General features: G+C 44.0%; 1 protein-coding gene across 5 annotated transcripts; it reads right to left on the bottom strand.

Annotated features, from left to right (window-relative positions):
• Window positions 1-58416: 58416 nt before the first annotated feature.
• Window positions 58417-186962, bottom strand: SEMA6A (semaphorin 6A). 5 transcript variants are annotated; one of them, XM_059693832.1, is made up of 20 exons: window positions 186825-186962; window positions 118138-118274; window positions 115826-115943; window positions 111806-111866; window positions 110779-110841; window positions 109954-110055; window positions 103543-103633; window positions 100636-100755; window positions 99894-99982; window positions 98827-99044; window positions 95274-95405; window positions 92734-92889; window positions 91190-91366; window positions 90682-90822; window positions 90521-90601; window positions 88500-88558; window positions 86385-86405; window positions 86197-86247; window positions 80833-80997; window positions 58417-61723 (listed from the first exon to the last, which is right to left on the bottom strand). In XM_059693832.1, exons 2-20 carry the CDS (start codon window positions 118235-118237, stop codon window positions 60528-60530), a joined length of 3141 nt encoding a protein of 1046 aa, XP_059549815.1. In that variant the 5' UTR covers window positions 118238-118274; window positions 186825-186962; the 3' UTR covers window positions 58417-60527. The 5 variants fall into 5 exon arrangements, with proteins under 5 accessions (XP_059549815.1, XP_059549816.1, XP_059549818.1 ...); XM_059693833.1 differs by having other exon boundaries at window positions 118138-118350; window positions 186825-186956; XM_059693835.1 differs by lacking the exon at window positions 80833-80997.
• Between the last annotated feature and the right edge of the window lie 101396 nt (window positions 186963-288358).

Genomic DNA, 288358 nt, shown 5'->3' with positions numbered 1-288358 from the left:
CACAGTAGTTTTGCTTCTCTGATCAAACCCGGCCTGATCCAATGGGTATAGCAGCTAACAGTTGTGGAGCCTCATTCTGTGCAGGTACACACAATTGTCTAAGAGGGTCACAGGCAAAGGATGCAGTGGGGGGTGGACCCTTAAAATTCCCATTTCAGAGGGGAAGGACTGAGCCATCCACCACTCCCTCTCTCTCCAGGGCTGCCCAGGTTGGGGTTGATGGAGAGGAGGCAGGACGGTGCACTTGACCACAATGGGAGGAACAACCTGTTCATCACAAGACCGGTGGGACGGAGCTGCATCAGTTTGCTGTGGCAAAGTGTCCTTTCAGTCCAGCAGGTGCTCTGCCTGGCTTCCGTGAACTGGCAGTGGGAAGAGAGACCAGGGAATCCTGTTTCCCAGATTCGGGGGATGCATTTGCCTTCAAAGGGGTAGTAGTAGTACACACCTTATCTTTGCTTTTTGGTTTTTAATTATTTCAATTACCATTTATAGTCAGTATTATATTATACTGTTAAGCCCAGATTTCAAGATTCCCAAAAGACCACCAGGGAGCGCTGAGTCTGATGCAAAAGCAGAGAGTCTTTATTCAAGCTAGCTTGAGGTCCCCGTCAGCCACACTTGCCGACGCAGCGGCAAGCAGCAGAGAGAGCTAGCTCTGTGGGAAGAGGGGTTTTATAGGGGGGTTGGAGTAAGGGGAGGAGAGAGGACTGTGGGCCCTGCCGATTGGCCAGGTGCAAGTCGGGGTCTTGTTACACAGGATGTGGTTGTGTCTATGGCGCGCACTTCCCTTGATTGTCATTGATTAGTTTAAAGAGCAGAGGCTTAGGCTTCCGGGAAGAAACTCCTTGCTGAGCACATGGCTAATGGCTGCTGCCCAAATATGGAGGATCCGTGGTAAGATGGAGGGCGTAGCCCTCGCCCTCTCAATACTAGAGGCCAGATGTATGAAATTTGTGCAAGAGTAGGCCTCCCTCCCGCACCCCCCCCTCCCCCCACGCCGCTGCCGGCACCGGCTTTCCTCTGGCACCTGGGACCCGGGCTTCCCTCACAGCCCTGGCTTCATCCGGAAGGTCGTCTGGAAGGACATCTGGTCTAATTAGCATATTATGCTTTTATTATAGATTAGTTTCAGGTGTACAGCATAGTGGTTAGACAATCATATACTTTACCAGGGGTTCCCCCCATATTTCCAGATGTATGCATGGTTATTGCAACATTATTGACTATATTTTCTGTGCTGTACTTTACATCCCGGAACCATTTTGTGGCTGCCAATCTGTACTTCTCAGTCCCTCCAGGCTTGACCTTTGAATGAGATGGCTCGGGCCAGCTGAGGCTGCAGATGTGTCTCGGGGGGTGGTGCCTTGAGACGCAGAGCTGGGGAACCATTCCTGGGCTGTGGGGACAGACACAGCCAACACTGAGCAGCAAGGCTGCGTGGGTCTGAGGTGGGAGGAGATGAGGAAAAAACATCCAACATTGAAGTAAAATATGCGACAATGTGTGGAAAACATGGGGATGAGGAGAAAAAAAAGTAATGGAAACAGCAAATCTCCCAAGCGCACTTTTACAGAGCGATGAAATGAAACCTCAGTGTCTGTCACCATGCAAAGTGCCATAATTTCACCATCTTCCCACACAACGCTGTGCTATTTTGGGTTCTGTTATTTCCCCGCTCACCTCAATATGCCCAAGATGTCTGACAAACAAACGTATAGGCAAATACTTTATTTTCACCAGCACGGATGGAGACTTTGACACGGGAAACACCTCTGAGAGCGAGCGGCCTCCTCCGTGTCCTCACGCTCTGCCCCGGGAAGATTCCGGCTGAGAGCAGAGGCCCGGCTGACTTGCCGGCTGTGGTCTGCGCCCTGGGACTGAACCCCAGTGCTCTTTGCTAGTACGATTCCTCTCCTTAGTCACAGATCCGCACAGAGCAGAAAAGAACGGCAGCCACCCTTTGGCAAAGACAGCATACTTCCCTGCCCCTCACATAGTGTGCCAAAGACTTCTATGTTCTGCTTTGTCTAGTTTCCTTTGTTAAAAAACAAAACAAGACAAGACGGAAAGAAAAAAAACACACACACAGAAAAAAAACAACAACTTGGAGCTCTTGAGGACAAGGAAGGAGAAGCCAGAGGAAATGGAAGCATCTGATGTTATCTTAATGCCATCTGTTCACCTACGGAAGATATTTAATCAAATGAACAATTGAGAGCCTGTATCAGCCAGGAGACTGAGGATCACCCTGCATCCCACTCCTTCCCTCCCTGCCCTGCAGGCCCGCCTGCTCCACTGCTGGCTGCTGAGCCCTTGGTCTCTGTGTGCGCCTTCCCCTCGGGGAGGCTGAGCAGGGGCCTGGCCCAGGCAGGCCCTGGTGTGGTGCTGCCCCTAGACCTGTGCTGTCTGGGCTGGTGAGGTGTAAGCCTGCAATCCTGGAACCCTGGCCCGAGGACAGCCCTGAGCACAGCGCTAGGGGCCACATTGATTTGAGAATGGCATTTTCAGCAAGGGGAGAGGAAAGGAGCCGCCAGCGTCTCCAGCAGGGCTGGCATTGACTGAGACTCACTCAGGCCCTGGTCGTAGACTGGTCACCAGTCAGCTCGAGCGGCCGTCGCTGAGATCGAGTCCTTTCTCTTTGGAACTTGATGACACTTCACCTCAAAAAGGGAACTGAGCCAATTCGGGGCATCCGTTCGGGCCTGTTCTAATGATGATAACAAACCACATGTTTCCCGAGGAGAGTTGTGCAGCAATAGCACAAGGGTGACTAGGTTCTCATACTCCTCTGCCAGGTGGCCCCGGCCCCTTCTCCCCAGCACCTCCAGGCAGATGGTCCTGCCTCCTGCCATTCATATGCTTCTCTGTCAGGGAACCAGACCAAATGAGCCCTGTAATGCTCGGAAGATTTACTTTACAATATAATATGCGTGATTTCCTCTCTCTAAACCATTTCAACCCTATGTCACATGATTCTCCTTCAGTTCTTTAGCTGGTCAGCTTACTGTTCTTGTGCAAGCCTGTGTTTCGCTGTCGCTTCTAAGATGGCATCGTTTCTACCTGGAAAGAAGGCTTCTCCAGTAGTTGAGTTTCCCAAACTCGTCCATGCCCGGGGGAGACAACTGAGTTATACTGAAGCCCTTTCTTGATGAAAAATTTGCAATTTTTTCACTGTGGCAGAGCAAATGGGACTGTGACTCATGATTCACAATCTATGAAGTTCGATGGGTCTATCTTGTTTCTCGCCAACACGAGCTTTATTGCTCTCAGCGTCATGGAAAGCAGCCTGCTGAGGTGCAGTCTCCACCGGGGTCCGAATGCAGCCACCGCCCGGGGCTTCATTTAGTCTCTGCTTTCAGACCCGTGAGCAGGGAGGTTTCTGTTGAAAGCAAATATGATTATACTCACTTAAATCATTTAAGGACCAAGTAACACCTCACAGAGTTGGTTGAGGTGTTAAGCACCAGTGTCTCTCAAGCTGCCAATTAATTGCGACGCAGATTAAAGTGGGAGTCAGGCTGCAGGGAAGGTGCCTGCCTGTCGCACCCATCCTGCTGGTGCGCCATGGAAGAGGCGCATCCCCACGGTTTCCGGGGAAGATGAGGCCACTGCGACTTCACTTCCCTGCCTGTGCAGCACGGTGGGAAGAGAACTGTCCTAGGCGCTGAGCTCTGAGGCCATCAACACTCCATGCAGAAATCACCTCCCTGGCCAGGCCCTTGGCTCCCAGGCTAGAAGGTCAAGGTTGGGTGGTGCTTAGCTGGTACTGGGAACGGCCTTCTTCTCACAAACTGGAGGTTCCAGATTATGGGAGAGGGGTGACAAGTCCCACACCGTGGCTGAGGTCACCCCAAGTAGTATTCCTTCTAATGGGCTGAACGCTCCTCCTCCGATAGCAGGGTCCCCTTCCTTGCCTGAAGTACTGTCACAAAGGGCCATCCTCTGCTCAATCAGGGGCACACTGGCCCCGTCAGGGCTGCGCACACCCTGGTCACAGCACAGCCAAGAGAAGACCCAGACCCCAATGACCACCTTGCAACCAGTCACATGACCCTCAGGAGGTATCAGACTAAGCCAGCCATGGGCAAACTACGGCCCGCAGGCCGGGCCCATTTGAAATGAATAAAACTAAAAAAAAAAAAAAAGACCGTACCCTTTTATGCAATGATGTTTACTTTGAATTTATATTAGTTCACACAAACACTCCATTCATGCTTTTGTTCCGGCCCTCCGGCCCAGTTTAAGAACCCATTGTGGCCCTCGAGTCAAAAAGTTTGCCCACCCCTGGACTAAGCCATTTAAAGAGTGACTAGCCTGTTTCTTACTTACTGGATGACAGACTTGGTTGGGAGTGAAAAATGGAGGGGCATCTGGATGTCTCTCTGAATTTTATTTATTTTTTAATCCTCACCTCAGGATATATTTTTATTTATTTTTAGAGAGAGTGAGAGGAAGATGATAGATAGATAGATAGATAGATAGATAGATAGAAATGTGAGAAATATAAAAAGCATCAATCAGTTACCTCTGGTACGTGCCCCAACTGGGTATAGAACCTGCAACCTCCCAGGCTATGGGGAGATGCTCCACTCAACTGAGCCTACAATAGCCACAGATCAGAACCAATCCAAATTATTCATTAATAGAGAACGAGGTAAACAAATAATGGTACATCTACACAATGGATTACTACATCCCTATAACAAATAAGAAAGTACATCCGTGCCCTAACCGGTTTGGCTCAGTGGATAGAGCGTCAGCCTGAGGACTCAAGGGTCCCGGGTTCAATTCCGGTCAAGGGCATGTACCTTGGTTGCAGGCACATCCCCAGTGGGGAGTGTGCAGGAGGCAGCTGATTGATGTTTCTCTCTCATCGATGTTTCTAACTCTCTATCCCTCTCCCTTCCTTTCTGTAAAAAAATCAATAAAATATATTTAAAAAAAAAAGAAAGTACATCCGTATGAATTGGTATGGAAAGATCTCTAGTCTATATTGTACAGTGACAAAAGCAAGGTGTATATTGTATACTGCTTTGTATAATTCTTTTTCTCAGCCTTTTTAAAATTACCCCTCCAAGAAGCCTTTTTACAACATGTGTTTCCCAATTGCTAATCCCATGAAATTTCATTACCATGTGTATCTATTTATATTCTGAATGTATAATGTCCAACTGTGATTTATACATAAAAAGGTTAAGTATTTTTCACTTCTAAAAACCAATTTTCACCCCATTGGGGATGATATCACCCCCTGTTGAGAATGCCTGTTCAATAAGAAAGGGAGAAAAATATATTATATATCAAACTGGAAGGAGATATAAGAAACTAATAAGAACGGTTGTCTATGAGGGAGAGAATGGGGTGATGAGGGCTAGGGTGTGAGCAAGATTTCTCCATGTCTTCATTTTTTTAACATATATCTTTTATTGATTTCAGGGAGGAAGGGAGAGGGAGAGAGAGAGAGAAACATCATTGATGAGAATCATTGATCAGCTGCCTCCTGCATGCCCCACACTGAAACCCAAGTGTGTGCCCTGACTGGGAATCCAACCATGACCTCCTGGTTCATAGATCAACGCTCCACTTCTGATGCATACAGGCTGGACTCCATGTATTAATTTTTGTATTATTTTTGACTTTGAAACATGCAAATGTATTGGCTGTTCAAAAAAATTAAGTGGAAAGATATATAAATTCATTTTTTCTATAGTCAAACAAACCAATTAAGGACATCAGAAGAACCGTGAACCAAAACAAGCAAGCGAAGCCTGCAGCCCTGTTAACACAGTTCTCCACCCACACAGAGAGCCCTGTGCAGCCTGGAGCACCGCCCTTCCCTGCAGAGCGCCGCTTCCTGCTGCACCACCTGGGACCTCCGCTCCTCAAGAGTCTTTTGTCCTCTCAGGTTTATTTTTCAGCACAAAAGAAAACCGAGAGTATATTCTGCTCCCTAGTAAGGGCTGTTTGGGCATGCGTTAGCTTTGAAGATTGTAGCTTCCACTTTAAAAGCACCAGGGTGTTTCACAGCTGGAGGAAGAGGCTGCACGGGAGCTGTGAGGAAGCACAGCCAGCCCTTCCCAGAGACTGTGAAATGAAGGAGGAAACTGCTCCTGCCCTCTCTTCCTCCCCTGGCACATGCAGGCTCTCGCCAGGAAGGGACCAGGATGGGGCAGCACAGCTCTGGCGGTGAAGGGTAAAGGGCAGAGCTCCCGGGCTCACTCGGGTTCCAGCCAGCGGGAGCCGGCCAGGTCAGCTCCCTCCAGCAGTGTTTTTCCTCCTGCCAGAGAGAGTGCTCTGGGGGAGGAAAGGCCAGGCCTAAGGTTGATTAGTGGACCAGAAATTCCATTGTGGGATTAACCAAACAAAACAAAAAACTGGATTCACACTTCAGTGTATCAGCAACTTTAATTTGACTGTGTAATGAGGCAAGATGATAAATAAGATTTGCATGATTGTGCCCTTTCCTTTGCTTAAATATCAAACATTGCAATGTGTATTTGGAATAAATGGCTGCTTTTCAATGAGCTTCGTTTTTTAAAAATGCTCCCATAAGTTATCTAGGGAGGAGAGAGTCAGTACCTTTAGGTCAAGTCCTGGTTGTTCCCCCTACGCCTGTTGCCCCCTCTGTGGGATGGGTATAATAATACCCACCATATCTGCATGACAGTGCTGGTGTAAAGAGTGGATGATTCCAGTTAAGAAATGTTTCATCAGAGTAAGATACTATCCTCCTTATTTCTAGAAGAGGGAGGGAGTCCTGCTTTTTTAGATCTCAGTAGAGGAAACTCAACAAACATGTTGAGCTGAATTGAAACATCTCTGCTCCATTGGAAGGCGACTCTAGAGCAAACATTGCCCTTCCATAATGTGGATTCACTTCTCAACCTTTTCAGAAACTTGGAAGCCACTTAGGATGGGTAGTTTAGATATCCAGGGTGTTGTGTGCGCAGTGGCAGCTTTTGATGGATTTTATGCCCTCTTGCCACTCTCCCTGTTGGGCCTCAAGTTTGTCACCTAACTTTCCAGTGTTCTCTCCTTTTCCTATCTCTGCCTGTTGTTCTTTGAAATATACACTGGGACACGCAACATGTCTTGGGAAGCAGAGCAGCGTTTCTTTCTGCTGGGCCGCACCAGTGCCAGGGTGAGCATCAGGACGCGCCTTTCAGAGCTGCTGTCCCTCAGCGTCATTTTCTATCATAGTGAGTGTCCACCTACTAACATGGGTTCCTGGCAGAGGAAGCTGAGCTTTCTTATTTTAAGTTAAAGAAAAAAAGGTATATATATCTGTCCCTCAGCCTGGCCTGCACCCTCTCCAATCTTGGATCCCTTGGGGGATGTCCGACTGCCGGTTTAGGCCCGATCCCTCAGTTGGACATCCCTCTCACAATCCGGGACTGCTGGCTCCTAACCGTTTGCCTGCCTGCCTGCCTGATTGCTCCTAACTGCTTCTGCCTGCCAGCCTGATCACCCTCAACTACCCTCCCTTGCCGGCCCGATCGCTCCCAACTGCCCTCCCCTGCCAGCCATCTTGTGGTGACCATCTTGTGGTAGCCATCTTGTGACAACATTGCACGACGCCACCTAGGCTTTTATTATAAAGGATGCTTATTGTAGAAAAAGTTATAAATATTAAAAGTATGCAGAAGAGCCGAAACCGGTTTGGCTCAATGGATAGAGCATCGGCCTCTGGACTGAAAGGTCCCAGGTTCGATTCCGGTCAAGGGCATGTACCTGGGTTGCGGGCACATCCCCAGTAGAAGATGTGCAGGAGGCAGCTGATCGATGTTTCTCTCTCATCGATGTTTCTAGCTCTCTATCTCTATCCCGTCCTCTCTGTAAAAAATCAATAAAATATATTAAAAAAAAATTTAAAAAAAAGTATGCAGAAGAAAATAGACATTACTCATAATCCCACTACTTAGAGATATGGAATATTAACATCTAAGTTTATAAAACATCTATAGATTATTTGTATATGTACAAATGTGTGTGTGTGTGTGTGTACATTCTGTGTGTAAGTCTATCTATCTATCTAGACGGATAGGTAGGGAAATAAATAGAGATGTATGCATATGCAGGTGTATGCATGTATGTATATTTACTTATATATTTGTGTATTAGGTTTATATAGTTTTTGTTCATTTTACTTTTATATACAAATTGGATCACAATGAACATACTGTGGTGTGAACTGTAAAAAATATTGCAAACAACCTCCACATTAATAAACATATTTCTTATGTATTATTCTTGGCTCTCATATTTTAAAAGATTTTGATTTTTTTACCATAAGCTTGATGTTATGAAAATCATTGCACAAACTCTTTGTTCAAAATCTTAATTCTTTCTTTAAAATAATTTTTTAAAGGTGGGCTTTACTTGCTGAGTTGAAACTCTACACACCAAATACAAGAGGCTCTATCAATCTGTACTCTTATCAGCAGTGTATGATGGTACCCCTTCGTCAATTACATTGGCTTTTCTTTTTTTATTTAATCTTGCCAAATTGTATTTTGGACTTTCCACTTTCCTTGTGAAGTTGTACATTTTCTTATGTTTTTCTTCTTTTGCAATATGCTTGATGTTGTTCTTTGCCCATTTTTTCAAAGAATGTCGTTGTTATTTTCCTGTTGATTTATAAGATTCCTTTTTTCTTTAACAGATTTAGTTGCCCAATCTGGGGTTTAACATCGACCGCCCTTTCTGGCATCTATGTGTCCTGTATGTAGTCACAGTAACACTATGAGGAGATGCTGAACTATAAAGCCAGTTATTTCCCATTGCATTACCCAAAGTTTTCTCCATGTTGGTTACAGGGTTCTGCTTCTCACCCCAACTCAACCAGAAATTTATTTCTCCCAGCCAACTAAAGCAAGGTCATTCCTGCCCCGAAGACTCTGATTAGGTTGCTCCCATTTCTCAAGTTCAAATTTCAGCTCCTCCAGGAAGTTTCCTTGATTCTTCCTGCTGCCATTGCCCTCCCTTTGCCTCTTCTTTAAACCCTTGGAGAATTCGCAGTCTCTATCACACATTTTAGCTATACATTCTTTATATCATTTATGTACACACTGAGTGGCCAGATTATTATGACCACCTGATGTTTGTAGTGAGTTTTTTCTGAAGATATGGGTAAACAACATGATTTAACAGCCTTTGAATGTGGAATATATATATATTATATATATATATATATTAAAAGGCTAATATGTAAATTGACTAAACAGCACGACCAGTCGTTATGATGTGCACTAACCACCAGGGGTCAGACGCTCAATGCAGGAGCTGTCCCCTGGTAGTCAATGCGCTCCCACAGGGGGAGCACTGCTCAGCTGGAAGCTGGGCTCATGGCTAGTGAGTGCAGCAGCAGTGGCAGGAGCCTCTCCTGCTCCCGTGACAGCACTAAGGATGTCCAACTGCCGGCTTAGGCCCACTCCCCGGAGAGCAGACCTAAGCCATCAGACATTCCTCGAGGGCTCCTGGACTGCAAGAGGACCCATGTTGGGCTGAGGCACCCCCCCCCCCAGTGCACAAAATTCATGCACTGGGCCTGCTCGAGTAAAATATATATTTAATTGATTGATGAAGGACACAGTATTTTTTAACTTTGATTTTAAATTATAGTTGACATATAATATATGAGTTTCAGGTATACAACATAGTGGTTAGACATTTTTATACTTTATGAAGTGATCACCACAATAAGTCCAGTACCCATCTGACACCATACCTAGTCATTACAGTATAATTAACTATATTCCCTATGCTGTACTTTACATCCCCATGACTAATTTTGTAACTAGCAGTTTGTACTTCTTAATTCCCCTTCCTCTTTTTGCCCCTTTCCCACCTGTCAACTATCAGTTCTCTGTATGTATGAGTTTGTTTCTGTTTTGTTTTGTTTATTCATTTGTTTTTTAGATTCCACATAAAAGTGAAATCATGCAGTATTTGTCTTACTCTGTTGGGCTTATTTCACTTAGCATAATATCCTCTAGGTCCATCCATGGTGTCACAAATGACAAGAGTCCATTCTTTTTCTGGCTGAGTAATATTCCATTGTATATACATACCACATCTTCTTTATCCGTCTACTGATTGACACCTAGGCTGCTTCCATATCTTGGCCATTGTAAATAATACTGCAATGAACAGAGGGGTGTATATATCCTTCTGAATTAGTGTTTTTAATTTCTTCAGATAAATGCCCAGAGGGGGGCACTGCTGGGTCATAAGGTAGCTGTATTTTTAATTTTTTGAGGAATCTTCATATTTTTGTCTAATAGTGGTTGTACCAACAGCGCATCCAAGTTTCTTTCTCTCCACATCCTTACCGACACTTATTCTTTGTTGTCTTTTTGATAACAGTCATTCTGACAAGTGTGAGGTGATTCCTGTCTGTGGTTTTGACTTGAATTTCCATGATGATTAGTGATGTTGAGCACCTTTTCATGTGTCTGTTGGCCATCCGTATGTCCTCTTTGGAGAAATCTCTATTCAGGAAGGACTCAGTATTTCGAATACTCCTTCTAAATGTTCTTTAGAGACTGGGATGGAGATGATCAGTTGTTAATGATTGGCTAATTGACTGATTGAGAAAGAAAGGCCACGAGCAATATTTCTGTGCTCAAAAGCAAAGCTGAAATACATAAGAATATAGTTGGTACCTATCAATGATGGATTTCCCCTCATATGTTTTCTTGTGAGTCATATGTAATATCCATAAAGCAATATACTTTAAGGAGAGGTTGAGTGGGCACTCCTAATTGCTATCTGGTTTAGCTCCTCCATATTGTGTAGGCTTCTCAGGGAACCATATGAAAGTGGGTAACACTTTAATTTTTTCTGTACTACTTGGGAGGAGATGGAGGTTCAGTTCATTGCCAGGAAGTTTGTTTCTTCATCAATTATGAGTACTCATGAGCACTCTCTCCCTCCTCCCCTCTCTCTCTCGCTTCCTCTCTCTCAAATCAATAAAAAAGAAAAGAGACAACAGCCTATGTGATGATATGGGATGCCCATTTTCTCATGGCAACAAGCTATTGGGGCTGAGGGTGTTCTGCATTTGCTCCAGCCCCCACTTAGCCCACTCCAGTCACTTCCATGCCCTCAGAGCCTGCAGATTGAAGGGACAATAAAAGAGGGTCCTCAAAGTCAGACTGCTGCCCATTCCTCACACCCCCTAGAGCAGTGGTTCTCAACCTTCCTAATGCCGCGACCCTTTAATACAGTTCCTCATGTTGTGGTGACCCCCAATTTCATTGTTACAAATTGAACATAATTAAAGCATAGTGATTAATCACAAAAAACAATATGTAATTATATATGTGTTTTCCGATGGTCTTAGGCGACCCCTGTGAAAGGGTCATTCGACCCCGAAAGGGGTCGCGACCCACAGGTTGAGAACCACTGCCCTAGAGAAACAGAGCCAGATGCAGAATTTACTGTTAGAAAGAGATAGGGACTGTGGAAGAAGCTGTTTTCTACACTTCGCTTCCTCCAAAGAAGCAGATGACCGAGGTGAGGATACGCTGACCTGCTAAGAAGAGAGGATCTGGACAATCAGACATGAGTACCATGGGAATGACACAGACCTAAAGCCTTTCTCAGTGGCCAAGTGGGATAGCAGCCCAGCTGGGGTGCGCTGGGCACCGCATCTGCTTCTGCCACAGGCAGAGGTCAGAGGCTCTCCCTGGAGCCCAGCATCCAGCCACCCTGCCTCTGCGTGAGCCCTAAATTTTCCAGGGCCCTCAGACAGTTCTGGAGAGACGGTGGAGGGGCACTTTCCATGCCCCTTTGTGCTTCCGTTGCCTGAGTCCCCCTGGCTTCTGAAATGGTTGTTTGTTGTTTTTTGCACTGGACATACTTTGCATCTAGACACTTCTTCGCCCTGTTTTCCGCCACCCTTTTAGGATTCTGCTGTTGCCATGTCTCTCCTGGCCAGGGCGGCTGCCACTGCGGCCTTCTGATAGCTCTTGTGTTCCTCTTGGGGTATATTCTTTCTTTTAAAACAGATTATGTAGCACACTCAACTCAATGTAACTGTCATCCTTTGCCTGGGGCTAGTCAGCGGCCTGCCTAGCAAAGAGGCTCAGGAGTCTGCAGGCTGCACTCTGTCCTGAGAAGTTCCTGCAGCTCCCCGGTTGGTACCTACTGGGGGTTGGGGGAGGAGAGGGGAGGCCGGGTGTCTGTTTTAGAAACCTGCTTTATGAGGGTGGAGGGCCAGAATGGTTGAGACTGAGGGGGTAACGACATACCCTGTAAGACTCAGGAAGAAAGTGCTGCCAGTTTCTGAAAAGCTACACATCAATCCCAGAGCCAGCGGTGGCCCTGCCTGCAGCTCACAGGGATAATTCCCACCCTCACCCTCACCCACTACCCAAAGGGGTGGGGTCACTTCTGCAGCCCATACCCCCACTCTAACCTGCCCTCCCCCCCCCCCACTGTGTGGGACAGACAGCCCTTCCCCTGCAGCTCAGCTCACTGTCCACCGCCCTCCCCACGTCCGCTTCTGCCACAGGCAAAGGTCAGAGGCTCCCAAGCCTTCCCATGAGGTAATTTTAGGTTAAATCGTGAAATTGCTAACAGTCAACTGTTTTGTATCTAAAAATGGTAATTCCATAGGTTTCAACTCAGCACTTCTCCTGTGGCCTCTGAGAACCTGCATGTGGGGTGAGGGCTGGAGGAGGCAAAAGCACTGCCCAGTTTGGGCCCCTGTCACTCCACCTCTCTGATGATCTTCGGCTCTTCCTCCTTTTGACCCTCAAGTGGGAGTGTTTCCCATAGCTCTGACCTCAACCGTTGGTTACCTCTTAGTACTCAGAGCTCATCATTCACAGCTGCCACCAGCTGCTTTCTAGACAGACGCCAGAGCAACCCCACGCTCTGTCCTGAGATACAGCCCTACCCATCCCACTGCTGGAGAGGCTCCCTTAGGGAGGGAAGGGAATGGGATGGCTGCGTCCCACCCAGAGCAAGAATGGGCACAGGAGTGTGCCTGGACCCGCACCCCCTTCCCACTGCGGGAGACACGGCGGAGGCCCCGGCCCATCCTGCTTTTCAAGGGCTCTGTCTGGATGCTGCTACAGCTCCCTCGAAGCAATGACTGTCAGCAGTGACTGAGGGCACGTCTACTTGCAAAGACGGGAAACTGAGGCCTTGAGAAGGAAAACACCCATCCAGCAGAGCGGACGAGAGCCCTGTTCAAAGCCAGAGCTCAGAAATATGATCAGCCTGGATTTGAAAAACTAAGAACAGAGAAGGGGTTATATCCAGATCACTCACTGGGAGTGGTACAATGGTCGTGCTGCTGGGTGTCTACTGCATGCAATACGATGTGTGGGTCCTGGGGCACAAAGGGAGACTCTGGCTCCTCACCCAGCGAAGGGGATGCGTTCTGTAGCCGTGGGAGAAATCACGGTGGACACGTCAGGACGCATGATGGCTTCAGTGACCTGAAGAGTAAAATATTCTCATGTATGCCATGGTCACATTTTATGCAACACATGATTTTTTGAGGAGCTTGCATAATTCAGTACAAACTTCCCCATAGCGGTAAATGTAGAGTCGGGCATGTGTTCCAGGAGAGCATAAATCTGTAATTACTATGTTGTCTTTTTGCTTTAAAGCTGTTCCCCCTCCCCCCTGCATTATCTTTAATATTTTGCAGAGCCTTTTCCTACATAAAGAGCACATCAGAGTGTGAGGACCGGTTTCATTGCGGAATTTTACCATATCTGACTTCCCTTGGCAAAGATTTTGATTTGGTGTTGCTTTTTACCAGCCTTAGCATGAGCATCCACATTTAGATCTTATAGATAAAAGTCATGTATTTTAAAAAGACAATAAATTACGTCAGTAAAGATTATTGTTAGCAAAATTGTCATCACGATACTAGCAAACTCTGATTTATGTGAACAATAAGAAGTTTCACAGATTACATCCTGAGAAAGACTGGCACGCGTTTCAGTGGAGAAAGTATATACTGTTCCCAAGAACTTCTGCTGGTCTTGAAATTATACAATGTATGATGGACTTTTAAAAAATTTTGGACGATTCATATTAATTGCAAGTTTGTGTATAACATGCGACAGTGAAGTCGTACTACCTTATATCGCCCGGTTCGGATCTGCCGTGACCATGCTGTGATAACTAAATGGGATCCCATGTGCCTGACAACCCTTGCTGGAAATCCTGGAGGCGGACGGGCAGGCCTGAGCAGATGTGAGGAGAGGGGGAGCGGAGGTAAAGCTTTAGGGTAGCTGGACCTGAGTGACAGCTGTACCAGCGAATGGGAAGGGAGCTTTCCACCCCAAGTGTGTTGGTCTCTTCTGCCAAAAAGGAAATGAAAGCCCACTAACTGCCTCTCCTCCCCCAACAGGAAGATGCTCCAGGAGAATTCTCCAGGTGGGTAGAGTCCCTGAATGGTTCTAGGACAGTGGTTCTCCAAGTGATCCCTGACCAGCGGCATCAGCAACACCCGGAGGTCTGCAGATTCTGGGCCAAAGGCACTGGGTGGGGCCTGAGCTTCTGCATTCCTAGCAAGCTCCCGGGGGATGCATGTGTCGCTGGTCCAGGGACCACATTTTGAGTAGCGAGGTTGTAGGGTGCAGTTAGGGCTCCTCTGCACCCTCCCCCATTCCTCTCACCACTTTCCAGGGCCTAAAATCCACCTCTATTGCTACAACTAGAGGAAAAAGGTAAGCACAGTGGAGTGACAGCAGCCCTGGAGAATTCGTTCACAGGATGCCTTGACTGGTGAATCGCAAGGAACTCTCCCTTTGGATGATGGAGAAAATGAGGCCCTGACTTTGACCCAGGAGAAAGGATAGAGAAAGGAGCCTGGGGAAGCCAGCACCACTCTGAGGACAGGCGTGTTCCGCGCCAGGGCCAGCCCCTGCCTCTCACATCTCAGGTTTCGTGCTGCTTCTGTTATTTAATATGTCTGACTTCACAGAAAGGAGCTTTGTTTAGGGAGGGAGCTAATTGAGGCATCGAGGTATAGGATACAGACTTTGCCCTCCAGGACGGCAATGCAGTTTTTAACTGTTTCCAGAGCCTGACTTAAGCAGCCCAACTCTGCGCAGAAACCGCCGCGATTAGTTTTCCGGTTCTGAGTACCTTTTCATTCTGGACGGAGAAGCTGAAAATCATGAGGGAGCGTGTGTTCTTCTCCAAAAGCCACAGGTCCATTTCATGTCAGAATATATTCAGCTTCTTGGGGAAATGTCTTGACAAGCAATTTTCACATAAAGTTCATCTTGGTGTGCACGCAAAGACCAGCAAGCAATACGCAATAGCTGCGCCTGCGATTACTGAGATTTTTTTTCTTCTTTAAACATTCCTTTCACTGTGGTTGTAATGATGTGTACACAATAAAAACATTCATTTTAGAGGCCGAATAGTCTATGAACTGTTTCTATTGTGCATTGTATTGGAAGGGGTAGAATAAGCTCATTATCCCCATACTGTCAGGAGAGCGGAAAGTGATTAAACCTTTTGATAAGAAGATAAATGATAGGAAATCCATCTGAAAGCCCGCAGTACCCCTAGTCAGAGTTTCCGCACGGGGCCGGCACAAAGCCTGCCTTCTGCGCAGGGCGCCCTGGGCAGCCTCATCCTTCCAGCTGTGGCCCCGTGTTGGCTGTGACACTCATAGAGACCCACACCTGGGGCAGTAGTGTTTCCTGAAAGCAGGGCCCCTGAGCTCGGTCAGGCCCCCGGTTCTGCACTCCTGTTGATACTTACTCATCACTCTCAGAGCTGTTTGCTCAGCGTGAGCTTCCCTGATGCTTTTTGCTTCCAGACGTCAGAGACCGGGTCTCATTTGCAGTCTGGCACACACGGGCACTTCGAAATATTTGTGGGCTGGCTGGCTGGATGCATGGAAGGAAGGAAGGAAGGACAGATGGAAGTTTGTCAAGCTTTGAAGTTGCCGTCATTGAGTACTTGTCCATAGGGCAGACTTCTGCACAGGCTGGTCATCGATGTGCCATGTTCGTCACCCCCCTACGGTGCAGGCTTCTCCTCAGGGAAGTCGGGAAGCCCGTCTTCCTCAGGAATTTCATCTGCGCACAATGATTTATTTAAATATCCACTCTCAAACCGCCTTCACTGTGTCTACTCCAGGCTCGATAACTCACATTCGGGGCCTTGAACACACCCAGGGCGCATGGCCCTCCTGCTGCCAACCACCTCTCACGTCACCTCAGGTCTGGGCAGGGCAGGGCCCGGACTTCCAATCCCGAATTCAATACCCACGAAGCAGGGAATCGATACGGGATTATGGCAATACTGCTCCATTAGTTTCGGAGTGCACTGGCCTCCCACTGCCCTGCTTCTGCGCTTCAAGGGAAAGCATTGCAGGATTAGCATCAGTGACTAGCCAACCACCAGCAAAAACCCACTCATTTCATGGAAACTTCTGAAGTTTTGTGTAGCAGGGATATGGAGTTTTTAAAAATCTAGTTGTCATTTCTCTGAAAAAAAAGGGGGGGGGGACTTTCTTTTCTTATGTACGAGTAAATAAACAAAGGAAAAAACCCCAAAGTCCACCTTAGATATTGTATTTATGCTCTTGATCTCTTGTCTGACAAATTAACAACTTTGTCACTTCCGCCAGCCTCATTCAGCTCCCTGCTTTGGAATGAATCGTGATATCTTGACAGAATCCAGAGAGGGCTGAAGAATACATTTGACTCTATTGCCAGCTTCCTCTAAATTTCGTCTCGCTCATGTGAAAGCAGTGGCACTCTGTAATCCCGAATCAGGAGTTTATCAAATTAGAGCTTTCTCTGGTGTCAGAGTAAATTAGAGCACAAATTGTACTAGTGAAAGGAAGCCGATGGCTCCATTTGGTATCTTGTGTACGAAATAATGTTGTCTGCATGGGTTTATTTTTAGCTGGCCCTTTTCTTTGGAGGGCAGGATAAATTGAGGTTTTGGACCCCAAATTCACCCTGCCTACACTGGCTAGTGAAATATAAAAAGAGGGGCACATCCATGAAATCGCTTTGGGCCTGTGAAAACCTTGGGTTTAGGAATCAAAAGGTGTACGTTCGAATAATCCTGGCTTTGACATTTACCTACTGTCCTGTCCAGAGTGGACATCAGTTGTGTTTGCCAGCCTATCACCCATGTCCCTGTATTCAAGTGACAGCAACTCTTTCCTACTACACATCACGCTTTCTTGGGCTGATCCCACACCCGGCCCTAGGGCGCATATGCGCAAGGCCAGGGCAGTCAGTTCAGAGTCCTGGTGATGAGTGAAGCACTGGGCATGCAATTTAAACTAGGTCAGTGACATCCAAGCTGTGACTTTTACTGAAATACTGAAGAGAGTCACTTTATTTTTGCTGGGGATGCCTAGTTGATGGACTATAGAGCTAGAACTCCTGGTGGCCTATTTTGCCACCTCATAGGAAAGCAAATGCATTGCCAAGAAATGGAGAAAGGTGCATCGGGGACATTCATTGAGCACCTGGGCACAGCCATACCTGCACAAACAATGCCTGGACTTTTCAGATACACGAACTAGTAAATGATCCCCCGCTTTTTCTTTTTCTTTTCTTTCCTCCCTCCTTCCCTCTCTCTCTCCCTTTCTTTGTTTCCTTCCTTCCTTTCTTCCTGTTTCTGGTTTGGTTTTTATCATTTGCATCCAAAAGAACAGTAACATTAGTGAATGCCTTAAACTCTCTGACTTTAGTATATAATTGATGAAATGAAATGAGATTTCGCCCTAGCCAGTTTGGTTCAGTGGCTAGAGCGTCGGCCTGTGGACCAAAGGGTTCCAGGTTCAATTCTGGTTAAGGGCACATGCCTGGGTGTGGGCTTGGTCCATGTGCAGGAGGCAGCCAATCAATGATTTTCTCTCATCATTGATGTTTCTATCTCTCTCCCTTCCTCTCTGAAATCAATAAAATTAATTAAAAAAAAGAAATGAAATGAGATTTCTTTTACCTAAGAGCAATTATGACTCAAATATACATTGTAGAGGCAATGAAGCACTCGAGGAAGTGGATTTATTCTGGGACACCAGCTCAGCATTCAGGGACTGGACAGAAGCAACTGCAGACCCCTCTAAGCTCTGCACCCGGAAGCAGTGTGGCTCCACTGTCATCGTGGGCCTTCATGTACGTCTCCCAGGTCAGTTCGTGTACGTTTCACAGGTCAGACCTGTACCAGCGGGTGGGAACTTAGTCCAGGGGAGCTCACTGCAGTCCCTGAGGTACATGTAGCCAGCACACTGAATGGCCGAACTCGGTGGGGTGCGTGTAGAAAACAGTCTCACTCTTTCTCACTATTGACCCTTCAAACCCGTTCTGTTGACCAGTTTTTTCCCACCTGTGGGATGAATGCTTGGGCAAATCCCATGGCTTTCCTTATTATTCCTAGATAATAAAAAGTCTTCTGGTTGCTTTAAGTTTTAAGAATAGATTCATTTAAATAATTAAACCATCCAGTCTGCTATAATCATTAAAACATCAAACTTGATTACAAAATGAAATCTTCTCCCCCTCCCAGCTGGGGCCTGGGCGGTAGGCAGGGGGAAACGGCTGCATGTGTTCTCGTCTTCCCCTCCTCACGTCACCAGGCTGCTCTGGCTTCTCCGGGCTTGGAGATGGCGGGGAGAGGAGAGGTGGCGGGAGGGAAGGTGTGTTTGGCTGGCGTCACTGTAACCCACACTGCTGCCTCCTGTCGGGCAGGTTCTCAGCAGGGGCCTTTTTGTTTGTTTTGTTGGGGACATCCTCCTCTTGGGACCCTTCCCCTGCGCCAGGCATTACCACCTGTGAAAAGGCCTTATCTCCTTCGGCCCCCACATTCCGCGGTCCATGGGCCCTGCTGGGTCCCCTTTTCCTCTTGGGCGCCCACAGGGGTCGGAGCTAAGATTTTGCCAAGCCAGTTCCCTTCCTGGGCTCCCGGATCTAGGGAAGTTGCCATGTGGCCTGCAGTTAGCCCTCAGTATAGATCTCTACCTCTCTCCAAAGAAAGTCTGGCAGCTTCCTTAGCCTCAGCCCTCTGTCTCCTCCAGGCAGATCACGGCTAGGGAGCGGGCCTTCGCGATGGCCTGTGTAAGCAGTGCACACCTTGCTTTGGATTGGGGTGTTCTTGGCTCCTGCTGTTTACTGATACTTCTTGGCTTCTGGGGTTTTAACTCATACTGAGACATAATGAGTCCCATTTTAACACCCTAGTCCCGTGGTCAGCAAACTGCGGCTCGCGAGATACCAAACTACGGCTCTTTGGCCCCTTGAGTGTGGCTCTTCCTAAGCCTTAGGAGTACCCTAATTAAGTTAATAACAATGTACCTACCTATATAGTTTACGTTTAAAAAATTTGGCTCTCAAAAGAAATTTCAATCCTTGTACTGTTGATATTTGGCTCTGTTGACTAGTGAGTTTGCCAACCACTGCCCTAGTCCATACCTTGGTTTCCATGCCAGAATTTTCTGGTTCTACTTCTAACTATAAGGGCACTCTTCTTGGTGGAGGGGTGTCCCAACCCAGACTTGGGCTTTCGCCCCCAAATCTCCTCTGTGTCCAGGAACCAATAGTATCTGGGTCACTGTGGTCACACACATTTCCACGGAGCATGCTCAGACACCTTGCTGTCGTACTCATTGAGGAGGATTTCAGTGACTTATGATGGGACTTCCTACACTATTGCCAGTAACTGGCATCATTATTTAGCTTCTAACAAAAACAATTGGTTGAGCCCTATCTGGTTTGGCTCAGTGGATAGAGCGTCGGCCTGCAGACTGAAAGGTCCCAGGTTCGATTCCAGTCAAGGGCATGTACCTTGGTTGCAGGCACATCCCCAGTAGGGGGTGTGCAGGAGGCAGCTGATCGATGTTTCTCTCTCATCGATGTTTCTAACTCTCTATCCCTCTCCCTTCCTCTCTGTAAAAATAAATCAATAAAATATGTTTAAAAAAAAAAACCACAAAAAAAACAAAAAAAACAATTGGTTGAAAGTTTTGGTTAGTTAGCCTCCCAAAAGGAGGCCTGGCGAGTTGGAGTAGCTCACCCACAGGCACACAGCCGAACCATGGCGGGAATGCAGTGTGGCCACCGGTTCATTGCTCCGGCCTCTGGACCTTGCTAGCGCCTCCTTCAGCTCATTATCATCTGTTAACAATCCCTCTCCTGTTTTGCACACAACAGCCGAGATGTCTGCAGACTCATATTAAACAGAATGCAAACATTTCCAGAATTCATTTCCATCTGCAGTCTGAGGAGGTGTTAACTTCGGAGTACTTCGCTGATCATTTTTCTTCTAGCAGCAATAATTGTTTTTGAAGAACTTGACACACATTTCAGCAGGGCTCAGTGCTACTGAGCAGGCAGGGAGCAGTGAGAAACTGCCTCCATGAGCCAAATCTGCATCGTGCTGCGCCCCGAGAGTGAGCTGCACACCCCGGTCCCATTAACAATAATGATAGGTGAGCGCTGAGGTCTTCCTCGTTGCCAGAAACATATTTCATCCTTTGGGGATCTGTTCCAGTCCTTGGCCCTCTGTGCACCCAGCCTCCATAGTGTTTGCTCTGTAATTTATAAAAGATGTGTGTTGCACCTGGGTGCCTCAGAAAATTTAAAATAATTTCAAAGCATTCAACACCAGCCTTAAATTAAAGCTCTCCAAATCCCTTGCCTGACGAGTGTAATTAAACTCAGACCCACATAGGTGAGTCTTTTAATACATCCTAGGGATCAGGAGGCCTGGGCTGGGTCTGAGGAGCGATTCCAAGGATTGGAGGGGGAGAATGCGCTTCCTACAGGCAGCATGGCATGCTACAGGCAGGTCACACATTCCCAAGTAAAGCTTAGGAGAGCACCATTGTTCCAAGATGCTCTATGTGCTTGCTTAACAGACATTATCTTATTCCTCCCACTCCACCCATCAAGGAGGATGGCTTTTGCTTCCCATTCGACCCCCTGGCCAGCAAGATCCAGGCTGACATGACCTGACCCCAGACTTCTTAGCAGAGGAGGATGGAAGGAGCCTGAGTTCCTCCCAGTGCTGGGATCAGCCTGCTCAACCAGGGGAGGCTTGCAGGTGCAGAGTGCTTGAGCTTGGGACCTGACTAACAAGCTAAAACAACAACAATGCTTCTCTACCTTAGATCTTATTTTCTAGAACAGTTATTTTTAAACCTAAGTCCCTGGAACCTTGGGCACCATGAAAAGCACCACTTTTGGAATTAGAGGGACCCAGGTTTGAATCTTGACTCTACAACCCACGGGGGAGTGGCCTCCAGCAAGTCACATCATGTCCTGGTTTCAGTTTTCTCATCTGTAGAGGCAGGGGGATAATAATGTCCAGGCGGCAACAGCTGTCTTTGCAATGAAACAGAGCTGGACACTTTTATGTTCCCAGGGCTCCCCTGCCTCCATGGTGCAGGCTGGGTAAGTCCACATGATCCTGAATCCTTGGCATGTTTTTCCAGGCTGGCAAGTCATCCCCATCTTATTCTTATTTCCAAGTCTAAAAGCAAGGGTACTCCATCGGCTCCCAGGGAAACATGTCCTTGTGTTCCAAGATCATTGGAGCGGGGGCTCTAGAGAAACAAAATCACTCAGTGTAGACAATAAAAAAAGAAGAAAGAAAAAAAGATGAGCTTAGGACCTGCATGATTCAGATAAGGGCTTTATCTATACACTTAATGGTTCCTTAGATACGTGCAGTCCTATATACACACATATAATCTCATTAAACATTTTATATTAATTTTATGTTGCAATGATAATATTTTGAACAGATTGGATTAAATAAAATGTTAAAGTTAACTTCACTGCCTTTTTCTTTTTTGTTGTTGTTAATCCAAGGATATTTTTCCATTGATTTTTAGGGAGAATAGAAGAGAGAGGGAAAGACAGACAGAAACATGGATGTGAGAGAAACACATGGATTAGTTGCCTCCTGCACGAGCCCTGACCAGGGGAGGAGCCTGCAACCAAGGTGCGTGCTCTTGACAGGAATCGAACCTGGTACCCTTCGGTCCTCAGGCCAATGCTCTATCCACGGAGCCAAACTGACTAGGGCGCTTTTTCATTTTTTATGTGGCTACTGGAAAATTAAGCATTATACATGTGACTTGTATCTATATTGCCTGAGGGGTATCTTTTGTTTCCTTTGCAAGGGCTAGATACACAGTAGGATCAGTCCAAACAAGGGGCTTGTTATCTGGACCCATGTGACACCTCAGAACCCAAACCCCAGGGTGGATGCGGCTCAGGGTGACTGTAGCTGGTAAAGGCCTCCATCAGTGGGGTCAGAAGCAATCTTTAATTTACGTGTGACTCAACAACTTCTGTTCACGGGCCTTCTTTCTCCTCCTCCTACCCATGGGCAGCCTCTCTCCAGATTTCCTGTTTGCATGCCTGGGAGAGGACCAGAGTGGCCCAGTTAATGCCATTTACAAGTCAAGGAAAGAGGCTTCAGGAGAAAACAACCCTGTCAGCATATCGATCTCAGACTTTCAGCCTCCAGAGAACTGTGAGGAACTAAATTTCTGTTGCTTACACCACCCAGTCTTCAGTACTTTTTTCTGGAAACCCTAGCAAATGAATGCAGCCCTCACGGATGAACTTGCCCTGGGCCCAGTTTTGCTGCTGCTCAGCCTGCCTGGGCTGCAATCCTGTGACTGAAGGAGGCAGCCAATGAGCTCTCACGGCTGGAAGCCCAACCATCCAGGTGTTCACTCTCCCTGCAACCGTGGCAGGAGCCACCGGCCTGGTGGAGCCCTCCCCTCCCCCTTGCTGCTCTGGCACTTCAGCCAGCCGCTTGTTTCTGCTCTGTTAGCTCCTGGAGGACGAGGTCCAGTTTCCACACCTGCTGTTTACTCCGCCTTTTCCTTCTGAGTTGGCAGCAAGAACACAAGGACTTGCCCTGGCTTCTCAGAAGCGGAGAGGCAGCCATTTTTGCTTTGAAAGTCACAGACCTGGGAGCTGCAAGGATACTACCTCTGGTGGAACAGGCCCCGAAAGAGCAGATGGCGCAGGTGCCAAGAGCCAAGAGAAAGCTTAGTTGTCATCTGAGGCCTTGAAACTTTTACCATGACTCAGCAAAGCTGTGTAGGCAAAACTTTATCAATCATGCTTCATAAATAAGTCATTTAAATGCACAATGTACTAGTTGAATATTACTTTAATTCGTAGCAATGTGGATTAATTACAAACCCCACTCCATCCCCTTTCCAAATGGAGAGGCGAGCAGAATGGACTGCCCTTGATGGGCCTTGCAGTTGGGAAGATGCCCAGCTGCAACATGGGAGGTTGTGGAGAGCTGAGGGGCGCTGGGGCTCTTTGTACCTGTCTTTGTCCTCCTGTGACTGCAGAGATCTGGATGCGACAAACCCCACCCTCCTCTGTGCTGCGTTTTTGAGTCCCAGGAAGGGTTAGCTCCTTCCAGTGTGCAACACCAGCACTGGCCTCGGAAGGGCACGCCGGGGCATGGAGCGTGCGCAGACGTGCCAGCAGCGCTCTCCAAAGCGAGGGACTCCTCGGGAACCAATAGCCTTGGATTATCTTGGAGTGTGTCATGTAGAAACCACTTGCCAAGTGTCTTGTTTTCTTGAAAGAAAACTTTTTTTTTAAAGAAATAAGAGTGACAGAGTAATTTTGAACAAGGGAGAATTGAGATGTTTACAGATAAGATTCACGGACGGTGGGTATCTCCAGGGGCTGAGACCACTGGTTCCATTCCAGTGTCCTGTCCCATCTTTTGGTATTGGCATATATATTCATTTTCTAGTAATAATAAAAGAGATAAAGCCTATATATGTCTCCTTTCTACCCTGCACCATGGCGGTAGCCGACCATCCATCCGGTTCCTGGATGGCATCCAAGCCCTATGACCTGATGACCTGCCAAGTCAAGACCATCATTGGAGCTGGATTGCCAAACAGACCTGTGGGCTGGAGGGAGCAGCCATAGGAGGGAAGATCCAGGTGTGGCTTCTGGCCAGGGAGAGGCCCCGGGCCGAGCAGGCTGGGAACACGGCCTGGGCCGCCTGTCCCAGCCCAGCTTTCTCTGCCTCGCTGACCTGTCCTCCCCCGGAGGGCTGCTCCTCTCTGAAAGGCACTGGCTTCCCTGAGAGCGCAGCAGTGTTCTGTCTCTAAGGCCTGGGGGGCAGGGCTGAGAGGAGTCCGGCCACAGCTTTCTGCCTACACCAACCTCCATGAAGTGTGTGCCATCCCTGCACCCCCACCCAGCCCCTTCCCACAGCCACCCACTCCCCTTCCTCCCACGGACAGACGGACAGACGGACAGAGCTTGTGTGTTTGAAGAAGGCAGGAGAGGGGAATCTAGGGAATGAACAGTCAGTATTTGCCAACTGGGAGCCAAGTGCCACAGAAAATAATCTAGCTGAGTCATCACAAAAACTAGGAGAGATTGGTGTACTAACCTACATTTCAAATGAGGAAACTAGGGCTGAGGATGTATGAAATTAGTCAACCAACATCATGTAGCCGGTGAGTGAGACCGTCAGGATCTGAATCCAGGTTTTCTGACTTTGAAAGTCACGCTTGTGCTTTTCCTCCAAGTGCATCCTTCAGGGTTACAATTAGTTCTAAGCCTCCCTTCTGAAATGTACTTCTGTGGTCTCAGAGGCTCTTGTGTGTGGCTTTGTGATGGATGTAGGTATACACCCAGCTCTGTGGTCCATAGAGTGTTCTCCTGCAAGAGCGCCTGCCAGGGCTCACCCTACGGCTGGAGAATTGTAGATAAAATGGGTTGCGTGGCTTTGCCATCCTCCTCACTAACGGTGACCTCCCTGAGCACGGAGTGTCATCTCCCCGGCACCAGCCCCCCACCCCAGCCCTCGGCCACTACAGTGCGTCTATTCCCTTTAGTAGAAGTTAAATGAGTCTTGCATCCTGGTCAAAGTAAAGCTATGAACGATGAGCCTTTAAGAATATGCCCTACTGTGAAGTCTCCATGTGAAGTGTGTTAGGATCACATCTAACTTACATTCCCCGGCGGCTTATGTGATGATGGGGCTCACTGGTCTTTGAACATCGCTTAGGAAGCCCTGGTAAGTTGAGGGGCTTGCTCACTGTTTTTACATGGCCAAAGGTGACGTTGCTGGGTTCAGCTGGGGCGGGGTCCGAGGTGAAGACCAGGAGAGCAAAAACTGAAAACGCTGAAGAAATTTGGTCCAGAGAGGCAGACCCCTTTGAAGAGCAATAACCAGGGACAGAATTTACCAAATTTTCTTTATTTCTCTCTCCCTTTATGATTTTTGTCATTACAATAGATCACTGAGCTATTATGTACATTCATTTAACTTGACTCACTTCTTAAGTATTTTGGCCTCATGTCAGGTAATAGTGGTTATGAAATTACTTACCGGTGCTATCTTTTTCTAAAACACCCTTAAATTAGGACGTGACAATTGAAATGAAAAGTATTTGTATAGCACGTGTAAGCCATCTGACACGCCACACTTTGGTGATGGAGGCCAAGGGGACGCAGAACTCCTTCTCCTTCCGCACGGGCCCTCTGCACTGGGGCTCTAGACGGGAGGCTGCCAGCTCCCCCGTCCCAGGTGTGGGGAAGGACAGGGGCAGTGCAGACAGGCCTGAGCTACAGCCCGGCGGCTCCCTCGGTGACGGGAGTTTCATCTCCTGAGAACACAGACTGGCTCGGGGCTGCTTTATGAACAGTAGCCATCTTTACCGAATCCCAGGTCTGGAGACATGGTGTGCTCCCAGGATAGAATATTTAAAAATGAGACAGTTCCTCTAAACTCTGGGGCGCGAGGGCGTTACAGTCAAAGGCCTGAGGGGGCTTCTGCAGCCCCTTCCTCAGCCTGGTGTTCACGGGTAACGTGGGGCCACCTGGGACAGCTGGTGCCCCCTGTTGCCTCTTGGGGTTTTATGGGCTGGCTTTAAAATAACTGCACATTTTCCAAAACTTTAATTTCATGTGTCTTATTATTTGATGCCCAAAGGCTCTTTCACAAGCACGCTGTGGTGAAAACTAACTGTAGAGAGAGGGTTGGGGGTGCGGGGGGCAGGGAAGTGAGTGAGTGGGGGGCAGGGGAGCGGGGGGGGGCGGGGGGCAGGGGGCGGGGAAGTGAGTGAGGGGGGGCAGGGGGGCGGGGGGCGGGGAAGTGAGTGAGGGGGGGGTAAGTGGCGAGAAGCAGGTGAATTGATTCAAGGACCAGGGGGCTCCGCGCTGCGAAGGAAAACAATGTCGAGGCCCAGGAGTCCCCCACTATGTGCCCTTTTCTGCCTCAGAAGGTGGACGGAAGCGAAAATAAAAGAGCTCCTACTGGGAGGGGGGTCTTTATAATATTTCTGCAGCGTAAACCATTTACCATGTGCTTTTCCTGCCTCAGTCAACTCAGGAAATTTTCTTTGTATGTGCCGGTCAGATAGGATTCTTGATTACAAGTGACACAAGCGCCATCTCGAATTGTCTTTGGCAAAAGCAGAATGTGTTGCTTTGCAGAGGCTGCAAGGCATGGCTGGACACGAACCTCAGACAATGTCCTCAGGACTCATTTTCCCTTCGTTTTCAGCTTTTTAAAAAGTAGTTAATTCATTATTTTTTTTCTGAGTTGGCCTCTGTCTTGACTTTTGTCTTTGGTTTTTGGGGTATATTCAGCTGCAGCTCCCTGCCATGCAGCTTTAGGGCAGATTCAATGTAGGGAGGTCACAGGCCATTTCCACCAGGGGCAGCCCTAGCTCTGACTTGCAAAAGAGAAAACCTGAAGGGCAATGACCGGGCATTGCACTTGCTTCAGAAAGATCTCTTTGGTGGTGATTGTACCTTGAGGGGCAAAATAACTTACGAATTTCCATCACCAAATTAGCACTTGGACTATGAGACTTCTACACAGTTTATAAAACGTACATTAAAGAGATGGGGAAATATTTTTAAAAGACTGCAATACAATCGCCCTTTGCAGTCCCTGAGATTCTTGGAAACTCCTCCTGGACTGGGCTTCCTGTGGCCAAGGATGTGCTGGCACAAGGGTGCCTGGTGACCCCAACCCACCCTCCAGGCTGTCTCTTCAGCTGTCTCCTCCTTTCCAGCCAATTCTGCTAAACTGTTTCCCTTTCAGACTTTCTACTTTTGTCCTCTAATTTATCTGACGATATAACTCAAGGATACGGGCCACATAGGAAACCAGCGGGACCTGGTTTAGAATTTCCTGACGGAGGATACAGAATAACTCAAACTTACTGCTAGACACTGACATGTGCTTCCCCATAGAACCTTTAAAGCAAAGTCGATATCCTTCAGGTGTCTGTCTGGAGGAAGGGTCTCAGACAGCCTCTCAGGGTCACCTTCAGCTCTGAGACTTGCTGAACCGCACGCAGCACTCTGCCCCGGTCGCTCATCTTCACGCCGGCTCCTCCTCCAGCCGGCTCCTCTGGTCATGGCCATTAGCAGCCACCTCCTCTCCCTGAACACACGCCAGCTGCTGACTGGCTAGGAAAGCCACAGTTCTGCTGCCTGTTTATCTCAGAATAACACGAAATATGGCTGATCTGACTCTCCGGGTTCACCGAGGGCTTTCACTTTTCATACCTCATGTCAGTCGATTTGCCAGACACTTGCATGAGGAGGGCTGAGAATATGAGCATTCCTGGCATGGCTGCATAACAGCCCACCCCAAGCACAGCGGCTGCAAACACCCACAGCGTTTAATGCCCCGTGGGTTTGCAGTTTGGGAAGGGCTTCGTGGGGGAGGCTCACCTCTGCTCCAGGAGGAAGGAGCTGAGACAACCTGGAAGCTGCAGGATGAACTTCCAGGATGGCTCAGTCACCCCGCGGGCAGCGTGGTGCTGCCCTCCCCACCCCTCCCGCCCCGGGCCCACCAGGGACTGCATCAGAGCAGGTGGCTGGGCCCCAGAGTGAGCATCATGAGATGAAAATTTGCAGTTTTTTAAGAGCTAGGTCTGGACGCTGGCCTAGCAGAATTTGTGCCAGCTTCTCCTGGTCAGACTGTCCCAGGGCAGATTCAAGGGGAGGCACAAAGGCCCACAGCTCTCAATGGAAGGAGCGGCAAACAGTTGACTGTGTAATTGCCAAATTGAGGTGCGGAAGCTCCAAGAAGTTTAGTGAGCTGCCTGAGACCACTTTAGTGCACACCTTTTGAGGTGCCTGGTTCGCTACCACTCTCTCTGAGATTTGCCGTTTATCCATGGGGTGTCCCCTGAGGCCCTTTTCTTACTATGGAACTAGGTACCGTAGGGTTTCCCTGGTTTATGTGACTAGCGCGCCCTGGAGACCTGGAGAACCGCCATCCTATAACTTGCTCCCAGGAATTGGGACTTGGGTCTGTAATCTGCTGGGATCTACATTCCTTGAGGACTCTCTCCAGGTCAGGGACCAGGGTCCAGAGCAGGAGGCTCCACTGATAGATGTGATGTAGGCGGAGTTATTTCTCTTCTCTGGGCCCCAGCCTCCTATAAGTGAGGAAGTGAGTGATGTTAATAATCTGAATTCTTGTGATTCAAGGCAGGGCAGGAATGTCCAAACTTGGCCCCTAACGCACTTCCCACAGCTTGTCTCCGGGTGTTTGGATCCCTGTTTCAGCAACTGCCAAAACGCCAAGAGTGTGGAAAGAGGTGGCTCATTTTGTGATTGACTCACAATCCGAAGCCACAGACTGTCTGCCTCAGAGTGGAAAGGCTGAGCTCCTGAGGGCCCTGCGCTAACCCAGGCGGGGCCACAGGAAGCTCCAATGAGCCTGTCTTACCTTCCAGGGCTGCTGCGGGGCCAAAGGAGAGTGTGGCCACAGAGGAACTTCTCCACCCGGGACACTTCATGGCAGTGTCGGGGACATTTTTAGTTGTCACACGTGGGGAGGGGGTGTGCCGCTGGCATCAGTGTGCAGAGAGCAGGGATGCTGCTAAACACTCCACAATGCACAGAGTTATCCCACCCAAAATATCAGTAGTACCGAGGCTGAGAAATCCTGCTCTGTCCTATCACCTAAGGGAAAATTTGAACTTATCGTTTACATTGACTCAAAGGGGACATTGTGGCTTGAGTTTGTAATACTGATCTTTCCTTTCTGGGTTATGACTTGGTAATCTGTACGACAACTGGAATCTCCCTGTAGCTTGAGTTAATTTTATCAGGTTCATTCAAATTCTCAAGCCCGCATTACCTTGCCCAAGATTTCTGCTTTACCTGTCCCATGTCAGCTCATATGTAAAACTCACCTTCAGTCTGAAGTGTGAGTACAGACACACACCTCATGTACACTAGACAATGTGTGTGTGTGTGTGGGGGGGGGGGGATTGAGGTGGAGTAGGAGATTATAATGCAGCAATATCCCTGTTCTTAAGTTTTCCACCTGTCATGCTAATGGACCACTTGTAACCAAGTGAGCTGCAGCAATGAGTATATGAAAAGGGAGTGATATACTCATTGTGAGAGTGAATGAGAGAATATTTTGTAATGGAATGTTCTGCAAGTGAAAAAGCCAAGGAAATTATTTTCATACTTTTAAAAATCATGACTTTTAGGGGAAAAAAAAAACTGACATCAAGCCATGTACCAGTATACTCATCAATACATATAATTCAAGCAAAAGTTTCATGAAAAAAATACCTTTATTCCATGCATTGCTCTTGGAGATTTTCTGTTTTATTTTGTAAAAGTTCTACAGTTCACTACACAAACTTCAGGAATCAGCAATGGCTCTGACCTGCAGTTTGAAAATATGGCAATGGTGATGCCTAGGGTAGAAGCCTAGGCCGCGGAAGGGGGTGGATGTGGGGAAGACTGAGGTTGCTGGAGCCGGCAGAGTTGGGCACTGCCAGGCTCAGGTGCTACATGACCATTCGCAGTGGCACCCAAGTCCCTCAGCGCTTGTGGGACTAGTGGATCAGGGAAGGGCTGTTCTACCCAAGTCTTTAGGGAATAGAGGGGTCATCAGAATGTCACTAGATGTCTAAAAGGAGGAGGGAGGAAAGGCACCCTCAGAGGTAGGGTTTTTCTCTGAGTGGATGGTGTTGGTGGTTTAGAAGAAACCAAATCATCCTTCGAGGCCCACCAACCCATGGCTTGAAGCACAGGTGGGAAATCAGTGTTGGGGAATTCATTCTTTTCACAAATATTTACTCAGCACCAACTAGCCTAATACTGGATCCACACACTTCTGTGTCCGGTGTTGTTCTTCCTAAAGCGTCCTAGCCAATCTAAGGATTCACAGCCATAGCCGGGGGCACTGTCTGATAACATTATCTTATTTCTCCCATACTTACCTTCTGCGTTAACACATGATAAGTCAAAAGCAAGAAGACAATTTAAAATGTAAAAATCGGAACTTTTTATGTAGAACTTTAAAATGGTTCCTGATCCCATTATCACATAGATTTCAGGGCAAGATCGTCCGACTCAGGTGAGCTCACATGCCTGCGATGGTGCAGGGAGCAGGAGCACCCCAGCGCATCTGCCGTCCAAAGATGGAGGACTCAGGGCATCAGACTCCAGTGATTGTTTCCAGCACAATGTCCAAGCGTTGGGCACTCTGGGAGATGCCTGTGTTTGAAAAGATCACAGTTTACCTACCTCTTTCCTGGCTCAATGTCCACCGGCAGCTCTGAAGGTCTCTGTCTCCGGCTCCATACCCGTTGGCAGAGTCTGGAGTCTGTGGGCCCACGTGTGAATCCTGGCTCAGTTGCTCACCAGCTTTCCCAGATTTCCATTTTCCATCTATAATAAAAGGTTCCTGAGAGGATTAAATTAAGTGTTGAGCCTGAAACACAGAGTAGAGTGCCTGGCACAAGACAGATTTCTGAAAACAATTCCTCTTTCGCAGTCCTTGCCTTTTCCCTTCCTCCCTGCGGAAGGTAGATGGCTTATTATTCTCTACTCTTCGGCCCTCGCGGTGTGCTGTTTGCTCTATAACACTGATGTTCCTTTCACTAGAGGCAGAATATGTTTTTCTGCTCCTCTGATGTTGGGCTTGGCTACTTGGTTGGATTCGGGCTTGGCCATGTGGCTTGCTTTGGCCATTGGGATATTAGCAGATAGGACATGGGTGGAGGCTCGGAATGTGTTTTTCTGGTTGAGCTCATTCACTTGCACTCCCACTTTTTACCATGAGAACAACATGCCTCAAAAAGCTGCTGGGCCGAGGAGGGTGAGAGATGTGGCGGGGCCCTGGGCCCAGCCTGCAGCTCGGCGTGGAGGCCAGCTGAGCCCAGCCTCGTTCAGCTGAACCCCAGCTGATCTCCCGATGCAAGAGGGAGAGATAAATGCTTATGACTGCATGCCTCTGAGTTTATGTAACATCATTGTGGCAATAGCTAACAGATAACTGCATTATAGTTTTTACACTCCATAAAAATGCCGCATATATTAAATAGCAGAGAAAGGAACTGTTCCGGGGAAGCAGCAGAACAAAGTGAGTCACTGGTGCACAGAAGAGTGTGATTCTTCTGCCGAGCCCTGAAACCATTCTGTGGTGTCACGTCCTGAGACTTCCCCTCCATCTCCATTTGTGGGTGGGAGATTTCATGTCCAAATGAAACTAGTTGGAGACAGCACTGTTTCCTTTAAGAGAGTCATGCTAGGATTATGGTTTCTCTGAGAGTAGGGCCAAACTACTAATTGAAAAAAATAAGCACACTTCGTGCAAAACCAGGATGTATTGATTTTAGAAGAAAACCGATTCTTATTGGGTGAGGTTATTAGCTCTTCCAGGATCATAAAGTAGCCTGAGCCATCAATGGTGGAGAAACTAAGGTGTACCCCTATTGTGCATGGGACAGACCCCCGTCCCTCCACTTTGCAGCCAGCAACAGAAAGGGGGCACCGCCTTGCACAGCTCTGGGAGACAGCAAGACAGCATTCGCATTGCACCTGCGGACTAGTTTCCCAGGAGGAGCGTTGTGTCCAAGCAGATGGGCAGGGGGTGGGGGGTGGGGGACACTGGAAGAAGCAGAGAGAAGAGTGGGGCTACAGGACAAGAGGGATGGAGGAGTTCAGGAGGTAGGGTTAGGGGACCTCAGGGCTCCCAGAACAGGCGGGGCAGTTTATGTCTGAGCATTTGTGAGCTGATGGGGTGAGTGAGGCCTAGAATTCCAGCCATGCTCCACTCACCAAGTCAGGTGTCCAGGCATGAGGCCGTGTCTGCCTCAGCACCATGGAGATGGAGGAGGAGCTCTCTTTATTTCTCTAGTTCCCACAGGAGCACAGCATGGACTAACAGCTGCTCTAGGGGGAACAAAGCACTGCCTATGCGGGAAGCTCCTGAAGGCCTACACTCCGAATCTAGTTCTCCCACCCCCAACCTTGTATGGGGCAAGGAACAATGTTAGTTAAATAAAGCCACACCTTCCGGCTCATCTACTGTGTCTGCCATAGGATACCTTCTTGATCCTTCAGTTAAGCGTCCTGCTGAGTTCAGAGCTGGCTTCTGCTGGGAAGCCAGGGCGGTGGTTCTCACAAAGAGGAAGCACCTGCTTCCTGATCACCTGGCAGCACCCAGCCCTCCCTCCTTGGACTGCTAGAAGGAGTCCACTGCAGAGCACAGACAGTTCCTCAGGCCCGAGGGCCGAAGGCGTGCATCTCCGCTTGCCCAGGGCCCCCACTAGGGAGTGAGGGACATCCCCTGTGGGACAGAAGGAAGGGAGGTTCCTGACACTCCCTGGTTACAATTCTACTTCAAAAGCAAAAATAATACTTAGCTTTTAATTTTGTTCAGAGAGCGCCTACCTCTGAGTTTCCTAGCTTTATTTCTCTTTCCTGTGTATTACACTCAGGATAGAGCCAACTTTTGTACGGCCCTTTGCTTACACAATTTGGAGGGCCTGCTTAATGAAAAAAAATATATACACGGACAATATGGAATTAGATGAAATAAAGAAGTGAGTGTTTAGTATGAGACTGGACGAGGTCCTGAAGCTTGGCTTTTATTAGTATCAGTACTTCTGCCTCAGACCCCAGTTGACTTCGGTGTTCCCCCTTTCATCTAGGAGGGTGAGAGGCAGCAGCCAGAGGCTTGCTGACCGGGAGGGGGAGGGGGCGGGCAGTGAAAGCCCCCTCCTGTGTTCCCTGTGGGGGATGGCTCCCACTTTATGCTCCGCTGTGCCCAGGCAGGCCAGGCCCTGAGGACGAGGTCACCAGCCCTCAGAGGACACCAGCACGGGTGTGGCCAGGCTGCTTGGGTGGAGTCATTTTTCTGGACCATAAAAAAGTGGGGTGCTCATGCAGAGGCCTCTGCGTGTGTCCAATGTTTCCCTCGGGCCTTTGATCCTCCCCTGGAGCGTATTGGTAGAACCACAGGGAGACCAAGATGGTCTGGAAGCAACTACCACCAATTCCTTTTTCTCAAGGAACAGTCCCCCTGCAAGCCTTCCTTTTCTTAAAATGTCCACAGTTTCCATTCTTTTCGGTAAGAAATGGTATTAGGGGGTTTTGCCCTGCTCACTAGTCTAAGAGAATAAAGGGGAGCACTTCACTGGGCACTTACTCAGCCCTCAGCACACGGCACAGCCCAGGGGTGGAGAACTAGGAAGCCACAGCCAGCGCTCCTTTTTCAGAGCCCTCGTTTCAGCAAAGGTTGGAGCGGTTGGTCATCCTCTGGTCACTTCTCTCCAGAAGAGCCCGATTGGCCTGGCTGGAGCCATGTGTCCTCTTCTTGCTCAGACGGACTGGTCACTTCGATAGCCATGGTAGGAGGAGGGGACTTTCTGCAAAGGTTAGAGGAGAGCTGCTGCAGGGTGGGGAAGCGGTGAGGGCAGCACACGCACGGAACCTGGACTTGAGGAGTGCAAGCACCTTCTTTAGCAGTGCGAGACCTGAGGGGATGCACCCTTTGATTAATTAATAGTGCAGGGAGCGAGGAGACGGGGCAGGGGGTGACTGGTGGAAGGTTGGGCTTCAGGAAAGGCCTGGAACATGGGAAGTGACCAGAGGCAAACCTGGGAGGAGGAGGAGGAGAAGAGGCTGAGCCCCAGAGAGGCATAGAGAGCGTGGGGGGGGGGGGGGGGGTGAGTGCCAAATGAGATGGGAGAGCTAAAAGGAGGAGGATGGGCCCTGATCAGGAAATGTATGGAGATCACCGGTGTGTGTAGGGAGAACTCTGACTTTCAGCCTGGAGTTTTTCCTATAACTAAGCACTTGTATGCTAGCCATTTTCAAAACTTTATCCAGGCACCCCGGTCCAAAAGGCGTCAGAGAACAAGTGCCGAGGAGAGAGCAATTTCATATTTAACAGGGGAGTTTAAAGCTCTGAGGAACATCCCCGCAAGGGATTGGGGAGAGCTGAGGTGTTGGATGGTCAGAGGCAAAACCCTCTAATACCATTTCTTACCAAAAGGAATGGAAACTGTGGACATTTTAAGAAAAGGAAGGCTTGCAGGGGGACTGTTCCTTGTGGGGAAGGCCACAGCCAACCAACTACGAGAGATGGGGTCTCAGGAAGAGCAAAGGGAAAATAAATCACATCTGGATTTTAGAGGCAAACAAACTCGTGACATCACACACCCCTGTGGAAGGACTTATGTACCAAACGGCCGGTCACAGAGAAGGTCAGGATCTGCATGGCCACAGCCTTGAAGCGAGAGCATCCTGGCTGGATTGCAGCCCTCTCTTCCTGCAGGGTTTCTGGCATCATGGATCACTTGTACGTCCAAACTATGGAAAGAGTTCCTTCTCCTACCAGATTCTTCAGGCCCCAAACACATGTAATGAGCAAGTGGAGGACCACGGGCTTGGAAAGGGAGGCTGCTGAGGCCGGTCAGTGAGGACAGGCGCCTGCTTCCTGTCAGAGGTGGAGCAGAGGTGAGTGGCCACATCTTTCTTCCTGCAGACGGCACGCGCTGTGGCTTCTTGCCCTTTCTCAGCCTCCACGCTCCCTCTCTCCCTCACAGTCAGAGCAGGTTTGTTTCTGGTCCACACCCCCACAAACCACTGGGCTCTGCCTGAACCACTGCCCTTGGTCCCAAATCCATTTTGAGCTTCCGAGCCTCGTTCAGCGGTGCTGCCCTTGGCTTTTTATCCCACTAGAAACCTGCTGCACTCATGGGAACAGGCCGGTTTTATTTTTATTTTTTGCTCTTTTAACTACACAGAGAAGTAGAAAGTACCTGCGTGTCCTTCACCGAGGATGATATTTTTAGATCGCTCCCACATGCCTCTCTTCTTTTTTTACTTCCAAAACTCCTATGTTTATTCTGGGAAGCAGCCCCCTGCTGCTGACTTCTCGGTTGTACCTAAGTAGGATCACCGAGCCAGAGTCCCTCGTAGCCTGTTCTATGAGGAGGAAGGACACGCAGTCCTGCTTGGCAAGAGGACACTGAGCTCTTACGGAATGCCCTCGTTTCAGCTCTTGGCTGCTCCAGGAGGATTTGTTGACCAATTTTAGACCCTTCATGAGCCCTCTGGGCATGGATTTGAGGATCTTAAGCAAACACACAAAACCCACAGTGATCGGAGTGCATCCGATCTGCTTAGACATCTCTGGTGGCTCTCATGCTAGAGCCCGGATTCTTTAGGCTTATGTAAAAGGCCTTCACGACTTAACTGCAGCCAGCTGTTCAGGTCTCTACCTGTTCCACTGTGACTGTGCATTCTACGCTGCATGCATGCCACCTCACCAAAACCAGCTGGCCAGTTCTCTGCTTTCTTCCCCCATGTTTGGTCCTCAGCTGGGAGTGCTCTTTACCGCCCCCCCCCCCCGCCCCCCCATCCTCGTCTCCTAGGCACTGGCATCCCTCCCAGCAAAGTTCATGGCTTGATGTTCATCCATCAGGGACACTTACCCAGGTTCATTGTAATGATTTGCTCATGTCTATCTTCCTTGACTGTGAGTTTCCTGAAGAAAGGTGCAGGTTCTTATTCTCTCTTTAAATCCTTAGTATGGAGTCAGGCCAGTAAATATTTGATGAACAAAATGAATAGTTCAGCAAGGGCAACTTTCCCTTAGACACCAGAAAATCAGCACTTTTTTTAATGGACACGTGTCCCTACAGGGCCCAGATGTTTGGGGAGGGACTCACACCTTTTTTCTTTCCCTTGCCTGGCCCCCAAAGGGCCATTATTCCCAGGAGGTCCCTAATGCCTCTCCTGGCGATCTATTTCCTGTTACCAGCTGCAGGGAGCTGTATACCATTGTGTTTTTTCTCTTTTGGAGGAAGTTTGGTTCTAAGCCAATGCTTTCTGATATAATTATCCTACCAAAACCTCCCCCCCCCCTTCTGACATTAGTTTTAGAGGTTGTATGGTTCTTTCATATCCGTGCTTTTTATTGACAGCGGTGTCACCTCCTTTTGGAAGCAGGTAGGGTATAAATAATAAATGAGAGATGAACGTATGTTCCACAACCGCCTTGCCCAATAAAGCAAGAGGTTTCCCACCCTGTATATGGGTGTGTGCCGGGGTCCAGCCCCAGCGGGTCCAGGGGTTCCCCAAAGGTGTGGACGGAGTCGGCGAAGAAGGAATGACACGGAGACAGCGTTCAGTTGATCAGCAGCCTAGCCAGGATCTCCAGCCAAGTTCTGGTCTTGATCTCCAGAGAGGCTCTGCTGTTTATTGTCTTGTTACATCCGTATTTATACCAGTTGATTTTAATCCTGTCAATTTCTATTACAAAGGTTAGGGCGTTTCTTATCTCCATTCCAGGGAGTAAAGATTATGTAGCTTAAGCATGATTGTTTGTAGTGATTAACTACCCGCCTGGCACTTAGTTAAGGAGTTTCATGCCCTCCCTGACTTCAGGGAAAAATTCCTACCTGGGGAAACAACCTTTCTAGGAGAGGCATCCCCTCCCTGACTTCAGGGAAAAATTCCTACCTGGGGAAACAACCTTTCTCGGAGAGGTGACCTTGGTTAAAACACACAGCGCTAAGGGGAGCAAACATATTAAGAACAGTATGCTATATACGCCAGGTCCCTTGAAACATATGCTGTGCAGATGTTTCTTTCCTGCAGCGACTGTGTCAAGCAGCAAGGATGGACCGGCTTCCGGCAAATTCCCCCTTTTTTATTTTTTAAAAGCAAGCATTAAAAAGAAAAACCTGAAACGCTCTCTTGTATCCATTTTAAGAGTAGGATTGGCGCTTTCTGCTATTACCTGAGTCCTGATCTATCACCCCAGGGAGAGCTTGCCAATCCTGCACTTTCCCGGGGTGGAAAGGCTGCAGTGGGGTTAAGGATAAGGCTCCTTGGGCCTACCTTCTCCCATGCCTCTACATTTACCTTTCTGGCACCTTTCCTTCCTCAGAAAAGCATGGACGTATTTCTTGTATAAAATGTTCTGTCTGACTGGGAGTAACCTTAATTCCTCTGCTAACAAGCATATATGTTAAAAGATCAATACGGAGTCTTTTTTCTTTAGACTCAGTATGGCACATCTTCTTAATCTAAAGATCAATACAGAGTCTTCTTTCTTTGGACTCAGTATGGCACATCTTCTCAATCTAAGTTCTGTACTATCCACCTTCTTACCCTATTTATCCTCTATAGGGGGGTCTGTAGCACCCTGGTGGAGTCCTATCCGTCCCGAGTGTGGGGTTCTCAATGGGGGGACTTACCTAAGGGAATCCTGTTCCAGGGGTTCCCAAAGGTGTGGACGGAGTCGGCGAAGACTATCCACCCTCTTCCTACGGTGGAGTCTGATCCATCCCGAGTGTGGGGTTCTCAATGAGGGGGGGCTTACCTAAGGGAATCCTGTTCCAGGGGTTCCCAAAGGTGTGGACGGAGTCGGCGAAGACTATCCACCCTCTTCCTACGGTGGAGTCCTATCCGTCCCGAGTGTGGGGCGCTTACCTAGGGGTCCCTGTTCGGGCGCCATATGCCGGGGTCCAGCCCCAGCGGGTCCAGGGGTTCCCCAAAGGTGTGGACGGAGTCGGCGAAGAAGGAATGACACGGAGACAGCGTTCAGTTGATCAGCAGCCTAGCCAGGATCTCCAGCCAAGTTCTGGTCTTGATCTCCAGAGAGGCTCTGCTGTTTATTGTCTTGTTACATCCGTATTTATACCAGTTGATTTTAATCCTGTCAATTTCTATTACAAAGGTTAGGGCGTTTCTTATCTCCATTCCAGGGAGTAAAGATTATGTAGCTTAAGCATGATTGTTTGTAGTGATTAACTACCCGCCTGGCACTTAGTTAAGGAGTTTCATGCCCTCCCTGACTTCAGGGAAAAATTCCTACCTGGGGAAACAACCTTTCTAGGAGAGGCATCCCCTCCCTGACTTCAGGGAAAAATTCCTACCTGGGGAAACAACCTTTCTCGGAGAGGTGACCTTGGTTAAAACACACAGCGCTAAGGGGAGCAAACATATTAAGAACAGTATGCTATATACGCCAGGTCCCTTGAAACATATGCTGTGCAGATGTTTCTTTCCTGCAGCGACTGTGTCAAGCAGCAAGGATGGACCGGCTTCCGGCAAATTCCCCCTTTTTTATTTTTTAAAAGACGCCAGGTCCCTTGAAACATATGCTGTGCAGATGTTTCTTTCCTGCAGCGACTGTGTCAAGCAGCAAGGATGGACCGGCTTCCGGCAGGTGTGTGCTTCTGGACCCCCTGGTTTCTCTGTCACACCATAAGGCAATGACGTCTCCGTCCCTGTTTATGTCATTCCTAGCTGGACACGGGAGAGAGCCCTTTGGTTATGTCCTTCTCCAGAGCATCTCTCGCACATTTCAGAGAAGTTTCTGTGCATGCAAAGAATTTATTTACCTTTATTGCGGATGGACCACCCTACCAGGTTCTTTGTAGAAGATTCTGACAAAAGGAGGGTGATCAGAAAAATGTTACAACTCAGAGTGACCACCTTTCATAGATCACTAGACACACACACATACACACACACAATTTTGCATACAATTTCAAGGGGGTCAAGAACCCCAGTTTAAAAACCCATTCTCTATAGGATGACTTAGGATGCTCTTCTGGGTCAGGGATGGCTACAACCTAGTCATGGCTATATAATGTGTGGGTGAATAAATATGTGATAAATATCAAGGAGATGTTAAAACAGAACCTTGTGATAATTTTGCTTTATGTGCTTTAAAACCGCCCAACTAAAGAAGCATAGTCCTGATACAAATTAATCAATGGAAGAGAATAAGGAAAAGAATTCAAGTAAACTTGGACACAATGTGGATGATATCACTCAGTGTTCAATCACAGAAGCAGAACAACTCTCAGTGATATAGATGGCAGTTGTCCATACAGGTGATTTGGGCCCAAGAAACATTTAGCAATGTGTGGAGACATTTTTTGTAGCCAAAACTGAGGGGCAGGTGTTACTGATATCTAATGGGTAGAGGCCAGGATGCTGCCAAGAATGGGTAGAGGCCAGGAGCTGGTGAGGAAAAGGACAAACTGGAAACCATGAGGACAAACTGGAACCTGAGTCTGTCTGTCACCATCTTGACCCGTGGGTGACCTGCGGGAGAAGCTGGTGTCCTGTCCCACAGAGCTGCACCTGGCCCAGGACTCAGAGAAGCTGATGGAGACTTGGTGGGAGCCAAGGAGCTGCAGTCCTGGGTGACGCTGCAGCCAACACTGCCCAAGAACACCTTGTACTGTGCAGTGACCTTCCAAGCATAACCTCTGCTGTGTCACTTCCACCTTCTTAATTTTTCTTGTAGCTATTCTAACCTGGACCATACAGGAAAGGGAGTTTTGGAAAATACAGTTCCAGCTTCGCGAGTTGACACCACACCAATATTATAAGACAGTGAGAAGAATGTCTTACATAGTAAATAGGGTTAGAACAACCTGCATCTGTTTGGAAGACAAGAAGCATAAAGCCTTCCCTAATGCACATATATAAATAAAATGAAGAAAATGGAGAAAATCCATGAGAAAAAGAGAAATAAAGCTCTCATTATTTGCAGATGACAGGTACTGTATACTATAGAGAACCCAAAGGACTCCCATCAGAAACTCCTAGAACTGACAAATGAATTCAGTCAAGTCGCAAGATGCCCAGTGGTTTCAGGGAGAAGCTCAGGCATAAGCCAGACAGCAGGGGAGTGCAGAGGGGCCCCTCAAAGGCTTCTGTGCTCCACAGGCTCCTGGGGGTGCTGGAGGGTGAGCCTTTCAAAGAGATACTCGCCCAGCCCAGCCGGGGGCCCGCCAGCCTGCGGAGATGAGTCAGGTGTTGCCCATCTTCTTGATGAGTTTCACCTCCTCACCCCGGAAGTGGTTCTCCAGAAAGTCACAGAGCTGAGGGTCAGCGAGGGGAGAACCCAGGGCCTGCAGCTCCAAGGGCCTGGTTCAGGTTCCTCTCCAAGGCCTTGGAGGCTTCCTTGGCCTCCTGCGTTTTGCCCACTCACCTTGGGAAGGCTTCATTCAGCACATCCTGGAAGAGAATGCGGGACCTGCTGGTTCTGAATCTTTAAGAGACACTGGGCACCCTAAGGAGGGCTTCTCCTCGGCCAACTCAAGGAGGAAGTGGCCACGCCCGCCAGAGCCAGATGGTCGGGCTGAAATGAAGCCCAGAGCGAGGTAGGTACAGGAGGCCCTCCGAGGCAGGTTGGCCAGGCGGTTGAGGGCAGAATCCACCTCAGTGGAATAATTTTTTTTTTTCTTTTCTCAGTGGAATAATTTTGGCAAATCTGGGAGCTCATGGTTGTTTGGCAATATACAGTTAAGGTTGAAAAGCAGTGTTGGCTGGTCTCAGAGGCCGACGATGGCTGAGGTGGTTCCAAGGTGGCGACTGAAGGGGCGTCCCTGGGTCTGTTCTGTCGAAACACTGTTGAAGCAAGAGACAGATCCGGGGACTGCTGGGGGCACCGCCTTTGCCCATTTTTTAAATTGGATTGTTTGTTTGTTTTGGTGTTGATTTATATACTAAATCAGCGGTTCTCAACCTGTGGGACGCGACCCCTTTGGCGGTTGAACGACCCTTTCACAGGGGTCACCTAAGACCATCCTGCAATCAGATATTTACATTATGATTCACAACAGTAGCAACATTACAGTTATGAAGTAGCAACGAAAATAATTTTATGGTTGGGTCACAACATGAGGAACTGTATTTAAAGGGCCAGAAGGTTGAGAACCACTGTCTAAATTCTTTATAAATATTGGATATTAACCACTTACCAAATGTAGCATTGGCAACTTTGTCCTCCCATTCAGTGGGTTGTCTTTTCATTTTGTTGGTTTCCTTTGCTGTGCAAAAACTTTTTAGTTTGACGTAGTCCCATTTGCTTATTTTTCTTGTTTCCCTTGCCTGAGGAAATAGATAAGAAAAAATATTGCTGTGAGAAATGTCAGAGATTTTACTGCCTGTGTTTTATTCTAGGAGTTCATTATTTCAAGTCTTACATTTAAGTCTTTAATCCATTCCGAGTTTATTCTTATATATGGAGTAAGAGGATGGTCTAGTTTCTTTCTTTTTTTTTTTTTTTGCATGTATCTGATTTTCCCAGCACTATTTATTGAATAGACTGATTTTAGCCCATTGTATGTTCTTATGTCCTTTGTTAAATATTAATTAACCATATAGGCATAGGTTTATTTCTGGGATCTCTATTCTGTTCTATTAATCAATGCTTTTTTTATGCCAATATCATGCTGTGTTGATTAATATGGCCTTATAGCAGTGATGGCGAACCTATGACATGTGAGTCAGAGGTGACATGCGAACTCATTTTTTTGGTTGATATTTCTTTGTTAAATGGCATTTAAATATATAAAATAAATATCAAAAATATAAATTTTGTTTTACTATGGTTGCAAATATCAAAAAATCTCTATATGTGACACGGCACCAGAGTTAAGTTAGGGTTTTTCAAAATGCTGACACACCGAGCTCAGAAGGTTCGCCATCACTGCCTTATAGGATAGTTTGATATCAGGTAGCATGATGCCTCCAACTTTGTTCTTCTTTGCCAAGATTGCTATGGATATACAGGTTCTTTTGTGGTTCCATATAAATGTTGGGACTATTTGTTTTAGTCCTGTGAAAAACACCATTGGAATTTTGATAGAAATTGCATTGAGTCTATAGATTGCTTTGGGTAGTATGGACATTTTAATGATGTTAGTATTTCCTACCTATGAACACTGTATATGCTTCCCTTTATTTGTATCTTCTTTGCTTTTTTTCTTCAGTGACCTATAGTTTTCCAAGTGCAAGTCTTTTACCACCTGGGTTAAGTTTATTCCTAGGTTTATGTGTGTGTTTGTTTTTTGGTGAAATTGGAAATGGGATTGCTTTCTTAGTTTCCCTTCCTGATATTTCATTGTTGGTATATAAAAATGCAACTGATTTATGAATATTAATTTTGTATCCTGTTACTTCACTGAATTCTCTTATCAGTTCTAGTAGCTTTTTGGTGGGGTCCCTAGGGTTCTTTATATACAGCATCATGCCATCTGCAAACAACGAGAGCTTTATTTCTTCTCTTCTAATTTAGATGCCTTTTATTTCTTCCTTTTGTGTAATAGCTGTAGCTAACTTCCAGTGCTATGTTGAATAAAAGAGTGGTGAACTCAGGCATCCCTGTCTTGTTCCTGATCTTAAGCAAAATGCTTTTAGTTTTTCCCCAGTGAGTAAAATGTTAGCTGTGGGCACCTTGATTACGTTGAACTGTGTTCCCTCTATTCCCATTTGCTAAGAGTTTTTTGTGTTTTTTTTTTTTTTAATCATAAATGGGTGCTGGATTTTATCAAATGCTTTTTTCTGCATCTACTGTTATGATTTTTATCCTTATGTTGTTTATGTGGTGCATCACACTTACTGATTTGCAGATATTGTATCAACCTTGCATCCCAAGAATAAACCCCACTTGATTATAGTATATGACATTTTTACTACTAATGTACTTCTGGATCCAGTGTGCTAATATTTTGTTGAGTATTTTAGCATCCATGTAACTTTTATGTTCTTTCTAGTGTTTTTATCTGGTTTTGGAATTAGGATAATGCTGGCCTTGTAAATGAGCTTGAGAATCATGCCTCCTGTTGAATTTTTTGAAATAGTTTGAGAATAGGTGTTACCTTTTTTGGGAATGTTTGGTAAAATTCACCTGTACAGCCATTCTATCCCTGACTGTAGTTTGTGGGGAGGATTTTGACCGTATTACTGCCTCAATGTCATGGTTGTAATTGGTCTGTTCAGATTTTCTTCTTGATTCAGTCTTGGAAGATTATATGTTTCAAGGAATTTATTCATTTTTTCCAGAATGTCCAGTTTGTAGTGATATAGTTGTTCATAATATTTTCTTACAATCCTTTGTATTTCTGTGGTGCCAGTTGTTACTTCTCTTTTAGTACTGATTTTATTTATTTGGGTCCTCTTTCTTTTTTTCTTCATGAGTCTGGTTAAAGGTTTATCAATCTTGTTTATCTTTCAACAGACCCAGCTCTTGGTTTCATTGATCTTTTGTATTTTTTTAGACTCTGTTTCATTTACTTTCACTCTGATCTTTATTATTTTTTTCCTTTTACTCACTTTGGGCTTTATTTGTAGTTCCTTTTCTAGTTCCTAAGTGTAAGTTTAGATTGTTTATTTGAGGGTTTTTTTTTCTTGAGGTGGACCTGTAATTTTTTTCTTTCTTAGGACTGCTTTCTCTGTGTCCCATAGATTTCTGGTTGCTGTGTATTGTCATTTGTCTCAAGGTATCTTTTGATTTCTTCCTTGATCTCATTGCTAAGCCATTCATTGTTTTGTAACGTATTATTTAGCCTCCATCTGTTTGTCTGTTTTTTAGTTTTTTATTGTGACTGATTTCTGGTTTCATACCATTATGATCAGAGAAAATGCTTGATATGATTTCAATCTCCTTAAATTTATTGAGACTTGTCTTGTGTCCTAATGTGTGGTCTATTCTATTTTTCAATTTTAACATTAGAGAATGAAAATACAGTGAGCACCTATTGAGTCCCATCAACCACATAAAATGTCATGTTTGTTTAAACCCATTCAGGGCCCAGAGACTGCTCACAGCGCTGTCACTCAGCCTAATGGTCCCACACGCAGAGTGTGGGTGTCAGAGCAAGCTTGGCGAACTTGTGTTTACAGTCAGAATGAGCCTTCAGAAAAGCTGAGAAAAACCCAGTACTGCATATGCATGTGTGAAACCTCGGGACCATGTGCGCACCACTGGAAGGGCCCCTGTCCTCATCCCCTGTGACCCTCTACGTGGCAGGCAAGACAGGAGAATGGCTGCCATTTCTTGAGAGCCTAGCTGTGCCAGTAGTTTTCTTAAATGATCTAATTTAAATCTCTCAAAAAAAATTTTTAATGAGGGAGTTGGGGTTCAGAAAGGTTAAGTAATTTTCCTCAATTTAAAAGTGACAAGTATTAAACTCCAAAATCAGACTCTCCTTCCTCCTTCGGTTCTTAAATGACCCTTAAGAAATTCTCAAAAGGGCAGGTCATGCCTGTACCTCCTCTACATCGGCCACCCCAGACACAGATTCCAAAGCTCGGGCTCCAATCCCGAGTCCCAAGGCTGACACGCAGAGAGGCCGGTCAGTCTCCGCCACGTGTGAATCGGGAAGTGATGCGCTCTGGCGGGCCAGGCTGCCTTTCTGGAGTGGCCACTTTAGAAGCATGTGCACAGAGTCAGAGGAGTCCCTGGGACTAAACTAACACTGGGCATCCGAGGCCCAGGGGCCCCTGAGACACAGAGCACCCAGCTTCTTGTCTTTCCGGTTCTGGGTTCCAGGCCCCCACGAGGCCCAGTGAACTCGTGCATCCAGTGTTTGAGATGACCCCATATCCTGATAACAAACTCCCATTTTACTTACTTCAATCTTAGCTATGTGTCATGTTAGTTTGTTCTCAAGTTGTACCCTTTGTCTAGAACAGTGATGGCGAACCTATGACACGCGTGTCAGAGGTGACACGCGAACTCATTTTTTTGGTTGATTTTTCTTTGTTAAATGGCATTTAAATAGATAAAATAAATATCAAAAATATAAATCTTTGTTTTCCTATGGTTGCAAATATCAAAAAATTTCTATATGTGACATGGCACCTGAGTTAAGTTAGGGTTTTTCAAAATGCTGGCACGCCAAACTCAAAGGTTGGCCATCACTGGTCTAGAAGGCCCAGTGCCCTCCGCCCCATGATTCACCAATGCTGCGTGCAAACTGCCATACCTTCTAGAGCAGTGGTTCTCAACCTTGGCTGCACATTGGAATCACCTGGGAATCTTTTTAAAATCCTGATTTCTGGGCCTCATCCTCCGGAAATTCTGTTTCTTTGTTACTAATGTTGTGGTCTCACCCCATAACAAAGAAACAGAATTTCCGGAGGATGAAGCCCAGAAATCAGGATTTTAAGAAGATTCCCAGGTGATTCTAATGTGCAGCCAAGGTTGAGAACCACTGTTCTAGAAGGTCTTCCAGGTGACCCAGCTGAATGATGCCTCCTGGAGCTACACCTGAGCCAGACGGAAGGCTCATACAGTAGCTTCTACTTCCTACCTCACCTCTTTGTGTACCAATATGTGCATCCCCCTCAAATGGCACTTACCCAGTCCTCTGTGGATATGAGTATTTAACGTCACTACATCTAGAGCAGCTTAGAGCTACATCCTGGGCGTGGTCTTTCCAGAGCACCTCCAGGGAACGGCACTTGTGGAAGCATGGGTGCCAACCACTGAGTACATCCTTCTCCTTCAGACTCCTTTGCTCTAGCTTGGGTCACCTGTCCGCTTCTTGGTTAAGGGAAGGGCAAGCAATCTTACCGTATGGGTCCACCAGCATCATAGCAAAGGGGGCCCTGGTTCTCCAGGAGGAAGATAGGGTGCTGTTGTCAAAAAAAAAAAAAAAAAAAAGAAGCGAGGAAACATGGCCTTGGGTGTCGGCTATTACCTGAGGCTTTTATGTATATCGGTTGTTTATTTTCACCTGTGTCCTTCTTATACCAAGGCCAATTGCTTTGTTCCCTCTTCGTGTATCCAACAGGCTGCTTTTAAAATTGGACTTCTGCCTTCAAATAGGGTTCTTTATGTTTATTTTAATATAATTCAACCTGCACTAAAAAACGTATAGCATGGGTTGTAGTGTCCGTCCAGGGCCTGCCATGCCCTTTGGCATGAGCCAGGTCCCACGAAGCCTACGGCGAACCATCGTGCATGCCTCTCTGCTTTCGCTGGTTTGGCTTCATAGTTCCTCATTTAGAGAAAAGGCTTCAAATTCTCAGTTCCTCCCCCTTCTTGGACAACTCCTCGTACAGTGTCCCATCAAAAATGGTGGTTGATAAATGTGTTTTGATGACCCTGAAGACTCTTACAGGGATTCTCCTCCTCAAAGACCCCAAATGAGAAACAATGGTTTTGTTTTCAGCTTTAAGAGGTTTCCTCCCTGAATGTCACACTTGCCCAGACTCAGTGGTTGTGAGGAAAGGCAGGTGTATGTGGCCGGCAGGTGCTGGGGGGGTGCCTCCCCCCACTGTCCTCCTGGCCCCTCTGTTTCCTCTGGGCTCTCCCCAGTGCTTTGCACAGAGGTCGGGTGAGAGTATCCAGGAGTGAGGAACTTACTTCACATGAGCCTGCAGCCCCCTCCCACCCTTGTCCACCCACCAGAAAGATCCCAAAGTTCCTTAAACCAACATTTTAATTTTCATCTCCAATTCTTGAATAAAACTTGAAATTTTGACGCCTTATTTATTTAAAAATCAAATTTAACTTCTTCCCACACAGCCCAGATGTTCCTGCACTTTTCCTATTTTGATTTCTTCTTGACGGAAGTGATGAACGGTAGAAATGAGGGCCGGTGGAGGCATCATTGTGACAACCCCCTGCTCTTTGGAAGGTACTGACCTGCAGATTCCCGGCTCTTCCTCCAGAGCTCCTTTGCCTCCTCTAGACCCTGGTGAGCAGCACTTGAACTTGGGAAATGTGCACGTCTGCTAAATCAGGCACCCTCTGTCAGCCTGCATATGCTGGCACGTCACAGAGACGGATGAATAGCCAAAGTAAAAATAAACCTAGAATAAATGGCATTTGAAGGACTTGAAACAGATTATTTAGATGTGATTTGAAAAAGAGTAGGTTGGCCTTCTTTTTTCTAAATTTCTTAGTTGGGATTTGGGGATTTTTAAAAATAATAGAGCAAAAGATTTAAATTCCATTCCTTTAATTTCTTACTTCAAATTGGTGTAGAGTAGTAAAGGCTCAACTTGGCTCAACTGGCTTTCCTTTGTGTAGAGCGGGCACTCAATTCACGAAAGGACACTCAGGTTCCTGGGCACATGAAGGCTTGTTCTACCCTCCTAACGCCAACTGCAGGGAGAGGCAGAGGCAGATATTAAACGCCATTAAAAAAAAATTTAAAAATTAAAGAGGAGTCCTGGTCCTTAAACTACCTCTAGGAGATATCATGTTACAATTTTTTAGTGTTTCCTAGGAAACCAGTTCAGTGTAAAAGCCTATTCTTTATCTTCTGCTCTTTGCAAAATTGTTTGAACCCTATCTCATACAAGGTTGCTTCACAGGCAGTTCGAACACCATTTAAAAAACTTAATCTGCACTTTGCTGCACCCATGAAGAAGACGATACACCTCTGTTAGAAGCTTGAATGCTTCAGATTATATTTGCTGAAAACAGATAAGATTATGTCACTATTTCTGAAGCATCTGTGAAATCAAATATTGTCTTTCCCCCTCCAAATCATGAGCATGCCCCCCTTCCTGTCCCCCCAAAGGACCCAAGTTGCATTAAAAATATCTCCTAATGTCTCCTAAAATAGTTTTAGGAAATTCTTATCAGCACTTACACAACGGAGCATCAATGAAGAGAAAAGTAAATCCGCGCCCAGCCTGAGTCTCTCTCTCTCCCCCCGCCTTCCCCCCTATTCTCTCTCCATGTACATGCTTGGTCTCCAGAGCTACTGTGCTTTGTGTCCTCAGTGCATCCCAAGTCAGAATCCCCTCAACGCCCACTCTTCTCTCTGGGGTCATCTCTAGCTTATATCCCACTGCCATTTCACGCTCAGTTGTTATTGTGGTTTTGCAAATGATTGGGTACTTAAATGTGCACTGGGGTAGGGATCTCATGAAGGTCAAGGTTTTAGAATATTGGAAGGTTTGTTGGATTATTTTTAACACTTGCAGTTTCAGCTACTTTCTCATATGCGCAAGCCCTTCGGAAAACAGGATGAGCATCTCCGCGGCACTGACGTGGGCGTGCACATATGGAGTATCTGCGGGGTGGGCTGCACATGGCCGTCTGTGTGGTTGGAAGAGTGTCGCTAAGGGATTAGTCTTACTCCTATCCCTTATGTGATTAATCACTTAGCTCCCTACAGTGTTGGCTGTCTCTTGATTTCTGATAGGCTCTCCTTATCATGTTACAAGAAGCATCCCCTATCCCACCTCACATATATGACACCAGATGATTAACAGCACTGGCTGTAGGGTCACCCCAGTGTGCACCCTGGATCCCCCCAGTACTAGCTCAGTGAGTATGGGAAAGTTCTTTAACTTCTCTGTGCTTCAGTGGCTTATCTGTCAAATGGAAATAACAAAGGGTAGGATGCTTGAGAAGATTAAATGAGCTAATGCCAAGGAAACACATGCCCAGTGCCTGGCACCTGGTGAATGAATGAGCAATGCTACAGTTACTGGGACAACTACGGCAACTACTGCAGTGATTTTGTTTCTGTGTAGAGGTGTGTAGAGACTCAGCCTCTACTATCTTATGTTTGATGACAACTTAGTTTAGCAAATGCTTTATTGTGAACTTACAACTTATCAGGCTCAGTGTAGACTGGACTTATAAAGGTAAAGAAGATACATTTCTGCCCGGGATGTGCCTACAGCCTAATGGAGAAGCAGATCTTTCCACCTGTGGTGCAGATGAGAACCTGTAAGGACTGGCTGCTTTGGGGGAGGATGGGAGGAGAGTGCAACTGGCCTGGGAGTTCAGGGAAGGCTTGGTGAGCAAGTTGCATGAGCACTGGTTGATTAGATCTTATTTTTGTAAAGTATGTACAGAGGAATATACATATACATGCACTGTGTAATAAGATTTATATGTTCCTATGGGTACAGAATGTGGCAGACTGCTGACTTCCTACAGCATCCATTCCTCCTCCCCTTTTATAAAAATATTTTTTTTTTATTGATTTCAGAGAAGAAGGGAAAGGGGGAGATAGAAATTCCATCAATGATGAGAGAGAATCATTGATCAGCTGCCTCCTGCATGCCCCCTACTGGGGATCGAACCCACAATCCAGGCACATGCCTGAGAGGAATCAAACCATGACCTCCTGGTTCACAGATCCATGCTCAACCGCTGAGCCACACTGGCAGGGCCAACTACGCCCTCTCCCTCCCTTTTTAAAGTACTAGCTCACTTCTGAGTTTTATAGAGCATGAGCCACTGATGTGTACATTTTCCAGCCTCCCTTGCTACCTGCTATGGCCCTGAGATGATGTTCCTGGTACTTGAGCTAAAGGTTCTGTGCAACAACGGGATTAACTCTTAAAAATGACTGGGTTGCCCTAGCTGGTTTGGCTCACTGGTTAGAGCATTGGCCTGCAGACTGAAGGGTCCCAGGTTCGATTCCGGTCAAGGGCACATGCCTGGGTTGTGAGCTCAATCCCCAGTAGGGGGCATGCAGGAGGTAGCCAATCGATGATTCTCTCTCATCATTGATGTTTCTATCTCTCTCTCCCTCTCCTTTCCTCTCTGAAATCAATAAACATATACAGAAAATGACTGGGTATGTTCCACCCACTCTCTTTTACTATTATTTTTGACTGAGTAATTGGCACACTTGGAAAAACTGCTTGTATCTGAAGATGAAAGCCATTGAAGATAGCAGAACTATCCTGCCAACCCTAGGTCTTGTGCTTTGGGGCTATTACATGAGAGTGAAATAAATTTCTTTCTTATTTTCAGCTGCCCCAGCTGGCATTCCCTTTTCTTCAGAAGTTAGTCTATAGCTCATAGATTATGGTATCATGTAATGAATTAGGAGTCGGGACACCTGCTTCTTGCCCCTAGACCTGTCACGAACTAGAGGAGTGTTCTTGCACAACCTCTCATGTCTTGATTTATTCTTCTCCCAAAGGAAGGTGTTGAACTAGACCTCTTAGCACCATGAGACATATAATAATGACTGTCACTTATATTTTTTGGTTTAATGCTTTACAGTTGCAACAAGGTAGTTTTTCTCTTGGAAGAAACGTCACAAACTCCTGGGACAGGAGATAGGGAGAGGTTTGGGACTGAGTGGACAGTCCTTCCTTCCACGCCAACTGTGGCTGAGCCTGGGAATGCTCTGGGCCGGGCCGGGGCAGCCCTGCAGGTGTGCTCTAGAAAATGGCCAGGAGTGCACTGGCTCAAACAGGAAGTCACCAAAGCAGACAGGCAAGCCAAGGGTACTGGGCATCATGTGCTAGTGCGTTGAGGACATGGACAAAGGCAGTGCATGAACTTACAGCTGTGTTCCTTGCAGTGCATTCTCGGCCCATTTTGCAGGTCAGAGAGTCCTACCCGGAGGCAACGGTTCAGGCCAACCAGACAGGAGTCCTAGGTAGCAGGAGAGGTAGAATTCACAGAGGCCATGACCTCTTCTCCCCAGACTAGCCATCTGGGAATGGAAGAGGAGGGCGGTACTAGAATGTTAGAGCCGCCAGACCTCCATGCAGGCATCGTGGGGCTGAGATGGCCACACCAGCGCGAAGAGCCAGAACTCCATCGGGTCAAGCAGGGCTTTTGTTTAACCAGGTCCTACTGACTGCTTTTGTTGGCAGGTAAAAGTATTTGGGGGAGAGAAAAAGAGACATGTTCATTATCAGCAGGTTGGGGACTCAAAGTCATTTATTTAACTTGAAGATGTAGAGAACTGGTATCTCTTTTTGATGCCCAGTTGGGATTTTGAGTTTTGCAAGTGCCAGTCAACACTCACCTTGTGTGACTTTTACCTGCTGCTGAGTCTATTTTGCAGACAGGGAAAATTAAGTGCCAGGAGTTGGAATGACTGTCCTACAAGAGGCAAGGCCAGCTCGGGTAGAACCCAACTCACAAGGTGACAAGCTTCCTTTTAAACTACTTCCCCCCCACACATTTTTATTGAATTTATTGGGTGACACTAGTTAACAAAATTATATAGGTTGTAGGTGCACAATTCCACAAGCCATCATCAATACACTGTATTGTGTGTTCACCACCCCAAATCAAGTCTTCTTCCATCACCATTAATCCCCTCTATCCCCTTCTCCCCTCTCCCCTCCCCCAGTAATCACCACACTGTTGGCCATGTCCATGAGGTTTTTCTTGCTTTTTTTTTTCCCCTTGTTTGCTCAATCCCTCTACCATCACCCCAACCTCATGAGAAGCAAAAACTCCAAGTTACAAAATTAGCCATGACTTTCTTGAAGAGCCTCTTTGTGGGGCTGGTCTTGGAGCACCTCACCCTCATGTCACCAGTCTCCCCCCCTGCCAGCCCTGTCCCCCCCCACCCCCACCCCCCTGTGCAGGCCCTGCTGCTCTGGCCAGGTAATTAGAGAGGATCTTTTTTGGGTCGCTCTTTCCTGAGCATAAAACAAGCCCTTTGGTTTCTCAATGAGAAAGCTGAACAGATTAAGTGACAAGGAAAAGTTTTTGATCTTGCCATTACAGCCACCTAATTAAAATGAGATGCAGATGCTCCAACACCTAGTAATTTTCACCTCACTTACTTTGGCTCCAATTACAGCCCTTCCCTACTGACTTGCACTGTTTAAATTACAAAGTCAGAAGGAAATATGACTTTTTACCTGCTTCTATTCATACATATAAGTCTAACACATTATCTTTTCTTCCCCCAGCAAGTAATGTGATCACAGGACTTCTCTTCACCCCGGAAATAGAGGGGGCAGGTGTAACTCTTTAGTTCTCATATAAAATTAAACACTAATAAGAATTCAAATCACCCAACACCTCTATCAAACTTCAACAATTTTTTCATAAAAAGAAAAATGTATCCTTTCTCCAGAAATGGAAGAGTCGGTTTTCAGAACTATAGCATTTGGTCTTGTCCTGAAATGCACACTTTGGTATAGCAACCTTCCTTTTCAAAGTTAAGAGGTTACTCTTCCACTCTTTGTTCTCAGGAAAGATCTAATAAACTCATTCACTCTCCTGTGTAAGTGACTAACGATACCTTGAAAACAGAAAAAAAGTTGATGGCTATTGACTCTGACCCCTTAGATCAGTTACAGTTAATTGTTGTAAAGGTTGTTACCTTTATTGAGTACATAAGTAAATAGCACTGTGTGGCAGTTGAAATTACTAGTATATATATTTTCCCGAAGTTGGTGGCAACTAAGCCTATGTCTTTGCTAAAAAAGCACATTTGTATACTGAGAAAAGCAACCAACCAAACATAAAGAGAAAAGTGGGGCTCTAAGAAGAAGGGCTATGTTTCTCGCCTTCTGAGTAAAACCTGACTGAGGTTAACTGTCAAGGCAGCAATTGGCAGATGCTGGGTTCTTCCGAGTGCTGGGTGCCCTGTATAGTGACTGGCCAGCCCACACTGCTCCCAGGCCAGGAGGGAGGCCAGGAGGGAGGCCAGGAGCCCAATCTACCGATGGCCCTGCCTCTCCTGCACCGCACGCACTCAACACCAAATAGCTTCTTAACTCCGGGAGAGCCCGTCTGAGGAAGTAGCAACAAGGAACACGGGCAGTTATGTGGAATAGGAATATAGGTACCCACATGCAGACGATGGCTACCTTCCGTCTCCTCTTGGGAGATTGTTCCAGACAATCATCCCACTTTTGACATCAGGGATGAAGTCAAATTGTTCGGCACCCACAGTGCCAACGTGGCTAATGGGCTAACAAAGACAACAGTGTTATTTTTTACCTCCTCCTTTCACGCTTACTTTACCTTGGTCTTCTATGAAGGGAAAGGTGGGCAAATTCCTCGCCCTTCCAGGTATAGGGCATTTGTTGTTCTTCTCTGTCCCCAGTTAATCCTGGGTTCTCTTAAATTTCTCTTGTGATCTGTGGCTTGAGTAGGATAAAGGAGCAATAAAAGCCAGGCTTTCGCCCGCCCTTTTCCTCCCTCTAAGGCAGTGGGTGCCAGGGCCCCTGAAGCAGTGGCGGGGTGGGTGTGCCTCCAGGGGGAGGTCAGGCACTTGGCTTCAGCGCTCTCTGCTCCTGCTTTGTTGACAGGCCCTAATAACACTGCCAGCATCGGGACTTTGCAGACACAGGAAGGAAGAGATGTGTTCTTTAATGATGGAAAAATATTAGAGCACAATACCCTTAAAATAGAATGTGTGTGCCTAGCCTTTATTTTGGGGACTTTATTGTTGTAACCATCTCCCCTGGGAAATGCTGGGGGAGGCCTTTCCCCGCTGGTGGAGCAGAGCAATTGTGTAACCTGAACGTGTCCCCGAGAGAGCCTACGGGATGATGTCAACACACAGGGTTTTGAAACATGACTACATTTTCATGTTGATCAGTGCTCCTTTAGAACTCTCCTCTCCAAACTCCAATTTCTGTAAAATGAGGATAATCCTCCATGTGCTGCCCACCTCACTAGGCAGCTCATAGGAGGACCTACCAAAATAATGGACATGACTATGTCTGCCAACTGAAATCCCGCTAATGTTGATTGTCATTGTTATTGACAGTGGCAAGCCCTGCCCCTCATGGGTGTACACTTTTCATTTTTTATGAAATAAACCTTAGCCCTGGGGTTGAGATTTATGCTTTTGTGCTGACATGGGCTAGGTGTGCAAAATGTTCAGCATCCACACCAGAGAACTGACACTGTTTGCGAGATCAGCTCACTTTCTCACCACCCTGCGCCATGGAAGGGCAGCTGTCACGAAGAGCAGGCAAAAAAGAGAGCCTTTGGCTCTCAGGCAGATTTTCCATCATCTTCCTCATCCCAGGAAACCCCAGGGAATCCTGCCCGAGTTTCTTTCGTGCGGGCTTCCTGGCATTTGATATCGTGTCCAACGTCCCCTTCAGCTGTCTTTTATTTCTTTCTGAAAATCACCCATGAAAAATGCTTCTGATTTCATGGTTCCCCACTTCTTCCCTCCATTAGCATCGCTTTATTTGGACCATTATTGCAACCCGTTAGCAGGGCTGATGACTTGCTCTGGAGATGATGTTAAGGATTCTCAAGGGAGTCTTCATCGGAAGGTGATTAGGAAGAATAAAAACGTTGCTAGCCACCTCAGTCAGCGTCGGTGGGCTGTCAGGGACCCATGCCCAGGCTTCCCTGCAGAGACCTTGGTTCCCCTAAAACTGTAGTTTAGGACGGTTCACATTTGATCAGAAAGTACTGACTGTAACACATGTTTTACCAGGAAAAGGGGTGAAAGACGTGGGTTCTGAACACTGTGACATTTTGGGTGTTAGGCACCCAGAGGAGAAAGGCTCCTGAAAGCATTTTCTGTGCACGTGTGTGTGCAGGGATGTTTGCAGAGGGAGACGGGGAACTCCCAGCTACTCAGCTGCCTCTCTTGATTTGCTCCAATTTCATTTCCATTTGCTAGAGGGACATCTGCACATTTTTCTGCCCAGCCAACATTTAATGCACATCAGTTCAGCCCTAACCCTCTGCTGAGGTCATCCACCCTCCACCTCCAGGCATCCCAGGGGGTTAGAGCTAAGGAGACACAATACTCTAAATGGAATATTGAAGATCCCCATCTGTCTGGCAGTCCCAATCGATAAATGTGAGCCCTTCCTTTCCAATCCTGTATATGTGACACGTCACCACCTGGTTTGAAGAGAAGCGTGAGATCTGGGTTTCTAAGGGTTACTGAGTCTAAGCGCCCAGCTGTCACAGTGCTCGGCCAGAACAAGGATTATGCTCTTAATTATGTTATTCTGTTACTAACGGGTTCTTTTAAATTCCCCCCACTCCTTTCCCCTCAAGCAAAACCACCAGTGTCTGAAATTGTAGGTGCCTTTCTGACACTTTTACTTCACTTGCTGAACGACTGTTTTTGAAAGAGCTTTTGTTCAGGCAGTCAAACCTAGGCACCATGATTCTGGGGCATCTAGTTTGGCTTCTGCCAACTTATGAGGCTGAACGAGACCAGTTTGTGTTTACGAACAGAGCGCTGAAGGAAAGCAAGCAGGTCTGATCCCATGAAACACCTCACCCGTTGGTTGCATTGAGTGGGACAGCTACTCCTTAAAGCCAATAGTTTAAAAACACCCTGCAGAAACCACCGACCCTGTTACAAGCAAGCAAGCAGGCACAATTAAAAAGCTGGGTTGTCTGAGGCACTTCAGCCTGAGCAGGACATCCCTGGGGACCCAACTAACACACAGGCTGCACCTGTTCAGCCTCCGTCACCTCTCCTCAGACCAGAACAAAGCTGACTGCAGCAGAAGCCACCCTACCAAGTATCAGGTTGCACTGCAGGGACTGTCTGCTTCCAGCCAGTGTGATCTGAGCTCCAGCCCACCCTCCCCTCTGCCCAGATGAAGGGATTTGGGATGCCTGAAAGGGGGAGGCGGTGGTGAGGCGGGTAGGAAGGGCTTCCTGTGAGAAAGGATGACTGAGTGAGACGGAGAAGCTGTCTGGGCTGAGGGGGTCTCAGCTTCCCAGCTAATATTGCTCAAATGAGGTGAATGAATGGTGTGGGTGTGGGGGAGGGGTAAGAGACAGATGAATTGTCTTCAGAAGAGCTGTTCTACCACCAGGTTTAGGATTGTGGGCACACAATGTGACTGCACATCCCTTCACTCAGAGGACCTCAGCTTCCTCATATTTTATTTATTTTTAAAAAATATATTTTTATTGATTTCAGAGAGGAAGGGAGAGGGAGATAGAAACATCAATGATGAGAATCATTGATCAGCTGCCTCCTGAACACCTCCTACTGGGGATCGAGCTGGCAATGCAGGCATGTGTCCTGGCCTGAAACCGAACCATGATCTCCTGGTTCATAGGTTGATGCTCAACCACTGAGCCACACCAGTCGGGCAGCTTCCTCATTTTTTAAAAGAAAGGATTAGAGTAACTGTTGGTCATTCTCTGTTTTACATTTGGGTGTAAGTAGATAGGGCAAACCTTTCAGTTATAGGGACAAGATCTTTCTGGCAAAAGGGGGTGTTTCCTAAAGAATCCTATGTTGGATGGGGAGTTTTCACTTGTGTCCTCTAATAGCTTGGCACGCCATTGGCACATCACCCAGCAGCCTGCAGTCTCTACCTGGACCAATCCATTTTTCACATTGCTGCCAGGTAGCTTTCTAAAGCACAAACACATGTGTTTGCTGCTTCATACACTCCAGAGATGCTCCACTGCCCATCAGCCAAAATCCTAGCACAGGGTAACCAGGCCCCTCCTGGTCTTGGCACCGACCCCCTTTCCCAGCCTTGTCCCACAGGCGCTCTCAGGCCCTGTTCAAAGCCAGCCAGAACTTTCACTTCCCAAACACAGCACACTTGGTGCTTTTGCACAGGTGAGCCCGTCTACGGGGGCTAGCTGTCCAGAGAACTCATTCTGTAAGAACCAGCTCAACGGCAGCCTCGTGCCCCAAACTTCTGGGCCACTTCCTCCCAAAGGCAGTTAGAGGCACATCAGTCTGTCCTCACACAGGAGGAAGAAGGAGCCATATCCTAATCCAGTGGTCGGCAAACTCATTAGCCAACAGAGCCAAATATCAACAGTACAAGGATTGAAATTTCTGTTGAGAGCCAAATTTTTTAAACTTAAACTATGTAGGTAGGTACATTGTTATTAACTTAATTAGGGTACTCTTAAGGTTTAGGAAGAGCCACATTCAAGGGACCAAAGAGCCGCATGTGGCTTGCGAGCTGCAGTTTGCCGACCACGGTCTAATCCATTTTGTGCCTGACAGTGCCTGGCCCTATGGGTGGGATTTCAGAATCTCAATTGGAAATGACGTATCAAAGGCGACTAGATTACTACAGGTGTGAACTGAGGCCCCACCCCAAAGCTTTCCACACTCAAACTGACCTAAGACATTAAAAAAATTAGTGCAGAAGGTCAAAAGTAAACTATTGTAGCTGAGGACTTATTTAAATAACTTTTAAAAATATCTCAGAGGGGGAAAACCTGACCTAGGTATTTCATAATGCTATTCTGCAAAGTAAAAATCAGGTGCTGCATCCCAGATTACTTCGAACAGTGTCTTCTGGGTTACAAGAGATAAATGCTAACAAGGAGTGAAATCTGGCACCTACCACCTTATTAATATGTAAAAAGGCTGAAGTCACATCTGTGCAAGGATCTATTTTTAGTGGACTCTACATACTAAAATCCTAGCTTTGATCTCTTAAACTATCAAGCCTACCATAAATGTTTGATGATGAACAAGCCCATAAAAAGAAAATGCATAAAATGAATAGAAGGAGTCAGTGCGTGCTCTGCCTTTTAATTACCGGTGGCTTCTGTACAATCCTGCTCCAGGCTGGGTGCAGGCAGAGAAAACACATCAACAATTTTTTTTTTCTGGAAGGGGGAAGGGTATGGGCACTGCAAACAAATGGGTCTAACTGCATTATTACTCATGCACTGGAAGCCAAATAGAGATGAAGGAAAGAGTGGACTGCTACCCCAAAAGTGTGAAACTTAAAAAGGGGAAAATTAAGAGATAAATAAAAGCATTCAGGACACAAAGGATAATGAACAGTCTTGTTTTATTACTTTAAAGTAATAAAGAGCCTTTTTGCTTGCTTTTTTGTTTTTTTCCCCTTTTTTCTTTTCTTTTTTACAACATACATTAAGTTGTGAATCAGATGTTAAGGGATGTGGAGATGGAAGGAAAGTTGGTGACATCACAATATTTTCACAAGTTTACAACAAATATAAATCTGAGTTTGTTGCATCTACCAGTGTCTAGCAAGGGTGGAAAGCAAAGGCACACTCAGTTTATGGACCCTCCCCCCACACGGGGTGGGGAAAAGAAAAGGCGGAAAAATACTCAAATGCAGAAGACCAGCTCAATACACGTAGGCATTCTAGGGTCAACACTGCAAGTGATGGGTTGTGGGAAGTAGGGGTGTGGGTTGGAATTTTGACACGGGTCTCCATAACACAGCTGAGGCAATGACGTCCACACATGGGGATGAGACGGTGGGCACTGCCCCGTCAATACTCCTGGGAGTCAAGCTTGGGGAAGAAGGGAGCAGGGTAATATACACCCATCACTTTCCTAAGCTCCGCATTTCTAAAGAAAATCTAATGGATAAACCAATATCTAGGTTTCTAGCTAAAAAAGACTTCATGGTTTCAGGGTAGAGTTCACAGAATGTGAGCATTGACTCCACTAACAAAACAAAAACATAAGGACACAAAAACAACAAGGATTACTCCAAACAACAGCAAAATGGCAAGAGATGTTTGGGACAAAAGGTCGTGTGGGCAACTTTGCCACACACCTAGGTCTCTCTCTGATTATGGAGGCATCTCGTTTTTACCAGCCAACTTGAAATTGCCCCAAATTGTCGTTTTAGAAAGTTTTTCTTTAAAGACAAAACTAACCCCAGATCAAACGGGAAATAAAAAGACAAAGAGACCACCAAATATGTTTAACTGTTTAAAAAACAACAACCAGCAATGCTCACGGTTTACAGTCTGTTGACAAGTCTTTTGTTCATGGTAAACAAAAGTCCCTTCGGTGTGCTTGCGCTAATGAAAACCAAGGGGAAAAACACCCACCCACCCCACCCCCTACAAACCATAACAACAAAAAGGTAAAGAAATTAAAAAAAAATTAAAAATCTTTTGCCCCAGTCAAGGTTTTTGCAGCATCCATTGTAGTTGGCCTTGCACTCGGAGTTACTCATTAATCACAGCAGGGACCAGCCTGCCTGCATCTATTTCCATGTTATTTCTTTGTGTGCATCGCTTGCATGCGCTGAGCACACGGCCTGGAGACTCCTCCCAGATGCCTGCCCAACTGCACACGGCGTGTTCTCCGGCCAGTGAACCTGGCAGAAATAAAGACTGGGACTTTAGTCCTTTTTCTGCTGGCAAATGAGGGTATTACCATGTTGAAATGATCTGAGAATCTAAGGGAAGCGGGGAGCTCTAGAGGGAGAAGGGATTTGCCACCCACAACACTAGGGTCCATGTTTATCAACATGGCCAAAGGGTGGTTGGAGTTGGCACGACTAGAAGGAAGTGTGAACTGGAGGGTGTTGTGCGCCCAGCTTTCCCAGGCTGTGAGAGTCTAAGCATCACCGCTGCATTCTTCTTCTATCTGCTGGACAGCTAATCCTCCAGAGGACTGGAGTGGGGTGAGGCAAGGGTTAAATAAATATCTGTATTTCAAAAGGAGGGAAAAGTTTATCATAAATGACAGTTTACAAGTGTACACAACTCAGGGTGTAAGGCACAAATTTACATGTGGAAAACAGGCTATTCACAGATGTAATCCCATGAAAAACCTGTGTGATCAAACCATTAATTTATGTAAGATAGCAGCCAGCGTATTAATTAGTTCACACCGTTTGTAGATTTTGTTTGCTGTCTCACATGCAAGGCGAAATGAGATGGCATATCACAAGCTGGTGCCTTCGCAAGAAAGTAGGAACCACTGACAAAGCCATGTTGGCAGCAATGAGACATGGCTGTGCCATTCTAGAAGTTCCTCTCCTGGTTGCTTTAGAAGTTAGGATCTGGAAGGACTTTTAAACCGATTACATTTTTGCATGTTATAGCACAGAGATTTCACCAGCAAATTAACTGGCAGATTTAAATAAATACTTCCCTCTTAACTTTCTCCTTCAGCTAGAGATCAGACAGTCCAAACACAAAGCTCAGATTCCAGCTCCAACTTATTTACTCAGTGAATTTATTGTAAAAATAAAGAAACTCAAATTATTCCAGTTAATGGATTTCACGTTAAATAGTGTAACTTCAAGGGGCTTTCTGAAGAGCTGTTCATAGGGTGGTGTGTGGAAGAGTCCATTCCTTAAGGAAAAACAAAGGGTGAACAATAAATAAAGTTACTTGCGTTAACGGTCACGTTATTTCATTAAAAGAGAGGAGCAGAAATCTATGACATAGTTGCCCAACATGGCATTAACCTGCTAGAACAGAAAGCTGTAACACTGGTGGGCATTTCACAGTATCTGCGCATAGTAAACTTCTGCCATTGTTAAAAGTCTGAGTTAGAATTATCAATGAATTCCTTTGTCTTTTTAACTTGCGTGATTTAAAAAAAAAAAAATCTATTTGTGTTTTGCAAGTTGGAACGCTAGCCTACTTTGGCAGCGCCCTGTGCAGTCACGGACAAAATCCTGCAATTGCTGTTCACCTCTGTGTGACTGTGTGAGTGTCTGTGTGTGAGTGTGTGTGTGTCTCTCTCTGTGTCCGTGCGCACATGTGCACACGTGTGGGGGTGGGTGGGTATGTGCTTTTGGCTCATGTTTGTGATGATAATTTAAGTCTTTCGTGAGTACGACCTGTAGCGGGGAGTGGGGGGAGAGTGAAGGAAGAGAATGGAGGTGAGTCCCGCGTCGCAAACCTTCACCAAACCACGTGGGCCACTTGGCGAGTCCCCCCCGAATCCCAGAGGCCCAGCGTCCGGGCGCTGCGCGGCCCTCTTGGTCTGGTGTGCACTCAGGCAGCGGAGAACCGTGCGGGCGCAGCGCGCCTCGCCTTTCCTGACACCTGACCATCCCCTGGGATTATGTACACGCATCGTTGGGCTTCATGGAGGTGGAAAGGGGGGCAAAGGTAGGTTTGGGGGGTACGTCCGGCTTTAGCGAGGGGGTGCGCTTCAGCCCCGACCTGGTCAATGAATTGTAGGCGTTGAGGCTGGGCTGCCTCGAAACAGTCACTGCCGGACCCGCCGTCTGGGAGCCGTGCACCTGGATGGAGTCCACCCGCTGCGGGGCGGGGGGCGGGTTGTCTCCCCGGCCAAAGCTCTGGTTTCTGGAGAGGTGCGAGGAATTGGAGGAGTTAGTATTGTTTCTTTTGAGAGTGGTGGCCTGGTGGCTTCTGGTGAGCGAGTTCGTGGGGTAGCTCCTCTTATAGTCAAGCCCGTAGGAGGAGGAGTGGTGCATCTCCAGCCGCTTGCTCAGGCCGCTCTGCGACAGGGAGGCTCCCGGGGGGCCCAGGGAGGCCTCCCGCTGGGGCACCTTGGGGGGCAGGCTGTCCAGGTTCTCCACGAGGTTCACCCCGTGGTTGGGACTCTTGCTGCTGAGATGTTCCTTGATGGTCTTATACTCCAGGGTGGCCGCCTGGTCCTCCAGGGCCAGCTGGGCCACCTCGCTCATTTTGGGCTGGTCCACGTACTCGTGCTGGTAGCCCTGCTGCGTGATGGGCAGGACCACCACGCTGGGGATGTGGCTGGGGGAGGCCCGGAGGGGCAGGTCCGTGGGGATCACGGGGGAGCCCATGGGAGGCATGTCCTTCGTGCAGGCGTTGATGAGGTTCTGGTTTCTCTCCCACTCGCGGCTGCCGCGGCTGGGCTTGCGCTTCTGCTGCAGCGTCGGCGTGGACTCGGGGGTGGGCAGCGCCGCCAGGTCGAGGTGGTGCTGGTCGGCCTTGATGAGCATCTTGGCCGTGCTGCCGGGCGCGGCGAGCTTGCCGTTGTGCATGAGCGGCGTGAGGATGGCCTCTGGCTTCGGCTCTTTGGACTGGGTGTCCCCGAAGAGGCCGCTGAGCTTGGTGACGCTGCTCATGGAGCCCCTGCGCGAGTGGCTGAGCTCCTCCTTGCGCTGCGCCGAGGACCCGTCCTTGCGCCGGTGATCGCACACGCAGTAGACCACGATGCCGGAGAACACGGCCCCCATGACAAACGCCAGGATGACCGCGATGGCCAGGAGGGTGACAGGAACCAGCTGGTCCTGGCCTTTGAGGTAACTCTCGCGAATCACTCCTGCAATAGACATGGCACGTGGCGTTAGGAAAGGACAGGACACCGCGAAGCTGACTTGTGTGAGGCAGTCACCCTGTTAATGAGTAACAGTAATAAGTGACAATAGCACCTCAGCGCAGCTGCCAAACATTAACTAATCAATCCTTCCCCAAGGCGCCCCCCCCCCTCCCCCCAAGTATGTAAATAGACTTTATTTGTTGCCTTTGTGTTCTGAAAAATGCTTCTCCCTCTCAAGTCCTCCCTCTTTCTACTTGGCTTCACTCCGTGGAATATGGCAGTTTTGTCGTTTCCAAAATTCAGCCCTTTGCCCCTCTTCATCTTTTCTCAATCTTCCCCTCATAGAAGGAGGACAAGCCAGATATTTTGAGTCAGGGGTAGAGGCAACAATTCCACCCACGGTAAACGAACAAACTACACAATACTTCAGGCTTCCAGAGTGTTTTCTGATGACTTCCTGGTGGGCATGAGGGCCTCTATTTGGAGAAAAGCTACATCTATTTGCCTTTCAAGCAACTGGAGGAAAGTGTGTCATTTACAGTGAAAGAAAATAGCTGAAGCCCACAGATTACAAATGTGTGCTGATTTTGCATCACCCTTTCAAACAAACAAACAAAACCCCCCACGCACACCCAAATTCAGGTAAATATGCTGAATATTTGAGTTAAGCTCTTGCCTTACTTGAACTAAAAGGATGGTTAGAAAAGGAGAGGGGCCATTTGGGGCCCTGAAGTGGGTTTGAGAAGTGTCGCGTCTCATTATGGCGGCCGCAGTTGGCTGTCACGGTGAGATTCTTCAGCAGAGCTAATCCATTTAATAAAAGTTATGTCACTACACCCGTCAGTAATCTTACACAACACTAACCAAGACTCTGTGTTTCTGACGAAAGTTGCTGTCCCTGTTCCTACTTAATAAGCCACCAAACAGAGCGATTCTAATCAAATGCAAACACTGAAGCTCTTATTATTTAATGCCAAGTGAGAACACACATCACCATCATCAGATCTTAAGTGCTTGATGTGGTAGCTAAAAAATAAAACCTCAAATACTTCAATTCCTGCCTCTGGAGAGTGAAAGAACATGAATACATTACAGGCGCCGCTCGCTCCACTCCGGCTGAGGAAATGTAAACATTGTTCCTATTATGGAAACTGATAGTAAGACCGAAAATGTACCTTTCCTGGTCCCAGGAGACACATTTTTCATCTACTAAATCAACTCTTTCTGGAATATGTTTAATGTATTTTCCTGGCAGATATCAGTGGCACAGAATTAGAATGAAATGAAATAAAAATCTCCACTGTTTCCCAAACCCACAGCATGCAACCATTACACTTCTGCTGAAATGCTTTGTTATGTCACAGCTGGGACCGTGAAGAAACGCAGCTTTGTCTTGGGGCTTTTCTGTTAAAATATTTTGATTAGCGGAGTGATGGTTTTAAAACTCAGAAACCTTAGCCTGAGATGATACGTTCTCTTTTCTTCCTAAACCGTCCTCCCCTCAATTTTGACATCACAGTTGGTTGCTGTGGAAATGATGGTCCAGTGACAAAGGATTGTGACTTCAGGTGAGGAATACATAGAAGCAGCAAATATCTCTTGCGGAAGATTCCGAGATTAAACAAATGCCTTGGTAACGAAGGGCAGGGGCGGCAGTGCACCCCAGGGAAAGTGTATGTAAGATGGTAAGACACTGAATAATTTCCAAATGTGACACTGTTCAAATACTTCTAGATTTAGCTTCACGAACTTTTAAGGGGTAGAAAAGGAGAAGCAAAAAGCCAGCAGGAAATTCAGCTATTCCTCACACCTTTTATGTTGTGGAGCTCCCCGAACAGTGGGGTGTCTCTGAGTTCAAATATGTTTTAATACCTAGCCACCAAGAATCTGTGCTAATGAAAATTTCTTCCTTAAATTTGCATTTCCTTGTTGTAATGCTAAAACAGCACTGCTTTTCTTTCCATTTGGATTGTGTATGGGGTTCTATGGAACATCATTTCTAACCACTTACATATAATGCTACAAAAATGAGTAAAATGGACTTAAGTTCCCTCATGGACTTGGTGATGTCAGTGGGGCTAGACACCACTGATGGGGGCACCAGGTAAATTTTTTTTTTTCATAAAAGGGTATTTTATGAATCCCTTTCAGGCAAGCATATCTATGGGGGCTGTGTTTTCCCATTAAATGCATACTCATAATTGGTAGCTATCTACAGTTGCCTTTGGAATGAATATTACAATTTAAATTGCCCCCTCAGCTGAAGAGGAACATGAAAAGAATAAGGCTAGAGCAGTCCATCTTTTTCATTCATTGTTTAATTGGGAACACTGCAAAAGTTTCAAGTTTGTTATTGCGTCTTTACTTTCAGCTCCCACTCTTCCTTTCATATCTGAAGGTCCACTTCTATCTTAGACTCGTGGAAACCACTTGTTCTTTCACTGGGAAAAACTTTTTTGAGCGAGTGATTTGGGTTCAGGTTTTTGGTTGTTAACAAATCAAGTAGGGTCTGACCTTTGAGAAAAATGATGTGTCAGACAGTTTCCCCCGTGTCTTGTTTTGTTATGTAAATAGTGCCCTTAAAAACCTTTCTGTATCTCTTCAGCTTTGATATCTACCACGAAGCAGGTGGCTTCCCTCATCTGTTTGTGCAACTTCAGAAACTCCACGCCAAAGTTAGAAAAGGTGGCTTCCCTCATCTGTTTGTGCAAATTCAGAAACTCCACGCCAAAGTTAGAAACAGTCAGAGATTAAGTTGAAAGTGCAGTCAAGAAGTTAAAAGTTATTTTTGGAAAATGCCTTCTAAACGTGAAGCTTTTTGCCTATATCATGAAAAGGGACAAAGGGGCATTCATGGAAATGATTAAATCATCTCTGTGCCATTGGAATCTTAGGCCTCTGCTTACTGCTGGGTGACCTCTAGCGAGTGACTTAACGTCTCTGGGCCTCAGTTTTTTCATCTGTAATGTGGGGTTAGCACACCTAACTTTAATGCCTTAGTGGGTTGTTGCAAGATTCAAATGAAATAATGAATCAGAAAGAGCTTAGATGCGACAGTTTGCTGGACAAATCTAAAAGTCAAGCCACCAAAGAGAAGTGGTGGGTTAGTACCTCACCAACGGCTCAAGACCAACAGTCACAGGCTGCTCCATTTGGTTTCATTTGCTATGGATCTCATGGGGGAGAGGGGACAGGCATGTTCTTCCAGCCCCAAACCTTGTGCTGTCCAAATGTTGCCAAAGGATGATATGTTGAGACAACCTAAGAAAACACTGCCTATTGGTGCTGAATTTTGAAATAAGTAAAACAACAAAAGTGGGCAATGTTCATCAAAATAGTGATTACAGTTAGATTCCTTGAGGGTAGGGACTGAATTTTATATGGATGTACCACCCTCACCATTCCCAGGGCTCTTAGGCATGTAATAAAGGATGATTAAATAAATGGGTTTGCAGTGCATTGTCGAGACATTTTAAAGTGGACTTCTACACTTGGTGGGTCATCTTTGGAGTGACTATAAACTTGCTTCTTAAGTCACAAAAACATATCTCTAATCATGTAACAGAATATAATCATACTGGCGTCCATTAAACAAAAGAAATCTAGAAAGCTGATCAGTATTTGTTCAAAATAATGACATAAACTATTTTAAAAATGAAAAGAAAATTCATTCTGGGATAATTCCAAGAGATGAGGGTAAATGGGTTATTTGTAACAACTGAGTGTTCAGATAGAAGAACTGAATAATTCGAAACAAATTCATCTGTGCAACCGTCACGGGGCAGCCCTGGGGAAGTGGAAGGACCTTTGTATGGTGGGTGGTAGACCCCCTCCCCATTGAGGGACCCATCGGAGTTGGCTTCTACACCAGCCCCTGGGTTTTTTATGCTCACCAGTTGAAAATGGGACATTAGTAATGAAAACATTTTCTGAAAAATCCTTTGCATTGATTCATTAACCACAAGCTATTTCTCACCAGTCATGAGGTGCTAAATGGTTTATTCTTTCCACCTTCCTACTGCAGGAAGCAAGGCACACAATGGCTTAGCGATTTCTCTGAAATCATGCCTAAATTGGCAGGACTGAGAAAGAATAGAATCTCCACTGTTGTGTTTTTTTTTCCTGAGGCGAGAGAGTTTTGAGATGCTGGAAGAAGGTCTCAGAGGAGCAGTTAAAGGGCTTTAGAGGTTGAAGTGATGAAAAGATTATGAACAGCCCCGCCCTCCAGGCCCTGCAATATGTAACTCAAAATAAGAACAATTATAAGCTGTAAAATAAGAGGCATCTAGCACAGTTCTGAGTTTTCCTATGATGACCACGTCCATGCATTTTGAAATGTCAAACATCAAATTCTTTAAGAATGGCTTCTGGCAGCCCTGCTTGCAGGTTCTCTACAACTTCCTGGCCTGCTAGGGGAGCACAGCACCAGGCTCTGAACAGCAACCTCAGGGAAGGTGCATTCCTGACTCAGGACGGATTGTGATGTTATTGGTGCCTTTACTGTCACTCTCCTGGTATAATCAGGTTTTGACTCCAAGCATCTTCGGAACTGTCTCCAGCAAACATTTGCTGAGCATGGACTAAGGCACTGTGCTAGGTGCTGGGGAGACAAAGGTGAAGGAGACACAACCCCGTGATCCAGAAGGGGAGAAGGAGGCAGGTGCTCACACTGTAACTGCATCCAAAGTGTGAAAGTATCATGAGATACATCGCTTCTACTTCAACATGGGCAAAGGCTTTATGTAGGAGGCTTTATGTAGGCATTCGAGCTAAGTCTTAAGAATGCATAGGAAGTCATCCCGGCGGGGTGGCTCAGTTGGGTGGTGTGTCGTCCCATACATCAAGAGTTGTGGGTTCGATTCCTGGTTAGGGCACATACCTAGGTTGTGGATTTCAATCCCCAGTCCAGCCCATAGGAGAGGCAACTGATAGGTGTTTCTCTCACTCCTCTCTCTCTCTGTCTATCTTTCTCTCTATCTCTCCCTTCCCCTCTCTCTAAGACCAATGAACATACCCTCAGGTGAGGATTAAAAAAAATGCATAGGTTGTCAGCTGAAGAGAGAGCAATAAGAACAAGGCATGGAGGGAAAAGAGGAATGCTGTGCTCATTAGTGGCAAAAGGTCTCAATCCCTTCTGGTCTCTTCTGCCCTGGGTAACCAGAACTGTGCTGCGCTGTGATTCTCCTGGGCTTTCGCACAGGCTGCTCTCTGTCTGGAATATCCTTGCTCACCTTCCCCAAATCCCTCAGACTAGGTCCGCTCTTCCTCCAACAAGTGTCCTGAACTCTTCACTTCTCAATCCTAAAATCGTAACTATATGCTACTTGCTTTATGTTTGTTTTTCTCACCTAGGCTGCTCTAGGAGTGAGAGATTTACCACTGAGTCCCAGGCATAAAAGTGCTCAGTAAATATCTGTTAAATAAGTACTTTAAGTGAATGAGTATTTGTAGAGGGAAAATGAGAGAACTGAACACCATTTGGAAGCAAGCTGTGAAAGCCTTGAGTAACTAAAAAAGATATTTAGAAGACATGCCAGTTTTGGAAGGAAAGTTCTCGGTTAATTTGCCTGCAATTAAGGGTCTCCTTTCTAGCTTGAATCCATTATTGAAAAACTGGCTTCAAAGAGTCAATACCTTTGCATTAAAAGCACAGCTAGTCTACCTGAATCTATTACTACTATTTTAAAAATTAAAACGGTCTTCAACTATACTTATCCCTTGCATACGACAGAAATAGGTGTAAATGTTATCTGTCCTTTCAAAAAATGAAACAAAACAAACAAAAACCCCCACATAAAATCAATTGCATCTACTACGCTAAACACCAGAAAAGAGCCCATCCATCTGTCCCCAGTTACCTGGCTAAGTTTATGAGACCTAGGCAGCCAGTACCTCGAAATGGTTAAGTGCATACGCTCCCCTCAGTGTTCATGGGACGGCCTGATTCAGAGCTGCTGTGATATGATGGATGTGTCTGTCTCCATAGTGAAGTGATTAATAGGCATCTGTGTAAATCGGACCTGGTAGCCACAAAGACAACAAAGCCTCTCTGTGTCCTTTAGAAAAATCTGCAAAGGCAGAGAGGAGGATGGACATTTCCTCCACTGCGAGCCAGAGTGGGGTTCCGTGTTGGGTCTGCGAGCTCAGAAAGATGGCAAAACACCAAGGAAAGCCCTGCGGTAGGATCCCCTAAAAATAGACTCTTGATTCCGCTTTATAGTAAGGCAAACCTACAATTTCCTTGAAATCCTCATAACAACTTGGTTGAATGGAATCTAACAACCCAGTTTTTCTTGTTTGAAAATCTTATTGCAACCAAATGCCAGGCTCACAGTCCGGCAAGGCGGTATGAATGAACTGACCCTGGGCCAAGCATCATGGCCACTAACCACAGAGGGCCCGCTGTGATCCCCATTAAGGAGGGAAGAAAATACGTAGGGGGAGAAGCCCGAACTGCAGGCAGTTCAGCCTCAAAGCCACACCCGCCAGTGCTGATGACCACACTGAAAGCGCAGTGGGAGCTCTCTGTGGTTATCTGGGCAGGAAGCAGCCTTCTTCTTGTCTTACGGGATAATGTGAACCAGATGGCTTAGGGATAAACTGAAACTCCAGCAGCCATGGAAATGGGCTCAGGGTTTTATAACTCAAACTTTCCCTTTCCTTTTATTTTTGATATTTTTCCCCCTCTGTGCCAACAGGAGGCTGAAGATTAGATGCTGGGAGGGGTCATGGTCTTCAAGATGATCAAGTTAATGACTGACCATGCCAACGTAAAAGCAGCTTTCTGGCTGCTTAATAACCTCAGCTCAGAAGCTGTTTTTTAAATAATTTACATACTGCAATAGTGCTTACTGTGTGGTTGACTGCAGATGGACCCGCTTCCAGTTCTATCGCTTTTGAAACGGATGCGTTTTGTTGTTGGTGGGAGGCCATCACAGGAAGAATGAGCATGAAACTCGTTTGACTTCATATTTTTTAGGGGAGAAACAGCTTCATTTCCCGCTCTGTGCCAACAGGAGTGCTCAGTTCACGGTTCCTCCTCCGCCCCAGTGTTTTAGGTTTGGCGCTGCTGATGGGTGTGCTACCCCCAGAGCTGGGACTGAGGCTGGACAGGGAGTCATGATAAGTTAACTTTAAAAGCCAGGTCCTGGAATGTTGGTCTGTGGTGACATGTGTTGGAACTGTCACTGTTTTTGTAAAGGTAACAGTTATTTCAGATGGGCAAAGTTTTAGTAATATTTGTATGGCTTATTTCCCTTCTTTTAGAGGTTTTCTTTCTAATAACACTGGAAACCCAATATCTAACTCATTTCTGAAACTAGACAAAGCATTTCTATTGTCCAGCTTCCGGGTCCCATCTTTTCCTTTGTTCTCTCACATGGCATCAAAGCTACAAAATGGGGCAGAGGATATCCTTAAAAATTGTGAAATTCAGGCAATTCTTTGTATAATTTTCAGGCTTTCTTTTGTTTTTGTTTTTTTTTCCTTTACAAAGCAAAGATAAAATAAATATGAGGAAACAGATCTGTGGAAAATCCTAAAACTGACAACTTAAACTTTCTAGAGATATAGTTCTTAGGACCTAGGTCATAGATGAGGCTGAGTGTTAATGGTTTAGAATATAAACTTTGAGGTCATAAAGACCTGGGTTTAAGTCTTGGCTCTATAAGTAACTAGCTGCGTGACCTTGGGTAAGTTACTGGATCTCTCTAAGTCCCAGTAGTGTTGGCTATGAGATAAGTGTTGTTGGAAGGATTAAATAGATTAAGTAAATGAATGCATCTAAAGCACTTGGTGTTGGCAGGACACGTGTTAATGCTCAATTAATAATGTAAGGGAAGTGTTTCTAGAATTTGTGACACATCAACTTGCCTTTGACAGGGTCCAAGATAGACTATTTTAATGCAACACTTTGGGAGGGTTCATGATAGCCAAGAGTGGAAAATAAGGATTTAAAAATACAGCAAAATCTTGGAGAGTGACTGTAAATAAGAATATAGCAACTGGGAAATTGTTCTAAATCAGGGCTACTCAGCATCAGCATCACCTGTAACTTGCTAGAACACAATTTCCTAGGTCCTACCCAGAGGTAGAATCTCTGAGGTTGGGATTCAGAAATTTGGGTTTTAACAAGGCCTCCAGATGACTCTTACGTTCACAAAAGCTTGAGAAACGCGGACATGAATAGTATTCCAGAAAATGCATCTACATCTTTAGCTTTAAAGTCCAACCTCACACACCACTCAGGCAGTATATAAGCAGATTTTACATGAATAAATGCAGCCTTGCTTGGTGTTGAAAGTATGAATCTTTGGTGGTTCTCATGTATGACAATTTCTTCACTGTGGTTACCTTATTCTGGTAAAGAACACAAAAATTGGTGTGGTTGTATTGGAAAGGCAAATCCCTAACACCTCCCCTTGGTACCGGACAGAAGCTTGACATACAGCCTAAAATACCGTGCCGCTACCCCTGTAACAGAGCCCAAAGCTGCTGGGAAAATGCCTGTGGTCTCTATCTGTCCCAGCGTGGAGACTCGGAGGGAAATTTTGGCTGCTCCCCAACTCTGTCACAGGGGCCCTCAGCGAGGTCCTAAACTAGATCAGCCCCGTCAGGACTGGGTCCCAGGGAGAGAAGCAGCAGAATCCCACTATTGAATAAACCAACCTTCTTTAAAGGCCTGCACCTCATCACCTCGAAATCAACTCCACTCAACAACACACAGCCATCAAACAGCATTTCTCCCTATCTCTGCACGATCGGGCAAGAGAATAAGAAACTCAGAAAGATTATTTTTCTTTATATTTCTGGATCGAAGGAGGGACCTGAGTTCATGGTTCATTCCCCACGTTAAGGTCCTGCTTTAGAATAATAAAAATGCCTAGCAAAACAGTGCACTCATCGGAGCTCAGTGCCTACAGATCTGCTGAGTTGAACTGAATCTGCAAATCCATAGAATTATATAAGACATTTTAAATTACATTAAATTTCTGCTGTGTGCTTTTAAATCACAGAGTGCAAGACCCATCAGCACTTAGGGTATATTTATTACCTCAACAAATGTCAGATGATTGTGTCCAGTGTTATCTATTATTTATGAATAACAAGAAGCTGTAAGACTAGAAATGACAAGCTTTAATATGTCCAAAAGGTTAGGCATAATGCGGTTTGCTGCCCTATAAATTTCTTGACATCATTTTCCCTCCTAATAAAGCACTGTCAGTGGTGACTACACTGAATTTCCATTATTTCTATGCAGTTCATCATGACTGCCCTGTCTTCAGTGAAGACGTGTAATTGCAGGCACATCTTGGAAAAAGAATGCATCCTTTAAAGAAATATGAAATTTGAAAATAATTGGAGTGGGAAACTCCTATTATCCCATTAAAAATGAATCTTTTTACAAGGACACTTTTCAGGCTGTAGACTACCAAGAGCTGAAGAAATATTAATTAAGGATGACAAACCTTCACATTGCTCATAATGAGTTTCCTGACACCGATTAAGATCCCATCTACTGTGCATCCCATTATTTTTGAAAATCTTCAACTACACCTCATGAGCTTACTTCAGGGCCCCTCAGCAATTTAGGGTGCAGGGGAATTGACAACTGACGCGGTTCACGTGGGTCCTGCCAGGCCTTAAGCACGGCTCCTTGGCTTTGCAGGACTTTCCCGATTACTTGCACAGCCTGTACTATCTCCCTGGGACCCGCACAAGAACACAGCTCCTCTGTCCTCTTTCTCTCTGTGGCAACTGCATGAATTATGTATTCTGAGCGGCTCTTGCCGCTTCCGAGGCCATTCTCATGTATAATGTCAAGACAAGAGAAAATGTCCTTAGGAAATGTCCTGGTTTCCGCTGTGTTGCCTTGTTAGACTCCTTTGCCTGTGGAGCAGGGAGGTGTGCAAAGTAAGACTTGTAACAAACCTTTTTTTTTTTTTTTTTAAACACTAGGAAGTGAGGCTATCAGAAAGTTTTATTACAAAGCTAATGTTATTTTTCCATTATTATACATGATTCTGAATACAAATGACTTCACAGTTTTACTGTTAGGACAAAACAAATGTTAGATGAACACAGTGCAGTTGAACTAGTTAAAGAGCAAATTTTTAACTACACCAGATGTTCAGTTAATAAGATCGTGCCTAACCTCGTCCCTGTAGTCCTTGAAAGTTCCATTAGGCTGTCAGAAAACTTTGTCATCCTGGTGTGTGTTTGTGCATAAGATGGGAGAGGATGGAAATAAAGAGCTTTTTCAGGAAAAGGGAGGGAAGGGGCAAAGTGAATTCAAGTCAGTGGTGATATGGCTTGAAAAGGTGGCTGTGGAGTAAAGGTATAAAGCACCTCTAGAAGGTGAATTGATTTTTTAAAAATACCCTAAAGTTTAAGTTGCTGATTTTAAAAGAGAAAATTCCAGTCACCATAATCATAATTTAAGTCCATTTTTTAAAAAAAGAAAAATGGTTGTTAGGTGAAAATAGGTTTAATTAGTTATCTCTAGAAAGAAAATTTAAATACCGGTGTGCAGATTCAGCTAGACAGGGAGATGAAACCATTTTCTACATGGCTGACCACTTATTTTCTCTTTTACCCTTTCCACAATAATCTCATCAAGACCTTAGAGAAATTCAGCAAGTTGTCAAGAGGACACAAGATTAATTAGATCAAATCAGCGTCTCTGCCCCAGCTGCTGGAAGAACAATGTCAGCCTCTACCTGGGCTTCTAGTCCTCGTCCCTCCTCCCAGCACAGCCACAGGGAAATCCCCACGTCATCTGTTTGAAAGCCTAGCTCCTGACCTCAGAATATCATTCTCCCCAGTTTTTCGGAGAAAAGTCAGAGGCTGCCAATAAATTCCTTTCCCAGTAGGTGACAAAGAACTATTAATATGGAAAAAATAAATGGTGGCACCCTGGATTATATTACCATTACTTTCTCAGTCTCCTTGGTTTCAGAATCTGTTCTGGATGAAAAGTCCGCCATTGGCCGTGCACCCCAGTGCTTTAAAGTGACAGGGAAGCCCACGGGAAGCTTGCTGCGGCTTCCCCTAGCACAGAGCTTTGAGCTTGGCCAGAGCTCTCCTGGGAAAATGCCAGTGATGTGCAGACCCCTCAGATCCAAAACTGAAGCAAAATTTCATGTCCCACATTTATTGTGTATATGTAATCAATATGCTAGAGCCTCATGAAATGGAATCATCAATTCAATGACTATCTGTCACCTATCAGTCTCTGGATCTCTGTCTTTCCCGCTCTCCTTCCTCCTTTTGTCCCTTTCTTTCCATCCATCTACCTTCCTACCCCCCACTGCCTACAGATAAAGCCAGGACCCCTTGGCACGGTGCTCCGTACTATCATTTCAACCTCAGTTCCCATTCTGGCCCTCTGTATACTTCATCATGCTCATCATAGCATGCTACTTGCCTCTTTGTCATTATACTCTGTGCTTTAATAGCTTTGTGTCTTGGTCATATCACTTATTTAACTTGGAATGTCCTTTCCCCTTTTCCCTCAAAACTTTGCAAGACCTTACCTCAGTGATGGCGAACCTATGACACGCGTGTCAGAGGTGACACGTGAACTCATTATTTTGGTTGATTTTTCTTTGTTAAATGGCATTTAAATATATAAAATAAATATAAGTCTTTGTTTTACTATGGTTGCAAATATCAAAAAATTTCTATCTGTGACACGGCACCAGAGTCAAGTTAGGGTTTTCCAAAATGCTAACACGCCGAGCTCAAAAGGTTCGCCATCACTGCCTTACCTAGTCCTCAACTTGCAATGAGCTGCACCTCCATTTATCCTCTCTCAGCCCTGGCCGGCCCTTCTTTCCTTTAATTCTTTTACTCTCAGACTTCACTCTGACTCATTGGCTAGCCAGGAGGTCACGTGTGTGTATCCCCTGCTCACTGTCCACTGTAACACTCGGCATAAGGCTTATATACAGCACAGACTTGTCGGATGTCTGCTGAGTGTATGAAGAAAGACATGAAGGAAGGATGCTGTTTTGCTTTTCTTTAAGTGTTATTGTCACTATTATTAAATTATTATTCTGTAGTGCCTTTTGGATCCCAGTTCATCCCCTCCAGAGCCATGGAAATGAGAAATGGAAAAACAGAACAGCCACACAAAGAAGGAAAAAAAAGATGAATAATATAATAGTTGATCAAAACCTGAGGTTAAATAAAATTAGAAAGAACTAAAAGTTTTAACCATGCCTTTGTTTAGGAATGGTTTGATTTCTGAGCCTCCCTTACTTAAAACTGGCATTTGAAAGCCTACTTTCAGTGATAATTAAGTTATTATATTTCAAACCCATAACTTTTAGTGAAAAATTAAATATTTTTCACAGAATTAAATTTTTACTTTAATTCCTCTTATATGGGTTATTCTAAGGGTTAAAGAGCAAGTGTAATCTAGAGATTAGCTCTTATATTCTCACTGAATAAGTTAACAGGAACCTCTTCAATAGGATTGCCAGGCAGCAACTACATATAAAACACCTGGTTAAATTCCCACTTCAGACAAACAATAATATTTTAGTATAAGTATGTCCCATTTAATATGTGGGACATACTTACACTAAAAAATTATTCATGGTTTACTAATATTCACATTTAACTGGGCAGTCTGTATTTTACCTAGCAGTCCTACTCTCCTACCCCCAAGTAATGTGCTTCTAATGATTCTTACAAATATTCTTTAGACCCACTCTAAACTTTTGGAGACTAAAATAGTTTAACAGATAGTAATAAAAATAATACTAAACCTTTATGGGCCAGGTATAGCATAATTTACAAATGAAAGAAAATCCTAATGAACTGAATTTCAAGAACTGTATTTTATTTTTTCATTATCAGCAACAATAGCCACTTAGATACCAAATTTCTTGTGAACTTTGAAGGATACCTTTCCTCTAACCCTCAAGAACAGAAATAAATGAACTCTAATTCAAAAGGGTTGTTGGAACAATCGCCATCGATTTCCCATCTTGGTATCCTGGGCCCTAAGCATGCATTCTCCTAACTGGTTCAGTTAATGGTCAAATTGTTGGGTGGGAGTCCAGCTCCTTGCCCCTCCCACTAGGTAGTCCTTCTCATCAGGCAGAGCCCTTTCTCTGAATTCTCTAAGACTGCCCTGTTCAACCATCACATTTAGAAATGGCTGTGATACGAAGTTTTACTTAAAAAAGCTATGCACACTATCATGGGCTTAGGTGTGTGTGTTTAAATATATTTTATTGATTTTTACAGAGATAAAGAGAGAGGGATAGAGAGTTAGAAACATTGATGAGAAACATCGATCAGTTGCCTCCTGCACACCCCCTACTGGGGATGTGCCTGCAACCAAGGTACATGCCCTTGACCGGAATCGAACCTGGGACCCTTCAGTCCGCAGGCTGGCGCTCTATCCACTGAGCCAAACCAGTTAAAGCTGTGTGTGTTTTTAATTCAAGTTCAGACTGTTAAAAAAAAAAAGAGGCCTGCGTTTGCCAGCATTTCTACAGCAATTTTAAATATGAACCCTATCCCAAACACCCATCATTTTCTTCTTCCTGTCAAGTGATATATGACGGTTATAATACTGGTGCTACAGGGAAGGACTAAAGAGAAGGGGCTGAAAAATGGTTTCCAAGCCCTGTGTCCTTGATGTGTTTGGCCAAGTTGTCTAATATCTTTTTTTAAAATCTGCTGTGCACAGGTTTGCCTTGTTCACAAAGACAGTGGTGGTCGTAAAAGCTTTTTGGTGCGTTTCCTAGTCTGTGTGTGCTTCATCCGTCTGGCGGGTTGATAGTTCTTGGACAGGAACTATGTCTATCCCTAGTATGGCCTCTACCTCCTTACTGGCATCCAGTGCTGTGCTGTGGAGCCAGTAATACATTTTGTCTGAGAAGCTTCAGAAAACATTTTTTTGTTGTTATTGTGATCGTACTGAAGAAATGGCAGAGAAAATCAGATCCAAGTGAAGGAGTCAGGAAAAGAAGAGAAGCTTATGTTCCTTCCTTTATTACTGTCATCAGCAATAGTTTGCTCTGCACAGAAAATTACCTACACATGACTTGATGGGAGCTAAGAAATCACTGTCCTCATCGGGAGAACTGGAATGCTTTAAAATCCCCAACCCATAAGATTTTAAACATTGGAGTTTGTTAACATGGAAGAGCGATCAGGGCTAGGTTCTATTATCAAATATACTCACTTAAAGCTGGGTTTCTAAGCTTGTTGATGAGGAAAGCTGGGCTCTAATGGTCTGGGACTCAGAATAGGTAAAGTTTGAATGGGAAAAGGGAAAGAAGGGTCAAGTGTAGGTTATTGCCAGGCCAAGGGAGGCACTGTAATACAGGAGCCCTTCCAGATATGGGGAAAGTAGCCCAAGCGCTAAAGTTAAACTCGACCCCAGGCCACAGTTTGGGTAACAGCTAGCTGCAGTCTACACTTGGCTGCTCACTGCTGTCTGGAGAAGAATCTCACCAGATGCTTAACAAGCCTAGAATGACTTTTTTCTTTTTCTTTTTTTTAGTTTAAATTCATTTTACTCTAAATTCCTCCTTGACCAAACTTTTCATTGCCAATCACAAAAGCTTAGTAGTTGGAGGAGAAATCGGAAGAGCACTAGATAATGTAATTGGAACGTTTAGAGCCCAGCAACAGAAGGTAGAGCGATTATTAAGTTTTGTTCTTCCAAATGCCAGAAGCAAAGTTTTGGTGGTAGTTTAATCCTTGGTGGAGTCTTTTAACTACTGTAGGCCAGAGTTACCCAAATCTGAGTCAGCGACCAATACTCCAATTTTAGTGCTACCAATGACTCTCATGGACTATATTAATTACTTGTTATTTACTTAATATTTTCTTTAAATTACCTTTAGAATGTATTTCAAATGGAAACTTTATATCATTACCAGACATGGGAAAAAGTGTCACTTTTCATAGATAAAAGGTGGCTATAATAAAATCCACTGAAAGCAAAACAATGTTAATTCCAGCTCCAAGTCACAGCCCACAACCTAAAGCCAATTCTTTCTTGTCAAAAGAGATAGGAACAAGTTTAGGGACTTGTTAATGATAAAGCACCAAACTCAGACTTTTCCTTGACATCACCAATAAGATGGGAAGAGAAATGGAAGTGGTGTGGCTTTCCACCACATGATTCTTGAAAGCCACGATGCCCCAAGCCCCCTAACGCATCTCCTGTAAGGTGCTGCTTGTCTGACCTGGAGGCAGTGCTACTCTGGGCTAAGGTGCCTCTGGGAATAAGTAATCGACTATAAAGAGGATTGTTACCAAACCCTGTGATTTATAGAATTCCATTCAGGATTGTTACGGAGTGTGTATAATATACTCATTATCCTCTATAGACCTTATGAATCTTACCAGGCTATTATTTCCCGGACTAAAAATTGCTTATACAAATAGCTCGTACATTGATTAGAATATATTCAACATTTACTGTACATTTTAGTTTGAATTATTCATTTGATTTCTTGTTTAAATCCTGTTTGTATATCTTTTCCATGTCTCTAGCAAGCATATCTTGACGAAATGTGATAATGTGATAACATTTCACTTTAAAGATTTCCCAAAATAAATAAGCATACTGCAATTCTGGCATTTCCAATCAAATGGGCACATTGTATAGATCGACTATGTCATCTATTTTCTGAGAGCTCACAAGAACTCTATAAAATAAAGTCTGAAGTAGGAGATTTTCTTCTGTTTCTGATTCATTCTTGCATCCCAATGGTCAGCATTTATATTTTGCATTTATGCTACACAGCTCTCTAGGCAGATCTGAACATGGCTAATTTCCTCCCATATCTTGTAGTCTTCTTGGAAATCAGGTTTTATGGTATTGCTACTTTTGGTCAGAAACAAGAAGCACAAGAGTGACTATTAATCCTCAGTATTGCTTACCCTAAGAAAAGAAACTTTTATTTTATTTTATTGTTTCTGCTGTGGGAAGGGTTGGTGGTGAGGGGAGACAAGCCAGATCTAAAAATACACTGGATTTTCTTTCTTATTTACATGTAATTAGAGCCCCTTTGTAACTACTGATCACTACCTCAATCGTTATAGGAAGAATAAATATAATATATACTTTTAAATGTGGCAAAACTAAGAAGGAAGTAGCCAGGGCTGCATCTAATTTATCAACTTGGTGATTAAAGGGCTGGCTTTAGAGGCTCCAGACATCTAGGGACCCAGAGATAAAACAGAGCAGTTGGCTGTGTTTTTACTAATGAATCCAGGGCTTGAAAGATATCAGGCAATTTCAAAGAAAAGCAGCAAGGACAAGAGACATTAGACAAGGCCAGTAGGGTAATGAAGGGCAAGGCCAGTTACTGAGCGAGAAAATTACTTCATTTTCTGTGATGATGCTTCTGTGTGCTTTGCAGGTCTCTTCTCACGCTTTGTTAATATGACTAGATATTCAGACAACATCCGAGTGCTACTCACAGCAGAGAAGGAAAGAGCCTTGGAACATTCCACAGAGGGGCAGGGGGCTTGGGTCTGTTATTTGGAAAGGGGGAGGCTAAGAACAATGGCAGCAGAAGGGGGTCAGGTTGCAAGGCTGGGAACGGTGCTGTAACAGAATGTGAGGGACGCACAGGATTAACTCAACACGAAAGACACAGCAAGGAAAAGAAAGAAAAGGCAAGCAAACATACTCTGGAAATGCAGACTTGTTTGGAGGAGGAGGTGGGTCAGAGCACGGGACTAGCCGTGGTGGCCAGCATGTCTGCAGGGCAGAGCCGTGGGCTAGTCTGCTCACCGGTGTGTGTTTTTTCCAGTGGCCAACATAAAAAGGGCATTGGACATTTGACTCCTCAGCTAGCGGGTCAGCGGACACATTTTCTGCTTAGTGGGGGAAATGTGCAGTATTTTAAACAATTCCAGAGTATATTTAGCTCCTAAAGCTGGCGCATACAAATGTCACATTCCCATGAGACAGTCGACCCAGTGAAGAGAGCACCTGCCAGAGGCCCTCGGAAAACCCAGGAAGCTCTCACATCCCAGGAGATGCTGCACACGCAGGATGTGACGTCAGAGGCATCCACGCCAGGGAATGAAAAGGGAAGCAGCCAGGGGATTACAGATTGGGTCAAGTTAAGGAACGTCATAGTGAGTCAGAAAAGAAACAAGACTTTTCCAACAGAGTAACGCCACCACCAAGTCACGACACACAGTGCTTGGCAAAAGAAAACAAAAGATCAAAAGAAATCATGATCATTCAACAAAAACGAGTCAGAGCAAAAATGGAAATTAAAATCATAAAAATCATGGTAAAAGGAACATCAAAGCTACATCTTCCAAAATTTTCTGCACAGCATCTCATTGTCTTTGCCCCACCAAATACACAATTGTCAAAAATCGAATTTGACAGGGCAAGGCAAGGAGTTAATAGCACAAGAACAGTGATCATGTTAAACACCCATGCAGTCACACCTCTGCCACCATTGTTTGACAAGTTGTAGACTGCTTCCAGCTTTGTCAATATTCACAATAAGACCCAAGAGAATGAACAATGCCGAATTTTAAAATGATGTCAAAGTGTTAATTGGACTCTTTGATAACCTCCATCCCTTGGGGGGAGTTAATAATTGGAGAAAATTCAAGCCACAGGTCTCGGGTGAAGTGAAGAGAACAATTGTAACCAACAGCTAGATTATTTGGTCAGACATATTTAATGCTTTACTGGAAAGGCTGTTTGGTTTTTTAGAAAGTCGCAGTGGGCAAACACAAAGTGTTTTTTCCTGAGTTGTCTCTTCTTGAGAACCCGGCCAAGACGAATACATCTGCGGTCTGGAGCCACACATAACAAATCACGGCACATGCTGGGGCTTGTGGCCTGTGTGATAGTCTGTCCCTTCACGATCGGCCTGGTGCTTTCTTGGAAGGGGAAGGGCAAGGATCCCTCCAACTTAAAGAGGCCGCTGAGACAAAAGCCACTTAAAAAAGATTTGGGGCAGGGCACAGCAATAAGAAGTTACAGAAGAAGAATAAAATTGATTAAGGGCAAGTTAACAAGTTAAAAGGGCTACATCTTCACAGGTTGGCTTGGCATGTAGAGAAGCAGCGTGCAGGGCACTCTCAGCAGATGAGATGCAAAAAGGATGGAAATTTCCCATGCAAGTCTGCCTGGGAAACCTCCTCTCCGAGTGCACGGGAATAGGTACACAGAAAACCCCGAGGGAGGACATGATGGGGACTGCCCTCACTGCGGCTGGTCTGCCCTCGAGACTCCAACCCCTGCTTGGGTGAGACTCTTGAAAACATATAGGAGTCAACAATTCTGAATGGGGGGAAACAGCTCGCAACATAACCGGGCTGTTCAGTCTCTGATTTACAAGACGGGTGTTTTTGGACAAGTAAAGGCCTCTTTGGTTGCAGCTGCAGCTAAAGTAGGCTGTGTTACCAGAGCAGCAAATGGCAAGAAAAAAAAATGACATTTTCTGTCTCTAGTTGAGCAAAGAAAGCCAGGGAGAATTTAGCACAGTTCACAGTAGAGTCCCTTTCATTTAGGGCAGCTTCCTTCCCATTTTCCATGCATAGCAATTCTGCTTGGTTCAATAACATATTTTTGTTTTAGCTGTTGTCCTAGAGGCAATGAGAGTATGTCTCAGGACCCTGGCTCTATGCAAAAGCAGTACCAGGCAAGAGTGAGAGATGCTACCAGCCAGAAAAGACCATGCCCTGCTATTTCTCCATTCGCTGATTAAGCGGGCTTTTACTTTGCTTGCATGCACTTGCCAAAGCCCTCCCTGCATTCACTCCAATGTGGTGGGAAGAGAGGACCCACAGATTACAGGAGAGGGGAGGAGAGGGAGCTCAGCAGCCAGCATCTGTGCTGGGCCAAGCCACACCTCATTTGGGTGGAGGAAGCTTAGAGTCTGTGTTATTTGTTTTGTGTGGTTTCTCCTTGCGTGGGCAATAATTTAGGATCAAGCTTAGCAAAGAGGATTGGGTTGCAGTCTTTTTTGAGATGCTTTCAATCATAGCGTGTTGGATGTTTCTTACATCTTGCTATGATTCTGCTGGAAGCAGTTACAGAGTTCTCCCTACGTTCCCTCCCTCTCCCCCCAGAGGAAGAGGCAATTCCAAGGCCTTACCCTTCTTGTCTTGGTGATTATGGGAAGACACTGCCCCCATAGGGTCTGTGCTGCCGGGTGAATGGAGCAGATCTTTCCAGTCCAGCATTCCTCCCCTAGACTCATACCCCTCTCGAGCCGTCGAATCTGACGTGGTGGTGCTGGGCAAGAGGGAACTGGAGTGCCCTGTTTTCATCACAAATACAGTTAGGGAAAGCATCACCCGAGACACCCCCATCCCCTTAGCTCAGAGGCCAGGAGATTGGACTCCCAAGCTGGCTGTAAGACTGGAAGGAGATTGCCCTATACATAATAAACATGGGAGTGGGATTCATCAGAAGACCCTTTGAACTTAGAGGATAAAGGGTAAGATCCCATCTCTGCTTCTTGCCGAGTGAGCCTTGGGAAATCACTTAACCTCTCTGGGCCTTGGTTTTCCTTGTGCACAAAATGATGCCATTTAACCACAGTGTTGGGAGGATAAAGCGACACAATGGTGAAAATCTCTAGGAGTGTTTGACACATTGTAGGTGCTCAGGAGGTACTAGTGCCCTTGTTTGGTATTCCCACAGCAGCAGGAAAAGGCAGAAGGTGTCCACTCTGGGGACACTCTTTGTGACCGATGGGGGAGGTTTATGGTAGTGCATCAGCCTCTCCCCCATCACAAACAGCTCAGTGGTCCTGAGCCTTCCTCATGAACGTTTCAGCTGCAACTCAACTTCGCAGGCACTCCTCTTTCTGGAAGAAGTGGTTGCTTTCTAAAAGGATCTGCCCCCACCTCCCTTCCCCTCAAATGCTCCATGTTGCTATGGCTTTGTCTTCTGTGTCTTATTCCAACAATGCTAGCTTCATGGTTTTATGAGTCACAATTGTGAGAGGTTGTTTTTGTGCCACACCGACTAATTCTGTTCCGATTGGAAAGAAATAGCTTTTTGAGATCCAGAGTAGCCCGTGATAGATGTTAGAAGAATGGCTGGGTTGGGAATTATGGCAGACACTGGACATTTCCTGTGAATACATGCCTAAGCTTTCCTTCCATCATTCCACAAGGTTAAGTGCAGATCCTATGAACTGCTTTGATCCAAACTGGCGCAATGATTTAAAGAAGCCCCTTACCTGTTTTTTTCTAGTAGAAATAAAGTATGACTTATCTGGGATTTTTAAGTAGTCTTTGGGTATTCAGCCATTTTACCTGTAGCAACCTCTTGAGTAATTTTTAGAAAGACATAGGGGCAACTACTGTGAATGTGTAATTGGTGCCTTTGGTAAAAAGCAGGACAGAATCCCAGGTGGTCTCAACCTTGGGCTGTCATCACCACGCATGTGATAAATAAAATACTGGCCACCAGAAAGAAAGGCTGTAATGATCAATGCATTACATTCTTCCTTTTTACAATTATTATTGGAAGTTGGATTCCCAGGAGACTGTAATACTGCCAGTTGCAGAATATATATGTAAAAGAGCCAGGAAAAGCAAGTCAGCCAAGTGGCTTGTCTAAGCTATAATGATTTCTATGAAAGCACCACACTTAGATGCTATGCAAAGCTTTGGTAACATTTAAGAGGCCGCTCTCTGTGTAGAAGTTGTTTGGCTCCCACACAGCTTCAAACATCCACTTTGTTACAAATAGTCTGATTCATAACCAACTGCTAGAAACACGTTCATTTAAAACTCAAGAAGGCTTGGATCCAGACTTTTTGTTTTCACATTTCGGGGTGTCACACCTCATCTCATGACACTGACAAGAGGACAAGGGTAGGAAAATCACCTGGAATTTGAAATACAGAATTGCTTTTGCTTCCTCTGGCTTTTATATTGAGCTCTAAAATTTTCGACCCTTCAATTCAACACAGCTTTAATGAAATATATTGTTAACCTAAGAAAGAATTCAGCACCCAGAATAAGCAAACAATTAGAAATAGCTTTGTAGGGAGTTAAGAGATGTGTGTGTGTGTGTGTGTGTGTGTGAAAAAGCCTCTCCTCCAAGTAGCAAAAAATTTCTTTTTACCTGACTTGATATGCATTTTAAGCACTTTCAATGTAACTGTGTCCAAGGGGCAATTTTATGATAATACCATAAGTATGGTTAAGGGAGAACATTTCTTAATACGGTAATCTAGGGGAAATATATGCCTAAGGGACACATTCTCTGTAGAAAGATTTCTAGGACCATATGCTGCAACTATGTGGAAAACTCATTGGTAATGGAAAGCTATGGCTATGAGAGGATATTAATGGGGACCAGATGGCAGTTAGGTAGGGAAATGTTTTACACAAATGTGAGAAATCAGCTCCTTCCTATCGCTGAAGTGTTAGTCTAATACCCACCACATCTCCATTTTCGGTATGTAAATCTAGAGAAACCATGCATCTGATGTACTCAAATGAAAAAAAAATAGAGCAGTATGAGGTTTGTAATCTTTTAAACTTATACTTGAGGACAGGCAACATGTGTCACTGATGAATCAAGTAGTCACAGAAAGCAATACCTGATTCTCAAAAATTTTAGAAGAACCATGGAAAAGGACCATTAAGCAGCAGCCCTTAGTTTGAAATCAAAGAGGCATATGATTATTACCTCTCCAAGCTTAAAAAAATATTGAAAGAAAATCACTTTATTTTTTTCTGAGAATTTGATTCTACAGAGTATATTAGTTTATGCATTCCCTAAGAGACCATGTAACCAAAATAATGCTACAAAAAATAGGCAATCGTTTGTGGATATAGTATTACATGTCAATAGAGTTCAAATCTATAATTTTGTCTTGCTAATCCAATTAGGGAGGCCATGTTTTAACTAATGGAGCTTATGATGTATTCTTATAATATACAAAGAGATAGATATTGAAAGTTAACTTTAATATGCATCATACCGTTTCTCTATATCTACAAATCTTTGTGTTTCCAGAGGTTAGAGACCCTTCAAACTACTCTAACCTATTAACAATGATTATAGCTAATTAGACACAAAAAAGAGATACTATATCAATACAAGAGAGAAGGAAAATAATCAGGGTCCAATTCACTAAAAAGGGTTTCTTGGTTATGAAACTGATGTTGCACAGATCTTTTGCCAAGCAGAGAGTGCATGGTTTATTGCAATGATCCTTTTTTTAGGCAGTTGTGGTTTTGTTGTTCACTCTATGAGCCTGCACTCAGCCAATGAACTTTTTATGGAAACTTTCAAAGGACACAGTGGGAAGCAGTGCGTACACTTTGGACTGTGAGGTTGGCTTCCTAATCTACATCCTTGCTCTTAAAAATAGCAATTTGGTATTTCCTTTGATGATACCAATACAACACCTAGTGCAGTGCCTGGCACATAGTAGGCACTCAACAACTATTTGCTGAATGAATTAATTACATCTGTTCTATGTTTATTAATTCCTAAATAAGCATATCTTCAATAGTTTGTGAAAATAAAATCTCCTGTATTTTTCTAAGTACTGTCTGGAGCAGCCTCATTTTGATGGTCAGTTAATCATCTAACCAACCACTCCATCCTGGATAGATTTAGCCTGAAATGGACAGGATCATTCATTTAAAGGAATACAGTATTCCAACTCTTTAGTTTCATCACAGAAACCACTGGTCAAGAGCTGAGGGTGAAGAGGCATTGTCCTTTAAAAGTATTAATATGGAGATATTAATAAGTTCCTTTCCTTTTGAAAAGGAAAAAGAGATACATAGATTATTTCTGTTCATAAGAGGATCCCATAGTTTAATTGTTCTATCGATATGAGAAATTACCTGGGAGTTAAAATTGTACAAATTGATGAATGCTAGGGAGAATCAATTTCTGATAAAGATTATTCAGTTATCAGAAGTGATTTCAAAGTATGATATTGAGAAAGAGCAGAAGCTAAGTAGGTTCTCTTTCTGAAGGACAGGCTAAGTTAGAGGACATATGCCTCCTGAGAAATTTTTTTTCCAGTAGTTGGTGTTTAATGTGTTGGTTGGAATCACAGATGAGAGAATGTTAAAGGTTGGATGAATTTTGTGGGCTCCTCTTCACACTACCTCACTTCATGTGGGGGACAGTTAGGAGAAACCAGCTGCACAGCTCCAGTTTATAAGATAGTCTTTAGGACTTTCAAAGAGGCTTTTTATTTATACTAATACTCACAGGGAGTGAGAGTTCACATAGAGCTATTAGAAACATTTGTAGCCATCCTGAACTATATCTTTGAATCTGAAATCCACCTTGCTTTCTTTTCTTTACTTTCCCCCTTCATTTCTTATTTACCTCTACATTTAAAGACTGTCCTAGAACTGTTCTTAAACACAAAATCTATAAAATTTGTGTATCAATGAAACCCATTATCCTATATAATAAAAGCCTAATATGCAAATTGTCCCCTCGACTGGCAGTTCAACCGGGAGTTCGACCAGGGGGCGGGACTGGCTGGCTAACCGCCGGCCCCTCCCTCAGGCCAGCCCCACCCTGACTGGTGGCAGTGGTGGCAGGCAGCCAGGGGAAGGGAGGCCCTGGCCGGCAGCCCGCAGCCTGCAGCCCGCAGCCGCTAGGGAGCCTACCTGTGCATGAATTTCATGCACTGGGCCTCTAGTAATGCATAAGCTTAAGTTGGCCATCACACATATTTTTCATTTTATATTTAAAAAACACATGAATAGTTTACTCTAATAAATATTTGGTGTTACTTTGAGAAACAGAAATGGAATGTTTCAACTACATTTAAACTTTTCTTATAACGAACTCAGAATAATCTGTTTATGGATTTAATAGCTTTGTTTAATGTAGCATCTGCATTTCAGAGCAGGAACAATGGGATAAGCCCTGTGTGCACATCATTTACACAGTGTCACTCTTCCTTGTACACATTCTAAGGAAATCTCGATGAAAATATGTCTAAATAGTTGCACTCTTTGTGAACTTAAATTTAGATGGCCAATTTCATGCTCTATTGGAAAGTTTTGCCTAGTAAGAAGCTGGTATGTTCACTCTGTATAGATTTTCCCCCGAAGAAGGTATGGTCCTGAGAGTCAGCATTTTGGGAATGTTACTCTCTATCAGTTGAAGAGTTATGGCCGCGTAGTTGTAGGCACTATTCTTTTATCTTGGATATACTTATGTCCAAAAGCAATTTTTTCTCCTTCAAGAACTCATTAAATATATTCACCAAATTCCCTAAGGTTGGCATATTTCATGCTGTATGGATTAAACTGTAGGACTCAAGTCTCATACATCAAATAGAGGCAGAGTGATTTTTGAAGCATCATGAAATCTATAAATAATTTTAGTGAATTGGGGCCCTGAAGTAATAAAGAATCTGGTCCATGGTGTTTAGGGATGAAAACTATAAACTACCACAGGATGAGTGGCTTGAAGAATTAAAAAAAAAAAAAGAAATCCATCAACTGACCATATACTGTGTTGTAAGACATTTCATGATCTGGTAGAGGAGTTGAAATGTCTATAAAAAAATAATGAGGACAAAAAAATTAATTTAGAGAGAAACCTAAAGTTTGAGAATACTGAAGAGGATTAGTGAAGCAGGTTTTCCTAAGTAGAGTTTCATCGATAATTAATCACGAGTAATGTCATCCTTACCATTCAGTGCCACGAAGGAATCTGAAAGACAAAAGGGAGGAGAGGTTACTTATGTCTAACACTGCTTAGTGTGACTTACATAGTAAGTGGGAATGAACTAACACAGGACTGAAAGAACATGTGATACCCAACACGAAGTAAGTGCATTTCAATTCTAGCTTGTAACATAAGATGCTTTATATTCGGTCCAATTTCACACCCCCATCTCTTCCCCAAGTGAGTTTCCTCAGAATCACTGCTTTTGTTGCCAAGAGGCAGAGAAAAAGCAAGAGTTAGTAAAGAAATGGTAACTGTGATTATATGTGTTTCAGAGAACGTAAGCCCTACCATATATGTGGATAAAATAAGTGACATATGGACCCACACTTAAGTGTCCTTTTTTTAGATTCTCTCATTTCATCCTCACAACTGTGCTGTGAGGGACTGTCCAGTATCACAATGTTCTGAACTCAGCAGGGGGCTTACTTAGGTAATTAAAAACAAAATAAAAGAAATTACATGCACACAGCGGCAGCATGCACCTGTGTGTGCGTGCTGTGTCTGGGTCAGAACACTGGTTCGCTCAGCCTGCTCCTCAGCCTCTGGCCCTGGCTCTGTATGATTTTCTCATCTCCCCTTAAAATCCTGATGCAGAGCCATTGTGCACCAATGACCTAACGCCTCTGAATGCCTGTCGGTGAAGAGGTAAGTCCCATGAAGTAGGTCACGCTCCAGCAGAGCACAGGGAGCTGAGAAGGCACTCGGCTAGGCAGCCGAAGGTCCGCTCAGCCCTACCTCCTGCCCTGAGCAGGCCTCTAAGAGCCTCAGCGGGAATGAGGTTCAAGGGTGGGGCGTACAGGAAAACAGAAGCTTGATTGCTGAGGTTAAAGAGTAAGCCACGGGCTAGGGGAGAGGGTCTCCCCTGTGCTCAATACTGAGGCTTCCTTCAGCTTTTCTGCCAAGAATACAGGTGTGGGGTGAGCCCACTGGTGCCGTGGACACTTGGTGGAGATATTAACAACCATTTTCACATTTTTCATAGATTTACCTATGAAATCCAAATTGACACCCCAATTTTCTATAGATGTCCACACCACCAGATCATAAAACTATGATGAAAATTATTCACTAAAGTCAGCTAATTCAGTTCACATAGAAACACATAGAAACCAAAACCTGTTTCCTGAAAATGGCCCCTTAAGGCATCAATGTGACTAACATCCATGGATCAAATTGTTTCACTACACAAAAGTAACGTAGATCTTTTGGCAATGACACTGTCTCCTATGCTGATTTCTTAACTCATTAAATTTTGTGTGTGAAGACATAATAAGCTTTTGCCAATATATCATATTTGCAAACAAAAAAATATATGCAAAGAATTTGGAGATAAGGCTGCCATGTCTCTTTATTTGATTATATCTGATTTCTATAAAAGATAAGAAAGTTGAATGACACCTTAGCATTTTTAGGAGAGTTTTGATATTAATCAGAAATAGGAGAACCAGGATCCTTTACATCAAGCTCTAACTAAAATGTTACCATTTAATAACTTGAGATGAACTCAGATTCGCACAGTTTAATTTCTATGAAAAGGTTATTTTGAGTCACCTTGTACTTAGTGGGTTATATCTGAAACTTTTTCTACTGCAAATGTTAACAGACAAAAATCCAATTTAAAAATTATAATTACTTTTGTTAGTTTCTATGTTGAAGAAGAATAAAACAGTTCCATTCAATTAAAAAGCTAGAGTAAAATGTCCAACCTTTTTATCATAGTTGGTTAAAAATTACAGTGTAAATAGCACATTTTAAAAAACAACAAAACCGGGCTTTCAAAAAAATGAAAATGCAGACATAACTTACTGCTCTGCATAATTAGTATCTTCTCAAGTGAATCTGTTCCTCGCTGTTGTAATAATGTACTAGGTGCCAGCATTTATAGCAACAGCATCGACAATAACATTGGCTCTAAAACACACTATTTTCTTTATTTGATATTTAGAAGATGGTTTCTGTTATTCATGCATATTTTGGTGCCAGCTGTACTCAGTTCCACACACAGGGTAATGTTTCCAGGCTATTCCAGAAAAACTTCTCTGCCCAAAGATAAACACGGACAAAAGCTTCACTTACTGTGACAGTCTCCAAGACCATCTGTATTGCCACGCTCTATGTCCTGTTCAAAAGTTAGTCTTTCAGAAAAAGAGGGGGGAGAAAAACAAACAAATTCAATCATGTGAGTCATTACTCGGGTTTCACTAAAGCAACTAACACAGTTTGATAAATTGAGTGACAGGTGCAAACAATATGTAGATAACAGCTTGAAAATTATATCTTTGAAACTTACAGAAATGAGTCTTATGTACAAGAATATCCAAAGAGAAGCCCTGGCTTACGCAGTTAATTCAGATATTATTTAGGAGGTAATTAGTGTGTGCATTACTTATACCTGTCTTTTACTCTGATTCCCTGAGCATGTCTTAAACATTTAAATGTTAAAATACACTGTTCTGAGCAATATAGAAGTCTATAAATCTCTCTCTCTAAAAGCCTAATATGCTAAGAAGAGTCCAACCTATCAGTCGACCATTTGACCAGTCGCTATGACACACACTGACCACCAGGGGCAGACACTCCGACCAGTAGGTTAGCTTGCTGCTGAGGTCCGGCTGATTGGGATTGGACGAGACAGGCCGGACACACACTGGAGCCAGGCTCCCACAGTTCCTCCCCGGCCTCTAAAATATTTCTTCTAATTTATTTTCAATGTGCACGAATTTGTGCACTGGGCCTTTAGTTAAAAATAAGTCTTTCCCCCTCTACTTTCTCTTTCACCTTGACCCTTGCCTTCCTAGATTTTTATCTATTTCTTTGCTTAGCAATAACTTATATAACAAAGTGTTAAAAGATACAAATGGCCAGTGGCTAAGTGGGCCCAACAAGGGAGGGCTTGGAGGTGCATTTTGCTGAGACCATTCAGGTATTGTCTTCACTCCTACCATCCTCAGGAGTATACTTCTGGTTATGCCTTGGATATAGAAAGATCTTGTCTCAATTTTTTTCACTGTGCTTTGTGATCCTTTCTCCTTCACTTCAAGAGTCCCAGGAAAAGATATAAAGTGCTACCACTGTAGCATGTCTATATTGCTACTTGTAAAGATGATGTAATAAAATATAGACATCAACCCTTTATATTAGTCAAATATCCAGGTCAGACTTAGTTATCATTCGCCCTGTTTATGGGAATACTTTCCCTCATATGATGCAGGTGGTAGTCATGAGGTAGCCTTCTGCCTATTTGTCTAGCTGTTCTAAAATGGGTGAGGAGAGTCAGTGATGGGAGCCCTTCTGTTCCCCCTTTGGATCTGGGGAAGTTGAAGGAATTGGCTAAGTAAGAACTGTGCCGCCATATGGCACCTCTCTTGAGTTGCCATAACCTGTCAAGGACATGCATTGGATGTTTTTCCAATGTTATTTTGGATTTCACATCCAATGAAGTAAACACATAAAAGAAACCTTTTAACGAATGCCAGCGGAGCATTTAAAGACCGGGTCACAATTTTAAGCACCGAAATCACAGGCATGTTAGACGGCCCCGATCGAGCTGATCTCCTGGAGAACTGCCAAGAATTGACTACCTAATGAGTAATAGGGTCAACTGTTCTTCAGCGCAGGAGAAGATTTATTGGATGTATACAACATGCTTGCAGTACAAACGCATCGCTTAACAAATGCTCTGCAATTTCTTCCCAGCCTTGTATGGTCAATTAGAGGAGCCCGTTTTGCGATGGCTGGGCAAACTGCATCACTAATCTAATTGTTACCCAACTGCTCCTTTTCTCTGCTGTTCTCGAATTGTGATGATTAAGGCATGCACATCTCTGTCCCTCTCTCCAGGGAACACTTAGAAGCCCACTGCCTTTCTTCTCTTTGTGTTTTCAATCAGCCTGAGGATGCATGATTAATCAATTGGAAATCTGCCACCTGTGATATCGGGGTGTTTTGTGAAATGGGAAAAGGAAGGAGAATGGCTGGCCATCCCATTGATGAGGCTGTGCACAGAAGGCTGAGTGCTGGTGGTATGTGCAAGCACAGTTAACTAATACATATAGAATGGATACACCTTATACTCTCCCACACCTGGGGCGCCTTACCTGCTGCCGGGCAACAGATAGGCACAGGAACCTCCTTCTTTCACCCACCCGCAGTACGGGTCTCTGGAGGCGATGCAGGTCCTGCAGGAAGAGGATGACCGTGAGCTCCCTAGGCCTCCTTCCTAAGCATTTCCTAATAGGCAATGAGGCAAAGTACATACTTTTTACACTTCCCATGTCGTTCACACCGACCAAGGGGAACCTTTATCACACAGGTGGAGAATGCAACATACAGAGAGTTGCTTGCTTTGTCCAGTTGCAATCCCATAATCCTCTTGTCTTCTACTCCATCATAGCTACACCTAATTGTATGAGGCAGGATAATATCATTAAAAGCTTCCCTCGGGTCAGTTCTCTTTTTCTTGCCACCATCCTCATACCCACCTCCCAGCCTACAACGTGATCTCTTAATCTGATCTAAGTAAAGGTGAAATAGATCCTTGTACATACACACACACACACACACACACACACACACACACACATCTATGTGTTTCTATATAAATACATACATTATTGGCAAGGAGAAAATAATGCCTTTTATGTATTAAAAGATTTTCAAAAATAATGTTAAAAGCCACACCTAAAAATGTATAAAACCTATGTCTGCCTTGACTTTCTCTGAATAACATAAGTAATTACTGAGAAAGGACCAAATATTCTACATACTTTTCAGGATTGTAAACGCTCATCTCCTCCAGGAAAAGGCTGTCATTTAGAAAACCACTGTTTCCTATTCTGGCCAAGAACTTCAAGATGAGTCCCTTCTCTGATCCCAGGAAAACCACAGTGTGATTCTGATAGGGCCCAGCCGCGGTGTCTACCGCAATTTTGGTGAGGCGGTATCTGAAATGACAAGATTGCATTCTTCATCTCTCTGTTGGTCTGTCATTCAAGTGTCCCCCTTCCCACTTTATACAATTGAATTGTGACAGAGCTTTCTAGCAATAACCTCCAGAGAAATATATGCATGTAAATTATGCTCTCAAGCTGTCCTGGTGCGTTACGTCCATATGCAGAGCATTAGTATGGCTCCAAAGGGAGAACAGAGGTATGGGGTATGGAGGCCACGTTACATAATGAATAGCCAGCCATAACCATTCCATCTGAAACCATTCCACAGTTATCTCTGCCCTGAGCAACAGGAAAGGCTCATGTCTCCTCTGAAGGGGGGAGGAATAAGGGAACTCATTTGACATTTCATTTAACATTGGAAAGAAAAGCAATGGCTACCATTTTTTTATACCATTCTTCTGCGATGTAAAGCCTCATCAACAAAATGCCAGATTAGAAAGATTTTCAATTGTATGCAGGAGGACTGAGAGCTCCGAAGGACGTGCCAGCCAAGCAAGATACATTTAGAGCAAAGGTGAGGGCATCAGCCTTGTCACATATCTAGGATAAGTCCTATTGGGCATCCTTTTTCTCTCAGGTCTCCATACACACCCATTTGTCCTAAGCACCATGGCAGGTTCCAGAAAACATGGGCCTTCTTGCAAGTTATTTGTTTCCATCATATGGACAAGAGCCATTATAGTACCTTAATATATTTCAATAAAGGCACAGTTTAAAAATGGTGGTAAATTTAATTAACCTTGTGTTTGATGATTGCCCAGACTGGATGGTACTCAGGAAAGCCTGTTGAATTGTTTGGAAATAAGCTCTAAATACATACAAGGAGGAGTACTTAATGCTTTCACAGATTTCACATCAGCTATCCCATCTCGGTTGGCCACCACTTCAGATAACAAATGCTAAAGTATGAACCTTCATGCTGGTATACTTGTGCAAATCCTCCTTTTGTTCATGCTCCACTTGGAAAGTTAACAACCAAGGCACAATGCTTGGATGGAATCTGCAGCTTGTTTTGCAACCATATCCAACCAAACAGGTATCCATATCATCGACTGACTCTCCTTCACTGCTCCTCCACTTTTGCACAGACTGGACTAAAGGGCTCCCCGGGAAGGAGCCCTTTTGTTTCCTCTAACTGCTGTCATGTGCCCAGTTAGCCCCCAAATACCCAAACTCCTCTCCCTGGGAATGTGGGTGCAGGGTTTGGTGGCATCCACCCCACTCGCCAGCATTTCATAGTGGAACCAATGCATGTGATCACAGAAGATGTCTGTGCCGTTTCAAAACATGATCCACTGATCTGAGCATGAGATGGAGTAGGGAAGATGCCTGTAGGACTCGGTGTGCTGGGCACCCACCTGACCATCGTCCTCAGGAACCATGGCCTGTTGATGACAGAAGGCACGGCCTCGTCCATGAGCGGGTGCGTTTTGATGAAGTTCAGGGTATCATCAGGAAAGTCATTAGAGGTTGCGTATTTTTCTAAGGAGGATGAGCCAGCACAGCAACCCGGCCTAAAAAGAAAGGGAGGGAGTGTGTTTCATGCCTTATGGCTAATTCTTTGAATGAACTGCTTCTCTAAGCATCTGGCATGAGGGAAAATGTACCAGAGGCTGAGAGGAGGAAGTTGAACAATGCAGATGCCACCAAATAAATGTGCTTAGATTTCCTCCAGGCCGCCTCGCATGCCATAGAGGAGCCTCCGCCAGGGCAGTTCAACCTTGGCTGGGGGCAGCTTGGCTTCCCCCCAGCAGAACAAACAAATTCCATCAACAGTGATGGAGCTCGAAACAAGTGGGGGAGTGTGTGGTGTGCACATTGTCCCAGGGCTGCTCTATCGACCCTAAAACCCTGCTGGAAGTTCTCGAGGCATTTGCTCTACAAAAGGAGAGAATTAAGCTGACTTTTCCACAAACGTAGAAAACAAAGGCACTCAAAAGCCACGAGCCAGCATATGTACCAGCAACACTCCATGTAACCATCTCCCACTGGGAGTCAGAGAACATCTGTATTTTGTTTTTTAAGGATATTTTTATTTTTGTTTGATTTGGGCAGGTATGAAAAGCCAGTGACACTGAAGCTTCCCTCCTGAAAGGTCATGGCATTATGACGTGAAAACTTTTTTCTACAAGAAATGGTATGGCTTCTCGAGTCAAGGGACATCTCAGCAAAGTCAGATTAGGGAAACACTGACACCAGGCCTATCCACACAGCTGGTTTGCCTGCTGGTGCAGGAGAGGAAACTGGACTCTGACAGCAATGGCTTAGTCTGGCCCATGTGTGCACTGTGTCATGGCACTGACCCAGCCAGCCCTGTGGGCGTATCCCCATATCTGCAAGAGGGGCGAGGCAAGCATGCGGAAGGATGAGGGTAAACACACGGCCAAATCTGGAACTGGCAAATCACTTACAGTATGTTTCCTGGTCATGGCTTACACACCAAGGAGAACACATTAAGTATGTTCTCCCTGAAACCTGATCCCTCAGGCTGAATTCCCCCTCCTGCTTACCTAGAAAGTAGCTAACCGTTCCACACATCGACTTAGAAGGTCTATCTGAGTTTTTGCCAGAGTGTGCTTTTTGCACCCCGTCTGCTCTCCATAAGTAACAGGGTATGCACATGCCAGACAATTCAGACAATGAAGACAGAACTACGAGGCTTTCTCTCCTGGGTACAGGGTTCACATTATCTAAATTAGCTCCATTAAATGGCTTGGGCTAGGTATTTTCTGTGGGGGACTTGAGGGGGGAGGAGATGGTTGGAAACCAAAAAACTTAAAAGACATCGGGCTTCTTCCTTCCAGAGGCTCACAAATTCAGTGGAGGAAGCTGGGCACACAAGGATGTTTCCATGTAACTTGCAAATGCTGTAATGAAGGTATCCAGTGGGTACCACAGAGAGAGCAGGCACAGCGTTGGGGGACAGTTTTCTCCCATCCCAGTTAAAAAGGATGAAGTCACTGCTTTGGTGTGAGGAATTGAAGGAGACTACAGAGGAACAAGAGGTCTCTGGACAGTAGGTTCCCAATGAAGGCAATTCTGGGGCACACTTTGGGGAGCGGGGAATTTGGGTTGCTTATGGACCCAAAATACACCGGAACCTGGCAGACCAGAGACATGTTAAGGTCCACTGCACCTGTGCTCTCTTCTTGCCCTTGGCCTGAGTCTTGACTCAGCTCTGATCCAGCCTGGTCAAAAAATCCAGGGAACACACACTATTTCTGTTCCACATTTTATTAGGATTTAAAGACAAGAGTTTCTGTAAAATTGAAGGGAAGCAGGGAAGGACAATGGAAACAATCTATCCAGCTATGTGAACGTACACAATCACTTTATACCCCTCTAGGCCCCAGTTTCCTTGACTATAGACATTGGAGCTAGCTGGACGAAATGGATCTATTCATCCTAGGATTACATGGATAAACCACAGATATAGAGATTAAACAAAAGACTAGAGCCATTGTTTTAAAGATAATATAAGTAACCCTGAATTTTGCTTAAGTGGATGAAGGTGAATGACCTCATAGGCCTTGCTGTTGTTCCAGCATCTTATCTGTATGGCTGGCATGGGCATGGAAGACACTAGAGCAAGCTGTACCATTTCTAGAACTTCAATACAGCATATAGCCCTGGTTGGTGTGTTCAGTGGTTAGAGGGGGTCTTGGGTTTGATCCCTGGTCAAAGGCACATACTTGGGTTGCAGGTTTGGTCCACAGCCCTGGTAGGGACAGACCTGGGAGGCAACCAGTCCATGAATCTCTCTTACATCAATGTCTCTCTCTCTCTCTCTCTCTCTCTCTCTCCCCCCCCCCCCCCCTTTCACCCTCTCTAAAAATCATTGGTAAAAACATCCTTGGGTTAGGATTAACAACAACAAAATAGCATATTTTGTATGTACCTGGGCTTAGGCACTCGTTCATCAGGAACTGGTGTCCAAGTGGAATCCGGAGACTTCTGTTCCTTGAATCTCCCAGTAAAAACATTGGCAATGTCAAGCATGTCATAGGCACAAACTGCAGACCCAGGGATGCTGCAACATGACATTTCACACACAGTGTTACTCATGCCCAGGTGCACAGGCAGCTTGGAAAACATACTCCAAAGAAACTTTCCTATTACAGGCAATTGAAATGTAAAGTTTATATACTGAACACAATAAATGTAAGGTATCCTAGTGCATAAAGCGAATGTTCCTGGGAATCAAATTTTCATCAGTGGCCTTAAATAAAGAGCTAGTTAAAGCAACTCATAAAGAGAAAAAAACCTCTTCATGTCTTCTGGGACTGCTTTTGTTTAGAAAGGAAGAGTGGTCAAACTGGTGATTAAGAAGTTTCATGAATTCGCTGATGTTAATTCTTAGTCAATAACCCTCTCCCCAGTAAAAGTTTTAGAAAATATTCTACATCTCCAATATTAGTAAAAGTTTAAAGTAAAAGTGCCTCTACTGTCCAAATATTGCTTCTTTGGATTTGGTGCCTCAAGCTAAGGACTGTGGCAGTGAGAATGTCTGTGTGCGGAACTCGGGAATATTTTGTTAGTTGGTGTACATTCCAGTTTTTACTCCCGTTTATTTGCATAGGATTGAACAATATAAGTCTCTAAAGCATCAACACTTTGCAAATAAAGTGCTCTATTAAGTGCTAAGTAATAATAATGGCAGTAATCTCTACCTGTAATTACATTCTGGCCTAGCACTCCTGGAAGGACTTTGGGATTTTTTTTTCCCATCAGTGGTGAGAGGCATGAATAATTCATTCATCTGGGTATACTGTTTGAACCCATGTTTGTTATTGACTATGATTATTCCTTGGTTTTGATCAAATAAATTGCAGGCACCAGCTGGCCAATGTTTTAATCAGGCATTGAGGTTGTGGGCCAGTGCACGGCAGCATCAGGACAAGACTGTGCTGTATGGGAACATCATTCAGCACAGAGAGAGTGACTGGTCTGGATTTTGCAAATGTAGGAAGGATATGGAAATCACATAATGATCAGGAAAACTTTATGCTATCTTTAATTTCATAACACAGTTATTGAAGAATTACTGGTAAAGCAAGAAATAGAGAATTGAGTATACAAGGCAGTGATCCCCATTTGTTTTGAAATTTTAGAACCCTGGCATTACTTAATTTTGTAAGATTCTTCTTATCTCCCTTTCCAAGAAGTAACAGGTATACATATTTACTTTAAATATTAAAAAAAATAGGATAAATATTGAATTATTTTATGAGGAACCTTGTAATAACCCTGGGATTTTATAATCTTCCCAAGCTTAGAATTACTTTCTTCTTCCTTCCCTACTTTACTTCCCCCTCCTTCCTTTCATCTTTTCTTCATTCCTTTCTTTCTACCTGCTGTTCATTCAACCTATAATTATGGAATCCCTAATCTCAGGCAGTAAATGCTTAATAAATAACAGAGAGTACTGCTCTCAGTTGACTCACAGTTCAGTGTGGAGGCAAATAACAACAACAACGACGATACTAATTCATGCAGGACAACTTGCTAAGAGCAGTATTTAAAGAGGAATGCACGAGATCTCATGGGAAGCGACTCCAGCCGAGACTTGGAGCATCCTTAGGGTCACAACGGGCAAACAGACATTGGTTGGACCGGGGGGCTTGGCAGAGAACAGGACATGAGCAAGCATGGCATGTTCGAGACAGATCTTAGTTCCAGAAAGCACGTGCTGCTGGCAGAGATGGGCCAGACCATGAGGGGGTTTGCACACCATTTTAAGGAGCGTGAGCTTTATCCCCAGGGCAGAGAGGAGCAGCCAAAGGGCTTGAAGCCTAACAGTGACCAAGGTTGCATGAGGGGAGCGTGGGGTGGAGAAGAATGAATCTAGAGGGAGTAAAACCAGAGAGAACAATAATTTATAGATAAAGGGTATGTGCATTTTTACCACTCTCTGATTTTGCTGAGCAAATATGTCTCTGCGACTGCATAAGCATGCGATATTTGAATGTTTCTCGGGGGCCGTTAAAGAAAATACTTTAAATGGAGTATCTATAATATGCTAGAATCTACTGCCGTATTATAATCATAAAGTAACTCACTGACCTCAAAAATTAAACCAACAAACCGGAAGTGTACTCTGAAATTCTGCTAGCCCCTGCTTTCCCATGTACCATGACAGTATTCTTTTTCAACAGTCTAGAATCTAGATCAATGCATTCGGAAGTATGAATAGTCGAAGTCTGAATTATTGAATCTTTTCTATTCTCAGGCTTACAAATCTCTACAGATGGTTAAAGCTTGCTTAAATCTCACTGAGTGCTTCTTGCTGTAGTATGGTTTCATATTTTCATGCATCTTCAGTGGGGAACTCTTGACTTCCAAGTAATAAAGGAACATTATTTCATCCTTTAGCTTGTTCTGATCAGGGCTCTACCTAATTCTGAAACATTTCTTTCTAGATGCTGCCCTTCAATTTCAACATGTACATGCCTGTCATCTAGGTACTCACTGAGTTCTTAAAAGTCTTTGTAAAAAAGTGTAATTCAAAATAAAACAGTGCATTCCTAAAGGAAGATAATATAGAATATCCAAAATTCTACATAGAAATGAGAATACAGTACATTTAAATTGTATGGCCACGCCCAGAGTGATGACCATTTTCACAACCGTGCTAGGACTCTAAGGACTGGGAAAGCTGAGAACCAGAAAATCTAAATGCCTGTCTTCTTTCTGCTCTTTAAACCCCACATATTTCCACTGCTCCAGGAACAGTTATTAGAATATTATTTAATTCCTCAAAGTCTCAGCTTAAAAACTACCAAAATAGGAATAAACAGGTTGACACTCAGTATTTCGAGGTTTGACAATGTCTAAGTCCTCATTCAGCCCTCCGGAGTCCGACAGTGGTGCTATGGTTGGGATGCAGGCTCCTCTGATGGGATAAGAATAACCATGGTGTCTTAGGTGGGGATGGACTCATCTGGATCCTAACTTTCACTCGGTAGCATTTTAATATTTTTCCAGGGTTTTTACTTCAAAAGATATTAATATTAAAAGTCAAACAGAATGGTACGTAGCCTAGAAGAGAAAGAACCATTTTGAGTTTGAAGCTGCCTCCTCCATCTACTGACTGCCTGGACCAGGTACTAAAATTGAGTTGTTTTGTCCAGTATAAAAAGAGGACAACAGTATTCATTGCCAGGATTACAGAAGGATTGAGAAACAGCACGTGAATAGTGTTTATACGACAGGTCTATAATTAGAAGATATTGTTATAATTTACCTAATTACTTTCCCTAAAATCCTAATCTAATAACTCCTGTAAATGACCGTTAATTTGTTGATGAAAACTGAGTGTGAAGTGCTTTTTTAGCCACAAACAGTGAAGGGCAACTTTCCCATCAGTTGTGAATCTTGTGTATTAGAAGAGAGCCCCTGGGGAAAGGAAGCCGGAAGAACCAATTAGGTCCACACAGCCATGGCATGGTTACCTGTTATAAGGTGTGGAAAAGGTTGCCAGGACAACGTCACGGCCATTAATACGAATCACATCTGTAACCGCCTGGAGTATGTTGAAATAGAAGTGAGAGTCTCCGGGAACTGAGCAGTTGAGGCGAGCCTTAAGGAAAGATGTCCACTGTTTCTCCAGGACTCGCTGAGACCCTCCCATGTCATTCTTGCAAACCTGGGCCACTCGTGGGAAAACGACCTGCAGGGGAAAACACAGGGAGAATGAAATGCACTCACTTTTCGAGGCGATCTTATTGGAGTTTTCCTTTCTTTGAAAATAGAAACAGAACAACAAGGTGCTTAAATTAATCTCATGTTTCTAAAAAAAAAAAAAGGAAAACCTCAGCATTGGAACAGCATGTTTTAAAAGATAAGGCTGTGGCATTTAATACAGAGCCATAAATCCTTCAGGGGATCAGCTCCCAGCCACATACACTCATTTCCATATGGACTGCTTAGCTTTATATTTCCTCAAACAAAAGCGCACTTTGTATGCACCATCTCTGGCATCCTCACTAGCTGCCTCTGGGCCTCGAATCTCATACCCTGAATTCCTCTCACTGTGCAAGCCACCCGGCATTGATTTTGTGCCCTCCAACTTACCAGTAGTGACCTTGATCCACTCTCTGGTAATCATAACTGAAAGGGACATCCCCTAAGTGTCCTCTTGCTTTATTCAATAAAGATAAAATTTAGGACCCTCAGTTTGCTTAAAGATACTATATATCTACTCTCTCTGTGTGGAGCATCTCATTAAAAAGAGAAAACTGTTGAGTATACCTGGAAACCACATCTCAAGACACTTGAAACTCAGTGTGAAATCACTGAACATCTGCTTATTACATTTTGAAAAGAAATATTTAAGACGTCCCCTGTACTCCGTTGCTTTTTTGCTAAAGCACCCAGGGCTTGGAGGCAGCACAGTGTTTCACTTCCACTAATCTTTGTATCTTCTCAAAATGATGACCTCGTCATTGGATTGATGGTTCCTATTTCAAGGTCATTTATAACCATACCGATCCAAAAGGGAGACCTCCTCCCCTCTTACCTTTCCCATGGTGTTGTACTCCACTGCTATTTCCCTGAAGAAGAAGTAGATATAGTCTCCATAGTCCACTGCTTGGACGAAATATGGTTCTGTGAACAAATTGGGAACTTTAATTGGGGACAAGTCACACAGTTGAAAGAATTTTAATCAATTGCAACCAGTGACATGTTATTAATTAAAAGCACAGGGCCATTAGACATTTGGTTAACACCAGCCGTTTCTAATGACTGCACACATGTGAGTGCCGGTGATTTCAGAAAGCATTCGAGCCTACAAATTACATGTTTCAGAAGTGGTTGCAACCAACAATGAAGGCTAAATGAGTGCTGCATATCCCTGTCTTTTATTTTCCACAATGGAATGCCCACATTACAGAGAAGGTTTCGTACACATCTCCTGTCAACCTGACTCATGCAGAGTTATGAGAGCTCTTTTCCTGTTCCCTGCACCTCCAACCCCCTGCTCCCTGTTCTTTTCATGTGGGACTCTGAAATGAGAGTTGGAGGCAGGAAAGATGAATGTAATGTGCTCTATTGTAGTAGCATTGGTAGTTCTGTTAACGTTCCAGAAACTGATGGGAAGTGAAAAGGGGAGGTAAATAAATCAGTTGAGGCAAAAGATGCAATTTGCACCTTCCCGTCTGTCAGAAGCCACTAATGAAATGAAACTAGTCTGGTCCCTTGGGACTTAAATGTCCCTCAAGACACCTATTGCCCCCCCCTTTATTCTTTTGTTTTTTCACCTTTCAACCATTTTGAATCGTGCTTGACGGTCCGTAGGGTTGGTCTGTCTCCAAAACTCCGGTAAATAACTGCATCGATGGCAAGGAAGTCAGTCACTGTGGCCGAGTATAGTTTTCCATCTTAGAAGAAAGAGAAAAGAGGTGAATGGGGTGGGGAGCAAGACAGTGGGCATGGAGGGATAATAGAGACATGCCCCAGATTGCTTTCCCATATCAGGCAAATTAGATAGGACAACTGGGAAAAATCCAAGAGTCACTGGGAAAATACTTGGCCCACATTCCTAACCATTTTAAATTGGGATCATGAGAGAGGAAACATTTTTCATTTTTAAATTGCACGGCAATTTCTACGCAGCAGCAGCTCCAGGGGGACAGGGTGAGTGAAAAATGCTGTTTGCTTCAATCGATTAGATGGTCCATGACTGAGCTCCCCAGGCCAAGGCCCCCTGGATTCCGCTGCCGCCGCCGCGCTGAGGCGGACTGGGTCGGCCGGCGTCCCAGGGGAAGACAGAAGCTGGTTGTTACCACCTGGAAGCTTCCGTTCAGCAGCAGTAATGGAGTCCTCAGACTGAACAGGGGAGGGGAGTTAAGAAAGGGGGTTCATAAACAAAAAGGAACTGACTAAACTGCTACTTAGATCCTGAGAGGCACTGCTCCCCTTGACCCGAGTCAGGGTTCATACTGAACCCTGCCAACGTGGCTACATTAGAGACAGGCTTGAGAGTACATCCAAAGCAAAAGGGACTGAATTGGACTAAAGATTGATCCCTAAAAATTTTTATTCTTTTCCTGGATTAGCAAACGCTTGGCACACAAATAATTAAATGGGATATTCTAGAATAGAAAAATCTATACAGATGAAACAGAGACAATAATTATATTCAAACTAAAAAATTACTTCCTTGGTTCTTTTCTAATGGGTTGCATATCTTCTTTAATTATATGTTGGCACTTCTGTACAATATAGTATTCTTTAAGCTCTCCCACTTGTGGGAAAGCATAATGGTTTATAAAAAGCTTAGGCAAACATACCTAAGTAAAGTTCTTAATGTCTGCCTTTGGGCTTCAAATAACTGAAAGTGGTTCAGGTTCAGTTTAGAGATGCCTTAATATCTGCACTATTAACAGCCATATATTAGCAAGTGTTGACTGTTTGGGTTAGATTGGAACTGCAGACAACAAACCTTTCTGTTGATAAACATATCTACACAAATCACAACTTTAATTATAGAATCATAACCCTAGGTCACACAGACAGAACTGGGAAGTGGGGGGTAGGGGGAAGGTGTGTGTGTGTGTGTGTGTGTGTGTGTGTGTGTTCCTTCTGACCACTCCCCACTACTCTTTTTGTTTTACATTTAACACTGGGTATTTCACCAGACTTTTACTTGTAAAACAGAGCACTATTCTGGCATAATTGATAGTATGGCAACCATTCAGTTGCAGCAAGGATCTTCTGTTAATAAGGGCTGAATGTGTGTGAGGATTCAAATATTCCAGGGAACACCTATTGAGGAAGGGGAGGGGCAGTCATAGGATTGTCTCATGTGGCTTGTTTTATTTAGCCCCTGGAAAGTTGGCTTAGAAAATACTTTGCCCATTCTTCTTTTACTATGCCAGGCTAAAATAAGTCCTCTTTTTAATTTAAAATTAAATTTACGTTCTCCATTGCAGCCCACATCCTCCTTGGTACCAACTAATGCAGGTTCAGGTGTCGGAAATGTGCTACAGTAAGTTACACATTTGGGAATATACCCAAGCATCTCCTCTGCTGGGCTTGCTCCTGCCCATGCTGACATAGGTTTACAAGACCTCGCGACCCTTACAATGCTGCTTTCCAGTAATACTGCGCTCTAACTTTGGCAGGGGACCCACGGAAACAGTCCTTAACTGGCACAAGCTGTTTCTACATTCTGTGACTACAGATTTAGGACCACAAATGGATGACACCGAGGATGAGTGAGGCACAAGGAGCTAATTTTATTTCACAATCAAAGGCCTAAAGCTCCTCATCTAGCTAGGATGTGCCAGTTTTTATCTTTTATAATGGAAATTATAACTAACTGCTTCATTGCTTGCTATAACAATCACTATTATGCCAACTCTTCTCCCTACACCCACCTCCACACACACAGCTGGCACTGAATTCCTAAACAAATTTCTAATTAAAGCACATACACTCATCCATAAAAATCTCAATCTGAAAATGATGGCTTATTTCCTGCTGATTTATATCTTTTGCAATGGAAGGAAGGTGTAAGGATGGGGAGTATGGGTCAACCTAAGCTAACCAGCATCGTCCCCTTGGCTCCCACAACCGTTCCATCACAGATAGGCATGTAACCCAATCAGGTCAATGATATCTGAGAAGGTGTTTGCTGGAAATGGGGGAGGGGGGGAGGGTATGTAGCCTCACTGCTCTGAGAGAGCTTCCAGAAACTTCCTAATTGGGCTTGGCAAGCATCTATGACTGTGAGGTCAGCCAGTCTCTCTTAGAAGGAAATGAAAGTGAGCAGAAAAATGAAAAGGACCTTTGTCCTGGATGATATTAATAAATTGTTGGATCAAACCAACTCTTACCCTAAATAATAAATCTATATCAGTGGTTTGAGGTGGGGTTTTCTATTATTGGAGCCCAAACAGGCCCTAACCAATATGTTATGTTCAGTGCAAAACTATTAGCCTTTTCTGAAGGCACAAAAGCATGGGTAAGTATAGCAAAGACTTCTTTTAAGAAGCAAAAGTACAACTTCCATACCAATTTCAAATGGAAAAGGCATTGTTAATTATAGCATTTACCAGAGAAGTAAAGTATGACTGTGACTCTGTAAATCCCACAGAGTAGGTTTGCAGGAGCCAGGAGAGCACGCGGAAGCAAATGCATTGAGAAGAAATCAGAGCACTTACCTGCAAACAATGCGATGTTGGCATGTTTGGCATCATAGGGGCATCTGGCCATTCCACTAAGTTCATCCCCGAAAGGTTCCAAAGTATCCATCTAAATGAAATAATAGGACTTCATTAGGAACAACAACTCACAGTAGTAATAGCAACTAATATTTACAAAGCACTGAATGTGCTAAGTAATTCATATTCATGGTGCAAGGATCCTCAGATACCCTCTTAGTAAGTTTATTGGTTTCAACTGAGGAAACTGAGGTTAGGAGAAATTAAGTCTCTCCCTTGATCAAGGTTCTACAGCTAAAAGAGTCTGAAATTCAGTCATGTCTGCTTGACTCTTAACCATTACGGTAAAAAATTCCCATATCCTGCTAAAATTGCTCTAGAAATGAGTGTCTTCTCCTTGGAGAAGGAATTTCCGAGGCAATCACCAGGAAAACATATTTGCTTCCCTCCGTCACCCCCATCCCCCCAAATTATCTATGCAGTCATGACCTCTACAGAGGAGGACCTAAGTTTTTGGTTTTGTTTTGCCTGAGGAAGTCTGCCTCTGTGGTTTAAATCCCAGGAGAAGACACCAAGTTCTTCCTTGGGTTACCTGGTAGACTAGTGTGGCATCAGCAAAGGTGCCAAAACCTGGATGTAAGCAGAGCTCAGGTGGCCTTTTGCACCTACTTTAGAAACATGTCCCAGCCTCAGGTCATGGAGGCTCAGAAACTGAGGGGCTCACACTGGTGAAAGGCGGTGAGGGATGGGGCTGCTATTTTACTTCGGTCTCCTAGCACCCAACCCAGGCCTTGTTACTGTATGCTAGAGGTTATCACTGGCTTGCCCGTGAATTTTGTTTGGCCATCTTAGTATGTAAAAAAAAAAAAAAAAGACTAAGGGAGGAAGGAAGGGAGGGAGGGAGGGAGGGAAGGAGAGAGGGAAACTGAGCACTATTCTAAAATGGGATTTTTCACATGAAAACCTGGATTTCTTGCTTTTGAACAAGCGGGAAAGTCAATTTAGACCCTTCTTACCCAAGTGGCAGCCACAAGCTACTGTTGAGTAATGGACACCCTGCCATTTCCTTCAAACAAGCATGTGGTATCCAGTATCAAGGCCCCTTCACACACAGAATGTATCAACAGCCTACACGCTTCACTCCTACATTACCTGCCTGATTCTACAGGCATTTTCAGGTGTGGCAAAGCCTTACTAGCTATTCACCAAATACCATTTATCTTTCCTCAGTATCTCACTAACCTACATTTACCATCCTCCCTTGTGGTTAGGTGTGATCACATGACTGAGTGGAATGTGAGTGTAAGGCTATGCACCACCTCTAGCTCTGGCCCCTAAAAAACTTTCAGGGTCCTCTGCTCTTATTCTCCTTCCACACTCTCCCCCTAGACACAGAGGATCCAGGGGACAATTCCAAGACCCTAAGAGGTGGCAGAGGTATGAGCACACGTTGGAGCTTGGCCTCCTGAATAACCTTGTAGAACAAAATCTCTGTTGCTGACAATGCTCAACTGTGAGGGTAGCAGGAAATGCAGTGCTATCGGTCAGCCACTAACAGTGGTCAGAGGCTGGCCCACCTTGACCAGTATGTTCAGTAGTTTCAGCCTCTACCTCATGGTCTTCTTCCTTATACCATGGGATCTTCCTAGTGTTTAATCTCAGAACCACAGAGCCCATAAAATAATCTCCTCCACATCCTTAATGTTTTATTTATTTTTTTTAAATATATACTTTTGATTTCAGAGAGGGAGAGGGAGATAGTTACATCAATGATGAGAATCATTGACCGCCTGCCTCCTACACGCCGCTTACTGGGGATCAAGCCCGTGACTTGGGCACGTGCCCTGACCGGAATCAAACCTCCTGGTTCAGAGGTTACAGCTCAACCACTGAGCCACTCCAGCCAGGCAACATCATTAATGTTTTTATGCCCCTCTGTGATTCAGTCTTCTTTAGTTTTAGGGTGCGTGGCTTATCATCTGGCAGTTGCATGGTTTGACTACAGATATGAAAACTGAAAGGAGATAAACCTAAGATAGCATTGCTGCTGAGGAAGGATCCATGGAAAAGCTTTCATCATTAAATCAAGGTGCTTGGAGTCACTGCCCAGAGGAAAGAGGTTTTACTAAGCAGCCGTTAGTATTGTCCAGTCAATAGTGTCTTTTGCCCTGAACCTCCAGAAACCATTTCTGAAATATGACAGGCCTTTTCTATCTGTAACCATTTTGAGATAGCCACTATTGAAGCCATCCTATTTGTTTAAACTATAGTTGAGATTCACAAAGCAATTGTGTTAAAACCATATATTTAAAGTCAGACACCCTTTAAAGCAAATGTACTCTTCCCCGCCTCCCCCAGCACATTTTTTAAAAATATATTTGTATTGATTTTAGAGAGGAAGAGAGAGAGATAGAGAGATAGAAACATCAATGATGAGAGAGAATCACTGATCAGCTGCTTCCTGCATGCCCCCTACTGGGGATTGAGCCTGCAACCCAGGCATGTGCCGTTGGCCAGAATCGAACCCGGGACCTTTCAGTTCTCAAGCTGACGCTCTATCCACCGAGCCAAACCAGCTAGGGCCCCAGCACATCTTTTATGAAAGTCTTTTTCTGATATTTTATTCCAACGAGACCTTTTTGATGAACTGTGACAGACTTTGCCATTTATGGGTTTGGCAAGTATTCAAAAGAGATGCTTAGGCCCTGGCCAGTATTGCAAAGTGGTTAGAGTGTAATCTCTCTCACTCTCTCCCCCGCTGCCTCTCTCTTCACCCCTTCCTCCCTTTCACTCTCTCTAAAAAGAATCAATAGAGAACAATGTCCTCGGGTGAAGATTAACAACAACAACAAAAAGATGCTTAGTACACAGTGATGCAACAGAAATGCCCTTCTCCCAAGCAGTGCACTGTGTAATCCTGGCAGTGGGGAAACAATGTACAATGGGGAGATATTTTTTAAATGTACCTACTTCTAAAACAGTGGCCATGGCACAGCTATTCAAAGACAGGAAGCAGGGAAGAATTAATAGATTGGTTTGTGAGTATGGAAAGTGCAGAGACAAAACAATGCCACAGTGAAATCCTCTTTTCATGAAGCAAGAACTAATCTTTGCATTAGTCATCAAGTCTCAGACTTGACAGCAGCCCCTGGGAAATTAAATCACCGTAGGGTACAGATAAATATGCTAAGAACCAGCCTGACGTTTGCAAAAGTTCAAGAGCTTTAGAGCACAGGAGGGAAAAGGTATGGAGTGCAGTTTTAGATTTATAGTGGATAGCCTTCAGAATTCTTCCCCAGATAATCTTATTTGGGGCCATAATCTTTCTAACACATTCAGCCTTTTTTACATAAGTAAAGGCATGGAGCAGAAGCAGAGAGCAAACGTTGTCACCCTCCTGCCTCAAGTTATTCTAATCAACTTGCTGCCTCTGTATCAACTATGGGATTTGGGATTTTCAGTGGAAGACTGGTCAGTGTTTTTGCTTTAACCCTTTTCGGTCCAACCTTGAGGCTGACTCGACAGACCAGGCGCTAGGAGCAGGTCCAACGTCGAGCAATAAGAACATTAAAAAGTTCAACATTCAATCCCGTCAATTAATTTGGACCAGACTGTTTGAATTCCCAAAATAACATTGAACCGCAAAGGGTTAAATCTTTGGCTCTGATCTGTTGATAAAAAGTGCTTAAGAGAGAGTCTGTCCATTCTCTCTGAAGCCAAATGCAATATGTATTTGAACACTTTTCGGCCCTAGTCGGTTTGGCTCAGTGGATAGAGCCTTGTCCTGTGGGCCAAAGGGTCCTGGGTTCGATTCTGATCAAGGCTGTACCTCAGTTGCAGGCTCTTCCCTGGCCTGGGCCCTGGTCGGGGTTCGTGCAGGAGTCAACTAATCACTGTGTTTCTCTCACATCGATATTTCTCTGTCTTTCCCTCTCCCTTCCATTCTCTCTAAAAATCAGTGGAAAAATATCCCCAGGTTAGGATTAAAAATAATAAATAAATAAATAAATATGTAAAAGAACACTTTTCTGAGCAATGCCAAGTGTTCTCACGACCATTCGCCATGCTAGGCATATAGATGGGGAATGCACAGGAAGTACATCTTGTCTGGTTTTTCAGAGGCTCGTGCTCCTGGTACATGTCTCAGAAGGCGAGGCTAGCACAAGTGAGCGGAGAAGGTATCACCACAGGTGAGGCATCCTGGGAATGGAACATGTGCGGGAAGGATGAGGGAGATCACTCTCGGCCTGTATTTTGTCAGAAAAGATAGCCCTCCAGCTAGGGAGTGTGTTGGGATTTGTTAGAAGCATTTGTCTTAATGAGTCATAAACAATGACAAATGGAATATTAAGTGGTAGAATTAAAGTCAAACCTTCAGCTGTGTGCTCTTATTGGCTAGAGTAAATGGTCAACTGGATTGGTTGCCTTTATTATAAACTGCATGGATCCTGACATTATTTAAGTTTTTGACACTTTATGATAATATTTTTTCACCTATTTAGGTTTTTAAAAATATTGCATTAAAAACATCATTTATCTTGTTGATTACTGAGTTTTTTGGTGCCCTTATATTTAGCACTTGAGTGCCTCACTTGCCTCACCCTAATCCTGGTGCCCATTTCCAAGTATCAGACTGAAGATGAGCATTAGGGTAAAACAGACCCTCCAATGTCTAAGGCAGAAGGTCTCTGAAAACTGTGAAAGCAAAGGCTGGTGCCCTCCTGGTTCTGATACATTTTCTCATTTTCATACCTCAGGGTTTCACTTTATGCTGGTGAAACCCAAATCTTTAGTACTCCCCACCTCTCTCCCTAAATCAAGGCTGAGCCATCCAGCTTCCTGTTAGATATCTCTGTTCATGTCTCATAGGTATCGCCATCCGCAGTGCTATGCATACTCATACTGCACAAAACTGAACCCATCTCCTCACTACTCTGCTCAACCCCAATGCTCTTCCATCATCCCTTGTCTAAACAAGGCAGCCCGCTTCATCCATTCACCCAAGAGACACCTAGTGGTAATTCTTAACTCTTCCCTCTCGTTATCCTGTGCTTATCAGTTATTGAGTCCTATTGATTTTTGTCACTTAAGTATTTCCTGAATCTGTTCTCTTCCTTTCACCTATGAGGTCACCTACCTCCCCCGCCTCTTTTTTGTTACTACTTGTCACTTCACAGTCCATCACTCCAGAGCCAAATGAAGACTCCCAAGCTCAACTGACCAGGTTTACTCCATGCCCTCTGTTCACGCTGTCCCGCCTACCTGGATTGCCCTTCCCTTCGTTTGGCTAACTTCTACTTCTTTAAGACAAAGGTTAGGCATTATCTCATTCACTATCTCACAAAAATCAATTGAGCAGCTGTTTGGAGGCACTCTGTCAGGTTCTGGGCAGCCACAGGTGTGGTTCCTGCACTCACAGAGTTTCGGGGTTTCTTCTAGGCAGCAGGTGTTTGTGTTCCGTATGTAAGAACAGCAGGGTGGGGGATGATTGAAGAGAGGGGTCATCTACCTCTTTCATCGACCTGGAAGCTTTCCCAGACTCCTCATCTCAGGCTAAGTACTTTTCTGTTGTACTTCCATAATACTCTGCATTAGGTTGCCATGGCAGCAACCCTGTGGAATTGTGGTTTCTTCTTTTAGTCTGGCTTCCCTAAGGATGGAGACCTCTTGTCTGTCCTTAAACTTGGCCTGGCCATTGGAGAAACTCAATATATGCTGAATGAAAGACTGTAGCAGAAAGAAGGGACAGGGAGAACTAGCAACTGTGGAGCCTGGACCTCAGATCACTGCCACCTCTGCTTTGCAGCTGGTAGCTCCCACTTCCTCAGCAATAGCTCTATCAGCTGCATCAGAACTATCCAGATTTATTAAGGCCTTGAGAGTTAATTTTTTTCCCTTGCATAAAGGCCAAGGTAGGTAAGGCCATGGTTAAGTAAGCAGAGTAGTAAATGGAATTAAATTACTGTGTTCTTGAAAATTTTACTTAGAGGAAAGTCTACAGCTTCCAATGGTCTGCTTTTGAGATACCTTTAAAAATAGGAATGACTCACAATACATATAAGTGTGTTTCTGTGCTCAGAGAGGTGGGAGGGAGAAAGAGAAAGGAAGAGAGAGAAAATCCACATGGTATGTGTGGTAAGTATGTTGGTGTTCTGAACAATAAAGAATAGGGTCTTATAGAAACCAACTTTGCTTGCTAGGCTCTTTAAAGACCTGTCAATCAATCCTGAACTAACAGGAAGCTTAGAAGCTTGTTCAGGATCACTCATGGGGAACAATACATTAAGTCCAGCAAGAGAGAGGAGCCCAGGTAGTGTTGAATTACCCCTCTTAGGTTGCTGCCGGTACAATCACAGTGAATTATGAAATACCTCCAGGACATGTGGTTCCAACAGAGGAAATCGCACTTACCTTGTAGTTTCTGCAGGAAGGGTTGAAGGCATTAGTTCCACAGACAAACAAAGTATCATCGTTTTTCTTTAGAATAACTTTAATGAAGTTGTGACACTCATCCTGAAAAATAATCGAAACTCCTTTGTATTCAATCCATTCAACCCAGAAACCTGTTCTTCGCTGTGTACGGTGATCTAGACAGTCAGGTTAAAAGGAAGGTGGCCGAGGCGCCCGTCTGTTAAAAGTGTGAGCTCCTCCACATGTTTACCGGAAGATGATATTGACAACAACAATTGCCTTTAGAACAGTAAATAAAGACAGGGCGTAGAGCCTGTGTTTACGTCACAAAAAGAAGGCAAGCCTGGAATTGGCCACCTCCCATTGTGTTAATTTTAGTTCCAGATGTCGTAGGGTTTCTTGATAGACAGGACGACTCTAGGCTGAAGTGTGGTTTTATGTGGTTCTGTGGCCAAAGGAACAACCCCTGTGTGCCTGCAGCAGCCTTTTCCAAGCTGTTCTGCAGAGTCCCTGGGGGCTTTGGACTGTGAGGTGGGCTACTAGAAAGTGCACTTAGAAGAGTCAGGGCAGCCGGCTTTGTGCCCATAATCCCCAGTGCCCCTAAGTAGTTCGTGATGCAGCCCTAGCTGATGTCCTGGTGTTTCGTCACATTAAAAGCAAACTATTTTTGCAAATTAAAGCCTTCAATAAGTTGATGGAAAAAGCAGTTACTGGTGGTAAAGGGACTACTAGCGTGAATCATTCCACATCACGGTCTATGGCTAGAGATAACAGTCCAAACCTTAACCCAAAGTGTCAGCTGCAGGAGAAATGAAAATTGCCTACCTTATGTTTTCCCTTCATTCTGCATGTGTCTACATCAGCCTGTTTAGATTTCCATGTCAGTTTCTGCAGGGACCAAGAAAGAAATCAACGAGAGCCCAGAGATCGTTGCATTTGATTTTAGAAGTAAGAGTTCCCTCGGGGAGACTAGAGGCTGAACATATATTTATTGACAGCTTTCTACACCCTTTCTCCATGGTTAATTCACCATAACAAGAAAAGATTAAAGATGGAAATGTTCACTTAACTCCTATGTATTCATTAAACTACAAAATGATCTTTTCTTTGAGATACAGATGGAGGAAAAGAAGAATAAACAACTGTGGAAATTTCACATAAAATACCCAAATTAACTTGCTAAATTATGCTCATTTTGACAAAATACATGCCGTTGCCCTTTCCTTTCAGTTGATAAATCAATTTTCATAAAGCAGGCTTTTTCCTTAAAATATGGAAGTCATTTTCTTAAAAATAAAGGAGACATTCACTTTAGGTGGACAAAGCTTTAATTCAGGCTACACTCCACGTAAATTCATGAACTAAAGGGGTCGTCTACTTCTATGGCAGATTTTATTAACTAAAATACCTCCATGCGGAGATATCAGGGGAGCCCAGGCTATATATTATGTCTGTCTGAAATGGATAATGATCAAATTCCTGAGCCACAACAGTCAAATCAAACTTAATACTGCAAGACCTGGAAACATAACATTTAAACATTCGTGGGACAAAGTTTTACACATGAAAACTGATATTTTCCTGGACAAACATGGCAATATTTTATTGAAGGAATATAGGAATTACCTAAGACTCCAAAATGTGTATGCTCCCATACATGATGGATAAAATATGACATATACAACTGTTTCTGAACACATATGAAGCCCTAACTTAGCCCCAAATTAAGACCTCACAAAATTATCTTAATTATTAGCCATGTCCTCTCAATCCATGCATTTAAAATACAAATTCTCTTCAAGAATTATCCTAAAGTCCTTCATTTCAGAAAGATGGTTTTAAAACTACTTACTTTGCTACAATAAATTTCTTCTGTGTGTGATGTGTCTATATCAACAGTATAAATATGGTCCCTAGAAACAAAGAAAAATGAATACAATGTCAAACACAAGCATCAAGACAGTTCATTTTCTCCTGAATGAGTATGTATCTCACCCAAGGCAGATAAATCCATACCCCGCTATAAAAACAAGGCACCCACGTGCAAGGAAGTGGGGAGAGCTTTCAGCACCTTTGGGTACGCTGGCATCTATTATGAAAACCCTCCTGCAGTCTCTCTCATATCGGAGCTGTAACCTCTGCATGTCGTAGTTCAGGAGAAAGGACTACGAAAGTTAAATTGGCCCCCAAATTGGAATATAGATGTGTTCCCATTTCAGTATCTTCAAACCCATGTACCAGACCCTTGGTATGCAGCATGCCGCATCTGTTCATCAGGGGGGCGAACGAAAGCTAAGGTTTATCTCCGCCTCTCAGCCTTCGCTTTGGTGATATGATCGGCAAGACGAAGATGATAAAGGGAAAATTATTTCCAGAAGTCACTCCCTTCTTCACACAAGGATGGTCAATTAAGGTCTAAAATGTACTTGAGCCTAAGTTTCCTTTTCTTGCTTCTGTTCACCTTCCTGTTTCGCTGAGAACTTGGGTTGTCTTTGTGACTCGCTGCCAATCTCCCCTAGGAAGGGGAGAAAGGAATCGGCAGCTCAGGTGTGGGGCTATATTTAAACATCCCCTTCTGTTTGAGCTGAGTACAAGGGTGTTTTTGTCTGGAATTCAGAAGAAAGAAAAGAAAAGAACTACACTCAACTGGGGAGATGGGGGGCTAGTGAGGGAAAGCAAAACAGCTCATTTTCCTTTGAAATAACATTGACTTTTTCTAAAATGCAGGAAGTCCTGAGGCTGGAAAATTACCCACAGCTTTAAACCAAGACCTCCAGGCTCCCATGCAGACTTTCAAGTCCCTCATTACTGAAAAGGAAGGCGGGGTGGGGGGTGGGGGGTGGGGGGGACGGGGAGAGAAAGGAATTATCTGTCAGGATTTACTTCAATCCCCCCTCCCCCAATTTTTCCTCCCAATATTTTTGAAATCTGTTTGCTACCATTTTAAGAGAAGGTACAATAGATAAAAAGTAAAAACAGGCTCTCTCATGTGAAAATAAAAGAAGAGAGCAAGGCAGTGGGCTTAGAAAATTTCCTTGCCTGCTATGGAAGAGAGAGAGAGAGAGAGAAAGAGAGTGAGAATGTGTGAGGGGGAGAACAGGGAGCCTGCATTGTAAATTGCTGAATTGGGAAGTTCTTCAAACTTCAGTAGGGTGCCAGAATTTCGCTGCCCTTTAATTTCCAGGCAGTTTTATTACATTCTTTTATTACTTGTTTGACTTTATTGGTGGAGCTGTGGGTCAGGCTCATTATTGGAATGGAATTGCCTATTACTTTGGAATCAGGTTTGAGAGGACTCCAGGTTTTCTTTGCCCTGCCTCTCCTCAGAACTTTAAGTAGGAGCTGAATATATGAATTGTAAATTAACAGCTGATTAATATGCATTGGCAATTCCTCAGAAAGCTCTTGGATTGCCCCCTCCTGGCATGACCTGTTTATGTTAATTAGCAGTTTAGAGATTAAAGGGAAGAAAAGAATTTACAAAATGGATAATAATGAAGCAGAACTGAAAGGGGTTCGTGCCATCAAGCCTCAGTCAGTCCCTGGGTTCTGGATGGAGCTTCCGATTGCTGACACCAACTGTCCAGAAGGATTGGGAAGCCTTTTAACAATACAATCTGTGAATGAAACCTCCTTTTGGACAGTGCAATCTTTTTCAATATCCAAGAGATCTCATTGCCCAGCGAACACAAGCAGTCCAGGGTCAGAGGGTATTCCCAAGCACCAACGAGTGCATCCTAGGATTCATACCCAGCCCTTACTGAATTAAGTTATTTGAACATAAACTGACTTAATCCTAGGCCTTCCTCTTCCCCATTCCAGTAAATACCACTGAATTGTGTTGCCCTGGCTTGAGCCTGGTGGAAGGATTTAACTTGAAATCGTGTTATTTGCTGCCTAGGAACCTGGATCTCTCAGAGCAACGATGGGAAATGGGAAATTAAAGTGAGAGGAAAGACCCTAAAAATGGCAGCCACGGAACTCCTTTAGGAATCTTCCAAGAGTGTGTATTGAAGGGCAGTGGCTGAGTATAGAGTGAAAACAGCTTGTCAGTGCTAGGGTTTTATAAATTTTACCTCTAACAAAAGGCGAGTCTGCTTCATAGTTTTTAAAAATTGAATGTGTTTCTCCTTTTCCCCCTTCCATTTCTTCTTTCTCCTTTTTTTGGTACAAGGGGTTAGTTTAAAACGGTTTTAACCAGCTGGAATAATGGTCAGGATTAAGTTTGCCTAGCCCTTTGCTCCTAACTCAGGTACACCCTGGAACTGCAGCCCACAGCCTTGCTAAATCATCAGGCATATCATCCAGAGATTCCACTGCAAAGTGAACAATCTATAGAACATTATCGATCAGCCTATTCTCACAGACCCAATGTTTAATCATTTGTTTGGATACAAATGTAGTCTTCCCGCCCTGCTACATTTAGGAAACAAAAAATATTTAAGAAGAAGTTAATATTCTGCTACAGACATGTCTACTGAAGACCTTGTTGAAATGCTTTTTAATGAATGCATGCAATGACTATGTTCTTGGGCAATAGCTCTTAGAAGGTTATTCCCAGGACAGATATTACCACCTCTACTGCTCAGTAGGCTGTACAGTATAGGGAGTAATGACTCAGACTCTAAAACAAGACCATTCTGGTTCAAATCCTGCTCTGTCATTTGGACCTAATCATTTACCTCTTTGTACTTTGGTTTCCTCCCATAAGACATGAGGAATAATAATATCTCCTTCTCATAGGGTTTCTTTCAGGATCGAGTGAATTAGCATTTCTAAAGAACTTAAAATTACATTTGCAATTTATAGGGCACATACAACTAGTATGTACTATATAGTTTTTGTGAACTGAAATTTTAAAAAAGTGTTTTGACATTGCTCCCTGTGACCAAATGTGGGGTACTTGCAGGATATTTTAATCTCACCGATGGTTCTGTTGTTGTTTTTACTTTATGTCATACAGCTTGTCATTTCAGAAAATCTACGTGCTTTAAAAGAATCAACCACTGTTGTCATTTACCTGTTCTTTACCTGTGCTCACAGCCAGACAAGAACCACAAACACAATCTCTATTTCTTTCTCCCTGTGTGAGATAATTAATCAATATAGACTCAGTAAAACCACAGTGGAATTTCACATGATGGTGTTCCTTATTGCTGTTCATTTAGAGATTATTTTGAATGTGCTACACACCTTTAAAAGGGGATCATACATTGTTAGAATCCCAAGAGACTTCATTAAGATAATCTATTCCAACCTCTCATTTGACAGAGAAATATTCCAGGTAAATCAAGAGCGAACTTAAAACAAAAGCCTAAATCCATGTGACACCTGTTTAGGCAGTTTTCTTACCATGCCAGCCAGCTTTGAGACATAGTGTGTTTAAATGACATTTCCCCAGTGGATGAATATTTTCTTACTAGATCCAAATCAAAGAATCTTTGGGTGCTACTGCCAATCTGTTAAAGTAATGATATATACTATCCATTCACTGCAGAAATACAAACAGGTTTAATATACACAAACTATATAATAATACATGTTTACACATTCAACTTAATTTAACAAACAAGTACGAAGGAGAAAGGCACTCTACTCAGTGCTTGAATAAATATTTGCATATATGTCCCAGAAAAACATTGGATTACTTGAGTCTAAAATCCAAAATAGGCAATTATCTAAAGCCGTATTACATCAGGCAGACACAGAAAGTCTCAAAAGAATGATTGCTTGACACACTAAAGTAGCCTTTAATTAAATAACACTCTGTTTGGGAATGTCATGGTCTTTTTAACAAGATGCACAGCGGGTCCATTTATATCTTAGGACCTTCAGATGCTTGGAAAGCAGAGCTGTGGACCAGGCCACTCACCGGGCAGCGATGTAGAGGGTCCTGTTCATGATCATGATCATCTGGATGTCCAGTCGGTGCCTCTGTGTGCTGTTCCGTCCTGGCTTGTGGCCCACAAACACCGGATACTGTTTTGTATCTGTGAAAAGAGGAGATGGGGCAACAAAGGGAAAAGGAAATCAAGCCAAGAATCGACAGGGCAGGGAGAGAAAGGGGGCTGTCTACAAAACAAAACCATATTTAAGTCAGACCATAGAACCATTTTCCATCTTCAATGAGTCTGTTATTTTAGGAAAAATTATGATGGAAGAGTGCTCTTTAAAAGAATGATCATGTTACAGTTTCATTTTCAGATGGTAATAAGCCTGCATTTATATTTCCAAGTGTCACCATTTCTGACTTGTCCCTCTTCCTGGGGCTTAAACTTGCAAGTGAACCCTTTACATGAAGGTGCTCTTTCTCCCCAGTTCTCTTTTCATCTTCTTTAGAGTGCTAAGCCTGGGGGGCAGTCTGCCAAAGATCTTGTCTTGGGACAAAACTGTTTCAAAGCGGCCTTCCCATCAATCACCACAAAGGCAATGTGGTCTGGAGGCGAGAGCCCTCGACCAGGAGCCAGAAGAAAAATACAGTCTCCACAGGCGTCCATTTGGAATAATCTGCCATTGAAGGCGGCCCCGCTAGGTTGGTTGGCATTCTAGGAACTGTGGGAAGTTTGCTCTTGAGTGAAGCAATTGGTTGATCTCACAGTAACGGGCACTTTGACAGGACAGGGTCAAACTGAGTGTAGCCAGTCGGGTGATCTGGACTTTCCCTGGCTTGGAGAGTGAGTGAGCCTATTTCTCCTTTCTCACAGTTCTCTTTGGTTGACAGTGAGCAATTTGTAATAATGCCTGACCTTTAGACATACCTACATCTCAAAAACCTCTCTGCCTGTAATCCTACCAACTTCGGAGCACAAGCATTCCCCCAAAGAAACTAAGGAGGAAAGAAAGATGAGTCACATTTAAAAGGCATTTGTTTTCAGGTGGTTGGGTGGGCATATAATGACTCGAAAACCATTCACAGATTTATGCTCAGACCCGTCACTATAAACCTCAGTAGTATCTGGGCATGACTCACAGTGGGTGTCTTATTCAGGAGCCACAGTTATTTTACTCACAATTAAGCTTTAGTATGGAATTATCTCGTGCCTTTCTCTCCACTGCGCTGAAATTTCATTTACCCATTCATTAAGGAGCTTGCTCAAACAGTAGCATGTCTCAGTACTATCAAGGTTCAGGTGCTCACTGGAGTATCCTTTCAGCAGCACATTTGGGCTGGGGTCTCTTCTGTATACCTATCTCAAATGGTGCTAAATAAGTGCTTACTAAGGTTTGGTACCTTGAATTAAGTGGACTCTGCCACTTCAAGAATGATGATCTTAAACTACATAATTTGGCCTCAGTCATGCTCTGACTTCTGTTCTCTCATTGTTTTATGTATCAGTCTCGCCACCTCACCTTATAAAATTATGTTTTTCATCCCGGACCATCCAGCAGAAAGCTGGGCATTAATGGATCTTATCAGTATTCCATATTAGTTTAAACACCTTTTGTATGGTTTATTCGATGTTTGTTTTGGGATAATTACTGGGAAAATATATATTTTAGGGGAAAATGCTCTCTTTCATTTTTACTGCGATAAAATATTTTGTCTTTTGGAGGGAAGGAAAAAAAGCAGTACATTGGCTGCTCCATCCAATGTACAAGTAAATTTTCTTCATTTGAGGAATCAACTAAATTCTCAGTCATGTTGCTTTCTATCCTTGACAATGAAGCAGACCAAAAGGAAAATTGTATAAACAGTTAAAATAGGCCTTCAGGATTAAAATTCACTCTACCTAAATCTAGCAATGATATAATCTCTAAGTCTAAAAAAAAGTTCATCTTTGTCTCTAGAATGCTCCAAAGCAGTCTTACTATTTTCTGTCCTTATCTTCTAGGAAAATTCATATGTTAATTACATATGAAAATGTGCAATACTAGAAATACCCAAGGGATAGTGATATTGTTTCACAGCTGGTTTCCAGCTGGATCACAGCCTCCATGTGGTAACAGAGACTTCATTGAAAGTATTGAGGAACGTTTCAAATGCTCACACATATGTGTCATACAACAGCATTTAATGAAGTTATAGAACGGGCATTCCACCGACTTGACTTGAATTAACTTTGCCACCTGCACAAGTTCAAAGTGACCAATAAGTCTCCTATCCTATTAAACTTTTTAATGTTTCACTGGTTGATGCACGCTACAGTGTCCACAAAGGGAGAGAGCGGGATTGTGGGTACTTACAGTTGCCATGCGAAATACTGATTGGCTCAGAATCTTCTGGGAAGCCAGCCCCAGCGCAGTGCAGCAGTGTGAGATATAGCAGCAAGGCTTCTGGCCTCATAGTAGTTCAGGGGGAGACTTTCTTTCTCTACTTCACCCTGCCAAAGAGCAAAGAAGGATTTTCTTTCTCTTTTCGCAAGTCAGCTTTATTCAGCTCCATAAAAATGAAATGGCCTTGACGGTAAATTTAAGAGAAAAGAGGTCTCTGCTTCTTATCTTTTCCATTGTGAATTCACTGATTATTGTGTTTCACATAAGGAACCTGCATCCATCCATTACCCCACGGCACACCGCCTTCCCCAGGCACCCGCGCTTTCACAAGCTTCTCCCAGACCTGTGACTGAGAGCCTTCGTCCCTCTGTCCTCAGCCTATAATAGGCTGTTATCGGCGGCTATTTCACAATTACGAAATGGCACCCCTCAAAATGTGAACAACTGAAGAAACATTTTTTTTAAAGGTGTAAATCCCTTTTCCTTCTCAGCAGGTTTTTAGCAGCAAGACATCCCCTCAGACGTGTTTTGTTTGGCCAGCCCAGGATCTTTCAAAAATTTGTAGTTGCCAATATTGAAAAATTAGGAGATTTCTAACCTTTAGACAAATCAGAATATCTTTCTTTCTTCTTTTCTTTTTTTTTTTTTAAATCCTCACCTGAGTATTTTTTTCTATTGATTTTTAGAGAGAGTGGAAGGGAGGGGGAGAAACATAGAGAAACATCATGCAAGAGAGACACATCAATTGGTTGCCTCCCACTAGCACCTCAACTGGGGCCGGGATCGAGCCTGCAACTGAGGTACGTGCCCTTGACAGGAATTCAACCCAAGACTCTTCAGTTTGAGGGTTGACGCTCTAACCACTGAGCAACCAGTTGGGGCCAGAATATTTTTCATATTGACCTAAATAACAGTTCCTCTCAGGCACCACACCTCTCCTTACTCCCCCCCCCCCCCCCCCCCGCACACACACTCCTGTACCTATAACTGGTCCCATTCACTGTTTCTATTACCTGCTTGACCCTTTAATTGAGATTTTTACCCTTGCTTTCTGGAATTCCATAGTAATTCTATAGTGACCTTAGACATACATAAAATTACAGAGTCTGTGATTAAAAAGAAGTAAATGGTTCTTTTCAGACTCTGAAGAATACTCTAGGGAGAATTTGAAGCCACATCTTGAAATAGGAAGGTTGATTTTTTAAAAAGGCATATCTCTGTATATTTCAGTCTCATATACCACCTTGCAAAGAAATAGTCATGAATAAAAATGCCAGATATACTGTTCTACCCATCTGTATTTTCCTAAAGATGCTCTTTATGTGTAGAAAAAAATCTCTAAATCTTAGAAGTAACAACCATTCCATGTAGAGCAGCTGGATACAGTGAAAGAAGACTATTAAAACAGTAAATATCACATAATTCTGAGGCATATTTCAAATAAGTGTTGATCTATCAGGGAAGTTAATGTAAAATGAGGATATCTTATCATCTCTCCAGAGTAGTAAAGCCTTAGAAGTAGCCTGCCAAAGATGATCTCTTTTGAACAAAGCTATTTTACATTGGTCCATCAATCATTTAAGATTTGTGTGTAGAAAGGTCAAACTTAGTAACAAACTGCTAACTTATGCTTTTTAGAACACCACTTAATATAAGATACCTATGTCTCTCTTTTTCATGCCAAAAAAAGCATTAACAAGTCCAGAGTGTTGCATTACAACTTATAATTTTACAGTCACAGCTGGGTCTTAATCGTTTTTTCAGTTGAAAAGTGCACATTAATTAATTGGCTTTATCTTGAAAATCAAAGAGGGAAAGAGGCTGAAAGAATAGCCTAAGCAATTCCACATCTTCAGCTCTGATGTGTAGATTAAAATTAAACTTTAAATGATTACTTGTTCAAAGAGTGACCTGTTACCAAGAGACATAAACAAGTATTTACAGACAGGTTAAACACAGCAGTCCATTCATCCATTCATTTGCCTGTTCTTCCTATTCTGGAGAATCTCATCCCAAAGTGAAGAAGCTCTGAGGTACTCATATTTGTTTCTCATAGTTTGCGTTCAGTATAACAATGAAGAGGTGAAATCCTATCTAATAAAAGACAGAAAGGGTAATTAACCATACCTCCGCTACGATTCCCATTGGCTAATCAGTGCAATATGCAAATTAACTGCCAACAAAGATGGTGGCCAGCAGCCATGCAGCTGAAGTGAGCAGGAGGTTTGCTTGCTCCAGTGATGGAGGAAGCCAAGGTTCCTCGCCTGGTACGGCCCAGCTCTGAGCTCCGGAAGCAGCAATATTTCCATTATAGAAGCTAAACAAACCCCAGATACCAGCTTTTAGCTGGCCGCGGCCTCAGAGCTGGGAGCACCAGTGACAGCAACAATGTTTCAATTATAGAAGGTAAATAAATCCCAGAATAAAAAGAAAAAGAAAAAAAGGAGAGGCTGGGAGCCTCAGTCGCCCGCCAGCCTGAAAACAGCCCTCAGCCCTTCACCCAGACTGGCCAGGCACCCCAGTGGGGACCCCCACCCTGAAGGGGGTGTGGCCAGCCTGAAAACAGCCATCAGCCCCTCATCCAGGCTGGCCAGGCACCCCAGTGGGGACGCCCACCCCGAAGGGGGTGTGACCAGCTGCAAACAGCCATCAGCCCCTCACCCAGGTTGGCCAGGCACCCAAGCGGGACCCCCACCCTGATCCGGGACACCCTTCAGAGCAAACCAGCCAGCCCCCTCCCATGCACCAGGCCTCTATCCTATATAGTAAAAGGATAATATGCAAACTGACCCGAACAGCAGAAAGACTGGGAATGACTGGTCACTATGACACACACTGACCACCAGGGGGCAGACGCTCAATGCAGGAGCTGCCCTCTGGTGGTCATTGCGCTCTCACATGGGGGAGCTCTGCTCAGCCACAAGCCAGGCTGATGGCTGCCAGTACAGCGGTGGTGGTGGGAGCCTCTCCTGCCTCCTCAGCAGTGCTAAGGATGTCTGACTGCAGCTTAGGTCTGCTCCCTGATGGCAAGTGGACATCCCCGAGGGCTGCCGAGCTGCCAGAGGGATGTCTGATTGCCATCTTAGGCCCAATCCCCCCGGGAAGCAGGTCTAAGTCAGCAGGTGGTCATCCCCCAAGGGGTCCCAGACTGCGAGAGGGCACAGGCTGGGCTGAGGGACCCCTGCCCCCACCGAGTGCACAAATTTTTGTGCACCGGGCCTCTAGTCAATAATAAGAGTTAAGTAAAACATAAACCAGACATCAGTTGGCTGTTATATTTTAGATGAGAAAGTATATGGGGAAGAGGAAGCGGCAACATTTACCAAGAGCTCAAGAGCAGTATTACAGTGTTATACAGGAGCATAGTACCTCAGAGAATTTGCAGCATGTAATGGAAGAATAATGGCACTCAAAAGACTGAGTCTCATTTCTTTAGCAATCTTCGGGAATACATGTATACTTTTAAAGATTAATTTTTCTTGACATGACAAATGAATCTCTATCCTTCCACAACTGCATTCATTTTTGTGCAGATGTCCTACAAGCTAACAAAGTTCTGCTATTTCATTATATCTCCTGATTTTATCTTTTTCCATCTTAAAATTGGGTTAGATGCAACATTCTCAACCCCAGAGGCTGGCAGGAAGAGCGTTGTATGCAGAATAAATCTATTTATTATACATTTCAGTGGCTTCTTTTAATCCCTACACATAGCCAGGATCATGGCTGAGATGGGTTATTTAAATTTCTCCAGGTTTAACTCTGGCTGGTGTTGTTCAGTGGTAGAGCATAGGCCCAAGGACCAAAGGGTCTTGAGTTCTATTTCCAGTCAAGGGTACATTCTTGGGCCCCGGTCAGGGTGCTAGTGGGAGGCAACCAATCGATGTGTCTCTCTCTCTCCCCCCCCCCTCCTTTCCACTTTCTCTAAAAATCAATGGAAAAAATATCCTCGGTGAGGATTAACAAAAAAATTAAATATCTCCAGGTTTACAATAGGGCTCTATGCCAGGAAAAAAAAAAAAGCTGTTTTATGTGTCTTTCTATCATCACACCATCAAGTTGTTAGCATGTACATCATAAGGGTGAGGGTGTTCTGGCAATACTGGTTAATCTTGGCCAGTCCACATGAACACTTTACAATCTTCTTCAGCTGAGGCTTTGATGTATAGCTCCCTTCCTACACAACTTTGGGCTCTAAACCTTGTAAATATATAGTCAATATGTTTTCTTATTGAAGTGATTACTTGGTGGAGAAATCCCACTTCAATCACATTGTCATTTTCCATCCTGTAGAACATAGGTTGGGTATGCCCGCTAAGAGCAATTGGATTGTCTGGGAGAACAAAAGCAAACAAGAACTTTCCACTGTGCTTCAAAATCTTGAGTTATCTGGGCTGCCGCGATTAAAGATATTGTTTAGGTAATCTTTGAAACTTGAAGTGTTACCTAAAAATGTTTTGGGGCGCCTGCAGACATTTGTTGGTTTCCCTCTCTGTAACCCTGCTTATAGAGGCTAACATGACAGACTAAAGCAGCTATCCAGAAAATCAGATAATGGGAAGACTGTCAATCTGAGGATTCTAAAAAAAAGTAAGTAATTTACTTCAGAAGGAAGCTTATTACGCCTGAAATTTCCATCTAATTGTCTCAACCTTCCTTTATGCTTAGCCTGAAGAGAAATGCCCTTTGTAAAAGACACCATTACTATAAAGTTGTAGTCTTATTCTTTCATAACCCACAAAATTCATGGAAAACCTTAAGAAAGTTTAATAGGCTTCTGTTGGTGAATTTATTAGGTCTGTTTGGGTTAATCTCAAATTAATTATACAACTTTATTCTGAGTCAGATGGGCAAGAATTGTGTTGACTTTCTACACGCTCTGAGACCTGAGAAAAATTCTTTTTACTGTAATTTTCCTCTATAGTTTTTAAGGCCAAACTGATGCATAAATGGTGTTGTGACCGCAGGTTGCCGTTAGTTAAATGGACCCTTGCAGAAGGCCAGGAAACTAGCCTTCAGGTATTCCAGATTGAGGACCAAACAAAAGGGGCTAAAAAGAGTCTGTCTGAAAATCCTGTGACTGTGTTTGTGTTGCTAATTGTTTTAAAAATGATTAAATATTCCACCACCACCACCCCCCATACCCTTGTCATTCATATAGCAGGTCATTCTGTCAGCAAAGCATTAATAAAGGGAATGTCACTAGAACTGTTAGAGTAGGTAGAGCTAGATAGACATGAGCCGGATAGATGGCTACCATCAAGGGGAACACAGGGGAGACGTAACAAACAAGAATTAACCAAGAGTTAGAAGACACAAGAGTGAGGAAGGGAGAGACTTGAAACCTCCTCCAGTATGTGGTCTATAGCTTAAATCCTGGTGAGGCATCCTTGAAACCTGAGGTTTTCAACTCAACTCCAGGGTATAAAATCTCAAATGCCCAAATGAGTTGGGCCTTTGGTTCAGCTTTGGCCAGCTAAGCTTCCTGCTTGGACTATATCTGAGTGTATTTCCTCTTCTTACAAATAATCTCTTGCATGCTTTGCTTCTGTTTGGTACTGTCTCTTATTTGAATTCCTTCCTACAAGCAAGACAAGAACCGAGGGCACAGAGACCACCTCTGACAGAACTGGAAATGATTATGAAGTCAGAGAACGAGGTCACAAATTGCCACATCTTATTTCTGATTAATCAGGTTAACTTCATAAGAGCCACTAGGATTGGGAAGCCCAGCCACAGAACCACTCACATTTACCCCAAGACTAGGCCAATTCTCTGCCCAAGTATTTCCCCAGATCCTGCCCCAGCAAATTCTACTTGGACTCACAAAACTGGTAGGACTTGGCCAAAGCTTGCTCACAGAGAACAAATAAATAAATAAATTGGTTGCTAGCATTCAGGAGGGGGAAAAAAGTGGGGGAGATTTAATATACAACTCCAGATTTCTGGTTTTTTAAAAAAAGAAATCAGAGGTCTGGCTTTGTGGGCCAAAATTACACATGGCCTATATTCCGGAGCTGAGTAGTAGCTGCCCAAATCAGAGGGGCTGGCCCTTTCCAGTTGGAAACATTCCCATCACTCTCCATTGTCTTATGAAGCCTTCCTCAACCCCCTAAAACTTTCCTGTCTGATCCCTGAAACCGCTGAGGGCAACCTTCATGCCACTCAGGAGCAGCCCCTCACCACTGCTGCTCGAGTTATTGTGCTCGTCCTTACCATCATGTGCAAGTTGCTCTGTGTCAGTCAGTCTTAGCAAGTGAACCTGCTAAGTGGGACCCAATGACTGTGCACACAGATGAATGGATGGATGTTGCTTGTTTTAAACACCCAGTTGGGCTGCTCCATCCACACTGTTTACATGTCCAACTGCAGCAAACAGTTCATCAGTGCACTTGGCTGTAGCAGTATAATTCGTGTCTGATTTGGTACAACAATAGCATCTTCCAGAACACTGGCATCCAAATGAACACGTTAATAATAAGTGGAAAAAAGATGAGAAAAATAATTTACCTAGAAACTAGCAAATACAAAACGTGCTTGATAATTGTGGCCTAGAGATAAAAAGGAAGTGATAGTAGTGGCACTTTTTCTAAAAGGCAAATTACTACCATGTTTCAGTAATTCTCTTAAAAAGCACATTTTCTAGCCCTGTCTGGGTGGCTCAGTTGGTTGGAACGTCATCCTGTGCTCCAGAAGGTCGTTGGTTCGATTCACGGTGAAGAAACATACCTAGGTTATGGGTTGGATCCCCGATAGGGCTGTGTATGAGAGGCAACGAAGGTGTTTTTCTGTCTCTCTCCCTTTCTCTCTCTAAGTTCAATAAAAACATATCCTCAGGTGAAGATTTAAAACAGAAAAGCACGTTTTTTACTGCCATCATGGGAAGTTTTAAAGATAATCAATAATTCACACTGGCCTTAATAGAAAGAAGGGTAGGCTAACAGTGTGACTCTGGGTAAGTCACGTAGCCTCCTTGGCCCCTGGTTTCCTTACCTGTAAATTGAAAGAATACGAAATGTAAAAGCCTATGATACTCCTTCAGGCTCTGAGACTGTACAATTCTAGGTGACTGTGCCCCGATGAAGAAGGGGGTGGGCATGTGAAGGTGATTAGGGAGGACAGTACATGGAGTGACCCTGGGCCGGACACGTCATTGTAACCCATTTCCAAGCCCAGGGACACCACCTGGAGGTGTGAGGGTGGGAGGAGGATGAGGAGTTGAGGCGGGCGGCTGCTAGAGCTCTGCACGGTGGGCAGTGAGGCCCGGCCCTGGTGCTTGTCTTGGCACGAGCCAGGTTTATGGCTCTGGGATTATGGCAGCGGTTGGGCAGTAAAAGCCCCATGCACCTGCCGAGTGCTCTTTCCAAAGGGAACACGACTGGTTTTTCTGCACTCTTTCCTGGTTCCCCTCAACTGCACTTGGCTTGGGAACGCTAGAGGTAATCAGTGTGTCAGTGAGGGAGTGGCACTGTGTGTGGCAACGATGAGGGATGGAGCAGCCCAAGCTCACTTCGCTGTCCCTGTCCTCGGACTGCTCTGGGACCCGCATGAGAGTTGCAGTTCCTCAAGCCAGAGCAAAGGAACCCCAGCAGGTGGCACTGCCTTAGTTGTAGGACAAAGTTCAAGTCCCATCAGTACTGAAATCCTAACCTGGCCAAAGAGACCACCGCTGTTACTGTGTAATCACATTCGGAGCTTCGTTGGGTTTTACACGAAGGATAACATTTTCATTTTCATTGCTTCAGCTGTCTGACCTCCGCATCTTTGCCTGTACAGGGGGACTGTCTTTGTAAATCTGAATCGAAGTCAGTTTAAGAGCTCCTACATGAAATCAAACCACTGCTAATAAAGAGAGGGGAGCAGGAAGAGCAGAGGGCAAAAACCTGGGGGTTGGCTTCCTCTGTCCCACGGACTTGCTGGGACTGCTGGCGAAATGCTGGCACTTCCTGAGCCCCCATTTCCATCTTTGGGTAAAACGACCGCAAGATTGGTTGTGAGATAATGTACATACATTTGCAGCCCTCGGAAAATGTTTGTCAGTGGAGATACACAAAATTACCTTTTAATACCTTTTCTTGGGGTTCCTTAAGAAATTGTCAGGACGGCCCTAGACTAGTAAGTGGTGTTTCATTCGTTCAGGGGAGAAGCAGCCCTCTCTCATCCTCCTTCTCCCCCTTCCTCCTTGAGGCCACCGGCTGCCTCACGCTGGCTGGGCAGCTGGGGAAGGAGGAGAGTCAGCCACGGCGTAGCATAACTCAGAGTGTGGGATTTTTTAAATGCAGACCCCAGTATTCACACAAATGCAAAGGAAAAGAATGCTTTGGGAAATGGAGAATGGATAGGCTGGAAATAGAGTTTTCCTGAGCACTTTGTGTGTGCAAGGTACATGTGCATGTTATTTATTGAGCATCACAGCAACCCAGGGACACAGGCCTTATTATCTCCATTGTGCACACAAGGAAACTGAGGCTCAGAGTAGCGGGACAACATGCCCCGACAGCACACAGTCCACATTTGCAACACACCCGTGAGAAGGGAAAGCCAAGCTGCAAACCCCGGTCTCTGGGATGCCAAAGTGTGTCTTTTCCAGTACAAAGAACGGGGACCAGAAGGAAGTCTGGAAAGAGATGCTAGCATAAACGGAAACTGCACTTAAGATAATAGTTGACGTGGACAGAGTGGCTGAACATCCCTAATGACTTCAGTAATAAAAATCTATAAAAGGAGTACACGGTGGCTTGCAGACATGTCGGCATGCGAGGCTCATTCCACTTTATGGCCCTGTGATTGCAGACTCAGGTGATAGGAAAGATGCAAATGCTCCTCAACCACAGTTTTAGGACTTGTGACACCACTATGTTAAGAGAAACCACTTGTCCGCTTACAGCCTCCTTAATAGTAATGTTTTAAAGTCAATATATCATAGAGAACAGGGTGAGGACAAGGCTGCCTGCTTCACTAGCTGACACGATTAACCGATCTGGACACCTCTCAAGTTAGAGTAAGAAACCTCTGCCCAGAGAGAGGAGGGAGAGCAGGTGTTTGTGCAAAAAATCCAGTTTGCTGCACGCTGGGGCCCTGTCTCTCAGAGATCTGAGCTGCTGATTGTTCTTGCACCAAAGGAACACTTGGAGAATTACAGTGTTTCAACAGCAGGTGTCCTTCACCGACCTACACCGCCCTGTGTCCAGGACGGGAGCAGGAGGAGGATGCTGCCTGCTGTCTACAGGATGCATAGCTGGCCCCCCGAAGACTACTTCCCGAATGGAATTAGGAACAACTTGGCCATTGATTTTGGTTGAAACCTTTACACCCAGTCTTCAGGGACCACACTGGCCACGGTTTGGTGATATTGCATTAAGATATAAGGTTCATGCAAATGAGAAAAATAGCTCGAGCCGCTTAATAAAGCAGCTAGTCTTTCTCCCCGCCTCTCCTCAGCCATTAGCAGAGACATAAAAGGACCCATTTCGGAGGAAAGGGAAATACCACAGACCGAACTTCCACATGTTTTGGAGAATGATGATGGCATTCTATGGAGCATAATAATAAATATCGACTGTGTATAATTGATGTTCCATTTTAAGTCTAAAACCACTATCACGAAGGAACAGGAAACCAGCTATGGATTTAGAAGAACATTTAGAAAAAACATTTTTGGAAAAATTAAGGTTGGTTGTAAACCTGTTATCTTCTCAGGGGAGAAGGCAAGTCTTGTGTGTCAGGTGACCCTTTGTTATGGACAGTCTTCTTTCTCTCTACCAACACCCCCTACACACTCCCACACTCCCGTACACTCTTGAGCCAGTGCGCTTAATGTGCTTTGCTTGGAGGTTTCAGATACAGCCTAATGACTCTTTAGGGCTCTGCAGTTATAGTCATGATCTTAGCAGGCCTGGTAATACTGTGGCAAACTATCTTGATCTCAAAGAGCTGCAACAATTCCCATCATATTTACCGATGTCACACCCAGCTTTTTGCCACCTCTGTCTTTTACAACTTTTGTGGTTTGCTGAACTCAAACATCTGCTCCTGAAACAGAAACAAATGCCCCCTTTGTTTTACTGTTAAGGAAACTGAGGCCCTGAGAAGTCAGCTCCCTTGTGAAATGCGGCCCAGTTCAAAAGTGGCAAAGCTAAGCAGCAATTGAGGACGCCTGACTCCTCCACCGAGCTCTGCCCCTACATTATGCTGCTTTCAGAAAGGAAGCCAAGACTCATTCATTTCTCCTTGGCTTGCTGCCTGATGTTCATTACTTCCATTGCCTGATTTCCATCTTACTGATTCCCTGCTTTTCTGCTGGGAGCCGGCTCTGTGCTAGAAGCTGGTATAGACAGAGATGGAAAAAAAGGTCCCCTGTGCCCCCCACTCCCACGGGGCCTCTCTCTTTAGTAGATGGGCCTGACGGCTCCTGGCCATTGTCCCCAAAATAGAACATGAACAGACAACAATAACTTTTCAAAGAGAAATTAAAATTCTGTCGGGAAGAATACTGCCTGGAGCGTGAAGGGGTTGCAGAGGCATGTGGGTGGGATGATCGGTGAAGGCCTCTGGTGGGAGAAAGCCTGGCAGGTTGCACGATGGTTCACTGTGGACGGAGGGGGTTAGAGGAGGGCCTGGTAGGAGCAAGACATTTCAGGTAGAAAAACAAGGTGAAGAGAGTGGGATGTTAAATAAACAACCCCATGCCAGCTGGACTTTCAGAAAGTCAAATTGGACCATTTCACTCTTTGTTTAAGGAGTTTCAAATTATTTGTCTAAATAGATGGATTTTTTTCACTTCATCCGAAGTTCAGTCTAATAATCATAGCAAAATAAAGATCATGTCTGATTACCTTTTCCTTCTAAGAATATGGTAGAAAAAGAGGGAGGGGGGAGGGAGTGGGGCATAGGTGTGAAGCAAAATCTCAGAAGACTGGTATTTACATTCAGGTGCTATGTGAGTTACTGTCACAGTCCTCTCTCTGGGTGTCTGTACATTTCTAATTTCATTAAAAATGAAGTAAAGGGCAAAAGTAACATGCCTAGCCGGGGGGTAGGGGAGGCCGGGGGAAGGTAAATGGTGGGGGGGGTGTGGGGGGGGAAGGAGACATATGTACTGCTATCTGTAATACTTTAAATAATAAAATAAAATTTTAAAAAAAGTAACATGCCTAAATTGAGGGCACTTTCCCTAGCCCTTAGGAAAATGTTTGCAGAGAGACTTTAGAGATATTAATGACCGGAGTTTTCCATGAACCTTTGTCAAAACCCTAAGCTGATTTGAAATAAAATAGCGCAATCGCTGGCCTTTGACAGGAGGCCTCTCCCTGGTAATTTCTCCTCTGTTCAGTGTGGTAAATAGAAAACAGAGTCTCCCAGCCATAACGCTCCCCTTCCTGCTCCTTGCTTGGCCTGGGATTGCTCAGGCCTACATGGCTGCAGAGATGTGTTCTCTCCCACTTTGGAGTGGAAGTCAAGTCAAACTTGGCTCGGAGAGAAATAAAAACAACCTGCAAGCCCCCCTCTCTGAGCTCTGAGTAATGGCTTACAATAACAATATCACCAATCACAGATGATTGGAACTTTGACTGAACCCTACAAAAACTCTTTTGCTTTTTTGGTAACAAGTCTCAAGATCAGGATGCGAAAAACATCCCCTTGAATTAGACTCGGATCAGGCTCTCGCGCCCTCGCTGCATGCCGCCTTTCATTGTCTGCTTGTCTCCTTGAATGAGCTCTCTTGCTCTCCCAGTCCCCCGAGAGCCAGAGACAGAGTTTAAATTTGACTGCAAGCTTCTAATTGTATATCAAGAGACATCATGTCATTTTAGGATCTGCTCCACAACGAAGCATGATACTGCTGAGTGGGCTTTTTCACCAGTAAAATATTATAAACATAGTGGGTTATCTGTATGTATATCTAGACACATCCAGAACAAAAAAGAGATGGAAACATTATCTCTTGAATTTCCACAATGTCCTTATATTCTTTAGGAAATTCATTTTTTTTATTTAAAAGGGCGGGCAGGGAGGGGAGGAAGGAGGGTAGGGGAGAGAAGGAGGTCAGGGAGAGACAAGGGGGTGGGGTGGGTGGGGGCGGGGTGGTAGAACCTGCGCTATGTTCTGATAAACCAGATGAAAACTGCAAACCCCTACATTTAAACCTATTTAAATTTATTGTTGAATTTGGTAGATATTGCTAAGTTTTTCTGGAATTAGTGATGTCTTTATTGGCTTTGCTCATGTTCTTTTCACATAAAGAGCTACTCATTAGGCTGGCTGGATTTACTTGGAGCAGGTATCAGTTTGAATTGGGGTGGAGAGAGCACCATTCACTAGTTGCCTCTTCCCAATCGGTCAAATCTAGTGATAACACTCCCTAAAATGTCCATCTGTTTTTAAAGTGAAACCCTACCCTCAAAATTAATAACTATTTCCAAACATCCTGAAAAAATATGCTTCCTTAAGGCCAATGAGAGTAAGTTCCAGGAAACTATGGGTTTGTTTAAATGTCTCTAGCACTTAACGACTTGATTCCTTATGTAGGTGACTTAAAGGTCACCGTACAGAACAGATTTACAGACCTGTTCACAGAAATGAAGGGGGTCAGCATCTGGATGAACTATTATGTTGGTAGTAGTTAATTTTAATTAAATATACCTCGTTTCTCCTTAAGTTTATAAGAAAACCAAGGTTCATTTCTCTCTGTTCCTCTAAATGTGGATAAAACAAGTTGGTTTTAGAAATACAGGTTCACAATCCCTTATTTGCCATTACAAAACAAAAACACAAAAAGTAAAAACAAATCCCAAAACCTGAAAACCAAAAGTTTTCCTATTCATTCTGTGACTAAACTTTACCTGAACTGACATGAGACCATTTAAAGTCTTTTTTATCTAACTCTTAGGATATATGTGTGTATATATATATATATATATATATATATATATATATATATATATACACACACACACACACACACCAGAGGCCTAGTGCATGAAATTCATGTGGGGGGGGGGGTGTCCCTTCAGCTCGGCCTGCACCCTCTCCAATCCGGGATCCCTCTCACCTGCCTGCCTGCCTGATGCCCCTAACTGCTCCTCTGCCAGTCTGATCACCCTAACTGCCTATCTGCTCTCCCCTCCTGGCCTGATCCCCCTAACTGCCTATCTGCTCTCCCTTCCTCCCTCTCTGCACCCTTTGGACCCCTGGCTCAGAGTGCTGAGATCTCTCCGCTGGGGCCCTGCCCCGTCCTGATTGGTGGTTCAGTGATGGCATCCTGGCCAATTTGCATATTCCTCTATTATTAGTATAGATTTCACTGCACAAACATTGATGGGTTTGATTACTGGATGCTGCCCCCACAGGCATATATGTCCCAAGTTACTTCTCTGAAATCTGAAAAATTTAAAACTCTGAAACACATCTGTTCCAAGAAGAGACTGTAGAACTTTATTCTTTCATCCCTGAGGAAATTAAAAAAGAGGGAAAGGAGACCCTCTGAGCAGAATTTCCAGCACTGGTTGTTCTAAACCCAGGGACTCTCTAATGACCCCACAGTGAAGTGTGAGATCCCCAAAGAATTTAAAAAACGTAATCGACTTCACTTATCTTTTAAAATCTCTATCATATTATACTTTACTTGCAAGAATAATTCAGAGCTTGTGAATTGCTGACTGTGTTATCTAGTCTTAATTTCCTATCTTGTGTTCATAACAGCGTTCCAGGCTCCTATCCAGACAAGCAACTTAAAAGAACTGGCTTCCACAACATGAGTGATGCTCAGCACAGGTGATCTTGGTAGAGACGGTCGGTCTCATGCCTCTCGTGGGTGAGCAGTGACATCCAGCAGCGCACATGTGACTGCCCGGGGCAGCAACCCCAGCCTGGACGCACGTCATCTTCCTTCCACCTGACAGCCAACCACAGGTGGGTCAGCCCCCTTCTTCTCTCTGTGCTAACTGTGTCGCCATCGCAGGCTCTCTGTGCGGCTGCTGGTGGTGTCTCCAAAGGAATAGCCACAGTGTCTGCAGCCTGCAACCTTTCTCTCCCCAGAGGAATGACCCTGGGGATGGTTTTTCCAGTCCCCATAACCAGAGGGAATGGTCAGCTGGCAGTGACTGCTCTCTGCTTAATTTTCAAACACCTGCAACTTTCTTTTTATATAACACCAGTAAGTTGAAGGATTAAGTTTAAAAAATGAAGAATTTGTATTTCAAGACTAATTTGGGAGGGCAACTGTTATCTTGGGGAGTGACAAAGGAGGAAGACATCCTCTCTCTCTCTCTCTCTCTCTCTCTCTCTCTCTCTCTCTCTCGGAGGAGGACATTCTCTCTCTCTCTCTCTCTCTCTCTCTCTCTCTCTCTCTCTCTCTCTCTCTCTCTCTCCTTCCTCTAGGAGGGCCCTGCTTTCTTTCTCACTGAGTAGACACTGGGCATCAGGTACAGCGGTAATCAGTTCTAACTCTGCGATAAAGTGGAGGCACGTGGTTAATAGCAGCAATCCAAATTATCTGGAGGGAAAACAGCACATGGATATAACCAATTAACCCGTGAATCGAAAGAGAAATAAATAAATAAGTCTTGCAATCCCTATAATTAATAGCCCAGCAGACAATCACTGTAATTACAATCTCTGTGAGAGAGACCAGAATCAGGAGGGAAAGTGAAATTATCCAATAAGCTTGAGTGTGACAAGCGGAAACCAAATTAAAGTGCTGAGGGTAAGACAAATGAGAGGCGATAAATCAGAGAGAAAGCGAGCGTGAGCCCATGACCAGCCTAGCAGTGGGGCCCAGGCAGCTGGTCACCCCAGGAGAGCACAAGGATCCCTGAATGCACGTGCTCCGAGGCACAGGAAATGCATAAATGGCTCTGAAATCTACTCATTGCCTGGTTATTGGAAAGCCCAGAGGCCCATCTGGGTCAGGCAGGCTTTCACTGGTAAGGATTCGGAGGGCTGAGCAGTGAGATGGAAAAAGCACAGCTCTGGAACAGGTGGAAAAGGAATAATGCATGAACTTTTCTAACGGCACATTCCCCCAGCGATATTCTTCCTGTTCGGTTAACATAATCTTCATCGCTCCAAAGAGTAAAAAAAGAAAAGTCATTCTGAAGTGGTATGCAGGAATAAGCGGATGTGCTCTTCACAGACCTATTTAATCAGTACTTTCCAGCAACACTAAGGTATGAACGAAGGCTGAGACTCACCCAGGATCCTCGGTGAGGAGAGAGCAAGATGCTGTATGGCCCCTGAGCAAGATGATCCAAGCTTGGGCACTGCGTCACCATATGGAAGTGAGGGGTCTAAGAATGCCTCCTCCTCCCTCACACAAAAAGTATATTTGAAGGTTAGGAATCAATAGTAATTTTTTCCATTTTTTTGCAAGCAATTTTACTCCAAAGGAGCATTGCTTTTGTACATCATGAATTACTTCTTTAATGTTTTGGCAGAGAAAACATAGTACAAGTGTGTAGGCATTGAGACAGGACTTTATTTTCAGTGTTCAGTAAAATAAGAAACTGCCTCTGTTAGTGGTTTGCCTTCACTCATCCATTCATTCACTCAAGAAGTGGCTGAGTCTAACATGTGCAAGCAGGGCACTGTGCTGGGACAGAGTGGGATACTGAGGTCATGGGCTTTGTCGTGGGTTCTGTGCCTGTCAAGAGCCCCAGACCACTGTGGGAGATAGTGCCTGAGCAGCTAGCTGTACCAAAGTGGAAGGCAATGTAGATGTAAAAGGAAAAACTCTAGGAGTTCAGAGGACTGAGAGGGAACATCCAGATATTGATTCTACAGCCCAAACACATGCCATATTTGTCCACTTCTCTACATGCTACCTGCCACCTAGGATCATCAATCCACCATCAGCACCTGCTTGGCCAACTGCAGTAGCTTCCTGATCACTTTCCCTCCTTCCATTTGGCCATCCTTCCATTTAATCTCCACAGAGAGGCTGATGGTCTTTTTAGAAACAGATCAGATCATGTCCTCTCCTGCATGAAACTCTTATAGTTACTTACTGTGTTTACAACAAAGTTGAAACCCACAATCCAGGATGCAAAATGTGTCACATACTCCCTGCCTCCATCTTGTTCCCTCCCACCATTTCCCAACTCTGCTCCAGCCCGCAGCCTGGCTTCCCTCAAACACAGGCTCTCACTCCTGCCTATGGACTTGCTGCTCCCTCCCCTTGGAAAGATATTCCCCTCCCCCATCCAGTTTTCATAGAGCTGGCTCACTTTTCAGAATGCAGTTAAAATGTCACTTCCTTGAACAGGCCTTCCCTGACCCCAAAACAATCCAATGCTTTCCCCCCATCACGTTGTTCTCAATATCTGTAATGGATTTGTCCCTTGTTGACATTTCCACAAGTGTATTCTTGTTTACTTCTGTCTATCCCTCCCCTCCGTTAGAATGTAAGCTTCGTAAGGGCAAGTTTGTCTTGTTAATCATTGTATCTCCATGTTCTGGAACAAAGCTTACTACACAGCGAACTCCCCGGAAATACTGGAGATGGAATAAGTGTTACTCCAAGAAAGAACATCAGAACAACTTCTGACAAATCAATGTTAAAGAAGAGTGGATATGCAAGGACCAAGGGTGGGCATTCTCATATATCTTAAGAGAAACCTGGAAGACAGTTATGATGGTAAAACTAAGATCAATGTGCAGAAACTATAAGGAGATAATGTCTGCTCAAAATAAGGAGTTACTTGTAGTAGTTACAGTAGCACAAACATGGACTGGCCAACCTACAGGGGTGGGAGGCTGGATGAGTGCCGGGGTGGAAGGAACATTGTCCATGGGAGGCAGATATTGGATGGAGGGCTGGACTAGACAATGTTTAAGATTTCAGTGGAATGAATTACTTATGATTCTTGGATCCTCCGACAAGTCCTTCCTCCCACAGAGTGAGGAAACACTGCTTAGTGGAGGAAGCCATAGATGGTCCAGCACAATCCTGCTGTTGACTCAAGCTCTTGCTGGAAGCTGCCCAGATAGCTGTTGATGAAATAACATGTCTGGAATCAAAAGACTAAAGAGGAAGTCCTCAGGCTTTGGCCAGGTCTCATTCATTCAGGATCCCAGTTTGACCATCTTGGCTAGGTGATAGGTCAGTAGCCAAAAAGTATATGCAAGGAGAGAGATGGTCATAACCAAATGAGCACCAGAGGGTTTCTGGAGTGGGAACATACACCATACACACTGCCCTACCTCTTCTCATCTCCGCGAAGCTCAGAGAAGGTGGTCGAGTGTGGGATACAAAGTGAAGCTCTGGTGTGTGGCCTTCCTGGGGATGAATGGCATCCACATTGGCTTGTTACTGAGGCTCAATTGCCAGTGACATACAGACCCCAAGAGATGATTTAACTCCGCTCTTGTCTCAAATCCCTTCCCAGTGACTCATAACTTTCTCCTGACACCACAACAGCTGGGCCAGCCAGCTGGAGAAAAGACACACAGATGTTGCTGGCTGGAGTTAGAGGGAGTTTGGGGGCCCTCATCTGTGCAATCAGCCCAGAACGCCTCGGTGGGCCACAGAGTGTGGGTGTTCCCCGCTTTGCAGACAAGAGACATGGGTGGGGATGTCTTCTTTGTCATGGGCCCTCTCTCATCCTTCTGTCTTCGAGCAAAGAGCACTACAGCTCCTCTCCTTATGAAACTCAGAGAAGTTTTATTTCTTTCGGGACTATCAAATCCTTGAGCCAGTCCATCTGGAAGAAGGTATGAGTGATAGTACTCTGGCCAAAACACACCACCCACCCGGAGATCTGGGCTCAACACGCATCTCAAATTAGAGAATGTGTGAAAGGCTGAGAAGTTAAAGGGGAGGGGGTGGTGGAGGTGAGGGGCAAGAAAGACATGCTCTTTGTTTCTGAGAAAAGGCTTTAACACAAAGACATAAATTGAGATTCTTTGATTATACACTGGAAAAAACATGAAATATATACATATAAAGTCCTCATTAGAAATGGCTTGCTTAGGCAACATCTTGTACATTGAAGATACTTGTTAAAAATTTGTTGATTTTGATTCAAGTGGCTTTGAGTATTTTTAAGTACCAGCACACTGAGTTCTACAATGATTGTAAAAGGGGCAATTTTTTTAAACAAATGTTGAAATACAAACCACGACTGATTTTTTTAAAGTATTGTGAATATTTTAATTATACAAGCAACTAGTAACAGTGGTTGTCTCTGAGGGAGGAGGACTGGAGGTCAGATGTAGAAAAGAAACTAACTTTTTATAGTGTACTCTTTCATGTGTTTTTTTTCTTGCGCATATGTTTAATTTTTGGAAGAAAACAAAATTCGTTTTTTGGTGTTTTTTTTTAAAAAAATCTGTGTCCCCAGAGGCAAACCTGGAGCTCAGGCCTACTGATGTCTGCCAATTCCCACAATTCTCCCCAGGATCCTGTCCCTTCACAAGATGTTCAGCCAGTGGTAATGTTCTGGAATATGGGATGCGAGTAGTTTATAGCCATTGTAGTGTCAGCAGTGACAACTTTAGTTTACCTGTGATGCAGATGGATAAATGTGGTAGCTGGTAGTTGGCACAACACTGTAAACCTGCCTGCATGCCCTATGAATGGCTGCCTCATTTACTGCCTGTCAGATAGAAATGTAGCGAACTCAGAAAGCCAAGGTGCAGTGAAGTCAAATACAAAGAGTCAGATGCGCCCAAAGCACATACCCTTCCTATTTTTCATTTTCCTTCCCATAAACCAGGTTCCAGTGCTGGGCATGGGAATGCTTTTTCCCCCTGTTTGCGTGTTCATTTCTGGTGTCTCCATGTTCTGGTGTCACTGCCCTTTCTTGGCCATCACCTCCCATGGCAAAGAAAGGCCAAAGGCTGCTTCTCAAGCATCCCCAAAGGATGCCCCCACTTTTTAGAAGGTGAGTGAGTGTCTCTTCTGGGACGGTCACCTTGGACTATCCAGAATGACTGCTCCCTGAGAAGAGATGGCATTGACTGAGATAGAGACTTTATCAGAAAAGCAAAGAGCATTGAGTGGAGAGGCACCTGCTGTACCAGGATCTGATGGATGGAAAGTATCCTTCATCCTGTCCCAGCATCCTTTTCTAGAAAGTGAGCTACAAGTGACTGTCCCCTCCTTTCTCATCTTTTCACTTGTTTATTCAACAAACACCTAGCTATATGCTGCAGGGGTGCAGGGGCGGGGTGTATTTCTTACTTTCTCTGTTCCCCTTCTCCTCAAGTCCATCTCGGTCACTTTGAAGTTGCTTCTCTGTTGACCAGGTGGGTCACAGTATGCTCCTCTTCTTTGGGCTCAAAGTCTCTCACTGGGGTGGGAGATAGCAGTTTCTGATTCAGTTTCAACTCCAACTTGAACGTTGGCAGCAAGAACTGCCCATTGGAACACACATGTTCTCATTTTATCACTCCACCAGTATATGCTGCTCTGTCCATAGCTAAATGCAAAAATATATCATACTGTGAGTGTAAACCAATGGTTTCCAAACTTGCACACTGGAATCGGCTGGAGAGTTTCAAAAATTAAGGATGCCTGTGTCCCACACCCAAAGACTGTGACTTAAGGCCACCAGGTGATTCCTGTGAGCAGACAAGCTTGGGAACCGCTGATATAAACACAAGTGGTATCCAAATTACAATCCTAATCCCTTCCATTTCAATGCCTGCCGCTATAGCCAGGGATAATTAATCACGATTCAAAAAACTTGTACTTGTGCCAGCTGCATGGAGTGGCTTTTAAAACATCTAAGTTTATTTCACGCCCCCCTACCCTCATGCCAAACCACTAACAAAGTATGATTTAACACATTAAAAATTACAAGGAGCCATGCAGAAACTTTTCTAGCACAGGGCTTGCAAAGTATTTTTAATGTAAACAGACAATAGGTACGTTCTATTTAGTGACAGGATTGAAATAAAGCAGACCTAATTAACCCACGGAGATGCTACGGAGGGCAGGCCCTGTGAATACTGCGCTAGGAAGCCTATCTCATAGCTTTATCAAAACGGTTTTCTTCTTGTGTGCCCTGGTAACCTGGGAAATATAAATTTTGATTACTGATTGCTGCATTGTTAGTAACTGACTATATATCATCAGTAGCTGGTCACCAGTGTCAGCCCAGACTTAATTATCTCGGCTGAAGAGAAAGTAACCCCATGAAAGAACCATTTTCCAATTAAGGCAGCATAGAATATGTGATTTGTCTCTCGGGCGATATCCAGTTCATATTCCTTTTCATGCTATTTGTATTGTGTTCTTTTCCTGATTACAAGCTCAGAGTTGTGAATCTTGGGCTCCCTAACAAGAAACACATAACTATCAGGAGGGCAGCTGTCAGACCATTAAAAAAATCATGGACAGTCACCACCACAAACACAGCAGTAATTACCAAGTTTCCACCAGAAAAATGCTCCTGTTAAGGTGAAAGACATCTTTCAACACAACCATTTATTTTCACAGGTTCTTAACCTCCTATAGAATGTGTGTACAAGTGCATGTACATCCAAACACAAACACACACACGCGCGCGAACACACACAATTTTGAGAAGATATTCTTTAGGGGGTTAGATGTTCTATGCTTTGTCTTAGCTATTATTTCAATGACAAGGGGGACATTTTTCTACTAGTACAAGAAAAAAAATGTTTTGGGTAAAGACCTAGGCAAGTCTCTCTCTTAACTCATCTTCCTTATCTTATTTGTTTTGACTGCTGTTAGTTCATTTATCCCAACTGAATGTCTGCCTATTTGCCTATCTAGGCACTTCTTTATCCCAGGAGCAAGTACAAAAGTTTGTCTTCTCTGTGACTAAGCTGACCCTGACTACTTTGTAAACACAGGTTTGGAAGTCTGGGTTGTTTCAGAAATACTCACTGAGCACCCGCTGTGTGTCAGACGTGTCCTAGGCACTGAGGATCCTCAGTGAACAAAAGAAGTCTCTGCTTTCATGCTTATATTCTAGTGGGTCTCCATTCCATTCCTTCGTTTCATAGCTGAGTGGCCCTGAGTTATTCAAGCTCTGGCAGCCTCAGGTGTCTGACTGTGAAGTGGGATAGTGATGCTTTGTCTTCATTCAGTTGTTATGGTCCCTGGCCCATAGAGTCGTGTCTAATAAATATATGCTCCCATCTTCTTCTCCATGCCCTTTGTGCTTTCAGTGGGCATCTGGAAACTCTTAGTATCCTCATGTTTCAGCATCACTTGTTTCATAAAAATACTTCCTCGTGGTAATATCAATTTTCCTCTTTCCCCAAACTGACCAACCATAGCCTGCTATGTCTTGCATGGGAGCTGCCCACATTTATTTCACTTATGCATAGCTGCCATTCTGAGAAGATGGTAACTACCATTTGGTGTTTAACCAAAATTTCATGGACGTCTAAATGTTCCTTTTGGGTGGGAGGGGGTTGCACTTTTTAAAATGTATATATTTATATGGACTGTAGAGAGAGAGAGGAAGGGAGAGGGAGAGAGAAACATCGATCGGTTGCCTTCTATACGTGCCCCGACCTGGGACTGAACCCGCATATAGGTATGTGCCCTGACCGGGAATTAAACTGGCAGCGTTTCAGTGCATAGTATGATGCTCAACCAACCGAGCCACTCTGACCGGGCAGGAGGGTTGCACTTTTTATGATGCATTTTTTTTTAAGGACCATGTCAATGTAAAAAGGAGAAACAGTCTCTGGTCGCTTATGTTAGTCATTATCTACTTGGTTCATATCTCTCTTCCCAACTACATGGAAAATATCTCAAAGAGGAGACCCTTTCACTTCTACTTATTTTCAGCAATTTCCATTGAGCACTTGTTAGACTGTGTTGATGAGCAAGGCACTGTCTCAGGCATTGTGACCGGAGAAAGATGAGGGGTGGCTGATGTGTAAGAATTTGGGAAGGAAGCAGCAAAGAACTTTTTTTCTAATCTTCTCCCCTACCAGTTCTAGGTGAGCAGCCTGCCCACGCATGTTGGTTCTCCTGGCTGCTACCCAGGATTCACAACATACACCATAGTTTCAGTGAACTGCCCCTAACAATAAGGTTGAGAATTCTCACAATCCAGTTGAATTAGTGAAGTTTACAAGAATGGCTCTTACTGGATTTTCTTCTGCTTTCTTCTCTTCTTCTAATCTTTTGTATCTTATACTACTCTGCCCTGGGCCATTTTTCCCCCAATACTATCCCCTACCCTCACCCAACTTCTCTGTCACTTTCTTCTTTCTGCTTTGGGAATTCCTATACTTCCCTTAAAGTCACTGTTCAAACATCACCTCCTCAACGGTGTCTTCCCTAATCCTCACTGACAGTTAATCACTATTGTCTCTCCTTTCTTCCACATGAAGGAGCTCCATCATAACAACCAAATTGACATTATTTGTTTACTAATCTGCCCACGCCACTAGACAGTGAACCTGGGAAAGACTAACAAATGTTTGATGGATAAATATATGGATCAATGAATGAATGATTGAATACACAGTTTGTGTCTTCAATTTATGGGGAGACAGATGTCAATAACAAACTGCAAAATAAAGTTACAAATACATATAAACCACATGAAAAGTGCTACACATTCATAGTTTTAATTTTTCCAGAGAGGTGTAAATTTATTTACATAGTTCACTTCATAGCGGATTGGAATCTTGAAGCAGTTACTATAGATTGCACCAGACTTGCTTTTTTAAGGGCCTTAGTGCTAGCTGGCCTCAGCAACTCCATTGTGTACACACACCCTGGTAATACACTGCAGACTGACACAGCGTTTGCCTTTGTATTGGGAACACAGGCTCTTGAAATATACATGAAATGTAAGACGCTAGTATTCCTACAATAACGTGAACACCTCCATATTCTATGAAATCCCTGACCTAGTTACATTGCTGAAAGCAGAGCTTAAGTGCATGTAATGCCCAGCACATAGAAGAAATTGTTATCTTGAGAAAAGTAAATTTGGCATTCCCCAAGTTCTGGGTTATTAAATCTGTGACCGTAATATTGCATTGGAGTTGATTTTTTATTCAATTATATGGACAATGAAATAAGAACTGAGAAAGATGTAGCTGGCCCAGGTTCCCCCGGGTGTGAAATGATGATATTTATTTTATCAACTTCTGACAATGAAGTTAAAATTGTTACTTAAACCTCCTACCAGCAAAATATCAATTCAAACAGAGGTTAATTCTTCGCAGTCATACTTGGTTTTAAGCATTTTGTCATCAGAACTAAGTAATTGAACATTTCTGCCCTAAAAATGGGTGGAGTTGGATCTTGCAAAATGCTGGATAAAGAAAACTGAATGTGGCCAAAAGATGATGATTGCCAAATTAAACAAATGGATTTGGGGCTTGCTAAATAAAATAAACTTTTTCTAATGCCTTAATGCAAGGAAATATATGGTTTTTAAATTAGATGGAGGGAAATATTTCTTATTCAAGAAGTTTCAGAAAGTGATCTTTTATACCCAAAAGGCCATGAAAGGTGAAATTATAAATGAGGTCGGAGAAAGAATTCTTATCCATCTCCCTCCTACTAGCTGATGTTCTAGCTATGTGCTAGGTACCACATACTGTTCCGTGTCTCTTTGTCAAACCAGTTGGTTTAATGAATTCTAATTGTTAGTTTTAAGGCAGTCAGAGTTAACAGCATGGCACGAAAGTCAGTAAGAACTTTCAGTTAAAAGTAAACTCTGAGACCACAAATCCTTAGATACAATTAAATTTTAACATCCAAACATCTACATCTCTCAACTAATTTATCTAACCCGCTGAAGTCCAATTCAAGAGTCATTAATTTAATAAACACTCAAGTCTAAATACCACAAAGCAAAAGCTTATTAAAAATGAACAAAGAGGCGATTTAGAGAACCAAAAGAGGGATGGGGGAGGGGGGTGCAGATTTTTCCTTAGCATCTCCTTGCAGGATAGAGGTTGCAGGGATAATTTCCTTTAGTTCCTATCATCTAAGTGAATCTAGTTGTAAAGCAATTTACACTCTCCAGGATCACTACAGGTTAAACATCTCATCAACAATGTGTACCCCTTACTGCTGGCTTCCTTTTCCTTTCTTCATTTCCTTTCTTAACAATCGGATACTACTTTATGTGATTAACATAGCACATAGGCTCTTTCTCATTTTCCAACTTCATGTTTTGCAACCAAAAAGTGAGTAACAAGCCTTCGTAAACTTCCTGCCACGTTTCACGCTTGCCTGTGGATATAATGCGGATTTCTAGAAGTGCCCAATGGAAGGGAAGCACCACCACATAGACCCCAGTACCTTGCTGGCCAATACCTCTTGTCCCCCACTCCCACCCCCACCCCCAATCCTCATTTATCTTTACAGAGTGGAGCTGATACTGTAGAAGCAGCTGATTATCAGGAAAGCCAACGGAGGGAAATTAGCTTAATGAAAAAGATGACTTTGTATATGAGTATATCTTTGACTGGGCTCAAATATCCACTCAGCTAATGAGCCTGCGATAGGATCCTGGCAGAGGTGTCATCATTCTGCCACTAAAAGCCTTTCCGAAGACCTGCATCCTATCTTCCTCTCTGAAAACTAGGCAAGAGCTTAACAGCTGCCAAGCTTCCAAAATGCAAACAGCAGCAGTTGCCTATCTACATTGTGATTGATAATACACAAAAATGCATGACTACGTCCTCGATATTCTGGCCTGCAACAAATTAAGGATCTAAACCTTTGTGCTAGGCAGATAGCCAGTGTGTTGCGGGGACGGCTGTGGCTCTATAATTATATCCAGCCTGATAATCATCCATTCTACTGCTGCGAACGGCTGGTGCCCAGGGACTTTAATTTCACTGTCCCCTCCACCAGATAATGCCTGACTCTGTGTCACATTGACTGTGAAACACACTGAAGGAGATAAATGAGTTTTCCTCTGACTGCGTTAAATTAACTAATGGATTCTGATTGTGAAACTGGCATAATAATAAGCCATGGCTCTGCCAGGACTGGGTGGACATGTAGGCAGTGTCTAAGGTGTTATTAACCTCAGGCAGTAAAACAACAACCAAAACAAAAAGAATCTGGCCAGTGGAAATAATGAACCTATTTAGAGTGAATAGGGATTAACCAAGTACTTTATATTTCAACCAGTTAGTTTAGTATCTTGAGATGCAGCTAGAAGGCAGCTGTTGTGTGGTCTAAAACCAGGGATTAAGTGAGCAATTTTCATCAGCATTTCCCCCTTTTCTTGGAGGGCTGCCTTTTGTTTTCCTAATCAGAAGGCGGTTATAGTTCAATGTGGCTGCACATACATCCATTTGAATTAAATGTTGTAAATCTTAAATATATTAGAATGAAAATAACCAATGTTTACATTTCTTTCGTTCTAATATAAAAGGCACTATTGCTTCCAGTAATTGGTAAGGGACATTATAATCTGTACAATAGGCTTATTGTACAAATTCCAATGTTGCAGCAACATAGACTCCTTGCTTTACATGGCCTTAATTTTTCATATATATTTTTCTTTTATTCACTAAAATATAGTATGGGTTTCATTTTCATGCAACTGAAAAGATAAATGTCCTTTCCCATGTTCCCATCAGAAGTCTGTATGTTCTGGGAAGTTAAACAATTATTATTCAGCTGTCCCATACTGTATTAAGACTGAAATTTGGCATCCCAGATGTGAATTAGTTTCCAAAAAGTAACAGAATCTTGGTTTGTTTGGGGTTCTTTTTGGAGAAAAAATATTTTAGAAGCTTAACTTACTTTACTTATTTTTAAAATATTTCACACTTTAAAAAATGTGTTTTTTTGTAATTTTAGAGAGAGAGGAAGGGAGAAAGAGATAGAAATGTCGATCAGCTGCCTCTTGTACACCCCCTGTTGGGGACGGAGCCCACAACCTGGGCATGTGCCCTGACTGGGAATTGAACTGGTAAACTCTGGGTACATAGGTCACTGCTTAACCACTGAGTCACAACAGCCAGGCAAGCTTAACTTACTTTAAAAAAAAAAAAAGATTTGTTCTGTTTTTTAAAAAAATAAAATTGCATAACATTTTATATAAAACCCACTAGACTTCTGAAAATTGCAAACCCATATTGATCTAAAAATTTTACCTTTAAAAACAGGCTACTGAAGATGCAAAACTTGTAGAATCTTTCTTAATTAGTCACCAAAAAAACCTTTATTTTAGGTGGAGTATTTTCAGAAGGGCTCCTCTGCCTAATAGTAATTTATTTTTGCAAAATAATAACATTTTGTGTGTTTTCCAAGCGTCAAGCATGTAATGACTCATTTAATCTTCACAACACATTGAAATGCATCCCATTATTATCATCCCCATGTTACAGATGAGGAGACTTCCTAAGGTCACACACTAGTAAGTGGGGCAGCACGGATTTGATCCCTGGGCAAGCTGGCTCCAAAGCCCACATTCTTAACTACTATGTACACTGCTCTCTAATCATAGTCATTTCTGAAATCGTAAATTCACTAACATTTAATCAGTGTCTGCATACAGGGCATCTCACTAGAAGTTGAGGGCAAGGATGGAGAGGGTCTGGGGTGGAGAAAAGAGGGAACTGAGCTTTAAAAAAGCACAATTCCTACCACAGCTTTGTGGGCCAGATGGACACGACTTTAATATGATACGCTAAAGCAGTGGTTCTCAACCTTCCTAATGCCGCGACCCTTTAATACAGTTCCTCATGTTGTGGTGACCCCCGATTTCATTGTTACAAATTGAACATAATTAAAGCATAGTGATTAATCACACAAACAAAATGTAATTATATATGTGTTTTCCGTTGGTCTTAGGCGACCCCTGTGAAAGGGTCGTTCGACCCCAAAGGGGTCGCGACCCACAGGTTGAGAACCGCTGCACTAAAGCCTGCCTTTTCCAACCGGCCCTTCTAGTTGGGGGAATCGTGGGACCCGGCAGTTAGTGTCTCTGAGGTATCTGAGTCCCGCTGGATGGTAGAACTGCATGCCCAGGCCCCAGCTGCTTGTGTAAAGGCCCTCTTGTTCCACTGGAGACATTTCCAAAGGCAAGCCTTCTAAAAACACCCACAGCCTGCTGGGAGCAGTCCTCCCTCACCTGTGTCACTGTGCTTGTTATTTTCCCGCAGACGCCAGTGGACATCAACGGCAGTGCTTCGGATGTGTTTGCTTTGAAACCCTGGCTCTCAGCGCTCCGTCACACATAAGCCAACTGTTCAAGTGTCATTAGCCCAGACCCAGACAGAGATGACAGGTGTAAACAGTTTATAATTTACAAAGTGCAGGATCGGGTTTCTCCGTGCCCTGTGCCAACAGCTCACAAACACACCTGAGCTTGGCCCTGTGTGTGCACTGTACACATTCTTACAGAATTGTTTTCAAATCCATCTCAGAAGGCACCTACTTGCTAACGTTGTGGGCGTTTGGGTCCCTTTAACTGTTCATTCAATCCATGCAAAGCTATCGGTTCATTTCGAAGTTAACATTTCAAAAGGCCGTGTTCACCTAAAGAGCCACAGTTGGAATGCCTGCACGCCTTTCTGCTGGGCCGCAGGCTCCCTTCTTTGTGTCTTCCTTTGTGTAACCCACGGTGCTGCCGTGCATTCGGGATGGCAGGTCTGAAATGCTTAGGCTTTGAGGAGGCCTGCCACTGTGGCTCTGGGCACAGACGTGGGGTCTCTGACACCTTTCTAGTCTGTCCTACTTAGCTGCCTTCTGCACTTTTCAAGGCTGACATGTTTCAGTAAAACTTTGACTAACTGAAATACTTGGGAGAGGGCGTTCTGGTTGAATGATGCCCTGGTTAAACTGAAAGTTATTTAGAAAGCCCTTGTTATTGAAAATCTTTCCAAAGTACATCAGCACATTTTTCTCTGAAGTGAGGCAGCAGTCAGTGCTGGAGAAAAAATGCTACCTCGCTGTTTGGAAGGGCTCTGAAACAATTCCACCAAGCTGCTGGCCACTCTTCAGTGCTTTCTCTTGCTTGAGAGCAGCCCCCTGCCCCTCCCCGGATTGATGAGGCAGCTGGAATTCCCAACCCTTGCTACTCTTTTTCTCTTCTCTGAACAGAGCCTAACTTCCTACCAGGCTGATAAAACAAAGGCCAGGAGGCCGTCAGCTCTCACCTTTCCTTCCTCCACCTCCGGACTTCTCCCTCCAGTCTCCACATGACCCTTTCTTCACCCCTGTCTGCAACCGTTCTCCCCACCTCCCAGAGGGTGCCCACCTCGCTGCCCTGCTCTAGCAGTTTCCTTAGCTCACCATCCAGTGACATGCCCACAGACATGCCTGCTTCCCTTCCCCCAGCAAACCTTTCGTCTCCTTCCCTTGAAGGCTACGTCCTTCCTCATTGCCAAACACCTTGCAAGGTCAGTATAGCTAAGACCTGCATTTGCTCCTTAACCCTCCATCCCCTCCACAGCTATGCCCCCCTTGTCCTGTGATTCCACCAACACAGCTCTCACAGAGGCCACCGATGATTAGCTACCAGATCCAAAGGCTTTATCTTGGCAAGCCTTGTTGATTCTTCCTAACGCAGCTGAAATCCCTTACCTTCTCTCCATCTCTACTGCCACCACTGTTCTGCTGAACCTCTTGTGTATAGAGTGTAAGTCAGATCTCATCACTTCTCTTCCCTGCTTCCCCGGGCACTCAGAACAGCATGTGGACATCCCTAAACTGGCTGCATGCTCAGCTCCCGAGAGCCCTGCCCCGCCTTCACCACATCCCGGCCAGTCTTTGGGTCCTCACATACGCTAGAGCTCCTTCTTGCCCGGAGGTGCCCTCTCACTAGAAAGCTCTCTCCCCTCACTTCTCCTGGCTGGCTCCTCCTTCACGTTACTTCCTTGAAGAGACCTCTGTGGCCAGCCATCTGTGTGGGTTCCCGACACCACCCCTCCCCACAAGGCCCTTTTTCATGACACCCCCTTCTTTCCCTTCATGCCGGTGACCACAGGCTGTCATGGGGAATGGACTCGAATATTACTGGTTGAATTATCTTCTGGCTCCATGGGGCTGTGAGCCCCGTGAATTTTGGCATCATGTCTGTCCTTTTTATTCGCCCCTGGACACCCAGTGCTGAACCCCGAATCAGGCACGTAGTTACTGTGTGACTGAATGAACAAATGAAGACTTTATACTTTTACAACAGAAGGCCGTTCTAGAAGGACCACAGAAGCCTAACCAGAGGGATACCTCAATAAAGAGCAACCGAGGGAATCCACATTAAGCTTTCTAGCATTTGAAATGCCTTACTCGTGTTGACATATGTGCAAATCAGGCCACTCATCCTAGAGGAGAAAGGCACTTAGCGTAATACAAATACACCTTTTACGGGGAAATGAGGGAACCACAGACATTGTGTTCATAGTGACTGAGGGTGGCCTGGAGGAGGGCTGCCCAGCATGGGTCAGCACTAGCACAATTGAGAGGAGTCCAGAGTGTAAAGGAGGGGTGAGCCCCACGGTGGGGGGGAATCCTGCCCAGCCAGGGAAGCTAAAGTTAGACCCAGTCCCAAGGCCATTGACCTGGCTGGAAACAGGGAAGCTGGGTAGCAAGTGGGTGCAGAAGTGCAAGTCTGCATAAACACAAAGCTGGCTTTCCACCGGACGGTTCTGGGAAGGAGACAGGAAGGATTTGGGTGGAGATGAATAGGAATTGCAGCGATGAGCAAAAGGCCCGGTTGTATAAGGAAGTTGTTGTGAGTACATATGAATGAGCAGCAGGAGTTTCTTGATAGGCATGTGATCTTTGGATTTTGAACTATTTAGAAACTGTGATCAAGGTAACATCACAGTTATACGGACTTTGTGTCCAGTCAGAAAGGCAGGGGAGTGAGGCTGATGACGTTCACAGGATCGGATGGGAATGAAAACCTCAGGGTAGAAGGCTGCTGTCAACATCAGGGAGAGAATGAGTGACAGCTGATCCGCTGGGGTTCCACTGGAGGCCTCGCTCTCCCCTTTGCTCGTGCCAGGGGCCTGGTGCTGAGCTGAGGGAGAAGTGGGATGAGGCTGCACTTTTCAACAATATTCAGCTTTTAAATAAGCCATGATACAACTACAGGAGCGGAGCTTCTGCTTAAGAGTTTCCTCCTAGAAATGATTTTGTAAAACATCACAGCCACTCCCGGAATTTTGCATCACTGCACGTTTTCCTAGACTGAGGCTGTTTAAAGCAGGGTCTTTTTACCACTCGAAAGCAAGAAGATGCGCAAGTCATTTTGCACAGCTTTTTTGTTTTTAGGCATTCTTAAAAACACTAAAAAAAAAAAAAAAATGCCCACCCCCAAATAACTCAATCCTATATTTCCCAAAAGGAAATGATTTCAGAAAAAGGTGCCCACCTTGCTTTTAGTTCACACAGCTCTGTCTACCTGTAAGGAACATAATAATCTCCTCTGCATAAAAAAAGTTTCTGGAATTATCAGTTAGAGAACACCCTTTAAACAGAGAAGTGAGGCACCAGTGAATTTGCCTTCCACTCCCTCCGCCCCCCTGTTGCAATTAGATTAGTTCTTTGGTATTATTTTAAGAGTGATTGTAATTTAATTTTAGTTAGGAAGAGTGGAGTCCATTGTTTACTTACAAACAAACAAAAGAATCTTCTCCCCTGCACTAGGATTCCTGCTTGGCTGGTTCTAAATAGATGAGGCTGACCAGATATTTACCATCAGCTTGTGAAGAAAGAGACTTTGTCCCAGGGAGCCAGAGCCCTGGGAACTCAGTCCACAGTGAGGCATTGCTCACTCGGAGCGGACTATGACCAATCGAAGTCTCCCTGTCCACATCACGAACGTGGGACCCAAACAGGAGAAGAAAGAGCCCCTCCGTGCCAGCATGTTGGGAAGACGCTGCTGCAATAAAATTGTGAAACAAACGCTGGCAGGCGAACAACAAAACGCAACCACAAACTGCCATATGCTTATCAGGGTTTGAGGGGAGAAAAGGGCCCCCAGCTTCCAGAGGACCCTGGCAGGGATCCCAGGGCCCGCGGCTCCTGAATAAGCGCCCTGCGCTGTGCTTCCTCCAGGTACCGCATTGTCTGCCGCGGAGGGGCTCTCAGCAGAGACAGAACAGCTGCACAATGCAGCGGCCTCTGAATGGGCCAGGAGCTTTTCATTCAGACCTCGTGTGATTTTTCTTAAAAAAAAAAAAAAAATCCACAAAGCTGGTGTTCTTTTGTGCTTTACAAAGGCAGTGCTTTTCTGGCTCCAAGTTTAAGACTCATGGGCTATTAGGAGAGGCAAGATGGACAATATATTAGCATTTTTGAAAAACAAAATAAAAAGAATAGGTGTTCCTTAAAATCAAGTCTATGATAAGAGCAGCCCAGGATGTGGAATAGCCACCTAGCCAGAAGCAGCCCCAACAGCAGTTAGAAGGTATTTTGACTCCTGTGGTTTTGATGAAAATCTTTTGGCAACAATCTCTCTCACACACACACACACACACACACACACACACACACACACACACACACACAACAGGCACGCGCATGCGCACAAACACACACACACACACACACACACGCGCGCGCACGCTCACTCACAGAGCTCTAGCCATAGGAAACTACAGCATTTATTCATAATTAATCCACTTCTTGAAAAGGGGGGCAGTAATACGAACCAGACTCACAGAGGGAGAACATCTAATCGAATACTTCTGTCTACGAGGCGCGGCCTGTTCAGGAGAGGTTAAGTGACCTGTCCAAAAACACAGACCTTTCACAAATAAACAGGGAGGATGCCCTGGTGCTTCCGTACTGCCCTGCATGGGAAACAGTGCTTAGGGTCAGGGGGGACCAGATCATGGGTGTTGCCATGGGCCCAGTCTGGCCTGGAACACCTAGCACTATTTTCCAGTTTTGTGATCTCGGGGGAAAAAAATCCCTTTATCATTCAGAATCTCGACTAAACACGGTGGATAACAGTAACATGTGCCCCTGGGGTTGCTGCAGAGATTAAGTGAAAGTGTAGCAAGCACTGTATAAACACTGGTTACTATGACTGTTACTACTAGTAGCGATGGTAGTGACATTTTCACCTTCTCAGGAATCTTAATGTTTTTTGGGGGGAAAAAAGAGAGGAAAAAAGATAACAAAATGGATATAAAAAAATAACCACAGAGGTATATGAGTAAGCGTAAGGGGAATAAATTCAGGTAGGTGACACAAACAACGTTTAATTCTTTTATCATCTACTCTTAAAACTTGGGCCAAGTGGTTCATAGGCTTTAACAATATGTTGTCTTCACATGTGAATATTACACCTCTTATCCATCTACTTGGCTCAATGAGTTTGTTTTTTCCAGTATTAGTAATAGGCTTTGTTGGTTCTTTAAAAACATTTTATCTTCCCCAAATAACTTATTGCTGGTCATGTACCATGACTGGTGGGTGTCCTGACATAATTCAGGTGGATAGCCAAGATGCAATGCCAGTTCTAGCCAGGTGGCTTGTGGGTTTGATTCCCGGTCAGGATACGTATGGGAGGCAACCGATCAATGTTTCTCTCTCTCTCTCCCTCTCCTTCTTCTCTCTATAAAATCAATAGAAACATTTCCTTAGGAGAGGGTTAAAGAAAAAGATGCAGTGCCACTTACTGTCCTGAGATGTCAACCTCATGTGTGAGGAGCTACCCAGAGTGCTGGAATAATGAGTTACTCTCAGGCCCTTTGCATTTCATGTTTCACAAAGCTCTGTGGCACTGTCACTTTACATGAGCTCTCAGGATAGTTCTGTTCAGCGGAGCAGAATTTCAGTTAGTGTTGTCAGATGTGCTTTTACTTGCAACAACAGTTTGTGATGTTTTTGTCTGTTATTTAACCTGTTGTATAAGTTAGAATATGCTACTTAATAGCTGTTTTTCATGTACTTATATTAATCTTGGAGTTGCCAGGATTTTTTTTTATTGAAGTCATAACATTGTTCTGTAAGGCAAGCATATTTTTCTTCATTATCTATATATATATAAAAGCCTGAGCGACCCTTATGACTGGTCACTATGACGTGCACTGACCACCAGGGGGCAGACGCTCAATGCAGGAGCTGCCCCTTGGTGGTCAGTGTGCTCCCACAGCCAACCTCCCGCGGCCTGCCACCCTCCCGCGGTCCCTCCCCACCGACTGGGTGAGACAGCCCCAATCTGCCCGATCGCTGGCCAGGCTGAGGGACCCCACTCGAGCACGAATTTGTGCACCAGGCCTCTACTGTAGTCATAATGACGTTTTGGTCAACAACAAACCACCTATACGATGGTGGTGCAACACGTAGCCTAGGTGTGCAGTTCACCTAGGTGTAGGTGTGATATTTGTTCAAGGATGAAATCACCTAAAGACACAGTTCTCAGAATGTATCCCTGATGTTAAGCAGCACATGCCTATGACTGCACCTTAGCCTTATGTACCACAAACCAATGAGCCCAGCTCTGGAAGTGAGAACAAACAGCATTTCTTCCTTCTATTTGCAGTGGCGTTTAGCTGTGATGATCTGGGCACACATTATGCGGCAGGTCCGCTTCCTACAGCTGCAGGTGACACTGGGTCGCTTCTGCACTTTGTGTTTGCTTTTGGTTTCTCTCCTGGAATATACGTCACATTCCTGATTCTCAGGCTGGTGAAGATCTGTCGGCTATTGTGTAGGCACATACTCTGACATGCTACGAAAAGCATTCTCTCTGCTTTGCCACCTGAGAACAAAACAAATCAGTGAGAGTCGTTTCTGGTTAAAAATTGTCTCACTCCTGCAGCTGTGCTGGGTGGCATGCAGAGAGCCTTCCATACTCGGAGGTTATACTCCAAAGAAATGGCTCCCAGGATAGTTACATGGTAACCGTGTGACTTTCATTGCAGTGCATCTCAACAGTTCCTCTAATGCTGACCCTTAATCACACATAGATGTAAAATAACTGATGGATTTTCTTCAATAACTTGATTTCACTACTAGAATTAACACCATTTTCATCGGTGGTAGATGCTCAGATGAAATGATTTACAGGTCTTTGAAGTCCATATACTTTGCTTTAGTTTTTATTTTACTTCTGTCCTACAAGTTCTTAACCTCTTGATTTTTATATACAGTTTTAATTATTTTGGTCATCAGTCATATCAATTATTCTTTCCAAGCTACCTTAAACTAACACTAGATATAGAAGGCATTATGTTACTTTGTCTGGTTAATTTTTTTAGTGTGGTAAGTGTTCTTGAGAATTTTCTGATCTCATTCATTGTTCTGTTAAGTCTTTCTTCCTGTCTCAAGTTCATTTCATCTTGTTCATTTTCTTATTCTAAACTGTGTATTTTTATAAAACTCCTTTTCTTACACTGTAACTTTTTGGTTAGATAAAAGATCGGTCTTTTTTATATGCTTACTCTGATATTTTCTTTAGATATGCAATAGTATTCAACTACTCGTTTTCAGGGCATGTAGTCATTATAATAGTAATACATGCATTAGATGTATTTTTTTATTTGGGAAAAGTATCCATTATCACGCTTCTGATTCACTTTTAAAGTAGGTGAGTAAAAAAATTATTATGGTAAAACTGGACTCCATAATCATTATAAACTCCAGCACGGAGGCTGTTTTCTGCCCCTGCCTGTGTGCAGTCACCACCATATCGGAGGTCTCTATCCCTGGATAAATTCCTGCTTCAGGTGTTCACAAAGGTCCCCTGATTTGAGGCTATAGCTTCTGTTTCAACTCACTTCTACTGGGAGGGACTGGCCCCTTGTCATGTACTCTGACATCGAGGAGAAAAACTCCCCCACCATTCCCACATGTCACTTTACTCTCTCTCTCTCGCTCTCTAACAGAACCATGATTTGGCAAGATAAGGGGTGGGGCATGCAGCTGCACTAGACTCTTGCCCAAGCTTCCTCTTTGCTTGTAATCAGGCATCCCTCGTATTTCACAGAGACTGATGTTGTGTATGCGTGTGCTGCATAACTAGTTTTAAGATCGAGAGAGAGAGAGAGAGAGAGAGAGAGAGAGAGAGAGAGAGAGAGAGAGAAGAGAGAGAGAGAGAGAAAACTTGGCCCAAACTATCATTTTTGTTTCTGCCTTGGCAGTTGATCCTCATCAGACTGGCACCAATACCAGCCAACAACTTCTACTTCAGATCAGCATCTTTTGGCACTGAGATGACAGTATATTTATTTCTGTATGGCTGAATGCAGACAAGGAAAAGTCCTGTGCAAATAAAATTTTCCATAAGAAACACTGAACTTATGTACCACAAACTTCTCAAAGCTCTCGATCCATCCCCAAGCAATAAAACTCACAATCATGATAGTATTAACGATTATGTTGATGACAACATATGCGACTTGTAGGGAAGATTCTTTTTCCCACTTGATACTAATTGGGGCCAAATGAAGGAGGCAGGTCTGGATCATGTCTTCCCCAGGCTGCAAATCCTTGGTAGCATTCATATGGATCATTACTGATGGGTGGTGGGGATGGAGGGTAAACACAAAAACAGTTGAATCACAAGCTGGCCTGGCTACACAAAATGCTAATTAGTGATGATCACTGTGTCCATACACTTTAAGTATTCAAAATCAGAATTCAAATTAATACCACAGGCCTTTAACCTAAACCTGTTGTGTTTGCTTTCAGAAGTCCTATTATGTCTATTGTGTGGGTTGCAAGGGGGAAGGTACAGTCACCAAAATTATTATTATTTATTTTTAAATGATAACTAGCATCCAAGGACATTTGAAAGTAATATTCGTAAAAGGCATCAGACTAACATGACTAAATAAAGGGTTAATTACTGTGCATGTTCCTGTGCTAAGAGGCCACCCACACAAGTTCATCCCATCAGTACCAAGCCCATCTTATTGTCATTACAAGTTCAAATGCTAATTAACAGAGTGAACTTGGTAACATCTTACACATGAATTGGTATCTAGGGCAGAAGAAAATCGTAAGTTCTTTAAGATGCTTTATTTACTGGTTAAGATGTCTCACATGCAGAGCGCATGTCATATCTTGGTAAATGCATTTTCTTCTCCAGGTTTCTGAGGATTCAGTCCCTGCTACTGAGAGGGTAGCCTGGAAATCCATCAAAAATTAAGAATCTCTTTCTAGCCCCTCTTCATTTGAGATACAGGAATTGGTGTGGGATTTTTAAGACTTTGCATAGGGAGTTTGAGATCATCATTTCTCATATCCTTTACAGTTGTTATTTGCTAACCAAATCATCTAGGAGCCACCCACTGAAGCTGCTACCATAATTGATTAATATTCTGGTATTTAATAAGTCAGAGATCTGGACACTTCTTTGGGAAATAACCTATCTTCCAAAGGACACTTAGCATTTGCTCTTGCCTCTTCTTGTATTTTATTTCTTCCCCAGGAGACCCCTCCTCAACCTCTTTATAAGCAGATATCATTTTTGATAGCCTTTTTAAAGGACTCCGAGTGTCCCTTTATCTTTCATTAATATGGTTCAGAAAAAACTTGTTTTCTCCCTTCTCATTTACCTTAGACTACAGGGAATTTAAAAAGCAAAGTGGGTTCATATATTTAACGTATCAAAGAAACTAAAGGTAAAACAAACAAAAACAAACAAAATTTTAAAAAGCAAATAAAGAGGCAAATATCACACTACTAGGATTCCAAAATAATATGGATTTATTTGAAAATGAGTGGCCATTTGCAGATACTAGTAGATTAGGGCAAAACTTGTGGGGGTTATCATCATTTTAAACTATGAATAAAGCTGATGTAGGCGTGGAGATGCCATTCAGGTGTGGCAGCAATCTGCCCTGTGCCATGCTTGGAGGACCAGGAAGTGCCTGTGGCTGAATGGCCTCGGGAGCAGGAGTGAGGGCGGTAGGGTCTCCATGTCTTCATTTCTCGGGACTGGCAACCACTTCCACTGCCTCCAGCAGCTGCGGCTTTAGCACCACTTGACCCCTTTCCCTGTCAGTTTTTGTCCCTTTGGAGACAAAATCGTTTTCCATTTGGAAGCCTGAAATTCTGTGCCTGCAGTTTGAATGCTCACAGAGCCAAGCAGCAAATCATGAAGAGGAAGGGTTTTCCCCCCAAGTTCAGAAAATACTAGCTTTTCTGTGTCAAGAACATGTCAGTTTCATCTACAATGGGATGATGACTGGTTTTTCTGTTATGACTCTGAATTCCTTTAATTCATAGAGGTGCTGCTTTTCCATTTCATAACTACCTAAATTTTCCCTGATGTGTTTTGTAAATCTCTCACAAGACCCCTTAGCTCAGTAAAACCCCCTCCTTCTCCTGCTCCCTCCTATGTAGCAGCAGGTGAGCAAAATGACCCAGTTTTTTGGGGGGAGGGCGGTTCTCTATCACCTGACACCCCACTATTTTACCTCTCATGAGGGTAGTCTTCAAAACTGCAGAGATGTCTCAATTTTTTGTTTTTCTCTTGGTCTAGTTCCTCCTGAAAATACGATTTTCTTCCTGAATAATTCTCATTATTCTTTAAACATAACAGGCTATACAGAAATACCCACTAACATAAAAAGCTTAACATCTAGACTTGTTACAGTTTTAAGTAAGGCCAAGAATATGATTTTTAATTCAGAGTGAGTGGTCCAGACTGATCAGCATGTGATAGTTGCTAGATCTTCTCCAGAGGTTTATAATCTGACTGGTTTCCTGGCTTTGCAGGGCTGCGCAGCCCAGATTAGGCAGCAGGAATACCACTCCCACATGCTGATAGGAGTTAGTGCGAGAAGAAGACAAAGTCAGTGGGACCATATGATAAGACCAGTATGCATGTAGATAATGTGTCAAGCCTCCATGTTCTTGATTAGGTCCCCAATATGGTTCAATTTATGCCCAGACTAGCCCTCTTCACTCTCATGGCAGGCTCCACAGCTTCTCCCTTCTGCTTTACTGATTCATTACATTCTTTAATCTGTTGGGCAGCTCTTAAAATACATCTGACAGACCTCTGAGTAGATGGTAGATTAAATGAACCTTGATAGCAACAGGGAAAAAAGAATTCTCTTTGCTCCCTGATGTTTCCAAGAAATAAGCAGTACTGGGAAGGCTGGTCATAGACACGTCTTTCTTTCAGCAACATGTTTACACTTCTGGTTTATTACTGTGGAAGGCACTCCTTCCAACTGCTATCACAATGGGTGGTCCCTCTTTCACAGAGTTGGTTTCTGGGATTGCTAAGAAATCGCCTTCCCAGCCCGGGGTCAGGCACGGCCCAGTTGGCAGTTTCCTCGGATGCTTCTTAGGAGAGGCCTCCCGTGACTCTCCGATTGGATTCTGCCTGCCAAACAGGGCTGAGATCATTCTATCAAAATGTTGTTACAAAGACAAAGACAGATTTGTAATTACCGTGATATCACCATTTCTGGTCAATGTTTCTCTAGGTTGGTATTTATTGCTTTTAGACTTTGGCATAAAAGGTCGAAGTGGCAGAGGGCTTACCTGCAGCCTCGCCCTTCACTGTTACAGGAAACTTGGTTGTTCTGAGAAATGGCAGCCCAAGGAGAGACAAGGACCCACCTCCTCTCTCTATGTAGGCGTGGAGATGCCATTCAGGCGTGGCAGCAATCTGCCCTGAAGAGGGGCACCAATCCGTCCTGCCGTCTTCATGGCCCCATCCAGGTGGGCCATCCATCCGAATGCAGGGGTGATGGCAGAAATCCTCATCTGCCTTTTAGAGTCCCGAGCTATCTCCTATCTCGTGAGGCTGTTCCGATGAGTCAGATTGTTTTGAGAGGGCTGTAAAGCATTTCGAAAGCAGGAAGCTTTAATAAAATGGTGGCAAATTGTTCCACTAATAAGTACGTGCTAGGAACCAAGGGCAGAGCCTTGGTTTTGAAACCTGCCAACAGCCATAATCCTAAAGGCCACTGAGATTAGTGTCGCTCTTCTTATCACCCCGATCTCGTCTCAGCTCCATTTGCCCACGTGGCCTTGGGGCTGTTAGGCAAATATTGGGCTTCTGTGACACCACAGGTTGCAAGCATGTCAGGGTGCAAGTTAACTTCCCGAGACACGGTGATTGCTTTACATCCTCAGAGATAAACTACCAACAGATATCACACCCCTACAGTGTTGTTAGCTAGCTTTCTAAAATTAGCTGTCCTCTTCCTAAGACAACCCATGTCTGCACCCCACACCCTGAGTGGGTCCTCATATCTCATGTCCATATGTATGCCAAGCACGAACCCCCTTATTAAAATGCAGATTCACCTCCAGTCCTGCTAGCCTGGGGCCTGAGCATCTGCATTTCCAGTAAGCTCTCCGGTGATGCTGATGCTGTTGGTTGGTGGGCCACCCTTCAGGGGCAAGGCTTTAGATCACTTGTCAGCCGGATAAGGCTGTAACTAAGTAACTGCTGGGAACTCTTTCCCTGGAGCCAGCTGACCTCCTGGACTGCCTGGAAAGCCCCGCGTACTCATTATCCAGATCCTCATCTAACCCCCTTCCAGTGAACAGGGCAGCACCAGGGGGAATACAGAGCTCTCAAAACTCAGATGCTGAACACCGTGCTGAGCCGGCCATTTTCCCTGACGCCACCTCCTCGCACTTCAGCCATTCCCACCTCTTTTTATTACTCATTATTGTGAGTTTGAGCAAACACAAGCTTCAGCCTGATAAGCAGTCAACCGACTTTTCCATAAATATAGATTCTCATGAAAAACAAAAAGGGAAAGGAACATAATGGAGAGGTGTTATATATTCAATTTATTTTCGGTTCCAAACCTATTTTTTCCCTTAGGCTTGTGGCCTGATTTCCATTTAGTCATCCTGTTTGCTCTTTGCATCAGTTTTTCCTGCGATTCTAGGAAAACTTTAAAAGGATTTAAAAAAATCTATTATCCTTAGGGGGAAAAAATCTGTCCTTTTATTCTAGTGCCTTAAAAAAATGGTAGGTGATTCTGGGCATGTGCACCAAGTGTCCTAAGAGGTGTAGCTCTGAAAAACCTCATTGTCAATGTTATGGAAAGATTAGCTTTGATCCTCTTCTTCCAGATCACCCTAAGTCCGTGGTTGGCAAACTGTGGCTCGCGAGCCACATGCGGCTCTTTGGCCCCTTGAGTGTGGCTCTTCCTAAGCCTTAGAGGAGTACCCTAATTAAGTTAATAACAATGTACCTGCCTATATAGTTTAAATTAAAAAAATCTGGCTCTCAAAAGAAATTTCAATCGTCGTACTGTTGATATTTGGCTCTGTTGACTAATGAGCTTGCCGAATCCTGCCCTAAGTCAGTGGTTCTCAACCTTGGCTGCACATTGGGAATCTTTTTAAAATCCTGATTTCTGGGCCTCATCCTCCGGAAATTCTGTTTCTTTGTTAGGAGGTGGGGCTACAACATTAGTAACAAAGAAACAGAATTTTCGGAGGATGAGGACCAAAAATCAGGATTTTAAAAAGATTCCCAGGTGATTCTAATGTGCAGCCAAGGATGAGAACCACTGCCCTAGCTGGACTCCAAGCCAAGGCATGGGTGTGCTAAACCTTGTAAATGTATCTACACTACGTTTATATTTGTTTACTTTTCAATGTTCAAACATATGAAATTAACTCCTAAAATGCCAGCAAACTGGGTATGTGTCTGTTGTTAGAACACAGTGGTTTTATATATTGTTAAGATGAAAAGGGCTTTGTTTTCCAAAGTATTTATCATTTTTTCTCATTAACTATTTAATTAATGTCTCTTTAAGTAATGGGCTGATTAAGAAAAAAATCATATCTATTAAGGAAGCTTCTTTTTAAGCTTTATTTCATAACAGGATTACTAAGAAGTGAGCATTAAGGCTGGCTAATAATGTCTTTGGATCTAAACCAGGAGAAAATCCAATGATGTAAACTGCTATATGTCTGGTGCTTAATAAAAGAAGCCGAATGATCCCTTGAGTCAACACCCGTGAAAGTAAAGCATTCTGCAAATAAGGAGGGAGCATGATCAGCACGATTAATCAAGGTATATTCTACCCAGAACCTTGCAATCTGTAAGCTACTCTTTGAGAGTGGCTCAAGTGCTTTTAGGGGCTACTAATGAATGCTGTCTCCTAAGTGCTGAGCCTTACCCCGGGACATGCCTCTGTTCGGGGAACTCTGGCTCCTGGCTATCATGGTGATTGTGTAAGACCATCCACCCTGTCACTTACAGTCACACCTGCAGACAGGGATGTCGGGCAGCCTTGGAACTTCGTCGTCTAGTTGGGGCTTGACGTGTCTTGAATTGGTTTCAAAGCTCTGTGGGCCTCAACACAGCTGGGCACGACAGAATAGCAAGGGCCAGTTATAAAGCCGGCACCCCCTTGACAACGTTCTCTTTTCTTTCTTCTTTTCCATACTTGAGATTTGATTTATGGACCTTAATGCTTGCTTGCAGGGAGGACTGGCACACGCCCGACCCTGTCCATTTAGCTGCCACGTCCAAGTCAGCTCAACAGTAGTTCTCAAGGCCCATGGTGTGTTTCAGTGACTATCGCATATCTTGTTACACTGGAGCAGAAAACTTGCTTTGGGGTGAATGGAGGGAAGTTTCAAGCTCTTGCCATGGAGGACAGAAAGCACGTTTTATTTTATATAGACAACTTTGCAGGTGGTTCTGGAAGACTGCAAGGGCTGCTAATACATCCCTGGGATTTTGGTGGTCAAGAATATAAAACAGACCTCCTACTATTTGCGTTACATTGAAAGCTCTTTTTAATTTATAGTCTATAAATATAATGGTGTATATCATGCAAAAGCTACTGTTGTGCTTAAGTAATACATTTTTCATTGACATAACTTGTTCAGCTGGAGGGTTTAAGATGTTTCCAAAAAATATCCTTTTCAGTACAAAACTGAGGCCAGGAACAAACAGATCTTGCCCACAGATTATACCAAATCAGCAGAAGGTATAAGACAACTTTATTCTCTTTGTTTGTATGGCTTCAGTTCACCTTAAAACAGTATTGCTCTTCACAAGAGTTCCATTCTGTAAATCATAATGGATAATCAAAAAGGTTTTGTCATTATCCAGAAACATTTACACTCTGTTCCTACATGAATGCTGCCCTGGAAACTGAGAATTGTGGGATAGGTCTGGCCTTCTCTGTCTGCAGTTTTTTTTACTTCTAGAAAGAAGTGTACAGTAACTGAAGCATGAACTTGTAGACACAGTAACCAAACCACTAATTTAAAAGTTCTCAGTGCTAGCTAATGGGAAGACCAAATAGGTGCTTTCCAGTTCAGGCTCTCGATGAATCAACTAAAAATCAAAATCATCATAAACAAACAACAAAATGGACCTGATAAATCATCTCGAAGTTATCTCTGAAAATTAGGGAGGGGAGAATCACATACTAAATTCCCTTAATAAAGCCAAGAACCTACTAAGAGACTACTTTATAAAACTCTACCATTTGAAGGCTGAATCAAAAAATAAATTTCTCTTGGGCCTGGCTGATGTGGCTCAATGGTTGAGCACCAACCCCATGGACCAGGAGGTCAGGGTTCAATTCCCCATCAGAGCACATGCCCAGGTTGTGGGCTTGATCCCCAGTAGGGGGCGTGCGGGAGGCAGCCGATTGATGATTCTCTCTCATCAACATTTCTATCTCTCTCTCCCTCTCTCTCTGAAATCAATGAAAACATACTTTTAAAAATTTCTCTTCGATTCTGAGAGGTTAGCTTTAATAATGGTTTAAGTTCTGCTTTGTACCTCCCATAGCATATGGAGATCTCAGATACTAGAACTGAATTGAGGCTAAAGCCTGGAGAGAAATAAGAAGCAGAAGGATTGGGATGATTATGTTTATCTCCTGGAAAAGACTGGAGTACCATGAACCCCTCAGGACACATGGGAGGAGTAGGATAGGGAGATGGCATGGGGGCAGCTCCAGCCAGGCCCTCAGTGACTCAGTGCTGCCCAACCTCTGATTGGGGGGTTAAGGAGGCTCATTTTCTTTTCATCTCTGCCAGCAATGACCAGTGAAACAAAAAGCATATAGAAATGGAAACTGCAGATGTGGAAAAAAAAGATTTTACTTATAATTTTATTTATAATAAGTGAGAAACTACACCCTCCTCTTCTAATGAAGCATAAATATCCAATTATAGTTAACAGAATGCGCCACGTGAGTACTTTCCTAGTAACAACAGGAATGCAGTAAACCATTTATGCAAAATTCATGAGAGTTTTCCCCATATCATTACATTATACATTTGCAGAGCTTTGAGTAGTATACAAACAATAATCAGAAGGCTCAACCAGTGTTGGTGCACCATCAAACACCTCTCCGCCGAAGGCCAGTGCTCTTTTGGGGGCAGGTGAACAGCACTTATTCAGCTGGCTGGAACTCGTTCCATTGCTCATAGGCCTTCTAAATGGGCATCTTAAGATCATGGTTGAGTCGGTGATGGGTCCTTACTTTCTACAGATAGAAAATAAGGGACTGTGTCCTTTCTGGGTTTGAATGAAACAGGGTTGGTGGGTAAAGAGTTTATTCTTTTTAGAGGCATTTTAAGCCATTGTCATTTTAAAATCTAAGTATTATAAATATTCCTCAATTATTTCAGGTCATTAATTTCCATAATATTTCATTTTATGGCTACTTCTAGGCCTCCTTGGTTTTATTTTAAAAGCAAAATAAACATATCTACCGAAGGTCACAAATTTCACGCTGTCAGCAATGTCTGGGTTATTTTAAGAAAGGAGAGATTACTAAGAGAATGATCCTCTCTGAGGTTATCTGACACCATTACTCCACCTTTTAGTTCTTGAACTTGAAACCAGCTCTGTGAAATAATACTCTAAATGTGCTAATGTTAACAATATCTACTGATACAGAGAACCCCATGTCAGTTAAAGGCTAGCTTGAAAGTTGGCCTTTAACTGGGATTACTGAATCACAGCAGAAGCAAAGGTGAGACGGAAGGAGAGATTTTCTCCAATGACCAGCTTCCCAAGGCCCTTTTAGCAGGTGCCCAGCAGACACCTATGTGCCCTGTGGTCTGAAGACCTCCCACAGCAGCCCAGTGCTCTGCATCTAACAGGGAGAACAGTGCCTTAGGTTTACCTGGGGCTTTACAGTGCATAAAAGGCATCATTTGCTGTGCACCAAAACCTCGGAGAAAAGCTTGGCTCTTTAATCATCTCGTACATGAAGAATGCTATTCTCAGAACCATTAATGAAAACAGAGGCTCCCAAAATTCACCGACTACCAGAGTCACCTGAAGGACATTCGATGCATGGAGATTCCCAGCCTCAACCCTGAGATAGGTCTTTGGCAACCCATTATCCCAAATAGCTTCATGCCTACAATTCTCATCCTTAAGGACAGAAATCCAACACTGTCAAAAGAGGACTTGGGTTAGCAGGTCACACTGAGTGCAAAGGTAATTAGAGTATAGTATGTTCTTGGGGACCTGGAAGGTGAATGGCTTTGTGGAATTCATAAAACATCACTTCGATGAGATGTAGGCCACGACCAAAGAGAACGTGGGTAGAAAATATCTGAAGAGGTAGGTGGAGAAGGATGATAACCAGGAACTTTGGGTGTAGAGAAGGTGTCAGAATGATCAGGTAGGCAACAAGAGCCAAATCTGCCCGTGTTACAATTCAAGTGCAGAATCAATTCTAATGATATTCTACACAAACACACACACACACACACACACACACACACACACTTTTGCAACTTATGCCTCATCGGCATGCTTACATGAACAAATGGTTTGGGGGAAAGAGTAAAAACAGAAAATACATATCTAGTGTTTACTATGTAACAGGTCCTTAAGGCAATTTATACATATTGACTTATTTAATGCTCACAGCAACCCTATGAGGCTGACACTATAGCTATTTGGTTTTACAAACAAGGAAACTGAGGCACGGGAGGTTAAGTAATTTGCCTGTGTCACAGGCGAGTGGATGGTGAACTTTGGGTTTCAATCCAGGCTCCCGCCTCTCTGCAGCGTGCACGTCGTTCTGTTGACTAATGTTGTTTCGCTCCCACTCACCCCTAAGTTTTGACCTGGTCATTGAATTCAGATAGAAGAGGCCTCTCAGAGGATGTAATCACAACAGGCTTGCTCTATCAGTTTCCCGTTTGCAATTAAACGCAGACATGCTACAACAACAACATCAATAATCCCTCTAAGGAATGGGAATGCCGGGACTGACAACCTAAAGTACCAGGAGCCATCAACTTTCTGACAGCTAGGGGAAGGCTTTAAAGGCACCTGCCCGAGGTTTCCACAAGGACTCTGCAGAGGGTCAGTCACAGGATCCTGCCTATAGATCCTGACTCAGTTTTCTGTGTTAACCTGAAGAAACGGTGACCGCAGGAAATGTGGGCACGCCAACCACTGCCCACATGTCACCGGCCCCAGTCAGAGTGACCGATGAACCTGGAGAGCACTGTGAGGCCTTTGTGCCCGCCCGCTCTTCAATACTTCCCAGAAAGTGTAAAATTATTGTGTCCATTGCCTAAGGCTTCCTCTGACGTTCACATTTCTTTGTAAAAAGGGATTTTGTAGCCAAGCATCCCTTTCAGGGTATTTTAGTTTTACCAAGCTGAACATTGCAAAGCACAACCTTTGGGAAACATGATAAGAACACATAACTTTACACTGACTCTCTTTTCTTTCAAGAGGACAGTGTTTCTTTTCCTTTTTCCAAACCAGGGCACGGGTAGGTGCCGTGATGTAGCACATAGAACAGCTTTGAGGAGCCTTGCACTAATTACTTGGTCACCCTGTGGGTCAATTAATGATTTGGTACTAAATGACATCCTCCGAGGTGGGCCCATTCCGAGGATCTCTCAGCACAGCTGCTGGGAGCCCTGGAGTGAGTTGGGGAAGCCAGCCTCCTCTGAGGCAGAGCGGCAGGCCCTGTCCTCTCTCCTGGGAGGAGCGTTTGCGGTGCCAGTCAGCCTCTGAACCTGCAACTGCAGATCGGCTTCTCTCTCAAACCCTTAAATCAGTGGGAGACAATTACTCACACTTACACTTACTCACAGGAAGTGTTTTAATGGGGGCAATTTTACAAAAATCCAATAGAAAATTATTTCATAAGTGGTGCCACATGTTGCCAGATGTGATAGACATGAAAATATTTTCATTCAACCATTGCCAAAATATGCTAGAAAGTTAAAAAATAAAATAAAACGTTAATGTGGGTTGGGTATAGAAGTAGATAGGCCATGATGGAGATCCTATCTCCAGGGGAGAGCGGTCCCTGCATAGACACGGGTCCAGGAGGAGTCGGCTGTGCTCTAGAGAACATTCACTCATTCCCAAGAATCCCTGCCAATCACCCAAGAACCTTTCTCCACTTGGAAAATGGGGACAATGTCACTAATTCGCAAAATGCTTAGAAAACTATAGAATTAAAAAATTAGGTATATATCGTACAATCAAATAACATACAGGGCGGGGCAAAAAGCAGGGTTACAGCTATGAGTGCACGAAACAGTTGATTCTTGTATTATGATTTATTAATTGTATTATTTTTCATAGGAACAACTGTAAAACTACTTTTGCCCCACCCTGTAGATATAACTGGGTACCAGGCCTAGTTTTGTGACTGTGTTGGGACACTTCTATAAATAATGTTCACTTTAAATACAGTCATCTTGTTTACCTTTAAGCGCTTGGAAATCCATCAAGTATAATTTTACCCGAATTTCTTATCAGCCTCAGTGTAACCCCTGTTGGAAGACCATTTCTGAACTCCAAGTTCAGTCCCTCAAAGGGATTCAAGCTCCAACACGCCGCCACGTCAGCTGCTTTGGCTGATCACGCTTGGTGTCATTAGCGTCCGTTTAATATGGCAGCTGATGCCTTGTGGTCCCTTGCAAATGAGGGAGAGCGGAGCCTGGGAGGGAAGTGAATTCTAATTGCCTGCCGCAGGACTGTGTGGCGCTGCCGGTGACAGAGGCCAGTAGGGAAAAGAGGAAAGCTTTAGAGAAGGTCTGTTGTCCTGATGAAGTGGAATTCCTAGAACACACTGTGCTATAAAATGAGATTTGGCTCCACAGTGCTGGGAGCAAACAATGGACTCAATAGTACCCGGCACTGGTTGCTGGGCATATTCTAGCTCCTTTAGTCGGGGCTGCCTTTCATTCATGGGAGCAGGAGCCACACTAGAGAATGGGAAGGCGAAATCCTGAGAGTAAAACGTTAGGGGGGAAAATCCAGGGACTTTCAATCAGGATGAATACCATGATTAAGATATCCTCTCACACTCAACGTGAGATAGCTTCAACCAAATCTATAATTTTTTTGGATAAATAACTATAGCGACAACTAGCAAAGTATGTCTAGTCCTTCAACTGGGTTAGTATAGTAGTGACTCTTTTTTTTAAGGAAGGTCTGGGTGGAGATGGATTCTTTTCCCCTTAGGTCTTTATTTCTTAGAAAAGGTGGGGGAAAAGGAGGCTAAAATGAGTGTGGTTGGGAGTGGGGGCTACAGGAGTTTAGAGAGGGTCTCTGCTCTGTGCCCTAATCTGTATGTGATCTGAGTCCATGGCAAACAATGAACAATAACATCAGTAAAAATGTAGTAAATCACCCACTATAAAACTACTAGAGGCCTGGTGCACAAAAATATGTGCACTCGGGGGGGGGGGGGTCCCCTCAGCCCGGCCTATGGCCTCTTGTAGTCTGGGACCCCTCGGAGGATGTCCACCTGCTGGCTTAGGCCCGCTCCCTGGGGGATCGGGCCTAAGCTGGCAGTCAGGCATCCCTCTGGCAGCCCGGAAGCCCTCAGGGGATGTCCACTTGCCAGCGGGGAGCAGGCCTAAACTGCAGTCGGACATCCTTAGTGCTGCTGAGGAGGCAGGAGAGGCTCCCACCACCACCACTATACTGGCAGCTGTCAGCCTGTCTTGTGGCTGAGCAGAGCTCCCCCTGTGGGAGCGCACTGACCACCAGGGGGAAGCTCCTGCATTGTGTCTGCCCCCTGGTGGTCAGTGTGTGTCATAGTGACCAGTCATTCCCAGTCGTTCTGCTGTTAGGGTCAATTTGCATATTACCCTTTTATTATATAGAATAGAGGCCTGGTGCACGGGTGGGGGCCGACTGGTATGCCCTGAAGGGTGTTCTGAATCAGGGTGGGGGTCCTCCTGGGGTGCCTGGCCAGCCTGGGTGAGGGGCTGATGACTGTTTTCAGACTGACCAAGCGCCCTGGTGACTGAAGCTCCCAGCCTTTCCTTTTTTTTTTTTTTTATTCGGTCCAGCTCCATGGCTGCCGGCCACCATCTTTGTTTGCAGTTAATTTGCATATCTTGCTGACTAGCCAATGGGAGGCATAGCGAAGGTACGGTCAATTACCATGTTTGTCTATTATTAGGTAAGATGTCCTGCCTTAGAAAAGCATTATTTGTCAGTCTCTAAATGGGTAACAGATTCGATTAGTAATAGGCCAGGAATTAAGCGTTTGTTCCCAACTTGTAAAATAGAGAGAAAGAGAGGGGAGAACGCCTACTCCAAAAGTGCCCCAGGCACTAAAAAGACAGTTTAAATCGAAGACACTTAACTGTAGCCTTTACAAGTAGGAGCAAGTCCACCTAATTATGAATGGGGAATTGTCAAACCAGTTTGCCCCTGAAATACTCACTTTAATATAACTTTGGTTAAACCATTTGAACAAAGTTATATTGCAGCTATTACTGATCAATTACAACTAAAAGTCTAAAAATGGAGCATATACATTCTGTTTGAGGTTTCACATGAAGGTAATATGTAATCATTTGTAGGATGTCTTTGTTCAAAAACTACTGCACAGAAACCAAATTCGTGGAGAAAATTCTGCACTTCAAGACTTGCGTTGGTGGAGGTCGACCCTTGACTTGCCCACCTTCTTGGAAGGTTTCCGTGGTTAAGCACATGTGCACGAGCACACATACACACAAACACACACTGACTATCCCTTTGCAGGGTTTATGTCCAGGAGCCCAGGAACCAGAAGACCTGGAGGAGTGGGAAAGCTCAGCTTCCCAACAAGGCCTCCTCCCTAGGCTGGAGGGCAGGCGTGGGCCTGGAGGTGGTGCAGGCAGATCCAGCCCATTCCCGCCTTATTTGTTCAGATCATTAGGAAGGTGCCAATTAGCCCCTATTTTCCTAAAGATTTTTGTGTTGTGAACATCTGTCCACTAGCATCTGGCCAGGGCCCAAGTCCATTTCACAAGAAACACCAAACAGCTGTCAGATGGTCCTGAGTTTGGGTGAATTGACCAAATGAACACAATGCTCCCTGCTACTGGGGAGGGGGGCCCCACTTCCTATTATTCATCCCTAGATGTACAAGTTAGCACGTTGCCTAACTCCTAACCAGCACCTTCCTCATTTTTGTGAGTTAGGCTCTGCATTGGAGGAAATATTTGGGATGGATAAAGCCAGACTTGTTTGTTAGCTCAGAAGCAAATGATCCATTTGGCCTTTGCTTTTCTTTAATCACCCAACTTTTTTTCTGCCTTCTCATTAGAGCTTAGAGCAGTGGTTCTCAACCTTCCTAGTGCCGCGACCCTCTAATACAGTTCCTCATGTTGTGGTGACCCCCAACCATAAAATTATTTTCGTTGCTACTTCATAACTGTAATTTTGCTACTGTTATGAATCGTAATGTAAATATCTGATATGCAGGATGTATTTTCATTGTTACAAATTGAACATAATTAAAGCATAGTGATTAATCACAAAAACAATATGTAATTATATATGTGTTTTCCGATGGTTCTTAGGTGACCCCTGTGAAGGGGTTGTTCGACCCCCAAAGGGGTCGCGACCCACAGGTTGGCGACCCACAGGTTGAGAACCGCTGGCTTAGAGAGTAGGGGTGAGAACAGGGTTGGAATAAGGTTTTACTTTCCAACCCATCCACCACGCTGTTTAGTGGGGCTCAACTCTCAGATGTTGTGAAAAATAAGTGTTTAAAGCCAATTCATCAATTCAACATTTTCAGTTTATTGGTATAAGTCATTAATTCCCCCTATAACTTAAAAGTTTTGTTGTATAAAATACATTTTATGCATTGTTTCGAGTCAGATATTAAGTTAACAGAGATGTTGGGCCCTCTTTGTTAGTGAAAAATTTCTGAATATTATGATCCCAAATACAACACTAATTACAATCTAAATTTTATATACACAAGAGTGAGAAAACCCTTCAATATTCCTTCAGTTTCCACATCCTCTATTCCCAGAGTCTAGGAAGGCTGCAGTTCAGGGCATTGCCTAAGCCTGATAAACACAAGGCTTGTCTGAGCACTAACCCAAAAAAGTCAAATTAAATCTGGAACAAAATCTAGTCACCTCACTCAACACCTTACTTAGTATTTTGGAAATATCTAATAGGACCTAATATAGCCCAATGCACACAGTACTGCATACATACTAAATGTTCCCTAAATAAAGTGAGATGATGAATGACTGATCAACCAGTTATTTAAAATCACGCCCTGACCCACAAAAGAACATGGAGAAGGAGACAGAAGCAGCAGAAAGACTTATCTGGACCGTATTGATCTTGTCTTCTTGTCTTTTCAGTTCTAACCTACATGCCAAGAACCATACAGCTGGTGACATAAGGCACTGAATGTAATCCATTCTATTAGGAGAACTTGGTGTCAAATTGCAACAACCAATTTTTTTTTAAATCCTCACCTTGAGGATATTTTACCATTGATTTTTAGAGAGAGTGGAAGATAGAGAAAAATATCGATGAGAGAGAAACACATCAATTGGTTGCCTCCTGGACAGGCTCCAACCAGGCCCTGGGCCAGGGAGGAGCCTGTAATCATCAAGGCACGTGCCCTTGACTGAATAGAACCTGGGACCCTTCAGTTCGCAGACCGATGTTCTATCCATGAGCCAAACTGGCTAGGGTGCAACACTGATTTTTATTGAGTGCTTACTGTGTACCAGACATCATTCTGGTACATAGGTTCTCACTTAGTCATAGGAATCACTTTATGAGGCAGGCACTGTCAGCATTCCCATTTTACAGTTGAGGAAAACCAGGCACAGAGAGATTCAGTAACTTTCCCAAGATCTCATGGCCACTAGAATAGGAAACTCTGGAGCTCACACTTTCAACTACTACATCACATCACCCCCCAGAGGAAAAGCTGATTCTCAAGTGTAATTTTGACCATCGGTTTCATTCTCTATGTCCTGCACTCACGTGCTCTTAGTTGTTCTTCCTGATCTTAGTCTCAAAACATCAGAGAAATCATGTGGCCAGTGTTGCTCAGTGGTTGAGTGTCGACCTAGGAACAGGGATGCCAAGGTTCAATTCTCAGCCTATCTTGTGGGCTCAATCCCTAGTGTGGGGCCTGCAGGAGGCAGCCCATCAGTGATTCTCTCTCATCATTGATGTTTCTATCTCTCTCTCCCTTCCTCTCTGAAATTAATAAATATATATTTAAAACAAAAACAGAAATATCAGCAGCAGCAGTAGCCATTTTTATCAGTTGCTCTGCTGGGAGGAGCTGGATGTATCTGGAATGTTGTAACGTTATCTGTGTAATCCACTGAGGATGCCAACATTATACGTGAGAAAAACAGCGACTGAGTCTGAAAGTGACTCTCCACTATTGCAAACTCTGGAGCAAAAGCAGGATTGGCACCAGTGTCGGAAAGCACTTAATGCCCACAGTTTGGGCGGCAGTATGTGTTTCTCTCCTTAACAGCTTCAGGGAATAATCTATAAAGGGCGGGAATTTACTCTTTGAAGGTTTGGAATAGGATAGTGCATTGAAGTTTGAGACCTCTTCCCCGAGGGCTAATTATATGATAAACTTTGAGGTTGTCTGCTCAGAAATCTCCCACCTGATGGTGATTGAAATATGTTTCTTGACACTTGTAGTTTTTATTTAAACTTACTAAACAAGGTCTTTTAGGCTTATTTAGAGAGAGCTTATTTTATCATATATCACTCTCCTGAACACACACAAAAGAAAGTAAGTGAAATTAATTGGATAATGTAGTCCTAAACCTTCTCGTTCGGTATTTGACTTTGTATTCGGAGTTTGACTTTAAATTGCAGTCATCGCTGTTTTTTTCCTCACACAGTGTAGCAGGTCCTTGAATAACATGGCTTCCTTATAATGTCGATGAGGTGTTTAAGAACTTAACTCTTGTTAACATCAATTAGCCTATGGTAAAACTCATTTCCTTATACTCATGTCGTTTCTCTTAAAAGTCACAGAACCTATCCATGAAATTAAGTGAGGACTTACTGTACTATCTGCTGCTATCAGAGCTTTGGTGATGGGCACTCTTAAATTTGTGCACAGCCTTTCAAACCATGAATTATACACTTGTTAACACTGCATTTAGAGACAGAGTCTAGCTTGCCTGGGTTAGCTGCTGACACGTTGGTAAAATGTTCTATTATGTTTTTTCACCTTTCATGGCATCTAAACAAAGTGGTTGTGTTGAGATTAAGTAACACTAGAGGGCAGCCTGCAAGTTAGAAAAACAAATGATACTACATCTGTGCAATAATTTGACATCACAACAAGTCATCTACAGTTTACTTTCTCAGCATTATGACACCAACTTAAATACGGCATCCCAACATAAAAGAATCAAATGATTCCTTAATGTTTAATTTTAATGTGCCTTTAAAATAAGACATCAAAGCAAACTCAATCATAAAGGTTTTCTCCCTTCCAGAAACCCACTCAATTTGTGAAAGCTCCCTAAGGATACTTGATGTTTCTAATCGTGCTTTGTTTCACTTCTGTTTTCAGCCTCTTTTAAAAATATGGCACAAAACCTTATTTTATTATAGAATAAGACTTTCCTGTTTCAAGTTTTATTTAGAACCCTCTGAAAGAAAACTGCGAAGTGAAGGGTAAATACATAATACCCATTTTTTTTAGAATTCTTTTTTATAGTACAAATGTTATATTCAACAATTAAAGGCACAGGAGGATTCCTCGGGCCAACTGTACAACATCAATAGTATCTAGGGGGTGGAACATAACAAAATCTGGGATACCTCGATCACCTGCGTAAGGAAGATTGATTTCTTTCTGAATAAAATATTATTAAACACATTTTTTCTTCAAAGTTAGCATAATGCAGCAAAAAAAAGGCCTAGCTATCTGCTAACACTGTCTTATTAAATAAACAACACAATTTAGGTGTTATTTGTATTTTGTGAATGACGTCATCTGTAACATTTTGATTGCTCAAGGCAACCTAAGAGATAAACACTTACATAAACATGCCCAGCGCAAGTCAGGGGTGGGGAGGGGCAGGGAGAGACGAACACACGTGTATCTAATTTCAGAATTCAAAAACTTGCATAAAGTAAAATAGTTCAGAATGAAAAAAAAAAAATAGGAGACAGGTGGCCCAGTGTATGCCCCGATTCTCACGAGTGAATCATCCGCCCTTGTTCCTCCTGCACTTTCCTAATCAGTTTTTATGGTGCTTCGCTCTTCCCCATCTTCTGCTCATCATGCTATGGCATTAACCTCCCTGATGTTGGAGAAAGTGGTCCCAGCTGCCAGACCAAATATGACAGTTTAAACACTCTTAACTTCAAATCCTTAGCACTCCTTTCACAGAGCTGGGTGTGAGCACAATGGATGAGGTCCAAGGCTTTGATGTTTGGCCTATTATGTGTCATGTAAATAAGGTTTATCATAGCTGTTAAATATTAACTATTTGGCCCAGCCAGTGTGGCTCAGTGGTTGAACACTGACCACTGAGAAGGTCATGGTTCGACTCCTGGTCAGGACACATGCCTAGGTTATGTAGGAGGCAGCTGACCATTGATTCTTTCTCATCGTTGATGTTTCTACTTTTCTCTCCCTTTCCCTCCCTCTCTGAAATCAATAAAAATATACTTAAAATATATATATTAACTATTGTTGTCTGTAAACCTGGGTCCTTGACCTGGCCAATGTCCCTGCTCTCTGCTTAGTTCCCTAGATGGGACATCTTGGAACCATGTTTTGCTCCTTCCACTCCCTTATCCCACACATCCAACTGGTCCCTAAGTCTTTTTTTAAAATATATTTTTTAAAATTTCAGAAAGGAAGGGTGAGGGAGAGATAGAAACATCGATGAGAAAGAATCATTAATCAGCTGCCTTCCACACGCCCCACACTGGGGACCAAGCCCTGACCAGGAATCCAACTGCAACCTTCTGGTTCATAGGTCGACACTCAACCCCTGAGCCACATCGGCAGGGCAAGGTCCTTAAGTCTTGACAACTGTACCTTGCAAACACACCCAGAATGTTTCCCTTTCCCACTTGCAGTGCTAGCAGATTTGTATTTCTAACACACCTTTGATGATGTCATCAAAAGCATCACCTGCGTCCACCTCCAAGTCCCCTCTGTAGAACAGGGCAGAGCCCTCCACAGGCTGCTCTCAATGCCCCTTTCTGTCCTCAGGGCTTCCACACCACACTACCAGTCCCCGGGAGGCTCCTGGCTGCTCTGGGGCCAAAGCCTTCATTTCCTGCCTCTGTACCTTTGCACCTGCCTTTCCCTTAGACCCACTGCTCTTCCTCCCCTAGCCTCCCACCTACTGAAACCTCTCTCATTCTTTAGATACAACTCAAATGCTTCCTCCTTCACAAAGGCCTGTCTGAGCTCCCATCTGGACAGAGCTGCTCCTTCCTGTCCTCCTTAGCATCCTCACCACTCTGCTTCTGGGGTGGAAAATAGACCTGACACTACAGTGATTTTTTATGTACCCATCCTTCTCGCCAGAATTGGGCCCAATTTCAGGCCTATGGTGAGTACACAATTCGTAAATTCTAAACTGGGTCATCACTATGTCTCTTCAGTACCTAGAACTTGTCTGACGTAGATGCCAAATGTGTATCTGTTGAATTAAATTGAGTTGCTGCCTTCACTAGACCTGGCAGCATGGACCCGAGAGTAAATTGACTTAGTCAGAGGGCAGATCCACGTATGCAGTGCCACACCACGTTATTCCTCGCTAAACACGTGTTTCTGTTTTATAGGCATAAGTTGCAAGCCCCAGGAGGCTACTCCTGCCAGGGTATCTGGCTCAACCCTCTGTCCCTCCAGTTCTACCCTGCACCTCGGCCAAAGTTTCCATCCTCATGGTACTGTTTATTTTCATCCCTACTATAAAACAGGACTAGGATCCCAAATAAAAACAGCCTCCATTTCTTAATTGATCTCCTTTCAGATGACAGACTCAAGACCCTAAGAGCCTCCGGAGACAATGTTCAGAAACGGCTTTCCACTGAGAAGCAGAATTCAGGTCCCAGGAGAAGCCACAGGTGAAGTCCGTGGAAAGCTACTTTTGTTCTGTGTCAGTGTTCAACCTGCACAATAGGCATAACATAAGAACATTTATGGCTGGGAGACTGTAATGGTTTTGAAGTATTGAGTGAACAGCGACATAACATGGAGGAGCACAACACTCAGAGTCAGAAGGTTGGGAGCTTTGTCCCAAGCCCTTCCCTTAACAGGTGTTCTCTTAGGCAAATTATTTGACCTCTCTGAACCTCAGTTATCTCATCTTTAAATTGGGTAAATTAATACCTGCCTTGCCTAACCCAGGATGTAATGATATTAAATGAGGCAATGTTTATAGAGGCACTTTGAAAACTATAAACACTTTGGAAATGAGGTCTTTATTATTAATAATAACACTGTAAATACTGCTGATGTTGATCATCACCTGTAAGCAAGCCTGATTTCTAAATCTGATGTGGGGCTCAGCAAGACTCCTTCCAGGTGACCAGCCCTGTGCTGGTACCTCACTGTGGAAGCAGCCTCTTCTCCCTGGGCAGTGCCACTCAGGAAGGAGTATCTGCACTGTAAACACAGGCACTGGAAAGCAATGAAATATGCAAATGAGTTACGATTACTTTTTTTTTTTATTTTATTGATTTTTTACAGAGAGGAAGGGAGAGAGATAGAGAGTTAGAAACATTGATGAGAGAGAAACATCGATCAGCTGCCTCCTGCACATCTCCTGTTGGGGATGTGCCCGCAACCAAGGTACATGCCCTTGACCGGAATCGAACCTGGGACCCTTCAGTCCGCAGGCCGATGCTCTATCCACTGAGCCAAACCGGTTTCGGCACGATTACTTTTAATAGGACAAGCCCGGGAGTTAAGACCAGGTATAGTTGACAACAAGAAAAGATACTGCCCTGTCCTACATTTAAAACCTTTTCAAGTTCTGCTCCGAAGAATTTGCATTTCAATAGCAATGTGAAAATGTCAAGCTATTCACAGCGTTGCAAAGCCTTCTCTCACACACCTGCGTGTTGTATGTAGGATCTGAGCAGGCAATTTTGTTGTCCTTTTATTCTTGGGAACAGATGTGTTTGGGCAATAGTAACAGGTCTTATGCTCTGGACATGACAAAATATGAAAACGAAAGCTCCACCCTGCAAGATATCCCATGAGAATTAATTAATCAAATATTCGACATGTTGAACTTCCTCTCATCACAAATGAGAGGAAACACCTTGTAGATAAAAGTTGACTTTTTAATAGAAAACTTTTTCCTGTACTCCCGAACATCCCTTTAAAAGAAAAACAAATCCCAAAGATGTTTGTTACCTTTACTCTCGGCTACGTAAGAGACTACTCTGTTCTTTCTACTTTTGACACCAGTAGCATCTCCTCCTGGCTGGGCAAACATGGGATCATGACGCTGGGTTGACTTTATTAAAAAAGTAAAACCAGCCCTAGCCAGTTTGGCTCAGTGGATAAAGCATCGGCCTGTGGACTGAAGAATCCCAGGTTCGATTCTGGTCAAGGGCCCATGCCAGGGTTGTGGGCTCAATCCCCAGTAGGGGGAGTGCAGGAGGTAGCCGATCAATGATTCTCTCTCATCATTGATGCTTCTGTCTCTCTCTCCCTCTCCCTTCCTCTCTGAAATCAATAAAGATATATTTAAAAAAAAAAAAAAAGTAAAACCATACTGCATGCACTGGGACAACCATCTTAGAAATTACTTTACATAATCACTACCCTAGAACACAGTACAGCAAACATTACAAATCAATTTAATTTAGGCACTTTCTCATTAAGATGCTTATAGATCAGTAAGCTTAGTTGTAAAAGCAAAGCAATGATAATAAGCACACACTCTACTAAACTAGATGAGTTATATGCTATTAGTTTCATCATATAAGCTACAAAATGATTAGTCACAGAAACTCAGTTCTTAAGTTGGACTTAATTTATTATATCTAACTTTCATTAGAGCCTCTAGTTAAAAGTTGAATGTAAATAGTTCCCTAACAATATAATTCAGCTTCTTGATATCTGTTCTAAAACTCATGACACAGGACAAAAGCACTTCCAACAAGATGTGAGACCTATTTCCTTCCAGGGCCTGCAATAGTCCCTGGTCTATATTTGTCACACTTGGTAAATACTTGTGGGCAAAGGCAATACCACCTGGTCTACCATCCCCAGCGTATGGCAGCATTCATTTGAAGGAACTGAGGCACCATGCCAAGTCCCATCCAGTCTTTGGGAGGAATGGCCTTAAATCCAGGTCGAAGCCAGAAAATGTCGCCTATTTTGATAAGTAAACTGCTTTAAAATTAAAAATGGTTCACCTGCCATTCCAACATACTCTGCATCTGTATGACCACTTGCGGGACAATGCATTTTACCAGTCTAGGAAGGATGCAGCAAGACATTCTTCATACACCAAGAACCTAGTGTGGTGTGCATGGCAAGAAAATGGAAGCATATTCAAGTCACTGCCATTGGAAATGTTCCACCAAAATACATTTTGTGCCTTGGAGGCACAAGGGAAAATCTGTAATCAGAAATCATTAATTAAGGTTAATTAAAGTCCACATTGTATTGGACTGACATCCACACAGAAGTACTGCTTGCTTTTCTTAAGGCTCTATGTGTAGCATCTTGCCTGACCTGTCACCCAAGAATAATGCCAATCTGTGACTGTAGAGAGGACAGCAAACTGAATTCACAAACTCTTCTTCTCACACCAAAAGCTTCTGATCGGAAATATTAGTCCCACTGTTCTCTCCCGCTCCACCCCCCACCCCCGCCCTTAAAAAACTAACTTACGAGAATACTATACGACGTGCAGGACACATTTTCTTGCCCTGTCAAACAATTGGGGGTCCATAATGCTGAATTTAAAAATGCATGCTTGTTTTGCTTCACGGAGATATTTGAGGGGGACCTGGAGAAGGGCTGGGGGATAATTGCAGCCTATGGGTAAGCCGACCACATGATCAAAAACTGCTGTGACACTTAAAAGTGTTTCTCCGCAAGGAATTCCCGTGCCCAGAAGCCTGGTGAAGCCAGTAGCAATTAAGGGCATGTTATCCTTTTAATTTACTTCAAATTATTGGCCTCTAAAATCAATCATTTAGTGTGGTTGGGTAAGGGAGGGGTCAATATAATAGGCACGTGCATTAAAATGCTTGTTGATATGACACAAAAAATGTGACAGGCTGGATGTGGGGAAATTTGAACCGGTTGCTTTGAAGCTCACCCTGAAATGAAAACTAGTCATTTTCTAGTAAAAAAATAAAATAAAATAAAAATGACTATTTTCCTAGATGAGACCCATTTGTAATGGATTAAAGGTTTTCTTCTTCTGAACCTGCCTGGATTTTCATCTGATGCTTTGCATGTCCTGAATTCAGTGCCATATGCATCAAGTGTGAGATTGTTTTATTTTATGTTTTAGTCTATGAGGAATTTAATGGCTCAGCTTAGACTGGTAGGAGTCCTTGAAAGTCCACTTGAGGAATGGGGAAGAAAACATTAAGCAGTGCCCCGGGAGTTTCTGTTACACGGGCCACATTTACCTAACAAAGGAAGGCTGCGCTCCACATCACACAGGAAGCACATAAATCCAGCTCGTATGTGGGTCTCCCTCCTGCAACAATTTACTTCTCCAAATCTTTTCTTGACTCAGTCATGCAATATATGCACAACTGGAGAGCTTTTCCTAATCAACCCGTAAGTCACAAATCTAAACACAAAATAGCAAAATATTACAATTACAGAAATTTAAAAAAATGCTCTTATACTCAAGAGTTGACAAAGCAGCAGACCGATGGGCCAATGTTGCAAATACAGCCAAATGGTCTCTCGCTCCTCAGTAATGTGTGTCAGACCTAAAAAAAAAAATAAAGGTGAAACCTGAAGGAAAGCACTAAATGTTTGCATTGCCATACCCAGGCAAGAGACACAACACTCCTGAGGTCATTTTATTTATTTAGCAATCTGCAGAGCCAACACCAATTTATGAAGCTGAAATGTTGAGCAAAGTCATGAATGCCCTCATTTACCTCCACATTTATAAATAGTCCTAACGAAGAGTTCGCACCCTTGTGCTTTCTCGTCGGAAGATGAAAGTGACATCAGCCCCTGGACTGTAATTTTTTGCCAGCAGCGCTGAGCAAGAGGCAAATCCTGGAGTAAATATCAGCTGGCTGCGCACATAACAAGGTCCAGGGAGAGGCTCTCAGAAGTTGCCTCTTTGAATCCAGCACTGAATTAGAAGAGAAGTGGTTTTCAGTTCTTTCAAGAGCACCGCAACTGCCAACATAACTGCCAGTCTTGCAAGCCCTAGTATATCTCAAACCTTTCCCAAGACACCCCAACACTATCGGAGGCACTGAAACTATGGCAACCGAATAAGAAAGCAGCCTCCATGATTAATAGATGAAGATCCCAGCGACAGTGTCTAGCTGGGGCCATCATTCATGATGCGCGAAAAATTAGCACAGAATCCATCTTGAAAACCATTAACAAGTATTCTTATAAAAATCCACCCAACGGCCATTTGGCTACGTATACTCCAGTTTAGGATGCTGTAAACTATTCGGTTTCCATGTATTGCTCACAATGCTGAGATGAGCATGTTCTTAGTAACTCTAATGCTCTCATTTTTAGAATAATTAAAGGCTTAATCTACCGGCTTCCCACCTGGGTATTTGAAGCCTAGGAACGAATGCATACAAACACCAAAATAAGTGAATGAAGTCACGTGGTTCTCGGGGTAAAAAGGAGGAGACACAGTTGGTGGATTGTTGGAATGTTTTTTTGTGGAACGCAGTTTTTCATAAAGCATTCCATTTTCGGTGAAGGAACACTCCCTCTCACCAGCTCAATCAGTATTCTCTCAGTTTCCTCATTCAAGGACAGCTGGAGTCACTGCAATATTAATGAAAAGATTGAATACTCTCCTTTAAAAGGGGTCAGGAATAAGAAAAAGGAAAGAAGAGTGGATCCATCACAGAAAGCTCGTCTGTAAAAGTCTCATATAACATTAAACCATAACTAATATAGTGTTTCTTCTCAGCCCCCAAAATGGTTACTTTCCAATGGTGTGTTTTCATTGTGTTCAGTGCCAGCTTGTGCTATAAATGCTTCAAATCTAATCATGGCCAAAGGCTTGGTCTTGAACACGTGGGAGGGTAGAAAGGCTAAGAGAGGGGTAAATAGCATCTCCTGCTAAATTTTTTAATTGGCGGGGATTCTTTGAATTAAATTTTCTACAAATGGCAATTATAGGTTAGTGGGAAACCACAGAAGCGCTGAGTCATCGTAAATGAAAGCCTCAGGTCTGTGGGCTGTGTGTGGAAATACCGAATACTAACAATACTTTCATAGCAGGTTATCTCACTCACTGCTCAGAAGACCTGGCCCTTCAGTCTTTGAGGCATGTTAATTGCTGATTTATTTCTCTCTCTCTCTTTATATTATCTTTCTACTTACAAAATTTAAGAGGAAAACAAATTTGTCTTTTAGAAAAAAATAACTAATTCTAGGCCAGGAGAGATTCCTATTCCTCCTGGTGCAGCAGTTCTTTGGGAACGTGGTGATGATGCCCATTTACTGTACCTTCCGCTGCGCCTTTCAGAAGTCAGATTCTTCTCACTGATAAGAATTTGCATGGCTATCATTTGAATCAAATTTCATGGCAGTATATCCGTCAGAGTAAATGCTATCTCTATTGGGGTCAGCTAACTATCTCCTCTGTTTGGTGGGGAAGGTGATGTTTTGCTTCTGAGTAGAGAAAGAGTCATGCTCTCCTAAATGGATTGCAGGTCTGCCCAGGGAAGAGTGACCCGGCAAGTGTATGGCCAGCATGCAGACCCTCTTGCAGAAGTTGGTGACAGCCTCCTCGGAGTCGTTGGGCAGCCAGTGTCTCCTGTCACAGGTATGGTGCTTGGGGTCCATTCAGCTCATCACTGAACAGCCATTTCTGGCTACTCTCAGGTGCCAAAGGTGGGCACTTTCAGATTCTTTGGTGGGTTCAGATTGTGTGTTTTATACTTAAAATGTTAGTAGGTGAAGGATATCATTTCTTTAAAACAACTCTCCTTTGGGTCTTATTAGGTGTGAGGCCCTGTGCTACTTGCTATTGTTTTGTTTGTATAGTGTTTTTGTTTTTTTTCTTCTATATTGGGTGTGATATTTCAACTTCCCCCGTTAGGAAAAGGATCATGACTCCTCTTCCCATGCAAGTGACTCTTTCACATGCTTCTCAGCTTAAAACCTCTGACACCATTGCCCGCTGACGGTGTGAATGTTCCTCTCTGGCCCAAAGGTTGTTTCCTTTGCAGCATCTCTTTATGCTACAGACTTGCGGCCATTTCCTTCGGTACTCTCCCCATCTGGGCACTCTCCCTGGCTACTGTCACCCAGATACAAATAACTCCTTCCCTGGCTGGGTAGCTCAGTGGGATGGAGCATTGTCTGGTACACTGAGGGTTGCGGGTTTGATTCCTGATCAGGGCACATACCTAGATGCACTGCATATGGCAGGCAGCCAAACGATGTTTTTTCTCTCTCTCCCTTCTTCTTTCTCTAAAAATCATTAAAAACATATCCTCAGGTGAGGATTTAAAAAAATTTAAAGCACCTTGTATTTAATGAATGTGTATAGTGTACCAGGTATTGTGCTACAAATTTACAGATACCATCATATTTACTCTTAACCACCATAACATCATCATGCTAGCATTTTACAAATGGAAATGGAGACAGACAAGTCAAGTAACTGGCTCAAAGTCACACTGTTTGTAAATGGCAAAAACTAGGATGCAAATCCAAGTGCGGTCTGTCCACCTAAGAAGAGTGACCTCGGCACTCCCTCCAGAACCCTTGACTGCCTTCCCTGTGACAGTCCCTCCATGTTATCAACTTCGCACCACAAAATCTAATGAAGTTGCCCGTGTTACAGCGAAGATCAGAACTTCTACTACTCCTAGTTCACCCTGACAGGTCTGTTCCACATTCATGCACACGTTGACATTAACCAGTGTAGAACTTACCTAAGCACAAACAATGCCCTAGCTTTGTTTATAATGACTGGCAGAGTGCCCCTCCCATGACCTCGCTCAATTTAATGGTCACATTGAAAGCAATCTTTGCTTGATGCAGTTGGCGTTCTGATTAATATGGCTACTATCCCAGTTGTATGTAGACTGTGTGTTTTCAATGAATTTGAGGATATTGTTTAATTTCACAATGTGGTTTACACTAAAATGACATCAACAGAGTCTAATCTTTCTTTTCTGATTTAGAAGACAATGAAGTAGGGTCTCTGCTAGGCCTAGGGTGTGGGGAGGGAGGAGCTAGCATCAAACTTCAAATTTCCAAAGTGCATTTCATAGTTTACCATATACATTCACATTCCTGATTTCATCTTATTCTTCCAGCAGTCCTACAAGGTAGGAAGCACGTTACTATTCACATTTTTTGTTTAAAATAATGCAGATCAGAAAGGTTAAGATAGTTGAAGTCTGAAGCCCAGTTCTTCTGACTCCAAGTACAGGACCTTCAACAAGTTACTGCTATACTTGTACAGGGCAGAAATGTGGGTTAACAAGCATATTATTTTCTCCTGGTAGGAAGTTCAATTTTGAAAACTAGTGTTAGTAAACTCCAAAAAAGCAAGAAGGTTCTGTGGCCAATGGTTAGAATGCAGAACAAATGAGGCCAAGGTCAAAAGCTCAATCCCCATAAGTGCTGGCTTGTCTTCTTAGCTCAGTTTCTTGGCAAGTTGATTTTGCCTAACTCAGATTCCCTACAGCTTCAACCAGGTGTCCCACAGATGTGTGTTCTTGGCCACAGAAGGGAACTGGGTGAGAGTGTGGGAATGAGCAGGCTCCAATCTATCACCAAGACTGGGAAAACAACCCACAGTGAATGTTCTACTAATGGTGCATGAGACATATCACCTATGTACATGGAAGACATTGTTCACACACACACACACACACACACACACACACACACACACTCATGCAGGCAGAGAGATAGCTCATTTGATGGAAACATGGCATAGAAAAACGAGCAGACATTGCCTGGCTGGCATAGCTCAGTGGTTGAGAATTGACCTATGAACCAGGAGGTCACGGTTCAATTCTCCGTCAGGCCATATGTCTGGGTTGCCAGCTCTATCCCCAGTGTGGGGCATGCAGGAGGCAGCCAATCAATGATTCTCTCTTATCATTGATGTTTCTATTTCTTTCTCCCTCTCTGAAATCAAGAAAAAAAAGAATATATATATATATATATATATATATATATATATATATATGAAAAAGAAAATGAGCAGACAAAAGAGATAAAGATTAGTTGTTTGCAAAAAGAGTCACCATTCATTCATTCATTCATTCAACAAGTACTTGTCCTAGAGGGCCTAGGATGTGCCAGGCACAGGTGTAGGTGCTGGAGGTAAGGTAGTGAATAAAACATAAACATGTCTACCCTTATGGCATTATGTTCTAGTGGAGGGCAAAATAAACTAGGACAACGTATAGTGTACTGGGCTGTGAAAGTGCTAAGGGAAAAAAATGAGGCAGGCCAGGGCGGTAGGAGGTGTTGAGGGAAAAGGGTGAAGTAAATAAGGTGATCAGAAAAGGTTTCACTGAGAAAGTGACATTTGAGCAGAAACCTAAGGAATGTGAGGAACAATCATGAAGCCATCCAGGGGCAACACCCTTCCCAAGCCATAAAAGAGCCTGCAAGGGACCAAGGAGAGCACAACTGGCATTGAAGTAACCCCAAGGAGAGGAGGTCAGCGAGGTGGGGGCCCAAGTGCAGATCATGTGGGGCCACAAAGCCACAGGAAGGACTTCGGCTTTCACTGGGATGAAGTGGGAAAGCTGAGCAGAAGTGATCTGATCTAGCTTAGTCTTTTCGCTCTGGGGATGGCAGGGAGAAAAGACTGTAGGGGGCCCAGAGCAAAACAGGAAGACAGGCGGGGAGGCAGGCACAATAACCCAGCAGGGGCGCTCCGTGGCTTAGCCAGTGTGTGGCCCCCAGAAGTGGAAGGCCTGCAGGAAGTCCGAATGCCAACAGCATTGCAGCTGGAATGGGTGTGGACAGAGAAAGAGTCACAGATTTTAGGCTTGAGCAACTCAAAGGATGGAACATGCCATTTACCGGGATGGAGATTTTAAGAAAAGCATATTTGGGGGAGAAAGATCCAGAAGTAGGTGTTTTGAATGTTGACTACCTGAGAGATGCACATTATTTGGGAGACATCAGAGTATTGATAGTTTTATGTGACACTCTCCATTAGTGTAATTAGAATAATTCTAATAAAAAAAGTTTTACAGTAAGTCATCTGCTTCACAAAGCAAGATACTTTGGTGTATATCCTATACTATAATAGTCCCAGCCTGAGGAGTATCCTGAGCTCCCTTCTCCCCTTGAGGTTTGTGTGGTATGATATCTTATTTGCCCATTTCAAAGGGATTAAATGCCTCCCTCCCTTCCCTACCTTACCATATCCCCAAGAGGCAACCCTGTGGTTGCCAGCAGAGAATAGCTCAGTTGCTCTTGCAGCACATTTAAAGCAGATGAGAAAAACCTTCACCCTGGAATAGAACTATCAGGGACAACTTGGCTCCAAAGGCACAGAGAGATTGATTGATATTGGGAGGTGGGGGGCACAGCAGGATGCTTCCAGGCTGCACCTCCCCCTGGAAGTGTGAACACCCAGGGAACACCCACTCTGAGAGCTGGACAATTGTCTAAACCTAACATGGGGTGTGATAGCTACAGGCTTTCCCAGGCTTTACAGTGCTAATTAAAGTATTTGCAATTACTTTGGCTTGTTCTGTGATTCCTTTCTGCAAACAAACAAACAAAAAAAGATGGGAGAATATATTAGCTCTTGGCCATGTAATTGTAAAAAAAAAAAGTTTTCCTCCCATAAACACTCTTTTGTTCTGCTTGGAAAAGAGCTGAACCCACTATGCACCCATAGTAAAGTATCTGACTTACTTCCTTGTTCAAAACAGTATTTTTCCTTCCATTTTATATGGGAGTGCAATTACCCATTTACTTTTAAAGCATGAGTATTTATTTTGAATTTAATAAAAGTTCTTAATTTGGGTGTCTTATTTTTATTGCACGAAGATAAGTCTCCCTAATTTTTGCTATTCTTCTCATTCAACACACTTGGCAATGTTATCTGCCTACTCAGAATGCAAATGTTATATTTTTCTAATGAGGAAAGCATTCACTAGACTTTGAAAGAACTTGAGGGGTGTAAGTTTGTGTCTCTGTGTGCATAAATAAAGAGTTGCACTTATTGCTACTTTATAATAACCACATACTTGAAGGCATAGATTTTTTTTCACTAGAAAAAAACAGGTCCACTGTAAGTGGAGAAATGTGAACCACATGTGACTATTTCATTCACTCATTTATTCATTAGACATTTAGTTAAGTTTATACACTGATTCTTATGAATTTTTAACCTCTTTAAACTTAGATGTTCCAGCCTATAAGTATATTCTGCAGGTGGCTCCTGAGATGAAGATTTTAGGTGTCTGCTGAACATTTACACAGGTGGATTACATGCATGATGGATAACGTTGGCCCATCTCTACATGGTGGTTAACAGCAAAACATAACACTGTGGGAAGATTGTCAGAAATAAGAAACATGAACACAAACATCGTAAATAAGAAACATGAACTAGAATGCTGCTTTATATCAAGTTGAAAAAACACATTAACACAAAAATGAAGTTTTATATCTGATTTCATTCCTGTTTGCTTTCAAGTTGGTTTGCAAGGTGCCTCATTCAAGAATGTCCTAAAACCAGAATATACATTGAGAGTGGAGGTTACTCAAGATTTGAATAAGAGTTACCATGTAAACAAGCATGGGTAAACCAAATTCAAATAGTCAATGCAATTATTTCTTAACAGATAGTTTAGGTTAATAGGTGGAGACACGGTTCTGCCACTGTATTTAAGGTTAGGTTAATAATTAACTTTGGTGCCTGGAGTGGTTTAATCAAAGCTTACTGTAAATCATAAAACTGCTCCATGCAGACTAAACAGGGTCTGGAAAAAACATACAAAATGTTCTTTTTACGACCCTGCTAGCCAATTGGATAAGGCATAAACAAGTAGATATTTTTATTCAGAATTGAGCACAGGCATCTTTATGTTTGGGAAAGAATTAAAAAAAAATAGAGGAGTCATGTATCCCAAACCAACAGTCTCCCCCCTGCCATCAGTGGCAACCCCTGGACTTAACGCCAAAGGTAAGATATGTGTTGGAAGGAAAACTGACAATTAACAGGATTAGAGAAAGGCAAGAAAAGGCGCTCGACCTTTCTACTCGGAAAAGACTTTAAAAACCAGCGCTGGGGGGCATTAAATAGCTTTCCTGAGACCTACTGGAAGGACGCGCTGCAACTGGGTTAAAGATCTTTTCCGAGTGGAGGCAAAAAAAAAAAAAAAAAGTTGTGCGAACAAGTGTGCGAAAGTGTGTCTCGTGCGCTTCTGTGTTTTTAAACCTTTCATGGATCACATTCAGTGGCAACTTGATTTCCATCCAGCATAAGCAGAGCGCGTTCCCACCCTGGCCGTGTCTGGCCACGGCCTCCCCAACGCAACCACCTTTCTCCCAAGGACAGACGGTGAGCGGCTGGAGGGGCTGCCCACTGCAACACAGGCGGTGGCTGGCCTGCGAGTGCTCGCTCTGGCTGTGAAGACAGAGGTTGCAGCCCAGCTCCACGCACACCAGACTACCTGCTCTGTTCCTCCCTGGACTCCCGCTGACTGCAAACCTGCGCGCGCGCTCCGGAGGCCGGGATGCTGCTCTTGGAACTGGTACCTGCATGGCAGCCAGCCCCGGCGAATGCCCACACGCACCCCCGCGCCAGCCGATGGCCACAGTGGCCGCATCAGCATCCCGAGTCCTGACGCTGACCTTCCCCTCCTTCCATTGCTTGAGAGACTGGTACAGCAAGTGCAGCCGCTGGTCGAGGGTGGAGGGTGGGGAGTGGGGGCGCCACTGTCCAAAGAAGCCCGCACCTCGCTCCTAGTTGCACCCTGGGCCGTCCACCCGCTTCCCTTGGGGTTCAGTTTCTCGCAGGCTGCACATGCTGAGCCCCAGTCATGTCATGCCCGCCGCCCCTGGCTTTCAGAGAAACTTTCCAGAGGCGCCTGGTGGAGTGACCGGTGCTGGAAAAGAAGGAGGAGTCGCTGGGCGAAGGGGCGGAGAGGGAGCGGGAAAGGCAGCAGAGTCCTGTTTCCTTTCCCGACACCCGCACGCTCCCTGGCTCCCCCAGCGCCTCTCGTGTCGAGGGAAGAGGGAGCGGACATCAGGATCCTGCTTTGCACTGCGTACCACAGCGGAGCTGAGAAGAAGCGGGAGAGCCTGGAGAATAGCCACCTCGCACCCCATCAGGGCCAAGCAGGGTGGGTGGGCACAGCCGGGCTGCTCCTGAGCGCCGCTGCCGAGAGGCAGAGCTCTAGAACGTAGCTAGTAGTTCGCAGACCCAGAACCTGGGTCAGGGGCAGAGCCCTTGCTTGGGTAGCAGCACTGGGCCATCTCTTGCCAGGTCTTCCCACCCTCCCACCTCCCGGGAACCTCCTTTCCAGAGATTCTGGAGGAGGGTGCGGCGCGCACCCGCCCCGGAGTGGCAGGCTCTGTCTGGAGAGGGACGACGCAGCCCCGACAGATGCTGTCCTCACTGCCCAGGAGCTGCGGCGAGGGATGGGGCCCAGGGCGGAGCGCCGCACACCCCAGGAGGAGACCGCTCCTGGGCGCTCGTTCAAGCAAACAAAGCCCGGAACCCCTGGTGCCAGTGGCCGCGGGAACCCGGCTATCACCAAGTGGCAGGGCGCGCGGGTGCCGGGGCTATTACAAGTTTACACACTCCACACAGAGCCCAGCCCAGACCCGCGCGGACAACAAAAGATCCCCTTCTCTTTCCCACCGTCTCTGCGGAACCCATTCTCCCACTCCGAAATCCAAACCTGGTTATGGATGAAAACAGCGCTCTCCCACCCCACCTCTTTCAGCCCTCGAGGGCAGAACCCCTTTCCTGGCTTTCGCACCAGGACACGGCGCTCCCGAGAATCCCACCCTCATGGGGCATCTCTGCTCTCTGCTGGCCCCAAAGTGAGGACGAGACGGTCCTGCACACACATCCCCGGGCCAGACGGCCATCCGCGCCGTCGCGGTAGCGGTCGCGGTCGCGGTCCCGGGCGGCACCGGGCGTTGTGTGCGGCGCGGGTGGGGAAGCCCGCAACACGGAGCCCGGCGGTCTCTGGGGCTCAGGGCAGAGAGGAGAGGCCGGCAGGGCTCGCGACTGCGTCCCCAGGGCCGGGCAATGCTCAGGAGACAGAGATACGAGACAAAATAAAACGCAAGCACCACAAAGCAGCCAGAGCGTTCTGGCCGCGGCCCCAAGACCCGCAAGCTGGAGGCGAGCCGCCCCGGAGGTGGAGCGCACCGGGGCGTCCCAGCCGTACCTTTTCGGTGCATCGACGGGTAGGCGGCCAGGGCTCGGAGCGGGCTGGTACAGCGTGGATCCCATTTAGTAATCCATTATCGAGACGATCTCTCCGGGCCGCGAGCTGCGCTCTCTCCTTCACCAGCCTTTGTCATTCCTACATGTGTGCTTGTCTCTTTGGGGATAACAGTCGCGGCGACTACTTTCTGGGATGCAAAAGCTCTGTGTTCATCTCCAATGAAAGGCGGAGAAGGGGATCAGAAAAAAGAAAGAAAAAAAAACAATAAGGAAGGAGTAAATGTTCAAGAAACTCTTCTCCAAATCCAAATTCCACTTGGATTCCACTCCAGCGAGTCCCTTCGGTAGTGTCTGCGCCGATTAACAAGTCATTTCAGGGTGGGGGGCGGGGTGGGGGCTGGGGCAGGGGTGCACCCTCTAGCCCCGTTCTGCGACCCGAAGCGGTGTGCCGCGGTGTGGCGATGCTGGCCGCTGCCGCCGCTCCTAAGTGGACATCGCGGGCAGTCAGCCCAGGGGAAAGCGCCGCTGCTGTGTCCCGAGCGCCTGGGCAGCCGAGTGCGAGGGGAGCGGAGTTGGCTGCAGCCTCACCCGTTGCCGCTCACTACTCCTCTGTCACTGGAGAGGCCGCCGCTCCCGGGCTGAGCCAAGTCCCGGACTGGATTACGCACAGCGGACTCTCCTCCTGCAACCCCGCCTACTTTGGCTGGCTTCTCCTCCGACCCAAAGGAGAGCTGTGGTGTTTGTGTGTGCATGCGAGTGAGCGAGACAGAGAGAGGGAACCTACGCCGTGTGGCGGCAGGTGGAGATTTGGACCGACTGACCAGTAGAGCTTCCTTCCATCGCGATTCCTGGCCCCGCCGATGCTCTCTGGGCAAAGGTCCCGGAGGGGGCGACTCCGGCGGAGCCCAGCCCTTGCCTCCCCCACCCTCGCATCTGCTCTAGCATGGAAAAAAAAAATAAAAAATCCAGGACAGTATTGCTGAGTCCTGCCACATGAGAAAAATAAATAAAAATAGATGTAGCGCAGGAGCGAGTTACAAGAAAGGATTTGTCCATCGATTTTCTTAAGTGGAAAAGTTTTAAAGCATGAGGGTAAGTGAACGGTGAGCCTTCCTAATTCTGATTACTGTATCAAGAGGTAGATTCCAGAAGTGATCGACGCTCTACGCACCCAAATGAATTGGATAGAAGCCGGCGCGGTTAAAAATACACTTAGATAGGAACACAGCTATGAGTGAACGCGTATACAACACGTTAATAAAGCATGTTAAGTAAGCAAATAAACCACAGTACAAAGAATGGTGTTAATAACGACGATTTGTTTTAAAATTTAGAAGTGTGTAGACTGTTCTTAGAAATAAATAAACTTAAATAAAACGCAAACAATTCCAATGAGAACCCAGTGGCTTCATGGAAGACGTAAATCTCAACTTCTTCCAAGGCGCTATTGTTATGTGATTTCACGAAGAATGGTAGACACAGCCATCCTCCGTCGCTTGAAGTTTCATTCGCCAAAAAGCCTTGCTGTAAGAGACTTGTGCCAACTGTTCCGGGCATACCAATTCCCCCCAACCCCGCCATTGCGCGCCCCCTGCCGCGCCCGCTCGCGGTGCAAACAATTGCGCGCTTTGGCCGATGTTTCCCCAGTGGGCTTCGCAGATGGCCGTACTCACGGCCTTTAAAGAAAGTAACACTGGGAGGCCAAGCCGTTCTCGAAGCAATATTTACTAGCCAGGGGTCGGGCGAGAAGAGCGCTGCGAGGAAGATTGTAGCCTGTTCATCCTTGCGCCGAGTGCCCTCAAATAAATGACATTAGAAACTGTACCTGTGCCATAGTTGGGACTAGGGTCACTAATGGGCTGAGAACCCAAGTTATATACAGACACCTGCTCGTGAGAACTCACGGAGAATAAGTGCGCACGCGACAACACCATCCATGTATATATTATTATTATTATTATTATTATTATTATTATTATTATTATTATTATTTCCACAACCCACCTGGAAAAGGTGGAGAAATGGTAAATGGGGGGAACGTCGATCTCTCTGCTGTTCGCCACAGCTGCCAGCAGGGGCCGCTATCCCCACCTTTCCCAAACCAAAGCCGTACAGATTCCGGGTGGTGGAGGGGGCTGAGGAGGGCGACTCTAGGTGCGCGCGCAGCCCCGGGACCCGGGGGGCTGGCTTCGAGGGGGACGGGGGCTGGGGCGGGGTGGGGAGGGTTGGGCGGCGGGCTTGGCTGTGCGCTCCGGCACCCTGGGTGTAGGCTGGCTCCCGGAGGTCCTTTTCGAATCCGGTTGGGATCGGGAGAAGGGCGTTGGTGGGCCAGGACGGCTCCATCCTCGGCTGCACTATTTGACAGCCAGATTATTTAACAGCCAGCTTTTGGCTGGTGACGGCAGGGCCAGCGCGAGCTGGGTTCCTGAGCTCCTCCTTGCGCCCCTGGCGCGGGCCCGAGGCGGAGGGTTCTCGCGGTTCTCCTACAGGCACCTCCGTCCTGCCGGGGCCGCCGCCAGGGCCCCTTGCTCGCTCTGCCGCCGATTTACATGCTAATTGTATCTGGGAAAAGTTCTTTCATTGGCAGAATTAGGCAGAGCAACAGAATTGTTTCACAGGCTGAACCAAATTAATTCCGAGTTTAGCTTCTTCCCTTGGAGAAACAAACAATTAAGCTGTCTTGTTTGCTTTATGGGTATATTGGAAATGCCCCACATCGAGTTTCAGGATATATTTTTAAAGGGAAATTATTTTCATTAATAGTTGCATTTTAATTTGCTGAGCCAAGAAGGGAGAGATTAAATTTACCTAATTTAAAAGTATAGAATACAGGAAGAAAAGAATTAGAGTGAACTTTACAAGGATAAGAAATACCACCCAGAATCTTCCTGGCAATTGTTAGATCCTGAAGTCTCACCATCCAATTAGGTGCCCAGCGTCCTGACCAGGTGAGATTACATGTCCACCTGCCAGAGAAGAGATGGCTCTGGGAGCTGGGGGGGGGGGGGTGTTAGCCAGCTACTGTGTCACTCCCCGGGAAGCCCTCAGGGGAGCACCTGCAGGGAATAGGCTGAGGAAACCCCATGATGTCATCTCCCCTCTGTGCACCTCAGATGACTTCAGGAGCCTGCCTTATCTTTTCAGAAAAACTGCTGCCCCTCCAAAGCTTTTGAAATCTGCAATCTACCCTGTCTCTTAGGGGAAAGAAAGCCCATGGGAGTTAAAGTATCACAGCGTTAGAACTAGGAGGAAAGGTAGACTGCTTTGCAGTTAAGTAGCATGAAGTGGAGTAAGGAAGGCCTTGGTCCCTTGAGGCCAGCTGTGGTTCTATAACTTACTAGTTGGTGACCTTGGGCAAGTCACTTATCTCTCTGGAGCCCCAGTAGCCTCGCCTGTAAATGGAGATTCATGTACTACTCACTCCCAGGGATTGTGTGGACTAAATGAGATGGTGAATGTAAACCACAAGTCTAGGGGCTGGCTCACACGGCACTGTAAAAGTTAACTAGCATCCTTGTCATCCTCCACCACATTTTACAGGAGTCGGACAGAGGCACAGAGGAAAGATGTGGCTTGCTCCGTGTCAGTGCTGAGAGCTACTCATAACTCCTCGTCATAAATGCTGGTTTGACCACACCTGCTTTCCCTCACATCACCTGGAAAGTATGGAGGCAGATTACATAGAAAGGTAAAAATCACACAGGATCCTCTTGAAGATCACCTCTAGCCATTTGATCCAAATCTCTGCTGTAAGACAAAAGGGAGTAGTGAACTTGGGAGAAGGGTCTGTTGGTGCTTAGCACTCAACCCCTGGTGAGTATGAGTTCCTGGCGGACACTCTGGAAGTTCGGTTTGTGCATCAGGCCATTATCAATCCTAATCAGGAAATCTCTGTATCTACAATTCCTTCTTCAAAGTCCCCTTCACCTCCTTGTCTTAAATCAGTGGTTATAAAAAAATCCACCTGCACGTTAGAATGACTGATGAGCAGTAAGTGGCACACAGCCTCGCGCTCCAGAGATGCTGCTTGTTGGTCAGGGGTGCGACCTGGGCCTGGGTATGTGTTAAGCTCCCTGGATGAATCTCCATGTGGAGCGGGGATGAGAACCACTGTCGCAATGAGCCCTGGCGGTGTTCTAGAACACTGCTTCCCCCAGCCTCTTCTGTGGGGCTGTTTCTTTTCCCTCTTGCCCATTAACCCCAGTGTTGGGAAGTGAGGTCGGTGTCCCTGCTTCTCAGGCCATTTCTCCTCTCAAAAACTTTCAAACCTTTGTAGGCTCTGCCCTATGAATACATTGGTGGTATGTAGACCTCATTTTTACCCCATTTTTCAAAGACTTAGGACCGGGCTTACAGTCCTTTTACCACACCATTCATGGAAGTGTTAGTGTCCACCGAAGTACCCACCCTCTGCTCCTCGGTTTCTCTTCTACCTCAACTACAGGTCCTTTGCTCTCACTCACCTCTGCTCCCTCCTCCCCCCACTGCTACCCCCACACCAGGGCTGGCTGCTGAGCCTGATTATCTGAAAGGGCTGCATCTTCTAAATCACTAAGGCTCTCATCACCTTCTCCAGTCACCTCTTCCTCTCATCCCAGCTTGCTTCTCAGGCACCCCTCTGCGCTCACCCTGATTTCACGAAGACCTCCAAGCCCTGGGTCCTGCCACTCTCTCTCCATCCTTCCACTCCCTCCTTCTCTCATTCCCCTCTCTACCTAGCACAGCTTCATAACAACAATCTCTCTCTGGTAAACGCTTTCAACTCCCAGCTCCTCTATCTTTTGGTCACACCCATCTGACTAAACCGGTCCTGAATTACACAAATATCAGCCTTCTCTGCTCTTGCTATGGGCAGCTGACACCCACTGGAAACCAATGTAAAGCACACATCCAGTGGGGGTACACTCAGGTATCGACCTCAGTTGGACCCTCAGCACTGCCTCATCAACATCTTCCCTTTCTCTCAGTCTCAACGGTCTCCCCTTTAACCAGATGTTTCACCCTCTGTGCCCCCTACTTCCCTGGAAAAACCACTCCGGTCGATCAGAGGGAACTTTGCTTCTGTACTCATGTCCTACCTGTCTCTTCTGGTGAAGGCAGTGTCCCTCCTCCCATCCGAGGCCAGTCCCTCCACCTGTTCTCATTTACACATTCTCAGAAGTTCTGTCCTATTGTCTCCATGCCACGCCCTCCCACCTCCCCATCCCCATGTAAACAAGCTTCAGTCTCTCACGTCTTAGAAACAGCCCCTTTCGGATCTTCTCTTGCTTTCAAGCTACCCCTTCGCTCCTCCCTTCTCCGCCAAATAGCCCCACAGATTGTTGACAATCACGATTGCCGCTTCCTTCTCTCCCATTTCCTAGTTCCTGTCTGGCTTCTGTTCCCTGCTCCATTAACAAGGCTTTTGTTAAAGCCTTCAATGACATCCACGACAGTAAATCTAGTGGATGTTTTTAAGGTTTTATTTTGTTTGCATTCTTGGCAATGATGAACACGACCATTCCTTCCTTTGTGAAGTACTCTTTGCCTTTGGCTTCTACAATACATAATTCTCCTGGTTTGCCTCCCACCTCTCTCCATTTTCAACTTTTCTTTTGAGGAAATGGAAAGATTCAGACATTTCCAAAGAACAACATAACAACTCAATTTTCACCCTCCCCCCAGAATTAGCAACTGTTAATATTTTGTCATAGTTGTTTCCTGCCTTTATTTCAAGCAGTGAACTGTGATGTATAAAGCTTAACTTTCTTATAATCAACACCATCTTTCCCATTTCCATCCACTTCTTCACAGGTAACACGATCGTGAGTTTTCTGTGCATCCTGGTAATTCATTTTCTATACTTTTACATGCACCATCTGTACTTAGAACCAATAGAGCAATGTGTTTGGTCGTTTTCCCCCTAAATTAAACTTAAATAATGTTCTGTTTACTCTTGCCCTCCAATCCATTCTCCAAATTGTAGCTAAAGTGACCTTTGCGAGATGTATATCTGATCACATCACCCACCTGCTTGCATCCCCAACCCTTCAAGGTGGTGCACCATTTGGTTCTTGCCTATCTCTGTGGTCTCATCTCTCTGCCATGCTCCCAGCACTATCTTCCCTCTGCAGCATCGCAGATCTGGGAAGTTCCATGCTGCTTTCTAACTACAGGCCTGCCCTCATACTTCTGCCTGGGACACTATCACCTCTCTCCCTAGCTAATGCCTACTCATCCTTTAAATTTCAGCCCAAATGTCCCCTCCTCAAGAAAAACTTCCTTGTATTCCAGGATATGTCAGACCCCCTCCATATGTGTTCTCAAAGTACCTGCCAAATTAGTCCATATGTCATAGCTCTAGTTAATTTTCAGTGCAGTTATTTGTAGAAAGCTTCTCTTTCCTATTAGATCTGAATCTCCTTGAGTCCTGGGAATACATCTCTTTTGTTTCTCTTGTACTTGCAATACCTAGCAGAGAGAAAGAGCTTGGTAGATAAAAGAGGGGATGAGTTAGTGAAAGCAGTGAGTTCTTTTTCAAGGAAAAGTGCTTTTTCAAGTAGGGAAAAAAATAAAAGATTGTTGGATGGGATAGGACCATTTATAAAAAGAAAGAATACCCTGGACCGTTATTTTGAGATCCCAGTTTGAAAGATGAACAAAACCTAGGCTTTCCCTCAACACAGGACCTCCCATGCATGGTGTCTAATTTGCTTATTGAATGAGGAAATGAGGATTTATGGATGCAAGTGATGAGTAAATACCACAATCACAAAACAGGATGCTGGAAAATAAGCTGCAGTGAGAATAGAATATAACTCCAAAAGGCCAGTGGAAGGAGATAAAAGTGCAATTTGAATCCACTGGGGACAATCAAGAGCATCTCTCAGGACCACTCTCCCAGCGAGCTGGAGTGTGCGAACAGTGATTTACTGTCTGCCCTCCATGAATAGCTTCACGGGTGCTCTCTCCGTGTGGAACAATCACTGCTCTGTGCCACAGTGCCGCTCGGGCTCCAGCCCCTTCTGATATCAAATTATTGTTTGGGAAATGAAGAGAATGCTCGATTAGAAATAAGGTAATGAATGAACAATCAATGCTAAGTAAACCAGAACTCCATCCCCGCCCCCCCCCCCACAAAAGCTCTTTACATTTAATTGAAGACTTCAGTTATGTAATAAGAGCAAAGGCTGTCTCTGACCTTATTTTCATCTTTCTCTTCCAACATGACTTCTTTTAATTGCCTTCCTACTAACATCTAGACTTAGAAGTATTTACTTGGATATGAATTTGTTTTAAAAATGCAGTTACCTAAATGTACTTTATACTTTTCGTAACCAGATAAGCCAGATGATTAAACACCACTTTGGAATTTGTTATTTGGCCAAAGGAATGGTGAAAAGTAAACTATAATTATTTTTTAAGAACTGTTTTTAAGGCTCTGCTCCCAGGTGGTAGAAGGCCTCCTGGTACAGGGAATTGTTCTGGCCGTGCTTAAATATAAAACTTCAGTTCATATGAATTTCAGTTCATTCCAAATCCAGTGTTTAGACTATGTGAGAAAGCACTGCATTGATATCAACTGAAAGACTTTTTCCTTGCGGTTTATGCTGAATACATATTTAAGAGTAATTTTATAACCAAAGAAATAGAGAAAATTAAGGGTATTTTGTTTGCTTTAACACTGAAGTTTGAAAAGAACAGTGGCTTTAGACACCGAAATTTAGGCTGGATCATTGTGGACAATGAAAGTACTAAAACAAAAAAAAAAAGATATGCTTGGAAGGTTATAAAGCAGGTTTTAAAATGAAGTATAAAAAATAACATTGTTGAATATAAAATTATCCTCTGAACTACAAACAACTATAAAATATAAAGGTGAGTTCCTGGTGCCTTACCCTGACTTTGGATTTTGTGCTGGGGCAAGTCTCTAGTTAATAGCACTATAAAACACTGTTGACACATAACTACCTATATTTAAGAATGTTTTCAGATTTTAGGTTGCAATGAGCTTAAATATCACATTTAAAAATAAATAACATATTCTTTGGTATGTCCCAAAAGTTTCATATGATTCAGTAGTTACTAGTGCTTAATTTGTACTTCACCAAAATTTAAGACAAGTGCAACAATTGATGTCAGTTTCTCTGTGAGACCTCTTAAATACACCTTTATTCATAACCAGGTACTTATTAACATAAACTAGAATGTTACATTTTTACATTTGAACTGAAAATCTACGCATCTGTTTTCTTAAGAAAAATTGTATCGTGAACTATATTATTAAGACTCTTATAAAAACACACATTGATTTCCTCATAGTTCTCTCCTTTTCTTTCCATGCCTCAAAGCGGTTGAGTCATTTCCTTTCTTCAAATACAGTAGTCTTCTAAAATCTTTTCTTGTTTAAGCAACGTTTGAAAGTCCCTAACCATCACCTCCTTCTCACCATCACTGTATCCTTTTCTACCCTCTGAACAAGATCTCAAGTATGGACTTTTTTAGTTACTGCAACCCGACATTGACATTGTTTTGCTAGATCCCTTGTCTTAGGGAGTTTTCCCTTTTTGCTTAATTTCTTAATCATTTTCTTTCTTTCTTTCTTTCTTTCTTTCTTTCTTTCTTTCTTTCTTTCTTTCTTTCTTTCTTTCTTTCTTTCTTTCTTTCTTTCTTTCTTTATCAATGGTTAGCTCTTTTTCTTACAAAATATGCCATATAAACTGTAATAAGAATGTTGTATGGCAGCATAAATTCACTCATGGTGGAGTAAGAATTAGCCTTCTGCTCTCTGGTTCTGTCAATGTGTTATTGGACTATGGTGACTCAGATGCAGTACATTTTACTTGTCAACATTGTGTCTCTTGATCACGCGACAACGTCATGCTTCTCCGGCCAAACAATTTAGAGTCATCCTTGACTCCACTTGGTTTACCATTTGTCACAGCCAATTCATCAGCAAATCCTATTGGCCCTACCTTCAAAATATATCCAGAATTTGACTACTTCTCATTTCCACCATTATCACACTGGTCCAAGCCACCAACCATTATTTTCATCGGGTGTCTCCCAGTAGCTTTGTCGTAACTGGTCTTTCCTCATTTAACCTTATTGTATTCTGTACTGTAAAATCTAGTCCCAAAGTAGCAGCCAGCAAGATTCTTTTACCTTTTCAATTAAATCATGGCACTCCTCTGGTCTTTCCACCTCCCTCAGAGTGAAAGCCAAGCCCACATCACGTGGTCTTTTCTCCCCTTATCTCCTGTCCTCCTGGCCACTCACTGCACTCCAGTCTCACTGCCTGTGCACATCCACCTCAGGCTCGTGTTTCTCCTCTTCCTAAACACCATGTCCTCAGCTGTCCATAGAGCTACTCCCTCACCTCCTTTAGGTCTCTTTTCAAAAGTCAGGATTCCCTGATCACCATACATAAAACTTCTCAACCTATTGTGCTTTCCCTACTCCCTTCCCCTACTTCATTTTTCCTCACAGCCCTTGGTGACCCTGTTTATATAGTTGGCCCTCCCTATCCACGAATGTGGAACCGTGGGTATAGAGCAGTGATGGTGAACCTATGACACGTGAACTCGTTTTTTTTGTTGATTTTTCTTTGTTAAATGGCATTTAAATATATAAAATAAATATCAAAAATGTAAGTCTTTGTTTTACTCTGGTTGCAAATATCAAAAAATTTCTATATGTGACATGGCACCAGAGTTAAGTTAGGGTTTTTCAAAATGCTGACACGCTGAGCTCAAAAGATTCGCCATAACTGGTCTAGAGGGTCGGCTAAGGGACTGGAGCGTCTGCAGATGTTGGTATCTGCAGGGGTTCCTGGAGCCAGTCCGCTGTGGATACTGAGGGACGACTGTATTTACCTGTTTGTTTGTTTAGTGTCTGTCTCCTGCCACTCAGGCGTAAGCTTCATCATGGCAAGAACTGGTTTCACTTACCACTGTATCCCCAGCACTTAGCATAGTGCTGGGCACATCTAGAAATCCAATGAACATTTGTTGAGTGAATGAATAAATAACCACATTTGATGTCAGCCACGTGAGGGCCAGTGGGTGCATGCCTTATACACCTGGTAATGTTTGGAGCAAAGTGAGTAGTTCTCTGTCAAGAAATGCTCTCAAGAACAGAGTTCTCTCTAACTGTTTCTATTTCTGTAGCAGTAGGCAGCATGTGGTGTGCTTTGTTTTTAGTACAATTTGCTTTTGTGTAGCACCTGCTGTGTAGCGGTGAGAATAGGAGTTAGGTATGCTGACCCAGGAGGTTCTGAAGGAGAAATGATGGTGTGGATGGATGATGAGGGCTTTTCCTGTTACTTGCTGGTTACCTCGGATGATCACTTCAAAGACCAAGAGGAAAAGGAGCTGGACTCACATCACCACCTCCATGTGGGTCCTGTGTGGGCTCAGGCTGCCATAATGAGATACCATAGACTTGGGGTCTGAAACAACAGACATTTATTTCTCATAGTCTGGAGGCTAGACATTTACCATCAAGCTTCTGATTGTTTCGGTTTCTGGTGTGCACTCTCTTCCTGGCTTGCAGACGGCTGGCTTCTCCCTGTACACTCACACAGTCTTTCCTCAGTACACATGAGCAGAGAGAGATAGAGAGTGAGCTCTCTGTGTCTTAATCTTGTGAGGACACTAATCCTACCAGATTAGGGCCCCGCTCATATGACCTCTTTTAACCTTAGTTACTTCCTATTCCAAATACGGCCCCACTGGGGTTAGGGCTTCAATATATGAACTTCAGGAGACACAACCACTCAGTCCCTAACAGCCTCCCTCCAGGAGAAATTAATCATGAGAAATCACATGCCCACTGCCCTCCAGACAGGCTCACATAGAGCAGGGCCAGCAGGGCCCTTTGGTTTGGCTCTCACATTCAGGAAAGTTCTTAAATGATCTTTAATTTTTTCTTCAAATGATGTTCATACATACACACCCCACATGCACACAATATATTATATATAACTTGTACGTGTATATAAGATATATAGTATATAACGTATATAAAATATACATAACACATATATAACCATTGCATTTTTTTTACTAATTAAATATTTGCGCAGTGCTTAGGAGCCTGTTTTAGGATTCCTTACCTGTTAGCATGTGGACTGTCTAGCCTTTTTCAGTGTCGGAGGGACCGCCTTCTAGCTGTGGAGCCCTACGGCCACCATGCTTGCATCCTGGTTACTCTCGCTTACCATGCACCATGGCTCTCCTTCCAGCAGTTCTTCCCTGTGTTTTGCTGCTCACTCAGCTCTGGGCTTCTCCCTCAACTGGGTCTCCCACTCCTTTCGATCCTTCCAAACTTCCCTTTACTGTCCTTGTCCTTTAGGACTTCTCCAGAATGAGCAATGCCCCCCTCTCCACCTCCCATTCTCAACATTTTCACTGACTAGTCTCCTCACCTCGGATTCTCCCCTAATGCGGACGGCACCCACAAGGACCCGGGCTCTTCGTGGCCATTCTTGGGTGACAAGGACTTCATCCAGGTGGAGCCAAAAACATGCGAACTGTTCCCCAAACTGGTCCTCTCCCAGGGTGGGGATCACCGGGAAGCCTCCAATGAGGACTAAGGCCTTGGCTCTATAAAACGGGGCCTCTGGTGAGACAGTTTGGTGCCGGGAGCCGGTCCATCCTTGCTGTTTCAAGGGACGAGGCATATATGGCATACGGTTCTTAATATGCTTGCTCACCTTCTTGGCGCTGTGTTTTAACCAAGGTCACCTCTCCGAGAAAGGTTGAATCCCCAGGTAGGGATTTTCCCCTGAAGTTAGGGAGGGAATAAAACCCCTCAACTAAGTGCCAGGCGGGTAATTAATCCCTTTAACTACGAACAATCATGCTTAAACTACATAATCTTTTCTCCCTGGAATGGAGATAAGAAACGCCCTAACCTTTGTAATAGAAATTGACAGGATTAGAATCAACTAGTATAAATACAGATGCAACAAGACAACAACAGACAGAATTTAGAACACAGAACTAGAGACAGAAGAACTTCGCTGGAGAGAGCATGCCAGAGGATCCTGGAGAGGGACTGGCCTCAGAGCCTAGAGACAGAGCCTAGCGGGAGAACATGGCAAGGGATCCTGGACTGAACCTGACTACAGAGATTGGCAGGAGAACCTGACTGGAACCTGGACACTGAACCTGACAGGAGAGCCTGACTAGAACCTGGCTGGAGAACCCGGACTGAACCTGGCTGGAGATCTGAAGCAGACCCTCTCTGGAGATCGAGACCAGAACTTGGCTGGAGATCCTGGCTAGGCTGCTGATCAACTGAACGCTGTCTCCGTGTCATTCCTTCTTCGCCGACTCCGTCCACACCTTTGGGGACCCCTGGACCCGCTGGGGTTGGACCCCGGCAGTTTGGTGCATGGTGAGGCAGCCTGTGTGGCAAAAGAGCCACGCAGTGGGACCCAGGGAACCTAGGGGAGCCGGCCACCCTGAGCCTTCCCTCGTTACCTGGAATCTCTTAGCAAAGTGCTGCTCACAACAAGGACCCAATCAATAAAGGTGGCGGGCGGCTCTCAAAGCATCCTGGGAGTGAAGGAATGATGCTGGCGTGGGGCTGGCCTTCCAGGGCGACTGGGAAAGGGTCCATGACAGCATTCCCTTGGAGTCCAGCTGGGGTGTGGGGATCCAGTGCTCTGATACCCAGCTGTCCGCAGAGTCGGTTTCCAACATCCTTTGACAATGAATTTGGGGCAAGGACTATTTTTGAAACGACATAAGAAAGAAGGTAGTGGTAACGGTAGAGAGAAGTGAATCTGAAAGCAGGCGAATTTTTTAAAAAGGACAAAATTGGGACAAGATGAAAGCAGTACCCTGCGGGGCTGACAGCTTCCCTTGCACTGAATGCTGGTCATGCTGGAGACTTTTCTAAGAGCTTTGTGGGCATTAGCCCATTGAGTCTTTTAATGATTCTAATATGTAAGTATTTTTATTATCCTCATTCAGCAGACAAGGCAAATGAGGTAGATATTCAGAAAATGTGGCCAAAGCCTGGTAGTTGTGACATGGCTGAGGCTGAATTTGAACCCAGGCCTCAGCATCCAGCTGCCAATTGCATTGCACAGTCAGACAAAGGAGTCATGCTTGCCATATGCAATTGGTTCCTTGTTTCAGTGCTTTTGAGAAAAACATGGAAGTCCAAAACATCCTAGAGGCATGTGGTGTTTAATGCTGCTGCTAACTTAACAAAATAGAGTCTGGTTCAAAATGTGTATCACGTCGTGGCCAGTCTTCCCCCAATGCAATTTCAGCAAATTAAGTTTAAATGCATACTCATTTAAAAAACCAAATTAGAAGAAAATCTTAAATATGAAAGAAATGCAGGGGTGGGTAATTGATTTATAGAAAAGAAAATTTGCTTTTGAGAGGCAAGATTGAGGTAAGCTCTCCATTGAGGTTTAGTGATTAGCTTTACTAAAATATCACTTATAACTGTGCCTGGAGCATGAAGAATGAATGCGTCCTGACTTCTGTGCTTCCACGTGTGTGTCCTGTGCATCTGGGGAGCTTGGGCACAGTTGTATACACCAGTGAATTTTCCTCTTGAGCTGGATCCAGAAATGGAGAGATACGAAAGGGTTTTCTCATCTTGCAGCTTGAGCTTCTAGCAAAAAAAAGTCAACTCCTTGCACCGGAGAAACTAGCTAATAGTTTGGAAAATAGTAAAGTTAGTTCCTACCTCATACCACTTTTGAAAGTAAATTCCACATGGACTAAAAATCTGAAAGTAAAATAAAAACAAAATATAAGAGAATTAAATGAGCATGCAAGAGAATACAATTCTGATCTTGGAACAGAAAGGGCCTTCTTCTGACACTAAAAGCAAAACCCTCTGAAGAACAAAATCAGAAATTTTGACCATTCTGAAAATAAAAATTTTTGTAAGGCAAACCACCATAAATCAAGTAAAAAGGAAGATGGCAGATTGGGAGAAAATATTTGCAACCTAACTAATGGATAAAGAATTAGCATATAGGCCCTAGCCAGTGGATAGAGCATCAGCCTGTGGACCAAAGGGTCCCAGGTTTGATTCCAGTCTAGGGCAGCTGGGGCCCTGGTTGGGGCGTGTGCAAGAAGCAACCAATCGATGTCTTTCTCTCACTTCGCTATTTCTCTCTGTCTTCTCCTCTCTCTTCCACTCTCTGTAAAAATCAATGGAAAAAATCCTCCAGTGAGGATTCAAAAAAAGAATTAGCATATAGAATATATGAAGGAGTATACAAATTGAAGAAGACAATGGTAAACAATTTGATAAGAAAAAATGGCAAAACACATAAAAAGGAAATTCTTAGGAGGCCAATAAATATCCCAGAAGATGCTCAACATTAATCAAGGAAATCTAAATTTAAATAGGAAGATAACATTATACTCATCAGATTGGCAAAGAATATTAAAGTTTGATAATCTCAAAAGTTGTCAAGGATGTTCAAGCAGCCTTGTAAATAAGTGATAATATAAATTGGGATAGGCCCTTTGGAAGACAATTTGACACTACCTATTAAAATTGATAATGTGCATATTGTATGATCTAGCAAGTCATCATCTACCTGAGAGAAACATCACCTTTGTACACAAAGAAGCACATTTGTATAAAGATTTTCATAGCATGAGTGTCTTTAATCAGGAAAAAATATTAGGAATGACTTAAACACTTATCAATATGCCATTAGTTATTTAAAATAGTTAATAAGATCTGGTAAGCATATTTTATTTTTATTTATTTTTAAAAATATATTTTATTGATTTTTTACAGAGAGGAAGGGAGAGAGATAGTTAGAAACATCAATCAGCTGCTTCCTGCACTCCCCCTATTGGGGATGTGCCCACAACCAAGCTACATGCCCTTGACCGGAATGGAACCTGGGACCCTTCAGTCTGCAGGCTGACACTCTAGCCACTGAGCCAAACCGGTTAGGGCTGGTCAGCATATTTTAGAATATTATGCAGCAGCTAAAAAATAATAAAGTAGCTACCTATAAGCTGCTCTCAAAATTTGCCAAGACATATTTTATTTAAAAAACAAACTGAAGAACTCTACACAACAGGAAGATTTAAAAAAACTGCACAGAATAAAATAACCTCATTATATATATATACATATATATATATGTATATATATATATTCAAGTCTGGATACATTCCTCTACCAGAGAATTGATAATGGAGATCATAATTAGGGAAGAAGCATCTAAGTGGGCTGAATGTGTTGCCCAAAATATATATGTTGGAGCCCTAACCCCCAGTGTGGGTGTATTTGGAGTAAGGGAGTAATTAAGATTAAATGAGATTATACAGCTGGGGCCCTGATCTGATGGGATTAGTGTCCTTGTAAGAAGAAAAAGCATGTGAGGACACAGTGAGAAGGCAGCCTTCTGCAAGCCAGAAAGAGAGTTCTCCCCAGAATCAAACCCTGTCAGAACCTTGATCTTGGACTTTCAGCCTCCAAAACTGAGAAAATATGTGTCTTTCTAAAGTCCAGTCTGTGGTATTTCATCATGGCAGCCTGAGCTAAGATAACTGTAAAACAGGACTTTAGCCTTAGCTGACATGTTAGTTGTCATACTTAGAGTGAAAATGTGCTTACATATTATGTATGTGTTAAAACGTTAGCTTTTTTAAGTCAATTTCTCTTTCCTCCTCCCCTTTGACTACCCTTCCCCCATTTCCTCACCTTTGCTGAGCAATATTAATACAGGCAGACATCTATGTTCTGAGTCTCCCTGACCATGAACCTCTGAGGAAATACCATAGAAGGCACTTGAGGTTTGGTTGGTAGAGTAGGGCAGCTTGAAATGGTAAGGGGAAACCACTCTCTTAGTGTTAGAAGAGAAGGCTCAAGTGAAAAAGTCACTTTCTGTCATCTTCTAATACCACATAATGTGCACACAGTGTTTCAAATGTATTACCTTACTGTGGATGGCCAGCATTCATTTCACTCTCAGTAAGTGTCAGGCACTCCCTAAACATTTTATCTGTAATATTCCATTTAATCCTCACGAATCCCCCTATGAGGAGCTTGAGATAATAATTCTTAAATCATAGAATTTTCTCAGTAAATTTTATCTACTATAAAAGGATATTTTGCCAACATTACAATAAATTTAAAGACAAAACAATTTCCCATTACCCCTCCACTGTAAGCACAAACAAGATTTCCAGTTTTTGGGGTGTTCCTTTCTCGGCTTCATCTAGAGATGCTTACATATTTTTCTGTTGTCATTGAAAGGGTTATATAATTTTCTGCATACCTTATTCCACTTAGCATACTTGTTATATACACTTTATAACTGTCGTTTTAATGGCTACTCAATATTTCATTCAGTTGTTATAATTTATCTGTTCCCCTGAGGTTGACATTGAGCCTATTTTCAACTTGTTATCATAGATAATGCTGAATAAACATTTTCACACACATGAATTTTAAAATTTGAATTAGTTCTCTAGGATACATTCTCAGGGCTATTACTAAGGGCTCCATGATCGAGCAATTTTTATTCCTATTGATAAAAATTGCTCAAAAGCTTTTCAAAGCCAAGTGACTGTTAACAATGGGCCCAGCACTGTGCCGATGCACTGGGTACACCACTGGCTGGTTGGCACTGGCTGCATCATTTCACATTGTTTTGCTGATGTAAAAACTTGGGGGGTGCTACTCAGTTCTCCTAAGACTACTTGGCGAACTGGTTGAAAACTGCAGAATCACATAAAAGGACAAGGATTATTTTTCCCAGATTAGCTGAATATTTCCCTTCCTCTGGGAACTCTGAGTTCCTCTGCTCTCTCAATTAGTATGTTGTAGGTGGTGGGAATGGCACCAGGGGTCTGACCTCGGCCCTTGGGTTCTGGCTCGGAAAGAATTCAGAGTCCAGACCCAAACTGTAAGAGAACATTTACAGGATAAATTACAGAGGTAGAAAAGGTAATTTCTAGAAGAAATGGGCTTAGAAAATGAGTTATGGAGGTAAAGGAAGGGCCCTTGGAGCTTGGGAGTGAGGAAGCTACTAGTAAAAGTAACGTGCCTAGGGGTGGGGAGGGAGAAGGGGACAGGAAAGAGAAAGGCACCGGCTTGCTCCCGAGAGAGAGAGCTCACTGGGTCCTCCATCCTAAGGGTTTAAAGGGTGGAGCTTTTAAGGAAGGTCCCAGGGCAAGATCTCAATAGAATATTCAGTAGCTTCCCAGGATGACACCAGGACAGGGGGCCATTATTTCATGCAGCTGGTTCTGATGTCAGCATTGGCTGGTTTTGTTGCTTCTCTGGGCCTGGAGCTGAAATACAATTTGTGGCCTAGATGTTCTTTCTAGGGAGGAAAGGTCATGGGGTTCAAACCTCATGAGCAGCGATATGCTAGGGGAGGAAAAGTCACCCAGGAGTCACACCCTATAATTGATTGTCCCTTGCTAGGCACCTGGGGCTTTCCACTCTGGTGACCTTGTGTACCTGGCCCATCGTCCTTGCTCTGCTCATGACTAACTGCCTACAACACATCTGGTTTGATGAGAACCCCAGGTCACTCTTAGATCCAAGCGGTCAGCATGTGACCCTGTGTGGTGCCTCTCTTTCTCTCTGCCTATCTGAAACATGCACAGATGGATTCAATAAAAGGCAAGCAGAGCCAGGAGGAAAGAGTGAGAGTAAGTTCTGGTGATGTTACCTGAAAGGGGACCCACCCTGAGCTGGTCCTCCTCTGGCCTGCTGGTAGCGTGTGGGTTCTTGAGTTCGTGCAGGAAAGATTTCACAGTATGAGTCCAGGTGATGTTGAGGGTACATTGATTAAAACTGGGGACAGTGAAACAAGGAAGTGTGGTCGGCAAACTGCGCCTTGCGAGCCACATGCGGCTCTTTGGCGCCTTGAGTGTGGCTCTTCCTAAGCCTTAGGAGTACCCTAATTAAGTTAATAACAGTGTACCTACCTATATAGTTTAAGTTTAAAAAATTTGGCTCTCAAAAGAAATTTCAATCGTTGTACTGTTGATATTTAGCTCTGTTGACTAATGAGTTTGCCGACCACTGGCCTAGGATAGAAGAAGCAACAGGAGAGCCTAGACTGGGCTGCTTTGGTTCACTAGGAAGTCAGAGAAAAGGGGGCCTTGGAGACAGGTTCAGGGCATTAGCCTGGGAGGAGCTGCCACTGCCCATTGCTCCCCTGGTTGCAAGTCTCAACGGGTCCCTTGGAGATGCATACCTGTGGGGGAAGAGGAGGGGGACGGGAAAGGTTCCCAGGTGGGAGAGGGTGGTGGTCCTTTGTTTTGAGTGTTTTTATCTGTCTCTTGCAGGCAGGAATCTTAGGGGAGGCCTCAGGGGAGGGTTTCAGTGAATATTCATCAGTTTTCAGGGTCATGGTCTCTACTGATTGGTCAGCATCAGGTCAGGGGGCCCACCTGGTTTTGCTTCTTTTCGAGGCCCGGAACTGAAATACAATTGAGGCCTAGATGTTACCTCTGTATCTGGTATAAATTGCTGGGCCAGTTTGCTCAGCTAGCTGTCTCAGTTCCCATTCTGTTTGCTAAGGAATGTTCCCAGCTTCTTACTGTCCTGCCTCGGTGATCGTGTTTGAGTCCCTAGATAGATCCAGCAGGGCTTGATGCTAGACAGCTTGGGTTTAGGGCCACTATAGAGAGTTGGGCAATTTGTGAATTGAAGAGGGTTCTCAGCCAAAGGGAAAAATGGGGGCTGAAATCCAAGTTGTGCATCTGGGAGCAAGGCTGTATCTACCTAGAGCAGCGGTTCTCAACCTTCCTAATGCCGCGACCCTTTAGTACAGTTCCTCATGTGGTGGTGACCCCCAACCATAAAATTATTTTCGTTGCTACTTCATAACTGTAATTTTGTTACTGTTATGAATCATAATGTAAATATCTGATATATGTAGGATGTATTTTCACTGTTACAAATTGAACATAATTAAAGCATAGTGATTAATCATAAAAACAATATGTAATTATATATGTGTGTTCCGATGGTCTTAGGCGACCCCTGTGAAAGGGTCGTTCGACCCCTAAAGGGGTCGCAATCCACAGGTTGGCGACCCACAGGTTGAGAACCGCTGACCTAGAGGAAGGACATGTGTGATTTCTCTTAGTTTTTTTCCACATAAAGGTTTCAATAGCTTGCCAAGCCACATGCTCACTCAGGGGTCCCTGTTTCCAGTTCTCAAAAGGGACTATATGGGCTGCTAATAACTTTGCACTTATATGAACCAATAAGTCTTCCCTTTTACTTAAATCAGCTTGAGGTCTGCTTTTGTCACAGGTACCAAGCTAATCCTAATTAATACATCAGATTAAGGGATTTAAAAACTAGGATGAACCTTAAAAATCCCTGAGTACCTGTGGGTACTCTGGTATGTGCAATAACTTGGGGAGTTTAGTAACCTGCCCAAAGTCATACCATAATGTTACCCCTCTATTTACTAGCTGTGATGTATTTTACAGCTTGGGTTTGAGAGTCTAACCCTGCGGAGATGGCTTATTTCCTCTGAGTGTTTCGTTGACCATGTAGCTGCCCCCAGGTCAGCTCCCTACACTCCTCAATGGCATAAAGATCTGAAATATAAAACATAGGATGCGATTCAATAAATGTATTACCACGTATAAGAAGTCAACTGAGAAAGTGCCAAAAGACTATGAATACTACGACTAGGAAAATTAAACATCTGTACTCTTTAGCCTAAGACTGAAAGAAACAAATCTGTTTAGATACATTTGCACCTCTCCTAGCTATTACTAAATGCTGTTTAATTTGTGTGTGGTCTTTGCCCAGGCCTGAGCAGGAAATTCATTACAGGTCCTCTTGGACTCATAGGTAAGGTCCCAGAGGGAGACGCACCCTGGCCTGCGCCCAACTAAATGCTGAACGGCGTTAGTGTGTCTCCTGATCACTGCCCATGTGGCTTATCATTCCCCCTACTTATTTGGATTTTCCTGAATTTTATTTATCCTGGCGAATCTGTCTTCTGCTCTAAATGCCTCCTGAAGCTGGAAAAGGAGGGAGTTTCCAGCTCTTTGATAAACACAGAGGAAGATGTATCTGGGTTTCTGTCAAAGCCTATTATAGTCTTTTCCCAGAGAGAAAAGAGTAATTTTCTTCCACCAGACAACCGTCTTCCAACCCAAATTTGCCCTGTGATAATAAAAAATCAGATTCGCTGCCATGTTCTATAGCTATCTTCTTGTTTGGAGGTCTGGTTTCTTTCAGAGTGACCTTTGAACAAATTGCTTTTCAACGAGTTAGGCCCCTGTCCTTCTGCTCACTGTGAACCCATTTGAGCAGAGCTCTCACCCCAGCTCCTCCTCTTATCTCATTTTATCAGTGAAATAACATTCAGAGAAAGGTGTGGAGTGGGTGCTGTCACAGGGAGCTGCTCCTCCTCTCACCAGCAGCCGGACCTGCCCCTGGGCTAGAGTTCATCTCCTCTGCCACTCAGGAACTGTGTGTCACACTTGAATCATGTTCAAGTCTCTCACCCACTTAAAAAAGTACTTTTTTAAAAAAAATCCAAAATTCCCTTCCAGTAATCACCCTGCTTTTAGTCCCCCGCTTCCTCCTCATGTTCACTGCGGATTTGTCTGCACACACTGTCTCTGCTTCCTTCCACTTGCTCTTTATACCATTCTCTGTAGTGTCATTTCCCGTCTCTCCACACACACAAAAGCTTTGGCTAAAGGTATTCCTTAGGGAAGCATGGAGGCCTCCAAGTGGCTCACACAGCCCACCTCCCAAGCTCTCCATGATCATTTCCCGCTGACTCCCTTCTCCATCAGCCTCTAAATGTTGGGATTCCTCTGGGCTCTCTCGTGTGCCCCCCGTTTGCCTCTGTCTACATTCTTATTCATCCCCATGATTTTAAAGGCCATCCAGGTATGATGAGTCCTGAATATACATCTTCAGTCTTCAGTGCTTCCCTGAGAATCAGGTCTATCTTCTCAACTGCCTGCTTCAGGCCTTCATTTAGGTGCTGCAAAGGCAGCAAGACCCAAACAGGACTTGGTTTTCTCCCTAAATTTGACCCAGGCTCAGTCTTCTCCAGCTCAGCAAATTCTGACTGTTCTATCTCCGACTTTACCCTCGTTATGCTACCCTCTTTTTTCTTTTCTGTTCCACGGCCACCATCCCCACTGAAGCCACTGTCATTTCTCAGCTGTTTCACTGCAGCAGCCCCTGACTGGCGTTCCTGACTCCCATTGTGCTCCCCTCTAATCCATTATTCCTCCTGCATCCAGAATAAAGACTCAAATCTCACCATAGCATTCTGTTGCAGGAACCATTTAATCATTTGCCTTTGGCCTTACGTTCTTACCATGATCTGCAAGACTTGTCTGGAATGTAAGCTTCATGAGGACCGGTATCTCTTCTGTCTCATTCTCTATTTTACCCCCAGTGCTAAACATCATGTTTAACACATGAAAGGCATTTGATAAGTATTTATTGAAAAAAATGAATGATGAACATTTTACCATACTGCTTGTAGTTATTTGTTTAAAGTCTATTTTCTTTACTAAAATGTAAGCTCTGTGGAAACGGGGAAACAGTTCTCTTATTCGACGCTTTATACCTAATAGCTAGAAAAAGAATCCATCATTAATATGTAAGAATTATAAATAACAGACTGACTGCATACAATATAATTGTATCTAAAACATAGTGTTGAGTGAAAGCAGCATAAAAGAAAATTAGATATATATCATAATGCCATTTAAAAAAGTCTAAAAACACATGCATGCAGAACAGCAATATTTTGCAAGAGTGCAAACAAAAGGGTACCCATTAAACATATCAGAATGACAGCTTATAGAAGGGAGGAATTGACATGGAAAATAAGATAAGATAGAAAAATAACTAATCTAAGAGAGGACAAATGTTTGTCAAGTGAATGGTGATTGGATTCTGAAGATAGTATGAAACTCCAAGGGGAGAAAGCAGAATTTTTAAGGAACAGCCAAAGAGAGCACAGAAGGAGTTTATAAAAATCCATTCATTCACTGGTGATTCCCTCCAAGGTTTTGAGAATAATGATGATGTGCAGCTGTAATGGCCTGCTATTTTATAAAGGACAAAATTCCTTAGCACAGACAAAATAGAAAAATCGTAATTTCCATTAGCATCAAACACTGCAAATGAGAGGGCAAAGTTGTCCTCTAATTCTTAAAGGAGAAAAGTCCTTGAGGGGAAACCCATTGTTCTTTCCTCTGTGCCCACTCTAAGAATGTACTACTATTTGTAATACTTTAAACAATAAAATAAAATTAAAAAAAAAAGAATGGCCGAGCTGCCGCATCCTCCGAAAAGTGATTTCCAGTTCTGATTCTGCTGAGCTCCGGGAAAGCTCCGTGCTTGCCACTTCAAACCAAATTTGCTTTAATTCACTTTAATTAGGACAAATAAATAAATGTTATGCAGCACTTTGGAGAGAAAAATGGATTATCACATCAAACTAACGAGGCTGGGCATGATAAGTGGGGCCCTATTGTCTTAGAATAAAACCTTGGGCTCTGTACAGCCTAATGTAAAGATTTGAGGCATTTAAAATTTTCCAAGGTCATTATATGATCTATTCCTGGCTTAGCCTGAGCCTGTAAAGCCTGCATTTTTCTGTTTGAGAAGCACAGGCGGGTAACTCCAGCGCCTCAAGCACTGGGTGGGGCCGAAGCAAGATTTAAAAATCTAAACAGAGATTAATGAACAAAAGAAAAGGGAGAAGGAAAAATTGTAATAAATCTCATTATAATGAAATTTCAGTATTTTGTCAATGGCCAACCTTACTATCACAGACACACATACATACACACACAGACACACCACTCACACTTTGTATAGACTAGACAAATGCCATTCTGTAAACATTATACAGCTCAAACTTTTCTGATGAGGTTTGCTGTTTGGTAGCTGCAGCATTGCTGCCTAATTGATTAGGAAAAATTTATGAATTTGGGGGATTCGATTTCTAAATTTCACTAATGAATCTCACATATCACTTTAATTATAATCATAAACTTGACTTTAGCATGAGGATGACCACATCCTAGGTTTCTGGGTTATCTGAAGAGTTCTTCCATCTTCATTTCCAAACCAAGGAAGGAGCAGATATTCACTTGGGATCAGATTCCATTTATAAAATGTATTTTGTAATGAGGAATGGAAATAGCCAGGATTGTTTATGCTTGGTTGCATTAATTAGTTTGTCGCAAATGGTTTCACCTCTAATAGCTGCCTTTTCTTGTAGTCTTGTTATGTGCTGGATTGGGTTAGTCAGCATGGTCTATGCCAGTGGTTCTCAAATTTGACAGTACATCAGAATCACCTGGGGGCTGGTTAACATGTGCACTCCTGGGCCCCATCGCCAGATTTTCCGAGTGTGCAGCTAAGGGGTGGGGCCTTTTCTATCCAGTTCCCAGGTGATGCTGTAGTAGAAAATAAACTCTAAAATCACAGTCGCTAAACACAACAAGGTTTGTTTCTTGCTTTCACAGAGTTCCATCGGCGTGGGATGCATCCTCTGGCTATACCATCTGCCCAGACAGCCTCCAAGGACGGGAGAAGCCCTGAACGTCCTCAGTCCATCTGCACATGGACCCCTGGGCTCTCCATCCATTGACTGGAACTGGACTCCAGGAGCGTCCTTTCTACCACACAGGTACTTGACATTCAGGGTCCTTGCTCTGCATCGCAAAGGCAGGTGTGTGCACACTAGATTCAGAGATAAGAAAATAGTGTCTCAGAGAGACTAGTGCTGCTCACAGGCCAGTACTAGTGAAGAGATGTACTAGTAAATCCATGGCTATCTCACTACAGAGCTGTTGCGTTGTCCTCCAACATCTAGGCACCCTCTGAATGTGCTGAGGTGGCTGACTAGGTAGACTGCCTAAGAGGCTCACCCAACATCAATAGAACGGACCCACATTTTCGGCTGTAGCAGACTCCTTCCACAACTAACTCTCTCAACATAGTTTGCAACCTGAGAGTCCCTCAAAGTAGAGTGAAATAGCTGTGTGTTTCTAACAGTGGCTTATGCCTGTGCTGGCTAGATGTTTTGAGGAAAGGGACCCTGACAAAGAGAAAGAGAAAGGTATTTAGAGAAGAAACCTCTGGAAGATGGCAGAGGAGGGGTCTTCACCCATCTTTACAGATTCATTTCTCAGTTGGAAATACTGAGCAGTTGAGTCTGCCCAGGTGTTAGTCTAGTCTGTGTTTTTAAGAAACTTCCAGCCCTGGCTGGTGTGTTCAGTGGTTAGAGTGTCGGCCTATGTACCGAGGGTCTTGGGTTTGATTCTCTGTCAGGGGTACATACCTGGATTGCAGGTTCGCTCTCTCCCTCTCTCTTTCCCTCCCACTCTCTCTAAAAATCAATGAAAAAAATGTCCTTCGGTGAGGATTTAAAAAAAAGAAACTTCCAGCCATGCCCTCTATTCTCTCCCGCTCTGTCCTCAGCTTTACCTCATCAGAATACTTTATGTTTTAAATACAAATCTTTATTGAGTGAATCAGAACACAATGATACCTGCATGTGCAACCCTCCCCCATGCTATTTACTCGTTCTTTAATTCTAGATATAAGTGCAATTATTTTGTACTGCTTTTATTGACCCTCAAACTTATTGGTTTGGAAGCTAATGATTTTATTTGTGGATTGTGCATTCTTTACCTCTTTCATCATTTTACTTCTTTCATTTGGTTTGTTTTGCTCTTCAAAAGAACTTTGGAAAGCAGTTGGTATGTTAAAGAAGATAAGCAAAACTCATTCCTTCCATCCATCTATCCATGCATATTTCCATCTTTCTAGTAGATCTTGCAAGATAATAAGAGAAAAAAGAGGTCTCAAATACTGGCTGAGAATTAAATTTTTCTGTACATATGCTCTACTCTTACACTGTGACTAATTGAGAGTTTATGATATCCATTTACCAATTCCACCAATTTTGTAAGTGAAATTTCATGTTGATTTTTCTATATCTTTTAAACTTGTGTCTACTTCTTTGAGGGAGGGTATATAGAAATTTCTGATTAAAACTCTTTCAGTCTTCAGAAGCATTGTTTAAATATTTCTGGAGAAATTTAAAGATATATGTAATCTATTGCATTTTATTTCCATGATAATAAATTTCTATCTTCAGGTCTATATACTAGTTAAATATTATTGAAGTGAACCCAATCCTGATATATGCCATTTAAAAAGAACCACTAACATGGTAAATTAAAAAAAAAAACAAGACAAAAACAAACAAACAAACAACAAAAAACCTCTATGGGAACTTGTTCTGTTTATTCACAAAACTAGAATTAGCTATATCCTTACAAAAAATAAGAATTGTTATTTAAGAAGATGTCATTAAACTGCTGAAAATGAACATACTACTGTAGAAAGAATATCAAATTACATCCTTAGCAAATAAAGCTGCTTCCCAGGCTCTCTGGTGAGTCAGGCAATGAAGGGAGCAGTAAGTTCTACCCAGAAAGGAAGAGTGAGCTGTCACCCGTGTCGCCTCCCCACTCTGAGGGACTGAACCCTGTGTTGAGGGGTGTGGTTGGGTATTGAAAGTGTCTGGTGGGAAGGAGAGTTGAAAGTGATGCCTTTTTAATAGATATTTTAGTTGAAGAGCTGAGATGATCTTGGCTACTTTCCTTTCTTCCTCCAACACAGGTAAAAGATAAAATGATGTCCAAGGGCTGGAAATATAAGCTTTTTGGTACAAACCTGAGAAAGTGTGTATTCCATAAAATAGTTTGTTATGTAGGTTTATTTTTAATTTAATTAAAAATCACTGTCATCCTGGTTTACCACCTCCTCCCCCAGGCATTAAGGCAATGTAGCTATACAGAGATATTTTTCTGATAGTATACTTTGTAATGTAATTTTACTGTGAATTAAATTTGTCTGGCATGATTTTCCTGACACACAACTGTATTGGTTGCTATTTCATCATCACTACTGACATTCTTCTAGGATTTTTGTCTTTAATAATTTTATGATGTTGACTGGCATTTAAGTTAGGCTGACCAATCTAGTATTGGAAGCATATTCTTTTCCTCTTTGTTTATAAAGGATTTCAAGAAGAAGGTTGTTTTTTTAAATTAATTAATTTATTTTTAAAATATATTTTTATTGATTTTAGAGAGGAAGGAAGAGGAAGAGAGAGATAGAAACATCAATGATGAGAGATAATCATTGATCTTCTGCCTCCTGCATACCCCATACTGGGGATCAAGCCCGCAAACCAGAAGTGTACCCTGACTAGGAATTGAACCATGACTTCCTGGTTCATAGGTCCATGGTCAACCACTGAGCCATGCAGGCTGGGTTTTTTGTTTTTGTTTTTTGTTGTTGTTGTTGTTGTTTTTACTTTATTGATTTCAAAGAAGAAGGGAGAGGGAGAGAGAGATAGAAACATCAATGATGAAAGAGAATCATTGATCAGCTGCCTTCTGCACACACCCTACTGGGGTTGGAGGCTGCAACCTGGGTATGTGCCCTGGACCAGGAATCGAACGGTGACCTCCTGATTCATAAGTTGATGCTCAACCACTGAGCCACACCAGCTGGGCAGTTTTGTGTTTTTTTGATAGTGATCCTTAAGCAAAAAGGAAACCAAGTGTTTGTATGAACATAACATAGCTCACTACCTCCAGGAATCATGCAATAATTATTTTAACATCAAGATATTTTTTCTTTTCTTTCTGTAGCTCTTTCTTTTTAAATATGAAGTCAGCAGCTTAGAACCAAAGACAATAAAACTCATAGCTTTGCAGCTGCTATCCCCATTTATATGATCCGGGACTACAGCTAGCCTTGCAGTGTTGTTTGGAGAACAGGCCCTCAGTGGGAATGTGCAAAAGACACCCTGACCGAAGCGTCATGGATTAAATGCTGTGTTCACAGCAAGACTCCAAGAAGGCAGGACATCAATCAAGAATTTAGGGGAGCAGGGAGAGAGGAGTGAGTTTGTCTTGGCAAGGTCCATGTTATTACAAAAGAAGGCTGTGGACCAGCATAGACCATAATCATGCCTCCTGAAATAGCTGAAGTCAAGGAAAGGGTGTAATTGCCATAATTGTAAATAAGTGGCCCAGAGAAGTCTGTATTATATCATAGGGGTTTTATATATACTTACAACATTGAACAGATTGTTAACAATCAATTGAAAATAATAGAAAAAGTATGAGCAGGTAAATCAAAGGCTGCCTCTGTGACCTTTCCCGTGAACTCCGCCTGGATGCGGTATGGTCAATTGCATGTAAGCAGCCTCCCAGCTTTGGGAAGCCACTCACACCGTCAGCGGCTTGAACGTTGGGTTTAAGTGAGAATTTCAATTACTATGAAGCCAATTATTTTTCTTCTTGGGATAAAGGGAATTAGAAAGTAGAGGACACGCATGAAAAACTTTACGGTAGAGATTGTGCTAGAAAGAATAGTCAAGGCAAAAAAAAAAGATAAAGAAAGGAGGTGAGACCAGAAGAAGAAAGCAGTGCCTATACTAAAATAGAAGGAGTAGAACCAGGAAGCTTATCTTGGAGAAGCTGGGAAGAAAGTGGTCCGTCCCCCCCCACCCGCCCCACCCCCAGGTTAGTATTTTGAGCACAGCTAATATTTGGCTGTTCTTATTAGCTGAAATAGGCTGACTGCCAAATCCAGATGAAAAGTGAAAAATGTAATCAATTATTCATATGTTTCCAAATACCTGAATTTTGGGCATCAAATAGATGAAACATCTTAAAAAACCGACTGAATTTGTTGCTTGGGTTGTATCTATATTGACATCAGGTGACAGCCAAATGTTTCTTGGCACCTGTCCATAGACAGTGTTTCCAACTTGAACCTGTTTAACATGTAGGAACACTTGGGGCAGCCTCTCTAGGCATGTGTTTGCTCTGGCTCTGGCACAGCGCCGTGCTGCCACAATCTTTGTAAATTAGAAGGAGAATTAATGTTAAGCACGTTGTCATCACCCATGAAAAGAGGTGACAGTGTTTTGAAAGATACTGCAGAATACTTGGAAGGAATAGGAATGCCTCCCTTTCAACAGCTTGTTGTTCACTGATGCTCAGGAATTTCAAAAATCATTTTGATTCCATTCTGATCCTTTGGAGAAACCAAAGAGCACATCCTAGAACCAGTGAGACAGCACCTTAAGACAGGAACCGCCAAACGCTTTTTGCAAAGGGCCAGATGGAGAATATCTGGGGCTGTGTGGGCCATCCCACCCCTGCTGCTGCTTCTCTTCTCCGCTGCTCTGCTGTGAAAGCGGCCGCAGGCAACACACACGTGACTGATAGTAGCTGTGGTCTAATAAAACTTCACTGATGAACAGTTCAATTTGCATTTCATATAATTTTCATGTGTCATACAATATTTTTCTTTTTCTTTCAACCATTGAAAAATATAAAAACAATTCTTACCTCTCAGGCTAAAAAAAACCCCACAAAACAACAACAACAAAAAACCGGTGCTGGGCTAGATTTTGCCTGTGGAACCTGGTTTGCTAATCTCCGCCCTAAAACATGAAAGGTTTAGATGAATAAAAACACTATAATAGTAGTAAATACTTAAAAAAATAGTAAACATTTGCAGCATGTTTAAAGTGTGCCAAGTGCTATACTAAACACTTTGTGTTCTATGGCAATTGAATCCTCAAAATAGCCCCATGAGGTAGATGCTCTCATTTCCTTCACTATACAGAGAGGAAATGAAATCGCAGAGATTTGAAGGAATAGAGCCACTGTGTTCAGTTGTGTGGACTGCTTACTGCAGGTGGTGTTCAGCCACAGGGTGAGGGGGGTCCAAAATGAGGCCTACAGCCTCCTTGAGATTTTATCTTCCTCAAAGGGCACCTGTTTCTAATTTGTACGAGGTCGCCCAACCACTGTGGCTTAGTGGTTGAGCATCGACCCATGAACCAGGAAGTCACAGTTCGATTCCTGGTCAGGCCACATGCCCGGGTTGTGGGCTCAATCCCCAGTGGGGGATGTGTAGGAGGCAGCCTATGGATGATTCTCATCACTGATATTTCTACTTCCATCTCCCTTCCTTTCTGAAATGAATTTTTAAAAATCTATAATTTGCACAAGGTCCTAAGGGATAGTGTTTTAAGGAACTATATGCAAGGCTACATGGTCATTACATGTTAGGATTGGGATTTGAACCAAGCACTCTCCCTCTTAAAGCTCTTCTATGCTGTTAAAGAAGTGCCTTGCAGCCTCTGGAATATATTTTGTATTCCAGAGGCATTTTTTGCACAAATCTTATTTGTTTCTTTAAGTTTTCTCTTCCTTCCCCAGAACTAACAGATTCAAGTTCTCTAAGGTGGCTTCGTGCCTGCAATTAGGCATGTTTGTCTTCATAGTTGGTTTTTACAGCAGTGCGTCAATGTGTCAGGAGACATTAAACAGCAGTAGCACAAAACATTACAGGAATGAAAACATTCTGAGGGTGGAAACACTTGTTTTCTCTTCACTTCCGTAATTCTTCTCCAGCCCAAACCAAGGCACAGCCTTTTCAAAGGGGCTAAGGTGAACAACAGCTTACAAAGCAAACTAAATATATATCACGTGATTTTTGCTTATAACATTATTTAGTTGGAATGATCTATCTTGTGACCAAAGTGATCCACTGATTGTGAGCTCAGCAAAACAGAATGCTAAAGTCGTAGTTCCAACTTGCCAAATGAGTCCCACTCTTCAAAACGTTTTCTTCCACTAATTTGTGTGCATTTCTTTCTCCTTCTACTTCTAATGCAGGCCTTTAACTCTCCTTTTTTCCTGGATTACTGAAATGGCACCCCATGTGCTCTACTTGGTTCCAATATCACTGGCTATTAATCAGTCACACCAACTTCACATTAACCTTAGACTATAAGTTTTATAAACCATTTCACAGTCCAGTTTAGACTCTCTGTCGGTGTTTCATTGTGTATGGTATTCAATACACTCTCACAAGCCAGACACTCAAGACCCTTAAGGGGGATAGCTCACATTTATTTTTCTAATCATCTACTATTCCCTCAGATAAGTCTGTCAAATGTGTCTCCTTCCTATCACCCTGGAATAAATTCACTCACCATCAATTCTTGAACCCTCACTCATCCTGTTCCAGGACCTGGAGAGCCCTGCCTCCTCCACTGTATGCCCTATCCTATGTAATAAAAGGCTAATATGCAAATTGACCGAACGGCAGAATGACTGGTCGCTATGATGACCACTATGGGGCAGACACTCAATGCAGGAGCTGCCCCTGGTGGTCAGTGTATTCCCACAAGGGGAGCACAGCTCAGCCAGAAGCTCAGAAGCCGGGCTCATGACTGGTAAGCACAGCAGCGGTGGTGGGAGCCTTTCCCACCTCCACGGCAGTCAGACATCCCCTAAGGGCTCCTGGACTGCGAGAGGGCTCCTGTACTGAGAGAGGGCACAGGCCTGGCTGAGGGGCACGCCCCCTCCCCAGTGCATGAATTTTGTGCACTGGGCCTCTAGTCTATATAAATAAAAGCCTAAGTGACCGTTATGACTGGTCTCCCAAACAACCAGTTGACCGGTTGCTATGATGTGCACTGACCACCAGGGGGTAGATGCTCAACGTAGGAGCTGCCCCCTGGTGTCAGTGTGATCCCACAGCCAACCTCCCTCGGTCCCTCCTCCCCAGCAGTCCAGCCCCAGTCGGCCCAATTGCTGGCCAGGCCGAGGGACCCCCCTGTGCATGAATTCATGCATCAGGCCTCTAGTTATTACATATTCTGCTCAATTCCACCTCCTCCAGAGAGCTTCATTTGTGTCCCTGGCTCACAATCATATCTCCTCTGCCACATAGTCTCTCACTTGGCTACTATCCATGTGTTGGTCTCAAGTTCATTTAGTCTTTGTACCCTGTGCACTAGAAAATTATAAACTCATGTCAGGACTCATGCACTCTCCTTTAGCGGCTAGGATTCACTCCCCAAACTCTGGTATAGGAGCAATACTTCAGCTTGTCACTTCCCACATCTCAACTTGAGACCGGACTATGATTTGCCCATTCTATGGGGCCTATGGAAAAGCAAGCCAACAAACAAAACACAGCTACATTTTAGTTTTTCTTGGGGTACTCTAACCACTTCCCTGGAGCTGTGCCTCAGTTCTGGGATCTTCCACTGAGCCGAGTGCCGGGAGGCAGGAGACACCACATAGTCTTGTTAGTGCTCCAGACAGGGTGGTCCCGAGCGCTTGTCCTCTCCATCTTCCATCTACTGCTGTTCCCATGTCATGCTGGGAGCCAGGAATCTTCATGAAGGCTGCTTATATTTCTCTCGATGTGCACAATGTAGCCACCCCTCTGGAGGCTGGCAGCCTTCCTGGTGGCTGCGAAATGCAGGGAATAACTGCGCTCTTGGGACTGGTCCCAGACCGCCGCCTCTTTCACACTCCCCAAGCCCAGGGAACCGGAGAGCACAGAGGAGCTTCTCCGTTCCTGCTTCTTCAGGATGTGAATAGAGCATCTCTTTCCCCAGGGGGAAAGTTTAGGCTTTGGTAAAACAAAGACACAAAAGCGTGTGGTTTGCCCTGTTTTCCACTCTATTGTGTGCCTCTGCCGAGTGAGTGGAGATCTGATCTGGTGCTGGAATGGGGTGGGGTGGGAGAGCTTGGGAGAGGAGGAAAAAAATGAAAAATAGAAGTCATGAAGTAAGCGAATATTTTACAATAATAACCATTTCCAGGCATTTTTCGTTGTTTTCCACAGAGCTGTACACAACATTGGTGATAATGGGCAAGGAGCTTATGACAGTCTCCTTAAGCTCACTGAGCTCGCTCTTCACATTCACAGTGAAAACAGCAGGAGCCTCCATTGCTCGCATTAGAAGTTTAAAATGCCCCCTTTTGTTTTGTTTTCTCGTGTGTTTGCTTTTACAGCTGGGCCTATTCAGCTAACATTGTTACACCTTCAGCGGAACGGCTCCTCCCTATTTGTGCTTTTTCATCTTAATCCAGCATCCCTGTCTGTAGGGGGGTGTGAGGGAGAACGGTGGAATCTGTTTACAGGGAAGAAGCTCCGGCTCGCAATGACATCAGCAGGTGAGTAGGTGTCGGTGAAGTCTGTGCAGGTAACTGGCAGAGAACTCCCTCTGTTTGCCTAAGCCCTCGGCATGCGTCATTTGCAAACACTGCCCACTTAAGGCTCTGCCAGATACATCTCAGTCTGAACGTCTTGCTTCATCCAGGTGCATCTTAGGTATGTCGTCTGGGTTTCAAAGGGAACCACGCACAAAGAGTGCCCAGTATCAATAGTGGAATTCTTCTCATCAGCCTTAAATAAAGGACCAAAAAGGCAAGAGCAGCAGAGAGGGATTCTGCCAGGCCTGGAGCCAGACCGTCTCGTTAGCTGTGGGACTTGGGGTAGGGGCACTATGCTTACCTTTTAGTGCCTGTGTTTTCTTCTCTGAAAAATATGGGGATAAGTATAATATTATTATGAGATATTATGAGGAGTAAATGAGTTAATATACCACCAGGCACTTAGTAAACACAATATAGTGTTAGCTATTATTATTATCATCATCAGATCTGTGTTAGCCATTTTTCTCTGCCATTCCCTTCCTGCTCACACTCTCCCCCATGCTCCCCCAAAATAAAAAAGAATGTATCCAAAATTCTTTATCATTCTGTTCAACATGACTAGAACTAGAGAGTGACTTAGTATGACCTGTCATTTTAGGAAGCTTAGACTCGTGCTCTGCTTAAAGCCATGGCTTTGAAATGGGCAATGCTCTCTGATTTTCATGTTCCAGCCAGGTCTTTAGGCAACTTGGGTTCCAGTCTGTCTGTACATGTATCACTTTAAGCAGGTCAGGTACAAAGAAACAAAAACTGACTTACACATTAAAAGTGTGTATATTGGTCTATCGAGCTGGCAGTCTACACGTAGGCCAGACCTCTGGATTACTTTAATTTAGTAGCTCAACATTGTCATCGAAGTTTCTTTCCATTTCTCCTCTTTGCCCAGTTTTGGATTCATGGTGGTAATCTGGCTGCTAACAAATTCTCAGTATGCTAGCTTTCACATGTGTCATTGGAGAGAGCAGGAGTGATGGTCCTTTCCAGAAACTCTAAGGAAAGAGCAGGGATGCTTCTTCTTGGAAGTAACAGAAAACATCTCCTCCTCCTTGGCATGAAAACAAACACATAGATCAATGGAACAGAATAGAGAGCACAAAAATAAACCCACGCATATATGGTTAATTAATCTACAATAAAGGAGCCAAGAATATACAATGGGTAAAGGACAGTCACATGCAAAACAATAAAACAGGATCATTATCTGACACCATTCTCAAAAATTAACTCTGTTTTCTTTTACTCATGTAAACAAGTCCAAAAACAATACAGGGTGGTTCTGAAGATACCACAAATATGCTTTATTTATGTATGACATGTGCTCTGAAATGTGCCTCGGTTTTAGAGAATAAAAATTCTTGCAAGGCGGCCATTTATTTTACCCAGTTTTATAAGCCAGGATTTTTATAATCTCGTTCCCACCCCACCTTTCACCACCTCCTCACTCAAACCATATTCTCCATCGTAGCAAGTCACTTGTGACCATTGGACCCTTGGCCATGAGCCTCCTCTGAAGTACAGTCACATCCTTCTCTACTGGCAGCCTCATTCAGTAACTCATTCAGACAATTTTATTGAGTGCGTAGTCTGTGCTGTGTGCTGGGTTTACACTAGTGAACAAGACTTATCCTGCCTTCCTGGCACTAGGGTCTTGGGGGGAGATGGGCACCTGTCCTTGCAATTGTTGTTCCTTTGTGAAACCTCCACTACCCTCCCTCTGTGCTGTGCTCCCCCACCACCATTGCCTGAGTCTCTTTTAGCAAGTTATGCATACCTTCCCCTTCACAAATGTCCTCCTGGTTCACATTTCTTTTTATCCTTGTCTCCTCTGCTTAGCTAAGTTACCTGAAAATTTGGCTCTTCCTTATTCACCTCTGTGTCCTGTTTACCTAGAACACTGTGGGGCCAGGGTTGACACTCATTTAATATTCACTGAATGACTGAGTTGGGTGTAGGGTAGGAACATTAAGATTATAATGGAATTGCAGACTCTTCCTAGATCATGGTACCTTCACATCTGTAAGTTACTGAGAAAAAGGGTAATTAATAGTCAAATAGGTAGAGAAAATGAGAAGGGCACTTTTAGAATTCTTCTTTATGATGGATTTATATTATTAATTAAACAGAGGTAGATAGGAACTTATGAACATTTACTTCCTCCTCTAGAAATGGCCCCCTTTCTTATTAATTAAGTTGTAGATGGTACAGTATAAATCTCCCAATGCTTACTCCACTCATTTCGTACATACTAATGAGGACCAGCCTATGAGTGTGGTGGTAGTAGAGGAAATCATTTATTCAGCTGTGGGAAAATAACATCAGGACTCAGACCCCCTGTTGACTTTGCACACAGTGTTTAAAAGATTTATATTAGCGTGCTAATTAAGTGGCTGAGTGCATTAAATAAAGAGCACGCCATTGCAGATGTTATAAGCGATGCCTTGTGTTTCTCTACTTAGCATCTTGTAGGCGAAGATGGAGGGTGGCCCCATTCCCTACATCTCTTTTCTCATCACGTTATCTACCATTTTCAAGTTTTCTGCTTTCATCAACAGTTCATGGCAGAGCGCTCAGAGAATTTTCAGAGTTCCCAGTAACTATAGAAAGACTAATTTTCATACCAGATGCCACAGTTATTCTCGTCTCCTTAACACTGTGCGGATTTAACATTTAAAAATGTGGGTGGTAGTCTTATTAGCTAAGAAAGAACGTATTCTGAAAACATATCTTCAGATTCGATGATTGTGCCTACATTATTTACTAACTTCTAGAAAAGAGAGAAAAGGGCAAAAGTCCCCGAGTCCTTGTTTTATCTGCAGGAAATGATTTGTGCTTGTCCTGGAAGTAAAATAGCATTGTTTTCTACAAGCCCACATGCTTAGTCAGCTCTGTTTGTGCTCTGTCTTACTACAGCTAATGACGGCAGAAGAGAGATACAGCAAAATTCATTTCACAGTATATCGCCTACACTTTATTTTTGGAATGTCAGGACAAACTAATATTTTTTTTAAATCACAGGGCAAGCATTGTGTGTGTGTGTGTGTGTGTGTGTGTGTGTGTGTGTGTACATGTGTGTGGATATGTAAACATGACTTTTAAATTCTTTCCTAAGGATATGGAAATAAAACAGTCTTCCTACAAAAAAGCAAACAACTTAGTGTGACAGTTTTCTTCCTTCCCCTTTGGGTCTCTGTATGTGGGCATAAAAATGTAGGAACAATTTGTGACAGGCCAGTGCCAGGGGATTGATTAATTGGTTTGTTTAGATTGTGGCTGGACCAAAACCTGGAACGGAGGGGCAGAAATGGGCAGTGTCTTGGCCAGAGTCACATAGCCAGTGAGCAGCACAGCCAAGATCAGACCATCGGCTTTGACTGCCAATTGGATTGTCTTTCCGTTCGGGAAAGAGACACAGTTGCAAAAATGTCCCCCTTTCTTTGCTTTTCTTATTTATTTCCCCCCACGTTTTCTCCAGTTGTGTCTTGATACTATGCATATTAGAAGTAATAAAAGAATTCACTTTTCTTTTCTTTTCTAATTTCTCCTGATGCATCTAGTTTTCTCCCCCACCCTGTCTTGTCAGTATTCTGTTCCCAGGGAACTGGGTCTGTTTTCTGTGCTTTCCTGGCAGAATCAAGACAACAGGAAGATTTGAAGTGCTGACTTTGTCTTGTTTTTTCTTTTACCACAAAAAGTAGAGAGAGATGGGCTGGTGGAGAGGGAAATTTTAAATAATGGTAGGAATCTGTTCCCCCCCTTTCATAAAAGAGGGTCTTCTCATCGTGCCAGTGGCCTTGCAGCGCCAAGTCATGGATCAGATCACGTCTTTTCACTGCTCACCCTGTGGCGCCCTTCCCGAGACCTTCCCTCTGCTGGAGGGAAGCACCGAGAGGAGAGACAGAGCATCCAGCGAGTCTTGGAAGAACTGTGCTGGGCCACGTAGGAGCAGACTGTCCAGATATGACCCCTGGCTCTTCCGCTTTCTGGTTGCAGGCCCTGGGTGAGCCATGACCCCTTTGTGCCTAGTGTCCTCATCTGCAAATGGAGACAAAAGTTCCTCCCTCTCGGCTGAGAGGGGAGGGTTAGTTGAGTGCTTGGCTCGAGCTGGCCTGCAGTGGGTTGTGCTTTTTGTTGAGTGGCGTCAATAGGTAGGACGTGGTTTTCTGGGAACCACTCACAGATTCTCTCCGAACCAAGGAGTTGTGAAACAGAGCTCTGCTTCCTCTCCTCAGGGTTAGGGTAGGAGAAAGAATTCAGGCTCCGGGGAGGGTGAAGGAGGAAGATGGTAAGACTCAGATAAGGCGTCAGGACTCGGCCAACTGGTCTGAGTCCCAGCTACGTTCTAACCCTTGGAAAGAACTGTAGGGCCAGCCTGGAAACCAAGGCAAAGCCCAGAGACCCAAGCGGAGGAGGCTCCTCCCGCTACTTCCACTGAGGCGGCTGGGGTTCCGGCTGAGCTTTGCTAAGGACTGCTTCCCAGGAGCGCCATCACCTAATCCTGCCAAATCCCTTCACCAATTGGCTTGACAGGGTGTCTTCCTGCCACTTCCATGTGTGTCTTAACATGGGCCCCTCCCTTCACACGCACACATTACCTTCTCGAGCGCTCGAATTGCTGCTCTGCCCTGTTACCTGCACCGCCCAATGCTCTAGGCTCCTCCCTCTAAGCACACAGAAGGTTTTCTCGCTCCTCAAACAGTCGACCTCCATCTCCACGTGGTCAGCACTGCACTTCCAAAGCCACTTCTATACATGCAATTAACACATGTCAGCTCGGGCCATTCCTGTCCTCTGTTTACACAGGTGCCCACGTTGGTGTAGAGGTGGGCAGTGTCACACAGCAGGGAGGGCTGCAGGCCTCCGTGCGTCCTCAGATGGTCAGAAGGTCTCGCCTCTGAGGGGCATTTCCCTGTGGCCCTGGGCTCAGACTCCCAGCCTCAAGCTGGTCCTTAAGTCTCGGTCAACCACCATGATGAGACCTAAGTCCGCAGCTCTCACTGCAAAAGCCACACAGGCCTGAGAAGCAGTCAGTGGTGCGTCTCTGGTTCCCAGCATCACTCTGCGTGGACCCCGCCCGTGGGGTTTCATTGAGTCTTCGCCCTTTCTCGTGGTCTTCCCACTGTGACGAGAGGGAGAGCGAGGCTTGCTATCACGCAGTGGGAAAGAGATGAGGAAGGAGAACCTCGGGTAAAAATTCATTTTTCTTGTTGCCATATTTCTTTGCTTGTTATAGTTTCTGTGCACCCTAGAGCTTTTGTCAGTGACCCATTTTGTGAATGGAGACATTTCTGCTTTGAAGTCATAATTTATCCCGCAAGAGCTGCTAAAAGAAGCACTTTTAAACTCAGATCTGAGCACAGGCTGGGAATTTTAAGTCACCTCCAAGCACTTGGGTAAATTGCAAAGAGTGGAGTCGCTTTACCTCAGGGAGTCAATTTCAACTTACTACTTTTTTTTTTCCTCTGAAGATAGTTTTCGTAAACATTTTCTCCCCCCTGCTTTCGCTGCAAATTCTGACTTAGGTGATACAAATTGGCCGTGTAGATTTACTTATGACATTAAGTTTGTTGTGAGTTAACTTGTGACTACCTTATTTACCATCTAGCCAAACAACAGTTTTAAAAATTAGCCTATGGAAAGCCTAAGGAAACACTCTATTTTTTCCAACCTAGTCCAAGACAATTATAATCACTACCAGCCATGCCTCTGCTTAAGCCTTAGAGAGAGGATGTGGCAGAGAGGGCGAGAATGTGGACTCTAACATTCCCATACCTGTATACAAATTGTGGCTTTACCACTCATCAGCTCTGTGGCCTAGGGCAAGCTACTTAACCTCTCTGTGCCTCAGTTTCCTCATCTGTGAATGGAAGTAGAGCGAATACCTTCCTCACAGGGTTGTTGCAATGAGTTAAGATACCCAAAGATTTTAGAAGGGTGCTTGACACAAAGCAAGCAAATGTAAGTATATTTTCTTCGTATTGAATTGTCTTCTAAATGTGTGTTATTTGAATCCTTGAGGAAGAGAGACAGCCACGATAGACCGTGAAAGCATATGTTTGTAAAAACAGGTGTCTTTTGCTTTTATGGTTGGAGTAATTATAAAATGGCCTTTAGAGGCAGATCAGATTTAATAGGATGGTGTTCCTAGATTTAGTCACTGAAAGTGTTTTGTTTTTTGTTAAATACAGTCAGACGCTTTATCTATTTAAATCTTCTGGGTCTTATAACAGTGCTATTTTGAATCATGTGGTTTAAAGGCTGAAGAGAAATGTCTTCAGTGTGTGCATTTGCATAACACAACCCATCTGACTGAACAGAGCTATATGATGTGGCTGGCCAGCCTCTCCCACGGCGCCCCCCAACCTTCCCTTCCTTCCCACACACTCTCAAGGGGAATATGTCGCACACGTTATGCAAGCCCTTCAGGAAAGAAAAGCAAGAGAAACACATCTCTGTCTCCATATGTTATTGCTTTTTCTACGCACTGAGCTCGCAGGGTAACTATCTTGTTGTTAAATTTGCCCATTGCTGACAAAGCTATTCGGGGACAAACAACACCGCTGCCGTTTGATAGGTCGCCAAAGTTTCCTAAGAGGATCCCTTCGGAATCCCCTAAAAGTCCCTCCGTTGCAATCCACAGAAAGTCACCAGAGAGCAGCTGAACTGTGCAATTGAGCTTTATTTATTACACGCACACACACGCTCACACACATACATATGCGCACACACAGAGTGCTCGTCCCTCCTTTCTGCTCATTTTCTCTGGGGTTGGTTAGCAAAGAAATTTGGGGCTACGTTTCTGCTGGCTCCGGGCCATGACTGCTTCCCCTTCCCAGGAGTTCAAATGTGTTACAATCATTCCTCAATCTCCACAGCGTGTGTTTAGCAGGGCTCTATTATCATACCCACTTTGCCGCCAGAAAGTCCAGCGAGAATTCCAGGGATTTGGCCAATCTTGGGATAAAACAGATTAATCACCTGACAGTCACAACTCAGTCACGTGGACTGAAGCAGCTCTTTAATTGTGTGGGAGCCACTGAAGGGAAGGTCATGCAACTTGAATTAAGCGAGGTGGATGGGGGAGAGGTTTGCAATCTCAACCTGGAGGCTCAGAGTTCTGTCTCCAGCACAGTGTGATTCTTTCCTTCTGATCAGAGGGGAAGGGAAGGTCCTTCGTCTCTTGCTTTCAGAGCCCACCTATATCGGTCCTTTTTAATATGTATCATGTTATCATCTTATATTCATTTTTATGGCCACCTGGATAATTGTCTCCAACAGAAGGGTGGGGACTCCATAAGGAAAGTGTTTTACTAATCACTGTATTCTCAATACCTAACCCAGTGTCTGGCTGGCATATAGTTGGTTAGTTGGTGCTTAATATGTAATGAATGGTTGAGTCCTCTTCTTCTTCTTCTTCTTCTTCTTCTTCTTCTTCTTCTTCTTCTTCTTCTTCTTTGTTTTTTGTTAACCCTTACCTGAGGATATTTTTCCATTGATTTTTAGAGAGAGTGGAAGGGAGGGGGAGGGACAGAGAGAGAAAAACATTGATGTGAGAGAGACACATCAATTTGTTAGCTCCTGCATATGCCCCAACTGGGGCCAGGGATCGAGCCTGCAACCGAAGTATGTGCCCTTGATCAGAATTGAATCCAGGACCCTTCAGTCCAAGGCCAATGCTCTAACCACTGAGAAAAACCCACTAGCGCGAGTACTCTACTTTTTGTGCATGTTTCTTGTGCCAATTTTCAGTGTCCTCTGTAATACTGCTGACTCAGTCGGCGCTGACTGGGACCGACATGATAGGAATGGTAGAAACTAGCACATGATCCTCTGGGCAGGCAGGGAGGTGTTCCATCCATCAACACCTTAACAAGAATGTATTAGATTCCCACCTGATCCTTACTTTGCACTCAGTGCTAAACATTGTGGGGAATTTGCCTGGAGAGCTTTAAAATCTAGCTAGCAGGATGCATCTTACACAGAGGTCATCATTAAGTGCTCATTAAAAATAAACAAACCCGAGATTGGTTCTAAGGGAAGTAGAGTTTTATTTATTTATTTTTTTAAAAATATATTTTATTGATTTTTTTACAGAGAGGAAGGGAGAGGGAGAGAGAGAAACATCGATGAGAGAGAAGCATCAATCGGCTGCCTCCTGCACACCCCCTATATGGGGATGTGCCCGCAACCAAGGCACATGCCCTTGACTGGAATCGAACCCGGGACCCTTGAGTCCGCAGGCCGATGCTCTATCCACTGAGCCAAACCGGTCAGGGCAAGGGAAGTAGAGTTTTAGAAAATGGAGAGATGAAGGTATTCCCAAATGGGCCGAAAAGGTTCATGTGGAGTTGGGACTCAAGCAGGAAGGGTGTGTGGGATTGGGATGCATCAAGGAGCGGAGGTGAGACTTTCTGGGTGGGAGGAGGAGACAGCACAAGCAAAGACATGGAGACTGGCATGAGCATGGCCGTGTGAGGAGAAGAGGGGCCACTGACCTGGCCCGAGCGGAGTGTGCTTGAGAGAGAGAGGAGGCGATCAAGGTCAAGTGATGGAGAACCTGTTGTGTGGTTTGTGTTCTTTCATTCGTTTATTTATTTATTTTTATTTTTTAAACTTGATTTTTAGAGAGAGAGGAAGGAAAAGAGAGAGAGGGAGAGAGACATCGATGTGAGATAGAAACATCGATCGGCTGTCCTCCCCACATCCCCCTACAACGCAACCCAGGCATGTGCCCTGACGGGGAATCAAACCGGCGACCTTTTGGTGCACAGGCGATGCCCAACCACCTGAGCCGCACAGGCCAGGGCCAGTTTGCCTTCTTGATACCACCCCGTGATCCAGTCTAGCCGTGCTGGGACATCTGTGCCCAGGGTGGAAGAACAGCGGTGGAGGCTGGAGGGAGAGACAGGGTTCGTACGAGCACTTCCACTCCATACTCTCCTCTTGATTTCGATTTCACCGCATTCAGCACTCAGTTGTTTCACTTAAAAACCTCCTATAGATGAACCGAACGAATCTCTCTATGGGGCGGTGGTTCTCAAACTTGCGAGCACTGATGGGATCTTATTTTAAATGCTGATTCCTGGGACCTGTCTCCTGCCCCATACCTACATTCTGATTCAGTAAATTGGACTGGGACCTAGAGCTCTACATTCCTGCAAGGACCCCGTGTGCCCCCTGGACCACTTTCTGTGGACATGGCTCTAAGGAGGAAGTGGTCTAAGGAGCAGCAAAACACTCAGAGGGTGGGCAGCAGAGAAAGGCATCTGGAATAGGCAAACTGCAGAACAGCCGCCGGGACGCTGCTGTCTGGTGGGATTTAAACACTCCAGAAAACTCTTCTTTTCCCCTTCCCTTGGGAGTTTGTCTTAATTTGATGAGTAGGGTGATATGGAGATGATCCACTTTCCAGGAGCCCCGGAGTGAAAATCCGGCAGCTCACCTTAATCCAAGGACATCCTAAGAGCAGCCACTTGAATTTATGCTTTGCTATCAGCTGGGCCCAGAGTAGCTCATTCCAAACTACAATTAGTAGCAAATTACAGTCAGACTGACTTTCAAAAGAGCTGGTTACATTCTGCTAGGAAACAATTTACAGGATCAGATTGGTGCTGCCACTAAATCAAAAAGCTCCTCTGGCTCCTGAGACTTGGGCCTCCCAACCCTGCAACCTCTGCAAGTCGGCTTCTTAGCTCTGGGCTTTGGGATTCTAATCCGTGTTCCCTCTAACAACAGGCCGGTCTGCCTGGGGAGGGTGCAGAGCACTCACCGGCCAAACTGCAAAATGGTCAAGACACATGTTCCTTTCGCATCTGCGGCTGGGAAAACTGCCAGTGACTCCCGGGCACCCGACCCCTTCTCCAGTTGCGTGATGAAAGCCTTGCTGGGAGTAAGGAGGACCCCCTCCTAAAAGGAGGGGAACTCTCCTCGGTCAGCATTCTCTCATCCATACATATTGAAGAAAGGCCCAAAGTGCAGAGCCAATCCATGCCATGGGGCTCTCTATAGGCAGCCGTGGGCAAACTACGGCCCGCGGGCCGGATCCGGCCCGTTTGAAATGAATAAAACTATTGAAAAAAAAGACCATACTCTTTTATGTAATGATGTTTACTTTGAATTTATATTAGTTCACACAAACACTCCATCCATGCTTTTGTTCCGGCCCTCCAGTCCAGTTTAAGAACCCATTGTGGCCCTCGAGTCAAAAAGTTTGCCCACCCCTGCCATAGAGTCACCTGTTTGAGATGGTGACGGAGCACTGCCGGCGGATCGGACCTGGTGCAGAGCTGGGATGTGGGGTGTGCAGGGCAGTCCAGTTCTGAATGAGTCAAGTGAACCTCCTCAGAGTTAAAATTTGAAGAAATTGTAAAAAGTATTTTATTTTTTATAGCTATGGGGTAGGGGGAGTGGGGAGAGACAGGAGTCCGTGATACTTTATTTTACCAGAAATCTTTGTTTTCTTTGTGTCTTTCATTCTTCTAAGGTTTTATAATGAGAACACAGCCATTTCACCTGCGATAAAAAACAAAGGAAAGAACTCTAATAGTGAGAGAAACAGGTTTTAGGACTAATATCTCTCCTCTTTTTTTTTTTTTCTTTCTTTCACCTGCCAGGAAAAAAAGTGTTTGGGTTTATTTTCTGTGGTGCTGGCTGGATAGAGTCACGCACTCATTAGGGGATATGCAGAGCTGTCTGTCTTCAGGTTGAATGAGTTCAGCACAGAGACCAGGCCTTCTCTGCCCAAGCAAAACACTTATAATACCCAGAGTTAGGAAAACAAAATCCCCCACTTTTGCTGAGTCCAATGCAAGGCACCAAAGCAACCCTCATCAGCTCGAGGACCGGCAGCCTTCACTCTCCCAAGGACAGTACAAGACAGGGAAAGAATGTTGTTGAATTAAACTGAATTTCAATCAAAAGCCAACAACTTGTAAAAATTTTTCTTTTACACACACATATATATATATATATATATATACATATATATATATATATACACACACACACACACACACACACACTTTTAAATTGATTTCAGAGAGGAAGGGAGAGGGAAAGAGAGATAGAAACATCAATGATGAGAGAGAATCATTAATTGGCTGCTTCCCGCATGCCCTACACTGGGGATCGAGGCCGCAACCCAGGCATGTGCCCTGACCGGGAATAGAACTGTGACCTCCTGGTTCATAGATTGACGTTCAACCACTGAGCTATGCTGGCCGGGCAAGCCAACACCTTTTCAAAAAATGTAAAGAATTTTGCTTGCTTACTCTATCTACCAGGTTCTGACTGGGTGGGTCGCTGGTGGTTCTCCAGGACCACCCGGTTTCTGACTACCACCCAGCTCAGGATAACGTAGAGGCAGCTATCCTAAAAGACAGATTGCATGCTTTCTTCTTGTATTTTCTTTGACCATTGTCCATTCACCACTTACCACTGATGTGTTAGTGTCCTGAGGGTAGCTAGAGACAGATCCAGTGTCTTCATGTCCTATGCTATACACCAAGGAAGAAAGTGCCACACACCCTGGGCCCCAGGGCGGCTGAACAGCTCAGGGGCAGAGGGAGGAAGCTTGTCATTCCCCTCCTAAGCTGAGCCCCATGAGAATGGGGTGTATATGCCCATTCTGAACAATACCTGGCATTTTTTCACTCTCTCATGTATGCCATAATGAAATTTCTGACCCAACAGTTTCCTGGTTTCACTTGGGTCAGGTAAAAAAGATACGTGCTTAATATCGCTTGAGAATCTGTGTTTTGAAATTCCTGCTCCCTGCGGCATTCACAATCTACACTTTGATATGTTATCACAACTCCCAGTCCCCAGGCTTGTTTAAAGGAATCTGGGCTCAGGAGCAACCCCGGGGGAAAGTGGGTGAGAGGGCCCTGCTTGGCCCTCTCCTCTGTGCTCCCCTCCCACCTGCCACCTCCCTTCCCCTCGGCTCAGAGCAAGCAAGACAGGAACCAGGAGGAGGAAGCACTTCCAGCCTCAGTGTGGGCTGTTGGCCTGGTTACCCACCTGCCTTTGGGGAGCGGAGTTACTGGTTGACGTCTGTGTCTTCCTGCAGCCTCCCTCGGGGTTGGGGTCTGTAAGGGAGTCAGAGGGATGGATGCCTGGATCCCCTCCAGGGCAGCCTTCTCGTTCTTCTAGTTGTGCAGACGGATCCCACCTGCCTTCCTGCTTTGTTTCATTTACTTACTTTCTCTTTCTCCATTATGGATCAGTTCAGCTTTTCACGGAATTGACAAAGTCATGCAGCCCAAACTCCTGATTTTACAGATGAGAACGCAGTGACCCTGGAAGCTTGAGTGACATATATACACGGCTACGTGTATTCCTTTGCTGACTCCTTTGTCCTTTCTGTCTGGTGTTGCTGTGTGTGTGTGTGTGTGTGTGTGTGTGTGTGTGTGTGTGTGAGAGAGAGAGAGAGAGAGAGAGAGAGAATGGATATTTATCTTATTTGAGCATCTTTATAAGCTGTGTGAATGAGGTGTTATTATCCACACTAGGGGCCCGGTGCACGAAATTCGTGCACTGGGTGTGTGTGTGTGGGGGGGGGAATGTCCCTCAGCCCAGCCTGCCCCCTCTCACATACTGGGAGCCCTCAGGCGTTGACCCCCATCACCCTCCGATCACCTGATCGGCCCCTTGCCCAGGCCTGACGACTCCGCCAGAGGTGTCAGGCTTGGACAGGGGACCCCCATCTCCCCCTGATCACTGGCTCTGGCCCCCGCCCAGGCCTGAGGCCTCTGGCCCAGGAATCATGCCTGGGCAGGGGACCCCCATCTCCCTCTGATCGCTTGCTCCACCCCCCGCCCAAGCCTGACGCCTCTGACCCAGGCTTCAGGCCTGGGCAAGGGGACCATCATATCCCCCCAATCCCCGGCTCTGCCCCCCGCCCAGGCCTGATGCCTTGGCCAGAGGAGTTGACCCTCATCACCCTCCGATCACCAATCACTGGATCGGCCCCTTGACCAGGCCTGAGGCCTCCGGCAGAGGTGTCAGGTCTGGGCAGGGGACCCCCAGCTCCCCGTGGTTGGAGGCCTAATGCCTCTGGCCTAGGTGTCCGGCCCGGGCAGCGGACACCCACAGCTGCAGCGGCCCCGCGATCATGGGCTCCGCTTTAGGCCCAAGCAAGGGACCCCTAGCTCCCGGGACTGCCAGCTTCGACCATGTCCAGCTCCCATCGCTGGCTCCACCCCTACTTCCTGCTATCACTGGGTTTCCGATCACTGTCAGTGGCAGGGGGCTTCTTCCTGCTTTCCCTTTTGCCTCCCTGCATTGTGCCTACATATGCAAATTAGCCGCCATCTTGTTGGCAGTTAACTGCCAATCATAGTTGGCAGTTAACTGCCAATCATAGTTGGCAGTTAATTTGCATATAGCCCTGATTAGCCAATGAAAAGGGTATCGTCGTACACCAATTACCATTTTTCTCTTTTATTAGATAGGATGTACCGCAGGAAGAAATGAAGGCTCAAAGAGGTTAAGTAATTTGTTCAAAATCTCACATCTGGGAGAAGCTGGAGTCAGGATCCACCTCTTACTTGGCCGGGATTGTGCCATCATACCATGTCTGCAGGGCCCTGGGCGGAGCACTGCCCTCGTCTCAAATGATGGGCAGCTGCTCTTCACGTGGGGGATGAGTGGCTTCCCATGTCCTCAGAGGGTGTGCACCTCACCTCTGTGCTTGATGCAAGGGCAGGCCTGTATATGTGTGTGAGATGTGACCCAAGATATGGGGGAGGGGGAGATAGTCTCCTGCTCAGCAGGGCACTGCTCCTAAATCACCTGCCCTACTTCTCTCTTCCTTTTCACTTTGAGGGTATTTTCCCCTCTGAAGTGACTTTGGGAGGAAAAGGGATCTTGCAGAGGCATTGAGAACCAGTGTTATGGCCCCTTATATGCTGCCTGGTTGCATAGATGCTACCAGGGACCTGGGTGAGGCTAAAGGGGGAGGGAAAGGGACTGAGCAAGCATCTTGTTCTCTTCAGGGGAGTGAAAGTCCCAGGTCACCCTACCTGTTGGGTAAATACCTAACAAGAGAACTTTGCTTCCTGGGCCCTTTGGCAGAGAAAGGAAGCACTTTCATTAATGTTTCGGGGCATCTCCTGTTTCCTTCCCCGGGGCCCCTGAATGGAGGGGGACAGGAGAAAGGCGAGAAGGGATTTCACAAGCGCTGACCAAGTGTAGTGACCAGGCACAAGGCCCTCTGCTTCTCCTGCCTTTTTTCAGAACCAGAGAAGAGATGCCTCCTCTCTGCTGGGCGGAGCCGACTCGGGCCCCCCGCCTGTCTGCTAAGACTATTTCTGTGAGAAAAATGTTTTCCAACGGGGGGCTTCTCTTGGAGGAAAACTCTGAAAAGGAAACCCTGCAATGTAGTTAGGACCTAATTTCTTCTTTCCTTTTGGCTTGCCTGGTGCCTTCATTCATTACTTTTGTCTTTTAAGACACTGGGACTGTAATTAATCTTACTTTTTCTTTGTCTCCAGGGATTTGACTTTAGTTCATTTTAAGATGTCAAATTGCCAAAACCTTTTTTTTTCTCATCTTTCCAAAGAAGGCTTACACTCTGGTGGAGCTCCGTAAGTGCCGGTAATCGGGAGAAATGTTGGTGTATTCTATTCAGACGTGGATTTATTTTTTGGAAGAGTACACAGTGACTTTTAGGAGTCGAGAGGAAACTACCTAAAGTTATTTCACACTGGGAAACAAGACCCCAAGAGAGAGCAGAGAATGATATGAGCATAACGTGGGGGTGGGGGGAGAGCTTCTCTAGGTTCCCAGGGCTTCTCATGGTCCTGAATACCTGGTGCTCTTTTCCACACAAACCTGTTAGGAGCGCTCCCTTACTGCTGTGCTCTGAGAAGGGTGCACAAGTCAGTCCTCTGGCATGGGTCTGACTGGCAGGATCATTGCTGCAAGAAAACCTATCAAAGTGCACTCTTTCAGTGACCTGTGGGCCTTTTCATTTATTTGATAATCGCTTCGCTGTGTTCTGCGTCGGTACAGCTGGGACTGACCTACTTTGCTCCTTCCTTGCAGGGTTTTGCATAGGTGATAGTAACAAGATGAGGAAGCTCTGGCTGAGGTTAAAACGCACCCCTGAAACTCAGCAAGGCTTCTCAGCCTCAGCTCCCCAGGCCAGCTTCAGAAATGTTACTTATGTATTCATTTCCTTATGTGATGTTTGGTGCGGAGACACAGTTAAAAATACTAAAACAGCCCGGCCAGCGTGGCTCTGTGGTTGAGCGTCAACCTATGAACCAGGAGGTCACAGTTCAATTCCCGGTCAAGGCACATGCCCAGGTTGCTGGCTTGATCTCCAGTGGAGGGTATGCAGAAGGCAGCCAATCAATGATTCTCTCTCATTATTGATGTTTCTATTCTCCTTTCCTCTCTGAAATCAATAAAAATATCTTTTAAAACATAAATTCATCAGCAGGACCTACATTGGGGCTAGATTAAAATTTGAGCCTCTGAACTTCCTGCCACCTCCTGCTACAGAAATAACAAGATTGTTACTAAACCCCACAAACAAAGGAAACACTCCTTTCTGCCCAAGAACAGGCGAAAAGGCAGGCCTGAGAATACGCGCAGCTCCGAACACCATCACGACATCCCAAAACCAACACAAAAGTAACTGTGCCAAACGGCCAGATAAACAAAGGTGAAGTCAGCCTCCAGCAAGCCCTGGTGAGTTGCCAAATTTGACTTCTGGATGTTTGCCCTGCGGGGATTATGTAATTCCCAGACCACAGCCCTTGACTGAGAAGTTCAGCCTCATTTTAAATTTTTACTCCTGAAAACTGGCAGCAGAAATAGGTGAGAATCTCACTTCCACTGATGCAATGAGGCTGTGGGGTTTTAGCAGATAATTGTGTTGTTCATGTCATTGGGATGATGTGGAAGGAAATGCCGTGTTTGTGAGATAATAGAACGAATCTCACTTCACCCTCCCCAAAAGTAACTACAGTGCACTCTTAAGAAATCCATGCCCCAATTCCTTGAGGTAAAAAAAAATGGGAATATCCAGAGCAGGAAGCCCTGGTTGCTTCATTCTTCCACAGTGAGGACAGCGAGCTCAGATGTAAGAGCTGGCCTGATACGCTGGGGATTCGCTAAAGAAAAACTGGAGGAGTCGAAGGAAGTTGAGGCTGGCGGCTGGTGCCAGAAGATGTACTGATGAAATGAGACCTTACAGATGTCCTCTCATTTCACACCCACATTAGCCCTATCCCGTATTATTCTCATTGCACAGGAGAGAAAATTGGGTCTGAGAGAGCAAGCCGCTTGCTTGCAATCACACAGCTGCTGAGCAGTGGCCTGGGCCTCCATGCCTGCAAAGCTCATTTCACTCTGTGCACCAACAGCATTGGTTCATCAAGGTCACGGGATTTAGGAGAAAGCATCCAGTGCCTTCATTATCCATGAGAACTGGTGTGATTGAGCCTCTGAAGGTCTTATCTCTGGGATCAAGGTCTACATATTCCCTACTCTTTGTGCTGTTCAGTGGCCACTTAAATTAATTAAAATAAGCAATTTAGGTCCTCTGTCATACTGTGGCAGAATTACCTCCCGAAATTCACGTTTGTGTACCGATGAGCTAGTAGGTCAAAAGGTTGACATACTGGTGTTTGGCGAGAAAGCTTCATTCTATTTGACCAAGACGTGAGGACGAGCGAGCAAGATTTCTCAAATCTGCCTCTACCAAAATGCAAAATTAGGGAGTTTTTGTGTGGCTAGGGAGCAAGGGAAGGGGGAATTCCAAGGAACTGAGAGATAAGTTTGTGTTGTTTGTTTATTTTTTAAAATCCTCACTGAGGATATGTTTTTATTGATTTTTAGAGAGAGAGGAAGGGAGAGAGACAGAGAAAAAGAAACATTGATGTGAGAGAGAAAAATCGATTGGTTGCCTCCTGTATGTGTTCTGACTGGGAATAGAACCCACAACCTGTGTGTGTACCCTGACCGGGAATCGAGTCCGGAACCTTTTGGTTTATAGGGATGTTGCTCCAACCACCTGGCCAGGGCAAGTCTGTGTTTCTTCAGTTGTAGATGATACTATTTCGTATCAGACTCCTGGGCGTCAGCAAGTGGTCACAGCTACCTTGAAGACATTCTTTCTTTCTGCAAAACAAACTCATAAATTCTCCTTGAAACCCTCAAGTTATCTTCTCCTGCTTAACAGGGCATTGGCAACATAAAATTATACTGTAAGAACAAGGAGTTCTGGGTTGAAGAACCAAGATTCTGCAAAATATCTCATAATTGTGCTACAGTGATGTTATCTTTAAAGCCCAAAGCAGAAACCAGACATCTTGTGACTACAGCCATTGTTTAAGCTATCATTGTTTTGTGCTTAGTTAGCTATAATTTTCTATTATCTTAAGCAAACTGTCTTTTAAACATTTCTCCTGGAGTTTGCTTTATAGGCAGTCCTTTAGACATGACTAACATACTTTCGTAATCTTTGACTATAACCTACATGACAACCAAAGCAATTGAAACATTTAGTTAAAGCCTATACCTATATTCTAATTAGGAATTAAATTATTTATTTGTAGCTCCCCCAAATACAAGGGCATTAAAATCACAAGGGACTTGGCTACAACACAGGCAACACATCCCTGCTCAGTAACCACAGGTGGCCAGTGACAATCTTTCCAGATAGCAAAAACCTTCTAGAAAAGTGGTTCTCAACCTTCCTAATGCCGCGACCCTTTAATACAGTTCCTCATGTTGTGGTGACCCCCAACCATGAAATTATTTTCATTGCTACTTCATAACTGTAATTTTGCTACTGTTATGAATCGTAATGTAAATATCTGATATGCAGGATGTATTTTCATTGTTACAAATTGAACATAAGTAAAGCATAGTGATTAATCACAAAAACAATATGTAATTATATATGTGTTTTCCGATGGTCTTAGGCGACCCCTGTGAAAGGGTCGTTCGACCCCCAAAGGGGTCTCGATCCACAGGTTGAGAACCGCTGTTCCAGAACATTTTCATCTTTGCCAAGCGTTTGGGAGGACAGCACTGGAGACCGAAAGTCCTTGTTGTTCATGGGGCCTCCCCTTAAGGCTGCAGGTAGTCCTTCTGGGCCTGGAGAGTCCAGCTCATCCTACTTATCAGAGGAGACATGCGTGGTCCCACTCTGGGTTTCCACTGGGAGAATCTTCCCTCAGCAGCAGTTTGTGGAAATGGCGGAGCGGGAGCTGAAACTCATGCTGCTCAGAGAGGGAGGCCAGAGGCCAAGGCTCAGGCTCAAGCAGCAGTCCTGACCGCACACTTCTGACCTGTCTCTCTCTTCATTCATTCTACTCCTGGGCGGTGGAGGTGCGGTACTGCTTGGATAATCTGGGAAGAAGAATTGGGAGTGAGCTACCCAGCAGGAACACAGTTCCGCAGTTCCCTCCGGGCTCTCTGCCCTGTGGTGGGCAGGGTTTGGAGGTGTCTTGAGTATCTGCTGTTGTCCTTTGAGTCCACTCTCCACCCATCTGCACCCTGCTCTAGGCTCCAGGAACATGGCCTGAATGATCTGTATCAATGACCTCCTTTACCTCTGTCAGACCTACCATAAAATAACAGCAATTTATGGTACAGCCCAGAGCTGCAGGAGGGTCAGGGGCACAAGGAAGCCACATGAGGTAATTTCACCTACTGTTCTTCCACCAGTGTCTCTAGGACCCAGTGAATGCCTCACACCCACAACTGTCTTGTGGGGTGTGTCCCTAGTGGGCAGCAAGCCTGAGTCTGGGAACCGAGGCGGGGAAGGAGGAGGAGTGGCTCTGCCATACCGCTCCTGTTGACCCCCCGAGGGGATTTTTGCTTCCCATTACTGCACTTCCAGGCTTTTTGGAGTTTGGAGGTCTCTGTTTCCAGAGGGAGAACATTCCATCTGGAAACTCAGCCAGGGTCCCATTAAGCTTTAAGCTCTACTTGCTGACTGACCCTTGTGCCTTCAAAGTGGATCAGGCGAGAGAAATAGGCTCCATCCTAAAGGAGTGATTGACCCCGATGATCAGGAGGAGGTAGGGCTGCCGTTGCACTGGGTGTCTCTTTGAACTCCTTTCCCCAATTTTAACGATAGAGGAACAAAGGCAGTACCTATGGAATGAACAGGATGTGGTGACCAGGGGCTCAAATCATCTTTTTTTTTTTTTTTAATATATTTTATTGATTTTTACAGAGAGGAAGGGAGAGGGACAGAGAGTTAGAAACATCGATGAGAGATCGATCAGCAGCCTCCTGCACACCCCCGACTGGGGATGTGCCCGCAACCAAGGTACATGCCCTTGACCGAATCAAACCCGGAACCCCTCAGTCCGCAGGCCGACGCTCTATCCACTGAGCCAAACCGGCCAGGGCATCAAATCATCTTATTGATGAAGGTCAGAGTGACTCCACCAGGTAAGCCTCTTACAGCAACAGAGGTGCTAGCCCAGGGAGAGAGGAGTCTAAAACGAGTAGTAGAGGGAAGACAATGTGTATCAGTTCCCTGGAAACCAGCTGCAGCAACGGGGGCTGTAATTCAGGTCATTAACCTTCCCCTTACAAGTTTGCCCAGGAAAACAGGCCAGCCAGAATGCTGGAGAAGCCGTTCCCAGCTTTTACTATTAAAGAAAATGGACCCTAGTGGCTGAACCCTGGTGAGGCCTAGAGGGCACTGCCCAGATCCTGCTTTCGGACAGAGCAGACCATTCTCCCACCTTCTGAGAGGGCTAGTGGTGAGAGAGCCAGCGGTGACACTGTCCCCAGAAGCAGCCGCCACTCAACTTCCTTGCATCAAGCAGGACATTTGGGAAGGTTCATCCCAGTCTTTGGGACACTGAGGCCTTTGTTGCAACTTCTTCACAGTTCAACATCTCCCTCTGCTCAATCCCACTGCTTTCACTCCCTCACAGGTGTGGGTCTTGAATGGACCCCCCACACACTCCCCGCCTGCTAGTCTGTGTCTCAGAGCCTTCTTCCTGCGGCACCAACTTAGGATAGTACAGTCTTCGTCTTAGAGTGCTTTTCCCTGCCCACACTTTTGATAGAGTCTTCTTGAATTATCCTGAGTGTGCCCTCTGACCCCTGCTGGGACCCTCACTGATAGGGCTGGGAACATGGGGTCGTCCTTCTCCAGGGCCCTCATCCCATGACTGGTGGGTGACTCTGCCCAGTTCTAAGGTTGGTATTAGTAGGATCTCTTTACTCACAGATAGAATCAGCATTCTCAAACTTACAGGAATCAGGCTGATAAATATATTTTGGCCTCTACATTAATTCTGTGTTTCAATTATTCAGAACATGAGTAAGGAAACTACTCTTGATGACTCCCTCAGAAACCCCAACCCCATCAAGCGCAGCTTATACCAAGTTTGGAAGGAGCAGCCAAGTGTGTGCCTGTTCAGGGGGGCCTTTTAGACAGTGTTTGTTTGGGGGCAGGGGTGGGGAAGGCCTCTAGCAAGCTCAGACTCTTCTAATTAGTTCAGCTATTTTCACTCCTAGACAGGGTCCCTGATAAGATAGATTGATTGGATCTCTTTTATTCTCAAGGTTATTTAAACCATTGGTGTAGTCCATCTAAAATCTATCTTAAAAAATGATTTCAGCCCAACCAGCATGGCTAGTGTCGACCATGAACCAGGAGTGTCGACCTATGAACCAGGAGGTCACGGTTCAATTCCTGGTCAGGGCACATGCCTGGGTTGCTGGGTTTGATCCCCAGTGTGGGGTGTGCTGGAGGCAGTCAATCAGTGATTCTCTCTCATCATTAATGTTTCCATCTCTCTCTTCTTCTCCCTTCCTCTCTGAAATCAATAAAAAGATATATTTTTTAAAAATAACTTAGAATTATAAAAAAATGTTTTCATTATATAATAAGCGAAATCATTATCTTAGTTTAAAAAATAATTAAAACATTGCAGATAAGGCGAAAGTCCCTCTTGCCTGTCAGACCAATCCTCTCCCCAGAAGACAAAACATTATCACCCAGACCTTTTCCATGTTGGCAGTACCTATTTAAACTAAAGTTCTAAGTTTTCTTTGACCTGAAAATTCTACTTTTCAGAAGTTACACTTAAGAAAACCTCTTGATTGTGCATGAGAAAGAATGCACAAGAATATTTATTGTAGCATGGTTTATAATAGCAATAAAGGTAAACAACTTAATAGGGTCTAAATAAATGTGGTATATTTTTATACTGGCATTGTATGCAGTAATAAAAACAGAGAGTGGATCTAAAGTGCTGACAAGGAAAAAAATCTTCAGGAGATATTGAGTGGAAAGGGGGGTTGCAGAATGAGAAACATACTATGATTCTATTTTATCAGGGCTATTTAGGAAAATGATCACCTAATACAAATGGCCTGGCATAGGGAGAGTGATTAATCCTCTCCCCTACGCTGCCTCCGTTAGCCACTTCTTCCTATTTTCCTTTGTCGTTTCTGCCTTCCTTTTCACTCCACATTATTCCCTCTCTTAATTACTTCTTCTCATGGGTTAAAATTAGAGCCAAGTCTACATACCAGGAACTGTTGTTGTTGCTGGGGTATGTGTGTGTGTGTGTGTGTGTGTGTGTGTGTGTTCACTCTCATTATCAACCAGTTGAACTCAGTTGATTAGCAAAGAGGCCAAGCCAGACTGGTAGTTAAAGTGTCAAAATAAATGGATCCAGTGCCCGTGCCCCAGCTCACACAATCAAGTTGATGACTAATTAGTTGAGCTGTTATATGATCTGTTATATGGAGGCATGCCTGCTTTGGCTACTTATAAAAGTCTCAAAGATAAACCAACAATTCAACAAAGTTACAAAACACATATGTACAATAGAAATTTCACGCATGGTTTGAATAATAAAAGTCTAGTGTTTGCCTTAAAGAAAGTACAAGTAGCATTGTGCTTTTGTGCTACTAGAGCATGTAGATTATTTGAATTGAAGAGTTCTAGTCTAATGGCTCCCTTTTGTATTGGAGAGAATAGTGGCCCAAGGAAGTGAGGTTGCACAGCAGGACTCCTGGTTCAGCGGTTTTCTGATGACACATTTTATAGACAGTCGAGATGGATATTCAGTTTCCTGCACTTTGGGAATGGTCCCCATCTCTCTCTAATATAGTAGGATCCAAATGTGTGTGTTTTTACTCATAGATCTGTGTTGGGGGCACAATCTTTATGGGATGGATGGAAATGGTTGACCCATCCTGAATGAGTTAATGGCAAGAAGGACCAGCTCTGAGCTTCTTTGGAACTCTATGTCCCAATGCTAGAGGGTTTGGCATAACATCATACAGATATGGTCACAGAAATTGGACATTTTTAGCAAGAAAAAGAAATCCAGGTGTAGGGTTATCAGATAAATACAGGGCACCAGTTAAATTCGAATTTAAGATAAAAAATTAATATTTTAACAGGATTGTTATGCCCCAGATATTATGTGGGACAAACTCATACTAAAAAATATTCTCTATTTATCTGAAATTCATATTTGATTGGGTCCTCGTATTTTTATTTGTTGAATTTTATCAAGCCTACCCAGCATACGTGTTGAAATATTGACTGGAAATGTCTTAAAACTTGAGAGTACATTATTGCATATTTTTTTTGTTCATTTGATTGTTTTGCTAACTCTAAAATTATAAATTATAACCAATACTTTGAACTCAAGGAGTGTTGGATGTTAAATCAGTTCAAGGACACATTTTCTAATCATAGGAGTATCCTGCAGTAGTACAAGTTGTCTCAAAAACAGTGCATTCCTGAGCCAAAGATAATACAATGTCAACATTTTAATAGCAAATAACTGGGAGGAACATAAAAGGTCATGAATAAGAGACTGTTTAAAAATAGTTAGGGGGACCCTGGCCGGGTAGTTTAGTTGATTAGAGTGTCATCCCAATACACCAAGGTTGCAGGTTCTATCTCTGGTTAGGGCACATATAAGAATCAACCAATGAGTCGGGGAGGGGGGCTAATAGGGGGGATAAAGACACATTTGTAATACCTTAACTAATAAAGAATTTTTTTTAAAAAAAGAATCAACCAATGAATGCATAAATAAGTTGAACAACAACAACAAAAAGATGTTTCTTTCTCTCTCTCGCTCTCTCTCTCTCTCTCTCTCTCTCTCTCCCCCTCCTCTTCCTGTCTCTGAAATCAATAAATTAAAAACATTTTTTTTTTAAATTAGGGACACATCTTTGCAGTGGAATTTCCCATAGGTAGATCTCTCTTCTTCTGGTCTCTGAAGCTTCTGACTCAGTGATGGCGAACCTATGACACGCGTGTCAAAGGTGACACGCGAACTCATTTTTTTGGTTGATTTTTCTTTGTTAAATGGCATTTAAATATATAAAATAAATATCAAAAATATAAGTCTTTGTTTTACTATGGTTGCAAATATAAAAAAAATTTCTATATGTGACATGGCACCAGAGTTAAGTTAGGGTTTTCAAAATGCTGACACACCGAGCTCAAAAGGTTCGCCATCACTGTTCTAGCTGCTGTTATGATGGGACTGACACTACTGTTATAACATGCGCAACCATGGTTCCCCAACAGACAAACCGGTCTTTCTGACTCCTCAGGGATACTCCTCACACATGATTCTCTATACCTACATAGTGGGCAGATTTAAGTCGATCTTTAAGTAAAAAAACCAGAGGAGCAGCATGCTTGTAAGATCACATTTGTGTAAATTTTAAAAGCATAAACATGAATTGAGGAAAAAGCATAACTTTTTTGTCTGTTTAAATACCTAAGAAATAGCTACAAGTGTTTCTTTCAGGGAAGGGGATCAGTTATTGAGAGTAAGTGAGGAAGAGTCGTGTTTATTTTATACCTTTATGGATGGATTGAAGAAAACAACTCTGCACATTGAAACGGACTGGATACTTACCTGTTAGTAACCGTAGCGGCAGTCCCAGTGGCGGGGCTGGGATTTGTGCCAGAAGGAGGCTAGCTCACATTCCTTTCAATTTAAAGATCGTATATACTTCTGTAAAAGTCCATCCGTTAGTTTGGATAACACCATGATGCCTTCAGGCATTGGCGGTCTCCCCTGCCCACCTGAAAGCTCAGGTGAGAGGAAAGTATTTCCCAGGGAACCAAGGGCCAGTGCCATGTTTGCCAATGTGTGCGGGCATGTGTGTGCGTGTGCACATCACATGGGGGTAAAGATTGTTTAATGGCTGAGCGCAGGGCCCTCAAATCCACATGCAGTCCTTGGCCTTAGCTTCAAGGCAGGCTCTGGTAGTTTAACATTCAGGCAAAGCAAAACCTTTTATTCCTTTCTTCATAATATCTCACACCACATTGCATCAGAGAGAAAAAGTTTGCATATCAGCAATTTCACATGGTTCAGCTACTTCTCTTCTGGACACCGTAGTTTGCATTCTCTCTTGATCAATTAGAAAAACAAACCCAAACAAGCCGCGTGTGCACGTTTCCACGCTTCTAAATCTGCCTTACCTTTTTTATACCGCATGATCTAGTATACGTGACACTATAGCAATAGGAGTAAAAACTCACATAACTTTTTGTATATGCCAGGTATTTGAAATACTTTAAATGTTTATAGTCACTTACACTTTACAATAAGCCTATGAGATAGTTATAGTTATCCCATTTTGCCCGAGACACACAGAGTTGAAGCCCTTTGCCTGGGCTGGTGCAGCCGGAGGCGCTGGAGCAGGTATCCGAGTCCAGGTAAGCAGCCGAGGCAGGGATGGCTCCGCGCACTGCATCACACTGGCCCCTGAGTTCCTGTCATGATAGGCCTGCCACCCCCTCTTCTAACCTGTCCAACCACTCTTTCGCCAGCAGAAAAGTTGCTCTTTCTGGATTCCCCCGGGGAATACGTGCATAAGGGCATACGTCAAACACGCCAGGATGGTCCCTCAGAGCAGTCTGGGGTTGGAATGTAGGCCCTTAGGCCGGCGGCTTGATCCTTCCTTACTTCTGGTGCCATTCAGCTATGAGGAAACCTGCTTGATAAGATCATGTTGTCTTTCTAACTGGTGTTCCTGAGGGCCTTCGGAGACCTGATTGTATCACCCCCAGCGCTCCACACAACTCACCTACGTGCCTCTGCTACCTCTTCTCTTTCCTAAAATGGTCATGGCTAAGGTTGCAGGAAGGCGGAGGCTAGCATGTCCTACAGGCAGGAGAGGACCCGCCGCTCAGGACCTGTGGGCACATATTTAACTTTTCTGCAAGCCAGTTATTTCACCTGCGGGGAGAGAATAATAATACTAACGTTTTGGGGCGGCTGGGTGCCTCATCTAGCTCATGGATGCACAGCCCAACCTAACCGGGTACAGGCAGTAAATGACATGGAAAAGCAGCATCGGAGCGGCTTCCAAGTGTGTGAGACTGGGCCTGTGACGTGGGCTAGCGCGGCTTTCTCTGCTGATAAAGTGTCCTTCTAGCAATGACCACCTCATTAAAGGCACCCGTAGACTTACTGGTTCAATCTTGCTCTCTCTAAGTGAGGAAGTTTAGACCCCACTCCTGATATAAACTCCTGATATTTCCTTCTTTGAGGATGGAACTTCATGGTTTTGACATCTTGGCCCTCACTCTTCCCTTCCCAGGAGGAAAAGAGGAGGGTGTGAAAGTACCTCTTTGGTGAGTTTCTCCGGCCTTTCTGTTTTGTTTCCAGGGCTTGTCAGCTACACTGAGCACATGATCTCTTCTGTTCCCCAGGGGCAGCTTCCCATCCTCACTGGTTCAGAATCTGGGCGGGGAAGACAGGTTCCATATCACAATTTATGTTGAAGTTTTATACTGTGGGATTCTCCTGAGAAATATATCTCAGAAGAGCGATTAGAATTCCATTTCTCCTTTTGCTCTCAGACCATGCTTTGGCTTTGCCAAAAATTTCAAATGCCAATTAAGCACATGTATTGCATATATTCATTTTATTTTAGTAGGCAACGGATACCATATTAATGTGAACATTTGAGACTTGTTATTTGAGATATTTTTGAAAGATTTAATACTAGAACATAATAGGCATTCATGCTGATTTTAAAATATGTGATGGTGTAATAGATTTTTCATTTATTTTTGGGACCGTTTTTTTCTTTAGGCCATATACTCAATTTTGAAATGGAACTAACACAATATTCATTTTCGTGAGATTGAACTTTTGGCTTACTGATAAAATGGAGGAGTCCGTTCCCTCAAAAGCACTTCGCAGTTTGTTTTTTAAGTGAAGTAAAATAAACATCCAGAAAAAATACATTATAATGTAACCGGCACCCAGATGAAGAGAGGGAGCATCACTAGCACGCCCGAGCTCCCTGGCAGGTGCTCCCAATCACAGCCCCCACCTAGTTAACTATGACCTTGACCTCTCACATTATACTTTAGTTTTGCTGGTTTTTTAATTTCATGTAAATACAATCATAAATGCACTATAGACCCCTGATTCTGCAAGTAATGCTATGATGGTTTCTAGACCAATTCTTGGCGAGGAAAGAAAGTAGGCAGGGAAAAAAGAAGGCAGGGCGGGGAGGAGAGGGAGAGGGAGGGTGTGTGTGGGTAGCTACTCTGAAAGTAATGCAGGCATGAAAAATTCTGGGAGAGTATAAATAAGCTACGTTAGCCAGTCTGTGGCTACCTTAGACATCTTCACTTGAGAAAGTGAAGTAGATGTAAATGAATATCTTGCTGGACCGACTGGCTTTGGCTTTGCAGTGGGAATGTGGACCCATGGTTCTGATGTCCGTAACCTGAAGAGGCCCCCAAAGGGTTGACCTCGTGGATTTTATAGCGCTGCTTCTGAGTCTCCTTTGCTTTAAAGTTATAGTCTTGGACCCCAGCTGCCTGCCCAGGGTCTAAAAGAAATCTCTGTTGGGACACGTTTTCTTCTAGGTTTTTATTGCTGTCCTAGATAATAAATGGATGAGAAGATAAGGGTATCTTAGCTCCTTTGTACATTATACATCCCCTCTGGAACACGAGAGCATTTCAAGATGAGTGACACTGTGTTTGTGATGCCGTATTCCCACCACAGAGGCAGGCTTAGTGATGGAGGCAGCCATGTTCACCCTTCAGTGCCCGCCTAAGTCCTTCCACTTCTGTTCCAAGGACACAGCCTGAGCATCCTCTTCCGGAGCCTGGGGGCCTTCATGTTGTTCCCCGTTTCGGGTGGAAGGGGAAGTTAGGTCATTTGCTGAGGCTAATGAGTAAGAAATGTAGAATTTGAGTCCAGCTATCTGATTTCCAATCCAATGATCATTCTCTCTTTCCTTTTTATGAAATGGTTTCCTTAAGTTATCACACCTCCTACCACCATTCACAAAAGTCTCAACATATATTAGGGAGTTTCAAGACAAAACAGTGCTCTGGAAAGGTGAGATTCAAGTCTTGGCTTTACCACCTACTAGTTGGATGGTCAAAACCTCAGTCTCTCTTACATGAGCCCTACTGGCTGGTTCCATCCCAGGGCTGATAAAAGAATAAATACAGTGATAGCTATTTGGGGGAGTTATAAAGCAAAGTGTCATAGATTTGTAAAGTGTTATCATTTTACTTATTCATGCTCTAAATTCTCCTTATAAGTGACATTATCAGGACTAGTACAGCACATGCTCCTTCGGCGTGTGAGCATTGGCTGTACAAGGTGGTCTCCCTGCGCTTGATCGGTGCAGAAGCAATCAGTGGATTCAGTTCTTCAGACCGGAGTCAGATTTTCTGCAATTTGTTCTTGCTACCTGTTGAGCATGCAGTAGAGAAGGTGCCTGATTTCCAAAGAATAATTACTCAAAGGACAGTGTGTCCTGTCTTGGATGGAATGTAGATTTTACATTAAAATCAGATCTTTCATTTTTAAAGATTGAATAGAATAGCATCTAAAAAAATAATTCCCACTGGCTAAATTTAGGCCGCTGGGCGGGGGGGCGGGGGGAGTTGAATGTAAGATATTCTTGGTATGGAAACATTTTCACTTGGCTGTGAATTGGATACATTTAAAAATCATTTTAGGCTCTTGCCTTCAGAATTGTGTGTAATCAGGGGATCATGAAACAAATGTCAATAGACTCATCTGATTCAGCAGCACTACCCCTCATTCTAATGAACTATTTCACATGGTAATGCCACATGACGTGGTCTTCTGGCTGCAGTACAATTGCAGTGACTGGTCAGGAAGGACTGACGGTCTTGGCTTTTCCATTCGGGCTTGGCTTGCATCAGTTCCTGAGACTTGTCCTGCTTACTTAAATTATTAGCCTTATGTAAACAGGCCTAGGCACTTAAGTACCATGTAGCAGATCTAGCCATTTGGAAAGACATACCAATTTGTACTCTCTGTTGCAGATCCTGTGCATATAATTATAATAATAGATGGCACTTAGTGTACTTGTATTATGTACCAAGTACTAGGCTGATAACTTTACATATTATTTTAACCTCATGCTGTGAACATATAAATTATTGAGGAAGAAAAAAAATGAAAAATGACTCACCTGGCCATGAAATAGTCCAACTGTTTGGTACATCTAAACTTAACCATCACTGGCTGGGAAAGAGAAATAGAGCATTGTGGGTCTTTCATCGAAATGAGAGATTTTTTATTTCTTGCTGCTTTACCAAAGAAAGACCTCGAAACAAAACAGAGGGAATGTTCTTTTTTTATCCTATTTCATTGCATTATCATCTCCCAGGTGAATGAAGAGAGTGAAGACTCACACTAGACTCCTGACACCTCAGACCCTGCGCCCTCACAGACTCAGAAAAAAGTGATCCTACAGGACAGCAGCCCTCCCCCCCCTTCTGTCTATGCCCATCTGGGCAGGCTGCTGTTTGTTCAGGACCCTTTTCTTTGGCCACTTGCAAAGCCTGGTCACACTGTCAGCCTTGGAGGACCTTTCAGGGGCGGGGGGGGGGGGGGGGCAGGGCATAAAGCCATTGGCTGCTTTCCCTGCTGTGGGGAACAGCAGCTTCAGTCATGAACCGTGACTGATGATGGGAGAGGGGCTGGGTTATAATAATACCTGTCCTGCCTCCCAGGGGTGTCGTCAGTATGAGATGACATAATGGATGAAAAGCCCTTTGAAAAGTATAAAAACGTAAGTCATAATAATTAGAGAACAAAGAGCATTATGATTCCTATTATGTCAGAGCATTTCACCCAGGACAGTCAGAGCTGTCAGTCAGAGCAAGGACAAGCCAAGCTCTCTCTTAGGCAGCAGGGTATTCACCCAAACTTTTTACAGATTTGTCTAAAATTAGGCACTGTGTTAGCCAGGGAGAAAGAAGAATGAAAAAGAGCAGTGGACTCATATGGCAGTCGGATACCACCCCAAATTTTCTCTCTCATACACACACAAACTCACACCTACACATACCTGAGACGTACATGTAAGAAATACATAAATGTCTGTAAATGTTGAAAGGGAAGAGGATAATCCAGACGTAGCTGGAACGTCTCTCCTCTTATGAATCTAGATCAGATTGCCTTGGTCCCCAGCTCCATAGCAGCACTACCACTAAACAGCCCGAGATTTCTGCAGGCTCCCCAGGTTTCTGTGGTTATGCGAGTTCCTATGGTTTCCGCCCTTGAGTTTGTATATCTTTGCTGTATAACCTACGCAGCACAGAGAGACTCAGCCCCTCTCTGATACCAACCGCGAGCACTGTCCAAACACCATTAGACTGTGCTCGCATGGGTGAGAGTGTGGCCGGGGGGAGGGGGGGGGGCGGGGGGGCAGTGGACATGGCAATGGTGAAGGCAGCATCAATCAATTCAGGAGGTATTATCCACTGTGGCCATCCCTTTCCAGAGGAGATTGAAACCCTATTTTCAAAGGCCTGTTCTTCTTCCTCCTTACTTCTGTCTACCTTTCTACACCCCACATCCCTAACCCCAAATAGCACATTCCTTTCCTGGTCTCAAGCAGAGCGACTCCTGTATCCTCCCCCCATCCCCACCCCCATCCTGCACTCCAGGCCCTGATCCTGGATGGGGCTCCTCGTCTTCTACAGGGAGCCCTTTCAAGCCATGGAGTCTCCCCAGGTGAATCTAGAGCAGCCGTGGGCAAACTACGGCCCGCGGGCCGGATCCGGCCCGTTTGAAATGAATAAAACTAAAAAAAAAAAAGACCGTACCCTTTTATGTAATGATGTTTACTTTGAATTTATATTAGTTCACACAAACACTCCATCCATGCTTTTGTTCCGGCCCTCCGGTCCAGTTTAAGAACCCATTGTGGCCCTCGAGTCAAAAAGTTTGCCCACCCCTGATCTAGAGACTGAATTGTCTTCACCTCCTTCCCAAAGCATGAAATAGTTACACAGTCCCTACATCCGGGGTCCCGTCAGGGTGAACCTTGACAGCAGGATCATGTCCAGTACGTTTAGACTGTAACTCAAATAGGTCACTTAGTGAAATCGTTCAGTTAGACCCGGCTGTCTCGAAGATCTGGCTAAGCTTAAACATTCTATGTTTCTCTGTTATTTTATTGAGAGAAAGGCAGGAGAGAAAACGACTTATTTCTGTCAGTAAAAATAAATAAATACATAAATAAATAAGTAAGTAAGTAAATAATAAATAAAGATCTGTCTAAAGAGAAGAGAAGATGAACACTGCTCTGCCTGCCCCTTCTCAGCTGTCACATCGCATTGATCTTGCTGAGCCAAGGAATCACTTAGTGCAGTGGTTCTCAACCTTCTGGCCCTTTAAATACAGTTCCTCATGTTGTGGTGACCCCCAACCATAAAATTATTTTCGTTGCCACTTCATAACTGTAATGTTGCTACTGTTGTGAATCGTAATGTAAACATCTGATATGCAGGATGGTCTTAGGCGACCCCTGTGAAAGGGTCGTTTGACTGCCCAAGGGGTCTCGACTCACAGGTTGAGAACCGCTGACTTAGTGCGTCCTTTAAAAAGCCACCTTGTCCAGGGAAAGAGGGACACCTTCCTTCACTTCCAATCAGCCAACCCATTACTCCTTTCCTCCCTTTGTACGTTCACAGAGTAACTTAAAAGGCGTGAGTCATGTTCTGAAAATCAGAATGCACATACAAAGGATATAAAATGAACCACAAAGAGAGTAGGAATTAGAGACACAATGTGACCTTTGTGGAACATGACAGCGCCCCTGGGGACCAGGGTTTCTGAGTGTTGTTGAACGAAGGAGGGTAATGACAGGGTTCAGGGTTTGCCCGAGAGTGTGTCATCACGCGGAGATTTCAGGAGAAGTGCGGGGTGCCTTTAATCAGGCCTCGGAGGAGCGTGTGAGGGTGCCCTGCTCCTCAGCTGTTTGTGTGGTGGGTGGGCTGCAATCAGAACGTTACCCTTTTTTTTTGTTGTTATGACAATTTGTAGAGTGTTTAATGCTTTTCTTCTCCAGGGAAACATTTGTCAAGTGTTAATTATAGATTCTAGACCTTGCCTGAAAGATGAACTTTTACTGGGGGTCACCTCTGTTGACTGGGACTTGAGCTTCAGTGGCTTGGCGTAGCACCCTCAGTATCTGTGCCTCCGAAGGGACCCCTGTGGGCCCCGCTGCGTGTGTAGGGGGAGGTATCATTTGAGGCTGTGGATTCTGGCTGCTGGACAGCAGCACCCTGGGAGGTTCCCAACCACACACAAGTGGAGGAATTTCTACTTGTTAAGCCTTGCCGTTTGCCAAGGTAGTTATTACCTTATTTCTGCGGTAATAGATGTTTGTTCAATCATGGAGTGTTATGGTCTAGTCTTTGATCTCACCTCCCAGAGGTAATTGTAAAACTTTGGTATGATCTCCTGTGTTCCTGGATTACAAAACAGCATCATCAGACCATTCTTATTGTCATGGATAATTGCCATGGAGAAGGGAAACAGGATGGAGGGCTAGAATTAAAGAATGAAACTAAACACTTATGGGGAACATTATGCTTTAGAAGAAGGCATTGCAATGTGATAGCATAATGACTCCAATCCCAGATCCACAGTGATTTAATGAAATAAGCAGCACGCATTGGCTCTGAACAGATGTTGACAGAGGCAGATTGAATATCAGATATTTCTATTGTCAAGTAGTGATTTTTGTGTCCAAAATGTCATTATCTTTAAAGGATATATAGTCCTTCGAGGTCTGAAAATACCCAGAGCTTCCTTTTAATGCTTCTTGAGCTTAGCGCTTATTGTTTTATCTTGGAAGACACTTGCTATTGCCACGCACAGGCATGGTAATAGGATTTCCATTCCCACAGTCAGCAGTCCCCAGACTGTTAGTTAGAAAGGCTGGGGAAGAGTGAGAAGACTTCTTATTCTGACTGTCACAGATGATGATTGGGTTTACAAAGGTTCTCAGGTATAATGACAAGGAAGAATGCATGACCCCATGCTTTCAAATCACTTTCACGTTCTCCTTTTAATTAGAACTAGCCCTCCCCTTCTCTTTTTCATTTGCCAAGTAACATACCTTTCCTTAATTTCTGAAGGGAAAAAACTCTGCCAAACCTGGGTGAAAAATGTTGATTTAGAGTCAGGTCATAAATTAGAACTAAGGAAAAGGGTTGAACCGCTGCCTCGGCCTGAAACCGGTCCCACTGCACTGCTGATGGCAGAGAAAAGCAACGCAAATGCAAAATTATGCTAATCCGGCAACCAGCGCAATCTTAACTGTGAATATCTGCCGAAGTGGGATTCTCCCAGTTCACTTCACCCACCTAATGTTTGATCCCACTGATATAATTTGAGGTTTCGGGGTCTTTTCCACACAGGACTAGGAATCCCTCTTTGGTTTGATTTTTAATACAATAATCACCTCATCATATAATCCACTGCTTCCTTTCAACCCTCACCTTTGGTCCCTAACCTTCTCTCATAGGGCCTTGGCTTTCATGCATTGCAGGGTATTTAATGTTTCTAAATTATACCCATACCTCTTGTGTGCCTTTGAATGTGGACCTAGGAAATTGTTACTGAATGGAATGAAGTCCACGGGTCTTGAATTCTTCTGCTTACTCCAGTCTTCATTGACCCCTATCAAGACCATACAAGGTTTCAGAGGCCACCTTTTCCTGTGAAATTCTCCATGTTTTTTGACTTAAACCAAAATGCGCATCTTTCATTAAAGAATCCATCCAAATTTGAAGAAGGGGATTAAAAAGTTCAGATGTTATTCCAAATGGATCTTAAAAAAAAAAAAAAAAAGAGCTCAACTCGTGTGGTTCAGCATCAACCTAAGAACTAGGAGTTCACAGTTCGATTCCTGGTCAGGACACCTGTCCAGTGGGGGGAATGCAGGAGGCAGCCAATCATTGGTGTTTCTATTTCTTTCTCCCTCTCCCTTCCTCTCTCTGAAATAAATAAAATCATATCTTTTTTTAAAAAAAAAGAACTGTCAGAAATGAAGGTCATATCGAACTGAATAGGAAGCAAAATGCTTCCAACTTGAACAAATAAAATTCACTAGATTTTTTTCCTTTGATACTTGCGTTTTCAGGATTTTGAGTGCCTAGTCTTTGAAAAGCTTTGCTCATTTTCTATCATGGTAACATATATAGATTTTGTGGTAGCTAATTGCAATTATCCACCCTAGACAAAGACACACAAAAAAGAATCTTTCTTTTTCCAATTTCTCAGTTTGTGTGCAAAGTTGCTATTCCAGATGGGGCCCATTATGTGATATTGTATTTCAAAGGGACACATTTCTTAAAGTTGCTAGAAAAAAAAGTCTATTAAGGAAATAAGAGCTGCTGAACAAAAGGCTGCGTTATCTATTTCTTCAATTATTGGCAACATTCTGGGCACATTCCTGAAGAACTGTGGGGGTTCTAATGGAAGTATTTGGATCTCTCTCCTCAGTCTACCCAGGGCTATGGTGAAAGGGAGAAAGAATCATAGGATTCAATTCTGGGGAAAAACAATTTCTGATTTTGTAGCTGTGAAAACAGAGTTGCACTATTTTGCTTAATGTGTTGTTGATTAAAAGTTTTTCTCAGTAGGACAGCAAGCAATTATTTGAAACAGCTGGGTTACAGGAAGGACTGATCACATGTTATTACACGCAGAGGAATTATGGATTAGGGAAAGATGAACAATGTAATTATGCTCATGGAGTGTCACTTATTAATTTTTAAGGTGAGATTTGTAATAATATCGTAATAGCTATAAAATCAGAGCAAATGTCTGGACTTCTAAGGATCTCTAAGGCTTAAAATTGGTACATGGCTTTAATTTTGTTAAAATGTGGTCCAGTGCCTGAAAGTTTTCAGTGTTTCAAGGGGAATGAAATCATAGAAATGCTGAAGACAAAATCTAAAACTTTTCATCTAAAATCTCGTTTCATTAACTTTCATTTATCGCTACCCCATTCCCTTCCTGGGTTATTGTAGAGCTGGACTCAGAATAGGATAGCCTACAACTGTCTTGCATTTCGCCTGAGTAATTATGCAAAGGTGAAAAGAGCTATCATCTTGGAAGTAATTGACTTCCATGTTAATTAACACCTTTTCTGGCTCCACCAAGGTAATTATTTGAAAAGCATCACCTTTGAGAATCCTGACAATCACTCAAAAATCAGGACCATCTCTGTCTTTCTAGAAGCCCTTCCCGTAACTGTTTAAAATAATTTCTCTCTATAGGCATACCTCATTTTATTGTGCTTTGCTTTATTGCTTTGCACAGATGTTGCATTTTTTACAAATTGAAGGCAAGACCCTCCAACCAGCAAAAAGATTATGACTTGATTTATTGAGATACTCATTTCATTGTTTTCGCCTGGAACTGAGCCTGTAATATCTTGGAAGTATGCTTGTATTTTTGTTTCCATTGCCTCTTCCACTCTCTTCCTTTTAGTTTCTTGTTAGCATTATTCCTAATCAGGCGGCGTTTCCAACAGGGCGAGGACAGTCTCTTTTGCCAGGTAGGTGGATGGTATTGGCAGTAAGCAATCAAAAGGCACTTTACTGAACTAAAAAAAGAAAAGGCTAATAATAACAATAGGAAAGCCACGACAACAAATGAGGGTGAGAAACTGAAGTGACCCAGAAATTAAGCTAAGTCAGTGAGCTGTGAGAGGCCTGAGGACCCTGCAGGTGTAGACAAGCAAGTTGCCTGAGCAGTGGCCCTTTGACCGTCTAACATAAAATGAAAGAATAGAGGTCATCATTACCCCAAGTCTGGCATCTTTTAAAATTTCCCTGCTGCTATCAAGTTATAGAGCTTTAATTTTTGCCTTTGAGTCCTTTTTTCCCAAATGGTGAAAACCTTATTTTTTTTAAGCCTCTAAATGCAATGGATGCTCACTATTAAAAATTCAAATAAAGTAAAAATCCTCGGTGAAAAACTCTGCTAATATTGTCTATTCTTGCAGCCCTTTTTATATGATACATAAATATAATTAAAGGAGACAAATATGTGTAAATACATTTTAAATAAATATTTATTTATTCAACATTATTTATTGAGCACCTATTACATTCCAGGCAAATAGACATAGTCCCTCCCCTCCTGGAGTTTAACAGCCTACAGGAGAGAGATATTAATTAAAAAATCATACAAGGGAATATAATACTACAATTGTGGCAAGTGCAATAAAGGAGAGGTACATCATATAAGACCTTGAATTAGGGGACAAGGTCTTAATCCAGGATTTCAGGGAAGGTTTCCCTAAAGAAGTGATGATATATTGGGTTTGGATTTCAAGGAGGACTCAGAGGATAGATGGCACCTAGGCAAAGATGGGGAGAGGGAAAAGGAGGAATCTGGAGCAGCTGAGTTTTCCAGGTAACTTGCTTCAAGGATTTGCAATAGGAGGGAGCGTGTGCATTTGAGAAAATAAGCAAGGCTAATATCCAGAGAATCAGTTTGTCACAGTGGGAGACAAGCCCAGTGTGGCGGGTAAGGAGCTAAAGTTTGTTGGGTCTTGTAGACCTTTGAAGGACTGGGGACTTGGTTCTGAGCCCTAAGAATAATGGAAGCATTGGTTCAGGCTTGGAGGTGACATACGTTTCATTCAGTGTGGAGGACTGATGAAGAGGGGCAAATTAGATGCAAGGAAATTAAATGGGAGGCTCTCATGGTAGAAGGGAAGGAGATGATGGTAGCATGAACTAGGGTAGTGATGGGGGAGCTGGAGAAAAAAGAACTTGGTGATGAATTGTATGTGTGGGGTGAGTAAGAGAGGAATCAAGGGAGACTCTGTTTGCCAAGTTCCTCTGTGGTTGCTTTTCAGCCTTATGCCCATTTGACTATAGTGTGCTCTTTCTTTTTCGTATTGATTTGTAGTATCTTTTTATATATTGTGGCTATTATTCTTTTTCTGTTACATGTTCCAAATATTTGCTTGTGGTCTATTCCTTGTCTTTTAATTTTGTTTTATGTTATTTCTTTTGACAAGAGTTTGATTTGCATAGTTATATTTTTCAATCTGTTTTTCTTTTCCTTCTAGATTTTGTATTTCCAGTTCTAATGCTTTTGTGATAATATTTGGCTTTTAAAAAATTATTCATTTGGAATGTCTTTGAGGTATGTTATAAGGTAGGGATTGACCTTTTATTTTTTACATGGATAAAATATTATAATTATACCATTTATTCTCCTTTCCCCATTATTTTGAAATAAATTCTTACACACACACACACACACACACACACACACTCACACACACACACACCACATACATTTATAGCAGATATTTGGTACATTATTCTAGTCTGTTGATCTGGTTGACTTTTCCTATGCTAATCATGCACTCCTTCAATAGTATAGCTTTAGTTAATTAATCAATTACATTAATAAAGATAGTTGATTATTTTTTGTACATATTCTTTTCCACAGACATCTAGATAATCAGCTTGTCAGTTTCATGAGAGGTACTGTTGTAATTTTACTTGAGATTGCACTGAATTTATAGATTAATTTGGAAAGAATTGATATTTTTAAAACATGAGTCTTCCTATCTAACAATGCGGCATGTCTAATCATTTATTCAAGTTTTCTTTTGTGACCTTCAGTAAGGTTTTATGTTTTATTCATATAGATCTTAAGGCAAAAGTATTTTGTTTAACTTGAATTATCTTATGGTTTCCTACTTCTTGACATCAGTTAAGTGTGTATAAACCTCTGTTGAAAACATCTAGCCTGATATTTTCCAAAGTTTGTATGCCTTTGATAATGTATCCTCTGTCAAAAATGTCTGATACATGTTTCAGGCAGGAGGATGTGAGGAAGGTAAATTTTTCTCTTTTTTTAAATTAAAAATAGTTAATGTTGACACTATTGCAGGTGTCCCCATATCCTTCCCCTTTGCCCACCTCCACCTTCCCCTGCCTCCTCCTCCCTTGGCCTTCACTGCACTATTGTCTATGTACATGGAGAATGCATATACATTCCTTAGCTAATCCCTTCACCTTCTTTTTCCAGTCACCCCCTACTCCCTCTCCCTGTCTGTTCTACATATCCATGCTTCCGTTTCCATGTAGCTTATCAGTTTATTTAAATTTTTTCTTTTCTTGGAATAAATACCTTTATGAAGATCTTCAAATCAGTCTTTCTCTGCAAGTGATGGCCTGCCTTCTCTAGTGCAAGGTTGAATGTGGCAGAGGACATGCATCTATGACTGTATATCTATATCTCTAGAAACATACTCTATAATGATTTGGAAACATTCCAGCACAATTCCTCTGTTGGTACATGTTCAAACCCAGCTGAAGAATCATTTATCCTTATCCTTGTATGTTTATCTGCTTGCTGATCTCTCTCTTGCCTACTAGATCTTAGATTCCTTAAAGGGTCAAGGGAATCTAGCTATCAGCCCTTAAGGACTGACCCTGAAGTTAATCTTCTGTGCTTTTTGAAAGACATTGTCTTCTTGGCGCTCCTGCTCAGGCAAAGAAGGAGTTTGGATTAGATGTTATGGTGATGCACACTGTGGCATGCACACACAAAAAAGATCAAAGACTTCAAACATATTTATCTGTTTGATGGCTCCAGCATTCTTTGTTCAAAACTGTTATTTCAATGTCTACGCTAAACTTGTGTCTGGTAGCACAGACTTGATTTAAATTAGAGAGATAGTGAATTCCATGGGAGAGCTGGCAGGGACAAAGCTGGGTTTCCTCAATCTCTCTCTTTTGCCCTAACCCTCTTCTGTTTTGCTTGCTTGCGAAACTCCATCAATGATACTTGTGTCTTCATTTTGTAGCCATAGCCTGGGCTCTGCAATGGTAATGGCTTGTGCTTACTATCAATTCCATTTGTGGTTCACACTTTCCTATTATACCCATTGTCTGGCCCTCACTCTCCTGCCTGGTACTGTAACACACTGCTTTCAGTATTCGAATGGGATTGCATGGGTCTGCCATCACCAGCTTGATTTTTAACAGGAAGCTAGGACAATAAAGGCCTTGAGAAAGCAAATGTGAGAAATGCATGCTTCTGTCTAGGGACCTTAGTGTGAACTGAAAACAGTACTGTCTTTTTTTCTTTTTTCTTTTTCTGCCACCCCATTTCACCAACGAACTAGAGTCCTTCCCTGTGCCACAGGCATGAACAAATAAAAATGGCTCCAGCCATCAGGGGCTGTACTTTGAGACATATTAACATAACAGTTTCCTTATAAATATGTAATTGTTACCTGTTGTCTACTTTCCTTCATACCACTTAATAGTCAACTCCAAGCAAACTCTTTCTGTTTCAAAGAGCACATCTTGATTAATATGATAATAATAATAACACATGGAATTTTAAAAGAAAAATTCAGAAAACCTAGTGGCAGGTAACTATTAATAACTCCTTTGAGCCCTAGCTGATTTGGCTCAGTGGATAGAGCAGGGGTCCTCAAACTTTTTAAGCAGGGGGCCAGTTCACTCTCCCTCAGACCACTGGAGGGCCGGACTATAGTTTAAAAAAAAACTATGAACAAATTCCTATGCACACTGCACATATCTTATTTTGAAGTAAAAAAACAAAATGGGAACAAATACAATATTTGTATTTGCATGTGGCCCGCGGGCTGTAGTTTGAGGACCCCTGGGATAGAGCATTGGCCTTCAGACTGAAGGGTCCTGGGTTTGATTCCAGTCAAGGGCACATGCCCAGGTTGTGGGCTCCATCCCCAGTAGGGGGTGTGCAAGAGGCAGCCGATCAATGATTCTCTCTCATCATTGATGTTTCTCTTCCTCTCCCTTCCTCTCTGAATTCAATAAAATACATATTTTTAAAAAAGACAGCTGCTTTGTGCATTAATTGAAACTAAGCAGACGAAATAGTATAGCTTCATGGGGTCCAACTCCACACAAAGGTGGCTGGCTTTTGAGGAAGGGACTTCTAGTTCTTTACAGACCCAGGTAAGCATGCTCTATTTAATAGTGACAAATTAATGAAACTTTAAACAAGATTTGGTGACTACTGGGGAAGAAGAACTTTCAAGAAAGGATAGCAAGTTTTCACTATTCTAAATAGAGAAAATGTGGAAGGTCAGAAATGGTCTCTATTTTAGCTCTTAGACAATGTCAGCTGTCTAATTTCTTTGCAGGGTCCTTCTCCTTTTTCACTCAGTTACCCAGTTGTTCTTATTGACTCTTCTTTTCTTTGTCTGGGTCTACCTTCGAATGCCTTCTCCTTCAATTTTGTACTGAAAGGGATAGTCATTTAGTTGTTTCCAAAATTCTGTTCTCTTCTTTCATAATCTAGTTTTGGCTTGACACATGGTTGCCTACCTAGAAACTACATTGTCCAGGCTCCCTTGCAGCTAAGATTCTGGCTATAAATTAGGTTCCCCCGATAAAAGTTCTCACAGGAGATTTAGAAGAAGAGAGATGGGGCTTCCTTTGTCTATTGACCATCAACTCTGTGGGTTTTATGCATTGGCTTCCAGGCTTCTCTAGTTTCCTGGGTGCAAAGAAGCAGTGATGCTACATCTTGATCTGAGCTCTAATCTCTGAACAAAGCTTCTCATGTCCGTATCCAAAGCTTCTCTTGTCTCTTGCTGTAGACTGCCATGGCTCTAGTTGTGCCTCTGAATTAGCCACTCCTCTAATAGGCTAGCTCTGGAGGTCATTCCAAGAAGCTCACTTCTCACCCTTGGGATATAATAAACCACTCATCCCTGTGTTAAATCTATTTTACTTAAAATACATGGGGTAAATTGTGGTTCCTATACTGATCCTACTGCAAATAACGTTACTCATGTCCAGTCATATAGAATTTGAGGGCAGGAACTGTCCTCATATAGTAGATCCTCACAGGGAATCAGTGAGTTGAGGCACTTTACACACATTCTTTCATTGACTCATGCCAACAGCAGGCATCACCGCCCTTTATTGAGGTCCCTATCTATAGAGTGAGGGGCAAAGAGGTCAGTAACTTGCCTACAGGCACAGAGCTAGGAAATAAAACCCCATTTTTCCTTTAAGCCTCTCTATAACCCCAGCTGTGAACAAAAACTGTTTAGAGTTTTAGAAATAAATATTTCGTACTAAGATTTCAAGATAATCTTCATTTTCAAATGGGAAAACTAAGACTGATAGAGGGACATGGCCTCATTTCTTTGACTCTTCAATGCATGAACTATATGCCCCATCATGCAGAATTAAACTAGTCCCCTGAATACACTGTGGAATTTCATGCCTCTGTGTTATGTGGGGGACATTTGTTCCTCACAGTCTTCCCCTCACCACCCTTATTCTGCTCCAAGGAGGACTAGGTGCTGTCGATTAGTCCCTTATAAGGACTGCTAGTGGCTGGAGATTTCATTATTCTCCATGTAAAAAAAAATACTGGAAGAACAGCTGCAGGGCATGTGTTGTAAGAATTTCAAAGGATCCCCCAGGCAGGAGTGGAAATGAGGACCAAGGCCACTCCCTGGAGCGGCCAGATTCTATCTCTTGTTCTTTACCTTCAGTTCTACTTATTTAGCTGAGTTGTATTTACTTACTTTTTTATTGATTTCAAAAGGAGAGGGAGAGAGAGAAACAGTAATGATGAGAGAGAATCATTAATTGGCTGCCTCTTGCATGCCGCCCTCACTGAGATCAAGCCCTCAACCCAGATATGTGCTCTGACCAGGAATCAACCATCACCTCTTGGTTCATAGGTCGATGCTCAACCACTGAGCCACACTGGCTGGGCTTGGCTGAGTTGTTTAAGGCCTGGGGCGTGTTCCCTCAGGAGAGCCCTGGCTCCTCATTGGGAGGCTCTGGTCTCTCTCACACTGCCAGTCCCTGCACCCTCACTCTCTAACTGGCTCCTCTTACTCTGGCACTATGCTCTGGCTTAGCTTTCCCTCACCCCAGGAGTGGCCAGACATACACTTGGGGTTTAAGTTTTGGGTGACATAGTGCAAACCTTCTTGGGATTCCAGGGCATTTCAACCATCCTAGCTCAGAAAAAGGCATTTTCCACGAGTCTAGTTTAGTTTCTCATTTTACACTAGGGTTTAGGGTAGGGTGAGGGGTGGGAATCTGAAAAGAAAATATTAGCTGGCTTTGCTTTGTCTTTTTTTGTGCACATACACCCCTCAGGGACCTTTGAGGGAAAGAACTGTAGAGGCCAAAGCAGAACTTAGGTACTATTACATACTATTTTATTATCTCCTCATTAGCTCTCTACATAACCACGCCCTGGAAAGTCCTCTTTCCCAACCCTCCTGCTCCCTCCGCACACACCTGAGACTGCGTGCAGCTTATCTTCTGTCAAGGCTCAGTCCAGTGGTTACCAGCTCTGTGAAGCCTCCTGGAACTTGGCAGACAGCATTAATCCCTTTGTCTTTAGCAGCCCACAAGCTTTGTTGACACAATTGAAATAGCACCAAAGCACTTACCGCAGAGCACTGTAATGAGCTGTTTACTTATCTGTGTTTTCCACTACTTATTGACCTCCTTGAGGAGAGTGACTGCATCTTACTCATTTCTTAATCCTCCACAGCTAAATAAATATTTGTTAAATCATATCAAATTCCCACTCCCAATTCAATGCACTGTATCAAGTACAGAGGCAACATACAGAGTTCCTTGATTTTAAGGAAGGAGCCCTTGATTGTAAGGTGTACCTTTGATTTCATAATTGTTTAGAGTTGGATATACTCAATGTATGTGCGTGAATATTCCCTTAAGTTTGCTACAGATGAACGTGGGTTCTAGAGCCCAGTTCCCTAGTTTGAAGGTTGGCTGCACCACTGACAGACTCTTTGGCCCTGGGCAAATGGCTTAACTACTCTGTGCCTTGGTTTCCTCATCTTTACAATGGGGCTGATGATACTCTCTGCCTCATAGGGTTGTTATAAAGATTTAAATTAATTTACATTTGTACAATGTTCAGAATGAATTCGGGCACACAGTACGTGCTATTTAAATATTTGTTATTATTATTAACCTGATGATCAGGTACAGTAAAATGTAAAATAAAAAAATACACTTTAAACCCATAAAAGATTGAATATTCTTAGAAGCGGGCTTGATAAACTGTATGCTGCCTCCAGAAATGGCTCGTCTTTCTCTGGACACTTAAAGGGTTACTCTTTGTCCTACCCACAGGCACCTTGCTTACTTTTCTTGCACTATGATTTTCCTTCCTCTCTGCCTTATTTTCACCTGAAGGACCAACCCAAGGTCTTATATGCTCTAACATCAGCTGGCAGGGAATCTAACAAACAGTAAGTATCTAATAAAATTGTGTATGGACAAATGAATCACCAACAGAACCCACACAGAACACCTGGAATCAATGAATAGGTGCTGTATATTCAGATACTTGGAGTTAGAATCAACAAATTAACAAACAAGCCCCCACTTTCCTGCTCCAACTCTGACAGGCACATACTCATCCTTTGGGGACAGATCGAAACAGGTAACAGATGTATATACATCTTGTGCCTTTTTCCTCTGTTACTTGCTTTTACCCCTTCTCATGTCCAAGCTGGGGTGTGGACCATTTTCTATATGCTCTTCTTCATTATTCACTGAATGGTTCTCTGCCTGCCATCTCACTGCCCTAAAATCTACTCTCCTGCATGAGCCCTTAGCCTATACATGACAACAGTCTTATCATTTTTACGTCCAGAATTTTCAATTGACCATTTGTACATTTTTAGTGCTGTCTTTTTTAATTGTGTGCACTGCTTTGTGCAGGCGTGAGTTTGCCTACATTATTACCACTCCAGGACTCCTCCAGGTGCTACATTTGGAGACCATTTATAAATGCTTTTGGATAAAATGTTGGCACTGGCTTGGTGACTTGTTATATGAGAGATAAAGAATATAAATGACATGGCCAGTGCTATCATTCATTCTTTTATTTATTAAAAGACCTATCGAGACTGTTTGACAGGTATAGTGCCAGGTATTGACAGTCTAACTGGGGAGACAAGATTAGAAGATATTAAAATGCACCATTACTTGCAAAATTGTTTGACATAGAATTATAGATATTTATTGAAGGGACCATCAACTGGAGAGAGCCAGAGTGGTCACAGCCCATTTTCCTGAAGAGAGTGGAGGTTTATTGACCTTGAAGGACTGAAAGATTCAAGCGAGTGACGGGGAGGAATCATGTATTCAAGCAGAGAAGGTGGCAGAGGGGCAGGAATGAGCATGCCCCTGTGTAGGAGTGAGACCCGTTGGTCTGGAATGGAGAACAGGAAGCTTTGAATGGTAGGTCTGGTTTTCTTATGTAGATGGAATCAAGTTTCTGAGAGGGGAATCATGTGATGGAATCAGCCAGGAGAAGATAATCTCATTAAGTTCTGAAGGTAGTATTGAAGGACAGGAAACATAGCCTTGGGGAGGCCAGCTGGGAGCCCTGTTGTGAATGAGCCAAGATGGCAGCATGGGAGTGGCAGGAAAACGTGGCCAGGAAGACATTCGGAAAGAAAAGCAGAGCCGGACAGGTCTTCCTTCTTGCCATTTGGTTAGATTTCCAGCATAGTTTTGTTTTGCCTGTGGGAGTTGTGTCTTTGGTTTTACTTCACATTTCTCTAATTATTCTGGCCCCTGTCTCACCTCACCCCTCCTTATAAACTGTGCATATAGGATACAGCCATGTCATAGTGGATAGGTGGTGTCAACTTGCCTGGGCCACAGGCTGTCTAGATAACTGATTAAACATTATTTCTGCGTGTGTCTATGAGGGTGATGCTGGGTACGATTAGCATTATTTAAGACAATGGACTCAGTAAATAAGATTGCCCTCCCAGTATGAGGGCATTCATCCAATGTTTTCAGGGGCTGAATAGAACAAAAGATGGAGGAAGGAGGAATTGGCCACTTTTTTTTTTTCTTTTCCTCACTGCTTGAGATGGGATCTCTCATCTCATCTTCTCCTGCCCTTCAACTGGGATTTACCCTGTTTGCTCCCCTGGTTCTTAGGCCTTCTAATTGGGACTGAATTGTGACACCAGCTTTTTTGGGACTTCTCACCCTCCATGACCATTTGAGCTAATTTCTCATAGTAAATCAATCTCTTCCTATCTATCTATTGAAACAAAATTGATTATATCTACCTTAGATATATATATAGATGAAGCAATTTTTTTTGTTTCTCTGGAGAACTTTGACTAATGCAGGTGAGGAAAAACCCAATCATGTGAAGCACAGGTTTCAGAGCCATGTGGTGTGGCAATGGTGATGGGTGTTAATGAAATGACCAGAAAGACCTTGCACAGCTGGCTGGCCTGGTACTTCAATGAATCGTCCTTGTTACAGCTGCAGTTTGGCATAATGAGTGACAGATGTCTGACACCCTCACCCTCTCTGCCTCATGACTCCCCACTTCTAGCAAGAAAATAAGAACTGGGTCTAGATGGCACATAGAAGCCAACCAATCGTCAATCCTCTCTCCCCCAATCCCTTTGTGCTCATTTTAACTTTAGATCTTGGTGATATTGCTAATTCCCCGGAAGACAGCTTACTGAAGCTGCTCCGGTAAGGAAGGTTTTCTCAGCCACATTTAGGAACCTGACCAACATCATTGCTGATATTTCCCCCATTTCTCTGAACTTTATAAAGTACGTCAGGCTGCCATAATGGTTAGCCCTCATAGACGCTGTTAGTATTCTCTGCCGTTGTTTCTTGGTAATCAGTTATCCCTTCCCAATGAGGTTCAGCTTCCTTTGAGGGCCTGCCATGTCTTGTATTTTTCTTTATGCCTGGCAAAGGTGCTCACTGAGCAGTGGTTGAAAGGATGAATAAATAAATAAATTCCCTGGAGTGCTAGTAGCAATGAAAAACTCATAAAAACAACATAACCTTTTTGATTTATTATGATTTTTGAAGAACTAAAAATAAGTGTATTCATAAGTATGCAGGTAAGGTAACTTGTAATATGGGGATAGGTGTTGGTTAAGCATCAAGAATAGCTATACAGACTTCATGTTGTAAACGATGGAGGAACGGCAAAGCTGGCATTGTGCCCTGGTCTCAGAACTGTCGACTTTAGGGGTCGTCTACTCAGACACTCTCACTTTTAAACTGAGGATTAGAAGAAAGAACTGACTTGTCCAGGACACTGTATATGATGATAATGCCTGGAATAAAACCCAGAGTGGGCTATCCCTGAATCTGCCCTCTGGCTGCTGCACTTGAGGCCATATCCATCAGACCCCTCTAGGAGACCGATGCTGCTAGAATGTTCAGTGCCAAATCTACTCTTGCCAATGGAGTCTTTGCTCAACAACTCTTGCACAGGCTTTGCCCATTGGGGAGGCAGAGAAAAAAGAAGTGCCAGGTGCAGAAGGAAGATCAGAGGTGGAAGAAGGAGAGGACCAGGAGTAGAGGAACCAGGACTTCTTTGGGGCACTGGTGGTGGTGGTGGTGGTGGAGGAGTGAGCCTGCGAACCAAGACGGTGACTCAAGTTGTTATGGACTGAATGTTTGTGTCCTCCTCGCATCCATATGTCCATGCCTAACCCCCAATGTGATGGTATTTGGGGATTGGGCCTTTGGGCCGTAATCATATTTATATGAGGTCATGAGAGTGGCCCCCATGATGGGATTAGTACCCTTATAAGATGCTGAAGAGGACAGAGCTCTGTTTCTCTCTTCCATCTGAGGACACAGGAGAAGGCAGCTGTCTGCAAACAAGAAGAGAGCATTTACCAGGAAATAAATCCACAGACACCTTTACCTTGGACTTCCCAGCTTGCAGAACTGTGAGAAGTAAGTGCCTGTTATTTAAGCCATGCAGTCTACAGTATTTTCTAAAGCAGCCTGAGCTGACTAAGACACAGTGTATGCTCTGAGAATTTGGAGAGCTCCCCCATCCCCTTCACCTTTGGCTGCTGGAGCAGAAAAGATATATAAGTTTCCAGTGAACCAGATATTCCAAAGATTATTTGCAAACCTATTCAGAGATTTTTTTTCAGGCATGTATTTGAACTGGGACATCATATAAAGTGGGACATTCTTTGCCCTGAGTGTGGAGAGGCAGAGAAAATTATCTTCAGAGAGAGAATAAAGACGCAACCTCACAGAGCAGAACAAAGGCAAGAAGTGAACCCTCAGAGCTAGAGGATGAGTTATCCGTTCCTGCCAGCTTTCAGGTCTTGGCCTCAGCCCCCCTTTCCTCCTATTGAACTTAAACTAATTTAAGTGAGCTTTGCTTCTTGCGACCAGAAAGTACCCAGCTAATACCTGGAGAGTCATGAATTATAATTCCCTATCTTCCTTCTCCCACAAATTTAAACACCTAATCCAAGAAAAGAGAAGGAAAACAAAATAACCAGTGATTATGCAACAATGATTAAGCACTGGGGGGGGAATTCTGGTTTTAATAGTCCTTTGCAAACTGGTCCATAAGTCTCTCATTTATAATGTTATCTCTATATTTAAAATGCATGTTGAGTTCTTAACACCCAAGTTAATAATTTTAAAAACTTGTTTAAAAGTTAATTTCTGTGTATATGTGTGAAACAATGCGGTCCATTTGTAGGTTAATGGTACAGTGAGTGCAAAGACCATGGACAAGATCTGGGCTCTGTGGCTGAATCACTAGGAGCTGTAGGACTCTGGCAGTTATTTAAGTTCTTTGAACATCAGTCTCTTTTTTCAGTCCTAAAATGGGAACAGTAATACTCTCACTGCTGGATTGTTCTGAGGAGTAAATGACTTAGTCTACACAAATCACTACAGTTTGGCACATAATAGAGTCTCAAATAATGGCAAATCCTTCTCTCTCTCTCTCTCTCTCTCTCTCTCTCTCTCTCTCTCTCCCTCCCTCCCTCTCTTTTTCTCTAAATCATGGCCAGATGAATTCCACTGATAGACATAAATTTTAACCCTCCCATATGTGATAACTTCAAACACATCAATTATTTGGTTTATTTTTGCTAAGTTCAAAATAGATGAAAGTTAACTTTTGCATTGCTGATATCCCTCTTTCAAAGTATATTGTCTCATATTATTTCAAAAAAGCCTTGTATTATTCCCTGCCCTCAGAAACAGAAGAGGGTTTTGTTTGTTTTTTTTGTTTTTGTTTTTTGTTTGTTTGTCCCTCCCCCATAGACAATTGGCTAAATGTAAATCCTAACTCAGAGTTAGCAGTACATAATTTCTGCATGTTATTGAATGATGACTATAGCACAGAGGAGTAAGATCTTTAGGGAAGCAACAGGGATGGTACCCTCTTAGATTCCTTTTATAGTCAGCTGGAGGGATGCTGATTTGATTTAGGTGCTGTTTGGTTTGTAACTGGATTAAACTTTGCACTCCATTAAAAACCAATCAGCTGACTTGCCCTACAGGAATCTTGCTTTTATGAAGAGGACTTCATTTCAGAGCCTTTTTTTCCCCTGCCCCTTCTGGAAGAGTTTTTTTTAGCCTACAGCTTTCTTGGGTTTCCTTTATTGGTGTCTCCATCTTTTAATTTGAATAAAGACATGAGTAAATTATAGAATCCCCGTTGGCTATGGTTTTGTTCGTTACAGTGGAGATGAATTTCTCAAAGTTCTTTTCATCACTTATCCTGTGAATTCTATCACTGAAGTTGAGAATACTATGCAGAGTATAAGAGTCTGGGTTTAAGGAAAGGTTGGAATGTATTTTAATAGCAGACGCAAAATAATCATCATGCAGAATATTGGGAGGAACAGCTCAGTGACTCAAATGAGACAAGAGCGTACACATGATCAATTATTTTTTCAAAAATATATTTTTATTGATTTCAGAGAGGAAGGGAGAGAGAGATAGAAATGTCAATGATAAGAGAGAATCATAGGTCGGCTGCCTCCTGCACACCTCCTACCTGGGAATCGAACCCACAACCCAGGCATGTGTCCTGACAGGGAATCTAACCATCATCTCCTGGTTCATGAGCCCATGCCCAACCAGCTGGGCACATTGCCTCTTAATTGTGGACAATAATCAAATTTACATATGACTGTGCCTCTGGACATTTATTTTAGAAAGCCAGATCTCATTGTTTGGCAATAGCAATAATATTAACAACAAAAAATAAGACTAAAAAACCAGCACAAGACTAATGAGCACTAACACTTCCTGATCACTAACTATACGCACAGCACTGGCCAAGCATGTGATATGTGCATTGCCTCTTTTGATACTCAGAGTGACATTAGGAAATGGGCGTTGTTATCGCCTCTCTACCGTGGCTGAAATCAGATTAAGTGACTGGCCCAAGGACACAGCTAGTATTGGTACAATAAGCTTGAAACCCAGGCAGTTCATTCTGCTGGGTAATATGTACCCAGTGTCCAATTGCACAGAAGAGTATTAGTTTAGCAAAGTCGGACTGAACTTACTAGCGATGTGGGAACTATTTAGCAGATAGGAAATTTAGAGCAGTTGGAAATATCTCCGTTAGTGACAGATGTTGTTGAACACAAAAGTTCTCATAGACTGCTTGCTTCATTGGTCAAACTCAGTTTTATAAAGGTGCTGATTCACCAACACAGTTGTTTTGCATTATGGCCAGATGCTTATTCAACACTTGAGAATGTTTCCTCTTGATTCAGTCTAATGGGAAATTAACAAGAGACTTTTGGGGAAAGCAAAAAATATGAAAGGGCTGGGGTAGGGTACAGATAATAATCTTGTTCATAAAGGAACTGTTACCCCCACCCCCACTCCCCAGCAGCTCCCCCACCCCGTTCCTCTGCAGCAAGCATCTCAGCCATCATCAGTTGCTTTGTCTTCGTTGACACAAAACTCTGTTGTTTGTCCAACTGTTGCCAAGTGACACTTTGACATTTGCATAGCCAGGAAGTGCTGGAAAATAGGGCTCCAACATTTCCCTGTATTATTTTTATAGTAATTAGGAGTAAAAGTTATTTTTAGATTTCTGGCAGTAATTATTTATTGCAGCTTCTATTTTAACTTTGTAAATAAAGTTCTATTTCCTGGTTGCCTGGAATGAGATGTTAATGGCATGTGCTGGTACTATCTCCTGGAAGACTAAGTAGTTTTGTGGTTTTTATGAGACAGATTTCAGTACTGAGTAGCAATTGATTCTTCATAGAAAAACATTTTCAGTGGAAACATACATGAAAAGAATTATTCACTATTACCCATTTTTACATAAAAAAGTATAACACTTTTCTTGTTTTAATTATTTAAAATGTATGAAATTGGTCATTTTTATGGAATCAGAAAAACTCTACTTTGTTCTGGCAGATTAGTAGAATGAGGGAATGCATGTTGCTTTGGATCTAAATCTTTCTTGGTTACAAATCAGTTCTTGTTCTACTTTAGTATATTGAGTATATTTCATCTTTGAATCAAGCAAGAATTCATTAGGAGGGTATGACAATGTGCCTATGTGTTACTTCTCTTGCTTTCTTGGAATGTTACTCACTCTTTATTTTACTGACTATTGTTCTCTTTCATAGGATCTCATTAGGTTTTGCCTGGGAAGAAAGGGCTTAGTTAAAATCAAACCATTTGACAGGTCTAGTGTAGGCTTGCACTGTGATAAGCCCTGTGCGTGGGCATGAACTTAACATAGTCTGTTATCTCCAGAATATGGTAGCAGAAAAGTCAATGAGAGTCCTACATAGGAAGGAGAATAAAGAAAAAGAAAGGGCAGCTTAAAATATGCATAGTCACTTGGAAGTCTACTCTGCTTCTTTCCAAAGTTTGGGGTTAGAAATATTGATTTCTTGTCTATACAATCTGCACTAGAAATATCAGTGAATTAGCAGCTATTGACCTCTAACTTGGGAACTTTCATAATTGAATGTTTCATATTCTATTCCCTCGTGGGTTAAAAAATGCTTTTCTTACTTGACATATTGCATAAGTTAACAGTTTCTGAAAAGCATTCATTGACTTATTGAAACAATCTCTGAATGCACAGCAAATGCAAAGTCATATTCAAAGAAACCTACTGCAAGAAATTCAGTGCACCGAGATTTAAACATGCCTCTAAAACGTGGGGTTGAGTTTAGAGTTTTCTTCAGGGTTTGGAAGACATGATGAGCTTGAAGCTAAAATGTAACAGAACCATGGTTGATAGTTTCCTTTGGACTCTACCTCATTTTCATGGCCTCTAAGTGCACTTATTTGTATTTTGGTGAACAATGGAGATGCTTATTTCTTTAGCATGTGACCCTCTCATGTTCAAATACATACACAGGTTTTTCTTATTATTGTGAGGTCATTGAGATCTGCCCTCTACCAGTAGGTTACTGAAGTTAGGGGGTGTTGGGGATGGGATTACACCAGTCAAAATCCCTCCACGCAGGTGGATGTTGGCAGGCCTCTGTTACTGGCTCTTGGCTGGAGGCTTCAGTGTTCCACCACATGTACCTCTCCATAGCGCTGCTCACAGCTGGGCAGTTTGCTCCCTTCAGAGGAAGTGATGGGGCTGGGTGCGGTGGAGGTAATAGGTGAGGGGAGAGGTTAAATAAGTAAGAGAGTTCAATAAGAAGCCACAGTCTTTTATAACATAATCTCAAGAGTGACATATCATCACTTTTGCTGTATTCTATTGGCTACACTGACCCAACCTGATACAAGGTGGGAGGAGACTGTGAGACAGGTGGAATCCTAGGAGGCAAGGATGGTTGGTGGCCATGGTGAAGACTGGCTGTCATAGGATGCTGTTTGTAGGTTTTGGTATCTCGCTGGTAAAACTTTACTATTTATGTGGTGTTGGTAAATATAGGGTAAAACTAGTATGTTTGGTGTTCACCTTTAGTGTTGTCTTTGCTTGGGGACATTTTAAATAATGGAACTCTGCTTTATTATGCTTGCAGTCTGATGCTTTTGAACACAAGACTAAATTTTACTTTAATAATTGACAACAGATTTCTGAGCATGTGGGTTTACAACTGGGTAACTGACACATGGTTGCTGACACATGGCTAACATCAATGGTATAAAGTTTCCATATAATTATTGCATGTATGCTTAAAAGCGTTTTCATACACCCAGAAACTTCTTGTCAGTTTTAATATGTGGGATTTAAGCTTGCCTATTCTTTAGTCTTTCAAAGTTATTAGGTGCTTTTTTATTGTCTCCAGTCTGCTATAGTTCTGTGTGAGAATACTATGCAAATAGGCTGCCTATACTGAACATACCTTACTTTAACCCCTTCGATGGACTTAAAATGCTTGGGACATCAGTATCACAATTGTGCTTTGTACATCAAACAAAGCATGCGATCGTAGATCCTGACACCACACTTGCATTCTATCAGCTACTTTCTTTTGTTAATTAACATCCTTTGGAGTATGGCTTATAGATGGGCTGTGAAAGAAGTAGAGAGGTTGAAAAATAATAAAATCATGTTAGGACATTAAGCAAAGCCTTGTGTTTGTGCAAAAGAATACTTAAGCTCTAAGGAATGAAAGAAAGCATGTGTTAGAGTGATTAAGTAAACCATAATGAGCTTGGTTTTCATTTCATATTTTATCCTGGAAGGAATGAGGAGCTTGGCATCCTGGAGGAGCACAGACGGGGATTGGAGGTGATAGGGAGGGGCTCCTAGGTTTGAGTTTCGGTGATAATAGGAGTTTATCCGAGTGTGTGTGATAGATGATCTCAGTTTCCATAGTGGGTACCCTGTCCAGCCCTCGGAGGAGGAGGCAGTGGTGGGAAGGAGCATGGCATGTGACTTACAACACCATGAGGAGTGCAGCTCCCCTTCAGGGCACTCTGTCCTCCCTGGGAAGGGGTGTGTCGAGTGAAAGATCTTGTTTAAAATCCCTTCCCTTGATGAACTGGTCAGGCAGAATTGGTCAGGGCAGGTGTATCTGGGGGCTGCATTGGCATCTCTGGGAATGTTGATCCCATACCTCTCTTAGCTTCTGGAATCTCAGGTTCCGGAAAGCTTTACTCCACTAACCCTTTGCCTGTTGTGTCTGATGCTATCTGGTTGGCTTCTTGGACCCCCACCTTGAATCACTGGCAGAAATGAATCCAGCCTTTAGGGTTCGTTAGAAAAAATGATACACCATTACACATAAGTTAGATGTGAAAATAAATACTAACTCAGAGTTAGAAAGAAACCACAAAGTTTACATTTAAAAAAGCTATGAGATACCACAAATGTCACCAATCCAGAAAACATTCCAGAAAAGCTTCTGGCCCCATGCATTGTGAAACGTGTTGCTCTTTTGCCACTCATAAACTTGTGGTTCAGGGCACTGTGAGACAGGTCACCCTCTCAGGGTCTGTGCAAAGTGAGGGGCCCTGAAGCTGTGTCATCAGCGTCACTGGAAATCCACCTCTCATGCTCAGACGGAGAACATTATTATGAACCGTGCTGGCTGGCACAGACAGACTGACCACATTTTGCCTTGACCTTAGGTCTCATCCCTTTATAGCTTGGATTGGCAACCTCAGAGCTGTGAATACTTCTGCTGTCCTGTCCCTGGCCAGCTGCCCCAAATTCAGTATACTTTTCTCTAATGAATTCAGCACTTGGGCCCCATGTTTTTGGAAAATGAAATGATGGCATTGATAGAATATGGCCAGGATGGGCTGTGACATCATTTTTTCTTTCTGCCTCTTCTCCAATGCACATTAAACCCTGAAAGGGGGTGAGAAATGCTAATTCAGAGCTTGCTGGCTATCACTTTACACCCAGGAAGATAACTTAAGGGTATTTTCATTCTCTGGAGACAGGATTGAAGCAACTGGCTTCTTTCCAATGTAGACAGGAACTAAGCATGATCAGAAAGTGAAATCATTAGCTCTCTAGACCTTGAGTAGCATAGTCATTAACATTATGAATTTTAAAAAGCAGGCTCGCCTCATCTCTGCCTCCCATCATAAATTTTCTACTCAGTCCAGCAGCATCGAGCATGCATCTTGCAATGTAATGGCTATCCCAGGTTAGATTTTAGTTTAATCCATCAAACACGTCCATAAGCATAAGGAATTTTGTGCTGCACCCCCTCTGGGGAAGATTGTGCAAGGATCAGCCAGTCATGACAGGACAGGCAGAGCTCTGGGAACTCTGGTTTTTCAGGCTGTCAGATTCCTGTCTTTTCATTTTCCTAATTTCAACTAATGATCATCCTCACTAACCTAACACACAGCACAAAGCTTGGCCGTTCCCTCAGATGGGCAGTTCAGATTTCCTCCTGGGTTTTATTTCAGTTCCCGCCTCCTTTCCTTATTAATCGATTCCTAGGTGAACACAGGTCTAATCTTTCTAGTCTTGTTCTGAATTTTCACTCTATGCCAGCAAGATTTTCTTACCTACCATGGTGGGAGGCTTGGACCAGAGTCAAACCTCCTGCTGTATGGAACACCTGGCTGAACTCAGAAGGTAAACCAGGTAACATGTGACCAATTTAACCAGTAAACAGGCTGATGTTTCTGTTTTCCTTGCCTCTTGTCTTCTTTCAAGCTCTCATGTGCTATAGAACCCAAAATAAAATCATGCACGACTTATGTGTATGTTTAATTCAAAAGCATTCTGTGTAAAGATAAAACCGAAATTCCATCTTAAATAGATCTATTCATTCAGTGCCTTGGAGGCCAGCCAGGAATGAACTCCAAATGTGAGACTCCGCAACAGCAACCGAAAGCACATGCTCCCTGGGACGGAAACCTGTGTTTTGAAATGGCCACTGGAGCAAGCTTCAGATGCTCTCAAGCTGCAACGAGGCTCATGTGCAGAGATAAACAGAGGCCCCAAACTGTGCACTGAATATATAAGTCATCAAAGCAAATTCAGAATCAACTCCACGTTTGACAAGGAGCCAACAGGATTCCCTTGTGATTAGAATGACATGCTCAGGCTACTACTAGGGGTAAAATTTTGACAGTAGTGTTTTGTGCATGCTAGAGCCTATGCAGGACCGGCCCCCCTCATTCCTCCCCCTGCTAAGGAAAACCATAATGAAGCATTACAAGGGTGTATCTGTGAGATCACTAACACGTGAGTGCCATTCAATTGTGAGGGCATTGGTGAAATTCTAGTGATTGGGCAAAAAAGCCCAGGACCCCATGTGTATGATATGGCCACAACCACATTTATAACAAGCAAAAGAAACACTCGTCTCTGAACCTAGAGACAATTGAAGACAGGCTTCCTCTATGGATGAGGAATGTTTTGAGGGAAGAGGGTCAGGACACAGGGAGAATGGCAGTGACCAAAACACCATTGCAGGCCCTCTTATTCTTAATCTTTTTAAAAAATTGAATTTGTTGGGGTGACATTGGTTAATAAAATCATGCAGATTTCAGGTATACAGTTCTACAGTACATCATCTGTATACCCCATTGTGTATTCACCATTCCAAGTCAAGTGTCCTTCCGTTGATATTTATTCCCTCTTTACCTTCTTCTACCTCCCCCCACTCCCGCCCCCCCCCCCCCCCTGCAATCACTATGGCATTGTCTGTGTCCATTAGTCCTTTTTTTCCTTTGTTTAATCCCTTCACCCTTCCCATCCAGCCCCAACCCCCACCCCTCTGACAGCTGTCAGTCTGTTTTTAATCTTTATAAGAGAAAATAAAACAGCATTTGCTATCCAGAGGACCATTTGCCACTGATATTTTTCCTCTTTATGTGAATTTCAGTTCTAAGTCTGTTTTCTTATTCTAAAAATTCTCTGGTCTCTTTAAGGTATTGAGAAGACTTGATGTGAAAACGGAGTGGGGAGGGAGGAATAGGAGGGACTCGTAACATCTAGCTTCTTGTTATAGTTTAACTTCTTTCTTTGGTTATTTCATTTTTTTCTCATTGAAACTTCAGAAATAACTAAGTCTGTTTCTTCTTCGGGCAACCTGAAGAGACAAGTGTCCCACAGTTGTTACTTTGATGTGAACCACTATCTCATTGTAAGAGGCTCAAAGCCCAATTTTCTCCTGGGCCTTTGTTTCCCTGTTCTTTCAGCCTCAATCTCGTCACTTGCAACTGTGGCTTCTGCTCTCTCGCCACCATCTGGCATCGCCAGTGCGCCAGCCTCCCTCTCTCCCCTTGCGTTGGCCATACCGCGCTCCAGTTACCGCAGGCCTGCTGGCTTGGTCCTGCTCCACCACCACTGCCGTGCTCAGGCTCCAGGGAGAGGCAGGTATCAGAAGTAAAGCCTGCTTACACAGCAGGCTCACAGTAGAGACTGGCCCTTGCTAGGCTCAGCGCCCCCTGTTGGGCCAAGTGCTGTGTACATTCTTGTTACTGGCTAAAGAATACATAATACTATTACTAAAGACACTGGAGCAAAGCCCAGGTGAGATTGTACGAAGTGAAGGTCACAGATAGGATTTGGCTGGCTCCCTGTGGAATATCCCCAGGAAAGGCACAGTCATGGGAAAGTGTTCTGCTTTTCTCCAAGGATATAGTTTCTGACAACCTCTAAGGGGAAAAATATACATCTTCATGGTCAGATCATCTCTTGCTGAACATCCACACTCTTCTTCAGGCTCTATGAGGCGTTTCATGAGCTTCTTGCCTTTCTGAACTCATCTCCAGGCACTTTCCTCCCCTGCCTCTTAAGCCCCTAAGTACAAGCTCTCTGCATGTTGCTCTCTCCTCCGCCTAGAACACTCTTCTCACATATCTTTGCCACCTTCTTGTCATCCAGTTATTATTATTATTATTATTATTATTATTATTATTATTATTCCTCGGTTGATTTTCACTTCCTACTCAATTTTTTTTTCTCCTTGCAATTATTCCTATGTGAATTTAGATTTTAATTTTATTTACTTATTTTTGTCTTTCCTGATTTGTTTTTCCTCTGTTAAGGCAGGAAGCTTGTTGTCTTATTTACCATTTTAATCCCAGCACCGAAAATGATGCTTGCATGGGAGAGACACCGAATAAATAGCTGTGGAATGAAAAATGGGTGGTCGAACATGGAATGACCCAACTGTAGGCCTTTCTCAAAGTGATGTTCCTATAGAAGGATTCCTTTGAAAATATTGTGCCCTGCTTGACATTTTATACATTAAATTGCCTACCAAAACTTAGGTGTTTTGGGAAAGTTGGAAAAAGCTTGTTTAGACCCTAAAGGCCACGCAGAGGCTTAGAGCTGATTGAGAGATTGTGCCGATTATCAGGGGCTTTAAGCTTTGTTGAAGGCATCTTATATATAAAAAAGACAAAATAAACAGAGACCCAGCTAAATAGAGACCCAGCATTTATCCTTCTTCTCTCTGTTCACATTCACATTCACATTCACTGTTTGAAGTTCCTACTTCTTAATATTTTTTGAGTCTGTTTACCAATCTTTGGACCCACTGCCACATCCGTAGTTTTGCTCTAGCCTCATAACAGGCCTCCTCGTCTCTATTCCAAAGTGGTCTATTCTCCACACTGTTGCGAAAATGGAATTTCTAAGCTCACAACCTCAGCAGCTCACTCCCTGCTTAAACCCTTCAGTGACTCCCCACACTAAAGCACAGGCTTCAAGGTCCCGTCTGAACCGACCGTGGCCAGTCTTGCAACTTTGTCTTCATCACACCCCATCCTCATGCTACAAAGCAGCCACAAGGTTACAAATTTATTTCTCTAAATGGCCCATGATCTCACTTGTCATGTGGCTTTTCACTGATAAGGCTCTCTGTCTGGAATTCCCAGTCACGTTGGACTCAGTTTTGATGTTCTGGACTATAACTGCTTTCATATTGACTGGGCAGGCCTCTGCTCTCCTTGCTCACTTCCTTCTCTTCTCCATAGACCACGAGACTGAGCTTAACTGGCTACTCTGCTCCTTATGTTCCGGCCATATGGCAGTTGGGAAATGTCCCCACTTATTAAACCCAGAATTGATTCATTCGTCAGTGTTTTCAGATACAGAACAGAATAAATCCAGGGAATTCCTGTTTCCTTATGCTGGTGTTCTATTTCCCATTTCCACTATATCTTTTTCCATTCAACCAGCTGGCTGGCTGGCTGACTGACTACCTACCTAGTTATCGCTCTCTCTCTTTCTCATCATAGGGCTTGGTCCTTCATTGGTAAATTAGAAATCTTCCTTTTCAGGGATCTGAAGATGAGAGAATATGCCAGGTTCTTAGTAAAAATATCGATGATAATAAAGATTTTATACCTAATAGTTCTCTTGTGTGGGCCAGGCCTCAAAATAATCCTATGAGATCAAGAAACTGAAGCTTGGAGAAGTTAAGTAGATTGTCCAAAGTCACACCATTAGTAAGAGGTAGAATTGAGGTTCTAGTTCTTCAAACTTTCATCTCTAGTCACTAAACTATACCACATCCTTATTCTGGAATAAGCTTTCAGGTAACTCTGACTCACACCCAGATGGTCTTCAGAATTTTTCCATTTTCTCTTCAGAATGGAAAGTCCGTGGGAAGAAGGACTAATCTCTCCACAAGGCTAATTCCATAACTGCATTGCCTAATACATAGTATGGACAAAATTAATAAATTTTGTATTGTGTATATGTTGAAATGATGTTATTTTGGATATATGGGATGAAAATATATTAAATTTAATTTTGCCTGCTTCTTTTTACTGTTTAAACTTGGCTATTAGAAAAGTTAAAATTACATTATGGGGCTCTTATTAGTTTCTATTGGATAGCAATGCGTTAGGATGGAGTCATGTCTTTTCTCTGAGATGCCTCAAGTGTCCTATGAAGGAGCTCGCAGAGGAAATTGGAAACTAAATCCTCATACATTTTATGAGTGATATTCCATATGACCAAAGCTGGCACTTACACCATGACTTCCCATTCTTGGTCACTTTCATCCCTATATTCTTTAAATTTTTGTTTTGCTTTGTTTTATTTTAAATATATATTATTTCAGAAAGAAGGGAGAGAGATGGAAACATCAATGATGAGAGAGAATCATGGATCGGCTGCCTCCTGCACGCCCCCTACTGGGAACCCACAACCCAGAATTGAACCATGACCTCCTGGTTCATATTTTGACGCTCAACCACTAAGCCATGGTTGTCGGGCTGTTTTTCTTAGTTTTAGAAAATGTTTTAGTCCCCTGCCTGCTCTCCTTACCAGAAAGCCTGCCTGGAAGTTGAGGGCACAGCTGCTCTCCCACCCCTGCTTCTTTCCACCTAGTTTCCCTTCTGCACTGGCCATGGCTGTCTGGGCATTTTATATAATAAAGAGCTAATGTGCTAATTAGACTGAATAGCAGAATGACCATTCGAACATCCTTCCAGACAACGGAAGGTCGTCCGGACGACCTTCCGGATGAAGCCTGGGCTACGAGGGCCAGCTGAGGCTGTAAGGGGTTGCAAGGGGCTACGAGGCCTGCCGAGGCTGCCATGGTGTCAGGGGAGTGGTGGGGCTGGCCGAGGCTGCGAGGGCAGGCTTTCTGGTAAGGAGGGCAGGCAGGGGACCAATTTTGTGCATTGGGCCTCCAGTCAATATATAAAAGGCACAAAGGCATCCCTGGAAATGCAATGACATGGGGAAATTTATATTGACAGAATTCCTTTCTGGGTGACAATTGTTTTGGTTGCATTGTTGGAATAATTTGGTATGGTGCTCTGAGTGGAGGAGAGGTGTAATGAACCCAAGGGATTTAAGTGGGCCCTAAAGTTACTAAACTGCTTTCTAAAGAGCATAGATTCAGTTAATGGGCTGTTGTTTTGCTGAGGTGGGTGTGCGAGTTGGAGGCAAGAGGTGAATTGCTGGGCAGCAGAGAGGTGGAAAGCTGCCACAGGGATTCTATCCCCGCTTAATTCATCCGGCAGGTGTTCTTTTGTCAATATTTTAATGAATATCCATTGGCTGAGAAAGCAGATTATTAGTCTCTAGGGCACCCACCTGTCTTAGCCTGGTTCTGGCAAATTCTGATGAAATGCATTTACCTTAGAGCTGCTTTTACTGTCTCACCTTGTTTGGTTAGGATTGCATGTGTCCCCTGATGATCATAGAAATGACAGAGCTGTGTGTGTGTGTACACGATGCGACCCCATACTTTCAGAGACCGTCTCTAGGAAGGCAAGGCGGAGGCCACACCTCTAAACTAGACTGTTGATTTCTAGGATTTAGTAAATAGACCTGTTGCAAGATTGAGTCATGCAAACAAATGCATCCTTAAATGAGGCTGTGAGGCTAAAGTAACAATGCAAGAGGGAGGGGGAAGACCAGGGAAAAATTTACACGAACTATAATCCATCCAGTTAATATGAAATGAAGGGGGGGGAACCCATTCATCAGTCTGCTGTATTTTTGCACTTCCAGCCCAAGAACCATAAGCAGATTCTAGTCTTTACTATAAGCCAAGAGTCACACCACCTTTATCTTCTTTCTAATAGTCCCTCCCCACCCTCCATAAGCACTTAAGCTGGCATTCTGCATCCAGTGAATTCTGGCTAAATAAAGATAAGGGACTGGAAAGAGACTTCTTGGCAGGGTCTTGGCAGTATGGATGCCTTCACAATCAATCCTAGTCAGCCTGGACCCCCAGGACTGCCTAAGAGATGTTCTCTCTCTCTCTGGAAGCTGAGTATGACTTGAACAGGCCTATGGCCATTTGCCATTTGCAGAGCCTAAAACTGCAGTACCTGGTCCTGCACACGGTCCTGGCAGCAGCAGGCTGTCTGAGCGGCGGGCCTGGCTCTTTGAGTTGTACCTGGGGAGTGTGAGACACGGCAGCTCTGCACTTACGGGCCACTTGATTCTCAAAGCAGATGTGGGCTGATGAGTTTGCCGAGCTGCAGAGGGTTGTTTTGGATTTTCTTAAGAGATCTGAAGGACACAGAGGCACACTTCTCCTGGGGGCACCTGGGCACCCGCCCAATAGTCTGACAGTGACTTGTCATCTCCACACCATTTGTGTGGTCTGCTCTGTAGCATTGCTCTTCTCATAATCTCCATGTGGATTTTGAAAAGAGGAATGCACTCTTTCCAAAAATAGAGGCCCAAATTAGTCTGTTCTTCTGAGCATGGTAGCAGCAATGGCCAGTAATGTTAGCAGATACTTATATGGGGCTTGCTGTGTGCCAGGTACTGTTCTAGACACTTGGCCTACACTGTGTTATTTAATCTTCATAGTAATTCTCAGAATTAGGTACTATTACTGTCCCCACTTTATAGATGTGGAAACTAAGGCACAGAGAGTTTAAGTCATTTGGCTAAGAACACACATTTGATAAATAGAAGAATCTGAATTCAACCAGAGTCTGGGCACTTAATCATTATACTAAATTGTCTTTCACTATATATTAAGTCACTGATATATTTTGTTTGTTTGTTTCTTTGCTCATATTTCAGTGGGGGGAAATATGTGACAGGATTTAGCAATCACAAGCAGATTTACCTCAGAAACCAAAGAAAGGTTCAGTCCACAGCACAAGCGTCTATATCACTGCACATAACTTACTAACACCCCTCAGACATTTTCTCTGAAAGGTTGACTGATGTGAAGTGCATACACCTGTCTTGGTGATGTGCACATGGTGGTAAATTGAGTGAACTACATTTTTATATTCTGGTTTGTTGGTGCTGGGTATGTAGTTGTGGCCTCTGATATAGGGTCCATGTAACTTCATCTAAATGCAAATTCCAAAGTTTGGATTTAGAGAAAGGAAAGGAGTCTGAAAACATACTGAACTTGGAATCCCATGATCGTCCTATGCAGGCTGTGAGGGCTCCACAGGCTGGCTGAGGCAGAGAAGAAAAGAAGTGGACAAAGTAACAAAGAGCTGTCAAACCAAGAAGCAGCATCTCCTTATCAGGTCATCTAAGCCTCCTTTCTAAATGAGAGAGAAAAATAAATTCAGGGAACTGCTTTTTGGTAGAGGATTGTTAAGAAAGTTGCTGATTCCAAGTATGTCATAGAAATAGTGTGTTTTACCATTTGTGAAAGTGAGCAAAGCAGACCTAGTACTTTATTTAGATTTAGCATTAAACTATGGAGGGTGTATATGTGTGTGTGATGCGTGATGTGCATGTGTGTGTGTGTGTGTGTGACTTTAAAAAATGTCAGCAAGATTGGGGATTAGGCTAAAGGGATGAATTAAGCAGATTCACATTTTTTTTCCTCCCACCCCTCAAGGCCTTAGAATGAACAGACAAGAATTTTAAATACATATAAAGAGATAGCATCAAGGGATCAGAATTTATGAGGAATTTCTGAGATTTTGAGTTTAGATGAGATTAGATTGAAGGAGGAACCCATAGCCCAAAAAGGTGCAGGAGAGGGTGATGAATAATTGCAGGTGGCCCCAGGGGAACACGAGGCTGGGAGTCAGTGCATAGAAATAGGAGGGGCCTGCTTGAGAGGTGCTGTGAAAGCATCATGGACGTGAGCGGCACCCTCTCCTCCTCTAGGGAATAGCTGCAAATCTGGGAGGAAGGGCAACACCCAGAAGGGTTGGTGAAGCCCACAAGGAATGAGGAGCCCTTGTGCCCGGGACTGCAAGCTGTGATCACAGACAGGCTATAAGGAAAGGGGCAATAAATGGCAACCTCACAATTCCAAATCAGGAATGTTAGAGGACATCATGAAAGACAGCTATCACATTTTACAAAAAAGAAATATCTGAAGATACATAATGAATAGAGCAATCAAGAGGATTCTTCAGACTGTGTATAATTAGTATATTCAGAGAGGTGTGAGACTATAGCATTCCGAATGTATCAACCTATCATTCAAGTATGAAGGTAAAATAGGATGTTTTTAAACAGCAAAACACTTAAAAATATATCACTTGTGAACCTTATGTGAAATAATTAATAGAAAATATACTTCAGTGATATTAATAATGAACTCAAAAGGAAGATATGGAAGCAATATTGAGCAAAATATAAGCATAATTTATAATTGATTATTAATTATTTGAGTATTTATCATCTATATATATAAAAAGCCAGTGTCCCTAACGACCAGAACGACCAAATGACTGGTCGCCATGAGGTGGCATTGACCACTTCTCGGTCCCTCCCCTCCGCCTGCGAGTGGGGGTGGGGTAGGACTGATGACTGGCGAGCGGGCTGAACTGCTGACCTCTTGGTCCCTCCCCCTGCAGGCTCCGATGGATCAGCGATGATGAACAGGGGAATCGGGTGGGTGGCGGGAGGACTGGGCTGGCTGTCAGGCCCTTGGGACCACCAGCTCATGCCCAGCTCCTTGGGGGCTCAGGCCTGCAGGAAAGCGGGCGTTGGCAACTTCACCTCCATGCGCGTGCAGCAGGCCAGCTGCTGATGGAACGCGCTGCCCTCTTGGGGCCACTCACTCCGGGGTGGGTAGGTTGTGGGTGTGCCCTGCAGCCTCCATCAGTGCCTCAAGCCCCAGCAGCAGTGGCAGCGGCGCGCCCGCGTGAGCAGCCCAAGCAGGCAGCGTGTTCCATCAGCGGCCAGCCCAGTGTGCGCCCATGGAGGTGAAGTCTCCTGCACCCGCTTTCCCACAGGCCTGAGCCCTGGAGCAGCCGGGGATGAGCTGGTGATCCCAATGGCCTGACAGCCCGTCGGTGGAGGCAGTGTTTGGCCTGGGGACTGGCGAACAGGCAGACGAGCTCTGATAACAGGAGTCTAGGCCTAGGGACCCTACCTGCATGATTTAATCATGCGCTGGGCCTCCAGTTTAGTATATAAAAATTAGAATTAAAATCCCACATAATTTCAACATTGTGGCACTTTAGGGGAATGGGGAGAGGACAGGAGGTTATAGGTATTTATTAAAGCTAGGCTTTGGGGTTCCAGGCAGGATGGCAGTGTAGGTAAATGTGGTATTCGAGTTCTCCACAACCACATCAAAACTACAACTAAACTATAAAACAACCATCATTTAGAATCGCTTGAAGTCTACCTGAATAAAAGTCCTAAAACTAAAGGAACAAAGAAGAGGTCTCATCAAGATTGGTAGGAAGGGTGGAGATGTGGAATGGGTTGATTTCACAGCCACATGTGGTGGATAAAAACTGGGAGGAATGTCTTGGTCACAGAGGACCCCCCTCAGGAGAGAGGGGTCCCAGCCCTACACCAGGCCAACCAGCCCAGGGTTGCAGTGCTGGGAAGAGAAGTCCCCATAACTTTGGGCCGTGAAACCAGTGGGAATTGAGGCTGAGTGAGATTGAGGGCTTCTGGGGTCCCAGGCATTCCTCTTAAAGGGCCCAAACATGACTTTTTTTCAGATTCACTCCCTCTGAGCTCCAGCACTGGGGCAGGAGTTCAAAAGGCACCAGGGACATGTGGGGAGGAACTGAATTATCTGGCATCAGGGCAAGAGCTGGAGGGGCAATTTTCTGTCAGACAAAAATGCTGGTAGAGGCCAGTGTTCCTTTTCTTTCTTTCTTTCTTTCTTTCTTTCTTTTTTTTTTTTTTTTAAAGAAAATGTATTTTATTGCTGAGAGTTCCTCATTTTTTCTTTTCTGAGCCTTTCCCTCACAGAGCTGACAGGAAGAGGCCATATCTGAGTTTCTATCAGTCAGGCTAACACTGTTCACTTTCCCTGGTGATTCCCTGAGACCATGTCTCACCCAACTATTGGGCCCACCCAAGCCAATTCCAGTGGTTTTTCCATGCAATGGCCTCCTTTAGCTCATGCTGAAGACTTTCCTAAAATATCTAAAACAAGCAGCATCTGGGCTCAGTGTGCCCCATACCTCTTGCTTAGTGGCCCCAGGCATAGCACTAGTAGCAGCTGGCTTTGGTTTGCAGCTTGGCCTCTCTTGGGTAGCTCCAAGCCCAGCACAAATAGCAGCCATCTGAAGATCACTGTATAGCTCATCCTAGTGGCCCCAGGCAGGGCACAGGTAGCATCTGATATTGACTTGTGCATCCTGGGAGGCCCCAGAGCCAGCACACCCACTGGACAGCTTCAGATCAGGTTGAAGTACCACCCAGCCACCTCCTTGAGACACACTCAAGGGACAGTCTCAGTGGGCATCAGAACTCCACTTTAGTAAGTCCTGGTCCATGGAGTTGGCTCCTGCACAGCTGATTCTCCCCACAGTGGTTATAGCCAATTCTCATAGCTGATGGGCCTGGGGATAAACCCCTACCATTGATGTTCTAACAGCAATCAAGGATCTATATATATAAAAGCCTACTATGCAAAGTGTCCCCTCAAGAGTTTGACCAGGAGACAGGGAGTTCAATCGCTCACTATGATGTGCGCTGACCACCAGGGGGCAGCATGGGACGAAGGAAGGCTCTGGACAGCAGCCAGCAGCTGGGGAAGGAAGGCCCTGGCCAGCAGCCAGAAGGCCCCAATTGGCCCTGATCGCCGGCCAGCCCTAGGGACCCTACCCATGCATGAATTTTGTGCACAGGGCCTCTAGTCAATTATAACAGAAAGGTGCACACAGCCCACAAAGGGATGCACCTGGAGTACCCAGCTTCAATGATTGGTGAGGCTGTGTCACTGGACCCTATAGAACACCTACTACATTAGGCCACTGTATCAATCCTGGGAGATGAAGCAATTCTACCTAATACATAAAAAAAAAAAAACCCCAAACAAAGACCACAGGGAGGCAGCCAAAATAAGAAGATAAAGAAACATGTTTCAAATGAAAGAACAGAACAAAACTCCAGATAAAGAATTAAACAAAATGGAGACAAGCAATTTACCAGATGCAGAGTTCAAAATACTGGTAATACAAATGCTCAATGAACTTAGGAGAAGAATTGGTGAACTTAGTTAGAATTCCAATAAAGAGACAGGGCACATAAAGATGGAAGTAGAAAACACAAACAAGAACTTGTAACTGAAATGAAGACTATGTTATAGAGATTCAGTAGTGGAGTAGATGAAGCTGATGATCAAATCAGAGATTTCGAAGAGAAGGAAGCAGAAAACATCCAATCATAACAGCAAAAATAACAAATACAATAAAATAAAAGAAAGTCAGCGTAGTATAAGGAGCCTCTGCAACAACATAATGCTCAATAAATAGTGATCCTATATAATAAAAAACTAAAATGCAAATTGTCCCCTTGACAGGGTACCGGGAGTTCAACCAGGGGATGGGGCCAGCCAACCGCCCACGGCCCCTCCCCGCCACCATCCCCATCCCCAATCGGTCCCCCTCCCTGATCAGGGGTGGGGCCAGCAGACCAACCGCCCGTGTCCTCTCCCCCTGGCCAGCCTGGCTGGATCAGCCTCGATTGGGATGGGCCGGCCAGACCCCACCTGTGCACAAATTCATGCACTTGGCCTCTAGAAATACTAATAAAGCCAACCCTTGCTAAGCATTTCACGACATTGCTTTAAGTGTGATTATCTATGAATATATTCAATCCTTGTTGTAGTCCTAAATTGACATTACTCTTATCCTCATTTTACAGTTAAGAAAACCAAAGCATAGAAATGGTTAAGCCACATGTCCAGAGTCTGGTAGTGGCAGAAGTGGGACTTGAATATAAGCAGTCTGGCTCCAGCAACTGTGCTCTTAACCACCACAGTAGTGTCAGTATTTTCAATAGGAGAGCTTTAATACATGTTAATAAAAAACACCCTTGAATATAAAATGCAGCAACTGCCAATGCCTATTAGTGTAAGGTATATTTGGGCATTTTTTGAGATATTTTATCACTAATCATTAACTTCATCATGTTTAATAAATGTACAACAGTAAAAATGTTAAAAAATAATATGGGTCTATTCATTATGGGGAAAAGTTTGAGTTTAAAAATTTAAAAGATCTAAGAAAATGATGATTTGTAGAATCACTTTGGACTGCCAAATTTCCCTCCTAAAAGATTATTTTGATATCTTAAATTCTTCATAGTTTATCAAAGTGCCCTCTCTCCACATTCTCCCAATCTAGTAACATATGCATTTTTGTCTTTTGCATTTTTGTCACCCTGTATGTTTCAAATGAAGATGACAGTCTTTGGTTAAATAAAAATTGAGCACATGTGTTTACTTGGTAAGTGCTCTTTTGGTAAGAGCTTGCTATTTAACAAACTTTGTATAAATCATCTCATTTAGGGTTTTCAATGTTTTTGTATATATGTGGGTGGATAAGTGGCACATCGAGCAATTCTAAGGCTCTATTCTCCCAGCACTTGCTGTGTTCTTAGTTACATGTTAGTTGCAGTGTTTGATAATAAAGAAGTATACCCTTAGTTTCTTCCCTTAAGGATCCTGTAATTCAGTTAAATATGCTAGACATACACCTATGACTTAAAGGTGAAATAACAAATAATTCAGTCCTAAACTTTGTACTACAGACCACAGATGATATATTAACAATGTGTTTTGATGATATATGCAGGCCACTGAGAGAGGCTTTGAGAGAGAGGAGGAGAGAGTTAAGGTAGAAGTCAGTGATGGTTGCAGATGCCAAATCTAATTAGACCTTGAAAAATGATTAGAATTTAAATACATTAGGGTATGGTTTTTCCAGCAAGGGCCATAACATGAGTGAAGGTATATGGTTAAGAATGAATGAACCTATTTTTGAGACTGGCTTTCTTTTTTTAATTATGAAAAATGATCCCACAAATAAAATTACCTTGCTCTATCAGGAAATTTAATAGATAGCTGGAACTAATTAATGGAACACCATGTAATCGCTACGTGGTAGAGCAATCAGGCATCATATAGCAATATTCACTAATAAGGTAATTTAAACTCGTTTTCAGGGGTGAGAAGAATTGAACTTTGAAGGAATCTCTGATATGATTCCACTTGGCATTGACAACATCCTGAGTGTTGTGCTACCCCAAGGTATATGGCACATATTTGTAGGGCTTCATATGAGGGCATACATAAATTAAACCTATATATTTGTCCTTAAGAAAGTTATATAAGCCCTAACTGGTTTGGCTTAGTGGATAGAGCATCAGCCTGCAGACTCAAGGGTCCCAGGTTCGATTCCGGTCAAGGGCATGTACCTTGGTTGCGGGCATATCCCCAGTAAGGGGTGTGCAGGAGGTAGCTGATTGATGTTTCTCTCTCATCGATGTTTCTAACTCTCTATCCCTCTCCCTTCCTCTCTGTAAAAAATCAATAAAATATATTTTAAAAAAAGAAAGTTATATAAGTTCTAGCCAGTTGGTTGAAGTGTTGTCCCATACACCAAAAGGTTGCTGGTTTGATTCCTAGTCAGGTACATATCTAGGTTGCAGGTTCAATCCCTGATCAGAGTGCATATGGGAGGCAACCAATCAATGTTTGTCTCTCATATTGATGTCTCTTTCTTTCTCTCTCTCTCTCTCTCTCTCTCTCTCTCTCTCTCTCAAATCAATAAACATATCCTCAAGTAAGTATTAAATTTTTATATAAATATAAACATATGATGTACTGGAAGTAAAATAAGCAGCTTGCTCTGAAAACCAAAAGAAGTTTCCAAACTCTACCTGTATGTGTCTAGTTATATACTCAACACAGAATCCTGAAAGAAGAATTCTGTATTGAGAAAAAACAGCTAACAAGTCTTCTTTAATAACAGTTTTTATTTTTTCAGGGCTTTCGTTTGGGAGTGGAGATGGCTCTCCGTTTAAAAACTTGCTATCCAAATGGTGGGCAATTTTCTTAACCTCTTATGTACAATGAGGATACCAATACAATTCACCTTGTAGAACTATATAAATTAGAGAGTATTTACTGTATAAGGGTTTGCACATAGACACCAACTGAAAGATACTTGTTGTTGTCATTATTTTTCTTCTTCAGTCTGGATTAAGTAAATTTGAGAGAACAAGAAAGTCTTCAGGGAAAAGGGAAGTCAACTACCATTCATTGGGTGCCTATTATGTGCTCGGTGTACTAAGTGGTTTATGGATAGTGGCTCACTTTGTTGGCAGTGGAGAGAATGGCACAAGGTGTTAGACCAGTGGAATCAGACCAGATCTTGGTTCAGCTACCTCTGTACTTGAGTTCTGGCTAAGAAAGAATTTAGAGCCAAGACTCAAACTATAAGAGAAAGTTTATTTAGAAAGTCACAGAAATAGAAGAAGTGAGTGGTAGAAGAAATAGGCTCTGGTAACAAGTTACAGAAGCAAAAGAAGGGGCCCTTGGAGATTAGGAGAGAGAAGGGTAAAGGTAACTCTGGCTAGGGGGAGGAGAAGGAAGATGGGAAATGTGTGGTTGTGCTCTCTCTCAGGAGGGAAAGTGCCCTGGGTCCATCCAGACTAAGGACTTTTAAGGGTGGAGATTTGAGGGGAGGTCCCAGGGGAGGATCTCATTTGAATATTCATTAGCTTTCCAGGTGTGTCCTTTCAGGGTTGTGCTCTCCACTGATTGGTGGGTGCCAGGGCAGGCGGTCATTGATCAATGCAGCTGATCCTGAGGTCAGCCTAGGGTGTTGCTAGTCTGCTTTTGCTGCTTTTCTGGGTCTGGAGGTGAGGCATAACTGAGGCCTACAGTTATCCCCAGGGGTTAATGCTTAGGGAGTGGTCTTTGGAAGGCTGGAATGGGAGTCACTGAGGCCACTCTTTGGCCCCTTGTTCCTCCTCCAAGGGAACCTACTCCATGACTAGCAACATTCCAGGAGAGGAAAGGTCAAGAGGGGGCCCCAGCTGCATAACCAGCAATATGAAAGGTCAAACCTCGTGACCAGCAATATGCTGGGGTAGGAAAGGTCACCCTGGGAGTGAGGCCATTGTTTCCCCAGTTTTGCCCTTTGCTAGGCCTCTGGGGCTTTCCGCCCTGGTGACCCTCTGTACCTGGCCCATTGTCCTTGCTCTGCTCTTTTCTGTCTAACTGCCTACCACCAGTTTTTGCAGAAAAGAAGTGTTTCACCCATATGCAAAGGCTGAGCCTACGTATTACTTATAAAAGTTATAGCATTTTTAATAAAATGTGATATCTTGTTAATGTTAAATGTGCACCTTAATTTCTGCTATCAGTTCAATTTGAAATAATAGGCTTCGGGCGTAGTGTTACAGATTTAAGACAGTAATAAAAAACTCCAGTTTTTTTTCACATCTCTTAGGCTAGTGGCAAACTATAAGATCAAGTGGTTATCGCGACCTTTGCTGGAGTTAAAAATAGGCAAGTTATTTTGGAAGTCTCTATTAAGCAAGTCTTTAGGCATTGTCCTGGAGGGAGGGACTTGCTCTCAGCTTGTTTTTAGAAATTACTGCTCTCTGATGGATTTCTGTGATTAGCACTTGTTGGACACTGCAAGTATTTCTTATTGGGAAGAGTTCGCTGGGTCTCCTACATTTGGGTCTTCAAATGTATCTCTGAATGACCACCTGAGAAAGCATTTAGCAAAAAC

Source organism: Myotis daubentonii, chromosome 4 (genome assembly GCF_963259705.1).
Source record: "Myotis daubentonii chromosome 4, mMyoDau2.1, whole genome shotgun sequence".
Classification (NCBI taxonomy): Eukaryota; Metazoa; Chordata; class Mammalia; order Chiroptera; family Vespertilionidae; genus Myotis; species Myotis daubentonii.
This window is presented reverse-complemented; position numbering and strand designations above follow the sequence as displayed.

Excerpts from the sequence above, each read along its gene's own strand:
- SEMA6A (XM_059693832.1), bottom strand. The coding sequence starts at position 118,237 with ATGAGGCCAGAAGCCTTGCTGCTATATCTCACACTGCTGCACTGCGCT. Across the intron at positions 115,944-118,137 it reads CAGTATTTCGCATGGCAACT|ATACAAAACAGTATCCGGTG; the intron begins GTAAGTACCCAC and ends CTCTTTTCACAG. Across the intron at positions 80,998-86,196 it reads GTCTTACAACACAGTATATG|GGCACTCCAGTTCCCTCTTG; the intron begins GTCAGTTGATGG and ends TGATGAAAACAG.